The 288,358-nt window shown below is 45.3% G+C and overlaps 4 protein-coding genes and 1 long non-coding RNA gene across 9 annotated transcripts; 2 read left to right on the top strand and 3 right to left on the bottom strand.

The window, feature by feature from the left end:
* Nucleotides 1-28,661: 28,661 nt before the first annotated feature.
* On the bottom strand, nt 28,662-51,040 carry LOC137374239 (lysozyme C-like). Its single transcript, XM_068040027.1, has 4 exons — nt 50,864-51,040; nt 40,656-40,829; nt 37,153-37,231; nt 28,662-28,728 (listed from the first exon to the last, which is right to left on the bottom strand). The coding sequence occupies exons 1-4, from the start codon at nt 50,991-50,993 to the stop codon at nt 28,662-28,664; spliced, it is 450 nt and encodes a 149-aa protein (XP_067896128.1). The 5' UTR covers nt 50,994-51,040.
* An 18,466-nt stretch (nt 51,041-69,506) lies between these two features.
* On the bottom strand, nt 69,507-89,730 carry LOC137374728 (splicing regulator RBM11-like). Its single transcript, XM_068041288.1, has 5 exons — nt 89,481-89,730; nt 86,195-86,357; nt 82,246-82,327; nt 80,575-80,680; nt 69,507-70,671 (listed from the first exon to the last, which is right to left on the bottom strand). Exons 1-5 carry the CDS (start codon nt 89,571-89,573, stop codon nt 70,336-70,338), a joined length of 780 nt encoding a protein of 259 aa, XP_067897389.1. The 5' UTR covers nt 89,574-89,730; the 3' UTR covers nt 69,507-70,335.
* A 273-nt stretch (nt 89,731-90,003) lies between these two features.
* LOC137374730 (stomatin-like) lies at nt 90,004-152,871 on the top strand. The gene is made up of 8 exons (XM_068041289.1): nt 90,004-90,193; nt 97,478-97,603; nt 97,714-97,802; nt 129,809-129,881; nt 131,781-131,863; nt 134,911-135,114; nt 150,453-150,587; nt 151,708-152,871. Exons 2-8 carry the CDS (start codon nt 97,531-97,533, stop codon nt 151,894-151,896), a joined length of 846 nt encoding a protein of 281 aa, XP_067897390.1. The 5' UTR covers nt 90,004-90,193; nt 97,478-97,530; the 3' UTR covers nt 151,897-152,871.
* LOC137374731 (uncharacterized) lies at nt 131,709-164,122 on the bottom strand. 2 transcript variants are annotated; one of them, XR_010975895.1, is made up of 3 exons: nt 163,980-164,122; nt 150,411-150,615; nt 131,709-134,493 (listed from the first exon to the last, which is right to left on the bottom strand). It is a non-coding gene; the product is annotated as an uncharacterized lncRNA (long non-coding RNA). The 2 variants fall into 2 exon arrangements; XR_010975896.1 differs by having other exon boundaries at nt 131,724-132,948.
* A 237-nt stretch (nt 164,123-164,359) lies between these two features.
* Nucleotides 164,360-204,136, top strand: LOC137374274 (lipase member H-like). 4 transcript variants are annotated; one of them, XM_068040070.1, is made up of 10 exons: nt 164,360-164,534; nt 171,247-171,620; nt 174,867-174,975; nt 177,204-177,305; nt 178,312-178,401; nt 186,954-187,109; nt 191,766-191,858; nt 195,780-195,891; nt 200,728-200,901; nt 203,909-204,136. In XM_068040070.1, the coding sequence occupies exons 1-10, from the start codon at nt 164,471-164,473 to the stop codon at nt 203,994-203,996; spliced, it is 1,362 nt and encodes a 453-aa protein (XP_067896171.1). In that variant the 5' UTR covers nt 164,360-164,470; the 3' UTR covers nt 203,997-204,136. The 4 variants fall into 4 exon arrangements, with proteins under 4 accessions (XP_067896171.1, XP_067896174.1, XP_067896172.1 ...); XM_068040073.1 differs by having other exon boundaries at nt 174,867-174,942; XM_068040071.1 differs by having other exon boundaries at nt 171,250-171,620.
* Nucleotides 204,137-288,358: the final 84,222 nt, after the last annotated feature.

The following is a 288,358-nucleotide window of genomic DNA, read 5'->3' on the forward strand; positions in this document are numbered from 1 at the left end:
CACAAACGGACAGGGTCAAACCAACTAGTCACATGACTAACCGGCTGGGAAACCTGAGTTTTTCGAATTTGTACCAACAGTTTGGGCAGAAAGCTGTTTGCTCCTGGACTGAGACGATCTCTGTCCTGTCTGCTCCCATCTCTTTCCCAGAAGCCTCTGAATCCACTAAAGACACATGAACCCCGAGAGAGAAAAGTCTCCTGCAGCGAACAAGGTTTAAGAAGAATACTGGGCCCCAACGAAAAGCAAGATTTATTTACAATCAAGGACTCTACAGTGAGCTCGAAGAACTGTAACAACAACTCTTCAGATATTGCCTCAAACCTTTCCACTTTATTTTTCTTCTGCTTTTTTCTGTCTCTATTTGCATGTGTATATCGGGTATGCATACTAGTGTGGGGCGCAGCGTGTATCCGTAGGCGTCAGCCAAATTAGAGTTTAAGTTTAATAAATCTCAACTTTTCTTCTTTAAACCTAAGAAAGCTTGCTTGTGCTGGTTTCTTTGCCTTATAATTGGAAAGCGGTGAACAAGTAAGACCAGGTGAAGACTGAAAGGGACCCATAGACTCTTTTTCACCTGGTCACAACACTAGGATAATCCTGGAGGGTTGGCAATCCTATCAAAAGGTCATGGGTTCAACCCCAGTGAAAAACATAAGCACATAGTCTTTTTTAAAAAGAGTGTGGGCATCGCTGGCAAGTCCAGCATTTGTTGCCAATCCCTAATTGCCTTCGAGAAGGTGGTGGCGAGCTGCCTTCTTGAACCAGTGCAATCCATCTGGTGTGGGTATACCCACAGGGTGGTTAGGGAGGGTGTTCCAGGATTTTGACTCAGTGACAGTGAAGACATGGTGATATAGTTCCAAGTCAGGATGGTGTGTGGCTTAGAGGTGGTGGTGTCTAGACAGACACTCCAGAGCTGCAGTGTTGAGGTGTCACCTTTCAGATGAGACATTAAACTGCCCTCTTTTAAGTGGACATAAATGATGCCATAGCATTATCGATTGTTTATTCAAAGTCATTAAAATAGATTATATTGCCATTTATCTCATTCCTGTTTGTGGGATTTTCCTATAAATAGATTGGCTGCCATATTACGTAGTGTTTAGGAACATAGGAGAAGGAGTAGGCCGTTCAGCCCATCGAGTCTGCTCCACCATTCAATACAATCATGGCTGATCAACCACTTCAATGCCTTTTTCCCCACACTATCTCCATATTTCTTTATGTCATTGACAGTGTTATGACCAGGTGAGCAATGTCTAGGGTCTTTTGCTGTCTGCACCAGGTCTTATTGTAACAGGGTTTAATTTTAAACAAAAATTTTAAACGAAGAAGGGTCACTGACCCGAAACGTTAACTCTGCTTCTCTTTCCACAGATGCTGCCAGACCTGCTGAGTGATTCCAGCATTTCTTGTTTTTGTTTAATTTTAAACACACTGTTTTGAGCTCCTCCTTTGTGAATCCTTGTTCACAACTTTCCAATTATAAGGCAAAGAAATGAGCACAAACAGGCTTTCTTTGGTTTAAAGCAGAAAATGGAAATTTATTAAACCTTAAACTTAAACTCGAATACAGTTCACGCCTACAGATATACGACGTGCTCACGGTAGCATGCACACGTGATGTAACCATGCAAAAATAGCATGCACACGTGATGTAACCATGCAAAAATAGGGACAGAAAAGAGCAGAAGAAAAGATAAGTAGAACAGTTTGAGGCAATATCTTGTTACTGTTTATCACACTTGCTGTAGTCCTTGATTGACGATATGGTCTTGCGTTTCGTTGGGGCCCAATCATCTTCTTAAAACCTGGTTCACATAGGAAATCTTTCTCTCTTTTAGTGTCACGTATTTTCCCAAGATTCAGTTCCATGGGAAGAGATGAAGGCAGGCAGACAGGAGAGGAGATGTTCTCAGTCCCAGGAGAGGTCTTTACTCCATGAGCACGTAACTTTCTCTGCCCTCAAATCCCTTTGTTGGGAGTTCAAATTCAAAAACAATTTCCAATTTGCCCAGCAGGTTAGCCATGTGACTACCTCCTTATATGGAACAGTCTCTTCACATCCTTTGTTGGAAGTTCAAATTTGTCTGCAACAGCCAGTTAGCCATGTGACTAAAACTGGTCTGACCATTTCTGTGTATTGGAGAAGCAACTGCTGAGTCCCCATTGTTTCAACATTGTCTGGTACAAAGTAAATTTCCTTCCAGTCAGGGTTTGCAATTTTTAAGTTTTAATGTTCATGTGGCGAAATAATGTATGCCTCAGTTTTGGCAGGTGGGGTTTGCCTGACAATAGAATTCTAAATACCAATCTCTGCTTTAAACATACTCAATGACTGAGCTTTCACAGCTCTCGGGTAGAGAATTCCAAAGATTCACAACCTCCTGAATAAATAAATTTCTCCTTATCTCTGTCCTAAGTGGCTTCCTCCTTATTTTGAAATTGTGTCCCCTGGTTCTAGATTCCCCAACCAGGGGAAACATATTACCTGTATCTACCCTGTCTATCCCTTTAAGTATTTTGTAGGTTTCAATGAGATCACCTCTCATTCTTCGATACTAGAGAATATAGGCCCAATTTCCCCAATCTCTCTTCAGAGGACAGTCCCGCTATCCTGGGAACAAGTCCAGTGAACATTCGTTGCATTCCCTCTCTGACAACAATATCCTTCCTAAGGTAAGGGGACCAAAACGGCACACAATACTCCAGGTGTGGTCTAACAAAGGTTCTATACAATTGAAGCAAGACTTCACTACTCCTGTACTCAAATCCTCTTGCAATAAAGGCTAACATACTGTTAGCCTTCCTAATTGCTTGCTGCATCCACAGGTTAGCTTTCAGTGACTTATTGACGAGGACACCCAGGTTCCTTTGTATATCTATACTTTCTAATCTCTTACCATCTAAGAAATAGTCTGCACATCTATTCCTCCTACTAAAGTGGATAACCTCACATTTTTCCATATTATATTCCATCTGCCATATTCTTGCCCACTGACTAGTCTGTCTAAATCCTCTAGAAGCCGCTTTGCATTTTCCTCAGAACAGACATTCCCATCTAGTTTTGTGTCATCCGTGAACTTGGAAATATTACATTTGGTCCCCACATCCAAATCATTGATATATATTGTGAATAGCTGGGGCCCAAGTACTGATCCTTGTGGTACCCCACTAGTCACAGCCTGCCAATGTGAGAATGACCTGTTTATTCCTACTTTCTGTTTTATGCCTGTTAACCAATCCTTAATCCATTCCAGTATATTACCTCCTATCACATGTGCTTTAACTTTGCTAACCAACCTCCTGTGGGAGACTTTATCAAAAGCCTTCTGAAAATCCAAGTATACCATTTCCACCGACTCTCTATCAATTCTGTTAGTAACATCCTCAAAAAACTCCAACAGAATGGTCAAACACGATTTCCTTTTCATAGATCCATGTTGACTATGCCCAATCAGATCATTATTGTTCAAGTGTCCATTTATCACATCCTTTAGAATAGATTCTAGCATTTTCCCTACGACTGATGTAAGGCTAACAGGTCTGTAGTTTCCTGTTTTCTCGCTCCCTCCTTTCTTAAATAGTGGGGTGACATTTGCAACCTTCCAATCTGCAGGAACTGTTCCAGAATCTATAGAATTTTGAAAGATAATCACCAATGCATCCACTATCTCCATAGCTACCTCTTTCAACGCTCCGGGATGTAGAATAGCCAGTCCTGGGGACTTATCAATCTATAGCCCCATTAATTTGTCCAATACAATCTTCTTACAAATACTAATTTCCTTCAATTCTTCATTCCTCCTAGTCACTTGGATCTCTAATTCTGGGAGATTTCTTGTATCTTCCTTAGTGAAGATAGACACAAAGTAATCATTTAACTTCTCTGCCATTTATCTATTCATAAATTCTCCTGACTCTGTCTGCAATAGATTCACATTTGTCTTAGCCAAACATTTCCTTTTTATGTATCTATAAAGGCTTTAACAGTCTGTTTTTACATTTTTTGCTAGCTTACATTCATATTCTATTCTACCTTTCTTTATCAGTTTCTTCATCCTCCTTTGCTTTATTCTAAAATCCTCCCAATCCTCAGGTTTACTACTGTTTCTGGCAACTTTATAAGCCTTTTCTTTTAATCTTATTCAATCCTTAACTTCCTTTGTTATCCATTGTTGACTGCCTTTTCTTTTGGAGTTTTTGCGCCTTGAAGGAATGTATAGTTGCTGTAAACTATGTAATATTTCTTTAAAGACTATCCATTGCCCATGTACTGTCATACCTTTTAATGTATTTTCCCAATCCATCTCAGCCAATTTGCCCCTCATACCTTCATAATTTCCTTTGTTTGAATTTAACACTCTGGCTTCAGATTGAACTACCTCACTTTCAACCATAATGTAAAATTCTATCATATTATGGTCACTCATCCCTAAAGGCTCTTTTACAACAAGATTATTAATTAGCCCTTTCCCATTACATAATATTAGAGCTAAAATAGCCTGTTGTCTAGTCGGAGGGAGTTTGGCGCAGGGACCGAAAATGATGGCTTCAGTCTTCCCAATATTTAACGGAAGGAAATTCCTGCTCACCCAGTGCCAGATGTCAGATAAGCAGTCTGATAGTTTAGCAACAGTGGAGAAGTTGAGAGAGGTGGTGCTGAGGTAGAGCTGGGTGTCGTCAGCCTACATGTGAAACCTAACACTGTGCTTGTGGATGATGTCACCGAGGGCAGCATATAGCTGAGAAATAGGATGGGACCAAGGATAGATCCTTGGGGGTCACCAGAGGTAATAGTGCGGAAGTGGGAAGAGAAGACATTGCAAGTGATTCATTGGCTATGATAGATAAGAATGGAATCAGGTGAGAGCAGTCCCACCCAGCTGGATGACAGGGGAGAGGCATTGGAGGATGGTTGATCAACCATGTCAAAGGCTGCAGATAGGTTGAGAAGCAAGAGGGTGTGTATCAGTTAGTGTTCTGCAATATGTCTGGATGATGTGGATGTCATGATTGAATAGCTGCCAGTGTGTGTGAGCTGAGAGTTGTGGGTGTGAGGCTTGCAACACAGTGTGTGGGTGAGGTAAAGCATCAGAACTGAAGGCTTGAGTACTGATTGATAGAGATTGTTGGTAAGTGGATGATCGGGGTGTAGCAAATTGAGCAGTGGATGTGGCTAGTGGTGCAGTTGGTAGGGTATGTAATTTGAAGATGAACTCACTCACCTTGACAACTCGTGTTAGATTGTTAAACATCTTCCTGCACTGCATCAATGTTCTTGGAGCAACACTCCTAGCACTGACCTCCACCACTACTTCTTTGCATTGCCTCTTCAGCATGTGTCTGCAAAGCCTCCTGCAACCCTGCAGATACAGGATGTCTCTCCTTTTCACCTCTTGCGCCAAGATCTCCAGTGCATTACCCAGAATATTTTGGTGATTGCTCTCTTATAATCTTCATTCGTCAAAGTATCATAAACCAAATTCAATTTTCAAAACCCCCACCAGCCACAATGTGCCTATCCTCTAAAAAAAACAGGCTACCCTTAAGTAGAACTAGCTACTCACGATGTCAGGCCCCCAGCTGATGCATACAGCCCATGCACCATACAGTTAGCTTGGCTGCATGCAGCGATCATTTAAAACAGCAGGCAGCATGACTTTGATGTGCTATGCAATGCAATGAACAGGTGTGAGTTACTCACGTATCATGATCCCCCATGCTCATTTTCAGGGGTTAACTAATTTAATTTCGTCACAAGATGAGCCTCTATTATCAGTGTCCAAATCACACGCAGCTTCCACAGTGCAAACTGCGACACCGATACTCCCTGGTGTGCAGCAATGTTAGACTCAAACCAAAGAAGCTACATCACTCCAAGCAGAAGGGCCGCCCGGACATCAACACTAACAGAATTTCTTATCCACAACTGTTACATAAGTTTCTAAATTCACTTGAAAAAGCCCTTCAAAACACTCCTACAGGGGATGCAGAGACCAAGTGGGCCCACATCAGAGGTACCATCTATGACTCAGCAATGACCACCTTTGGCAAACGTGAGAAGCAGAATGCAGACTGGTTTCAATCTCACTTTGAAGAGCTGGAACCCCTGTCATAGCCACTAAGCGCATTGCACTGCTGAACTACAAGAAAGCCCCCAGCGAGTTAACATTCATAGCACTTAAAGTAGCCAGAAGCGCTGCACAAAGAACAGCCAGGCGCTGCGCAAATGACTACTGGCAACACCTATGCAGTCGTATTCAGCTGGCCTCCGATACCGGAAACATCAGAGGAATGTATGATGGCATTAAGAGAGTTTTTGAGCCAATCATCAAGAAGATCACCCCCCTCAAGTCTAAATCAGGGGACACGATCACTGACCAACGCAAGCAAATGGACCACTGGGTGGAGCACTACCTAGAACTATACTCCAGGGAAAATGTTGTCACTGAGACCGCCCTCAATGCAGCCCAGTCTCTGCCAGTCATGGATGAGCTGGACGAACAGCCAACAAAATCGGAACTCAGTGATGCCATTATTCTCTAGCCAGTGGAAAAGCCCCTGGAAAGGACTGCAATACCCCTGAAATAACCAAGAGTGCCAAGCCTGCTATACTCTCAGCACTCCATGAACTGCGTTGCCTGTGCTGGGATGAGGGAGCAATACCACAGGACATGAACAATGCCAATATCATCACCCTCTATAAGAACAAGGGTGACCGCGGTGACTGCAACAACTACCGTGGAGTCTCCCTGCTCAGCATAGTGGGGAAAGTCTTCGCTCGAGTCATTTTAAACAGACTCCAGAAGCTGGCTGAGCGTGTCTACCCTGAGGCACAGTGTGGCTTTCCAGCACAGCGATCCACAATTGACATGCTCTTTTCCCTTTACCAGCTACAGGAAAAATGCTACGAACAACAGATGCCCCTCTACATTGCTTTCATTGATCTCACCAAAGCCTTTGACCTCGTCAGCAGATGTGGTCTCTTCAGACTACTAGCAAAGATCGGATGTCCACCAAAGCTACTAAGTATCATCACCTCATTCCATGACAATATGAAAGGCACAATTCAGCATAGCGGTGCCTCATCAGACCCCTTTCCTATTCTGAGTGGCATGAAACAGGGCTGTGTTCTCGCACCTACACTGTTTGGGATCTTCTTCTCCCTGCTGCTCTCACATGTGTTCAAGTCTTCAGAAGAAGGAATATTCCTCCACACAAGATCCGATGGCAGGTTGTTCAACCTTGCCCGTCTTAGAGCGAAGACCAAAGTACGGAAGGTCCTCATCTGCAGAGACTCATCGACAACGAATTTGGCCTAACCATCAGCCTCAAGAAAACAAAAATCATGGGACAGGACTTCAGAAATGCTCCATCCATCAATATCAGCGACCACGCTCTGGAAGCGTTTCAAGAGTTCACCAACCTAGGCTCAACTATCACCAGTAACTTGTCTCTCAATGCAGAAATCAACAAGCGCACGGGAAAGGCGTTCGCTGTTATGTCCAGACTGGCCAGGAGGGTGTGGGAAAATAGCGCACTGACACGGAACACAAAAGTCCGAGTGTATCAAGCCTGTGTCCTCAGTACCTTGCTCTACGACAGCGAGGCCTGGACAACGTATGTCAGCCAAGAGCGACGTCTCAACTCATTCCATCTTCACTGCCTCCGGAGAATCCTTGGCATCAGGTGGCAGGACCGTATCTCCAACGTAGAAGCATACACCCTACTGAGCCAGCTACGCTTGAGATGGCTTGGCCATATGAGCCGTATGGAAGATGGCAGGATCCCCAAGGATGCATTGTACAGCGAGCTCGTCACTGGTATCAGACCCACCGGCCATCCATATCTCTGCTTTAAAGATGTCTGCAAACGCGACATGAAGTCCTGTGACATTAACCACAAGTTGTGGGAGTCAGTTGCCAGTGATCGCCAGAGCTGGCGGACAGCCATAAAGGCGGGACTAAAGTGTGGCGAGTCGAAGAGACTTAGCAGTTGGCAGGAAAAAAGAAAGACGTACAAGGAGCGAGCCAACTGTGTAACAGCCCCGACAACCAATTTTATTTGCAGCACATGTGGAAGAGTCTGTCACTCTAGAATTGGTCTTTATAGCCACTCCAAGCGCTGCTCCACAAACCACTGACCACCTCCAGGCGCTTACCCATTGTCTGCCGAGACAAGGAGGCTAAAGAAGAAGAAGAAGAGCTAATTTAATCTCTATAATTTACTATACCTTTAAATGATAAATGAAAGTTTGTTACTGCCTGACTCTTTCGACTTCCCAAGGAAAGATTTCAATTTTATTCTGTCAGTTTGCGCTGAGCTGTTGTTCGCAAACTAAGTGCCTGTTTTGCATCAGAAATATCTTTGCAGCACTTAATAACCTACAGTGTGCAGTCAGCATGCCTCCTCCAGAGTGTGATTTTGAGATATGTCTGGAGGGGCAGAGCACTAATTGTCTGGATGGAGACAGTCAGTCTTGACAGACAGCCGTGATCTCAACTGGATAATTTGGAGACACACTTTAAATCTACCTTGATCCTGCCCAACCCCAACTTCAGCACAAAGCCTGAAGCAATCCAATCCCCCATCAAATCAGTTTCAAACTAACCTGCTAAATCTGGGAGGATTGTGTAAGCAATAGCAACACTAAGAAAGCATTGGCCGGAATTTTACCATTGACGGCAGCTCAGAGTTTGATGAAGCGGAAGCGGGTGAAGAGCTCGCTCCACTCCACAACTTGCTGCCGCCGGTATCACGCACGGGGCAGCCAATTAGCAGCCCCGCGGCGTACTTCCAACTGAAGAGGGCACGCGTGAGCTGGAGGCTGAGCGTTGGCAGGGGCGAGGCAAGAGCCGGAAGAGTCTGCTGAAAGCCATTTAAAAAGGACATTGATAGGAGACATTGACCATATAAGAAGGATAAACAAGGATCTGATGCTGAAAGGACCGTAGGAAATCTGAAAATGTTCACCAAGGCAACATATAAGAAAAATCAGAACCCCACCGGAAACAAAGAGCAGGAATGGAAGGGAGAAGTAGCCGCAGAGCACCCACCACCCGCCACCCCCCCCCCACCCCCACCACCCCCGGCAACTCAGCGGAATCATTACAGGTCCTCCTCTAGGCGGCTGAGCCAAGGCGAGAGCTCCTCTTACCATCGGACAGAGGAAGGAGGCCTTCCCATGTTAAAAAGGTGTGGCTGGACATAGCGGAGGAGATCAGCAACCGTGGCATTGTTAGAAGGACATGGCTCCAGTGCCGCAAGCGGGTCAATGACCTTCTGCGCTCTGCCCGGGTAAGGGGCATTCCACATGCATCTCACCTTTTATGTAACACGGGAAGGTCAATGAATGCTGAAGCTGCAAGTTGGAAGCCATCCATGGTCAGCGATTGACTGCAACCAGGCTTTGGGCCGCGTAATGGGCACATCTGTGATGCTCAGTGGTCCAGATGTGTTCCATCCGTGCACTTCACTGGCATTGGTCCGAGATGCAGCACTCAGCCATTGGCGTTAGTGAGTGATCATCCATGTGATATGTCTTAACTAAGTCCTTTGTGTATACACAGGAGAAGAGGGCACGTAATGCCCGAGAGAAGTGCTGGGCCGGTGGTGGCATGGCCAACCTGGCATATCTGAGCCGACCGGAGGAGGATGCATTAATGCTGACAGGGGAGTACGGAGGATGCTCTGTAGCTGATGGTGAGGCCGGCGCATCTGACCAGGAGAGTGAGTTCCCCAGTGTGTGGTTGAGGGGCGGAGGGCGGGTGCAGCGATTGTCTCAGGCACTGAAGGGTGCTCCCAAGCTTGAAATTATACTGATGTGCCCACACAGCAATCTATAACATGTCCTCCAGTCAGGAGTGCTGATCACAACTGATCATTCTGATTTTCCCTGCAGGTGAAACACAGCAGCGGCCAGGACGTGTCTCCAGGGCACATCCGTCCACTTCTGAGGCTGAGGAGGGGACCACAGAGGGTGCAGCGTCACGCCCTCGCTCCGCTCCAAGCACAACCTCAGAATACATTCACCATGGTTGGGATACGTGTCTCCTCGGATTCGTGGTCACAATCTGGTATCAGCACCAAACAATTGCCGGGCCAGCTGCCAGAGGCAGTACCGGCCAATGCCTCTGGCGCTCAAGGACTGTGGGAGGCCAGGCCAGTGCTGAGCCACAAGCTAATGACGAGCTTCTGATGACATCCATTCAGCAGGAGATGCTTCAAGTGCAGCGTGCGGTGTGTGGAGATCTGGTGGAGTTCGTCTGATGGCGCTCCTGATGCATCCTGCAGCTCCTTGTCCCCTTTGCCAGTGATAACAGCACTGCATGCTCCCAGGGTGTCAGAGGGTGGTCCTGAGTCTTCTCAGGGTCACCTTGAGATGCCGAAGCCTGCACGGCCTCGGGCAGGCAGAGGATGCCCACCACCAAAGTCATCCAGAGCAACACGGCAGCCTGATCAGCCACTTGCCTCTGGTGTGGCTGGCAGCGAGGGGTCGTTCACACACGTGAGCACTCACAAACGTTTCAAAAAATCACAGTAACAGCACTCTGAGGTCACTGGTGCAATATGTACATTTTTATTTCATGTTTCAATGCAGTATAACTTATTAAACTTTTCACTTGGCATTTTCACATGTTAAACACCATTGCTGCTGTTGTAGGCGATGTGGATGTACTGCATGAGAAGGATTATTTGAGATGTGACACATTTGTGCTGGATGATGTTTGATGGAACGGTGTCCCGATTCAGTTCAGATTTCACCCTGAGGGTGAGTGCCTCTGCCCTTCCAGTTTCTGTCATTGACTCCTCTCAGACTGCCATGTCAGTTTATGGTTGATGATGCTCTATGCAGGAGAAACGCCTGAGTATTAGAGCCTTCTGGGTCTCCCTTGCACTCAACTCCACCTGACCTTCAGCTCCATCTCCGCGCTGTTCAGGTGGCTGCGGCCCCTTGTCCTCATCCGTATCACCATCCTCGTCTGAGGAAGCCTCACGCTGACCTTCATCATCCTCCAGGGAATCTCCCCTGTCCATCGTCAGGTTATGCAAGGCGCAGCACATGACAATAATTCTGGAGACCCTTGATGGCGAGTACTGCAGGGCTCCACCTGAGCGATCGAGACACCTAAATCTCATTTTGAGAAGACCTGTAGTCTGTTCTATGGTCACTCTGGTAGCTGCCCAGCTCACATTGTAACATTCCTCTGCATCATTCCTTGAGTTTCTCACTGCTGTCATCAGCCATGTATTTAACGGATAACCCCTGTCACCAAGTATCCATCCTTGCAGGCATTCAGGAGGACTGGGGAGTGCTGGCACCTAGGAGTTCCGGAGAATGAATGCATCGTGGCTGCTCCCAGGGTAATGTGCACACACCTGCAAGATTCCCTTACGATGGTCACAGATGAGCTGAACATTCATTGAGTGGAACCCCTTGCGATTAATGAAGGCCCCTGACTGACCTCTAGGTGATCTAATGGCCACATGAGTACAGTCTATTACTCCCTGGACCATCGGGAATCCAACAATGGTGCTGAAGCCTCTGGCTCTCTTGGCGTGACTGGCAGGGACTGTCCTGAAGTTGATATAATGGTTGGCACGCCTGAAAATGGCTTTAGTTACAACTTTTATGCAGTGATGCACTGATGCTTGGGAGACTCCGCACATATCTGCCGATGAAGCCTGGAATGAGCCCGATGCATAGAAATTCAGTGCTACTGTTACCTTCAGTGCGACCGGCAATGGATGGCCACCCACGCAGTTTGAAGCAACCTCCACTACCAGCATCTCACACAGAGATATGACAGTCTCCCGTGACAGCCGCAGTCTTCTTCGCACTGGCGCTCTGACAGTTGCAGAAAGCTCAAACGCGGGCGGTAGACCCTGCCTGCTGGGTAGACTCATCTCCCGATAGATGGCTACACCCGGGCTACTCTGCCACCTTCTCCCCCTCCTTCATTACAAGGCCGCACTGGGCCTGCAGCTTGTGTGTTCCCCTGGCCAGTTGTCCTCATGTCCCTCCTTGGGGCGTAGTCCTCCTCATTAGATGAGCCGCTTCCAGAGTGCACAATTCCCGTTGATGCTGTTTTCCACAGATACTTCAGGTCCTATCAGCATGCTGTGAGTAAAGGCACGCACAACCCCCTCTCTCTCAGCCACGAAATCAATACTGCTGGGGCCCAATCAGGAGTGAGTAACACTCAGACGAATTCTGATGAACAATCTGAAAGTAGCACAAACTGTAAAGTCACACAAACTTTAAAGTCACGCAAAGATACAACATTGAACTACCAGCCAACATAACAGTACCTTCAACTCCCTCACTGATTCACTGTCTTTTAAACCTGCCGGATTCCCAAGATGCTCCTCAACTCGATTTGCGGCCGTAAAATCCGACAGCCACTGTAAAATAGCTGTCAATGATGTTTTAAATACCTTAATTGCCCTTTAATTGATTGTAAGCAGACAGCAAGCAGCACCTCGATCTCACCCACCATCTGACCATCATAAAATGGCATTCGTGCGTCATGACGTCGGGAACCCGACCTGACATCATCGACTGCCATTTTATGTCTTGGCCGCCTCATAATAATCCCGTTTTTCAACGGCAAAATTCCGGCCCCAATCTCAAAGCCTGAGTTAGTTGTCCTCATACTTTCAGTCATTTGCTTTGCTTTCAAAAAATGCCCCTCGCAGATTTCATCACACTATGAAACACACCAGTTCTGTACTATTTTCTTTCCCTCATGAACATCACTTTGAGTGACCAGAAGCACCTTGTTTTAAAAGTGACATTGATTATGAAGTGTTTGGAAAACTTGCTTTGAGGGCTAAGAAGTGCCAAAAGAGACACCACACAAGTTGTGATGATTTTTTAAAAACAAATGTCAAACCCAATTTCATGAAGATGTTGCCCTTTTGCACAGTTTCTTACTTCAGGCAAAACAAACAAAACAAAATTCATCAAACATGCAGATTCAGTGATAAGACATCAAATGGATTCTTTTTTGTATTTTTGCTATCAGCCCATGACAACAAATAGGCCTATGTGTTGTTTTCATTCTACTTCTAACTTGCTATAACAAGAACCAAAGCAAAATATAAACAAATGGACTAAAGAATGGATGATATTTGTAACAAAGATCTGGTCTTCCATAACTGGTGACTTTGGAACTCTCTGCCTCAGAAGGTGGTGGAGGCAGGGTCATTGAATAATTTTAAGGCGGGGGCAGATAGATTCTTGTTAGGCAAAGGAATCAAGGGTTATCAGATGGGAGTGTGGAATTCGAGACACAAACAGATCAACCATGATCTTATTGAATGACGGAGCAGGCTAGAGGGGCCGAATGGCCTCCTTCTGCTCCTAATTCGTGTGCGCATAACTATGTAGTAATTCTTTAAAGACTATCCATTGCCTATGTACTGTCATGCCTTTTAATGTTTTTTTCCCAATCCACCTCAGCCAAATTGCCCCTCATATCTTCATAATGTCCTTTGTTCAAATTTAACACCCTGAATTCAGATTGAACTACCTCACTTTCAAGCATAATGGAACATTCTATCATATTATGGTCACTAATCTCTAAAGGTTCTTTTATAACAAGATTTCCAATTAGCCCTTTCTCATTACATAATACTAGATCTAAAATAGTCTGTTCTCTAGTCGGTTCCTCAACATACAACTATAGAAAACTATCTCTAACACACTCCAAAAACTTGTCCCACACAGCATTTGTGCTCATTAGGCTTACCCAGTCTATATGCAGATTGAAGTCACCCATAATTACTGTATTACCTATGCTACATGTTTCTCTAATCTCCTGATTAATATCATGCCCCACACTACCACTACTGTTTGATGACCTATAAATATGTTTCTTAGCTCCACCCAAACATATTCCACATTTTGTTCTTCCAATCTGAGATTCTCCCTTACTAATGTACTGATCCCATCCCTTATTTTCAGGGCAACACCACCTCTTTTTTCTTTTTGCCTGTCTTTCATAAATGTCAAATATCCTTGAATATTCAGTTCCCAGTCTTGGTCACCCTGTAGCCAAATTTCCATAATGGCAATTAGATCATACCCATTTACCTCTATCATGGAGAGATACAGCACTGAAACAGGTCCTTCAGCCCACCGAGTCTGTGCCAACCAACAATTTATACTAATCCTACATTAATCCCATATTTCCTACCACATCCCCACCATTCTCCTACCACCTACCTACACTAGGGGTAATTTACCTATCAACCTGCAAGTCTTTGGCAGTAGGAGGAAACCGGAGCACCCGGCAACAACCCACACAGTCACAGGGAGAACTTGCAAACTCCACACAGGCAGTACCCAGAACCCAACCCTGGTCACTGGAGTTATGAGGTTGCGGTGCTAACCGCTGCCCCACTGTGCCGCCCTAACACATCTACTTGTGCCTTTAAATCATCTACCTTGTTGCGAATGCTGCATGCATTCAGGTAGTGTGACCTTAACTTTATCTTTCTGAGATTATTCTGCATTCTAAGCCTTGTTTCATCTGCCTTTTAATTTTGTTTGCTACTTTTCTACTTCCTGTTACTAGCTTTGCCCCTTAGGTTCCCATCCCCCTGACAAGTTAGTTTAAACCCTTCCCAATATCACTAGGAAATCTTTCGATAGAAATTAACCCTTGAAACTCCCTCTCACCAGCTCTCAGTGCAGACCAAACTGCACTGAGGAAGCCCTGCTTTTATACTTTCTGAAAACCAGTTTAAATCAGCTACCTATGTAACTAGCTGCTCCCAGAGAGCTTGTATACCCCTGTTTGAAGGCTGGAAAAAGCCTTAGCTTCTCTTAACTTAAGAAGTAATTTTTAGTTAATTAATCGGTTAATTTAGTTAATTGCTAGTTTACAGCACAGAAACAGGCCCTTCAGTCCAACTGCTCTATGCACCTGCTCTCACTCTACTTACTTCACCACATAGAGTGGATGGGGCAAGTAGCTTAGATGCATTTAAGGGGAAACTAGCTAAATACCTGAAGGAGAAAGGAATAAAAGGATATGTTGATAGGATTAGATGTAGTCACATGGGAGGAGGCTCGTGTGCAGCATAAACACCAGCACAGACCAATGGGCTGAATGGCCTGTTCTTGTGCTGTAATTACTGTGCAGTTCTATACATAAATGCTGCAGGCATCTCCTTGTTCAATAACACTGTTCTTTCATTTCAGGCCTGGCTGGATAGAGAACTGCAGGGGGCTAGACCTCAGTCAGTTTCTGCAGGAGTGCCAATTGTAAAGATGGAAGAGACCTGATTACCAGTCTGCTTTGCACCATTCCTATCATAGCACAATGCTCTTTTAGCTAGTTAGCTTTGTATTGCTAGAGTATTCACATCTCATTAAACTGCACTTGCCAGAGATGGTTATGCTGTCAGGCTTTCTACACCTTCATTTGGTGAGGTTGGGGTGAGGGAGGTAAACCATTGATAGGAACTGTGACCCCCTTATCTGGTCACCATTTTGGAGGGTGGTCATGTGGGCCTGATACTAGAGATGTCCGTTCCCTGTATTAGTGTGTAAATCATCACCCAACGTAGACCCCAAGGATAAGTACTAGGGAGGTCCTGTATCTGTTCCCCAGTCTCTGCTGTGACGGGAGAGGAGGAGACTACAATCGGCTTTAATGTCCCTGAGCTGCAGAGGGTGAAATATACATCACCTGGTATGGTGCGACAGATTCCCAGTCAATGATGTGGTATTTTCAGGATCTGAGACTGGCCCAAAACCTCTCTTCAAGATGGTACCATTAATTCCAGAGCTTTACATGACGATTGCGACACTTGGAGATTGTGATGGTGAGGAACGGAGGGGACTAACATGAAAAGCATTAACTTGTCCCAGCCTTGTACCAATTCCTTTCATTGCTTACATTCTGCTTCTGTAATGCTTTGAGTTCCAGTTTTGAACAGCTAAATGCCATTGGGCATTTTACAACTGTACCTACAAGATTTTTAAAAATAAAAAAAGTAGCAACACATTTTAACCAGTGTCAACATTCTTTCAACAACAAAAACTTGCCTTTACATAGCATTTTTATCATGGTAAAACATCCTAAGGCACTTCATAGAGGTGTAATCAGATAAAATTTGGTACTGAGCCACATAAGGAGATGTTAGGACAGGTGATCGAAAGCTTGGTCAACGTTTTGAGGAGCATCTTAAAGGAGGAGAGAGGCAAAAAGGTTTAGGGAGGGAATTTCAGAACTTAAGGTGCAGGCAGTGAAGGCATGGCCCCCAATTGCTCTGCGATTAAAATTGAGGATACTCAAGAGGTCAGAATTGCAAGAGCACAAAGATCTTGGAGAGTTCCAGCATTGGAAGATAGGGAGGGGTCAAGTCATGGAAGGATTTGAACACAATGATGAAAACTTTAAAAATTATGCATTGTTGCATGGGATCCAGTGTAGGTCAGCGAGCTCAGAGCAGGGACTAGGTGCGAATTAGGATACAGGCAGGATATTAGGATACATATAACTGCAGCAGAGTTTTGGATGTATATGGAGCGTGAAAAGGTGGGGAGCCGACCAGAGAGTATTGGAATATCGAATATCTTAGTCAATGCACGGAACTTGTAAAAACCTCACTATTTTCTGGTAAAGGTGTGTCTTCAGTTAGAACCAGCAGCCATACTGCACCTTGGGAGGAGTGATGCCACTCCCAAACCGGTACTCAGCTCTGGAGACTGCTCGGAGTGACGACACCTGGAAGGAGTGCAGTCCAGACCATGGTACCAATGGGAAGGGACTGCACAGGAGGGAGCAGCAAAGAGTATAAATGCCATCATTAGAGTTAGGGGGACAGGCAGGCATTTCTGTAACCGTCGTCATTGTTGTGGTTTCTATGAAAAACCTTTACACCCAGAGGTTGGTGGGTGTCTGGAATTCGCTACCCAGATCAGTGGTGGAGGCAGAAACCCTCAATTCATTTAAAAGGTACCTGGATCTGCACTTGAAGTGCTGTAACCTGCAAGGCTATGGACCAGGTGCTGGAAGGTGGGATTAGAATGGGTGGCTAGTTTTTTCAGCCGGTGCAGATACAATGGGATAAAGGCCTCTTTCTGTGCTGTAACTTTTCTATCATGAGACCCATCTCCTTGGTGCCAGACTAAAGGGCATCAGGGAGAGAGTGCAGAATATTCTGCAGGGGAAGGGAGTGAGACAGAAGTTGTGATACACATAGGTACCAATGACGTAGAGAGAGTAAGTATTGAGGTCCTACAGTCAGATTTTCAGGAGCTAGGGATGAAGTTAAAAGTAGGACCTCGAAGGTAGTAATCTCTGGATTACTTTTAATCTTGTGCTAGGGAGAGTAGAAATAGGAAAATAAGGTGGATCAATGTGTGGTTTGAAGCACTGTGCGGGAGAGAGGACTTCAGATTCATGGGGCATTAGGACCAGTTCTGGGGTAGGAGGCACCTTTTCAGAAGGGACAGGTTTCACCTCAACTGGACTAGGACTAATGTCCTTACAATGGGCTCATTAGTGTAATTGTGGAAGGTTTAAACTAAATTGGCAGGAGGATGGGCAACAACATATATAAGCAAAGAGGAGTAAGGTGCATAAAGGAGTGAAAGTGTTGGATAGAAGGAAGTAGTACCATATTAGATAGGTGCTGACTAAGAAGGACTATGAGGAATACAAAGACAGGTTTACAATGCACTATGTATGTATGTGGTGAATAAGATTGGTGAGCTAGAAGCACAAATAGCTATGCAGGAAAATGATGTAGCAGCAATAATGGCTTAAAAATGGTGAGGACTGGACGCTTAATATCGAAGGATACCATGTTCAGAAAAGATAGGGGAAAAAAAGGGAGGTGGGGTGGCAGTACTAATTAGGGAAGACATTGTAGTGTTGGAAAAAGAGGATGTCCTTGAGGAGACAAAGACAGAATCAATTTGGTTAGAGCTGAGAAGGAAAAAATGTATAATCACACTACTGGGGGTATTCTATAGGGCTCCAAATAGTGAGGAAGAGAGGAGCAAATCTTCAGGAAAATGACAGAGGTGGCAAGAACTATAGAGTTGGGGTACTGGGGGACTTTAATTACCCAAATATCAATTGGAATAATGGGAGTAAAGGGTAAGGAGGGCAAGGAATTTCTGAAATGTGTTCAGGAAAATTTCCTTGACCAGTATGTTCTCGGTCCATCGAGGAAGGCGGCATTGCTGGTTCTGTGCTGGGAAATGAGATGGACCAAGTGTCTGTGGAGGAGCACTTGGGTAAGAATGATCATTGTATCATAAGATTTAGATTACTAATGGAGAAGAGCAAGGAGCAGTCAAAAGTATAACTTCTAAATTGGAAGAGGACTAACTTCAATGGGATAGAGGGGATCTAGCCAGGATAAAAAGGAATCAAAGATTAACAGGAAAAATAGTAACAGAATAATGGGTGATCTTTAAGGAGTAGCTGTTGCAGGTACAGGCTAGGTACATTCCAATGAGGGCAAAAGATAAGGGAACCAAGGGTTCCTTGAATGACGAGGGAGATTGTGAATATGATGAACCAAAAAAGAGGCTGAATGATGCACGTCAGGTGAATTCTTCAAGTGAGAACCAGGCCAGTACGTTGAGAGGGGGGGTGAAGAGGCAAATAAGACTGGCTCATCCACAAGGGGAACGGTTCACCTCAGGCAGCTGATGGATATTTTGCCATGAAGAATGGAATGGTCAGTAATGTATAAAGGAACATAGGAAGATAGGAGCAGGAGTAGATCATTCAGCCCATCAAGCCTGCCCCACCATTCAATACGATCATGGCTGATCATCCACTTCAATGCCTTTTCCCACACTATCCTCATATCCCTTTATGTCATTTGTATTTAGAAATCTGTCAATCTCTGCTTTAAACATACTCAATGACTGAGCTTCCACAGTCCCTGGGGATAGAGAATTCCAAAGATACACAACCCTCTGAGTAAAGAAATTTCTTCTCATCTCTGTCCTAATTGGCTTCCCCCTATTTTGAAATTGTGTCCTCTAGTTCTAGGCTCCCCAACCAGGGAAAATATCTTAGCTCCATCAACCCTTCTATCCCTTTAAGTATTTTGTAGGTTTCAATGAGATCACCTTTCATTCTTCAAAACTCTAGAGAATACAGGCCCAGTTTCCCCAATCTCTCTTCATAGAACAGTCCCTCCATCCCGGGAACAAGTCTGGTGAACCTTTGTTACACTCCTTCTATGGCAATAATATCCTTCCTAAGGTAAGGGGATCAAAATGCACATAGTACTCCAGGTGCAGTCCAAACCAAGATTCTGTACAATTGAAGCAAGACATCACTACTCCTGTACTCAAATTATCTTGCGATAAAGGCTAACATACTATTAGACTTCCTAAACAAAAACAAGAAATGCTGGATTCACTCAGCAGGTCTGGCAGCATCTGTGGAAAGAGAAGCAGAGTTAACGTTTCGGGTCAGTGACCCTTCTTCGGAGAAGGTCCGAAGAAGGGTCACTGACCCGAAACGTTAACTCTGCTTCTCTTTCCACAGATGCTGCCAGACCTGCTGAGTGAATCCAGCATTTCTTGTTTTTGTTTCAGATTTCCAGCATCCGCAGTATTTTGCTTTTATATTAGACTTCCTAATTGCTTGCTGCACCCACATGTTAGCTTTCAGTGACTTATTGACAAGGCCACCCTTTGAACATCTACACTTACAAATCTCTTACCATTTAATAAATATTCTGCACATCTATTCCTCCTACCAAAGTGGAAACTTCACATTTTTCCACATTATATTCTATCTGCCACGTTCTTGCCCATTCACTAAGTCTGTCCAAATTCCCTTAAGAAGTATTTAGATGAGAACTTGAAAAACAATATCATGCAAGGCTACGGGCCAAGTGCTGGAAAATGGGATTAGAATAGATAGGTGCTTGATGGCCGGCACAGACATGATGGGCCGAAGGGCCTGTTTCTGTGTTGCATAACTCTATGACTCTATGACACTATTGTGAACAGCTGGGGCTCAAGTACTGATCCTTGCAGTACCCCGCTTGTCACAGCCTGCCAATGCGAGAATGCCCTGTTTATTCCTACTCTGCTTTCTGCCTGTTAACCGATCCTTAATCCATGCCAGTATATTACCTCCTATCCCATGTGCTTTAATTTTGCTAAGCAACTTCATGTGGGGGAACTTTATCAAAAGCCTGATGAAAATCCAAGTTTACCACATCCACCGACTCCCCTTTATCAATTCTGTTAGTAACATCCCCAAGTATAATTGTTGCTGCTGCGAGGTCAAGTTCCTGGAACTCCCTATCTGACATTATTCACCATTATCCATATCCACAGAATACAGTGCAGCAATTCACCAAGGCTCCTTTGACCACACCGTCCAAACCCATGACCCCTACCACCCAGAAGGACAAGGGCAGCAAATGCATGGGAACACCACCATCTGCAAGACCCCCTCCAAGCCACACACCATCCTGACTTGGAACTATATCACTGTCCCTTCCTAATTGCACTGTGGGTGTACCTACCCCACATTGATTGCAGTGGTTCAAGAAGGCAGCTCACCACCACCTCAGGGGCAATTAGGGATGGGCAATAAATGCTGGCCCAGCCAGCAACACTCACATGTCAAAGAATTATAAAGTAATATGGGAATGAAACACTTGAGACCCAATATTTGCTGAATTTATTTATTAACTCTAGAATGCACAGATGTAAAATATTCACACAGAGATGGGAATTCCACAGTTTAAACTGCAACTGGAAAGAATACAGAGCAGAATTATTATTTGTTTTACTTACTGTATAATACATGATTATATGCAATGAAAGGTTAGTGCTAGGCTGGAGCTGTTTAATGGTTACTATTGCAACCCCTTACTCTGACACTCTCTGAGTGGAATAGGGATTTTTTTAAGGTTCTCCTGTTAATGTTGCCATCGTTGGAGATTCTGGGAAGATCTAAATAATACAATTTTAAAGGCGATGCAGGATCAGAGAGGCCTGGGGTTTCATGTTTGCAAAGCTTTGAAAGTGACAAGGAAGTTGAGAAGGCTGTTAAAAAAATACTGGATCTGGGATTTTATAAATAGAGGCTTTGAGCACAAAAGCAAGAAAGTTATGCTAAACCTTTGTAAAACACTGGTTAGGCCTCAGCTAGAGCATTGTGGCCAACTCTGAGCACCACACTTCAGGAAGGATGTCATAGCCTTCAAGAGGGTGGAGAGGAGAATTAACAGAATGATATCAATGATGAAGGACTTCAGTTATGTGGAGAGACTGGAGAAACTGGGATTGATCTCCTTACGCAGGACAGTTAAGGGGTGATTTCATAGAGGAATTCAAATTGTGAATGACTATGAGAGAGTAAATTAGGAGAAACTGTTTCCTCTGGCAGGAGGGTCAGTAACCAGAGGACACAGATTAAAGGTAATTGGCAAAAGAACCAGAGAGCAAAGGAATATACATTATTTTACAATGCAAATTGTTATGACCTGGAATGCACTGCTTGAAAGGGATGTGTAAGCAGATTCAGAAGGAACTTTCAAAAAAGAAATTGGATATATATTTGAAAAGAAAACTTTTACAGGCTATGTGGAAAGATCAAGAAAGTAGGACTAACTGGACAGCTTTTCAAAGAGCCACCACAGACATGATTTGTTTTCTATTTACTCATGGGATGTGGCAAGGCCAGCATTTATTGTCCATCCCTACTTGCCCTTAACTGAGAGGGCAAACGGCGAGCAGATTGCAAGCTGAGTGTGAAGATTCGAGTTTGGTGAGTGGGGATTTTAAGTGTTCTTATCTTTATAAAAGTCTGGTCTGCAGTTGGCATTTAACTGGGATTTACCCTCCAGATAAAGTAGGGTTAAGAAAGTAAAGTAAGTTTCTTACAGTCTTAGGCAGGGATTAACAGGCTCTACTGCAGAGTAGCTAACTAGTTAAGTAGTTAACCAGTCAAATCTGGTTGCTGCAGTTTCAGCTTCAAAAGGTATAAATACAGAGGGCTGGGTGTAGCCTGCAAACGGTGTGCAGACGGCAAGCTGAGTGTAGAGATTCGAGTTTGGTGAGTGGCGAGTTTGGTGAAGGGGGAGGTTCCTGCTTCGGTGCAATGGAAGGAGCTGTTTGGTGAGTACCTGGTAAGCTATTCTACTTATGATGAACAGTTTGTAAAGTTAAGGTATGTTAGGGCAGCTCTGCCGAGTGGAATGTACAGCTGTGGCATGTGGGAAGTCATGGATGCACCACGTGTCCTAGATAAACATATCTGCAAGAAGTGTCACCAGCTGCTGAAGCTTGAGGTCTGGTTTTCGGAACTTGAGCAGCGGCTGGAGTCACTGTTGTGCATCCACGAGCCATGGATAGCATCTTTAGGGAGATGGTGACACCACAGGTTAGGAGCACACAGGCAGAAAGGGAATGGGTGACCACCAGCTAGTCTAAGAGAACCAGGCAGGTAGTGCAGGAGTCCCCTGATAAGATCTCTCTCGCTAATCAGTTTTCCATTTTGGATACTGATGAGGGTGATGGTTCCTCAGAGGAGGGCAGTCAGAGCCAAGTTTCTGGTGGCTCAGCTGCACAGGAGGGGAGGAAGAGGAGTGGAAGAGCAGTAGTGATCAGGGATTCATTAGTTAGGGGAATAGACAGGCGTTTCTGTGGCAGTAAATGTGACTCCAGGATGGTGTTTTGCCTCCCTGGTGCCAGGGTCAAAGATGTCATGGAGAGGCTGCAGGACATTCTTCTGGGGGAGGGTGAACAGCCAGAGGTCGTGGTCCACATTGGTACCAATGACATAGGTAAGAAGGGGGATAAGGTCCTGAAAGCAAATTTTAGGGAGCTAGGAAGGAGATTAAAAAGCAGGACCTCAAAAGCAGTAATCTCAGGATTACTCCCAGTCTCATGTGCCAGTGAGCATTGGAATAGGAGAATATTGCAATTGAACACATGGCTGGAGAACTGGTGTCGGAGGGAGGGCATCAGATTTCTGAGACATTGGAACTGGTTCTGGGGCAGGTGAGACCTGTACAAGATAGATTGGTTGCATCTTAGCAGGACTGGGACAAATATCCTCACAGGGAGATTTGCTAGTGCTTTTGGGGAGGGTTTAAACTAAATTGTCAGGGGGATGGAAAGCTGAGACGGAGCTCAGATTGGAGGGAAGCAAAACTGGTAACTTATCTGGGGTGTGGGAGCCAGGAGCAAGTATTAGAGAGGAATACCAAGGAGCACAGAATACTGGGGGTGATAGATAGCACGTAGGTATGGAATAGTACGTTATTGGGTGGGGTCAGAGTAAGGGAGAAAGTAATTTTCCTGAACACAGTCTGAATCAGGGTTAATGTGCATGTATGTGAATGCAGGGAGTGTGGTTAATAAGACTGGTGAGGTACAGGCGCAGATTGCCATGTGGAAATATGATGTTGTGGCTTAAAGAAGGGCAGGACTGGGTGTTAAATATTCCTGGATACAAGGTGTTCAGAAAAGATAGGAAAGGGAAAAAAAGGGGGAGGGTGTCAGGATTAATTAAAAAGAATATTACAGTGCTGGAGAAAAATGATGTACCAGAGAGGTGAGGACAGAATCAATTTGGCTAGAGCTAAGGAACAAAAAAGCTGCAGTTACATTGCTCAGTGTTGTCTATAGGCCACCAGCGAGTGGGAAGAACGTGGAGGAACAAATTTGCAAGGAAATTACAGAGAGGTGTAAAAATTATAGGGTAGTTTTAATGGGAGACTTAATTATCCAAATATAGACTGGGATAATAGTAGTGTAAAGGGCAGTGAGGGGCAAGAGTTCCTAGAGTGTGTTCAGGGAAATTTTCTACAACAGTGTGCTGCTAGTCCAACGAGAAAGGAGGCACTGCTAGACCAGGTTCTTGGAAATGAGGTGGGCCAAGTGGATCAAATATCAGTCGGAGATCATTTAGGAGATAGTGATCATGGTATCATAAGGTTTAGGCTGACTATGGAAAAGGACAAAGAGCAATCTAGGGTAAGAATAATTAACTGGGGGAAGGCCAACTTCAATGGGGTAAGAATAGAACTGGGGCAAGTAAATTGGAGTCAAAAGCTGGCAGGAAAACTGGTCGATGAACAATGGGCTACCTTCAAAGAAGAGATAGTTCAGGCAGAGTCAAGGTATGTTCCCTCGAAGGGGAAAAGTAGAGCAAACAAATCCAGAGCTCGCTGGATGACAAAAGGTGTAGAGATTAAGATAAACAAGAAAAATGTGCTTATGACAGATGCCAAGTAGAAAATACTATTGAGAACCAGGCTGAATATAGAAGGTCCAGAGGGGAAGTGAAAAAGCAAATAAGAGAAGCAAAGAGAGAGCATGAAAAGAGACTAGCAGCTGGCATTAAAGGAAAACCCAAAGTTTTCTGCAGGCATATAAATAGCAAAGGCTGGAAATGGAGGAGTGGGGCTGATTAGAGACCAGAAAGGGCATATACACATGGAGGCCGAGGGCTTAGCTGAGGTATTAAATGAATGCTTTGCATCTGTCCTTACCAAGAAAGAAGATGCAACCCAGGTAAATTTGATAGAGGCGGTACGTCAGACACTAGAGGGGTTTAAAATTGATAAAGAGGAAGAATTAGATAGGCTGTCTGTACTTAAAGTGGATAAACCACCAGCACCAGATGAGATGCATCCAAGGATACTTTTTTTTATTCATTCATGGGATGTGGGCATCGTTGGCTAGGCCAGCATTTATTATCCATCCCTAATTGCCCTTGAGAAGGTGGTGATGAGCTGCCTTCTTGAACCGTTGCAGTACATGTGGGGTAGGTACACCCACAGTGCTGTTAGGAAGGGAGTTCCAGGATTTTGACCCAGCGACAATGAAGGAACAGCAATGTAGTTCCAAGTCAGGATGGTGTGTGACTTGGAGGGGAACTTGCAGGTAGTGGTGCTCCCATGCATTTGCTGCCCTTGTCTTTTTAGTTGGAAGAGGTCATGGGTTTGGAAGGTGCGTCGAAGGAGCCTTGGTGCATTGCTGCCGTGCATCATGTAGATGGTACACACTGCTGCCACTGTGCGTTGGTGGTGGAGGAAGTGAATGTTTGTGGATGGAGCGCCAATCAAGCGGGCTGCTTTGTCCTGGATGTTGTTGGAGTTGCACGCATCCAGGCACATGGAGAGTATTCCATCACACTCCCGACTTGTGCCTTGTAGATAGTAGACAGGCTTTGGGGAGTCAGGAGTTGAGTTAGTCGCCGCAGGATTCCTAGCCTCTGACCTGCTCTTGTAGCCACGGTATTTATATGGCTACTCCAGTTCAGTTTCTGGTCAATGGTAACCCCCAGGATGTTGATAGTGGGTGATTCAGCGATGGTAATGCCATTGAATTTCAAGGCAAGATGGTTAAATTCTCTCTTGTTGGAGATGGTCATTGCCTGGCATTTGTGAGGTGCAAATGTTACTTGCCACTTATCAGCCCAAGCCTGGATATTGTCCAGGTCTTGCTGCATTTCTACACAGACTGCTTCAGTATCTGAGGAGTCACGAATGGTGCTGAACATTGTGCAATCATCAGCGAACGTCCCCACTTCTGAACGTATGATTGAAGGAAGGTCATTGATGAAGCAGCTGAAGATGATGGGGCCTAGGGCACTACCCTGAGGAACTCCTACAGTAATGTCCTGGAGCTGAGATGATTGACCTCCAACAACCACAACCATATTCCTTTGCGCTCAGTATGACTCCAGCCAGCGGACAGTTTTCCCCCGATTCCCATTGACCTCAGTTTTGCTCGGGCTCCTTGATGCCATACTTGGTCAAATGCTGTCTTGATGTCAAGGGCAGTCACTCTCACCTCACCTCTTGAGTTCAGCTCTTTTATCCATGTTTGAACCAAGGCTGTAATGAGGTCTGGAGCTGAGTGGCCCTGGCAGAACCTAAACTGAGCGTCACTGAGCAGGTTATTGCTAAGCAAGTGCTGCTTGATGGCACTGTCGATGACACCTTCTATCACTTTACTGATGATTGAGAGTAGACTGATGGGGCGGTAATTGGCCGGGTTGGACTTGTCCTGCTTTTTGTGTACAGGACATACCTGGGCAATTTTCCACATTGCAGGGTAGATGCAGGGTAGGGTCCGTCTGGTTTCATTCTTTTTTATTGACTTCGTAGCAGTTAGATACAACTGAGTGGCTTGCTAGGCCATTTCAGAGGGCATGTAAGAGTCAACCACATTGAAGTGGGTCTGGAATCACATGTAGGCCAGACCAGGTAAGGACAGCAGATTTCCTTCCCTGAAGGACATTAGTGAATCAGATGGGTTTTTACAACAATTGACAATGGTTTCATGGCCATCATTGGACTAGCTTGCTTTTTAAATTCCAGATTTATTAATTGAATTCAGATTCCATCTTCTGCTGTGGTGGGATTCAAATCCATATGCCCAGAGCAATACCCTGGGTCTCTGGGTTACTAGTCCAGTGACAATACCACTACGCCACTCTAATGAGGGAAGTGAGAGTGGAAATTGCAAAGGACACTGGCCATAATTTTTCAGTCTTCCTTAGACTAGGGGGTGGTGCTAGAGGACTGGAGAATTGCAAACGTTACACCCTTGTTCAAAAAAGGGTGTAACGATAAGCCCAGCAACTACAGGTCAGTCAGTTTAACTTCGGTGGTGGGAAAACTTCAAGAAAAAATAATTTGGGACAAAATCAATAGTCACATGGACAAATGCGAGTTAATTAAGGAAAGTCAGCATGGAGTTCTTAAGGGAAAATCATGTTTAACTAACTTGCTGGAGTTTTTTTGAGGAGGTAACAGAGAGGGGTGATGACGGCAATGCTGTTGATGTGGTGTACATGGACTTTCAAAAGGCATTTGTCACAGTGCCACACAACAGACTTGTGAGCAAACTTGTAGCTCATGGAATAAAAGGGATGGTAGCAACATGGATACAAAATTGGCTGAGTGACAAGAAACAAAGAGTAGTGGTTTATGGATGTTTTTTGGGCTGGATGAAGGTTTGTAGTGGAGTTCCCCAGGGATCAGTGTTGGGACCCTTGCTTTTCCTGATATATATCAATGACCTAGACCTTGGTGTACAGGGCACAATTTCAAAGTTTGCGGATGATATGAAATTTGGAGGCATTGTGAACTGCGAGGAGGATAGTGTAGAACTCCAAAAGGCCATAGACAAGTTGGTGGAATGGGCAGACAGGTGACAGATGAAGTTCAATGCAGAGAAATGTGAAATGATTCATTTTGATAGGAAGAACATGGAGAGACAAAATAAAATAAAGGGTACAATTTTAATGGGAGTGCAGGAGCAGAGGGACCTTGCTGTATGTGTGCATTAGTCATTGAAGGTGGCAGGACAGGTTGAGAGAGCAGTTCATAAAGCATCCAGTATCCTGGGCTTTATTAATAGGGGCATAGAGTACAGAGCAAGGAAGTTATGTTGAACTTGTATAAGACACTAGTTTGGCCTCAGCTGGAGTATTGCATTCTTTAGGAAAGACGTGAGGGCATTGGAGAGAGTACAGAAAAGATTCACAAGAATGGTTACAGGAATGAGGAATTTCAATTATGAAGATAGATTGGAGAAGTTAGGACTGTTTTCCTTGAAGAGAAGGCTAAGAGGTGATTTGATAGATGTATTCAAAATCATGAGGGGTCTGGAAAGAGTAGATAGAGAGAAATTGTTCCCACTTGTGAAAGGATCGAGAACGAGAGGGCACAGATTTAAAGTATTTGATCAGAGAAGCAAAAGCGACATGAGGAAAAACGTTTCCATGCAGCGAGTGGTTAAGGTCTGGAATGCGCTGCCTGAGAACGTGGTGGAGGCAGGTTCAATTGAAGCATTCAAAAGGGAATTAGACAGTTATATGAAAAGGAAGAATGTGCAGGGTGATGGGAAGAAAGCAGGAGAATGGAACTGAGAAAGTTACTCTTTCAGAGAGCCAGTGCAGGCACAATGGACTGAATAGCTGTAACGATTCTGTGATTCTGTTCTTAAGCCATTTCAAAGGGCAGTTAAGAGTCAATCACATTACTGTGGGTCTGGTCACATATAGGCCAGACCAGGCAAGGACAGCAAGTGTCCTCCCTAAAGGACATTAGTGAACCAGATGGGTTTTTACAACAATCCAGTCGTTACATGGTCACGATTACTGAGACTAGCTTTTTATTTCAGATTTATTTAATTAACCAAATTTAAATTTCATGACTGTTGTGGTAGGATTTGAACTCATGTCTCCAGGTCATTCGTCCAGTACCCACTATATTACCATTCCCAATGGGTCAAATTGTTTCCTTCTGTGCTGTATGATTCTATAAACTTGAAACCCTTCTGGTGAGTGTGACTCAGTCCCACAATGAACTGCTTTGCACAATGATGAGATCTTGTCTATCAGCTGTGTAAATTGGGTCCTTGTATCTGCCCTAAGTTACCTCCCGCAAAATGGTGAGCAGATGAGGTCATAGCCCCTCGCAATTACTCTCCCACCAATCAAAGCATGGAGAGTGATTCCAAGGGGTTGAATAATTAACATCTGCGCTTAAGTGCAGGTTATTGCAATGTGAAAGGACAACCTCTCTCACCCCTTTACGGGGCACCAGCAGTGCATAGCTAACATATAAGGACCGTGTTTCGCCAAACCAAACTGCACCAATTAACAGGGTCTCAGCCATCTTTATAAGCCGCATCCAGTCACAAAGTGGTCGATGTTTCTCCCATTGCATCTGTTATTCCAGGCAACCCTGCAAAAGGCAGAGGACACCAGTCAGTCAACAGCTAGTCCCCAGATTGTGATCTGCTGATGGTGGAGTCTTTTACTCCAGCCTCCTTTACAAACACCCGCCACCCACCCACCCCCACCCCCACCCCCACCCCGTCTCCTTGGTTCCATTTCTCCAAAACCACTCCAAAACCATTCAAAGCTATCTTGGTTCAAGACTCAGGAACTCGCTGCTCCAAAGCACAACCTCACACACTGCCTTAAAAAGGCTCCTCTAGAAATACCCATTGATCAGTGTTTTGATCACCTCCTCTAATAATTTGCCTACTGCTTGCCACCTGGTCCCTCCTCTACTAAGTACCTTGAGTGTTTATCGTGTTAAATACAAGCGTTGCTATTGCTGCTGTTTACAAAATCCAAGGCAAGGTATTGATCGGCCAGCCCCGCACAAAGCTAAGTTGATTTCGATCTAAATTCCTGTCATATCACTTCCTCTTGTTGCATTGAATAGCTCATCTTCTAACTGCTTTTACATTAATGCAGTGATTTCCCAGAGCTCGCTCCTCTCCTCCATTCTGTTCCATTTACAGATCAACAGCAACAACTTATGCATTAATGTAGCACCTTTAACATAGTAAAATCTCCCAAGGCTCTTCACAGGATCATTATCAAACAAAACTTAACACCCAACCACGCAATGAGCCATTAGGAGAGATGACATAAAAACAAAACGTGCTGGAAAATACTCAGCAAGTCTGACAGCATCTGTGGAGAGAGAAGCAGAGTTAACGTTTCAGGTCAGTGACCTCGAATCAAAATTATGCTGTTTAGAGGTCACTGACCTGAAACATTAACTCTGCTTCTTTCTCCACAGATGCTGTCAGACTTGCTGAGTATTTTCCAGCACGTTTTGTTTTTATTTCAGATTTCCAGCATCTACAGTATTTTGCTTTTACATAGAAAATAGGAGCAGGGCCATTCGGCCCTTCAAGCCTGCTCCACCATTCATTATGGTCATGGCTGATCATTCAACTCAGTAACTTGTTCCCGCTTTTGCCCCATGTCCTTTGATCCCTTTAAACCAAAGAGCTATATCTAACTGTTTCTTAAAAACATACAATGTTTTGGCCTCAACTGCTTCCTGTGGCAGCGAATTCCACAGGTTCACCACTCTCTGGGTGAAGAAATTTCTCCTCATCTCAGTCCTGAAAGGTTTACCCCGTATCCTTAGACTATGACCCCTGGTTCTGGACTCTCCCACCATCGGGAACACCCTTCCTGCATCTACCCTGCATCAAGTCCTGTTAGAATTTTATAGGTTTCTATGCGATCCCCCCTCACTCTTCTGAACTCCAGCGAATATAATCCTAACCGACTCAATCTCTCCTCATACGTCAGTCCCGCCATCCCAGGAATCAGTCTGGTAAACCTTCGCTGTGCTCCTTCTATAGCAAGAACACCCTTCCTCAGATAAGGAGACCAAAACTGCACACAATATTCCAGGTGTGCAGTTTTTAGGACAGATGACAGTTTGGTCAAAGATGTAGGTTTTAAGCAGCGCCTAAAAGGAAGAGAGAGAGGAGAGGTTTAGGGAGGGAATTCCAGAGTTTAGGGCCTAAGCAGCTGAAGGCAAGGCTACCAATGGTGAGAGTGATGAAAATCGGAAAACTTCTCCACTTATCATCCAATCCTAACGACTCTTTCATTGGTGATTCTGTTCTACATTCACCATTCAGATCACCTTCCTCAGTGCTACAATCTTCAGTCTTCTTGTACTGCTGAATCAATACATTCCCTTTGATGAAAGAAGGAAAGATTTGCATTTATATGGCACCTTCCATGACTTCTCTAAGCACTTTACAGCCAATGAAGTATATTTGAAGTGTACCCATTGTTACAATGTAGGGCATGATGACGGAAATGAAAATTTATGTCTCTGATTTCCTCAAAGAGGTATTTTCTTCACGTCTTTGAAGGCCTGAAATTGCCAATGCCACTATCATAGATAGCTCAAAATGTTACCTCTTTATTGCCCATTGGCATTCTTGGAATCAATATTTTCTCAAACCAAGTCTGAAGTAAAACTTTCACCTCTTCCTGGTACTTAAGTTGTCTCCAAGAAACTTGGTTTCCTTATCCATGCCAAACATTCCTTTCCCCCCTCAATAAATCTCAACTCTTTACAAAATCCAAGTCAGTCCAAAACTGGAATACTATTCCCATATCCAAGAGGTCTTGTAATACTTCCCATGCATTTCTGGATAGATTGCAAGCAACTGTTTATCATCATCAGCATCAGCTTCTCTCACACTCTCTCACACATACACTGTCTCACAGGAATCAAAACTGTTTCCTGATTCTAAATGTGCCACAGGGGGAATCAGTCACTGACCTGGAATTTTTATGGAAGCACCCCCTTAGGTTCCCTGTCCAATTGAGGGTGGCAGGCAAGCTCTCGAAGCTGGAGGGCCAATCAGAGGCCTTCCAGCTTCAGAGGAGCAGCTGGCTGCAGTAAAGGGTAAGGAACTGAGAGTGTGCCTCAACAGGAAGGAATCCCTCTACAAGGCAGCCTTTGGATGCACCCACACCCAGGCAGGCAGGGAGGTCCTGTATGCCTGCTTGGAGCACTGGTACCCCAGCCTGCCGCTGGGTCCTGCCTCCAGGCAGATGAAGCTGAAGGCCAAAGGGAAAATCCCATTGGGCCTCCTTAGCTCCTGGTTAACAAGGCTCTCAATGAGCCAAATTATCTGCCCACCTTGTGGGGGAGGGCAGTCCTGAACCCAACACAGCCAAAATGGCCAGCTTCGGGGACGGGGTCAGGAAACCATCATGCCAGTCAGCACCATTATTTTCGGGCCTGTCCACCTCCGTTGCCAATCTCAGCGGGGAAAATTCTGCCCACTCTCTCCCACATACTTGCAGGAATTTTACGCTTGTAACAAAAGTGGGTCCCGAGCCCACGTGGGTGGACGACGAGATCCCGTGGACAATTTTACCGGCGGCGAGTAGTTAAGATTCCACTGCCGTACCAGCATCTAATCAAGGACAGCAGCCCACCTCTCAGGGCAGCTGGCCCAATCAGAGGGAGAGGTTTGAGTTAATTAATAAAGAGAGGAGTAAAGTTAATGTTTCAGGTCACCGACCCTTCATCAGAATTTCTCTCTCCACAGGTGCTGCCAGACCTGCTGAGTATTTCCAACATTCTCTGTTTTTATTTAAGATTTCCAGCATCTGCAGTATTTTGATTTTGATGTTATTTTGAACATAGAACATAGAACATAGAACAGTACAGCACAGTACAGGCCCTTCGGCCCACGATGTTGTGCCGAACATTTAACCTACTCTAAGATCAAACTAACTACCTACCCTTCATTCTACTATCATCCATGTACCTGTCCAAGAGTCGCTTAAATGTCCCTAATGTATCTGCTTCTACTACCACCGCTGGCAGCGCATTCCACGCACCCACCACTCTCTGTGTAAAGAACCTACCTCTGACATCTCCCCGAAACCTTCCTCCAATCACCTTAAAATTATGCCCCCTGGTGATAGCCCTTTCCACCCTGGGAAAAAGTCTCTGGCTATCCACTCTATCTATGCCTCTCATCATCTTGTACCCCTCTATCAAGTCACCTCTCATCCTTCTTCGCTCCAATGAGAAAAGCCCTAGCTCCCTCAATCTTTCTTCGTAAGACATGCCCTCCAGTCCAGGCAGCATCCTGGTAAATCTCCTCTGCACCCTCTCTAAAGCTTCCACATCCTTCCTATAATGAGGCAACCAGAACTGAACACAATATTCCAAGTGTGGTCGAACCAAGGCCTTATAGAGCTACAGCATAACCTCGCGGCTCTGAAACTCAATCCCCCTGTTAATGAAAGCCAACACACCATACGCCTTCTTAACAACCCTATCAACTTGGGTGGCAACTTTGAGCGATCTATGGACATGGACCCCAAGATCCCTCTGTTCCTCCACACTACCAAGAATCCTGTCTTTAAGCCTGTATTCCACATTCAAATTCGACCTTCTAAAATGAATCACTTCACCCTTTTCCAGGTTGAACTCCATCTGCCACTTCTCAGCCCAGCTCTGCATCCTGTCAATGTCCCGTTGCAACCTACAACAGCCTTCCACACTATCCACAACTCCAGCAACCTTGTGTCATCGGCAAACTTGCTAACCCAGCCTTCCACTTCCTTATCCAAGTCATTTATGAAAATCACAAAGAGTAGAGGTCCCAGAACAGATCCTTATGGAACACCACTGGTCACCGAGCTCCATGCTGAATACTTTCCATCTACTACCACCCTCTGACTTCTATGGGCCAGCCAATTTTGTATCCAGACAGCCAACTTTCCCTGTATCCCATGTCTCCTTACTTTCTGAATGAGCCTACCATGGGGAACCTTATCAAACGCCTTGCTAAAATCCATATACACCACATCCACTGCTCTTCCTTCATCAATATGTTTTGTCACATCTTCAAAGAATTCAATAAGGCTTGTGAGGCATGACCTGCCCCTTACAAAGCCATGCTGACTGTCTCTAATCAAATTATGCTTTTCCAAATAATCATAAATCCTGTCTCTCAGAATCCTCTGCAATAATTTGCCCACTACCGACATAAGACTGACTTGTCTATAATTCCCAGGGTTATCCCTATTCCCTTTCTTGAACAAGGGAACAACATTTGCCACCCTCCAATCATCTGGTACTACTACAGTGGACAGTGAAGATGCAAAGATCATCGCCAAAGGCGCAGCAATCTCTTCCCTCGCTTCCCGTAATATCCTTGGGTATATCCCGTCTGGCCCCGGGGACTTATCTGTCCTCATATCATTCAAAATGTCCAGCACATCCTCCCTCTTAACCTCAACCTGTTCGAGCATATCAGCCTGTTCCACGCTGTCCTCACAAACGACCAGGTCCCTCTCACTAGTGAATACTGAAGCAAAGTATTCATTTAGGACCTCCCCTACCTCCTCCGACTCCAGGCACAAGTTCCCTCCACTATCCCTGATCGGCCCTACCCTCACTCTGGCCATCCTCTTCTTCTCACATAAGTGTAGAACGCCTTGGGATTTTCCTTAATCCTACCCGCCAAGACATTTTCATGTCCCATTCTAGCTCTCCTAAGTCCATTCTTCAGTTCCTTCCTGGATACCTTGTAACCCTCTAGAGCCCTGTCTGATCCTTGCTTCCTCAACCTTAAGTAAGCTTCCTTCTTCCTCTTGACTAGCTGTTCCACATCTCTTGTCATCCAAGGTTCCTTCACCCTACCATCCCTTCCCTGCCTCATCGGGACAAAGCTATCCAGCAGTCGCAGCAAGTGCTCCCTCAACAACCTCCACATTTCTGTCGTGCATTTCCCTGAGAACATCTATTCCCAATTTATGCTCCCCAGTTCCTGCCTAATAGTATTGTAATTCCCCCTCCCCCAATTAAATATTTTCCCATCCCATCTGCTCCTGTCCCTCTCCATGACTATAGTAAAGGTCAGGGAGTTGTGATCACTATCACCAAAATGCTCTCCCACCGAGAGATCTGCCACCTGGCCTGGTTCGTTGCCAAGCACCAAATCCAACATAGTCTTCCCTCTAGTCGGCCTATCTACATATTGAGTCAGGACACCTACCTGGACACACCTGACAAAAACTGCTCCATCCAAACTATTTGCACTAAGGAGGTTCCAATCAATATTAGGGAAGTTGAAGTCACCCATGACAACAACCCTGTTACTTCTGCACCTTTCCAAAATCTGCCTCCCAATCTGTTCCTCCGTGTCTCTGTTGCTATTGGGGTGTCTATTGAAAACTCCCAACAAAGTGACTGCTCCTTTCTTGTTTCTGACTTCCACCCATAATGACTCAGTAGACAAACCCTCCTCGATGACCTCCATTTCGGCAGCTGTGATACTATCCCTGATTAGCAATGCCACTCCCCCACCTCTTTTACCTCCCTCCCTATTCCTTTTGAAACATCTAAACCCCGAAACATCCAACATCCATTCCTGCCCCTGTGATATCCATGTCTCCGTAATGGCCACATCGTATCTCCAAGTACTGATCCATGCTCTAAGTTCATCACCCTTATTCCTGACACTTCTTGCGTTAAAATAGACACACTTCAACCCATCATACTGGCTGCAACTTTGCCCTGTCACCTGTCTAACCTTCCTCACAGAACCTTTATAAGGTTTTGGTTAGACCACAACTGGAGTATTGTGTCCAGTTCTAGTTACCACACTTTAGGAAAGATGTGAGGGTCCTTGAGAGGGTGCACAGGAGATTTACCAGAATGGTTCCAGGAATGAGGGATTTTGGTTACAAGGTTAAGTTGGAAAAGCTGGGGTTGTTCTCCTTGGAGCAAAGGAGATGGAGGGGAGATTTGGTAGAAGTGAACATGATTATTACAGGTCTGGATAAGGTAGACAAAAAAAAGCTGTTCCCATTAACTGATTGTACAAGGGCGAGAGGACACAGATTAAAGCCTGGTTACCCAACCCGAACCCGACTAGACCAGACTACATGGGTCGGGTCGGGTCTATATTCCGAGTCCAGCATTCGGGCTCGGTTTGGATCAGGCTGGACAGTGCTGCCTCCAGGAACTCACAGGATCAGGCTCACCCATGATTCCCCACAACTCCATCTGCAGGAAGAGCCAGCTGTCGGAACGGATGAACAGGATCGCAAGTATTACCATTTGGACAAGGTGGAGCACAATAACATGTTTGATATCATTACATTTATTGTGATATTTGGATCAGGTCAGGCATGATAAAAAATTAAAGGACTCGGGCCTGGGTCGGGTTCGGGTTGGCTGTGGTCGCATCAGGCCTGGGTCAGGTTTCAATTTTATACCCGAGCAGGCCTTTAACACAGCTTTAAAGTCTTGGGTAAGTGATGCAGGGGCAATGTGAGGAAGAACTTTTTTGCACAGCGAGTAGTAATGACTTGGAACCCACTGCCCACAAGGATGGTAGAAGTGGAGACGATTAATGATCTTGAAAGGAAATTGGAGAGACACTTGAAGGAAATAAATTTGCAGGGTTATGAGGATAGAGCTGGGAAATGAAATTAACTGGATTGCTCATGGAGAGCGTCATAGACGAATGGCCTCCTTCTTATTCAGAAGAATTTCTATTTACATTTCTTAAATTGAGGAACAGAAAGGGAAAAGTTGTCCCAAGATTTTATTTTCCAGGTATGGTCTGATATAAAGGTGTGGAAGCTTGTCTCTTTTAAAGGTGTCTGCAAAATTGGCAAAATAAAACTCCCAAGTAAAACAACATAATTTTTAAAACCAAACATCCAGTGATTCAATATACAGAAGGGTTGATTCTTTACCGTAAATAAAGTAACTCTGCATAAGATGTGGTGGAATTGGCTTTTTTTAAACCCTTTTTCAGATAATCTGTTGAGAAGTGGAGTGCTGTTGGATGAAAACCTGAAGATCTGGAAGACTAGTTGAGTAGTCACTAACCTCTTAATATTTGTAACTTGTAAATGTACTTAGCTGGAAAAAGTCATTTCAATTCTACTTACAATTTTATACATACTATTTAGGATCTGGTTGACATAAGCCATTTGGAGTCAATGGCATGGGAATGGCTTCTAATTGGCTGTATCTGGCTAATATGCTCATGTATATTTTCATGTTCTGTGCCGCAAATGACTATGACTGACTCTCACGTTCTCACTCCCGCACACACTCTCTCACACATATTGTCTCACACACTCCCTCTCACACACACATGCACACATACTGTCTCACACACTCTTTCTCACACTCACATGATTTTGTCGCTGGGTCAAAATCCTGGAACTCCCTCCCCAAGAGCACTGTGGGTGTACTTACACCACATGGACCGCAGTGGTTCAAGAAGGCGGCTCACCACCACCTGCTCAAGGGCAATTAGGGACGGCCACTAAAATCCTGCCTTGTCACCACGGCCAAATCCCATGAACAAATAAAAAAAAAACTCTCCCTCTCACTCACTGTCACATTCTCTTTTTCACTCACTCTCTTATCCACTCATTCTCATTCTTTTGATCCCTCTCTATCCCTCCTGCCATTCAGATCTTTCTCCTCTCTCTTATTAATACTCTCTGTTAATCAATTCTTCCCTTGTGCTGCCTGCTCTTGTTCTTTCCAAGCTCCAAAAATTTGCTGTGCTCTCATGCTCTTTTTCCTCTGTCATCCCGACATTCTCCCTACGTTTAATCAAGAGTTTCTTCCTCTAACTCATTCCGAAAAGCCAAATTTAGTGTCACCTGATCATTAATTTCTGATTTTACTTACTTTCTCTGTTACAATTTTCAATCTTGGGGATGTCCTGCACTTTGGACCTTGGGATCTCACTTAAAAATGTTTTTTTACATCATGCCAACTAAATATATCAAAGATTTAGCAAGAGGCAAAAACAGAAAGCAGGGTTCTTTGTACCAGGCTGACATTCCAGGATGCAAATTGACTATGGACTTCGCGCATACAATGTCATCAGTCAGGTCATCATCCAAAAAAGCTGCAATAAAAAAATATTAGATATCATATATTAGAATAAATAAAAAGAAATAGGAAGAATTTGCATTTATGCTGCATTTTCCATGACCCACCACAAAGTGCTTTACAGGCAATAAGTGCTTTTAAAGTGCAATCACTGTTGTAATATATGAAATGTGGCAGCCAATTTTCATGCAGAAATCTCCCACAAACACCAATGACGTAAATGTGAAGATAATCAATTTTTAGTGATATTGGTTGAGGGATAAATACCAGCCAGGACACCAGAAAGAACTCCCCTACTCTTCTTTGAAATAGTGGCCACAGGATCTTTTACACCCTCCTGAGAGGGCAAACGGGACCTTGGTTTAATGACTTATCTGTAAGGTGGTACCTCTGGCCATGCAGTACTCCCTCAGTGCTGCATTGAGGCTGTCAGCCTAGATTTTGTCCTCAAATCAATGGAGTGGTACTTAAACCCAGAATCATCTGACTCAGATGCAAGAGCAGTATCCGCTGAGCCAAGGCTGTTAGCTTAACTTCCAGGTGAGATCCAGGTGGCCTCCAAGAAGCCAATACGGTCATGCCCACCAATGGTCCCTTTAACCATTGACTTTCCTCCAATTACCTAATACATTTGGTAGTGCCTTTCGTTTCACTGAGCAACGCTCGGTGCCTGCAGTAGGTAAGTGATCATCATGAACAGCAGTATGTAAGATGGAAATCATGGCTTCATTGTCACCCTGCCATCACTGCCTTATTAAAACTGACCCACTATATTGCTGGGCTCACACTTCCAATCTCCACAGTCATTTCCTGCAGAAACTACAATGCATCAATTTTGCCACTGAGGTTGGTCCCCTCATGACCACTGTATAACAGTGGACAAGGCTAAGAAAATCCCTCCATTAACTTAAGTGGGCACAACGTCAAGCCAAGAAGGCTTCCCCGACCAGCGAGCACTTTCAAGAACATAAGAAATAGGAGCAGAAGTAGACCATATGGCCCATCGAGCCTGCTCCGCCATTCAGTACGATCGTTGCTGTCCTTGGGCTTCAATTCCACTTTCCTGCCCACTCCCCATATCCCTTGATTCCCTGTGAGACCAAAAATCTATCTATCCCAGCCTTAAATGTATTCAATGATGGAGCATCCACAACCCTCTGGGGTAGCGGATTCCAAAATTTAACAACCCTTTGAGTGCAGTTATTTCTCCTCATCTCAGTCCTGAATGGTCAGCCCCTTATCCTGAGACTGTGTCCCCGTGTTCTAGATTCCCTGACCAGTGGGAACAATCTCTCAGCTTCTACACTATCAAGCCCTTTCAGAATCTTGTATGTCTCAATTAAATCACCCCTCACTCCTCTAAACTCCAGATAATATTAGGCCCAATTTACTCTGTCTCTCATCATAGGATAACCCCCTCATCCCAGGCACCAACTTATTAAATCTTTGCTGCAACTCCTCCAGTGCAAGTATATCCTTCCTTAAATGTGGAGACCAAAACTGCACACAGTATTCCAGGTGTGGTCTCACCAAAGCCCTGTACAATTTTAGTAAGATTTCTTTATTCCCGTATTCCGATCACCTTGCAATAAAGGTCAACATGCCATTTGCCTTCCCAATAGCCTGCTGCACCTGCATGTTAACTTTGTGCGCTCCTTGTACGAGTACCCCCAAATCTCTCTGAACATTAACACTTACCAGTTTCACACCTTTTAAAAAATATTCTGCTTTTCTATTTTTACAATCAAAGTGAACAACTTCCCACTTCCCTACATTATACTCCATTTGCCATCTTGTTGCCCACTCACTTAACCTGTCTATATCTCTTTGCAGGCTCTCTACGTCCTCCCCAAGGCTTACGTTTCCACCGAGCTTAGATACTTAGAACTTAGATACATTCACTCTCTGTCTCTTCATCCAAGTCATTAATATAGAGTGTAAATAGCTGAGGTCCCAGCACTGATCCTTGCAGCACCCCACTCTTCACTGCCTGCCAATTTGAAAATGCTCCATTTAGGCCCACTCTCTGCTTCCTGTCTGTTAACCAATCCTCTATCCAGGCTAATATATTACCCCCAACACCATGAGCCCTTATCTTGCCTATTAATCTTTTATGTGGCACCGTATCGAATGCCTTTTGGAAATCCAGGTATACTACATCTACTGGTTCCCCTTTATCTACTCTACTAGTTACATCCTCAAAAACCTCTAATAAATTTGTCAAACAGGATCTCCCTTTAGTAAAACCATGCTGACTTGTTCTAATCATAAGATGCTTTTCCAAATGGCCCTTTCTCCACCATCTCCAATTTATTTTTCACAATAACGTTAAGACTTTTCTAATAATAGTTTCCAGCATCTTCCCAATGACTGATGTTAGGCTAACTGGCTTGTAGTTCCCTGTTTCTCTCTACCTCCTTTCTTGAAAAGCAGTGTAACATTTGCCAATTTCCAATATGATGGGACCATTCCTGAATCTAAGGAATTCTGGAAAATCGGAGCCAGCACATCCACTATCTCTGCAGCTTCTCTTTTAGAACCCTAGGATGTAGGCCATCTGGTTCCGGGGACTTATAAGATTTTAGTTCCTCAAATTTCACCAATACTTTTTCTTGGATGATATCAACATCCTTAATTTCCTCACTCTTTTTAGCCCCTACGTTACTGTCTATTTCTGGTATGGAACTAGCGTCTTCTACTGTCAAGACAGACACAAAATATTTGTTCAATACCTCTGCCATTTCCTCATTTCCCATGACGATTTTTCCTGTCTCTGCCTCAAAGGGACCAACGTCTACTTTAGCTACTCTCTTCCTTTTTTATGTACTTATAAAAGCTCTTACAATCTGTTATTATATTGCTGGCCAGTTTACTCTCACATTCTATTACAGTAGGGTTGCCAAATCTGGTTGGATGTACTCTTGGAGGTTTCATCACATGGGACCTCTCACTGTGCCCTTCCCTTCACCAAACATCCTTCACTATTAGTCCACCAAAAGGACCATCCCCGCAGAACTCCACCTTCCCATGGCCAACTGAGAACTCAACATGCTCTTCATTGGATGATTCTTAACTTCAGCCAAATGGCCCTTTCTCTACCATCTCCAATTTATTTTTCACAATAATAAGCAAAAGGGTTCAAATAAGCTTTTTTGAAAAGCGCAGAGATTTTATTAATGTCTGCTATGAATTTTCTCCCTGGGTTTGCTCACACCAATGCGCTGGAGATCAATCTTTCATTCCCCAATGCTCCAGGACAATCCTGGAGAGTTGGCAACCCTGTCCAAAACCAGGAAAGAGGATTGGGGAACTAGTCAAATGGAGGATCATTTTGTTTCCAATGGGGATAGCACTGAGCACCTTTCAGAAACCTGTGATCAATTTTCTGTCCATCGTTTTAACATGGAAAGGTTTGGCGTACACTATTGGAGCCTGCCTACCTGAACAGCTCAAGCCACAGTTCCTCTTGGTGACAGGAGTGTCCTCGTCCAGACACCACCAGAAATTGTTGATCTGAAACAGGCCGCAGTCTACTGACAAGATTTTCCCACGGTTCCAGCTAAGATGGATGGCTGCTGAGTTGTAAGCGCTTTCGTAGAACGCAGTACAAACCCCTGCAAATCAGAGTAAAAGGAAAACAAATTAAGTAGAACTGAGCAAGGATGTTCTGCCCCAGGAGCCTGATCCGTCATTCAATTAGATCTCGGTTGATCTGCAATGTTAACCCCATCTACCCACCTTGGTTCCATAACCCTTAATACCCTCGCCTAACAAAAATCTATCGATCTCATTTTTGAAACTCACTAGGGATGGGCAATAAATACTTCCCAGCAACGCACGTACCCAAGAATGAATATTCTAAATTAAGAAAAAAATGTCTAGGACGGAATTTTAAGTATCAAAACGGACGGGTTCAGGTGCGGGGCCGGGGGTTGGGTGAGGGATGTTAAATCCCCCAAAAATGGCTGGCGTGTCAGAAAGCTGTCACGATCCCGCTCACTTCCGGCTTTTACCGGAGCTCGTTTAGAGGCTTGTGGAAAATCTCCATGAAGCTGTTGGGTCTGTCATCTAAATATATAAATATCCAATTAGTTCTGCCTTTAACCCACCATTTTGCCATTAACAACCATTCCCAAGTTTCCCAAGCTGTGTAGAACTCTTCAGGGTCAACGAGGTGAGAACACAGTGGGGACTCATTGTTCAATGAAACTGAGGAGGCCAGTCAGACACAGAGGCTCTCACATTTGCTGCAGTGGCTGGAAACCCACAGGTACAGGGAGCAATTGGTTGCATATGCAGTCCGTTTGCAAGCTGATGAGCATCTGTGCCCAATTCAAACTGGCGTCGGGAGCCAAAGTGAATCGCGGCAAGAGCAAGGCCATGTTCTTTGGGAACTGGGCTGTCCGATCCTTTGTCCCCTTCACCGTCAGATCAGGCTACCTGAAGGTGCTGGGAATATGGTTCGTAGGGGCCTGGGCATGCGCCAAAAATTTAAAGGAGCGTATAACCATGGTAAAACATAAACTGAGAATGTGGGAGAAGTGTTCTCTCTGCATTGTGGATAAGAACTCGGTCATCAGGTGCGACGCACTCACGTTGTTACCATACGTGGCGCAGGTCTGGCCCATACCCCACTCCTGCGCCATGGCGATAACCCGAGTCACCTTCCACTTTATATCGAGATCGAAAATGGACCATTCCACAGGGGCATGATGTTCAAACCTCTGGATAAAGGGCAAAAAATGTACCCAACGTTGCCCTCATCCTGATGGCCACCATTGTGTGTGGCTGCATCAAGCTGTGCGTAGAACCCCAGCACGCAAACACCAAGTGTTACTACCTGCTGAGGTCCTATCTGTCCCCGGTGTTGCAAAGTTTGGGTCTGACCACATGGCTGCGGAACGCTCCATTCAGTTGAACCATGCTGTACTTCCTATCCTTTGTGGGAAAGTTTGTGCAGAAAAACCTTTGACCACCAATCCATCAGGCAGTGTTCTGCACGGAATGTCTTCAAGGCCCTGTGGAAAATGGAAATGGTGGATCTCGTCGGATGATTCCCCGAGCAGACTGCCAAAGTCATTTGGCAGAATGCCTCATCACCAGAACTTTCAAACAAGCACCAAGACGCAGCTTGGCTGGTGGTGAGAAGGGCCCTCCCTGTCAGATCCTTCCTGCACGCCCGGAGTCTCACCGCCTCCACACGCTGCCCTTGAGGTGGCTGTGGTGAGGAAGAGACCATTGCCCACCTCCTTCTGGAATGTGCCTTTGCAAAGCAGGTCTGGAAAGAGATGCAGTGGCTTTTGTCGAGGTTCATCCCAAGCAGCTATGTAACACAGGACTCTGCGCTTTACAGTCTGTTCCCAGAGACACACACTGAGATAAACATTATCTGCTGCTGGAGGACCATCAACCCGGTGAAAGACACTCTTTAGTCTGCCCGAAACTTGTTAGTGTTGCAGACTGGCACAGTCCAAGGTCCAGGACTACGTGCTGAGGGATGCACTAAAGCTTAGGGCAGCCGCCGCATAGGCTCAATGGGGAAAGTCACTGTGTAAGGTCCTCCCACCATAGTATATCGAGGGTCTGGAACCCATGGGAAACCCCTCGGGCTGTATGCACCAACATATGATTTTGCTGTGTAATGCAAATATGCATTGCATGTAAAATGGAATGGAAGGGGTCTGAGGCAACTCACGTTCTGTAGTGAAAGAAATTGATTTCTTTTGCACTTTCTGGAATGTCAACTTGGAATTGTTTTGTAATGTATTTTTTATATATTTTTATGAATAAACTATATTTTTGGGAAAAAAACAGCAATCAAGCCACTCTCAGATCATCTCCTGGAGTATTTATCAATCAGAAAGGATTCCACTCCATCAATGTTCAGCTCGTATGTGAACGCCAGAAGGTTATCATGAATGTCTGTGCAAGATATACTGGAAGCTACCATGATTCACTCATTCTGTGACAGTCACATCTCCCACAGCTTTTCACACCTTCACACAGAGTGAGCAGATTGCTTGGAGGCAATGGCAACCCTCTGTGAACCTAGGTGATATCATTTGTGAGGAGCTCGATGGAGGAAAGGTACACAGGAGCCACACGAGCACGAGGGCGATCATAGAGCAGGCCACTGAGTTGCTGAAGATGTGCTTTAGGTGCCTGGACAGATCTGGGAGTGCCTTTCAGTATGCACCAGCCAGGCTTTCCAGATTGGTAGTGGTGTGCTGTGCTGTGCCTTGAACAACATGACGCAGTAGAGAGGACTAGAGCTTAAAGGTGCAGAACGGTCTGCATCCTCCACCGAGGTGGAGAAAGAAAAAGAGGAAGAGAAAGAGGAGCCAGTTGTGGCTAAGGTATCTGCAGCCACTCACCTGACTGCTAGAGAAGCCTGCAGAGGCTCATACAGGCACACATTAGACAACATGATGTCTATGTGAAGCCATATGGCAATCCAATGCTAAACCCTCGAGCCCTCTCACCGCCAATGTAAATCATTCACACAGTCATAAACCCCTCCGTCATATTCACACCCTTTGCTCATCTTCCACTCTGGTCATATTGTTCTCCTGAAGGTTAATGTCCATTTGGAATTTGGGAGGCAACAATGGAGATTTCAAATAAAGTGCTTGATTCATTGAAATTTCCATAGACATAATGACATTGTCATTGTTTTCAACACCCAAGTGAATCCTCTTGTGCAACTAAGGGTCATATAGTCATTTACGGCACAGAAGGAGGCCATTCAGACCATTGAGTCCATGCCAGGTCTCCAAAGAGCTATCCAATCAGCCCCACTCCCCCGCTTGATCCCCGTAGCCCTGCAAGTCTATTTCCTTCAAGTGCCCATCCAATTTCCTTTTGAAATCATTGATTGTCTCCGCTTCCACCACCCTGGTGGACAGCGAGTTCCAGGTCATTACCACTCGCTACGTAAAAAAGCTCTTCCTCATATTCCCCTGCATCTCTTGCCTAAAACCTTCAATCTGTGTCTCCTAGTCCTTGTATCATTCGTTAATGGGAAGTTTTTCCTGGTCTAACTAAACCTGTCATAATCTTGTACACTTTTATTAAATCCCCCCTCAATCTCCTTTGCTTCAGGGAGACAACCCCAGCGTTTCCAACCTAACCTTGTAACTAAAATTTCCCATCCTGGAACCATTATTCTAGGCGGTGGTGTAGTGGTAATGTCACTAGGCTAATAATCCAGAGCCCAGGCTAAAATTAAAAAGCTAGTCTAATGATGACCATAAAACCACTGTCAATTGTTGTAAAAACCCATCTGGTTCACTAATGTTCTTTAGGGAAGGAAATTTGCTGTCCTTACCTGGTCTGGCCTACATTTGACTCCAGACCCACAGTAATGTAGTTGACTCGTAAAAATACCCTCTGAAATGGCCTAGCAAACCACTCAGTTCAAGAGCAAATTAAGGATGGGTGATAAATGCTGGCCTAGCCAGCAACACTCACATCCCACAAAACAAATTTTAAAAAATCTCATCTGCATCCTCTCAAGGACCCTTACATCCTTCCTAAAGTGTGGTGACCAAAACTGGAAGTAATACTCCAGCTGGGGCCTAACCAGAGCTTTATAAAGGTCCAACATAACTTTCCTGCTTCTGTACTCAATGCCTCTATTTATGAAGCCCAAGACCCCATATGCTTTACTAACCACTCTCTCAATATGTCCTGCCACCGTCAAAGATCGATGCACATGCACCCCCAGGTTCCTCTGTTCCTGCAGATGCTTTAGAACTGTGCCATTAAGTCTATATTGCCTCTCCCTATTCCTATTCCTTCTGCAAAATGCATCACCTCACACTTGTCAGTATTAAATTCCATCTGCCACCTGTCTGCCCATTCTGCTAGCCTATCCATGCCCTGTTGCAGGCAGTTCATATCATCCTCACTGTTTGACTCACCTCCAAGTTTGGTGTCATCGTCAAATTTTGAAATTCTACTCTGTATTCCAAGACATCTTCCTCTTCCGCTTTCTATTGCTTCAATGTGGTGCTACCCCCATGGCTTCAGTAGAGCTGGAGGCTGGCTGCATGTTCCCTTGGCCTGACATATGAGAGAACCCTTGTGGCAAATGCCTTCTGGGTTTTGGAACCTGTCAGGGTCTCGGCTGCATGTGAATCGGAAAACTCAGTCATCGGGGCAGGAGGCAGCATCTGGGACTCTGTCTGAAGTGGGTACGACGAGAGATGAGAAGTGGCAGCATCTTGAGCAGAATCCCCACTTCCATATACCCTTTCTCCACCTTCCCTCTCAAGACCCACCTGCACTTTCCTGCTAGCCAAGAGCTGGAGAGCATTTTGCTGCACATCAGCGAGGTGCTGAATGGCCAAGGTGAGGTTTTCTTCCATCCTATCTAAAGTGGAAGACTGAGTATGCAGGTCATTAGTCAGGGCAAGCATGCACTCGGTTGTCTGTTGCGTCTGATGCTCCATGCAGTTGGCCACTCTTTCCAAGGAGGTGAGCATCAATGTAAATGCTTGAGACCTCATGGCACTTGTGATAGAGATGAACCCCTCCAATCTTTCTCCAAAGGTGCATCTTGCCTCTTTAAATGCTAACAGAACCACACACATTTCCCATTGCTTTCTAGAAGTGCCCTCTTTGTGGATGACCCCCAAAGCTCAGCATCTGCATCTAGCTGAGCAGAGCTTGGAGAGTTCTACGCCCGCTGAAAGGTGTTTGCCCCTGCTGTCCCTTTCTCCACCACCTGCTCCTACTGACATGTGATCAGCACTCTCTGAGGTTTAGAAGAATGAGAGGTGATCTCATTGAAACATACAATATTCTGAAGGGGCTTGACAGGGCAGACACTGAGAGGTTGTTTCCCCTGGCTGGGGAAGCTGGAACATGGGCACAGTTTCAGGACAAAGGGACGAACATTTAGGACTGAGATGAAGGGAAAATTTTTCATTCAAAGGTCTATGAATCTTTGGAATTCTCTACCCCAAAGGGTTGTGGATGTTCTATTGTTGAATACATTTAAGGCTGGGATAGACACAATTTTGGTTTCTCAGGGAACCAAGGGATATGGGGAGCAGGCAGAAAAGTGGAGTTGAAGCCCAAGATCAGCCATGATCATATTGGACTGTGGAACAGGCTCGAGGGGTCGTATGGTCTACTCCTGCTCCTATTTCTTATGTTCTTACATTCGTATGTGCTCCTCATCATGTAACAACCCTGCGCATGAGTCATGTGATGGTGCATCCTCAGAGAGTTTGCCCTCCTCTGAGAACTCCTCAGGCTGCCCCGCTGCAGCTCCTCCGTCACCCTTGAAGTAACCTTGGGAGTTGAAAGACATGAATTAGAAATGACATGGAGAAAGGGTTCAATATTGACATTTCAGTGTGTGGTGACAGGATTTCAACCTGAGTGACTGTTATGTGCCAAGTGGTAGTGAATGCTGTCACCAGCACTGTGGAAGATACACATCTCTCCATCACCTACATCTTTGGACTGTACCACCCTGCCAAATTCCAAGGCCTCCTCCTTGACAGTGGTCAGAGTGGCTCCGACTGCAGGACCAATTCCTGGTTCTCTGTCTCTCTCTGGAGTTAGAGTCATAGAGTCATAGAGTTATACAGCACTGAAACAGGCCCTTCAGCCCATCGTATCTGTGCCAGCCATCAAGCACCTATCTATTCTAATCCCATTTTCCAGCACTTGGCCCGTAGCCTTGTATGCTATGGCATTTCAAGTGCTCATCTAAATACCTCTTAAATGTTGTGAGGGTTCCTGCCTCTACCACCACTTCAGGCAGTATATTCCATATTCCAACCACCCTCTGGGTGAAAAAGTTTTTCCTCAAATCCTCTCTAAACCTCCTACCCCCTTACCTTAAATCTATGCCCCCTGGTTATTGATCCCTCCACTAAGGGAAAAAGTTTCTTCCTATCTATGCTATCAATGCTCCTCATAACTTTTTATACCTCAATCATGTCCCCCCTCAGCCTTTTCTGTTCTAAGGAAAACAACTCTAGCCTATCCAGTCTCTCTTCATAGCTGAAATGCTCCAGCCCAGGCAACATCCTGGTGAATCTCCTCTGCACCCTCTCCAGTGCAATCACATCCTTCCTATAGTGCGGTGACCAGACCTGCACACAGTACTCCAGCTGTGACCTAACTAGCATTTTATACAGCTCCATCACAACCTCCCTGCTCTTATATTCTATGCCTCGGCTAATAAAAGCAAGTATCCCATATGCCTTCCTAACCACCTTATCTACCTGTGCTCCTGCCTTCAGTGATCTATGGACAAGTACACCAAGATCCCTCTGACCCTCTGTACTTCCTAGGGTCCTACCATCCATTGTATATTCCCTTGTCTTGTTAGTCCTCCCAAAATGCATCACCTCACACTTCTCATGATTAAATTCCATTTGCCGCTGCTTCGCCCGTCTGACCAGCCCATCTATATCGTCCTGTAATCTAAGGCTTTCCTCCTCACTATTTACAACACCACCAATTTTCGTGTCATTTGTGAACTTACTGATCATACGTCCTATATTCTCATCAAAATCATTAATGTACACTACAAACAGTAAGGGTCCCAGCACCGATCCCTGCGGTACACCACTGGTCACAGGCTTCCAATTACAAAAACAGCCCTCGACCATCACCCTCTGCCTCCTGCCACGAAGCCAATTTTGGATCCAATTTGCCAAATTGCCCTGGATCCCATGGGCTCTTACCTTCTTAACCAATCTCCCATGCGGGACCTTATCAAAAGCCTTACTGAAGTCCATGTGGACTACATCAACTGCCTGACCCTCATCTACACATCTAGTCACCTCCTCGAAAAATTCAATCAAGTTTGTTAGACACGATCTCCCCTGATAAAGCCATGCTGACTATCCCTGCCTCTCCAAGTGGAGATTAATCCTGTCCCTCAGAATTTTTTCCAATAGTTTCCCTACCACTGATGTTAGACTCACTGGCCTGTAATCACCTGGTTTATCCCTGTTACCCTTCTTGAATAATGGTACCACATTCGCAGTCCTCCAGTCCTCTGGTACCTCTCCTGTGGCCAGAGAGGATTTGAAAATTTGTGTCAGAGCCCCTGCTATCTCTTCCCTTGCCTCACATTGTGTGCTCTCTACTCCTGCAGGGAGAGAAAGCAAAGAGTTATGTCTACAAGAAATGGAATGTGTGGAGAGAATGCAAAGATAACATTTGTGGAAGATGACTGTGAGGGAAGTGTTTGAAATGGCAATAAGATGAGGGTGAGTGTGAGCATTGGCTCCTTTGATGAGGATGTAATGAGGTGCCTGGAGAGAGAAGAATGAGTGGAACTGCAACATGTGTTGTTTTGAGGAGTGCTGTGCAGGAGAATGCTGAGGAGGTCAGTGGGGGAATTGGTATCGGAATGTGTGATGACACTCACCTTTCCTGTCCTTATGGGGTCATTGAACCTCTTGCAGCACTGAATCAAGGTGCGAGCAGCCACACATCTGCTGCTGACTGCTTCTGCGACTTCCAGACACACCCGTTTCGTTTGCACGGCTGCCCTCTTCCTCTTGTCCACTGGAAACAGCATTTCTCTGCAGGCATTCATTGCCTCTAGCATTACCTCCAAAGAAGAGCCAAAGAACCGGGTGAGGGGGGACAGTCTTCCTGTGTATTGCTTCCATTGTTTTCCCTCTGATTCAGTGCAGGATGCAGCCATTCTGACTCCTGCTGGTCCTTCCATTACAGATGCGGGTCATCATCATGCCCACATTTCTGTGATTTGTTGGGAAATCTGAAGGCGGGATACTAATATCATGGCTGAGTTAAACTGCCACAGCAAATCCCATTGCCACAATGACCGGGTTCCCGACTTGCTTCTGGCACCCCTGCTGTGAGCAGGTCAGTTCCATTAAAATTCCACATATAGGCCCAGACCGGGTAAGGTCCACAGGTTTCCTTCCCTACAGGGACATTGATGAACCAGTTGGGTTTTATGACAATTCAACAGCTTCATGGTCACTTTTACTGAAACCAGGGGTTGAATTTTTCCAGCTCACCGCTGACATCAAAAACTGCGGGGCACAAGCGCAAGGTTTACTCCACAGAGCCGTCGCCAAATTGTTGCGCAGCGGCTAATTCAAATGGATGGAGCGGACCCCCACCCCCCCCCCCCCCCCCCAATAGATGACGCGGAGGGGGCAGGCGGGCACTCCATCCCCAGCACTGGTGTCCCACTATTTTTAAAGGGCTTCAAGCCCTTCAACTTCATTTACATTTTTAAAGTGGTATACATTTTAAAATTAAAGTTAACAGTTTACTAAAAGACTCAAGCTCCTCTCCCACATCCCCCCCCCACTCATGACTAAACAACTTATTAATTGCCCTCTTCCCCCTAAAAAAACTTACCTTGCAATCCCAACCTTTCCCCCCGAACTTTATTAACTTCAACCCCTTCCCACCAACCCCTCCACCAATTGCAATTGTTTTCCCTGCTCCCCCTCCACCCTGAAAACCTATCTGCTCCCCCCTCCCAACCAGTGTGCCGCCTCGGATCTCCAAACGGAGATGGAAGGCGCAGGACTCCTGGCAACCGGCTGGAATATGGTAGTGGAATGGCTGGCGCGACAAGGTAAAAATTAATTCTTAAATTTACATCCATTAACATATTTTAATTATGTTCCCGTCGCCGAGCAGCAGGAAGACCACCGCCGGTAATATGGGGCGAGGCCTTTCTGGCATCGAAGCCGATAAATTAACCAGGTCCCCCCACCACGACCCCCAACATCGGGGGCCTGGTAAAATTCGCCCCCAGCTTTTTATTTCCAAATATTTTAAACTGAATTCAAATTTCAAACTCAGGCTATAAGGATTATTAGGTCAGGCCTCCAATTACTAGTTCAGTCACATAATCACAACGCCACTGTTTCCCTAGTTAGGTGATTGAAGGAGTTTAAAATTATTCTTAAGATATAGGTGCCACTGACAAAGCCAGCACTTATTGCCTATTCCTAGCTGCCCCTTGTGGAGACGGTGTTGAGCCGCCTGCAGTCGTTTGGTGAAGGTACAGACACAGTGCTGTTAGAGAGGGAATTCCAGGTTTTTGGCTCACTGATGATGAAGGAACAGAGATATAGTTCCGAGTCAGGATGGTGCGTGACTTGGAGGGGAATCTGAAGGAGGTGGTGTTGCCATGCAGCTACTGCCTGTGTCTTTCTAGGTGGTAGAGGTCGTAGGGTTTGGGAGGTGCTGTTGAAGAAGCTTTGGCATCTTCTAGGTGGTACACACTGCGGCCACAAGTGTGGTGGTTGATAAAATGCAACCCATTCTCTCTGTACAAGTATGTAGGAGTATGTCAGGCCGCTTGAGTTAAACTACGTTCACTCACAGCCCAATGAGTGAAATATTTCCCAGATTAGGTGCTTTACAACTGCAAAAGCAGCAATGTTACAGGAGGGCCCTGATTAGCCAGTTTACATTAAGTAACGCTAACACGCTCTGATTATACAAATAATGGCCACTTTCATCGTCAATCATTATATCCTAAAATATAATGGGAGAAAATATCCTTATTAAAAAAATATATAAAATTGTTCTCAGGATGTCACAAGCCCGAATTTATTACCCATCAACCACAATGAAATGGGGCATCACTATTTGGCTGTGTTTAGTTAGCGAAACTCACAATCTTTCAGACTGTACCCCTGATAACCGTCCAATCCTGCATTCTTTAAAAGATGAGCTAGCTCGCACTTTTCAAATATTTTGGCACTTGCAATCATGAGGAGGCTACTCAGAATTAAAAACATCTTCATTTTGATGCTAATGGCTTTGGTTGGAGTCTCTGAGACGATTCTGTTCTTCTACAGGAATGTATTTTCGGTCATCAGATACTTCAAACACGATTCTGGTGAGAAAACAAGAAGTGATTGATGTTGTAATTTAACAATGATACGAGCCCTATTCCCCCACAATGACCCTACACAAATCTTCAGTGGTTCAGAAGTCCTCAGGTTTGACGCCTATCCTGTGCTTAAATTAGCCGATAACCCAATCCATGCGTATGCTTCATTGGGTGAAAACCAGCTTGGTGTGACTCTCCCTAAGAGGAAAGACAATCTATCCATGGATCTTTCTTCTCTCCTTAAATAATGAAGTGGCATTTTCAATTTTTCAAGCCATTGGCACAATTCCTCAGTCTAGAGAGCTTTGGAAAATTAGGACTGATACATTTATGATGTCCTCACCTACCCTGGGAAGAAAACTATCAGGTGCCTGGAAACTTGTCTACCTTAAGTCCCATTATTTTCTCCATTACCATTTTTAAAACTTGCTTTAAATCCACAAAGTGCTAACCGTTAACTTATTTTTAGGTTCCTCGTACTGGTATTTTGTCTTCTTCCTCGACTGCGAAAACAGATACAAAGTACTCATTAACAAGTCTGCTATTTCTTTATGATCCATTATAGTCTCACCCTCATCAGTCATTAATCGGCCCACTTTTCCTTTACCAGTCTTTCTCACAATATATTTATAAAACTCTTTGCTGCTAGCTTTGACACGCTTGGCAAGTTTTTAATAGATTTCTTTATTGCATGTTTTATACATAGTATTTACAGCACAGGAACAGACCATGCCCAACAGGTCGACATTGGTGTTTATGCTCCACATGAGCCTTGTCTCACTCCTCTTCATCTCATTCCTATCAACATATCTCACTATTTCTATCTCCCTCATGTGTTTATCCAGCTTCCCTCAAATGCACATATGCTATTCATATCAAACACTCCATGTGGTACTGAGTTCCACATTCCAACAACTCTCTGGGTAAAGAAGTTTCTCCTGAACTTATTATTGGATTTATTAGTGACTGTCTTATATTTATGACCCCTAGCTTGAACAACCCCACAGTGCAAATGACTTCTCTACATCTACTCTATTGAGCCCCTTCATCATTTTAAAGACCTCCATCAGATCACCCCTCAGCCTTCTCTTTTATTTATTTATTTAGAGATACAGCACTGAAACAGGCCCTTTGGCCCACCGAGTCTGTGCCGACCAACAACCACCCATTTATACTAATCCTACATTAATCCCCATTTCCCTACCACATCCCCACCATTCTCCTACCACATACCTACACTAGCGACAATTTACAATGGCCAATTCACCTATCAACCTGCAAGTCTTTGGCTGTGGGAGGAAACCAGAGCACCCTCTGGAAAGCCACACAGTCACAGGGAGAACTTGCAAACTCTGCACAGGCAGTACCCAGAACTGAACCCGGCTGTGAGGCTGCGGTGCTAACCACTGCACCACTGTGCCACCTCATTCTAGAGGAATGAGTTTCAGCCTGTTCAGTATTTTCCAATCGGTATAATTTTTTGTATCCCATTGTTGCTTTTTATAACCTTTCCTTGTCTGCTGGATTTTTACTTTGTCTTGTGTTTGTGTCAGCCTTTTCTTTGAGTTTGATACTGCCTCTTGTCACATTTGTTGTGCTTAACTTATACAAGTGGAGCCTTTGCCTTTTAGGCACATGTACTAGTTTTGTATTATACCAAATATTTCCTGCAATACCTCCCCCTTTTTCACCATAGGTTATTCCAGCAACAGTTCAGCCCAGTTTACTGAGGTCTAATCATTTCTCATCTCATCGAAGTTTGCCTTACTTAAATTCAAAACCTTGGCTTGTAACTCTCTCTTCTCCCTCCCAAACCTAATATCAAACCCAATTATATTAATTAGCAACAATTAATCAATGCAGTACAAAACTAACATTCAGCTTCCAAACTTATGCTCCCTGATTATAAAGATCGAAAGTAGCATTGATATGCTTTTGCTGTTCATGTCTAAATTGACAAGTGACAATACACTGACTTAGGATTCCTGTCAATTCCACATTTGACTTCCCTGTTTCATTGCTCATCCCTCTTCAAAATGATATTCAGAAAATCCCTTGAAAATTTGTGATGTTGGTGATTGATGTGTGATCTTGAGTTTGCACGTGTTAGTGTAATTTTGTAATCCTAGCAAGTCAATTTTTGTCAGTCCCTTAACAGATCTGAGTCAGCTTTCCAAATGTCCTTGAAATTTCAACATGTTCACAGAAACTTTTACCCTCAGTTTCTCAAGGATTTTAATTCAATGTTATCAGCTTACAAGGGCACTAAGAATGAATCCCTTTTGTCGTAGTTATATTGCTTGCTCACCATTCCTGATAGGACTGTCTCAACACTATCTGCAATCTGGCATTGAAATAGTTTGGAAGAATTAACCCTCTCTTGGACCCTGCAATTTCAGTTCCTTGTACATCTGCTATAACTGATCAGGGAGTGTTTGACAGGACAATGTAGAGCAAACTTTGCAGAAGCAGGTACAGCACAGGTTAGATACAGAGTAAAGTTCCCTCTACATTGTCCCATCAAACACTCCCAGGGCAGGTACAGCACAGTTAGATACAAAGTAAAGCTCCCTCGACATTGTCCCATCAAACACTCTCAGGGCAGGTATAGCACAGTTAGATACAAAGTAAAGCTCCTTCGACACTGTCCCATCAAACACCCCAGGGCAGGTACAGTACAGGTTAGAAACAGAGTAAAAAAAAAAGGGGGAAAAAAAGGGTCAGAGTGTAGGGGAACAGAGGGACCTTGAAATGTATGTCTGCAATAGATAAGAAGACATACAGGATGCTTTCCTTTATTGGCTGAAACCTCGAGTATAAGGTTATGCTAACAGTATAAAACACTAGTTAGATCGCAGTTAGGGTACTGTCTACAGTTCTGGTCACACTAGAGAGGGTACAGAGGAAATTTACGAGGATGTTACGAGGAGAATTTTAGCTGAGGATTATTCATTAAACACTTCTGGGACAAGTACAGCCCAGGTTAGATACAGAGTAAAGCTCCCTCTACCCTGTCCCATCAAACACTCCTAGGACAGGTACAGCATGATTATAATTTGAGTTTTTGTTGATTTATCTGGTTTTAAATAAAGTTATTTTTTTTTAAATGTAAATATGTATATAAAGGGGGCCTGAGGAATAAAGGCCCCCTCGATGTGAAAAATATAAAAGGGGCCTGGGGTATAAAGGCCACCTAACAAAAAATGAAAAAAAATGGGTTAGATACGGAATAAAACTCTTTCCACATTGTCCCATCAAACACTCTCAGGTTAGATACAGCACAGGTTAGTTATGAAATAAAACTCCCTCTACTCTGCCCAACAAAGAGCCTCAGATCACCCTACTAGAACCGCACACAATACTGCACCAAAACAGACAACCCAGAAAACTCTCTCAGCCAGCATCAACAAAGATTCAAATTGGTACTTCTGCACTTCCGTCAGTTTAGGCTGGCACTTTCCTTTGCACTGAGACTCTCCTCCCTTACCTCCTCAGACCTGCTCTTAGCTCCTTCTTCCTGTTTCTGCTGCTTGCGGTGATTGAAGGGTTTAAGGACTTGACCTCACAGCAATTTCTGCTCACAATGTACAGTAACCCTTGATAACTTGAAGCAGTGGATGGAGGGAGGAGTCAAGAATAGGACTGAGGGGAGGAGTCAGGATCGGGACTGAGGGGAGGAGCTGGGGATAGGACTGAAGGGAGAACATAGGAATAGGACAGGGGAGAAGCTGGGGATAATTGTGAGAGGAGAAGGGGAAGTGGGATTAAGAGAAGGGAGAGAGTGATTGAGGGTAGGAGTTGTGAGTGGACTGAGGAGAGGAATGGTGAATAGGATTGAGAGAAGAAGACAGGGAAGGGCTGAGGGGAGAAGTTGATTCCTGTCCTGAAGCAAGGGCAGCAATTTACCGCTCTCAAAAGGCATTTCAGATAAAGACCTTAGCTTTCCTGTGAGCTATGTTGCTTTAAATTGGTGCCAATGTTGTGGTTATGCCCATTGGGAACTGGGTTGAAACTGCCCCATCTCCTGCACAGGACTCTTAAGAACATCCCGATTGTGAAGCTCTGTTGGCATCGCAAAGGGTGCTTTGGGAATTCTGATCGATTGCTGTCAACTGGATTGAAACCCAGCATAGGCCTCTTTATTTTCTGGGATGGATATCACCTTGTACAAGAGGTAGATATGCTGTAATATAAATCTAGATCATGCAAACTCCTGGTCTAGCTCTGGTCACCAAAGGGGGAGATCCCAGAAAATTACTTAACAGGTAGGGAGTGTTGGTATCATGAGGCATCATAACTGCCTATATGGAACAGGCTAGTGGACCAACTGGTCTAGTCCAGTCTATAGTTTTCATATATTTGTATGTTACTATTGAAAACTGATGCTATTTGATTCTGGTTTCACATCTTTCTATTTGGTTCTTTCCATGACACATTAATATTTAATGTTGAGCAACATTATCTCTAAGCTCTGGGACTCCACCTCTACCTCTTTGACTAAGTTTTTGGTCATTTGCCCGAACAACTCCCTATGTGATTCAATGTCAAATTTTGTTTGCTCTTGTGAAACACCTTGGTACATTTCACTATGTTAAAGGTACTGTAAATGCCAGTTGTTGTCTGGCTTGTAGACGAAAGTTTTCTGAAGCTACGTAGCAATTTTAAGGATTGGTTTTTAAGTCCATTTACTAGAATTTCTTTGACCGTGAATTTATATTTCTGTAGAGTTTTTTTTACATTGCAAGACTTTTAGTGACCACTTTTCATACCATAACCCTGTAATCTTAACTTCCAGGATAGTAATGGTTCAGCCCTAGCTCAGAAAGTCATCTCGACATTAGGGTTTTGTTATTAAAGTCCTTCAAAACAAATGAATGGGACATACGCCAAATCACCCAGGGAGATATGCCAGATTGAAATGACTCTTCCTGTAGAAAGTAGGCACCAGCTAGACGGTGGCAGGATTTTACTGGATCGCAGAGTCTCCAAGAGTGAAGGGAACACCCCAATGGCCGTCTGGAATCCTTCCATAAACCCCATGACATACATGAACAGAAAGAGCTTCCATTCCATTGATGAGCAGGTAGTGTCAGGTCAAAGTAACATCTTCATTACAAGCCAGTGCCTGATGTCAAAAGCCACATAAATACCATTTGCCACTCGAGCAGGTCAGCGGCTGAATATTTGTGGTGAGTGGCTCATTTACTAACTTCCCAAAGCCCCTTAACTATCTACAAGGCACAAATCAGGAGTGCGATGGCATACTCTCCACTTGCCTAGAGTGAATGCAGCTCTGACAACACTCAAGAAGCTTCACACCATCCAAGACAAAGCAACCCGCTTGATCAGCAACCCGTCCATCACCTTAAATATTCACTCCCTCCACCACTAGAAGAGCACTTCTACTGGATACACTGCAGCAACTCGCCAAGGCTTCTTCGGTTTCATAGACTAAACCACCAGCTGGAAGGACAAGGCAGCAGGTGCATGGGAACACAGTCACTAGTAAATTATGGACCCTTCTCCATAGCCCTGCATTTTTATTTTCTGTTCAGGAGCTTATCCAATTCCCTTTTCAAAGCCACAATTGAATTTACCTCCAATACAATCTCAAGCAGTGCATTCCACTTGCTATGTAACAAAAAAGTTCTTTTGCCAAGTAGTGTCCTCTGGTTCTCAACCCTTCTGCCAATGGTAATAGTTTCTCTCTATCTACTCTATCTGGACCCCTCATAATTTGGAACACCTTTATGAAATCTCTCAACCTCCTCTTCTCTAAGGAGAACGACTCCAGCTTCTCCAATCTATCTATGTAACTGAAGCCTGTTACTGGATTTCTGGAACTTCCTACCTAATAGCACTGTGGGAGGACCGTCAACACACACTCTATAGCAGTTCAAGAAGGCGGCTCAACAGCACCACTTTCTCAAGGCAAGCTGGACAGACAGTCTTACCAGCTAAGACCACACCCCAAGAATAAATTTTAAAAGAAGAATACAGGAAAGATCTGGAATACTTTTAAGGTCCAGGGAAGCCAGATGGATGACCATTAGGAAACCAGGACTACCTTCTCAGGGCTGGCTGATACCCAAGCTATGTGAGTAGCCATGCTCTGTAACATCACTGAATCCCCTACCTTCAACAAGTTGGGTGTTACCATTGACCAGAAACTTAACTAGACCAAACGTATAAATACTGTGGCTACAAGAGCAGGTCAGAGGCTGGAAATTCTGCGGCAAGTAACTCACCTCCTGACTCCCCAAAGCCTGTCCAACATCTATAATGCACAAGTCAGGAGTGTGATGGAATAGTCTCCATTTATCTAGATGAGTGCAGCTCCAACAATACTCAAAAAGCTTGACATCATTCAGGACAAAGCAACCCACTTGATTGGCACTCCAACCACCACCTTAAACATTCACTCCCTCCAACAGCATCTGCAGCATATTACATAGCTTGGCTACTCACATACTGGGATGCAGATTAGGAAGAAGAAGAAACAAAGCCAACCAGGAAGAATGATGGAGATGCTTTCATAAATTCTCATATAAGCTAATAATTCTGCCCAATGTGGCAATGCACAGTACCAGGCTGTCCACTCACATCTATTGTACATTAAGTACCAAGTATTATACATCTTAGGAACATAGGAAATAGCAGCAGGAGTAGGCCATTCGAGCCTGCTCCATCATTCAACTAGATCATGGCTGACCTTCTACCTCAACGCCATTTTCCTGCACTATCCCCATATCCTTTGTTATCTTTAATATGTAGAAATCTATCGATCTCTGTATTGAGCATACTCAATGACTGAGCCTCACAGTTGGGAATTCCACAGATTCATCATCCTCGGAGTGAAGAAATTCCTCCTCATCTCAGTCCTAATTGGCCTACCTCTTATTCTGAGACTGTGTCCCCTGCTTCTAGACCCCCTCCCCAACCAGGAGAAACATCCTTCCTGCATCAACCTTGTTGAGCCCTGTAAGAATTTTGTATGCTTCAATGAGAACACCTCTCATTCTTCTAATCTCTAAAGAATACAGGCCCAGTCTCCTCAATCTCTCCTCATGGAACAATCCCACCATCCCAGGAATCAGTCTGGTGAAACTTTGTTGCATTCCCTCTATGGCAAGTATATCCTTCCTTAGGGAAGGAGACCAAAACGGTACACAATACTCCAGGTGTGATCTCACCAAGGCTCTATACAATTGCGGCAATCTTCTTTATACCTGTACTCCATTCCTCTTGCAATAAAGGCTAACATACCATTTGCCTTCCTAATTGCTTGCTGCACCTGCAAGTTAGCTTTCAGTGACTTATGAACAAGGACACACAGGTCCCTTTGGATATCGACACTTCCCAATCTCCCCCTATTTAAGAAATACTCTGCATTTCTGTTTTTCCTACCAAAGTGGATAACTTCACATTTTTCCACATTATATTCCATGCTCTTGCCCACTCATACAGCCCCTTTAAATCCCCCTGAAGCCTCTTTGCATCCTCCTTACAACTCACAATTCCCACCTAGTTTTGTGTCATCTGCAAATTTGAAATATTACATTTGGTCCCCACATCCAAATCATTGCTATAGATTGTGAACAGCTGGGGCCCAGGCACTTGCCACCTGCTGCCACATTACCATGGTCCTACTCTGAAATACTCTCTGGATCAAGGTGAAATAAAAGAGCTGCTTCTCCGATGATTCAAATTGGGTGGAAAATGAGGGACTCCGATTCTGCAACCAGCACTTCAAGAAGTGCCAAACTTCTACAAGAGCATCTGATTGGTGAATTACTCCTAAATCTTATCAAATTTGTGAACCTTTTTAACTGCTAATAATCACCATTGGTGACTGAATCAGGTCACCTACTTCCAAAACTTATATTCTCTCCAAGTGGAAGAAACTCTTGTTCAATTGGTCAGATAGGAGCCTATAAACCTCCTCTTCTCCCTCAGCTAATTGTGCAGCACCATGGGTTCCCCATGCTTTAACCAGTGTACAAGAAGCCTATTAAAATTAGTAAAAAAGCTTGGCTTAGCAAAGTCCCGAGCAGACCAATCCTAGTTCACATAAACCAAGCAGTAAGTTTAATGCAAGTCCATCTCTAACGCACGAAAGGAGTCCAACCTTGGAAACACCTTTCCTTCCTTTCCACGTTACTGCTCGACAACATTTAGAAGTTTGGACTCAACTCGTCTGTTTGCTGACAACAGCAGGTTCTACCTGACCACTATCCTGGGCCAAGCCTATGTCAATCTCCAAGGGAACAGTGTGTCCACCCTGTTGATCTTAGTTAGATTTAAATTCAGATCCCAGAAGCAAAATGCAAAATTCTAATGTCAGGTGCCACTCAGCCTACTCAACAATTGTTTCTATAATTAATCAACTAATTGTAAAGTAAAAATGTAGAGACTTGAGCACATAATCTAGGGTGGCATTCTAGTTGAAGTGCTGAGGGAGTGCTGCACTGTCTGAGTGCCGATTTTCAGATACAATGTTAAACCAACGCCCACGGCACTATTTCAAAGAGCAGGGAAGTTCTTCCTTGGGTCCTGCCAAATATATATCCCTCAGCCAATATCACGAAAGAATTATTTATTCATTATTTCGTTGCTGTTTGCATGACCTTGCTGTATGCAAATTGCCTGCCACGTTTCCCTACATTACCACAGTGACTGCACTTCAAAAATGACTTTTTTGGCTGTAAAGCACTTTGGGACAGTCTAAGGTCATGGAAGGCAATGTCTTTCTTTAATGGGTTGTCTGGGAGCATTCCAGATTGTTCCGATCCAGGACACATATTGATGCAATAAGAAAACTCTGCAGAACAAAAGCAGAAATAACAAACGTTGATGACATCCTTCAAATCATGAAACAAGGACAAAGCAGCATTAAGAAAACAATGTCTGTAATTTTTTTCATTGGTTTATGGGATGTGGGTGTCACTGGCTAGGCTAGCATTTATTGCCCATCCCTAATTGCCCTTGAGGTGGTGGTGGTGAGCTGCCTTCTTGAACCGTTGTATTCCATTTGGGGTAGGTACACCCACAGTGCTGTTAGGAAGGGAGGTCCAAGATTTTAACCTAGCGATAGTGAAGGAACGACGATATAGTTCCAACTCAGGATGGTGTGTGGCTTGGAGGAGAACTTGCAGGTGATGGTGTTCCCATGCATTTGCTGCCCTTGTCCTTCTAGGCAGTAAAGGTCGCGGTTTGGAAGGTGCTATCTAAGGAGCCTTGGTGCGTTGCTACATTGCATTTTGTAGATGGTACACACTGCTGCCACTGTGCGTCAGTGGTGGAGGGAGTGAGTGTCTGTAGATGGGGTGCCAATCAAGCAGGCTGCTTTGTCCTGGATGGAGTTGAGCTTCTTGAATGTTGTTGGAGCTGCACCCATCCAGACAAGTGGAGAGTATTTCAACACACTCCTGACTTGTACCTTGTAGATGAACGACAGGCTTTGGGATGTCAGGAAGTGAGCTATTCGCTGCAGGATTCCTAGCCTCTGACCTGCTCTTGTAGCCATGGTATTTATATGCATACTCCAGTTCAGTTTCTGGTCAATGGTAACCCCCAGGATGTTGATAATGGGGAATTCAGTGATCATAATGCCATTGAATGTCAAGGGGAGATGGTTAGATTCTCTCTTGCTGGATATGGTCATTGCCTGGCACTTGTGTGGCATGAATGTTACTTACCACTTATCAGCCCAAGCCTGGATATTGTCCAGGTCTTACTGCATTTCTACATTCCTCAGTATCTGAGGAGTCTAGAATGGTGCTGAACATTGTACAATCATCAGCGAACATCCCCACTTCTGACCTTATGATTGAAGGAAGGTCATTGATGAAGATGGTTGGGCCTAGGACACTACCCTGAGGAACTCCTGCAGTGATGTCCTGGAGTTGAGATAATTGACCTCCAACAACCACAAACATCTTCCTTTGCGTTAGGTACGACTCCAACCAGTGAAGAGTTATCCCCCTGATTCCCATTGACTTCAGTTTTGCTAAAGCTCCTTGATGCCATACCCAGTCAAATACTGCCTTGATGACAAAGGCAGTCACTCTCACCTCACCTCTTGAGTTCAGCTCTTTCGTCCAAGTTTGAACCAAGGCTGTAATGAGGTCAGGAGCTGAGTGGTCCTAACGGAAATCAAACTGAGGATCAGTGAGCAGGTCATTGCTCAGCAAGTATTGCTTGATAGCACTGTCGATGACACCGTCCATCACTTTACTGATGATTGAGAGTAGACTAAAGAGGCCGTAATTGGATGGGTTGGACTTGTCCTACTTTTTGTGCACAGGATGTATCTGGGCAATTTTCCACATTGCAGGGTAGATGCCAGTGTTGTAGCTGTACTGGAACAGCTTGGCTAGGGGCGCAACAAGTTCTGGAGCACAGATCTTCAGTACTATTGCTGGAATATTGTCAGGGTCCATAGCCTTTGCAATATCCAGTGCCTTTAGTTGTTTCTTGATATTACACGGAGTGAATCGAATTGGCTGAAGACTGGCATCTTGCGAGGCTGGAGACTTCAGGAGGAGGCTGAGATGAATCATCTACTCAGCACTTCAGGCTGAAGGTTGTTGCAAATGATTCAGCCTTATCTTTTGCACTGATGTGCTGGGCTCCCCCATCATTGAGGATGGAGATATTTGTGGAGTCACCTCCTCCAGTTAGTTATTTAATTGTCCACCACCATTCACGATTGGATGTGGCAGGACTGCAGAGCTTAGATCTGATCCATCGGTTATGGGGTGGTTTAGACCTGTCTATCGCATGCTGTTTACGCTATTGGTATGCAAGTAGTCCTAGGTTGTAGCTTCAAGCTTCACCAGGTTGACACCTCATTTAGAGGTATGCCTGGTGTTGCTCCTGGCATGCCCTCCGGCACTCTTCATTGAACCAATCACCCAAAGAATCATTCTGACTGTGGCTACAATGTCTCTGATCCCCAGCAACCTATAGAATCCTTCCCACTATGGTTACAATATCATTAATACAGAGCGACCCAAGGAATACTTACGACTGTAATTAGTGTCACTATTATCCAGTAACCCAGAGAATCCTTCCCACAGTGGTTACAATGTCTCTCATATCCAGCAATCCAGAATCCTTTTTTATTCAATCAGGGGATGTGAGCATCGCTGGCATGGCCAGTATTTATGCCCATCCCTAATTGCCCTTGAGAAGGAGGTAGTGAGCTATCTTCCTGAACCACTGCAGACCATGTGGTGTAGGTACACCCACAGTGCTGTTAGGAAGGAAACTCCAGGATTTTGACCCAGAGACAGTGAAGAAACAGCGATATATTTCCATTGAACCATAGAAAAATTACAGCAAACAAGAGGCCATTCAGCTCATTATGTCTGTGCCAGATAAAAAAAAACTAGCCGCCCAATCTACTCCCACCTTCCAGCATCTGGTCCGTAGCCTTGCAGGTTCCAGCACTGCAGGTGCATGTCCAGTTACCTTTTAAATGAGTTGAGGTTTTCTGCCTCTACCACCATTCCTGGAAGTGAATTCCAGGCACCCACCACCCTCTGAGTGAAAATGTTTTTCTTCATGTCCCCTCTAATCCTTCTACCAATCACCTTAAATCTGTGTCCCCTGGTAATTGACCTCTCCATTAGGGGAAACAGGTCCTTCCTGTCTACTCTATCTAGGGTCCTTATAATTTTATATCCCTCAATTAAGTCACCCCTCAGCTTCCTCTGTTCCAAGGAGAACAGGCCTAGCTGATCAAATCTTTCCTCATAGCTGCAACTTTCTAGCCCTGGCAACATTCTTGTAAATCTCCTCTGTACTCTCTCCAGAGCAATTATGTCCTTCCTATAACGTGGTGACCAGAACTGTATGCACCTGCAAGCTCCTTCCAAGTCAGGATGGTGTGTGACATGGAGGGGAACTTGCAAGGTGGTGGTGTTCCCATGCATCTGCTGCCCTTGTCCTTCTAGGTGGAAGAGGTCTCAAGTTTGGAAGGTGCTGTCGAAGGAGAGTTGTTGCAGTGCATCTTGTATATGGTAGACACTGCTGCCACTGTGTGTCAGTGGTGGAGGGAGTGAATGTTTAAGGTGGTGGATGGGGTGCCAGTCAAGTGGGTTGCTTTGTCCTGGATGATGTCGAGCTTCTTGATTGTTGTTGGAGCTGCACCCATCCAGGCAAGTGGTGAGTATTGCATCACGCTCCTGACTTGTGCCTTATAAATGTGGACAGGCCTTGTGGAGTCAGGTGAGTTAAGTGCTGCAGAATTCCTAGCCTCTGACCTGCTCTTGTAGCCATGGTATTTATATGGCTGGTTTAGTTAATGGGTCATGGGTAACCCCCAGGGTGTTGATGATAGGGGATTCAGTGATGGTAATGCTGTAGAACATCAAGGGATGGTTAAATTCTCTCTTGCCAGAGATGGTCATTGTGTGGCTTGTTACTTGCCGCTTATCAGCCCCAGCCTGGATATTGCCCAGGTCTTGCTGCATGCAGGCACAAACTGCTTCAGTATCTGAGGAGTTGCAAATGGTACTAAATACTGCAATCACGAGCAAACATCCCTACTTCTGAACTTATGATGGAGGGAAGCTCATTGATGAAGCAGCTGCAGATGTTTGGGCCTCAGTGACTGCCTTGAGGGATTCCTGCAGTGATGGCCTGGGATGGAGCTGATTGACCTCCAATAACTACAACAATATTCCTTTGTGCTAGGAATGACTCCAACAAATGGAGAATTTTCCCCTGATTCCCACTGATTTCAATTTTGCTCTGGCTCCTTGATGCCATTCTCAGTCAAGTGCTGCTTTAATATCAAATATAGTCACTCTCACCTCACCTCTGGAATTCAGCTCTTTTGTCCAAATTTGGACAAAGGCTGTAATCAGGTCCGGAGCCGAGTGCCCCGGTGGAATCTAAACTGAGTATTGGTGAGTAGGTTTTTGCTGAGTAAGTGCCGATTGATGGCACTATCAATGACACCTTCTATCACTTAGCCGATGATTGAGAGTAGACTGATGGCCAGCAATTGGCTGGATTGGATTTATCCTACTTTTTTGGACAGGACATAACCTGGGCAATTTTCCACATTGTCAGGTAGATGCTAGTATAGTAGTTGCACTTTTTCTTTGGCCTCCTTGTCTTGAGAGACAATGGCTACGTGTCTAGAGGTGGTCAGTGGTTTGTGGAGCAGTGCTTGGAGTGGCTATAAAGGCTAATTCTAGAGTGACAGACTCTTCCACAGGTGCTGCAGGTAAAATGGTTGTCGGGGCTGTTACACAGTTGGCTCTCCCCTTGCGCTTCTGTCTTTTTTCCTGCCAACTGCTGAGTCTCTTCGACTCGCCACTCTTTAGCCCCGCTTTTATGGCTGTCCGCCAGCTCTGGCGATCACTGGCAACTGACTCCCACGACTTGTGGTCAATGTCACAGGACTTCATGTTTGCAGATGTCTTTAAAGCGGAGACATGGACGGCCGGTGGGTCTGATACCAGTGACGAGCTCACTGTACAATGCGTCCTTGGGGATCCTGCCATCTTCCATGCAGCTCACATGGCCAAGCCATCTCAAGCGCTGTTGGCTCAGTAGTGTGTATAAGCTGGGGATGTTGGCCACCTCGAGGACTTCTGTGTTGGAGATACTGTCCTGCCACCTGATGCCAAGGATTCTCCGGAGGCAGAGAAGATGGAATGAGTTGAGACATCGCTTTTGGCTGACATACGTTGTCCAGGCCTCGCTGCCGTAGAGCCAGGTACTGAGGACACAGGCTTGATACACTCAGACTTTTGTGTTCCGTGTCAGTGCACTATTTTCCCACACTCTCTTGGCCAGTCTGGACATAGCAGTGGAAGCCTTTCCCATGCGTTTGTTGATTTCTGCATCGAGAGATAGGTTACTGGTGATGCTTGAGTCTAGGCAAGTGAACACTTGAACCACTTCCAGAGCGTGGTCGCTGATCTTGATGGATGGAGCATTTCTGATGTCCTGTTCCATGATGTTCGTTTTCTTGAGGCTGATGGTTAGGCCAAATTCATTGCAGGCAGCCACAATCCTGTCGATGAGTCTCTGCAGACACTCTTCTGTGTGGGATGTTAATGCAGCATCGTCAGCAAAGAGGAGTTCCCTGATGAGGACCTTCCGTACTTTGGTTTTTGCTCTAAGGCGGGCAAGGTTGAACAACCTGTCATCTGATCTTGCGTGGAGGCAAATTGCTTCTTCTGAAGACTTGAACGCATATGAGAGCAGCAGTGAGAAGAAGATCCCAAACAGTGTAGGTACGAGAACACAGCCCTGTTTCATGCCACTCAGGATAGGAAAGGGCTCTGATGAGGCACCGCTATCTGAATTGTGCCTTTCATATTGTCATGGAATGAGGTGATGATACTTAGTAGCTTTGGTGGCTATCCAATCTTTGCTCGTAGCCTGAGACTATGTCTGCTGACGAGGTCAAAGGCTTTGGTGAGATCAACGAAAGCAACGTAGAGGGGCATCTGTTGTTCATGGCATTTCTCCTGTAGCTGGCAAAGGGAGAACAGCATGTTAATGGTAGATCTCTCTGCTCAAAAGCCACACTGTGCCTCAGGGTAGACACACTCAGCCAGCTTCTGGAGTCTGTTTAAAACGACTCGAACGAAGACTTTCCCCACTATGCTGAGCAGGGAGATTCCACGGTAGTTGTTGCAGTCACTGCGGTCACCCTTGTTTTTATGGAGGGTGATGATATTGGCATCGCGCATGTCCTGTGGTACTGCTCCCTTATCCCAGCACAGGCAAAGCAGTTCATGGAGTGCAGACAGTATAGCCGGCTTGGCACTCTTGATTATTTCAGGAGTAATGCCGTCCTTTCCAGGGGCTTTTCCACTGGCTAGACGATTAATGGCATCACTGAGTTCCGATTTTGTTGGCTGTTCGTCCAGCTCATCCATGACTGGCAGAGACTGGGCTACATTGAGGGCGGTATCAGTGACATTTTCCCTGGAGTACAGTTCTCGGTTGTGCTCCACCCAACGGTCCATTTGCTTGCATTGGTCAGTGATCGTGTCCCCTGATTTAGACTTGAGGGGGGCGATCTTCTTGATGGTTGGCCCAAAAGCTCTCTTAATGCCATCATACATTCCTCTGATCCTTCCGGTGTCAGACGCCAGCTGAATACGACTGCATAGGTGTTACCAGCAGTCATTTGCACAGTGCCTGGCTATTCTTTGTGCAGCGCTTCTGGCTACTTAAAATGCTATGGATGTTAACTCGCTGGGGGCTTTCTTGTAGTTCAACAGTGCAGTGCGCTTAGCGGCTATGACAGGTTCCAGCTCTTCAAAGTGAGATTGAAACCAGTCTGCATTCTGCTTCTCACATTTTCCAAAGGTGGTCATTGCTGAGTCATGGATTGCATCTCTGATGTGGGCCCACTTCGTCTCTGCATCCCCTGCAGGTGTGTTTTGAAGGGCTTTTTCAAGTGAATTTAGAATCTTATGTAACAGCTGTGGATAAGAAATTCTTGATGCGTGGGCAGCCCTTCTGCTTGGAGTGATGCAGCTTCTTTGGTTTGGAAGAGCTTAACTGGGGGCACGGCTCGTTCTGGAGTACAAGACTTCAGTATTACAGACGTGATGTTGTCAGGGCCCATTAGCTTTGCTGTATCCAATGCCTTCAGCCATTTCTTGATATGTGGAGTGAATCAAATTAACTGGAGTGTGGCATCTGTGATACTTGGCACCTAAGGAGGAGGTAGAGAGGAATCATCCACTCAGTTCTTCTGGCTGAAAATGGTCGCAAAAAATTCAGCCTTGTCTCTTACATTGACTTGCTGGTCTCCACCATCATGTTCTATTCTGAATCTATCCCATTTGGCATGGTGGTTGTGCCAAACGACACAATGAAGGGTATCCTCGCTGCAAAGACAGGGCTTTGTCTCCACAAAGACTGTGCAGTGGTCACTCCTACCAATACTGACAAGGACAGATGCATCTACGACAGGTAGATTGCTGAGGGCAAGGCAAAGTAGGTTTTTCGCTCATGTTGGTTCTCTCACCACCTGCCATAGTCCCAGTCTGGCATACATGCCCTTCAGGACTCGGCCCACTCGGTCAGTTGTGCTGCTGCTAAGCCACTCTTTGTGACGGGTATTGAAGTTCCCCACCCAGAGTAAATTCTTTGCCCTTGCTACCCTCAGTGCTTCTTCCAACTACAACTTCTATTTATATAATGTCTTTAACATAATAAAACATCCCAAACAGGAGCATTATAAAACAAACTATGACACTGAGTCCCAAAGGAGATATTAGGACAGATAACCAAAAGCTTGGTCAAAGAGGTAGAAACATAGAAAAAAATAAGAGCAGGAGTAGGCCATTCAGCCCTTCGAGCCTGCTCGGCCATTCATTATGATCATTCAATTCAGTAGCCTATTCCCACTTTCGCCCCATATGCTTTGATCTCTTTAGACCCAGGAGCATCTTAAAGGAGGAAAGTGAGGTGGTGAGGTGTAGGGAGGGCATTCCAAAGCTTGGGGTCTAACCAACTGAAGGCACCGCCACCAATGATAGAGCGATTATAATCAGAGGCCAGAATTAGAGGAACACAGATACCTTGGAGGACTGTGGGGCTGGAGAAGTTTAGAGATAGGGAGGGGCGAGGCCATGGATGGATTTGAAAACAAGGATGAGAATTTTAAAATCAAGATCTTGTTTAACCAGGAGCCAACGTAGGTCAGCGAGCACAGGAATGATAGGGGAATGGGATGGGTAGCAGAGTTTTGGATGACCTCAAATTTACAAAGAGTAGAATGTGAGAGACCAGCCAGGCATGCATTGGAATAGTCAAATCTAGAGGTAAAAAAGGCATCAAAGATAGTTTCAGCAGCAGTTGAGCTCAAACAGGGACAAAGTTACAGAGGTGTAAATAGATGGTTTTAATGATTGCACAAATATGAGATCAGCAACTCATCTCGGTTCAAATGTAACACCAAGGTTGCCAATAGACTGGCTTAATCTCAGACTGTTGCCAGGGAGAGGAATAGAGTCAGTCGCTAGAAAACAGGTTTTGCACCAGGGACCAAAAACAATGGCTTCAGTCTTCCCAATATATAATTGGAGGAAATTTCTGCTCATCCAGTACTGAATGTTGGATAAACAATCAGATAATTTAACAACAGTGGAGTCGTCGAGAAAAGTGGTGGTGAGGTAGAGCTAAGTGTCATCAGCGTACATGGGAAAACTAACACTGTGCTGTCGGATGATGTTGCAATATGTAGATGAAAAATAGGAGGGTGCCAAGGACAGATCTTTGGGGAACACCAGCGGTAACAGTAGGAGTAGGAAGAGAAGCCATTGCAACTGATGCTCCAGTTCCGATTAGAGAGATAAGAATGGAAGCAGGTGAGAGCCGTCCCACCCAGCTCGAAACGGTGGAGAGGCGCCGGAGGAGGATGGTGTGGTCAAACATGTCAAACACAGGTCGAGAAAGACAAGGAGGGAAGGTTTACCTCTGTCACAGTCTCATAGGATGCCATTTGTAACTCTGATAAGAGCTGTTTCGGTACAGTGGCAGGGTGGAAACCTGATTGGAGGTATACAAACATGGAGTGCCGGGAAAGATGGGAACAGATTTGGGAGGCGACAACACATTCAAGGACTTTGGAGAGAATGGGAGGTTGGAGATGGGACATCGGGTCAAGGGCTGTTTTTTTCAATAAGGGTGTTGATAGAAGATTTAAAGGAGAAAAGGACAACACCTGAAGACAGAGAACCATTTATATCAGCCTACATGGGGACCAGGAGGGTACGTTCCAAGTGCTTTTTAACATGGAGGAGTACTATTTCATCAGCTGAGGAAGGGCAGTAGGATATAATCAGCAGGGGATTTCTTTGCCCATATTTGATCTTATGCCATGAGACATCATGGGGTCTGGAGTCCCAGGGGCACTTCCTCCCGACTGTATACCACTGTGCCAACCTCTGGTGGGGCTACCCTGCCAGTGGGATGCAAATTGGGATGGTGCTGAAGGAGTCTTGGATGATCTGGTGAGTATGTCAGGCTGTTGCTTTGCTTGTCTGTGGGACAGCTCACCTCCAGCTGTTGGTGAGAAGGACTTTGCAGGGTTGACTGGGCAGCGTGTGCCTTTGTCCTTTCCAGTGTGTAGGGTGATGCGGCTGGTCCCGTCTGGTTTTATCTTCCTATTGGGGATGCAATGTCTCCAAGAGACATTCAACATATACAACAAACACTCTTTAAGTAAAACTATGACTTCCCACAATGCCAGTACATGTAGCAATCAGGTGAATATTTATGTGATGTTCACACTGTGCACTTTGCTTATTTCTGAAATGACACTTAAGTTTATATATATATTATGGGGCTGACTGGATTGCTTTGTGGAGAGCTGGCATGGATTCGATGGGCCGAATGGCCTCCTTCTGTACCATAAATAACTATGACAACAAAATAATTGTTCAAGGTAATGACTGAACCGTGTGCAACAGCATTTAATTTGCAAAACAGACAAAGGATTAGCCAGCTATGCATTTATTGGTATTCTCATATTTGCAGCAGGAATCCACAGTTGAAGGTAGTGTCAATCAGAGACAGACCTGGAACACTGCCAAACCATTCATCACATGCCACCTTCAAATGCAGTTCCTTGCTGGTAACAAGAGAATCAGTAAGTTTACCATATAGTTTCCCTAAGTGCAAGAGTTAATTACATACCATTCAGTCATACTGGTGCCATTGCAGAAAATTACACTGAAACCAATAAAGTATAAAGTTGCACAATGCACTACTCAAGTGATTTTCTTAATTAATCAACTCACATCGCTCCCTTTAGTGCTACCATCGGTGACAGCTGTAACCGCCAGAAATTTACTCCAGTTGTATACAGCTCTGAAGCTTCTCTCCAGATACATCACAAGGTTGGAGGATGTTAAATGTATTTCACAGTACAAGCGCAACAGGCATGAAATGTTTCAGAAGCCCATCAATCACTTTACTGAAACCCCCTGTGACAACACTATCACCGTTATTCCACGCATGTGACGCCAACACTCTCAAGCTATGTCCTCCACCTTCCCAATCTTACATCGGGCATGTGGATTTGGGCATCCAATCCAACTTGCTACCTGAAAATTTGTCAGAACATTTGTTTCTGGTTTTACGTTAGCTTATATTAAACTGGTCTGATTTCTCACATGTCTTTCACACACCTTTCTCAGAGGGCAAAGGTTACAGCTTCAATCCTTTGGCTCACCCACCACCATCCCACCCCCCACCCCCAGTCAGTATTTCTTCTTTTTGGATTTGTGCTTTTTGTACTGGTGCTCCCGCTGCTTGCTGGTGGCCTGGAGCTTCTCCCGGCTTCTGTTGTCGCTGTCGCTGTCCGACTCCCCCTCCTGCTCTCCTCCTCCGCTGCTAATGCAGCTGTTCCCATGGACTGGGTCTCTCTGCTGATGATTGTCCCAGGTGGTCTGATGCGGCCCGGCCATGAAGTCCTGCACTGGACTGAAATGGGGCATCTGAGCAGAGAGTCCCATCTGTTGTGCCATTGCCTGGTAATATTGCTGCTGGACCATCTGTGAATTGATGTGGTACTGCTGCAGCGCATAAGTGTTCATCTGAAAAGAAAAGTAAACCACCTTAAGAATGGTGAACCACCTTAAGATTTCTGCTCCCATCTCACCATGCCCCCCTCACCCCACCATAATTTCCACAGGGGCTGAATTTTTTCAGAGTTCGGTTTCGCAAGCTGCGGTTGCCCCTCAGGCAGCTTGGCCCTGAGACACCATTCTTCTTCCATGAGGACGGTCGGCAAGCAACAACCAGCTGTCCAACAATGGAGGGCATCACACAGCTCAAACACTACCTGACGACATCCCAACCTCAGCACAATGTGCAATGGTGGTGAAAGTGTTAAACATGATCATGGGATGGAAGCTGGAGAGACAAGAACACAAGGCCCAGGGAGTGATAATCAGTACATGCAAAGCACAGGCCCACAGCCAACCTTTAAGTACAGTGCACAGTTCTGAACTGTGTTACAGGACCTTGAAAGGTGAGTAACAAGGGACAAAGCAAGTCAATTAACAGAACTGTACACCTGGAGCCATGAGGAAAGAATAAGACTTGCATTTATATAGCACCTTTCACAATCTCAGGATGTCCCAAAGCGCTTTTCAGCCAATGAGCACTTTTGGAAATGTAGTCACTGTTGTAATGTAGGAAAAACAGGTTTATCTGCAGTCCAGATCCACCAGCATACCGGGGCTAAAAAGGGTTAAATTATGAGGATAGGTTGTATAGGCTAAACTTTTATTCCCTTGAGTATAAAAGATTAAAGGGGGATCTAAAGAGGTGTTTAAGATGATTAAAGAATTGGATAGAGAGAAACTATTTCCTCTGATGGAGAGGGTCCAGAACAAGGGGGCATAACTTTCAAATTAGAGCTAGGTCATTCGGAAGTGATATCAGGAAGAACTTCTTCATACAAAGGGTAGTGGAAATCTGGAGCTCACTCCCCCAAAAAGCTTTTGAGGCTGGGGATCAATTGAAAATTCCACAATGAGCTAGATTTGTGTGATGCAAGGATATAAAGGAAACGGAACCAAGGCAGGTAAGTAGTATTAAGATACAGATCAGCCATGATTTAATTGAATGGTGGTACAGGTTTCAGGGGCTGAATGGCCTACTCCTGTTCCTGTGCTCCTTCCTAGACCAGAACACCGAGAGGAACTCTCCTGCTCTTTAAATAATGTCATGGGATCTTTTACAGGGTCTTGGTTTAACGTTCACCCAAAAGACAGCACCTTTGACAGTGCTACACTCCTTCAGTCAACTTGGATTTTGTGCTCAAGCACCCAATGACTATGGATACTTAGGGGAAAACAGGTGATCTTATTGAGTCATTCAAGAAGTTAAGAACAACAGATAAACAGTATCCCACAGAGATGCTCAATACATGGTCTAGCTGAGCTTCGACTCCAAATTCTCAATCACTGATTGCCCATTTCCACTTCCGCCACCCAACCATATTCCACCACGACTGAAACCCTCATCTACGCTTCAGGTTGCCACAAAACTCAACCTCTCCAATGCCCTCCATGCTAGACAAACTTCAACTTGCCCACCGATAAGCTGCATGTACCCATCACATCTGCCCTCGCGGCCTTCTCTGGCTGCTTAAATCCACTGCTGAATGCACTGCATTTGAAATTCTGTCTTCTCCGCGGCCTTGCACTCATCCTACCTCTACAACCTCTTGAAGCCATATATCACATCCCTGATCTCCAGTACCTCCTCCCTCCTGTCACCAGTGGTGCATCAGCCATCTTATTTCCCCTTACACTTTAAATGTTATGTTCTAATGCAAATTTCTGTGTCAATGTTTAAAATTTAAAAAGAAATTTAAAACCCCAAAGCAGTCATTTGGAATATTTAAGCCCTCCAGCAATAAAATACTGGGGAACAGCTACTTAAATTACCTGTTTAAGAGTTTACCCTGTTTACTTAACAGAATTTTGATTTTATTGTCTTGAAGGAACACACTTTAGCAACAAAACTGTATTGTGCTTACATGGTTTAATGTTCCTGTCCTTATAATGTACCCACTGACAAAAGTGTATCCACTGACAAAATAAGTGCACCCTCATAAAACAGCATACCCACTGATAAAATGGTGCACCCTCAGATAAAATGATGTGCCCTCTGATAAGACAGCATGCCCTCTGATAAGATAGCGTGCCCTCTGACTTACCAATAGCAGCATCACGGAGGATTTTCTAGTATGTGTAAAAATGGTACATGTGCGTGCATTTTGTCCATCATACTCCAGATGTCACACTTTGTTACAGATGCAAAACAAGCTTTAAAAAGAGAAAGAAAGCCAGTCACCTAATGCTCTGACCTAGACCCTAAAACTGATGAGCATTTTCCAAACTACACTGTTCCCTCACACAACAATTAAACATAAATTGATCTTCCAGCCTGTGTTTAGTTCGCAACAATTAAACTTTATGGCCTTCATTAGTTGGCCTTCGCAGAATAATACATTGTGCATCACACTCTGGTCCTTATAAAACAGCATTTTATCATTGAATATTAATCAGCAAAAATGTTTTTCAGTCCCCGTTGTAATTTATTTTGATCTTAGCTTTCTGTTTCTTTTCATAAGCCTCACTCTACTTCCTCTCCTAGATATTGGTCAGTACTGCTGCTGGGGAACCTGTGGGTTTTTTTCTACATTGAGAGGCTGAAGGTGGGATAAATCAAGAACACCATGTTCAGGCGATGTTGCACTTGGGTTTTTTGAAAGCCTGTGAAAGGAAGCAGGGAAATCCTGGGCAAAAAAAGGAGTAGGAAATGCTATGTTGATTCTTGATTTCAAAACAGTAAGAATGCAGCAGTATTCCAGCGCCACTGACCGTGTAGCACTCCCTTAGCAACCTAGATTACATTCTAAAGTCTCTGCAGTGTGACTGACTCAGAACTGACAGAGTTACCACCAAGCCAAGGATCCACAGCTGAAAAGTCTGTATGCTTCTCCCAGGCTGGCGGACTAACCTGCCCCACATCTCCTGTTTTTAATCTCTTGCCTAACGCTATCCAGTAGCTGGCCTGTTGGGAAAGCGCACGTCTGCATCCTTACTACTGATTCCTCTGCAACTGGCTCAGGCTGAACCAGACTGTTCGTAATCTCGCACACTGTTCAGCCACAAGGTTCTCACCCCATATTCTCATCACAAATACCACCTACTTGCACTGCCTTGGTGCTGTATTCCCCCACCTCAGCCCACCTGCTACTGAAACCCTCATCATTCCTTTGTCACCTTCAGATTTGACTATCTTGATGCACTCCTGACCGGCCTTCCATCGTCCAAGTACCGTGAACTTCAGCGCATCTGCCCATAACCCAAGTTGCACAAAGTCCCGTTCACCCATTACCCCTGTGCTCGCTGACCTATACTGGCTTCTGGCCTCCAGTTTGAAACATGGGCATACAAGCTCTCTCAGAACGTAACTATCTTAAACTGGTTTCTGAGCTCTCGCAAAACTGATTCATTGTTTTCAGAGTATAAATTCAGGGGAGTCTCAGCACTGCTTGTCTGCACGGAGTGCTGCTGGAGAGCACAGAGTGTGAAGAAGGGAGTTTGGTAAGTGATGGAGTTCAGTAAGGAGGGGATCTACAAATAAACAGAAAATAAATGTAATTAAATTAACACAAAAAAATGGCAGGACAGGTGACGTCTTGCGGCTGCAGTATGTGGGGACTCCTGGATGCCGTGGAAATCCATGGCAACCATGTCTGTAGTGTCTGCGGCTTGAGGAGCTTCAGCTCAGAGTCATTGAGCTGGAGGCCGAGCTGCAGACACTGTGATGCATCAGGGAGGGGGAAAGTTACCTGGACACTTTGTTCCAGAAGGCAGTCACATCCTTTTGGAAAGGGTCATCTGTTTTGGTCAGTGGTGAGGGATAGGAGGGTGTGACTGTGAGTCAGGCCGGTAAGGGGATCAAGAAGGTAGAGGTGCAGGAGCCTCAGCCCTTCCAATTGTGCAACAAGTTCGAGGTTTGTGCAGCTTGTATGGACAAGAGCGAGGACTGTAATGTGAATGAGCAGACTGATCATTGCACCATTGTACAGGAAGCCATTCAAGTGGGCGGAGCAAAAAGGAATGTAGTTATAGTAGGGGACAGTATAGTGGGGCAGATTGACACGGTTCTCTGCAGCAAAGAGCGAGAGTCCAGAAGGCCATGTTGCCAGCCCGGTGCCAAGGTTTGGAGTATCTGCACAGGGCTGGAGAGGATCTTACAGTGGGAGGGGGAGGACCCAGTCGTCGTGGTCCATGTCGGTACCAACGATACAGACAAAACAAGGAAAGAGGTTCTGCATAGTCAAGTATGACGAGCTCGGCACCAAATTAAGACGCAGAATCTCAAAGGTAATAATCTCTGGATTATTACCTGAGCCACTTGTAAATTGGAGTAGGGCAAATAAAATTAGAGAAATGAATGCGTGGATCAAAGACTGGTGTGGTAGAAGTGGGTTCCGGTTCGTAGGTCACTGGCACCAGTACTGGGAAAAGTGGGGGCTGTACCGTTGGGACATTCTACACCTGAACCGTGCTGGGACCAGTGTTCTAGTGAGTCGCATAACTAGAGAATTAGAGAGGATTTTAAACTAAAAGTAGGGGCAAGGGATCAAATTTGGGAAGATGTGGTAAATCAAAGAGTCGAGGCAAGGCAACAGAGAAAGGAATTAATATAGGGAAAGATAAACAGACCGTGAGAGGAAAGGAAAGTTATTACAAATCTAAGAGTAAATCAGCAGACAAGGCTAGAGGTTACAAAAAGATTAAAAGGACAGAACTAAAGGCTCTGTATCTGAATGCACGCAGCATTCAAAACAAAACAGATGAACTGATAGCACAAATAGAAATAAATATGATCTGATAGCCATTACAGAGAAATGGCAGGATGGCATAGATTGGGACCTGAATATTGAAGGATACATGATATTTAGGAGGCACAGGAAGCTAAGTAAAGGTGAAGGTGTGGCTCTGTTCATTAATGATGGTATTAGCACAATAGAGAGGAATAACATAAATTCAGGAAACCAGGATGTAGAAGTGGTTTGGGTTGAGATGAGAATTGATATTGGCAAGAATTCACTTCTGAGAGTGGTGTACAGGCCCCCTAAAAGTAACCACATGGTAGGACAGGGTATAAAGGAAGAAATAATGGGTGCTTGTCAGAAAGGCACGGCGATAATCATGGGACATTTTAATCTACATATAGATTGGAAAAATCAGATAGGCAAAGGTAGCCTAGATGAGTTCATAGAATGTTTTCAGGATAGTTTCTTAGAACAGCACATTCTGGAGCCAACCAGAGAGCAGTCTATACTAGACCTGGTATTGTGCAACGACATAGGATTAATTAATGACCTCATAGTGAAGGTGCCCCCAGGCAGCAACGATCATAACATGACTAGTATTTTAAACGTAAATAAGGGCAATTACGAGGGCAGGAAAGCAGAGCTTGCAAAAGTGAACTGGCAAAGTAGGTTAAGGGATAGGTCAATAGACATGCAGTGGCAGACATTAAAGGGGATATTTCAGACTACACAGAATAGATCCATTCCAACGAGAAAGAAAAGTTCCAAGGTAAGGACCCACCATCCGTGTGGTTAACTAAAAAAGTTAAAGACAGTATCAAACTTAAAGAAAAAGCATATAATTGTGCAAAGATGGTGGCAGGTCAGAAGATTGGACAGAATATAAAAAGCAAAGAACGATTAAAAGATTAATAAGGAGGGAAAAATTACAGTACGAGAGAAAGCTGGCGAGAAATATAAAGACAGATAGAAAGAGTTTCTACAGATATTTAAAAAAGAGTTAACAAAGTGAGCGTTGGTCCTATACAAATTGAATCTGGGGAATTAATAAGGGAAAATAAGAAGATAGCAGATTGAACAGGTATTTTCCATCAGTCTTCACCATAGAGGATACAAGTAACATCCCAGAAATAGTTGTAAATCAGGAAATGAAAAGGAGGGAGGAACTCAGGAAAATTACAATCACCAGGGAATTGGTACTGAGTAAATTGTCGGAGCTGCGGGCTGACATTTCCTGATGGACTTTGTTACGACTGGGTGAGGAAGGGGTCTCAGGCTCCCCTCTTGTTCCTTTCCTGGTTTGGCCATAACAGGATTTAACTTTTAAAACGCAGTATTTTTAGCTTAACCCCTCAGAGTCCTTGCTTACTGCTCTCTAATTGTAATTGTAAAATAACCAATCAGACAGGTTTTCTTAGGTTTAAACAAGAAATATGTAATTTATTAACCTTATCACTCTAACTCAGTTAAAATTACTAAAAATATGCGATGCCACCATGCAGACGAAATAAGCACATGCACAAATAGATACAGAAGAGGAGAAAGAATAAAGGGCAGGATTTGGAGTAGTAAATGGAATTCAGTTACTGTCTTTAGCTTTGCTGTAAAGTAAAATCTTGCAGTTCTCGCTGGGGCCCAGTGCACACTTTCAAACTTGTTTCTCTGGTACCAGAAGGCTGAAGATGAAGAGGTCCTCTGTCTTGAGGCTTAAGCTACTTCCGTGAGCCCCTGGGACTTTGCTTGAGAGAGCGACAGACAGAGAGGTAGGGAGGGAGGGACCTTCTCTTTTGTCTTCAAGTTGCAGTCTGCCCAAACCTTTCTGTGAGGCACGATTCAACAGTCCCCAGTCTGGCCAGCAGGTAAGTCATGTGACCAGTTCTTTGTTTGAACGAAGCGACTCCTAACAATGTAGAGCATGTACAGAGCAATTGCAGACGTCATCAACGTGTACGAACATTTGCCAGCCTGCCAATATGAATGCGCGCATGCGGAGCATGACGTCACCGCGCGATGACGTCCTCACCCTTCAATAGCCGTCTCCATTCACCCGAACAGTACCCCACTCCTTCCCACTATCCCTGCTTCAAATGCCGCTTCACCCAGCTCGATCCCCGCCATGCCACTTGCTACCCCCACCTGCTTTCCCCTACCGCTCAGCTACTCGCTTCCGCCCCCCTGGCCACATTCCCCCCTCGGCCACTTGCTCCAGGCCTCCCCGCTTCCTCCCTCTCAGTCAGCTGCTAACTCCAGGCCGCGCCGCTTCCCTCCACACGGCCACTCACTTCCACGTCGCCCCGCCACCCCTCGCAGCCCACCTCGCTTCTTCGGGCGGCGGGGCTGGGAATGATTGAACATGGGAGCGAGTGGCCAAGAGGAGGGAAGCGGTGTGGTCTGGAGCTAGCGGTTGGGGGGGGGAGGGGGTGGTTGCAGGATGTGAGCGGCTGGAGAGCGGGTTGGGGGGAGAAGCGGGGAGCGAGCAGCAGAAGTAGGGGTAGTGGCAAGGCCGCAACAAGTGGCTAAGGGAAGGCAGCGGGGTGCCAGCGGCGAGACCACAGGTGCAGGAGGGGGTGGCAAAGTGAAGCGCAATGGTAGAAGGGAGCGGGGGACTGTTGGGGGTTGGATGGAGGCAGCGATGGCAGCCATTGAGGGGATTTTGGGGTTGAATTTGTTTTTTGTGATAAATTGAGCAGCGCCATCTTTAATCCTGGCAGTTGCCTGAGACGTCGCAGACAGTGACGTTTCAGTGGAAGAGGCTGCAATTGTGCATTTGCTGGTACTGCGCCACCTAGTGGTTGCTTTGTCAGCAAATGCAGTCTTGTTTGAAACAGCATCTTCTCGGGAGAATTGCTGATTCTTACTAGACACACTCAGTGGAGGGAGTGGAGTGCTGTCTCTTACAAGGTCAATGGCTTGCAATGTCCTTTGATCATCACTATTGACAAAACCCATCTCGCTACTTGAATCAGGGAGCACTCCCATTGTCTCTCTATGTAACTGTCTCTCAGAATGCAAACGTACAGCCATGTTTAGCTGTTCAGCTCTGTGGTCCTTTTAAACAAGTTATGCTCAATGTCCAGTAAAAAGTTCAAGTAGTGTTCCATATGACAAAATTAATATGTTTCCATTGGACTGGTATGGTTTCCGTCACAACTTCATCCTAGGGTGTTAAAAGAAGTGGCTAGTGAGATAGCTGCTGCGCTGGTTTTGATTTTCCAAAATTCCCTAGATTCAGGGAAGGTTCCATTAGATTGGAAAATAGCGAATGTAACACCTTGATTCAAAAAGGGAGAGAGATAGAAAGCAGGAAACTACATGCCAGTTAGCTTAACATCTGTCATTGGGAAAATGTTAGAACCTATTATGAAAGATGTTATAGCAGGGCACTTAGAAAAATTCAAGGTAATCAGGCAGAGTCAACATGGTTTTGTGAAAGGGAAATCATCTTAATCAATTTATTGGAGTTCTTTGAAGTTGTAACATGTGCTGTGGATAAAGGGGAACTGGTGGACATATTATACATAGATTTCCAGAGGCATTTGATAAAGTGCCACATCGAAGGTTATTGCAGAAAATAAAAGCTCATGGTGTAGGGGGCAACAAATTGACATGGATAGAAGATTGGCTGGCTAACAGTAAACAGAGAGAAGGCATAAATGGACCATTTTCTGGTTGGCAAGATGTAACGAGTGGTGTGCCACAGGTATCAGTGCTGGGCCCTCAACTTTTTACAATTTACATAAATCACCTGGATGAAGGGACCAAAGGTATGGTTGCCAAATTTTCTTATGACACAAAGATAGGTCGGAAAGTAATTTGTGAAGAGGACATAAGGAGGCTACAAAGGGATATGGATAAGTTAAGTGAGTGGACAAAGATCTGGCAAATGGAGTATAATGTAGGAAAATGTGAAATTGTCTATTTTGGAAGGAAGAATAAAAAAGCATATTCTCTAAATGTTGAGAGATTGCAGAGCTCTGAGATGCAGAGGGATCTGGGTGTCCTAGTGCATGAATTTCCAAAGGTTCGTATGCAGGTACAGCACATAATTAGGAAAGCTAATAGAACGTTATCATTTATTGAAAGGGAAATTGAATACAAAAGTAGGGAGGTTATGCTTCAGCTATACAGTGCATTGATGAGACATCTGTAGTACTATGCACAGCATCGGTCTCCTTATTTAAGGATGTAAATGCGGTGGAAGCAGTTGAGGGAAGGGTTACTGGACTTATACCTGGAGTGGGCAGTTTGCCTTATGAGGAAAGGCTGGACAGGCTAGGTCTGTATCCGCTGGAGTTTAGAAGAGTAACAGGCAACTTGATTGAAACATATAAAATCCTGAAGGTCTTGACAGGGTGGATGCGGCAGGCTGTTTCCTCTTGTGGGAGAAATAGAACTAGGGGTCACTGTCTAAAAATAACGGGTCATCCATTTAAGACAGAGATGAGGAGAATTTTTTTCTCTCAGAGGGTCATGAGTCTTTCAAACTCTCTTCCTCAAAAGGTGGTGGAAGCAGAGTCTTTGAATATTTTTAAGGCAGAGATAGATAGATTCTTGATAAGCAAGGGGGCGAAAGATTATCGGGGGTAGGCGGGAATGTGGACTTGAGGTTACAATTAGATCAGCCATTACCTTATTGAATGGCAGAGCAGGCTCAAGGGGCCAAGTAGCCTACTCCTGCTCCTAATTCGTATGTTCGTACACTTTCAATTTAAAATTCCCATTCTTGTGTTGAAACCTCTTCACGGCGTCACCCTTTTCACTCTCTGTAAACTCTGCCATCCCTGGAGCCCTCACCACAAAATTCTCTGCTCCTCTGGCTCTTTGCCCCACCATCTCAGAGACCTCAGGCTTTGTAACTCCTCCTTAAACCTCTCTCCTCTCCTTTAACGATCCTCCTTCCAACCCACTTCTTGGACCAAGCTTTGATCACCCATCCTCATAGTTCCTTCTTTGGCTCAGCATCCATTTTTGTCCTCTGTGAAGCACCTTAGGATATTTCTCCTACATTAAAGTCACTATATAAATGCAAGTTCATAAAGAATACAGTCCTTGAAAGTGGCTGGTTACCTACAAAACCAGGCTTTAGGCCAGACAGACCTCAAGTTTCCAATTCACAGTCCTTCATACTCACTATAGCTTGCCAGTAGTAAGGGTCAGGGGTGCTGAAGTTGTTGTTCATAGAATATGATGGAGTCAGACACAGTGAAGAACTTGGTTTATCTTGGAATGGAGGGTTCCTAAAACAATACACAGTGAATGCATTAACAGGAGACTAAGGGACGCCAGGGCACAAATGTGCATCACCCTCTGTGTTCATTGGCCTCAATTTTCAAATTTTCATACTGGTTCTCAAAACCCTCCATGACCTCACCCCTTCCCTATCTTTGTAACCTTCTCCAGCTCTATAACCCTCCAAGATCTCTGTACTCCTCCAATTCTGGCCTCTTGCACATCCTCAATTTTCATCACACCACCACTGGTGGTGATCTTCAGCTGCCTAAGCCCTGTGGGTCTGGAATTCTCCCCCTAAACCTCTCCGTCTTTCTCCCGTTTTCTTAAAACCTATCTCTGATCAAGCTTTTGGTCACCTGCCCTAATATCACCTTTATCACATTAAGACGCTATATAAATGCAAGTTGTTACATATATAGAATTACATAGAATGTACAACATAGAAACAAACCATTCAGCCCAACCAGTCAGTGCTGCTGTTTATACTCCACGAGTCTCCTCTCATTCCATTTACCTAATCTCAGCCTTGCAGAAAATCTTTCTATTCCTTTTTCTCACATATATTCATTGAGTTCACTTTTGAAAGCACCCAAGCTCTAAGCCTAAACCATTTCCTGTGGTAGAAAATAAAAGAAAAATACTGCAGATGCTGGAAATCTGAAATAAAAACGTGCTGGAAACACTCAGCACATCAGGCAGCATCTGTGCAGAAAGAAGCAGAGATAACGTTTCAGGTGACCTTTCTTCAGAACCCGGGAGTTCTGATTAATGGGCACGGGGGGGGGGGAACGGCTGCTATTCTGTCATTTACACCTCATCCAGACATCTTGTTTCTTCACTTGTCCCATTGCTTCCCGCTTTGTAGCTTGAAACCTTGTCATTTAATCTCTCCTGCCCTCCACCCTATCACAGACCTTCCCTTTTGTTCTTCTTCCCTCCCTCCCCCACTTTTACTTGCTCAAAACCTATTACATTTCTAACTTTTGCCAGTTCTGACAAAGGGTCTCGGAGACCGAAATGTTAACGGTTTCTCTCTCCACAGATGCTGCCTGACCTGCTGAGTATTTCCATCATTTTCTTTTGTTTCAGATTTCCAGCATCTGCAATATTTTGCTTTTGTGAAACTTTGGCTGACTTCCTCCAAAAATTGTTTGGAGATGCTGGACAGGACTCTGGTGAGACAATTCCACCTTTTGATTTTTGTCCCCTCTGCAATCAACAATGGGGAAGTACCTGGCTTTCAATCAGTGCCTTGTGACAGCAGCACACCTGAGATAGGAAACTCAGTGATATGGAATTATTGAACCCAGGCTGGCCCACACACTGATGTTCCAACGCATGTGAAACCAAAGTACCAGGGTGGATCTTTGCATTTGATTAATATATATTTCCCTCTGCTCCAGTCCCTCTTCCTCTCCTGAAAGTGCTGCTTCTTGCATTCCTCATACAATAGCTTGGACAGTGTCAGCAGGTTATTTGACAGTGTGAAGTACCATACCCAATAATCTCGAGCAAGTGCGAAAGGACCTCACCTTTCTCTTTATAATGATGGCAAAGGTTCTTACTGTACCTGCAGTTGTCTTGTAGTGCTCGGCACTGAGTGCTGTCCACTCCCGGGGGTGCTGTGCTTGGGTCCACTGTGTGGGAGCTCCCTGAAACACAGACACACACAGCTGCCCTGATACCTTCTCAAACACAGTAAGATCATAAGAAATAGGAGCAGGAGTAGGCCATTCAGCCTCTCAAACCTGCTCCGCCATTCAATAAGATCATGGCTGATCTGATTGTGGCCGTAACACCACTTTTGTGCCTGCCCCCCATAACCCTTGGCACCCTTATAGATCAAAATTCTGTCTAATTCAGCTTTGAACATATTCAATGACCCAGCCTTCACTGTTCTCTGGGGAAGAGAATTCCATAGATTAATGACCTTCTGAGAGAAGAAATTCCTCCTCATCTACGCCTTAAAAGGTAATAGGTTCCCTCTATCTAGCCTACCAACGCCTTTAATCATCTTAAACATCTCAACTTGATCCCCCCCCTTAAATTCCTTCAGTCTCTGGGTCAAAAACCTGAACCTACCTTCCTAACATGGACTGCAGCGGTTAAGCGGTGGCTCATCACGACCTTCTCAAGGGCAAATAGGAATGGATGCCAGCAACACTCACATCCCATGGATGAAGAAAAAATATATAGATTTAACACTAAATCTGCAGTAGTTATAGGGTTAACAAGAGTGGCATCATTCTCCGAGTGCTGCACAAGCAGGAATCAGGAATGGTGCCAGCTACTTTGGGTGTAAAAAGGGAGTGGCGGGATAATGAATAGCACTCTCTGTAATAAATGTCGAAGAAAGATAGGTTAAGTGAAGGCCATGTCAGAGAGCTGTGGTCAGTCATGTAGAGAGAATAACCAACAAAGAGTAACAGTAGTACACATGTATGCTTGGGGAACGGGAGCAGTAACATCACTTGATGCAGTGACACATCAAGCAAATGTACTAACTGCACCTTGATCGAACACGCTGATGTAGCAACTTTACATCAGGGAGACATAAATTAGCATAACGAACCCTATAAAGACACAGCACACCAAAGCTCTTTAGGGACTTTTATCTAGTCTTGCTTAGACTAGCACAAGCACTCCAGACGACACACATGCAGGGCTTGAAGAGTCAAATATACGCGACTTTTTCTTGGTACCAATCTCATGGACACCCCACATAATGGTTAATATCAATGTTTCGATCAGCAGAGGTACTAATCAGACATCTCAGTATTCCCTGGTCCATTAACTTCTATTAAAGGGAACGGTTATATGACATTATCCGATAAAACTACTCTATAAAACAAACATTGTCTCAAGGGATTAATAGAAATATCGATTTTCTCATTAAACCTAGTGAGTAGAATATTGTTTTTCTCAATGACAGAACTGTCATCTCCGAGTCAGGAGGTTGTAGATTCAAACCTCACTCTAAGACTTGAGCACATAATCTATACCGACAGGACTGAAGGAATGCAGCATTGATGGAGGTGCCGTCTTTCAGATGAGACTTTTTAATTTATTATTCGCTTGTGGGATGTGGGCGTCGCTGGCTAGGCCAGCATTTACGAACATACGAATTAGGAGCAGAAGTAGGCCACTCGGCCCCTCGAGCCTGCTCCGCCATTCGATAAGTTCATGGCTGAACTGATCAAAAATCTATCTACCTCTGCCTTAAAAATATTCAAAGACTCTGGTTCCACCGCCTTTTGAGGAAGAGAGTCCCAAAGACTCACAACCCTCTGAGAGAAAAACATTCTCATCTCTGTATTAAATGGGCAACCTGTTATTTTTAAACATTGACCCCTAGTTCTAGATTCCCCCACAAGGGGAAACATTCTTTTCAAATCCACCCTGTCAAGACCCCTCAGGATTTTATTTGTTGCCCATTCCTAATTGCCCTTGACAAATGAGTGGGCTTGCTAAGCCATTTCAGAGGGCATTTTTAAGAGTCAATCACATTGCTGTGGGCCTGGAGTCACACATGGGCCAGACCAGGTAAGGATGGCAGATTTCCGTCCCTAAAGCACATTAGTGAACCAGGTGGGTTAAACTGAGGTCCCACTGATCGGGTGGATTTAAAAGATGCACTTTTCAAAGAAGGTTCTCCCAGAGTCTTGGCCAGCATCCCTCTGTCGACCAATACGACTGAAACAGATAAACCAGAATATTTTTTAAAAGGTGTGAAATTTTTAAGTGTTGGTGTTCAAAGATATTTGGGTGTGCTTGTACAAGGAACACAAAAGTTTAACATGCAAGTACAGCAAGCAATTAGGAAAGGAAATAGCATGTTGGCCTTTATTGCAAGGAGATTAGAGTACAGGAATAAAGAAGTCTTGCTGCAATTGTACAGGGTTTTGGTGAGACCACATCTGGAGTGCTGTGTGCAGTTTTGAGTTCCACATTTAAGAAAGGATAGACTTGCACTGGAGGCAGTGCAGAGAAGGTTCCCTAAATTGGTCCATGGGATGAGGGGGTTGCCCTTTGAAGAGAGGCTGAGTAAATTGGGCCGATACTCTATGGAGCTTAGAAGGAGAGGCAATCTCATTGAAACATACAAGATTCTGAAGGGGCTGGAAAAGGTAGACACTGAGAGATTGTTTCCCCTGGTTGGGGAATCTAAAATACAGGGGGCACAGACTCAGGATATGGGGCCGATTTATTTAGGACTGAGATGAAGGAGAAATTACTTCACACAAAGGGTTGTCAATTTTTGGAATTCTCTACCCCAGAGGATTGTGGATGTTCCAACGTTGAATACATTTAAAGCTGGGAGAGACAGATTTCTGGTCTCTCAGGGAATCAAGGAATATGGCGAATGGGCGGAAAACTGGAGTTGAAGCCTAAGATCAGCTATGATTGTACTGAATGGCGGAGCAGACTCGATGAGCCAAATGGGCTACTCCTGCTCCTATTCCTTGTGTTCTTGTATTAACTGGCCATTTATTGTTGCTGGGATATTGCTGTGAACAAGACAGCTATTGTGTTCATCTGTAGTCACAGTAGTGACTATAGTTGGTGTAAAGTACTTTAATTCTTGGCCTAGAATATAATCTGTTACTTATAGATCAGGATTAAATGCCTTGACTGATTTTTCTCCTCCCAAAATTGAGGGGATTGAGATCAATGGAAGCACCTTGATTGGTGTCAGCCGTGATACAGTGAGTAGCACTCTCACCCGACTCAGAAGGTCGAGAGTTCAAGTTCCACTCCAGAGAATTGAGCACACAATCTAGGCCATCACCCCAGTCCAGTACTGATGGAGTACTGCACTATCGGAGGTGCGGTCTTTCAGATGAGGCATTAAACTGAGGCCCCAACAGCCTCTCAAGTGAATGTTGAAGATCCCATGGCCTCTATGAAGAGGAGGAGGAGGGGAGTTCTCCCTGGTGTCCTGGCCAATATCTATCCTTTAACCAATACCATTAAAATAGATCACATTTTGCTGAATGAGGGACTTTGTAATGTACAAAATGGCTGCCATGTTTCCTACATTACAACAGCAACCCACCCTTCGTAAGTACTTCATTGGCTATAAAGTGCTTTGGGACATCTTGAGGTGGTGAAAGGAGCTATCTAAATGCAAGTTTTTCTTTTTTGACTACCACTACCGAGATGCTCTGATCTGTAGTGGCTCAGTGCTATGTGGCATTCTCACTTGACATGGAAGAAAAGAACGTTCTCAAATTGCAATAGAACTAATTACCTAGTTAATTCTCTTTTCCAACTTCTGGACTTCCTCAATATACATTGCGTTCACTGATTGTAATGGCCGCCAGAGTTGCAGCTCTCTGACCGATGGGCTGCTTGTTCGAGACAGCCAAGAGAACCCAACCAGCTGTCTTGATAGGCAGAACATTGTGCTCCCTCCAAATACTGACAGAGATCAGGAACTCTAAAAATCACTAGCAGCAACCCATTCCATGCCAACGAACACTGCCTTATTCATTAAAATGCAGAACCGCATGACATACCAGAGCGATACTGCAGATTTAGCGGTCTACCGTATAACCTGATTCCGTTTAGCAAGGTGATAGCATATGGCACGGACTCCGTGTGCTTGAAACAGACGAATCCGTAGGTCTTCTGTCTGCCATCCTTGTCTTTGGCTATGTGCACCTTGGTCAATGGCCCAGCCTGCAATCACACAAAGCACCAGTCATAAGGCTTAGTAACTTTAATGGTACTTCACCCTGCTGTTACCATGATAGAATCTTGCAGCACAGAAGGAGGCACTTTTCAAAACAGATCTGAATACTTGAAGGGGAAGAATTTGCAGGGCTATGAGAAAAGAGTGGCAATAATTAGGTAGCTGTATCAAAGAGCTGGCACAGACACGATGGACTGAATGGCCTCCTTCTGGACTGTATTACTATATGATTCTATAGCAGCTTTAACAAAACAAAATGCCCCAAGGTGCTTCACAGGAGCACTTGGTGCGAGTTAAGACACGGGCAGCAGAGTTTTGGATGACCTTACGGAGGGTAGAATGTGGGAGACCAGCCAGCAGTGTGTAGGAATAGAGGTAACAAAAGCATAAATGAGGGTTTCTACAGCAGATGAGCTGAGACAGGAGCGAAGTCAGGCGATGTTACGGAGGTGGAAATAGGCGGTCTTAGTGATAGTGAACTAGAGAGGTTCCTGTCAGCAAACGGGATTTAGAATTATTAGAACTACACTGTAGATAGGTGGGCTAGATGGACCCAAGGTCTTCTGCCTGAAACTGTTGCTATGTGCTGTGAACCACAGTTCCAGTGGATGAGAGCAAGGCCATTTCACAGGTGTTTATTAAAATATGAGTCAGTGTTTGTGTCGCAGCATCTTTCTGGGACCAACAGAGGGAGCTGCCGATCAGAAGCCTCTGCAAGGGAAAGAGAATTTTATTTAGAATTATTAAAATATATTATTAAAACATTACAATAGCACAGAAACAGGCCATTTGGCACAACAGTTAGTGTTTGTGCTCCATACTTCCACCCTTCTTCATCTAACCCCATCAACATAACCAGTTATTCCTTTCTCCCTCATGCATTTATCCACTTTTCCCATAAGTGCATCTATGTTATTCACCTCAACCACTCCCTCTGGGAGCAAGTGCCACATTCACACCTTTCTCTGCATAAAGATGTTTTTCTTAAAATCCTTCGTGTTCCTCTGAATCTGGCCTCTTGTGCATCCCCAGTACCTCCACTCCATCAATGGCACCCATACCCCGTGGTCTGGAATTCTGTCTCTAAACCTCTCCGCCTCTCTACTTGTCTCTCCTCAAACCAATCTCTTTGGTTGCGATTTTGGTCAGCCCATCACCAAACTCCACTCCTAACCTCCTTGGACGCAGTGCCCATTTTTACTTGATTACACTTCAGTGCAGTACCTTTAAGTGTCAGTCGTGGCTCAGCGGGGAGTACTCTCGTCCAAGTCACAACGATGCGGGTTCAGGCCTCACTTTAGAGACTTTTCTCGGGGAGAGGGGTATTTAACAAAAAGGGGTCAGTTTTGAGGGTTGTGTCCTCGGGGGATGGGAGATTTTTCTGGGCATGTGGGTTTGGTGTAAGGGGTATTTTCAAGGAGTGTGGATTTGGGGGTTACTTTCAAGTGTTTTTTTGGGGGGGGGGGGGAATTTGTTTTTCAGCGGGTAAGTGATTTCTGCGGATATTTTTAAGGGAGTGAGTGGAGGGACATTTCTAAGGATATTTCCAGAGAGTTTTCTCAGGTGTATTTTTATTGGGTATATTTTAGAGGGGGTGGTCCTCAGGCAGTGAGTAGGTTTGGGAACCTATTCAGGGGAAGGTTTTTCCTGGGGTATAGTTTCATGGGGTTATTTTTATTGTGTGTTGTCAGGGGAGAGTGGGTTTGGGGTATAGCTGTATAAAATGCTAGTCAGGCCACAGCTGGAGTACTGTGTACAATTCTGGGCACCACACTATAGGAAGTATGTGATTGCACTGGAGAGGGTGCAGAGGAGATTCACCAGGATGTTGCCTGGGCTGGAGCATTTCAGCTACGAAGAGAGACTGAAAAGGCTAGGATTATTTTCCTTAGAGCAGAGAAGGCTGAAGGGAGACATGATGGAGGTATACAAAATTATGAGGGGCATTGATAGGATAGATAGGAAGAAACTTTTTTCCTTAGCGGAGGGGCCAATATCCAAGAGGCATAGATTTAAGGTGAGGGGCAGGAGGTTTAGAGGGGATTGGAGGAAAAAAAATTTCACCCAGAGGGTGGGTGGAATCTGGAAGGCACTGCCTGAAGAGGTGGTCGAGGCAGGAACCCTCACAACATTTAAGAAGTATTCAGATGAGCACTTGAAACGCCATAGCATACACGGCTACGGGCCAAATGCTGGAAAATGGGATTAGAACAGTTAGGTGCTTGATGGCCGGCACGGACACGATGGGCTGAAGGGCCTGTTTCTGTGCTGTATAACTCTATCACATTTTCAGAGGTAATTTTTTAGGGGTGGGGTTTGAGGGGTATATTCTATGGGAGGATTTCAGGGCAGGTTCTCTGGGGGAGTGGGTTTGAGGGGTATATATTTAAGGGGGTTTTCATGGGTATATTTTATGGGAGTATTTCAGGACAGGTTCTCTGGGGAGTGGGTTTGAGGGGTATATATTTAAGGGGGTTTTCATGGGTATATTTTATGGGAGTATTTCAGGGCAGGTTCTCTGGGGAGTGGGTTTGAGGGGTATATATTTAAGGGGGTTTTCATGGGTATATTTTATGGGAGTATTTCAGGACAGGTTCTCTGGGGAGTGGGTTTGAGGGGTATAAATTTAAGGGGGTTTTCAGGGGTATATTTTATGGGAGCATTTCAGGACAGGTTCTCTGGGGAGTGGGTTTGAGGGGTATATATTTAAGGGGGTTTTCAGGGGTATATTTTATGGGAGCATTTCAGGACAGGTTCTCTGGGGAGTGGGTTTGAGAGTTATATATTTAAGGGGGTTTTCAGGGGTATATTTTAGGGGAGTATTTCAGGACAGGTTCTCTGGGGAGTGGGTTTGAGGGGTATAAATTTAAAGGGGTTTTCATGGGTATATTTTATGGGAGCATTTCAGGACAGGTTCTCTGGGGAGTGGGTTTGAGAGTTATATATTTAAGGGGGTTTTCAGGGGTATATTTTATGGGAGTATTTCAGGACAGGTTCTCTGGGGAGTGGGTTTGAGGGGTATTTGAAGGATGGGAGGATTTTCTGGGTTTAGAGTTGGTGTTATTTATCTGCCGCCGCTCCAGGATTTATTTATTTATTTAGCCTTTTACCTGCAGGAAAAGCTCGAACAGGATCTCCTCCCGGGTGCTGCTGTCCAGGTTCCCCACAAATATCGTTCTGTCCGCCTCGTCCTGTTTACTCATCCCGATCCAGGCCCCGGCTCCCCTCCCTCACTCAGCCGGCCCAAACCCCCTCCCTCTCCGGGCTACCATCAATCCACGGGTCGAGGCCGCGCTGCCATCGCCCCAACGTCTGCCGCGAATCCCTGGTTCACAACCAGGAGCCCTCCAGGCCAGAAGGGGGCACTAAAAGGGGAGGACTCCCCTCACCGTTAGCGGGCGAAGTCCTCCAGACGGCAGGGGGAGCTGTGTGGGAATGACTCACTCCAGGTAGGGGATGGAGCTGGTGCTGTGGTCCTCCAGGCGGGCAGGGGGCGCTGCGTGGGGATAATTCACTCCAGGTAGGGGGATGGAGCTGTGGTCCTCCAGGCGGGCAGGGGGCGCTGCGTGGGGATGATTCACTCCTGGTAGGGGATGGAGCTGGTGCTGCGGTCCTCCAGGCGGGCAGGGGGCGCTGCGGAGGGATGATCTGCATTAGCTTTATGTCCCACCATTGACCCGTTGAGGATTTCCATTATCCTCTCTATATTTTTCTCTGATTTTCAATAATTAACTGTTTTTTTAATTTCTGGCCAGTTGGATTCTGCAAACAGCAAATACTCGGTAATCTAGCAGCGAGGCCCAACACCCCGGGCAGTATTCAGGTAAGCACAGGCACGATGGGCCAAATGGCCTTTTCCGTGCTCTGTTATTCAATGGCTTTGTACCATTGAGGTTGAAAAGCATGTGAAAGCAGGGAGGGTGTGGCTGGAAGGTAGTACCACCTCATTGGACCTGGGCTTCATATGAAGAACATCAAAACTATAAAAAAAACCAGGCTGTTCAATCGGACTATTTCCATATTGCTGCTTATCGACTTCCCGAGCAGCATAGGCTAAACTCTGGCATAAACTTGAATAATGCCAGAACTTGGCCAAAGTGGAGGTTTTCTTGTCAGCTGGCACTACTGTTTGGGGAAGCTGAGGATTTCCTTACCCTCAAGAGGGAAGACTGGAAGACATAAACTCCCAATAACAAGGTGTACTCTCTGGGGAGGACTGCACTGCATAATCTTCAACAACAGGGTGCATTGTCTCAGGACAACTGGAAGGAATAGTATTCCAACAACAGAGTGCGCTGCCTGCAGAGGACTTGAAGGTATAATGTCCCAACAACAGGGTGCGCTGTCTGCGGAGGACTGGAAGGTATAATTTCCCAACAACAGGGTGCGCTGTCTGCGGAGGACTGGAAGATATAATGTACCAACAACAGGGTGCGCTGTCTGCGCAGGACTGGAAGGTATAATGTACCAACAACAGGGTGCGCTGTCTGCGGAGGACTGGAAGATATAATGTACCAACAACAGGGTGTGCTGTCTGCGGAGGACTTCAAATTATAATGTCCCAACAACAGGGTGTACTATCTGCGGAGGACTGGAAGGTATAATGTCCCAACAACAGGGTGTGCTGTCTGCGGAGGACTGGAAGGTATAATGTCCCAACAACAGGGTGTGCTGTCTGCGGAGGACTTGAAATTATAATGTCCCAACAACAGGGTGCGCTGTCTGCGGAGGACTGGAAGTTATAATGTCCCAACAACAGGGTGTGCTGTCTGCGGAGGACTGGAAGGTATAATGTACCAACAACAGGGTGCGCTGTCTGCGGAGGACTGGAAGATATAATGTACCAACAACAGGGTGTGCTGTCTGCGGAGGACTTCAAATTATAATGTCCCAACAACAGGGTGTGCTGTCTGCGGAGGACTGGAAGGTATAATGTCCCAACAACAGGGTGTGCTGTCTGCGGAGGACTTGAAATTATAATGTCCCAACAACAGGGTGCGCTGTCTGCGGAGGACTGGAAGTTATAATGTCCCAACAACAGGGTGCGCTGTCTGCGGAGAACTGGAAGGCATGAAGATTTCCCACTAGCAGAGGATACTCTAAGGAACCAGCACCTACAGTGTTAACATCATCTGTTTTCAGATGCTGACCGACCCCGTGTGTATTTCCAGGATTTACTCAATTAACTTGCTGAACCACTTATAGAATAGAATCACAGAATAGTTGCAGTACAGAAGGAGGCCGTTCGGCCCATCAAGTCCATGCCGGGCTCACTGCAAGAGTAATTGAGTTAAGTCCCACATCCCTGCCCTTTCCCCGTAGCCCTGCAATTTTTTTTCTCTTCAGGTGCTTAATCAAGGCTATGTAAGGATAATTGCAGTTATTATTTAATAGGTAATTTCAGAGAGTGAGTAAAGTGCCATTTATTTTTTGTAATGGCACAACTAAGTTGACGCATGAAGTAAAGAAGTGAAGATCTATTTGTTTTATGTGACTCGCAGCTGTGTCTTTTTGCCGCTTTAAAACTAGGAAATATGGTAATTAAAAACTGTATTCATGCTGCAGGTACCACTCAGGTTGACAACTCTGGTTGGACGTACTCCTACATGTTTTGTTGTGGGATCTCCCGCCTCCAAAGGCCCCACTGATTTTTACATCGCCAATATTCTTGTAACTAAGACTTCTAAGAAATATCTCTTATGATTTTTCTCCTGAGTTTGTTCCTAGCATTTCCCTGGACATTAATTTTTAATTCCTGGAGGATTGGCAACCCTGAGTCCAACCCCCAGTGCTCTGCACCTCGATCATCATCTACAAACCGTTTCAGTAACAACACAGGAAAGTGCACAAGGTCCTGATATCTGATACACCATTACTCCAAAATAGCTCTCTCAAATATCTATCCAACTGTTGCTTAAATAGTTCCACATTATTCTCTCTGCTCAGTCTATCCCACTGCTCTCCATGTTGCATAACTTTAAGGTGGATCGATAATTTGTAGCAATCCTGAGCGTTATACCGGGGCTCAACTTTTGCATAGATTATACAGAATTTACAGCTAGCCTGCACTGGTGTTTATGCTCCCCATGAGCTTCCTCCCACCCTACTTCATCTCATCTTATGAATGTAGTTATTTTTATATATCTACAAAGCACAAGTCAGGAGTGTGATGGAATACTCTCCACTTGCCTGGATGGATACAGTTCCAACAACATTCAAGAAGCTCAACACCATCCAGGACAAAGCAGCCCGCTTGATTGGCACCCCATCCTCAAACATTCACTCCCTTCACCACCGATGCACAGTGGCAACAGTGTGTACCATCTACAAGATGCACTGCAGCAATGCACCAAGGCTCCTTCGACAGCACCTTCCAAACCCACGACCTCTACCAACTAGAAGGACAAGGGCAGCAAATGCATGGGAACACCACCACCTGCAAGTTCCCCTCCAAGTCACACACCATCCTGACTTGGAACTATATCGCCGTTCCTTCACTGTTGCTGGGTCACAATCCTGGAACTCCCTTCCTAACAGCACTGTCGGTGTACCTACCTCACATGGACTGCAGCGGTTCAAGAAGGCAGCTCACCACCACCTTCTCAAGGGCAATTAGGGATGGGCAATAAATGCTGGCCTGGCCAGCGACACCCACATCCCATGAATAAATTTTTTAAAAGGGGCGCACAATGAGAGGCATCTCACTGATTTCTGGAATTAATTACTTGTGTTCTTAAGAACATTACTAAAACATTCTTTACCTGCAGCACTTTCATATGGCTTCTTTGGCCTCCTTGTCTCGGGAGACAATGGGTAAGCGCCTGGAGGTGGTCAGTGGTTTGTGGAGCAGCGTCTGGAGTGGCTATGAAGGCCAATACTAGAGTGACAGACTCTTCAAAAATTGGTTTTCGGGGCTGTTGCACAGTTGGCTCTCCCCTTGTGCTTCTGTCTTTTTTCCTGCCAACTGCTAAGTCTCTTCGACTCGCCACACCTTAGCCCCGCCTTTGTGGCTGCCCGCCAGCTCTGGCGATCGCCGGCAACTGACTCCCACGACTTGTGATCAATGTTACAGGACTTCATGTCGCGTTTGCAGACGTCTTTAAAGCGGAGACATGGACGGCCGGCAGGTCTGATACCAGTAGCGAGCTCGCTGTACAATGTTTCCTTGGGGATCCTGCCATCTTCCATGCGGCTCACATGGTCAAGCCATCTCAAGCGCCGCTGACTCTGCAGTGTGTATAAGCTGGGGATGTTGGCCGCCTCGAGGACTACTATGTTGGAGATGCGGTCCTGCCACCTGATGCCAAGTATTCTCCGGAGGCAGTGAAGATGGAATGAATTGAGACGTCGCTCTTGGCTGACATACGTTGTCCAGGCCTCGCTGCCATGAGGACACAGGTTTGATACACTCGGACTTTTGTGTTCCGTGTCAGTGCGCCATTTTCCCACACTCTCTTGGCCAGTCTGGACATAGCAGTGGAAGCCTTTCCCATTCGCTTGTTGATTTCTGCATCGAGAGACAGGTTACTGGTGATAGTTGAGCCTAGGTAGGTGAACTCTTGAACCACTTCCAGAGCGTGGTCGCCGATATTGATGGATGGAGCATTTCTGACGTCCTGCCCCATGATGTTTGTTTTCTTGAGGCTGATGGTTAGGCCAAATTCATTGCAGGCAGCCGCAATCCTGTCAATGAGACTCTGCAGACACTCTTCAGTGTGGGATGTTAGTGCAGTATCGTCAGCAAAGAGGAGTTCCCTGTTGAGGACCTTCCGTACTTTGGTTTTTGCTCTAAGACGGGCAACGTTGAACAACCTGCCACCTGATCTTGTGTGGAGGAAAATTCCTTCTTCTGAAGACTTGAACGCATGTGAGAGCAGCAGGGAGAAGAAGATCCCAAACAGTGTAGGTGCGAGAATACAGCCCTGTTTCACGCCACTCAGGATAGGAAAGGGGTCTGATGAATTGTGCCTTTCATATTGTCATGGAATGAGGTGATGATACTTAGTAGCTTTGGTGGACATCCGATCTTTTCTAGTAGTCTGAAGCGACCACGTCTGCTGACGAGGTCAAAGGCTTTGGTGAGATCAATGAAAGCAACATAGAGGGGCATCTGTTGTTCGTGGCATTTCTCCTGTTGCTGACAAAGGGAGAACAGCATGTCAATGGTCGATCTCTCTGCTCGAAAGCCACACTGTGCCTCAGGGTAAACACGCTCGGCCAGCTTCTGGAGCCTGTTTAAAGCGACTCGAGCGAAGACTTTCCCCACTATGCTGAGCAGGGAGATTCCATGGTAGTTGTTGCAGACACTGCGGTCACCTTTGTTTTCATAGAGGATGATGATATTGGCATCGCGCATGTCCTGTGGTACTGCTCCCTCGTCCCAGCACAGGCAAAGCAGTTCGTAGAGTGCTGTGAGTATGGCAGGCTTAGCATTCTTGATTATTTCAGGGGTATTGCCTTCCTTCCCAGGGGCTTTTCCACTGGCTAGAGAATCAATGGCATCACTGAGTTCCGATTTTGTTGGCTGTATGTCCAGCTCATCCATGACTGGCAGAGACTGGGCTGCATTGAGGGCGGTCTCAGTGAACAACATTTTCCCTGGAGTACAGTTCTAGGTAGTGCTGAACCCAGCGGTCCATTTGCTTGCGTTGGTCAGTGATTGTGTCCCCTGATGTTTCCGGTTTCTGAGGCCAGCTGAATACGACTGCATAGACGTTGCCAGTAGTCATTTGAGCAGCGCCTGGCTGTTCTTTGTGCAGCGCTTCTGGCTGTTTTAAGTGCTACGGATGTTAACTCGCTAGCGGCTTTTTTGTAGTTCAGCAGTGTAATGCGCTTAGCGGCTACGACAGGTTCCAGCTCTTCAAAATGAGATTGAAACCAGTTTGCATTCCGCTTCACACGTTTGCCAAAGGTGGTCATGGCTGACTCATAGATGGCGTCACTGATGTGGGCCTACTTGGTCTCTGCATCCCCTGTGGGAGTGTTTTGAAGGGCTTTTTCAAGTGAATTTAGAAATTTTTGTAACAGCTGTGCATAAGAAATTCTGCTCGTGTTGATGCGCGGGTGGCCCTTCTGCTTGGAGTGATGTAGCTTCTTTGGTTTGAGTCTCACCTTGCTGCACACCAGGGAGTGGTCAGTGTCTCAGTCCGCACTGTGGAAGCTGCGTGTGATTTGAACACAGTTTAAGGAGGCTCGCCCTGTGACGATGAGATCCAGCCAACGACGTGATCTTGGGTGCCTCCAAGAAACTTGGTGACAGGGTTTAGTGTGAAAGAACGAGTTGGTGATGCAGAGGTTATGATAGGTACACAACTCAAGCAGTCTCTGTCCATTCTCATTCCAATGCCATAGCGCCCAAGGCAGGAGGGCCATGTGTCATGGTCGGCCCTAACCCTGGCATTAAAGTCCCCCAGCAGGAAAAGGTGTTTGGTATTGGGGAAGCTACTAATGATATTCGATTGAAATGTACAAAATTTTGAGGGGCCTGGATAGAGTGGAGGTGAAGGGTCTATACACCTGAGCAGAGAGGTCAGTGACGAGGGGGGCTTAGATTTAAGCTGATTGGTAGAAAAATTAGAGGGGAGATGGACCAAGTGGCCTCTTACTGTGCCTTAAACTTTCTATGATTCTATTTCTAAATCGCTCAGCATAGTTTTTGAAAGGCATTTTCAGTGATTATTAAATCAGGTTACATGCAGGTGGAGGACTGAATACGCTTATTAAAAATGCTTATTCTTGGTGATAAACCTTTTTTCAGCTGTATTAATAAAACTGCATTCGAGTGTGATTCTGTAAATGAATTTTATCAGAAACTGGAACTGTATGTAGTCTAATCAGTGCAATTTCAAGTGCATTTTGGCTGCAATTTCATAATTACAACAAAAGCGGAAACTTGTCAGCAATACTGTATAACAACTTGTATAATATCTAACTTTTTTTGTTTATTTCAAAGCGCCCATGTGAATGGCCAGTGCAGTAGAATTATAGCATAATTACAGCACAGAAGGAGGCCATTCAGTCCACCAAGTCCATGCTGGCTCTCTGCAAGAGCAATTTAGCTAGCCCCACTCCCCCATCCTTCCCTGTGGCCCTGCAGTTTTTCTCCTTTACCTAAGTATCCAATTCCCTTCTGAAAGCCACGATTGAATCTGCCTCCATCACACTCTCAGACAGTGCATTCCAGATCCTAACCACTCGCTATGTAAAAAAGTTTTTCCTCATGCTGCCTTTGGTTCTTTTGCCAATCACCTTACCTTCCAGGTTGGTGCCCATCTGTGCACACAGGCACCTTAGAGGGAGCACTAATAATATTCCCACAAAGCTTCTCTTCAGCGTGAACAATCTCAGGTACTTCCACCTCTCCTCATGGTGCAACTGCGTTAAGGGTGGTTTCAGTTTGTTGTGCCTATTCTATACTGCCTTCATATGCTGTGATATACTTGCTGCAATAATGGTAATCTGCATTGCCCATAGTATTCCACCTATATCATACAATAATTTTGAAAACCATTGTTCTGGCATGAATGTTTTATATATATATATATATATTTGTATATAAAGTTAAATCCCATTAGACTTCTGTTAATGGAAGAAGATTCAATAGTAACTTTCAACTGGTTCGATACTTGAAAATGTTTGCAAGGCTATGGGGACAGGTCCGGGGAGTGGGACTAATTGGATCGCTCTTCTAAATTGCCGGCACAGATGGGATAGGCCGAATGGCCTCCTTCTGTGCTGTATTGTTCCATGAGTACGACTTAGAACCCACAATCTTCTGCCCTAATGAGCAAAATAAATCCTTATCTGGCCAGTGCTCATCTCCCAAAATCAAATCTAAAACAGATAATGGTGCTTCAGTAAAGTTTCTTTCTTTCTGACTAATCTTGTATTTATACTGAGGGTAGAGGCCCCTTTAAGGAGCTGATGGCACTGTGCGGACTGAAGTTTATGCAACCCATAGTACTTCAGCACTCTCCAATTTCTCAGTCCCTTGGCAACCCTCGCAAGCCTATTGGAAGCAGAGGCGTGCCTAGCCTACTCTTGCCTTAGTCCAGCTCTGCGCGTGTGTGTGTGTTAGCTGGTATTGACTGCTGCTGGTGTGTTTCAGGGTGATTCCAGGCTTTGAGTCTCAGCCACGCAGCATCAGGAGGTAGCCTCAGTATGGAATTAAGCAAAAGGAGACTGAGTGCAGTGAGAGTCGAGGAGTCCTTAAAAGCAGAGTATGGCCATGGAGGTAACAAGTATATAAATAATAAACGCAACATGATGCATATATGGCTGTGTGTCTCTCTCTCTCCTTTGCTGATTGCAATGTGACTCATAACAATCTGCATTCCTCTGCAGGGGTTGGATGCTTTGGGTGGATTCTCGTCATCCTCTCGTTCATCTTAATTCTTGCAACTTTCCCGCTCTCAATCTGGTTTTGCATTAAGGTAATTTTAATCATTTTTTTCTTCAGGTTTAAAAATTATTCGGGAACTCAGCTTTGAATCCTCAGCCCATACTCTCTGCTAATTGAGGAAGTTCATTGTTGTTTCACTCTGGCTCGTAACGGGTAAATTGCAGGCCTGGTGAAGTTTAATTCTGTTTTTAGATTTAGTTAAAAATAAGTTCCTCAAAAGTCTGCTGTCAAATTAGTCCACTTGATTAGGAAAATTGTGTGGGTGTGAGAGGGGGTGGGTGCCAGGTGTCAGAAATTATACAATTTTAAAGGAGGTGCATGTTCAGAGAGATCTGGGAAAATCTTTCAAAGTTGCAAGACAAGTTGGAAAGGCTGTTCAAAAAACATATGGGAACTTTAGCTTTATTAATAGAGGAATAGTATACAAAAGCAAGGAAGTTATGCTAATGCTTTATAAAACATTTGTTCGGCCTCAGCTTGAGTATTGTGTTCAATACTGGGTACCATACTTTAAGAAGGGTGCAGAGGAGACTTACTAAAATGTCACCAGGGATGAGGGACTTCAGTCATGTGGAGAGACTGGAGAAGCTGGGTTGTTCTCCTTAGGGCAGAAAAGGTTAAGGGAATAAAAGCAAAATACTGTGGATGCTGGATATCTGAAATAAAAACAAGAAATGCTGGAAATACTCAGCAGGTCTGGCAGCATCTGTGGAGAGAGAAGCAGAGTTAACGTTTCAGGTCAGTGACGCTTCATCAGAACTGGCAAAGGCTACAGACCTGAAACGTTAGCTCTGCTTCTCTCTCTAAAGGTTAAGGGAAGGTGTGTTGAAGGTGTGCAAAATCGGGAATCGTTTTGATAGAGTAAATCAGGAGAAACTGTTTCTACTGGCAGAAGGATCAGTGACCAGAGGGCACAGATTTAAAAGCAAAATACTGTGGATGCTGGAATATAAATAGAAAATGCTGGACATACTCAACAGGTCAGGCAGCATCTGTGGAGAGAGAAAAACAGAGGTTAACATTTCAGTTGATAGCCTTTTATCAAGGAGAACCAGCGTCAGATGTGTGCCCACATGTCAGAGTTACCTGAGGCACTGTAGAGTGATGGAGTGAGAATGGAGGAGTTCATTCAGCTCAGGTACTCCACAATGTCTCAGTACTTTGAGCGCGTGAGCTCCTCCATTGAGAGAGTGGCCATCATGGAGAGCAATATGTGGCATCACTCAGAGTGGACGCAGGAACAGTGCACTGAAATGCACCGAATGCATGCCTCAGTGTGTAGCATTGACTGATCAGTGGCGTAATGAAGCATGGAGTGGATGCCAGCTGCCCCTCCCCAGCTGGTAGTTCCCTCAAGTGATCAAGAGTGCCATGAAAGGGCTGAGGTGGCAACAGATAGCAAAGCGGGGGAGCACCTCCTACGGGACTCCATCCTTATCATCCGTCTCCATGACCCCTCTGACTAACAAAGCATCTGTAGAGTTATGCCTGGCGACAGAGGCTGCCCCTATAGTGATGCCGGGGCAGCAGCCTTTGGAGGTCGGCCTCAGCACCTCCATGACATGGCTGAGCTCTCTGCCTCCACCTCATCCTCAGCCACAGGGAGAGCACCTCATAGGAATGCCTGTGAGTGCAGGCCACCATGCCGGTAATGTCACTTTGTGGGTCACTTGGGTGTGTCTGATATAAACAATTTCACACCGTAATGCAAAGAAGCACTGGGCTTGTTGTTGCACTAAGGCAGGCTGGTGTGTCTTCATTTTGTCATGCTGATGGCTGCCGTGAACCATCAGATGACCCTCAACGAAAGCACACAAGTCAGAAATCATCTGATGGCCAGGCGCAGGTTCTGCGGCACTGACACTCCGACATGTCCAGGTAGCTTCTCCTCTGGCAGTAGACCCTCTGCTGAGGGAATCGCCTTTGTTGCCTTTCTGCCCCTCATTGCTAACCCCTGTGCCCCTATTGCCCAGGGGTCTGCCTATGCCCCTCGAGACTGCTTGTTTTTTTTTAGTTTTTAGAGATACAGCACTGAAACAGGCCCTTCGGCCCACCGAGTCTGTGCTGACCATCAACCACCCATTTATACTAATCCTACATTAATCCCATATACCTACCACATCCCCACCTGTCCCTATATTTCCCTACCACCTACCTATACTAGGGGCAATTGCTAATGGCCAATTTACCTACCAACCTGCAAGTCTTTGGCATGTGGGAGGAAACCGGAGCACCCGGAGGAAACCCACGCAAACACAGGGAGAACTTGCAAACTCCACACAGGCAGTACCCGGAATTGAACCCGGGTCACTGGAGCTGTGAGGCTGCGGTGCTAACCACTGCGCCGCTTGTCATAACTGGTTGATCCTATCTTGGAGTAGCTTAATCCCATTTCCTGTTATGTCCTTCCATTATGTTGGAATCTGCAGTTTTCCTGAGCAACTCCCCTGTCATGAACCTGTGAGACCCGTAAGCAGAGGGACCCATCCATGTCCCCGAAAGCTGTCTGTTTCCCACTGCCCACCCCCTCGCCACAAGACTGTCCTTGTCAAGAGTGAGGCAATATGACAAATAATTTACCTGACGATGTGATTGAAGGCCTTTTCTGAGCTTTCCCTCTTTGATGGAGCCTCTTGCTGTTGTCCCGTTATTCTGATTGTCTTTCCACATCGTTTGCATCTCCTCCTCCCCGAAGTAGTTTAGACACTGGGTGGGTCCCATGCCTCTGAACAAAAATTCAAAACTGACCCTTAATGAGCTGACAACAAGCTCGTTAAGTGGTTTAACTGGCCATTTAACAACATCTGGCGGCTTAGCTCTTCTGGCTTTTGGTGGAGCCTTTTTAAAAGTTTGAGTGTGCCGGTTTCACTTCGGAATACAGGCACACCACCCAAGGGGCAGGTTTAAGCGACCTCCCACCCTCGCATTCAAATAAAAATCCCCGCCCATGGAGAGGATGCAAGGGAGCTTATCAACTGAAACATAGACAAGAGTATAAAAGGATATGAAAGGCAAGGCAGGTGGATGGAGTTGAGATACTCAGCCAATATCTCATTGGTGGAATATGCTTGAGGGGCTGAATGGCCTCCTGTTCCAATATTCCTTAGAAAAAAGCTTTCTGTTTCGGTTTATGACCTGTCTCACTCAATTTGATCAATAAAACCCTCAAACAGCATCACTAAAACAGATATAAAAGCAAAATACTGCGGATGCTGGAAATCTGAAATAAAAACAAGAAATGCTGGAACCACTCAGCAGGTCTGGCAGCATCTGTGGAAAGAGAAGCAGAGTTAACGTTTCGGGTCAGTGACCCTTCATCGGAACCGATGAAGGGTCACTGACCCGAAACGTTAACTCTGCTTCTCTTTCCACAGATGCTGCCAGACCTGCTGAGTGGTTCCAGCATTTCTTGTTTTTATTATCACTAAAACAGATATTTTGTCATTTATCACATTGCTGTTTGTGGGAGCTTGCTGTGCACAAACTGGCTGCTGCATTTCCTGCATTACAACTGTGACTACACTTCTAGGGAAGGTGGAGCTGAGGTCGGAGATCAGCCATGATTTTGTTGAATGTAAGGCGTTTGATAAGGTTCCCTATGGTAGGCTGATGGAGAAAGTGAAGGCGCATGGGGTCCAAGGTGTACTAGCTAGATGGATAAAGAACTGGCTGGGCAACAGGAGACAGAGAGTAGCAGTGGAAGGGAGTTTCTCAAAATGGAGTCGTGTGACCAGTGGTGTTCCACAGGGATCTGTGCTGGGACCACTGTTGTTTGCAGACGACACTAAGATTGGTGGAGTAGCAGATAGTGAAGGGGACTGTCAGAGAATACAGCAGAATATAGATAGATTGGAGAGTTGAGCAGAGAAATGGCAGATGGAGTTCAATCAGGGCAAATGCGAGGTGATGCATTTTGGAAGATCCAATTCAAGAGTGAACTATACAGTAAATGGAAAAGTCCTGGGGAAAATTGATGTACAGAGAGATTTGGGTGTTCAGGTCCATTGTTCCCTGAAAGTGGCAATGCAGGTCAATAGAGTGGTCAAGAAGGCATACGGCATGCTTTCCTTCATCGGACGGGGTATTGAGTACAAGAGTTGGCAGGTCATGTTACAGTTGTATAGGACTTTGGTTCGGCCACATTTGGAATACTGTGTGCAGTTCTGGTTGCCACATTACCAAAAGGATGTGGATGCTTTGAGGAGGTGCAGAGGAGGTTCACCAGGATGTTGCCTGGTATGGAGGGCGCTAGCTATGAAGAGAGGTTGAGTAGATTAGGATTATTTTCATTAGAAAGATGGAGGTTGAGGGGGGACCTGATTGAGGTGTACAAAATCATGAGAGGTATAGACAGGGCGGATAGCAAGAAGCTTTTTCCCAGAGTGGGGGATTCAATTACTAGGGGACACGAGTTCAAAGTGAAAGGGGAAAAGTTTAGGGGGGATATGCGTGGAAAGTTCTTTACGCAGAGGGTGGTGGGTGCCTGGAACGTGTTACCAGCGGAGGTGGTAGATACGGGCACGATAGCGTCTTTTAAGATGTATCAAGACAGATACATGAATGGGCAGGAAGTAAAGAGATACAGACCCTTAGAAAATAGGCGACATGTTTAGATAGAGGATCTGGATCGGCACAGGCTTGGAGGGCCGAAGGGCCTGTTCCTGTGCTGTAATTTTCTTTGTTCTTTGTTCGTTCTTTTCATGCTCACGAGGCTAAATGGCCTACTACTCCTATTTCTTATCTTCCAAGAGTGCTTCAGTGGTTGTGAAGCACTTTGGCACATCCTGAGGCACTGTAGAAATGTAAGTTCTTTCTTTATAAAACACTGCCATGGGAGATCTACTCATGATAAATTAAAATTGCAGCGAGAGTTTTTCCCAGTGGCTCATAAGTAATTGTATTAGTCAGTTTGCAGTTGAACCATATGAAGCAGGAAAGAGCTCGCTTCAATCCCTGATTTGTGCTAGATGAGTTGATCTTTTCTGTGGCCGCACTAGAGACACTGCAGTTGGTTGGAGCGTAGCTGATCCAGGGATGAGGATAAAATCAGGCCTGGTTCCTGCTCCTGATTACTGTCCAGTGACTCCTGCTAGAAGGTCTATAGGTGAGGTCAATATCGGCCTCAGCTCTCACCCCGATTGATTACTCGACCATCACTCACTGGGCTTAAAAAAAGAAAACTTGCATTTATATAGTGCCTTTCATGACTTCAGAATGTCCCAAAGCATTTTACAACAAATGAAGTACTTATTTTTTGAAGTGTAGTCACTGTGGTAATGTTGGAAATACAGCAGCCTATTTGAGCACAGCAAGCTTCCATAAACAAATAACCTGTTATTGGCCACATCATCTGTTTTTAGGTGTTGGATGAGGGATAAATATTGGTCAGGACACTGGGAAGAACTCCCTGCTCCTCTTTAAAATAGTGCCATGAGATCCTTTACGTCCACCTGAAAGAGCAGATCTACCCTTGGTTTAACGTCTCCTATGAAGACAGCACCTCTGACAGTGCGGTGCTCCCTCAGTATTGGCACTGGGAGTGTCAGCCTTGATTTTGTGCTCCTGTCTCGAGTGGGTCTCAAGCCCATGATCTTCTGACTCGGCGGCATGAGCTTGGGTGCAGCACTGCCCTTGATAATGGACCCTTGCAGAAAGTCAAGAGACAAGAGGCAGAAACTGGGGCATAGGGGATGGTGATTGTTAGCCTTGAATCAGTTGGTAACACTCTCGCCTCTTAAGTCAAACATTTGTGGGTTCAAGTCCTGCAGAGCAGAGAAGGCTGAGGGGGGACCTGATTGAGGTATACAGAATTGTGAGGGGCATTGATAGAATAGATAGGAAGAAACTTTTTCCCTTGGCGAAGGGGTCAGTAACCAGGGGGCATAGATTTAAGGTAAGGGGCAGGAGGTTTAGAGGGGATTTGAGGAAAAAAATTTCACCCAGAGTGTGGTTGGAATCTGGAACACACTGCCTGAAGGGGTGGTAGAGGCAGGAACCCTCAACATTTAAGAAGTATTTAGATGAGTACTTGAAATGCCATAGCATACAAGACTATGGGCCAAGTGCTGGAAAATGGGATTAAAATAGTTAGGTGCTTGTTGGCCGGCACAGCCACAATGGGCCGAAGGCCCTGTTTCTGTGCTGTAAGACTCTATGACTCTAAGTCCCACTCCAGAGGCTTGAGCACAAAATCTAAGCTGAAACTCCAGTGCAATACTAAATCTGTCCTCTCATTCTCAATCCTTTCCCGTGTGGGAACAGTTTCCCTATCTACTCTGTCTAGACCCCTCATGATTTTGACTACCTCTATCTAATCACCTCTCAGCCTTCTCTTTAAGGAAAACAGTCCCAACCTCTCCAATCTATCTTCATAACACAAGTTCCTCATCCCTCGAACCATTCTCATTAATCTTTTCTGCACTGTCTCCGATGTTTTCACATCTTTCCTAAAGTGCGGTGCCCAGAACAGGACGCAATACTCCAGCTGAGGCTGAACTAGTGTCTTAAAATGAAGTTAATTTATAGGTCATGGAGTAAAGACGATGGTAGCAACAAAGATGCGGAATTAGCTGAGTGACAGGAGAAAAAGAGTCGTGATTAATGGATATTTTTTGGGCTGCAGGAAGGTTTGTAGTGGAGTTCCCCAGGGGTCAGTGTCGGGACCCTTGCTTTTCCTGATATATTTTAAAGATCTAGACCTTGGTGTATAGGGCACAATTTCAAAGTTTGCAGATGATAAACTTGGAAGCATTGTGAGTTGTGAGGAGGATAGTGTAAAACTTCAAAAGGACATAGATGAGTTGGTGGAACGGGCAGACAGGTGGTAAATGAAGTTCAATGAGGAGAAATGTGAAGTGATTCATTTTGGTAGGATGAACATGGAGAGACAATATAGAATAAAAGGTACAATTCTAAAGGGAGTGCAGGAGCAGAGGGACCTGGGTGTATATGTGCATAAGTCATTGAAGGTGGCAGGACAGGGTGAGAGAGCAGTTAATAAAGCATACAGTATCCTGGGCTTTATTAATAGGGGCATAGAGTACAAGAGCAAGGGGGTTATGTTGAACTTGTAAGTTACACTAGTTCAGCCTCAGCTGGTATATTATGTCTAGTTCTGTGCGCTGCACTTTAGGAAAGATGTGAAGGTGTTAGAGACGGTGCAGAAAAGATTCATGAGAATGATTCCAGGGATGAGGAACTCAGTTGTGAGGATGGATTGGAGAGGTTGGGATTGTTTTCCTTAGAGAGGAGAGGGCTGCGAGGTGATTTGATAGTGGTGTTCGGAATCGTGAGAGGTCTGGATAGAGTGGATGAGGAGAGACTGTTCCACTCGTGGAGGGATCGGGAATGAGAGGGCACAGATTTGAAGTGGTTGGTAAGGGAAACAGGGTGACATGAGGAAAAACATTTTTTGCGCAGCGAGTGGTTGGGGTCTGGGGTGCACTGCCTGAGAGTGTGGTGGAGGCAGGTTCAATTGAGGCATTCAAAAGGGAATTAAATTGTTATATGAAAAGGAAGAATGTGCAGGGTTACGGGGAGAAAAGGCGGGAAAATGGCACTAGGTGAAATGCTCATTCGAAGACCTGGTGCAGACACGATGGGCTGAATGGCCTCCTTCTGCACTATAACAATTCTGTGATTATGTGATTCATTATCCTTCCTACCAAAATGCACCACCTCACTTTTATCTATAATAAAATTAATGTATGTGAAGTGCATTGCAATGTCTCTGAGACATAAGAAGGCCATTATATAAATACAAGTCCTTCTTATTGGCTGTGCAGATTCCATCTCACTGCATAACACAAGGGAATCATTCTTTTCCCATGTAGTAGAGGAGCGGCTTGAGCTGTAAGCAAGAATTAACACCAAAACAGTGCAATGACCAAAGGTTCAGTCAGTGCATATTTCCCAACCATTGACTCTAAAGCATTCTCTCACTTTAGGGGGAAAAAAAGATATTTGGACAATTTTGATTAGCATTTTCTTAAAGGTCAATTTTCTGAGCTTCAGGCATTATAAATATTGCATACTATTTACAGCACAAAAACAGGTAATTCAGCCCAATAGATCCATGTCAGTGTTTGTGCTCACACAAGCCTCCTCCCACTATCTAACTCCATCAACGTATCCTATTCCTTTCTGCCTTACGTACTTATCTAGTTTCCCCTGGAATGCATCCAATTAAAAAGCTGATAACAATAAAAGTGGGCATGAAGCTGTGGAATTTTTGTAAAAATCCAACCAGTTCACGAATGTTTTTAAGGGATGGAAGCAAATTGTGAGAAACGTAGCCCACTTAATAATAATTTACACCAAGTCAAACTCTGAAGAAGTAAGTTTATTTAACGTTCTTGCAAGATCGGGTGTCCTACAAGCAGGCACACCCATCAACATATTCAGTTCATGTTTATACAATACAAATCCATTTTTCCACGCCTTTAGTTTACATTATTGGTTATAACATATTATGACACTAACCTATCCTATAGTTGCTACAGTCTCCTCCTCTGTTTACTTCTCCCCCTACTCTAACTTTCTAGCCCCTAACTCTTGTTGTTTTACCTTATTTGGCTCTCCATTGTGTGTTTTAACTTGCAGCTGTCAGCCTTTATCTTAGTGGGGCAGTTTCTTATTCACTACATCCTTTGTTCTAACTCTTGCTGTTTCTCTTTTCTCTGCCTAAGCACAATTTTTAACTGCTGTACTGTCTCAAGGTCTTTTACTTACATACCCTTATCAGTTCTCTTTTTCAGTGATTTCATTATGTTGTGTAGAAATGACTTCTCGGTAATTTTCCACAAGCTGTAGAAACAACATTTCAGTATTTCTTATTCTCACAAAATGAACATCAGAACGGGAGGCTATTCATCCCCTCGCACCTGTTGACCGTCCAGTTAGATCAGGGCTGATATGCAGATTAACTCCATCTACCTGCCCTAGTTCTGTAACCCTTAATACCCTTGCCTAGTTAAAATCTTATCAATCTCAGTTTTGAATTTTTCCATTGAACCCCAGCCTCAGCAGCTTTTCAGGAGAGTTAGATATTCCATATTTGCACCTTGTTCTTATGTATACCCCCTTGTTCTTCACTCTCCCACCAGAGAAAATGGTTTCCCTCTATCTACCCAAGGAAACCTGCTGCCCTTATCCAGTCTAGCCTAATATGTGTCTCCAGTTCAACAGCAAAGTGCTTGGCTGCAATTTTGACTTTAAGATAGACAATAAAGAGTCAGCAGCTCATTTTACATTCCTCCCAAATTCAATCTCTATTGAAGTCATATCGCAAATGTCAGGATTACACCCATTCACTCAAGCAGCCCAGCAAGCCACTCAGCTTTTAGTTGTTTAATCTCTCCTGCCTTCCATCTGAGTCACAGACTTTCCCTTTTATTCTTCACTCCCCCACCTCCATCCCCCCACCCCCTGTTCTGTATTTGTTTAAAACCTGTAACATTTCTGTAGCGAGTTCCACATTCTCACCACTCTCTGTTTGAGGAAATCCTCCTAAATTCTTCACTTGATCTGTTTATATCAAAATTCTGTACACTTTGTGCCTTGGCTGTTACAGTGTCTGAACTATTTGTATCTTTTTGCAGCTGCTAAAATGCATTCCACAAAGCAAAGTTTGTAAAAAGGGTGCAGCTCCATATCCCATTTCAAGTGACTCACTCTGAAGAGATTCAACAATTACACTGTTTTTTTAAAAACTCTTTCTTGGGATGCGGGCCTCACTGGGTAAGGCTGATGTATGTTGCCCAGCAGCCCAGGTTGCCCCTTGTCAAGGTGGGGAATGTGAGAAACGTAGCCCACTTAATAATAATTTACACCAAGTCAAACTCTGAAGAAGTAAGTTTATTTAACGTTCTTGCAAGATCGGGTGTCCTACAAGCAGGCACACCCATCAACATATTCAGTTCATGTTTATACAATACAAATCCATTTTTCCACGCCTTTAGTTTACATTATTGGTTATAACATATTATGACACTAACCTATCCTATAGTTGCTACAGTCTCCTCCTCTGTTTACTTCTCCCCCTACTCTAACTTTCTAGCCCCTAACTCTTGTTGTTGTTTTACCTTATTTGGCTCTCCATTGTGTGTTTTAACTTGCAGCTGTCAGCCTTTATCTTAGTGGGGCAGTTTCTTATTCACTACATCCTTTGTTCTAACTCTTGCTGTTTCTCTTTTCTCTGCCTAAGCACAATTTTTAACTGCTGTACTGTCTCAAGGTCTTTACTTACATACCCTTATCAGTTCTCTTTTTCAGTGATTTCATTATGTTGTGTAGAAATGACTTCTCGGTAATTTTCCACAAGCTGTAGAAACAACATTTCAGTATTTCTTATTCTCACAATTCCCCCTTTTCTTTTACTTAATCCTTGTTGTTTTCTACATACTGAGGAGGGGTCTCATATGTCCTCTCAAATCCTCTGAGCATTATTTCAGCCGCCTTCTCAATGTCTGTACTCCCGTTGATACTATCCATTCTGTTATTTGGTTTCGGGCCTTGAATTCATCAGGTACCCTTCTTGGGACCCCTATGGAATTCAAGTACACCTGGTCGTCAAAAGAGTTCGCTATCGCTTCCCTTTTACCCCTTTCCCTCGTTATTATCTTTTGTTTCTCAAATGCCAAGGTGAATGGTATTGCCAATTGAACAATTGCGCACGTCCCCTTCCACTGGGAGGGTAGGGTCTGTCTCAGGATTTTTCCTCCGCAATACCACCATAAATCCGCTCTGGGGACATTCAATGATGAGTAGTTCCCTCCCCTGACTCTTCCAGTTACGTCCTCAGTCTCTATGCATGACTTCAACTCTCCCATATTTCTGGTTAGCTCCGCACCGTGTCGACTTACGCATGATGTGTGATTCACACTGGTGGCTAAAAATGAAGGGGGAGTCCTTGAATCTTTTTTCTCTAGGGGAGGGAACATTAATGACAAGGATATGCAAGTTTTGAATACCCCAAGCCGTCTTATCCTGATATAGGGCTAACATGCATTCCATGCCCTTTCGGTCACGCTCCCACCCCAGCAGGAAAGGTACTACTTGAGCTATCGGTCTACCAGATGCACAAGCATAGCAATTGTTTTTGTTCAAACTTTTTACAGTATATTTTATCCATTCTACCCAGGCATTTGTGTCCCCGTAACCGGTTTCTATCTCAATTGTCTTTCTCAGGTCTTTTACCTCTATTATTTTTACTATGTTAGGATCGTTATGAGAGGTCCCTTTTAGTTTGTTAGATGGTTTACCAGTCTTATCTATTGTTACCTGAAAACAACATTTTAATTCACCTTTCCTTTTCCCTTCTCTAACTGTTACTCCAAACACCTTGTTGTCTAATTGGAAGTGGGTAATACAAAAACATCCAACCCATTTTATTTCCTGGCTACTTTTGAAAAGAAAGAGAGAGAGAAAAGGCACACAATATTACAGACAGTATTTCCGCTCTCGCGCCGCTATATAAAAAAAAGTTCGTTACTCAAAGTCTTTTTAGCTTTATTTTCAATGGTTCTTCTGTTAATTCGGTTGTCCAAGTTCGTTCCTCGGCCGGGGGGGGGGTTGTACCGGCCCCTTGATTCTTGTGTAGTGGGTCCAACCTCTTTCTGCCGTTCTTATGGCTGTTTCAGTGGTCAGGAGAGTCTGGTATGGTCCTTCTCAGTTCGGTTGTAGTTTAGTCTCTTTCCACGATTTCACCAGAACCCAATCTCCTTGTTGGATCTTGTGTACTGCAAATTCGAGAGGTGGGGTCTGTGCTAACAGGCCTTGCTTCCTGAGGAATGACAATGAGGAAGATAACGCCAGTATATAGTTCTTTAGAAACGAATCTTTAGTTTCTAAGGTTGGCATCTCGCCCCTGGTTCCCATATAGGGTAATCCGAATGGCATTTCATAGGGGGACAGTCCCACATCTTTTCAAGGGGCTGTCCGAATTCTGAGTATCGCTATAGGTAAACATTTTGTCCAGGGTAACCTTGTTTCAAGTACTAGTTTGGGCAGGTGTTTCTTTAAGGTCTGATTCATTCTTTCCACCCGCCCCGAAGAGGGAGGGTGTCAAGGGGTATGGAAGTCCCATTGGATTCCCAATCCCCTAACTATTTCTTGTAATAGCTTCGAGGTAAAATGACTTCCTTGGTCTGAAGTGCTGTGGCTGCCACAGCTTGCACACACTCTGGCCATCCCTTTTAACTATTTCATTGTGGTTTCTGCCACTTAAAATCAAAGCTCAGCAAAGCTACTATTCCTAACTTGGCTATATTTCCCATTAAGCATTGTGCCATGCCTTTCTGCTCACTTCCACATTCCCCCCTTTTATCATTCTATGATAACCTTCTCTCTCTACTGATCAACTTATATATGATTATTTATATTCACTAGGATTATGTGGATCTATTTACTCAAATAACATTTAAACAGTATAATATAAAAGCAAATATAAAAAACTCAGCAACTGCTGAATCAGAAGGGTAGGCTGAGCCACCCTCTAACAAGGGGGCGTGTATTAGCCTGGTCGGTATGTTTTTCATTCTAACTTTTCCCTAGGATTGTCATGTCTGGGTGATAAGAAGAGTGCTGTTGAAGTACAATGTCTCTCTCTCTCTCTCTCTCTCTCGCTGTACCAGCTGCAAGGCCAAGTTGCCTCTGCAGCCCTGAAGTTATGAAGTCATTTCTGATAAGCTGTCCCTCCCTGCAGCACTGAAGCTAGCTTGTTAGCAATACATGACTGATTAATTGTTTCATCTTAAATGTTCCCATGTAATTCTGTTCTTAAAAATTCTAAAATCTAAATTCTGTTCTCACAGTCCCCCTTTTGATTCTTCAAAACATTTTTAAAAAATCAATCCTTTGATCCCACCTAGGTGCCTTTAATGGTCTCTATTTGTCTAGAAACAGCCTTCAACACCCAGAGGGGTCGCACTCAATACGTCGCCTGCTTGTGCCATAAGAGGGGCCTGCGGTAACTCTGTAAAGGCATAAGTTTTGCAGGGGCTTCAACTACTTGTTTACAACATAAAAGGGTGGAACACTTGTACAATTACCATCTCATTTAAGCTTCACTGTTTTTCTCTGGCTTCATCTCTATTAACGAAAACTTTCTGCGCTTCTCTGAGCAGCTCGTCCAATTGTTTTTCACTCCATCCATCTATCTTTTGAATTTTCTTTTGGATGTCTGGCCATGATTTTGTCACAAAATGGACTCGAAGGAGTCCTTGGGCAACCGGGTCTTCTGGATCTAAACCTGAATATTTCCTCATTGTGTCCCGTAATCTCTGTAAGAAATTTGAGGGAGTCTCATCCTTTTCCTGTCTTACTTCGAAGGCCTTATTCAAATTTTGTGATTTCGGGACAGATTCCCTAATGCCTTTTACTATCAGATTTCTAAGGTCTTTCATCTGGCCCCTATGGCCGACGTTATTGTTCTGCCACTGCGGGTCTTGATTAGGGTATTTTTGATCGGCTGGTTCGTTTCCCCCTACCCCGGGAGGGTTTTCTCTTTCCCAAATTTTCAGGGGTCTTCTACGAGGACTTTCATTTCCTTTTTAAACACTCTTACCTCTCCTGACGTTAATGGTGCACTAACAAATCCAATTTCATTATTTCCTATTGGTACCTCTCTCAAGGGCATCATTGTCTTCGGAGACTCTCTGTCTCTATCGTCGTCGTTATCGTCCTTCTTGCTGTCCTTAGATCATATTTGGGTCTTTTTCTCCTTGGTTTTTGACTCTAAATCCCAATACTCCAACATCCGTCCCAATGGACTTTCTGGAGGGATGTTGCCGGCAGACTTTCCTTGTCTCCCATCGTCTTCCTTTTTAGACGATTTATTTCCCATGGTAAACTGAAGGGTCTTGTACCCTACGGTATTCACCTCCTAGCTGAAGGGTCTTATACCTTACGGTATTCACCTCCTAGCTGAAGGGTCTTATACCCGACAGTATTCACCTCCTAGCTGAAGGGTCTTATACCTTACGGTATTCACCTCCTAGCTGAAGGGTCTTATACCTTACGGTATTCACCTCCTAGCTGAAGGGTCTTATACCTTACGGTATTCACCTCCTAGCTGAAGGGTCTTATACCCGACAGTATTCACCTCCTAGCTGAAGGGTCTTATACTTTACGGTATTCACCTCCTAGCTGAAGGGTCTTATACCCGACAGTATTCACCTCCTAGCTGAAGGGTCTTATACCTTACGGTATTCACCTCCTAGCTGAAGGGTCTTATACCATACAGTACTCACCTCCTAGCTGAAGGGTCTTATACTGCAGGACTGTAAAATTCACTCCTCAAGGACTTTTAGTACTTAGAAGGTCTTATCCTACAGTTAACCATAAGTCACCAAGATAATACTTAAAAGTCGTTTTTCTTACCTTGGTCCGTGCACGGAGTTGCCTGACTTCACGTGTGTACCTGCCGCAATAAATACTCGTTCAGAGTGACTTCCCTAGGATCGTTTTCAGTCGATTACTCGGGTCCGCTACCAACGAGAGAAACGAGACCGTTTTTAAATTAACGGGACGCGTCTTCTCGTCTGTCGTCGGCCGCGGTCCCGGCAATGATGAAGAGATCCCGGACGAGCCCCCAATTGTGAGAAACGTAACCCACTTAATAATAATTTACACCAAGTCAAACTCTGAAGAAGTAAGTTTATTTAACGTTCTTGCAAGATCGGGTGTCCTACAAGCAGGCACACCCATCAACATATTCAGTTCATGTTTATACAATACAAATCCATTTTTCCACGCCTTTAGTTTACATTATTGGTTATAACATATTATGACACTAACCTATCCTATAGTTGCTACAGTCTCCTCCTCTGTTTACTTCTCCCCCTACTCTAACTTTCTAGCCCCTAACTCTTGTTGTTGTTTTACCTTATTTGGCTCTCCATTGTGTGTTTTAACTTGCAGCTGTCAGCCTTTATCTTAGTGGGGCAGTTTCATATTCACTACATCCTTTGTTCTAACTCTTGCTGTTTCTCTTTTCTCTGCCTAAGCACAATTTTTAACTGCTGTACTGTCTCAAGGTCTTTTACTTACATACCCTTATCAGTTCTCTTTTTCAGTGATTTCATTATGTTGTGTAGAAATGACTTCTCGGTAATTTTCCACAAGCTGTAGAAACAACATTTCAGTATTTCTTATTCTCACAGGAATGATGGGGACGCCGCCTTGACCCACTTGCTGATTGTAGTAGTTTGATATGACTGAGGGGTTTACTCGGCCACTTTGCAAGGCAGCTAAGAGTCAACCATGTTTAGCATGGATGCTCCCACACCTGCTGAGTATTTCCAACATTTTCTGCTTTTATCTGAGATTTCCAGCATCTGCAATACTTTGCTCTTGTGTTTTGTATGCTGGTCTATGGGGCTGGAATCACATACATGCCCAGACCGGGTAAGGATGCAGGTTTCCTTCCCTATAACTTGCATGGGATTATTGAGGTGAATAACATAGCTGCATTTAAGGGGAAACTAGATAAGTACATGAGGGCGAAAGAAATCAAAGGATATGTCGATAGAGTTAGATGAAATAGGGTGGGGGGGGGGGAGGCTCGTGTGGAGCATAAAGACTGGGATAGACCAATTGGGCCGAATGGCCTGTTTCTGTAACAAAAAAAGAAAAAGGACATTAGTGAACCAGTTGGGTTTTTGCAAGAAACTTGGTCGCTCTACTGATACCAGCATTTAATTTCCAGACTTTTTAAACTGAACCAGAGGAAATTGTTTCTCTAAATCTACGCTATCAAACCCTGTTAACATTGTAAACACCTGGATCAAGATCACCACACCCATCCCCCACCAATCTTTGACACTCAATGGAATACAAGCTAAGTTGTCCTCACACTTTAACCCTCTTAAGCCCCAGTATCATTCCATCATTTTCAGTTTCCCTTATTTACTCCCAGGGGTTGACTGACCAATCATGGGGATTCTCCCAATCATCTGCCATGGCCTTGTCGAAAGATCCCCGGAAACTCCGTAGTTATGCTGTACTAGCAGGAGAATCCCAGAGTTATGGTGGACTGTTGGGAGAAACCCAGAATTACAGCCACGGGCTAGCAGGCGAATCCCTGTTGTAATTCAAACCTCAATTGTTGCCTTTCCCCATAGTTGAGGGCAATGGATGTAATTTTAATTGGACTCTGTTTGTTTTATTTACATTTTATTGTACATTTTATTTTCCAAATGGAGAATCAGAGTGAGTCCCAGTGATCAAAGAAAACAATGAATCATGTTTATTTATTTATTTATTGATACAGCACTGAAACAGGCCCTTCGGCCCACCGAGTCTGTGCCGACCATCAACCACCCATTTATACTAATCCTACACTAATCCCATATTCCTACCACATCCCCACCTTCCCGATATTCCCCTACCACCTACCTATACTAGGGGCAATTTATAATGGCCAATTTACCTACCAGCCTGCAAGTCTTTGGCTGTGGGAGGAAACCGGAGCACCCGGTGAAAACCCACGCGGTCACAGGGAGAACTTGCAAACTCCGCACAGGCAGTACCCAGAATTGAACCCGGATCGCTGGAGCTGTGAGGTTGCAGTGCTAACCACTGCACCACTGTGCTGCCAAAGTTCTCCACCAAGCAGCTTTACTATGGCAACCGCATCCCATCAATACTTGTCATCGCTTAACTAGTGTTTGGCATTTGGCCTCTTCTCAGATATTGTTGCTTAAGTCATTTTGATTAAAAAAAGACTTGCAATTATATCGCACCTTTCATGACCTCAGTATGATCCGAAGTGTTTCAGCTTATGAAGTGCTTTTTGAAGTATAGTCACTGTTGTAACAGTAGCAGCCAACTAGTGCACAGCAAGGTCCCACAAGCAGTCATGAGATACCAAACAGGTATAGTGATAGTGGTTGATGAATATTGGCCAGGACACCAGGGAGAGCTCTCCTGCAAAGTAGTGAGTGCCCTGCGATCTTTCAAATCCACCTGAAAGGGCAGGTGGGCCTCAGTTTTACATCCTGTCCAAAAGATGTCATCTTTAACAGTGCAGCACTCCCTCAGTACTGCACGGTGAGTATCAGCCTGGGTTTTGTGTTTGAGTTACTGGAGTGGGATTTGAACCCACAACCTATGAGCTTAGAGGTGAGAGTGTTACCGACTGAGCCATGGCTGACACCTTCATGTTTTTCTTTGTGTTTATTTAATCTATGCAATACTGCGGTCAGTCTCTGTTTTAGATGCTGAGATGAAGGAAGGAGCCTTAGACAAAAAAATTCTCAAAGGAAAAGGACTAGTGTTAAATATAAACAAAATTAGAGAAGGAAATGCTTGTATTGCAATTTTGAGAGTGGAGAAATTAGAAACAAATTATGTCACAGGAAGGTATAGATTTAATCACACAAACAGAAGCTTGGCTGTAATGTTCTGATAAAACAACAACTTATATTCATATAGCACCTTTAACGTAATGAAACATCTCAAGGCACTTTACAGGAACATTATAAAACAAAATATGATACTGGGCCACACCAGGAGATAATACGTCAAATGACCAAAAGCTTGGTCAAAAAGCTAGGTTTTAAGGAGCATCTTAAAGGAGGAAAGAGAGGTGGAGAGATTTAGGGAGGAAATTAGGACCTAGGCAGCTGAAGGCACGGATCAAAGGTGGAGCAATTAAAATCAGGGATGCTTAATAGGCCACAATTAGAGGAACGCAAATATCACGGAGGGTGGTGGAGCTGGAGGAGATTACAAATAAAAAAGAGAGTAGCAAAAGCAAGTGTTGGGCCTTTAGAGGATGAGACTGGAGAATTAATAATGGGAAACAAAGAGACTTTGAACAAGTATTTTGTGTCTGTTTTCACTGAAGCAGACTCAAAAATCGTCCCAAGAATAGTAGAAAATCAAGAGACAACATGGAGGGTAGAACTTAAAACATTATCACTATCGCTAGATAAAAAGTACGAAGAAAACGAGTGGAACTAAAGGTTGATAAGTCCCCTGGACCTGATGGCCTGCATCCTCGGATCTTAAAAAAATGGCTGCAGAGATAGTGGATGGTTGTAATCTTCCAAAATTCCCTAGATTCTGAAAAGGTCCCAGTGGATTGGAAAACCACAACCTCTATTCAAGAAAGTGGGGGTCGACAAAAGCAGGAAACTATAGGCCAGTTAGCCTATCATCTTTCATTGGGAAAATGCTAGAATCGTTATTAAGGAAGCAGTAGAAGGATATTTAGAAAATCATAATTCAATCAGGCAGAGTCAACATGGTTTTATACATGGGAAATCGTGTTTGACAAATTTATTAGAGTTCTTTGAGGATGGAACAAGCAGGGTGGATAAAGGGGAACCAGTAGTTGTCGTACATTTGGATTTCCAAAAGGCATTCAATAAGGTGCCACATAAAAGGAAAGATAAGAACTCGTGGTTTTGGGTGTAATATGCATAGAGGATTGGCAAACTAACAGGAGTCGGGATAAATGGGGCATTTTCAGGTTGGCAAGCTGTAACTAGTGGAGTGCCACAGGGATCAGTGCTGGTGCCTCAGTTATTTACGATCTATATCAATGACTTGGATGAAGGGACCGAGTGTATTGTAGCCAAACTTGCAGACGATACAAAGATAGGTGGGAAAGCAAGTTGTGAGGGGAACACAAAGGCGGGAATTTTATGCTCTCCCGCAGCGGATTTGGAAGCAGGGAGAGCATTTAATTGGGTGGGATGGTGGCGGGGCCACCCCCCCACCTTCCCTACTCCACCCCAATTAAATACGTTGTGGGAATGCCCGGGCTTCCCACCCCGGCGCCAATTGAGGCCCTTAATTGGGCAATTAATGCCAAATTGAGGGCCTCATCCCACCTCCACTGGTATTAGCCCAGAAGCGGGTCGTTCTGTCGCCACATGGGGAGCACACCAAGCAAACCCGTGCAGGGTTGCTTGCCGGGGCAGCGGGGGCGGGGTCCCTCGATAAAAGACAGTTAGTGCCTGATAGAGGGACCCGGCATCAAGAAGGGGAAGGCCCACTGGGAGCCACCCCCCTGCCCTTGCTACCGAATCCCCTCCCCCATGAAACCCCTCCCACTCTGGCTCACCTGTGGCCTGGGTTGTTCGTCTCCGGTGGGTGCACTACTGGCAGCAGATACCACCTCTGCGGTGGCGTTGCTCAGTAAAAGAGCTACCAGCCTCTGATTGCCCAGCAGTTCACAGTGGATGGGATCTCTGTCACCGGGGTCCTTAAGTGCCTAATTGGCAAGTAATGCGGCGGGACTTCCCCAGAGGAAGTGACGCGCGGCTCTCACCAGCTGGTGGCCAAGTCTCCGTCGCCAAGATAAAATCTCTCCAAAAGTTTCTGCAAAATGATATAGATAGTCTAAGTGAGTGGGCAAAAATTTGGCAGATGGAGTACAATGTGGGAAAATATGAGGTTGTCCACTTTGGCAGGAAGAATAGAAAAGCAGAATATTATTTGAGTGGAGAGAGACTGCAGAATGCTGTGGTGAAGAGGGAACTGGTACTGAACAAATTATTGGAGCTGCGGGCTGACAAGTCCCCGTGTCCTGCTGAACTTCATCCTCGGGTGTTAAACGAAGTGGCTAGTGAAATAGTTAATGCGTTTTAAAGATTCGGGGAAGGTTCCTTTAGATTGGAAAATAGTGAATGTAACTCGTTTATACAAAAAGGGAGGGAGACAGAATGCAGGAAACTACAGGCCAGTTACCTTATTATCTGTCTTAGGAAAAATGTTAGAAGCTATTATTAAAGATGTTATAGCAGGGCATTTAGAAAAATTCAAGGTAACCAGGCAGAGTCAACATGGTTTTGTGAAAGGGAAATCATGTTTAACTGATTTATTGGAGTTCTTTGAGGGAGTTACATATGCTGTGGATAAAGGGGAACCTGTAGATGTATTGTACTTAGATTTCCAGAAGGCATTTGAAAAGGTGCCACATCAAAGGTTATTCCAGAAAATAAAAGCTCATGGTGTAGGGGGTAACATATTGGCATGGATAGAAAACTGGTTAGTTAACAGGAAACAGAGAGTAGGCATAAATGGGTCATTTTCTGGTTGGCCAGATGTAACGAGTGGTGTGCCACAGGGATCTGTGCTGGGGCCTCAACTTTTTACAATTTATATAAATGACTTAGATGAAGGGACCAAAGGTATAGTTGCTAAATTTGCTGATGACACAAAGATAAGTAGGAAAGTAACTTGTGAAGAGGACATAAGGAGGCTATAAAGGGATATAGATAGATTAAGTGAGTGGGCAAAGACCTAGTAATGGAGTATAATGTGGGAAAGTGGTAAATTGTCCACTTTGGCAGGAAGAATAAAAAAGAAGCATATTATCTAAATGGTGAGAGACTGTGGAGCTCTCAGATGCAGAGGGATCTGGGTGTCCTAGTGCATAGAAAATAGGAGGAGGAGTAGGCCATTTGGCCCTTCGAGCCTGCTCCGCCATTCATTATGATCATGACTGATCATCCAACTCAGTAGCCTGTTCCAGCTTTCATCCCATACCTTTTGATCCCTTTAGACCCAAGTGCTATATCTAACTCCTTTTTGAAAACATTCCATGTTTTGGCCTCGAATTCCACAGGCTCACCACTCTCTGGGTGAAGAAATTTCTCCTCATCTCAGTCCTGAAAGGTTTACCCCGTATCCTTAGACTATGACCCCTGGTTCTGGACTCCCCCACCATTGGCAACATCCTTCCTGCATCTACCCTGTCAAGTCCTGTTAGAATTTTATAGGTTTCTATGAGATCCCCCCTCACTCTTCTGAACTCCAGCGAATATAATCCTAACCGACTCAATCTCTCCTCATATGTCAGTCCCACCATCCCAGAAATCAGTCTGGTAAACCTTTGCTGCACTCCCTCTATAGCAAGAACGTCCTTCCTCAGATAAGGAGACCAAAACTGCACACACTATTCCAGGTGTGGCCTCACCAAGGCCCTGTATAATTGCAGCAAGACATCCCTGCTTCTGTACTCGAATCCTCTCGCTATGAAGGCCAACATACCATTTGCCTTTTTTACCGCCTGTTGCACCTGCATTCTTACCTTCAGCGACTGGTGTACGAGAACATCCAGGTCTCGCTGCATAGTCTCCTCTCAGTTTATAGCCATTCAGATAATAATCTGCCTTCCTGTTTTTGCTGCCAAAGTGGATAACCTCACATTTATCCACATTATACTGCATCTCATAGAGTCATACAGCACAGAAACAGGCCCTTCGGCCTGTTCTAGTCCCATTTTCCAGCACTTGGCCCGTAGCCTTGTATGCTATGGCATTTCAAGTGCTCATCTAAATACCTCTTAAATGTTGTGAGGGTTCCTGCCTCTACCACCACTTCAGGCAGTATATTCCAGATTCCAACCACCTTCTGGGTGAAAAAGTTTTTCCTCAAATCCCCTCTAAACCTCCTGCCCCCTTACCTTAAATCTATGCCCCCTGGTTATTGACCCTTCCGCTAAGGGAAAAAGTCTCTTCCCATCTAACCTATCAATGCCGCTCATAATTTTGTATACCTCAATCATGTCCCCGCTCATTCTTCTCTGTTCGAAGGAAAACAAGCCGAGTCTTTTCAGTCTCTCTTCATAGCTGAAATGCTCCAGCCCAGGCAACATCCTGGTGAATCTCCTCTGCACCCTCTCCAGTGCAATCACATCCTTACTATAGTGTGGTGCAACACAGTACTTCAGCTGTGGCCTAACTAGCGTTTTATACAGCTCCATCATAACCTCCCTGCTCTTATATTCCATGCCTTAGCTAATAAAGGCAAGTATTCCATATGCCTTCCCAACCACCTTATCTACCTATGCTGCTGCCTTCAGTGATCTATGGACAAGTACACCAAGGTCCCTCTGACACTCTGTACTTCCTAGGGTCCTACCATCCTTTGTATATTCCCTTGCTTTGTTAGTCCTCCCAAAATGCGTCACCTCACACTTCTCAGGATTAAATTCCATTTGCCACTGCTCTCCCATCTTCTCAGCCCTTCTATATCGTCCTGTAATCTAAGGCTTTCATCCTCACTATTTATGACACCACCAATTTTCATGTCATCTGCGAACTTACTTATCATACCTCCTGTAGTCATGTCTAAATCATTAATGTACACTACAAACAGCAAGGGTCCCAGCACCGATCCCTGCGGTACACCACTAGTCACAGGCGTCCACTCGCAACAACAGCCTTCGACCATCACCTTCTGTTTCCCACCACCAAGCCAATTTTGGATCCAATTTGCCAAATTGCCCTGGATCCCATGGGCTCTTACCTTCTTAACCAATCTCCCATGCGGGACCTTATCAAAAGCCTTACTGAAGTCCATGTAGACTACATCAACTGCTTTTCTCTCATCTACACATCTAGTCACCTCCTCGAAAAATTCAATCAAGTTAGTTAGACACGATTTCCCCCTGACAAAGCCATGCTGACTATCCCTGATTATTCCCTACCACTCCAAGTGGAGATTAATCCTGTCCCTCAGAATTTTTTACAATAGTTTCCCAACCATTGATGTAAGACTCACCGGCCTGTAATTATCTGGTCTATCCCTGCTACCCTTCTTGAATAATGGTACCACATTCGCTGTCCTCCAGTCCTCTGGCACCTCTCCCGTGGCCAGAGAGGATCTGAAAATTTGTGTCAGTGCCCCTGCTATCACCTCCCTTGCCTCACACAACAGTCTGGGATACATCTCATCTGGGTCTGGGGATTTATCCACTTGTAAGCCCGCTAAAGTATCTAATACTTCCTCCCTTTCAATGTTAATATGTTCATGTATGTTAATATCTGCCATGCATTAGCCCACTCACTCAACTTGTCCAAATCACCCTGAGGCCTCTCTGCATCCTCCTCACAACTCACCCTCCCACCCAGTTTTGTGTCATCTGCAAATTTGGAGATATTACATTTAGTTCCCTCATCTAAATCATTAATATATATTGTGAATAGCTGGGGTCCTAGCACCGATCCCTGCGGTACCCCACTAGTCACTGCCTGCCATTCTGAAAAAGACCCATTTATCCCTACTCTTTGTTTCCTGTCCACCAACCAATTTTCTATCCATCGCAATACACTACCCCCAATCCCATGCGCTTTAATTTTACGTACTAATCTCTTATGTGGGACTTTGTCGAAAGCCTTCTGAAATCTCAAATAAACCACATCCACTGGCTCCCCCTCATCAACTTTACTAGTTACATCCTCGAAGAATTCTAGTCGATTTGTCAAGCATGATTTCCCTTTCGTAAATCCATGCTGACTCTGTCCGATTCTACCACTGTTCTCCAAGTGCTCTGCTATAAAATCTTTGATAATGGACTCTAGAATTTTCCCCACTACCGACGTCAGACTGACTGGCCTATAATTCCCTGCTTTCTCTCTACCTCCCTTTTTAAATAGTGGGGTTACATTAGCTACCCTCCAATATGTAGGAACTGTTCCAGAGTCTATAGAATCTTGGAAGATGACCACCAATGCATCCACTATTTCTAGGGCCATTTCCTTAAGTACTCTGGGATGCATACTATCAGGCCCTGGGGATTTATCGGCCTTCAATCCCATCAATTTCTCCAACACCATTTCTCTACTAATACTGATTTCCTTCAGTTCCTCTCTCTCACTAAACCCTGTGTTCCCCAACATTTCTGGTATGATATTTGTGTCCTCCTTTGTGAAGACAGAATGCAAAGTATGTATTTAGTTGGTCAGCCATTTCTTTGTTCCCCATAATAAATTCCCCTGTTTCTGACTGTAAGGGACCTACATTTGTCTTCACCAATCTTTTTCTCTTCACATACCTATAGAAACTTGTACAGTCAGTTTTTATGTTCCCCACAAGCTTGCTCTCGTACTCTATTTTCCCCTTCTTAATCAATCCCTTGGTCCTCCTTTGCTGAATTCTAAACTGCTCCCAATCCTCAGGTCTGTTGTCTTTCCTGGCAAATTTATATGCCTCTTCCTTGGATCTAATGCTATCTCTGATTTCCCTTGTAAGCCATGGTTTGGCTCCCTTTCCCGTTTTACTTTTGCGCCAGACTGGAATAAACAATTGTTGCAGTTCATCCATGTGATCTTTAAATGTTCGCAATTGCCTATCCACCGTCATCCCTTTAAGTAACGTTTCCCAATCCCTCATGGCCAACTCGCGCCTCATACCTTTGTAGTTTCCTTTACCCTTGTCTCAGAACCAATTACGTTGAATCGCAAAAGGTTAGTATGCAGGTACAGCACGTAATTAGGAAAACTAATAGAGTGTTATCGTTTATCGCAAGGGGAATTGAATTCAAAAGTAGGGAGGTTATGCTTCAGCTATACAGGGCATTGGTGATACCACATCTGGAGTAATGTGTACAGTGCTGGTCTCCTTTAAGGAAGGATATAAATGCGTTGGAGGCAGTACACAGAAGGTTTACTAGACTAATACCTGGAATGGGCGGACTGTCTTAGGAGGAAAGATTGGACAGGCTCGGCTTGTATCCGCTGGAATTTAGAAGAGTAAGAGGTGATTTGATTGAAACATATAAGATCCTGAGGGGTCTTGACAGGGTGGATGTGGAAAGGATGTTTCCCTTTGTGGGAGAATCTCAAACTAGGAGTCACTGTTTAAAAATAAGGGTTGCCCATTTAAGACAGAGATGAGGAAAAATGTTTTCTTTAAGAGGGTCGTGAGTCTTTGGAATTCTCTTCCTCAAAAGGCAGTGGAAGCAGAGTCTTTGAATATTTTTCAGGCAGTGGTAGATAGATTCTTGATAAGCAAGGGGGTGTAAGGTTCCGGGGTAGGTGGAAATGTGGAGTAATCAGTTCGGCCATGAACTTATTGAATGGCGGAGCAGGCTCGAGGGGGTCGAGTGGCCTATTCCTGCTCCTAATTCGTATGTTGTATCTGGATGTCTTTGTACATGAATCACAAAAAATTGATATGCAAGAATAGCAAGTAATTAGGAAGGCAAATGGCATGTTGACATTAATTGCAAAGAGGATGGAGTATAAAAGTAGAGAAGTCTTGCGACAACTGTACAGGGCATCGATGAGACCGCACCTAGAGCACTGAGTACAGTTTTAGTCTCCGTACTTCAGGTACTTGCATTGGAAACAGTTCAGAGAAGGTTCACTAGATTCCTGGGTTGAAGGGGATGTCTTATGAGGAAAGGTCAAGCAGGTTGGGCCAATACTCATTGGAGTTTAGACGAATGAGAGGTCATCTTATTGAAACACATAACATTCTCAGGGAGCTTGACAGGGTAGATGTTGAGAGGATGTTTCCCCTCATGGGGGAATCTAGAACCAGGGGGCACAGTTTCAAAATAATGGGTCTCCCAATCCTGTTAGCAGGTCATTAGACTTTGGAATTCTCTTCCCCGAAGAACAGTGGTGGCTGGGCCATTGAATATGTTCAAAGCTGAGTTCGACAGATTTTTGATCTGCAAGGGAGTCAAGGATAATGGCGGGCTGGGGCGTGGTGCAGGCAGGAAAGTGGAGTTGGGGCCACAGTCAGATTAGCCGTGATCTTACAATGGAGGAGCAGGCTCAAGGGGCTGAGCTGCCTCGCCCTGCTCCAATTTCTTATGTTCTTATGTACACAGATAGGGAGGAGCGAGGTCATGGAGAGATTTGAAAACAGTGCTGAGAATTTTAAAATTATGACATTGCTTGACCGGGACCCAGTGTAGGTCAGCAAGCACAGGGGTGATGGGGGAACAGCACTTGGTGCGAGTTAAGACATGGGCAGCAGAGTATGGATGACCTCAAGTTCACAGAGACGAGAATGTGGGAGTCCAGCCAGGAGAGCATTGGAATAGTCAAGTTTAGAGGTAACAAAGGCATGAATGAGGGTTCCAGAAGCAGATGAGATGAGGTGGGGCGAAGTCAAGCAATGTTACGGAAGTGGAAATAACCATTTTTAGTGATGATGCGGATATGTGGTCGGAAGCTCATCTTGGAGTCAATTATTCTCAATGTTGCAAACAGACTGGTTTAGTCTCAAACTCTCCAGGGAGAGGGATGAAACATTAACTCTGCTTCTCTCTCCACAGATGCTGCCAGACCTGCTGAGTATTTCCAGCGTTTCTTGTTGTTATTTCAGATTTCCAGCATCTGCTGTTTGCTTTTATTTTAGTGTTTAATTCACTGCCACTTCTCTTCCAGGAATGCCTACCTTGAAGAAGTTCTGTCTTCCCTCCGACGGGATTTTCGTTTGTCTCTTTTACCTTGTTCACCTTCATTGCTTTCTATTTCCCTCCTGGTATTTGATAAAGTGTCTACCAAAGCTCGTTTCACAGCCACATCTCCATCCTCAGTGACTGTCTCTGGCTCCAACTTATTCCACGTGGATTCCAACTGAAGTTTCACCCTTCATGTTTTGAAACCACCCAAGATTACAAGTATTTCCAAGAAATACAACGTTCCTCGGACTGCTGTTCACGCCGCATTCTGAGATCCACACTCAGTGCTATGTGCTGCCACATGTACACACTGGACCTCTCTCTCCAGAAGTACCACCTCACCTTATCTCAAAGCTGTTCTACTCCGCAGTTTCATTTCATCCTTCGTCTTATCCGACACATTAACAAAAAACCTTTTTTCTTCCTTTCAGGTGTTAAGGAACACAAGCTCCAGCAGCTGATGGGGATTAATGCCCCTCCAGATCCTTCTTCCCCTTCACTACCCTCTGACCCCACCCCTTCTGATCTGACCCTTTGCCGTGTATTCATTATACCCTCTGACCTTCCCCTCTCTGACGCTGAACGTTCTGTACTAAGCAAAGGACGCAGTTTTATCCCCTTAGGCCCCCACCTCAATTTCGTGCTCGGCATGACGTTAAGCTCTTCTTCCGTCACCTCCGCCTCCGGGCTCACTTCTTTGACCAGGAGTCCTCCCCCCAATCAGCAGACCCATTCACCCGCCTCCAGCATTCTCCCTCTACCTGGACCCCTCCCTCTGGCCTCTTACCCGCTCTTGATCTTTTCATTGAAAACTGTCGGTGAGACATGGGTCATCTCAATTTCTCTGCCCCCCTCACTCACTCTAACCTGTTCCCCTCTGAACTTGCCGCACTCCGTTCTCTCAGGTCTAACCCCGACATTGTCATCAAACCTGCAGACAAGGGTGGTGCTGTATGGCGTACCGACCTCTATCTTGTGGAGGCTCAGAGCCAACTCTCAGACACTTCTTTCTACCTCCCCCTGGACCATGACCCCACCACCAAACATTAAGCGACTGTCCACAGGACTGTCACAGACCTCATCTCCTCTGGAGATCTTCCCTCTACAGCTTCCACCCTCATTGTCCCGCAACCCCGGACTGCCCGCTTCTACCTCCTTGACAAAATCCACAAACAGGACTGTCCCAGCAGACCTATTGTTGCAGCCTGTTCCTGCCCCACTGAATTTATTTCTTCCTATCTTGACTCTATCTTTTCTCTGCTGGTCCAGTCTCTTCCCACCTACATCTGTGACTCTTCTGACGCCCTACGTCATTTTCACAATTTCCAATTTCCTGGCCCCAACCGCCTCCTCTTCACTGTAGACGTCCATTGTCTCTACACCTCCATCCCCCACCAGGATGGTTTGAGGGCTCTCCGCTTCTTCCTTGAGCAGAGGCCCAACCAGTCCCCATCCACCACCACCCTCCTCCAACTGGCTGAACTCGTTCTCACATTGAACAGCTTCTCCTTCAACTCCACTCACTGCCTTCCAGTAAAAGATGTTGCTATAGGTACCTGCATGGGCGCTAGTTATGCCTGTCTTTTAGTGGGATATGTCGAACATTCCTTGTTCCAGTCCGACTCAGGCCCCCTCCCCCAACTCTTTTTCCAGTACATTGATGACTGTATTGGTGCCATTTCCTACTCCCGCCCCAAACTGGAAAATGTTATCAACTTTGCTTCTAATTTCCACCCTTCTCTCACCTTTACATGGTTCATCTCTGACACTTTCCTCCCCTTCCTCGACTTCTCTGTCTTCATCTCTGGGGATAAGTTGTCTACTAATATTCATTATAAGCACACCGACTCCCACAGCTACCGCGACTACACTTCTTCACACCCTTCCTCCTGTAAGGACTCCATTCCATTCTCCCAGTTTCTCCGTCTCCGACGCATCTGCTCTGATGATGCTACCTTCCATGACAGCGTTTCTGATATGTCTTCCTTTTTCCTCAACGAGGATTCCCCCCCACTGTGGTTGACAAGACCCTCAACCGCATTTGGCCCATTTCCCGCACCTCTACCCTCACCTCTTCCCCTCCCTTCCAGAATCGCGACAGGGTCCCCTTGTCCTCACTTTCCACCCCACCAGCCTCCACATCCAAAGGATCATCCTCCGCCATTTCCGCCACCTCCAGCATGATGCCACTACCAAAGGTCTCTTCCCCTCCCTTCCCCTGTCAGCATTCCGAAGGGATTATTCCCTCCGTGACACTCTGGTCCACTCCTCCATTACCCCCACCACCTTGTCCCCTTCCCATGGCACCTTCCCCTGCAATCGCAGGAGGTGTAATACCTGCCCATTTACCTCCTCTCCTCACTATCCAAGGTCCCAAACGCTCCTTTCAGGTGAAGCAGCGATTTACTTGTACTTCTTTCAATGTAGTTTACTGTATTCACTGCTCACAATGTGGTCTCCTCTACATTGGGGAGACAAAATGCAGACTGGGTGACTGCTTTGTGGAACACCTCCGCTCAGTCCGAAAGCATAATCCCGAGCTTCCGATTGCTTGCCATTTCAACACACCCCCCTGCTCTCATGCTCACATCTCTGTCCTGGGATTGCTGCAGTGTTCCAATGAACATCAACGCAAGCTTGAGGAACAGCATCTCATTTACCGATTAGGCATGCTACAGCCTGCCGGACTGAACATTGAGTTCAATAATTTCAGAGCATGACGGGCCCTCCATTTTACTTTTATTTTTAGTTATTTTTTTTTCTTTTTTGTGTTTATTTTATTTTAGTTTGTTCAGTTTGTTTCTACTGTGCCTACCCACTTTTTTTTTCATGTTTGTGCTTGTTCAATTTTCAGTCCATTAACACCCCATCTGTACTAATGCTTTGTCTTTCAGCACACCATTAACATATTGTTTTCCTTTGCTCTATGACCTCTGGTCATCTATTCTCTGTGACCTCGTCCTATCAACACCTCTTTTGTTATCTCTTGCCCCACCCCTACGTTACTTGCTTAAAATCTCTTACATTTGGAGGAAAGTATAGGTGGTCTGATTAGCAAGTTTGCAGACGACACTAAGATTGGTGGAGTAGCAGATACTGAAGGGGACTGTCAGAGAATACAGCAGAATATAGATAGACTGGAGAGTTGGGCAGAAAAATGGCAGATGGAGTTCAATCAGGGCAAATGCGAGGTGATGCATTTTGGAAGATCCAATTCAAGAGTGAACTACACAGTAAATGGAAATGTCCTGGGGAAAATTGATGTACAGAGAGATTTGGGTGTTCAGGTCCATTGTTCCCTGAAGGTGGCAACGCAGGTCAATAGAGTGGTCAAGAAGGCATACGGCATGCTTTCCTTCATCGGACGGGGTATTGAGTACAAGAGTTGGCAGGTCATGTTACAGTTGTATAGGATTTTGGTTCGGCCACATTTGGAATACTGCGTGCAGTTCTGGTCGCCACATTACCAAAAGGATGTGGATGCTTTCGAGAGGGTGCAGAGGAGATTCACCAGGATGTTGCCTGGTATGGAGGGCGCTAGCTATGAAGGGAGGTTGAGTAGATTAGGATTATTTTCATTAGAAAGACGGAGGTTGAGGGGGGACCTGATTGAGGTGTACAAAATCATGAGAGGTATAGACAGGGTGGATAGCAAGAAGCTTTTTCCCAGAGTGGGCGATTCAATTACAAGGGGACACGAGTTCAAAGTGAAAGGGGAAAAGTTTAGGGGGGATATGCGTGGAAATTTCTTTACGCAGAGGGTGGTGGGTGCATGGAACGCTTTGCCATGCTCATCCAGTACTGGATGTCAGATAAGCAGCCTGATAATTTAGTGGAGGTAGAGCTGGGTGTCATCAGCATTCATGGGAAAACTAACACTGTGCTTTCGGATGATGTTGCCGAGGGGCAGCATGTAGATGAGAAATACAAGGGGATAGCAGAGGTAACGGTGCCATAGCCGGAAGAGAAGCCATTGCGAGTGATACTGTGGCTACAATTAGATAGAAAGGAATGGAATCAGTTTAGAGCAATGATAACAGGAATGGAAAATGAAACATAGAGTTATAATATTTTTACGAGGGACATGCAAGATGAGAAAGGAGGAGGAGGGAATACATGCTGTAGAGCTGACTTAGGTAAACAAACAAGAGGTTTAGTCAGAATCAATGTGGTTAGAGGTTCAAAATTAACAAGGGAATATTTTCATTCGTGGGGCTGTTGTCCAGATCTCAAACTGGAGGAGGAAACCTGTGCAAAATGTTTTTTCTAGGAGCTTTTAGTTACTCACATTAATTTGGGACAGGCAGGGAATAAACTGAGAAACATCAATGGAATTCCTGAAATGTTGGCAGGACCCCCCATCTTAAGCAGTAGGCCTACAAGGGGAGTAGAGTTGCTAACCTCTTGCCCTGGAATCTCCAGAAATTAAAGATTAATCTCCAGGGACACAGCTCTTCACTTTACAGTTGGGGATAGAAGTCAGTGTGCCACAAGGATGGACTTGTTGCATGAGGAGGTTATGTGATGAAACCTCCAATTATATGTATAAACAGAGTTGATAGCCATATAAGGTAGAGACTCTGCTGGAGTTAGTTATGACCATCAAAATAGATCAGGGTCGATGAGTTAAGTGCGGGTGAGCATCTTGGGAGTGATGACCTTACTATGATGAGGTTTAGGGTCCTGATAGAAGGGGAAAAGTTATCACAGAGACAGTAGAACAAGATTGGAATAAGGTCGATCTTAGAAGGTTGAGAAGTAAGCCAACTGATGCGAGGTGGAAAGAGAAATGAGCACTCCACACTGAGATTTTTAAAAAGGAGGTAGCAACACTTTAGAATAAATATATGCCATTAAATAAACCCTACTTCAAGTTTTAGATTTCCATGGATAAATCAAGAGATTAGAAACAAACTAAAATTGAAGAAAAAGGCATGTTATGCCTATAAATCTGATTAAAAAGCAGAGGGAATATGAGAAAATACGAGAAGAGATTAAGAAAGGGGTAAGAAAAGCAAGGAGGGTGTTTGAGTCTCCCATATATTTATTCACAGTATGTGGGTGTCACTGGAAAAGCCAGCATTCATTGCCCATCCCTAATTGCCCCTGAGAAAGCCATGGTGAGCCCCCTCCCTCCTGAAATGCAACTGAATGGCTTGCTAGACCATTTCAGAGGGCTATGGGTCCGGAGTCACATATAGAGCACACTGACTGAGAATGGTCGATTTCCTTACCTGAAGCACATTATTGAACTGGATAGATTCTTATGACAATCCGATAGTTTAATCGTCATCATCACTGATACTAGCTTTTTATTCCAGATTTATTTAATTAATCTTCCCCAGTTGTCGTGGTGGGATTTGAACATGTCTCCGGATCATTAGCCCAATAGCAGAACCATTATGTTACCATTCCTGTTTGTGTGATTGCTCATGTGCCAGGTGAGGTCTCCTCATCACCACTAGGATGCTGTGTGATAACACCAATGAGATGCCTTTGTCCCTATTCGTTGGCTGCACTTATCACACTGCAGTGCACTTGCTGACAGACTTTGCAGCATCAACAGGAAACATGCCAGGGACCTGCTGGATTTATTACCACCAGCACAACACTCAGGTCTTACAGGGGAATTGTTCAAATAGGCCGCAGTACTGGAAGAATATCTTCGAGCAGTCCTGGGTGTGTATGTTAGGATGGGACGTACCATCACCAAGTGAAAACACTATAAAACGAGGCTAAGAGAAGCTGGATAGTTTCCTTGCAATATCTTGTTGGTGTAAACATCATAGAGCTGTAGCTTGCAGAGTCAGTGGATAATAAAAGAGGTTGTTAGTGAACGCTGAAGTGTTTATGTTCACATAATCACTTAACTTTCCTTCCAGATCGTTAATGAATATGAAAGAGCTGTGATATTTCGACTAGGCCGTATTGTTCGTGGTGGAGCCAGAGGTCCAGGTATGTTTCCAAATCCATTACATAGAATTTACTATGCAGAAACAGGCCACTCAGCCCCTGGTCTATGATGGTATTTATGCTCCACATGAACCTCCTCCCACTCTACTTGTGCTCACAAACTTACACTGACTCCCACTCAATTGTAAAATTCTCATCCTTGTTATCAAATCCCTCCATGGTTTCTCCCCCTGCCTATCTCTGTTACCTTTTCAACCCTACAACCTTCTGAGAACGCTGTGCTCCTCCAATTTCTGACTTATTGCACATTCTCGATTTTTATCGTTCCACCTTTGACCGCCATATCTCCAACCACCTGGGCCCTAAGCTCTGGAATTCCCCCCCTAAATCTCTCCGCCTCTCTACCTCTCTCTCCCCCTGCAAGACGCCCTTTGAAATCTACCTCTTTGGCCAAACTTTTGGTCATCGGTCCTAACAGATGGAATTTTAATGGCCCTCGGAGTTGGGGGGAAGGCCAGTAATAGTGGTGCAGTGGTTAGCACCGCAGCCTCACAGCTCCAGGGACCCGGGTTCGATTCTGGGTACTGCCTGTGCGGAGTTTGCAAGTTCTCCCTGTGACCGCATGGGTTTTTGCCGGGTGCTCCGGTTTCCTCCCACAGCCAAAGACTTGCAGGTGATAGGTAAATTGGCCGTTGTAAATTGCCCCTAGTGTAGGTAGGTGGTAGGGAATATGGGATTACTGTAGGGTTAGTTTAGATGGGTGGTTGTTGGTCGGCACAGACTCGGTGGGCCGAAGGGCCTGTTTCAGTGCTGTATCTCTAAATAAAAATGGGGCGGCACAGTGGCGCAGTGGTTAGCACCGCAGCCTCACAGCTCCAGCGACCCGGGTTCAATTCTGGGTACTGCCTGTGTGGAGTTTGCAAGTTTTCCCTGTGTCTGCGTGGGTTTCCTCCGGGTGCTCCGGTTTCCTCCCACAGCCAAAAGACTTGCAGGTTGATAGGTAAATTTGCCATTATAAATTGCCCCTAGTATAGGTAGGTGGAAGGGGAATATAGGAACAGGTGAGGATGTGGTAGGAATATGGGATTAGTGTAGGATTAATATAAATGGGTGGTTAATGGTCGGCACAGACTCGGTGGGCCGAAGGGCCTGTTTCAGTGCTGTATCTCTAAATCAAAAATCAAATCAAATAAAATAAATATGCCGGGGAGCCATGTTGGGACGGCTCCCCGACGCAGTCCCGTCACTGGGAATGTTTCCCAGTGGCAGGAAGGGCAGCAGACAACAATTTGAATGATTAAATGGTCCGATTAAGGGACATTTTCCCGGGCAGCTGACATTTTGCCAGTAGAGGAGTGGCCCCCTACCCCCACAGTGCATGGGGAGACCGCCAGCTACATGGAGGCACCCTCCCAGCAGCTTCCCGAGGTGGTGGGGGTGGGGGCCATCAGATCCGGATGCGGGGCGCAAGAAGGGGGCTGCTGGCATCAAATGATGCCACCGTGGCCCCAACGCTGTTGCTGGAGGGGTTTCCCCTCCGAGCCCTGCCTGCATGGCCAATGTAAAAATTCATTTAATTCTCACCCTTCCAAGGATGTCTCAAAATGCCAAGGCTCCAGAGCTGCCTGCCCTCTGATTGGGCTGGCAACGTGGAAGGCCCACCTGCCATCCTTAATTGGCGACCTCCCTCGCCTGCCGGCTCTTAATTACCTCCTCCTGGCAATATCGCAGGAAAGTCCCGCCTCCCGCCCGAGTGTGCCAACCACTTGAAAACCACCCCGACAATGGGGCCTCCACCACTCTGGCAAAATCTTGCCCATTAATATCTCCTTATATGGTTCAGTGTCTAACACCCCTTGGGAGATTTTACTACATTTAAGCGTTGTATAAATGAAAGCATTTGTTTATTCTCAGCCTAACAATATTTGTTCCTAACTTTAGGTATTTTCTGGATTATACCTTGTACTGATTCGTTTAGCCTTGTTGATTTGAGGACGGTGTCATTATCTGTACCTCCACAAGAGGTAGGTCTTGGGTAAATCCATCAATGTGATTGGGTTCCGCTGCCAATGGGTGGCAGATATGGATATTAACTGTAAATAGGAATTGAAGATTCCTCCAGGAATTGAAGATTAATCTCCAGGACAATCTTCCTGCAAGCAAAACCCAGGAGAAAAATTTTCTTTTTTGTTGAACGCTTTATTAGCTCTAAAATAATGGAGGTGGGACGGGCAAGTTCACCTCCAAGTCACACACCATCTTAACTTGGAACTATATCGTGTTTCTTCACTGTCACTGGATCAAAATCCTGGAACTCCCTCCGTAACAGCACTGTGGGTGTACCTGCACCAGATGGACCACACCTTCTCAAGGGCAATTAGGGGTGGACAATAAACTGTTGGCCTTGCCAATGACGCCCACATCCCATGAACAAATCAAAAAAATGGGATGCAGGAAGGCTGTCAGGAATCTGTTCGCTTTCTAATTGGCCAAAGAAAGGCAGGGCGCCATGAGCGTCGATATGTCTGGTGACCAATGGCTGGAGCATGGGCGGGGAGGCGAGCAGTTCGAGGTCATGTGATGTGATCTCCTGGAACATGTCTAACAAGAGTTGGCAACCTTAACTGCAAAACTTATAGTTCTGGGAATGTATGAGGGTCATTGATACTGAATAAGCTATATTGGACAGACCCAGCTCTACGTAATCTAGTTTGCCTTGGTTTTAGCATGGTGAGTAGGGTGGGAGAGGGCACACTGTGGGATGGCACAGTGGGGTCCCAGACCCACTGGAATCACTGCCCAACCAGTGGGAATTCAGGCAGCAGGTGGAATTAGTATAGATAGGCATTATGGTCGGCATGGACGTGGTGGGCCAAAGGGCCTGTTTCTATGCTGTACGACTCTATGACTCTAGGTAGCCTGCGTCCCGGCAGGATTGTTTCCACCACAGGGCAAGTCCATCTGCAGGCCTTTCGGAGGGGAATTCCTATCGAGAAATGGGGGAAGTCCAAGGCACCATTAGTCCACGATTTCCTTTTGGGACCTGGAGAATAATATTTTAAAAAGTCACCTTGCTGAGCCCCGGCTTTTGTTTCTGGGCAGGTATGGCCTGGTGGAGAAGAATAAGGAGAGGAAATATAAATTAAATGGTACAATTTTAAAGGGCTGCATACACACAAGTCTTTGAAGATGGCAGGACAAGTTGAGAAGGCTGTTAAAAAAGCACATGGGATCCTTGGCTTTATAAATAGAGGTATAGAGTGCAAAAACAAGGAAGTTATATTAAACATTTATAAACACTGCTTAGGTCCCAATTGGAGTATTGTGGCCAATTCTGGGCACCAAACTTTAGGAAGGCCATCAAGGCCTTAAGGATGGTGGAGATGATTGACTTCAGTTACATGGAGAGACTAGAGGAACTAGGGTTGTTCTCCTAATGGGCAGAGAAGGTTAAGGGTAAATTTGATAGAGGTGTTCAAAATCATGAAGGCTTATCATAAATAAGAAGTAATATTTCCAGTGGCAGAAGGGCGATTAACCAGAGGATACAGATTTAAGGTGATTGGCAAAAGAATCAGAGGTGATATGAGGTCAAAATATTTACACAGCAAGTTGTTACGACTTAGAATTCACTGTCTGAAAGGATGGAAGCAGGTTCAATATTAAATTTTCAAAGGGAATTGGACAAATATCTGGAAGGGAAAAATTTGCAGGGCTGTGGGGAAAGGGCAAGGGAAGCGCGACTAATTGGATAGCTCAAAGAGCTGGTACAGGCATGATGAGCTGATTTACCGTCTTTTCTGTACATTTTTATGATGGGATCACAGCCAATCCCACCTGTGTCCTCCTGACCTGATGTTCACATGCAGGTGATTTTCCACTTGGTTGTGAGTGTGCAGAGGTGGATATCTCTAGAAGGCCATCAAGAGCAGGAGAAATTGCTGTCTCCCTTTCCAATTATCCATGACATCAATGCTAATTGAAGCACCTAATTGCTGTTCTGGCTGAGATGAGTTGGTCCAGGCATATCATCATAGACGTTTTATTTAATTCATTCTTTGGATATGGGTGTTGCTGGTAAGGCCAATATTTATTGCCTGTCCCGGTTCCTGTTTGAGAAGGTGGTCGTGCTCCTTCTTGAACCCCTGCAGAATATGTGGTGAATGTACTCCCACAGTGCGGCTGAATAGGGAGTTGCGTGTTTTGACCCTGCGACAGTGAAGGAAATAGGATATATGTGCAAGTCGGGGTGGTGTGTTACATGGAGGAGAACTTGGAGTTGCTGGTGTTCCCATGCGCTTGCTACCATAGTTCTTGTAGGTAGTAGAGCTCACAGGTTTGGGAGGTGCTGTTGCAGTCTTGGTTAATTACTGCAGTTTATTCATAGATGGTACAACTACAGCTATGATGTGCCAGTGGCAGAGGCCATTCGTCTCATTTTGTCTCTGCTGGTGAAATCTAAAACCAGTCCTGTTGCCCTGCTCTCTTTCTCCCCATAGCCATGTATCTTCCTCTGTTTTAAATCTTCATCCAAACTCCATGTTCTTGCTGTCGCATTAAGATAGCAGCATTAGTTCAGTGGTAGCACTGTCGTCTGAGTCAGAAGGATGTTGAAGTCCAACTCCAGAGCCTTGAGCACAAAATCTAAGTTGTTCTGATGAGTGCAAGACAAAAAGCTTCAACAAAATGTCTCTATTTTCAGAATGATATTATTTAAACACTGACATTAATTAAGCTGTCATTTGCTAATATAAACAGTTAAAAAATGCTTACAACCGCGAGCACTATCTACAGCATGAGTGATCTAGTAATTTTCCTGGGAGAACTGGAGTGACTGTCTTGGTGCGTCTTTGTCCATTTCTTCTTCGTGTTCTAGTTGATAGTTCTCAGCGCTTGGTGGTTAGCTGCCCTACCGCAGCGCCCTTCTGTTCTTTATTTGTTTGCAGTGTCTTTTATAATTTCCAGTCAGTTATTGTGTATCTTGCCTTTTGTGGATCCTCCTTTTGGCAGTAGACTTGGTTATCAGTTTTTGGTTGATACAGTTAATCCAATTAACGGCCTTTACTTGCAGGTGTTAACGAAAGACTCTGTCACAATTATGGTGGATGCTATTGTCTACTATCGGATCTTCGATCCCGTCATGTCAGTCATCAGTGTGACCAGCGTGGCCAGTGTAACGCACCTGCTGGCTCAGACAACACTGCGGAACATGCTGGGCACCAAGAGCCTGTCGGACATCCTCTCAGACCGGGAGGTCATGGCACAAGGGATGGAGGTACGCTGAAAACAGGGAATTGCCTGAACATAAACAGTTATACTCTGTTGGGACAAACAAATACACCCCAACCTCAGTACGAGGCTCTCAGTTTATAACACTGTGTTACAGACACTACCCTCAGTATAAAGCTTTGTTAAAACACTGCCTCTATGACACAGCCTACCCTTGGTTTAAGGTTTTCAGTTATAGCACTCTGTCTGTTACTCACTCCACCTTCAATGTAAAGCTGTCAGTTATAGCACTCTCTCATTGCACCCTTGGTATAAGATTATCAGTACAACACTCTCTCTGTTATAGTCGTAGAGTCATTTGCAGCACCGAAGGCGGCCATTCAGCCCATCCAGCCAGTGTCAGCTCTCCACGGTCCAATCCAGTCAGTCCTATTCCCATGCTCTATCCCTGTAGTCCTGCAAGTTTATTTCCTTACAAGTGCCCATCCAATTTCCTTTTGAAATCATTGATTGTCTCCACTTCCATCACTCTCATGGGTGAGTTCCAGGTCATTACCACTTACTGAATAAAAAAAAAGTTCATCCTCAAATCCCCCTGGATCTCTCGTTCAAAACCTTCAATCTGCGTCCCCTAGTTCTTGTACCATCAGTTAATGGGAACTGTTTTTCTGTCATAATTGGTTCTTTCACAGTCACAGTAAAGATAAAAGGTAAAACACTCACGGAGGTGGTAAGCACAACCACTGTTCGAAAGGAAAAAAAACCCTATTGCAGTCAAACAAGAGGAAGGGCAAGAGGGGAGCCTGAGACCCCCTCCTCACCTGGCCATAACATACCACATAAAAGTCTGGTTAACAAAATGGAGGCTCATGGAATAGGAGAGTCAATGTCCAATTGGATAAAAAATTGGCTTAAGGATACAGCGAGTCATAGTAAATGGTTACTTTTCAGATTGGAGGATGGTAGACAGTGGTGTTAGCCAAGGGTCTGTGCTAGGACCCCTGCTTTTTTTTTGCTACATATAAATGATCTTGGTTCTTGGAATACACAGTAGAATTTCAAAATTTGCCGATGATACCAAACTTTGAGGAGTTGCAAACAGTGAGGATGATATGAACCACCTGCAGCAGGACATAGATAAGCTAGCAGAGTAGGCAGAGAGGTGACAGATGGAATTTAATAGAGACAAGTGTGAGGTGATGCATTTTGGCAGGAGAGATAGGATGAGGCAATATAGATTTAATGGCACAGTTCTAAAGAGTGAGCAGGAACAGAGAGACCTGGGGATGCTTATGCATCGATCGTTAAAGGTGGAAGGACATATTGAGAAAATGGTTTGCAAAGCATATGCATTCTTGGGCTTCATAAATAGAGGAATGGAATACAAAAGCAGGGAAGTTATGCTGAACCTTTATAAAGTTCTGGTTAGGCCTCAACTAGAGTTTAAACAAGAAAGAGGTAAGTTTATTATACTTAACACTCTAACCCCAATTTTAAAAATACGCAACACATTCACGAACACATTCACACGAGAATCACACACAAATAGATTACAGAGAGAAAAATAGATTTGGTGGTTGGATTAAAGTCCAGAGTAAATGAAATTTAAGTACACAGTCTGTGAAGTGGGTGATCTGGTAGTCCTCCAGCTGAAGCTGTATTCTTGAAGTCCTCCCTGGTCAAAGTGCACTTTGTGGTTGGCCTGCTTTGCTCAGGATTTTCTTGAAGGCAGAATTGTAGTTGGCTCTGTTTCCTGGTCGCTGGCTATAGCAGTCTGTAGGCTTGGAGGGCCCACAGTTGTAGACGGTTTTCAAACTTGATGTTTTCTGGGGAGACAGAAAAAGAGAGAGAAAGGGAAGCCTGCAGCCTTCTCTGCTGCTGCAGTTTCGGTTTCTGCTTGTCTCTTTGTGCAAAGGAAACAAAACCAGCCCGAAATGGACAGATGGTCACATGGTTGCTTCAGGTTTTCTGGAACCTTCAAATGAAATTCAAGGTTATGAATTGGCTCCACAGGCCCCAGGAGGCCAATTTACACTTGGAGGGGGTCTGCTGTTCAAAGGCAATATATTAGGATTGCCTTGACTACCTGCTAATTAAGCCATTTTAGGTAATTCAATCACTTAGAGCAAGCCATTGTCCTGGGTCCATGCTGCTCCACCCTCTGGCTGCAGGTGGATCTTTTGAATGTGAAAAGATGTTTCAGATGCAAATTGTGGTGGCCATCTTGACAGCTAGTTTTTTAAAAAGTTAACTGTAGGATTTTTTTCCATTAAAAGTCTAATGTAAGTTTCCAACCGTTGAAATTAATATTTCTCATTTGGCTTATGGGGTTTCTTGACAGGTACTTTATCAAACATTTTCTTAAAGTCCGTATAGACAACACCCACCCCATTCCCTTCATCCACCTTCTCTGTTACTTCATCAAAAAATTCAATTAGATTAGCCATGCATAATCTGCCTTTTACAAATCCATGCTGGCTATCCTTAATTAACTCAAACCTCTTCAAGTGCCTATTGATTTTTTTCCCCCGATTGTTTCTAAAACCTTACCCACCAGTGATGTTAAACTAACTAGCCTGTAGTTGCTAGAACTGTCTTTACACCCTTTCTTGAATAAGGGTGTCACATTTGGCACTCTGCAATCCTCTGACACAACCCCCATATCTAGCGAAGATTGGAAGATTATGGCAAGCTCTTCCACTATCTCCATCCCCACGTTTAGCAACATGGGATGCAAGCCATCTGGACCAGGTGACTTATCTACCTTAAGCATAGCCAGCCTTTCCAGAATCTCCTCCCTCTCAATTTTTACCCTATCCATTGTCTCTACTCTCTGTGCTTCTACCAATATTTTGTCAGATTCCTCTTCCTTAGTAACCACAGTACAAAATACTCATTAGGTATTCTAGCCTTGCCCTATGTCTCTAAGCCTCTTTGTCCATATTAAGCCCCACTCCACCTCTTACTACCTGCTTACTATTTACATACTGGAGACGATTTTTGGGTTTCATTTTATGTTGACAGTCATTCTGTTCTTATATTTTCTCTTTGCCGGTCTTATTTTCCTCTTAACTTCCCCTCTCAACTCACTGTATTTGGCCTGGTTCTCACTTGCCCCACAAACTTGAAATTAGTGTGTAATACTTAAAGATCTCTGAATAATGCTGGTCTGCATTTACACAAATATCCAAAGAAGTTCCAGTCTGACGATGAATAATTTAAAATGGATTTTGCTTCCCAACCTATATGTTTGAATGTCATTTGCATGTGTGTAATGTTACATGGGCTAAACAATATAGCAATCTGCACAGTTTATTCGCATTCTTCAAGCATAAATAATGCAAAAATATTAACACAGACCACAGAGGTTTAATGGACAACACAGGTAGAATGACAAATAATTTTAAGTGAAATACTTCACCACTTCACAATAACATGCAATAATTTATTATTGAATGCATATCAGGAGGGAGAGAGAGACAGTTTGAAAACAGCACAGGAACTCCAGGAGCAGCAGAGCACATCGGGAGAGAGAGGGAGTTTAAAACAATGCACAAACTCGGGGACCAGCAGAGCAGATCGGGAGAGAGAAAGAATTTGAAAACAGCGTGGGAACTCCGGGACCAGCAGAGCACATTGGGAGAGAGAGAGATTTTAAAAACAGCGCGGGTACCCCGAGACCAGCAGTGTGCAATGGGAGAGAGAGAGTTTAAAAACAGCGTGGGAACCCCGAGACCAGCAGAGCACATTGGGAGAGAGAGAGTTTAAAAACAGCACGGGAACCCCGAGACCAGCAGACCACATTGGGAGAGAGAGAGAGTTTAAAAACAGCGCGGGAACCCCAAGACCAGCAGTGTACATTGTGAGGGAGAGAGAGTTTAAAAACAGCACGGGAACCCCGAGACCAGCAGAGCACATTGGGAGAGAGAGAGTTTAAAAACAGCACGGGAACCCCGAGACCAGCAGACCACATTGAGAGAGAGAGAGAGTTTAAAAACAGCGCGGGAACCCCGAGACCAGCAGAGCACATTGGGAGAGAGAGAGTTTAAAAACAGCACGGGAACCCCGAGACCAGCAGACCACATTGGGAGAGAGAGAGAGTTTAAAAACAGCGCGGGAACCCCGAGACCAGCAGAGCACATTGGGAGAGAGAGAGAGTTTAAAAACAGCACGGGAACCCCGAGACCAGCAGACCACATTGGGAGAGAGAGAGAGTTTAAAAACAGCGTGGGAACCCCGAGACCAGCAGTGCACATTGGGAGAGAGAGAGAGAGTTTAAAAACAGCGCGGAAACCCCGAGACCAGCAGACCACATTGGGAGGGAGAGAGAGTTTAAAAACAGCACGGGAACCCCGAGACCAGCAGAGCACATTGGGAGAGAGAGAGTTTAAAAACAGCACGGGAACCCCGAGACCAGCAGACCACATTGGGAGAGAGAGAGAGTTTAAAAACAGCGCGGGAACCCCGAGACCAACAGACCACATTGGGAGAGAGAGAGAGAGTTTAAAAACAGCACGGGAACCCCGAGACCAGCAGAGCACATTGGGAGAGAGAGAGAGTTTAAAAACCGCGCGGGAACCCCGAGACCAGCAGAGCACATTGGGAGGGGGAGAGAGTTTAAAAACAGCGTGGGAACCCCGAGACCAGCATTGGGAGAGAGAGAGTTTAAAAACAGCGTGGGAACCCCGAGACCAGCAGTGTACATTGGGAGAGAGAGAGAGTTTAAAAACAGCGTGGGAACCCCGAGACCAGCACAGCACATTGGGAGGGAGAGAGAGTTTAAAAACAGCGTGGGAACCCCGAGACCAGCAGAGCACATTGGGAGAGAGAGAGAGTTTAAAAACAGCGTGGGAACGCCAGGACCAGCAGTGTGCATTGGGAGAGAGAGAGATAGTTTAAAAACAGCACGGGAACCCCGAAACCAGCAGTGTACATTGGGAGAGAGAGAGAGTTTAAAAACAGCGTGGGAACGCCAGGACCAGCAGTGTGCATTGGGAGAGAGAGAGATAGTTTAAAAACAGCACGGGAACCCCGAAACCAGCAGTGTACATTGGGAGAGAGAGAGAGTTTAAAAACAGCGTGGGAACGCCAGGACCAGCAGTGTGCATTGGGAGAGAGAGAGAGAGTTTAAAAACAGCACGGGAACCCCGAGACCAGCAGTGTACATTGGGAGGGAGAGAGAGTTTAAAAACAGCGTGGGAACGCCAGGACCAGCAGTGTACATTGGGAGAGAGAGAGAGAGTTTAAAAACAGCACGGGAACCCCGAAACCAGAAGAGCACATTGGGAGGGAGAGAGAGTTTAAAAACAGCGTGGGAACGCCAGGACCAGCAGAGCACATTGGGGGAGAGAGAGAGTGCTTAAGAATAGCGTGGGAACTCTGGGACCAGCACAGCACATTGGGAGGGAGAGAGAGTTTAAAAACAGCGCGGGAACCCCGAGACCAGCAGAGCACATTGGGAGGGAGAGAGAGTTTAAAAACAGCGTGGGAACCCCGAGACCAGCAGTGTACATTGGGAGAGAGAGAGAGTTTAAAAACAGCACGGGAACTCCGGGACCAGCAGAGCACATTGGGAGGGAGAGAGTTTAAAACAGTGCACAAACTCCAGGACCAACAGAGCACATCAGGAGAGAGAGACAGTTCAAAACCAGCGCGGGAACCCTGAGACCAGCAGAGTACATTGGGAGAGAGAGAGAGAGTTTAAAACAGTGCACAAACTCCGGGACCAGCAGAGCACCTAGGGGGAGAGAGAATTTAAAACAGTGCACAAACTCCAGGACCAACAGAGCATATGGGAGAGAGCGAGAGAGAGTTTAAAAACAGTACGGGAACTTGAGGTGTGACATAACAGGACAGTTATAAGCTGATTGTCTGGTGAGTACTTTGCTATTTTGCTTGTTTATCTTTCAGACGTCAGCTAATATATCAGTAATTGCAAGCTTTTGTTAGTATTAGTAAAGTTTTGTAATTAGTAAGTTGATTGGCTGGTAAGTGCTTAGTTTAAGGGACAGTGTGAATAGCCAGCTTAGGATACTGGACTTTAGTTTAGTTTAGAGATACAGCACTGAAACAGGCCCTTCGGCCCACCAAGTCTGTGCCGACCATCAACCACCCATTTATACTAATCCTACACTAATCCCATATTCCTACCACATCCCCACCTGTCCCTATATTTCCCTACCACCTACCTATACTAGGGGCAATTTATACCTACCAATTTACCTACCAACCTGCAAGTCTTTTTTTTGGCTTGTGGGAGGAAACCGGAGCACCCAGAGAAAACCCACACAGACACAGGGAGAACTTGCAAACTCCACACAGGCAGTACCCAGAATTGAACCCGGGTCACTGGAGCTGTGAGGCTGCGGTTTGCCATTGTCGTTTCCGGTGCCTAGGTTAATGCTGGGTGGTCCATCCGGTTTCACTCCTTATTGACTTTGTAGCAGTTTTATACAACCGAGTGGCTTGCTACGCCATTTCAGAGGGCATTTAAGAGTCAACCACATTGCTGTGAGTCTGGTGTCACATGTAGGACAGCAGATTTCCTTCCCTAAAGGATATTAGTGAACCAGATGGGTTTTTACGACAATCGACAATGGTTTCATGGCCGTCATTTTTAATTCCAGAATTATGAATTGAATTCAAATTCCACCTTCTGCCGTGGTGGGATTCAAACCTATGTCCCCAGAGCAATACCCTGGGTCTCTGGGATAATAGTCCAGTGAGAATACCACTACGCCACCACCTCCCCACCAATTTCAATTTCTGTTCCTAATTTGACACTAATTCATCCTATTTCCTTCTCCATCTTTCCTCTATTTCTTTCTCTATCATTAAGTCCAATTGGTTAAAGAGATAGACTGTTGGTTCTGTCGTTCTCCAAGGTCCCAGAGGTCCCGTTGATGCTGCTACACCATTATCAGCTTGCATTTCCGGCAATTTGCTGTGTAAAATGTTTTCAAGCTGAAGGATGAGGGAAAAAGTCTTGCTGCGAGATGCTCAGCTCAGCCTAATTCTGGGCCAATGTGTTTAAGCCAAAAAATCAAGATATATGTCTGTCATCTCGTGTATATGAAATAGAACTTATTCCATGTTTATACGATAGCAACACAACCAAAATTTCTTTCTCACATGCCCCTGTTAGTTTAAAGTTAATTCACAATGTGTGGACTCACCAGCAGGAAACACTGTTAACTACAAAAGACTGTCATACAGAAGCTGGAGAACCAACGGTAGAAAGAAAATGCTCCCCAGGTGATTCAGTGAGTGTATCCAATGGGTATCTGTTTCCAACAGATCAAGTGCAATTTGCAATCTCAAGTCATTTGTTTCAACTGTGGTGTTATAGGGGTACTACATTTGGCCTCTGTACAACAGCATCATTGTGCAGGAAATCAACCACTGTTCCCAAACATACTATCTGGTAAATCCTGAAATGTATGCATGTGGTTGTCAAATGGAGACAGGTTTAGCTCAACAGTAACACCCCTAAGAGTGGAATGATTTGGCAACACTCAGTGCCTAGACTCACACATCAGGATGGCCACTTGGATGAGGTACAAAAGGATGCCCAGCACCCACGGCACAGTACCACCCTGATCATCATTCGCAACAGCAGCACCATAACAACAACTTGCATTTTACATAGCACCTTTAACATAGAAAATTGCCCCAAAGCACTTCACTGAAGCTTAATCCAAAAAAAAATATTGAGGCAAAGAGGGAGACATTATGAGGGATGAAAGGAGATGGGTTTTGAGGATGTTGTTACAGGATGAGAAGGAGTCTGAAAGGTGCAGGAATTTAAAGAAAGAAAGACTTTCAGAACCACTGGACATCTCAAAGCACTTGACAGCCAATGAAATACTTTTTTGAAGTCACTTGCTTGTTATGCAAGAAATATGTTAGGGAAGATCTATAAATAAAAAGAACTAAAACTTTAAAATAATTACCTAAAACACATACCTGTGTAATTAAGAAACATATAACTCTTAGTTGTAGCTGGTACTAGCATTTAATAACACAGTAAATTGTAGTATACATCGCAAATATTCTAAGTTAATTAAGAAAGTAATTAAAGTAAATTAACCAAATAACATAAGTAACTATGGCAGGACAGATGCTGTGTAGCAGCTGTGGATTGTGGGACCTCCTGGATGCAGCACAATCCAGGACATACATGGCTGCAGAAAGTGTAAGCAGCTAAAAGAATTCCCAATCAAGATTATTGATCTGGAAGCCGAACTGCAGACACAGTGCAGCATCAGGGAAGAGGAGAGATACCTGGACAATTGGTACCAGAAGACGGTCACACTCCTTAGAATAGTGTCATCTGTTTTGGCCAGCGGTGAGGGACAGGAGGGTGTGACCATGAGTGAGGCAGGTAAAGGGACCGAGCAAACAGTAGTGGAGGAGCCTCAGCATTTGCAGTTGTCAAACAGGTTTGCACCATGGTACAGCAAGCGTTCAAGTGGGGTGAGGGGCGAGTGGAAACAAAAAGGAAAGTAATGGTAGTTGGGGACAGTCTAGTGAGGAGCATTGACACTGTTCTCTGCAGCAAAGAGCGAGAGTCCAGAAGGCTGTGTTGCCTGCCCGGTGCCAGGGTTCAGGACAACTGCTCAGGGCTGGAGAGGAACTGACAGTAGGAGGGGGAGGATCCAGTCATTGTGGTCCATGTAGTTACCAACGACATAGGCCTAGTCAATATGAGGAGCTAGGCACCAAATAAGAAGCAGAACCTCAAAGGAAATGATCTCTGGATTAGGGCATTGGGCAAATAGAGTATCGAAATGAATGCGTGGCTCAAAGACTGGTGTGGGAGAAGTAGGTTTCGGTTCATGGGGCACTGGCACCATTACTGAGGAAAGTGGGATGGTCTTCACCTGAACAGTGCTGGGACCAGTGTTCCAGTGAGCCACATAACTAGAGAAGTAGAGAGGGTTTTAAAGTAGATAAAAACAAGAAATGCTGGAAATACTCAGCAGGTCTGGCAGCATCTGTGGAGAGAGGAGAGAGAAGCAGAGTTAACATTTCAGGTCAGTGACCCTTCATCAGAATTGTCAAACAGGTTTGAGGTGCTTGCAACTTCTCTCTCCACAGATGCTGCCAGACCTGCTAGTATTTCCAACATTTCTTGTTTTTATTTCAGATTTCCAGCATCTGCGGTATTTTGCTTTTATTTTAAACTAGATAGTGGGGGCAAGGATTCAAATTTGGGAAGATGTGGCAAGAGAGAAATGTATTAATATGGGAAATGATAAACAGAGCATGACAGTAAGGGCCAGAGAGTACACATCTAAGAGTAAATTAGCAGATAAGACTAGATGTTACAAAAATAATACAAGGACAAAACTAAAGGTTGTGTATCTGAATGCATATAGCATTTGAAACAAAACAGATAAACTGAAAGCGCAAATAGAAATAAATAAGTACGATCTGATGGCTATTACAGAGACGTGGCTACAGAATGATATAAATTGTGACATGAATATTGCAGGGCACATCACATTTAGGAAGGATAGGAAGCTAGGAAATGTTGGAGGGGTGGCTCTGTTAATTTATGATGGTATTCACGCATTAGAGAGAGATGACCTAAGTTCAAGAAACTAGGATGTAGAAGCGGTTTGGGTAGAGATGAGAAATGAGAAAGGCAAGAAGTGGGAGTGGTGTACAGGCCCCCTAACAGTAACAAAATCAATAAGGAATGAAACCACAGACCATTCAGCATCGACCTAGGCACCGGAAACGACAACAGAAAACCCAACCCTGTCTATCCTGCAAAGTCCTCCTTACTAACATCTGGGGGCTTGTGCCAAAGTTGGGATAGCTGTCCCACAGACTAGTGAAGCAATAGCCTGACATAGTCATACTCACCAAATCATACCTTACAGACCTTAATGCCCCAGACACTGACATCACCAGCCCCAGGTATGTCCTGACCCACTGGCAGGACAGACACAACAGAGGTGGTGGCACAGTGGTATATAGTTGGGAGGGAATTGCCCTGGCAGTCCTTAACATCGATTCCAGACCCCATGAAGTCTCATGGCATCAGGTCAAACATGGGCAAGGAAACCTCATGCTGATTACAACCTACCGCCCTTCCTCAGCTGATGAATCAGTACTCCTCCATGTTGAACAGCACTTGGAGGAAGCACTGAGGGTGACAAGGGCACTGAATGTATTCTGGGTGGGAGACTTCAATGTCCATCACCAAGAGTGGTTCGGTAGCACCACTGCTGACCGAGCTGGCTGAGTCTTAAAGGACATAGCTGCTAGGCTGGGTCTGCGGCAAGTGGGGAGGGAACCAACAAGAGGGAAAAATATACATGACCTCGTCCTCACCAATCTGCCTGCTGCAGATGCATCTGTCCATGACAGTATTGGTAAGAGTGACCACCTCACAGTCCTTGTGGAGACAAAGTCCCATCTTCACATTGAGGATGCCCTCCATCGTGTTGTGTGGCACTACCACCGTGCTAAATGGAATAGGTTTCAAACATACCTAGCATTGTAAAACTTTGCATCCATATGGCATTGTGGGCCATCAGCAGCAGCAGAATTGAACTCAAACACAATCATATCCTGCACTCGATCATTACCTCAACCCGGGCGCCAACCCTCGTTCAATGAAGAGTGCAGGAGGGCATGCCAGGAGCAGCACCAGCTATACCACTAAATGAGGTGTCAACCTGATGAAGCTACAACCCAGAACTACTTATATACCAAACAGCGTAAGCAGCATGCGATAGACATGCGATCCCACAACCAATGGATCAGATCTAAGCTTTGCAGTTCTGCCACATGCAGTCATGAATGGTGGTGGATAATTAAACAAATAACTGGAGGTGGTGGCTCCACAAATATCTCCATCCTCAATGATGGGGAGCCCAGCACATCAGTGCAAAAGACAAGGCTGAAGTATTTGCAACAATCTTCAGCCAGAAGTGTCGAGTTGATGATTCATCTTGGCCTCCTCCTGAAGTCCCCAGCATCACAGATGCCAGTCTTCAGTCAATTCGATTCACTCCGCATGATATCAAGAAAAGACTGAAGGCACTGGATACTGCAAAGGCTATGGGTCCTGACAACATTCCGGCAATAGTATTGTAGACTTGTGCTCCAGAACTTGCTGCGCCCCTAGCCAAGCTGTTCCAGTACAGCTACAACACTGTGTCTACCCTGCAATGTGGAAAATTGCCCAGGTATGTCCCGTACACAAAAAGCAGGACAAGTTCAACCTGGCCAATTACCGCCCTATCAGTCTACTCTCAATCATCAGTAACATGATGGAAGGTGTCTTCAACAGTGCTATCAAGCAGCACTTGCTGAGCAATAATCTGCTCAGTGACGCTCACTTTGGGTTCCACCAGGGCCACTCAGATCCTGACCTCATTACAGCCTTAGTTCAAACATGGACAAAAAAGCAGAACTCCAGATGTGAGATAAGAGTGACAGCCCTTGACATCAAGGCAGCATTTGACCGAGTATGGCATCAAGGAGCCCTAGAAAAACTGGAGTCAATGAGAATCGGGGAAAGACCTCCGCTGGTTGGAGTCGTACCCAGCATAAAAGAAGATGTTTGTGGTTGTTGGAGGTCAATCAGATCAGCTCCAGGACATCACTGCAGGAGTAACTCAGAGTAGTGTCCTATGCCCAACCATCTTCAGTTGCCTCAGCAATGACCTTCCTTCAACCATAAGGTCAGAAGTGGGGATGTTCGCTGATTGCACAATGTTCAGCACCATTCAAGACTCCTCAGATACTGAAGCAGTCCGTGTAGAATGCATCAAGACCTGGACAATATCCAGGCTTGGGTTGATAAGTGGCAAGTAACATTCACGCCACACAATGATCATTTCCAACAAGAGAGAATCTAACCATCTCCTCTTGACATTCAGTGACATTACAATTGCTGAATTGCCCACGATCAACATCCGAGGGGTTACCATTGACCAGAATCTGAACTGGAGTAGCCATATAAATACCGTGGTTACAAGAGCAGGTCAGAGGCTAGGAATTCTGTGGCGAGTAACTCACCTCCCGACTGCCCAAAGCCTGTCCACAATCAACAAGGCACAAGTCAGGAGTGCGATGGAATACTCTCCACTTGCCTGGATGGGTGCAGCTCCAACAACATTCAAGAAGCTCAACACCATCCAGGACAAAGCAGCCCGCTTGATTGGCACCCCATCCACAAGCATTCACTCCCTCCACCACTGATGCACAGTGGCAGCAGTGTGTACCATCTACAACGTGCACTGCAGCGAAGCACCAAGGCTCCTTAGACAGCCCCTTCCAAACCCACGACCTCTACCACCTAGAAGTACAAGGGCAGCAGATGTATGAGAACACCACCACCTGCAAGTTCCCCTCCAAGCCACAAACCATCCTGACTTGGAACTATATCGCCGTTCCTTCACTGTCGCTGGGTCAAACTCCTGGAACTCTCTTCCTGACAGCACTGTAGGTGTACCTACCCGACATGGACTGCAGCGGTTCAAGAAGGCAGCTCACCACCACCTTCTCAAGGGCAGTTAGGGATGGGCAATAAATACTTGCCTAACCAGCGACGCCCACATCCCATGAACGAAAAAAAAAATACGGTGGACGTATAAAGGAAGAAATAATGGGAACTTGTCAGAAAGTTACGGCAATAATCTTGGGGGATTTTAATGTACATTTTTTTAAGTTCATTCATGGGACGTGGGCGTTGCTGGCCAGGCCAGCATTTATTGCCCATCCCTAATTGCCCTTGAGAAGTGGTGGTGAGCTGCCTTCTTGAACTGCTGCAGTCTACATTGGGTAGGTACACCTACAGTGCTGTTCGGAAGGGAGTTCCAGGATTTTGACCCAGCGACAGTGAAGGAACGGTGATATAGTTCCAAGTCAGGATGGTGTGTGTCTTGGAGGGGAACTTGCAGGTGGTGGTGTTCCCAACCATTTGCTGCTCTTGTCCTTCTGGGTGGCAGAGGTCACGGGTTTGGAAGGTGCTATCTAAGGAGCCTTGGTGCGTTGTTTATAGGTGGTGCACATTGCTGCCACTGAACATCAGTGGTGAAGGGAGTGAATGTTTGTGGATGGGGTGCCAATCAAGCAGGCTGCTTTGTCCTGGATGGTGTCGAGCTTCTTGAGTGTTGTTGGAGCTGCATCCATCCAGGCAAGTGGAGAATAATCCATCACACTCCTGACTTGTGCCTTGTAGGTGGTGGACAGGCTTTGGGGAGTCAGGAGGTGAGTTACTTGCTGCAGGGTTCCTAGTCTCTGACCTGCTCTTGTAACCACGGTAGTTGTATAGCTGCTCCAGTTTAGTTTCTGGTCAATGGTAAACCCCAGGATGTTGATAGTGGGGGTTTCAGTGATGGTAATGCCATTGAATGTCAAGGGGAGATGGTTAGATTCTCTCTTGTTGGAGATGGTCATTGCCTGGCACTTGTGTGGCACGAATGTTACTTGCCACTTATCAGCCCAAGCCTGGATAATTTTCTACACGGACTGCTTCAGTATCTGAGGAGTCACGAATGGTGCTGAACATTGTGCAATCATCAGCGAACATCCCCACTTCTGACCTGATGTTTGAAGGAAGGTCATTGATGAAGCAGCTGAAGAAATTGGGCCTAGGACACTACCCTGAGTTACTCCTGTAGTGATGTCCTGGAGCTGATATGATTGACCTCCAACAACCACAACCATCTTCTTTTGCGCTGGGTTTGCAAGCTATTATTAAAGACGTTATAGCAGGGGACTACGAAAAATGCAAGGTGATGAGGCAGTCAACAAGGTTTTGTGAAAGGGCAATCATGTTTAACCAATTTATTGGAGAAGAAGTAATATGTGCTTTGGATAAACTGTGGGTGTACTGTATTTAGTTTTCCAGGAGGCATTTGATAATGTGCCACATCAAAATAAAAGCTCATGGTGTAGGGAGTAACATACTGACATGGATGGAAGATTGGCTAGCTAACAGGAAACAGAGAGTTGGCATAAATGGGTCATTTTCTGTTTGGCAAAATATAATGAGTGGTGTGCCACAGGGATCAGTGCTGGGGCCTCAACTTTTTACAATTTTGCAAATGACTTAGATGAAGGGACCGAAGGTATTGTTGTTAAATTTGCTGATGACACAAAGATAGGTAGGAAAATAAGTTGTGAAGAGGACATGAGGAGGCTACAAAGGGATATAGATGAGTAAAGTGAGTGTGCAAAGATCTGGCAAATGGACTATAATGTGGGAAAATGTAAAATTGACAAGTTTGGCAGGAAGAATAAAAAAGAAGCATGTTATCTTAAATGGTGAGAGATTGCAGAGCTCTGAGATGCAGAGGGATCTGGGTGTCCTAGCGCAAGAATTGCAAAAGGTTATCGTGCAGGTACAGCACATAATTAGGAAAGCTAATAGAATGTTACCGTTTATTGCGAGGGGAATTGAATACAAAAGAAGGAAGGTTATGCTTCAGTTATACAGGACAATGATGAGACCAAATCTGGAGTACTGTGTATAGTATTGGTCTCCTTATTTAAGGAAGGATGCATTGGTAGCAGTTCAGAGAAGGTTTACTAGACTAATACCTGGAATGGGCGGATTGTCTTATGAGGAAAGATTGGACAGGCTAGGCTTGTATTCACTGGAGTTTAGAAGAGTAAGAGGCGACTTGATTGAAACATATAAGATTCTGAGGGGTCTTGACAGGGTGGATGTGGAAAGGATTATTTCTCTTGTGGGAGAATCTAGAACTAGGGGTCACTGTTTAAAAATAAGGGGTCGCCCATTTAAGACAGAGATGAGGAGAATGTTTTTCTCTCAGAGGCTCATGAGTCATTGGAATTCTCTTCCTCAAAAAGCAGTGGAAGCAGAGTCTTTAAATATTTTTAAGGTAGAGGGAGATAGATTCTTGATAAGCAACGAGGTGAAAGGTTATCGGGGGTAGGTGGGAATGTGGAGTTGAGGTTACAATCAGAACAACCATGATCTTGTTGAATGGCAGAGCAGGCTCAAGGGACTGAGTGGCCTACTCCTGCTCCTAATTCATATGTTCCTTTGTATTCTGTGTCCTCATAATCTTACCCTTGGAGCCCTGGTCATATTCCAATGAATCTGTCCTTCCATGGCAAATATATCTTTTCTCAGGTGTGGTGCCCGGAATTGAACAAGATGTGGTCCAGACAGGGCTTTGTATAGCAATAGCAAAACTTCTCCCTTCTATATTCTAGCCCTCTAGTTATAAAGGTTAACATTTCATTAACCTCTTTTAATTATTTTTACTCTACCTTCAATACATGGTTCTCAGTTATAACACTGTTGCACCACATCCTCCATATAAGATTCTCAGTTACAGTACTCACTATTACTCGCCGATTTGATTGTTTTGTCCTTGCTTCCCTCAGAAAGTCCTGTTTGCTGCGTCAAAGGGCTGGGGGATCAAGGTTGAGCGAGTGGAATTCAAAGACGTGAGACTGCCGGTGGCTTTACAAAGAGCGATGGCAGCAGAGGCTGAAGCTGTGAGAGACGCCAAAGCCAAGGTGAGGGGAGCAAGCCTTGCTCGGTTATCTGTTGCAAATATTCAGTAATAACAGGGCTATTTTCATCTTACACAGTTTTAAAAAGATCATCGATTTTCATCCCCTCTCCCTGACCTTGGCTTGCCAGTTCTGCCTGGATGTAATCCTGGAGGTTTCATCACATGACCTCCCGTCATCTGCCCCATTGGGATGGGGAGGCCCCTTCCCCATGGTCAATTGGAAGTGAATAGACTCATCATTACCCGATTGCTTTTACATTCCCAACTCCAACATTTTTATAATTGATAAACAAAAGTGTTGGAAGAAAATTATTTTTCAATGCCCCGATAATTTTTTTTCTCCCTAGGACCTGTAGTACCCTGGAGACTAATCTTAAATTTCTGGAGACCCTCCCTTCTGTTCACTAACCTTGATGCCAATGCTACCCTTGACTACTCAATTCACCTACCAGTTCTGGAGCAGTGGAGATCAGTTGTCATGTCATCTCTGGCTGGAGCATACCAACTCAGCACAGACCAGGGGTGGACACAGAGACCTCCCTGACCTCCAGAGCTGAGTACCATATCCCATAATACATTTAGATGCTGCTCAACCAGCAGAGGAAAAATGTGGCAATATTATGTGGTCTTTTTATTTGCATTGGAATGGATGCAGTGCTGATTCACCAGAACGATACCAGGGCTTCGACAGGATGCACAAAGTTGGCTTTCATTTAATTGATGATTAAGGAGTGATCTGATCGAGATGTTTAAAATGTTGAAAGGATTCAGTACCGTTGAAACGGAGAAACTGTTTCCTCTGGTGTGGGGCGTGGACTCCAGAACGTGGGCACATAATCTTAAAATTAGAACCACGTAAAGTAAGAAACCGGGAAACACTTTTTAACACAAAGTTTAGTGTAAAACCGGGACCTCTCTCCCAAAAAAGTGGCTGTGGATGCTGTGGTCAGTTGGAGCTTCCATGACTTCGGTCAATAGATTTTTGTTATGTAAGAATATGGATCAAAGACATGGGATAAAGGGAATTGAGATGCAGATCAGTTGAATGGCAGATCCGATGGGACTAAATAGTCTGCTCCTGTTCTTAACATCCCTCTGCATTTTCCTCTCCATTGTCCCAGGTTATTGCTGCGGAAGGTGAACTGAATTCCTCCCGTGCCCTCAAAGAGGCGGCGATGGTGATGTCGTTGAGTCCAAATGCCCTGCAGCTCCGCTACCTTCAGACGCTTGCCGAGGTTGCTTCAGAGCGCAACTCCACCATCCTCTTCCCTGTGCCAATCAACATCATGCCAACCTTCTCGAAGAAGTGAGGTGGGGTCTGCAGGTCAGAGGCGGGCCTGGTCGCAACAGGCGTTTTGGGAAACATGTGGTTTCCGAACACAATATTGTAAATGGGCTACGATACACATCATGTAAAAAGCTGACCCATTACCCCTCTCGATGGACAGTCCAAGAAGCCTGCACCATTAGATGTTGGTCGTTCATGTGGCTCCACCATGCACTGTATGTCCCAATAGGCCAGACTTTTGTGACCCATCTCAGCACATGGCTCTTAGGCTTTCTGCTGTATGTCTCTTTCTGCACGTCTCCATTCATGGGATACTTGGCTCTGGAACATCTATTCAGCTGGAATTCATGCAGTTCTCTTTCCATAATTATTTTTGAGGGAAAGAAAATTCCATTGCATGCCAGGTTTATCTGGCTACGACATGGTGAACAGTCCTTATTGAACACAACTATCAAGCCCTGGGGATTTCTTTCTCTCTTCATATGAGCAAGTGTCTGGTTTCCAATTGGCAGCTGCCAACAGTGGTATAAAATTACCATACCCCTCTGTCACTTTACTTTGCATTGTAATATATCTCAGCTTGCCCTTTAACCAAGAACAGTAGTTGGGACTGACAAAAATACATTAGAGAGTAAGCTAGTAAATGCAAACAGAGAGTAAAGAAATACCAGCTCCACCAACATCAATGCAGCTTACCTGCCCGCCAACCTTCCGTTCTGTCCAAAGAGGGGTGAAATTGGCACTGTGCCATGTACAAAGCATAAATTGCACTTATACCCAGGCTGTATGTTACATGTACATGAGTTTGTACCTTCCACAAGCTGGTTGTGAACTAGTTGTCAGCTTTTAGCAAGTATGTAACTAGCTTCATCTCTGAGAGCCTTTGATGTGCTGTGTTCTGGTTGGTTAAGCTATGTCAGACGTTTAAGCTTTCTTTAAGGTTTGTTTAAAGCTGTACTTTTTTCTAACTCTGACAATTAAAAAGTTTCGAAACAAAGTTTAAAAAAAGCTTGTTGTCCATCTGCACACCGTTTGAGTCAATGTTTAATTCCCAATATTTCCATTCCTTCTTCTGAAGGCCTTGACTTCTGTTGGGCAACAGCAGGCCTCTGGTTACTCCCCCATTGTTTGACAACAGAGAAGGGTTTGGGGGAGGCTGACTGGCCAGGCGGAGGAAGCCTGCCGCTAGTTTGCCTGAAATTCTCACAGTGCTACAGTGGATTCATCAACACTGCACCTGAAAAGGTAGGGGTAACCAATTAAAGAGAAGCAGAAGAGCCCTGAGGATCAAGGAGGAACTGGGTAATTTCCTTCTGTCTCTCAGCCAGCCCTTGTCTTCGCAGAATGCAAATGTGCAACCAATTTTCAGTTGTTCACTTCTGCTTTTTCAAAAAGTGATTTGTAGTGTCCAGTAAAAAAGTTTGTAAGTAATATTTCATACGATGAAATTAATATGTTTCCATTTGGCAGGTGTGATTTCCGTCACACCTTCACACCTCGCCGAATGAAATGCGATACTGGGGAGCATTTCATTATGAGTTAGAAGGAAGAGAAAATACAGGAAAACACACATGCATTTCTCTCATTCGCTATCATCCACTCAGAAATCTTAAAATTGTTTCAGTCTTTTCTTTGTAGCAGTGCTGCTTTAAACTGCCCCTTTTCCCTTGAGGTTGGTCTGAGAAAGTTAGGTGTTGCCTAGTGGGTTTGAAGTTTCTTTAGTATCAGCCTGTAATAGGTTGGGAATGGGAATCCCAATAAACATGTGATTTTTGGGGAGGTTTGATGTTTACATATTTCTATAATTGTCTAGGGTGCTTTTATTCCTCTTGGGGTCTGCAGGGAGATTGTTAGACTGAATTAGCTCTAGGCTTGAGCTCTGATCCTGGGAGTCTGCAGTGGGTGGATCTATCCTGACCTCACTTTCAGGGGTCTGGTGAGTCATGCAAGTGCTGCTCACTTCAGGACATTGTTGGTTCCCTTTCCTCCTTTCTCTCTTTCTCTTTCTCTCCTCTCTCTTGTTCTCTCTCTTTTTCCCTGTCTTCTAATTCAAGTTTCCACTGTTCCGATTGTATCTTTGCTAACATTACTCTGTCTGAGTCTAATTCTAATCCTGCCTCCGATTCTTCAGGTTTGAGAGAAAAATGGCTGGCCACTAGTCTTAGCAGTTTGGATTTCCTAGCTTTGGCATGGAAAGTGATCCCACACTGCTCAGCCATATTCCTCAACTCTTCCATAGATAGTACCTTTAACTTCTCCCAAGTTACTTCACCCTGGCTTGGGGAGGTACTGGCTTCGGTCACAAACATGTTAATATTCTCGCAACACAAACCACAAGAAAACTTGTATTGATTGGGATCAATTTAATTTCCCACTTCCAATTTCTCATTTGTCCGTGGGTCCAATGTCTGACGACAGCCCCCAAAGTTCTGTTACGACCAGGTGAAGAAGGGGTCTTGGGCTTCCCTCTCACTGGTTTGGCCGTAGCAGGGTTTATCTTTTTAAACACAGTGATTTGAGCTTACCACCTCAGCGAGCCCTTGCTCATTGCACTCTAATTACAATTGCAAATAAACCAATCAGACAGGTTTTCTTAGGTTTAAACAAGAAAGATGTAAGTTTATTAACCTTATCACTCTAAACCGGTTAAAATTACTAAAATACAGGACGCATCCACGCTCACATGCAAACGAGAGGCACATACACGAATAGATACAGAGAGGAAGAAAGAGTTGGGAGGTTGAAGCAGAGTTGTTAATAAATGGAGTGCAAAAACTCCTTAATGCCCTTAATGTAATGTCCTTAATTGAAGTTAAAGTCTTGGAAGCCTTGCTAGGGCCATGTGCACAATTTCAGGCTTGCTTCTCTGGTACCAGACGGCCAAAGAGAGGTTTTTTCTGTCTTTTTAGTGGTCACCTGTACAGGTCTGTAGTCTTGCAGCTTAGAATATGCCACCATGGTTTCCCTGGGACTTTGCTGGAGAGAGAGGGAGAGATGTCTTTCTCGTGGAGTTCAAAATTACAGTCGTCGTTTCTTCTCTGAGGCACAATTCAAAAACCTCAGTGTTACCAGCAGGTATGTCATGTGACCATCTCTTCATTTGAACCAGCAACTTCTAGAGGGGTCTTTGAACATCAGAGTCCAGCAGATATACTCATTAGGGGGCTAGGTGTGGCTTTGCTCTTTCAAAGTCAAAGGGTGTTGATCACCATATTGCCAAGAGCAATCTCGCTAATTGAATCAGGAAGCACCTCCACTGTTCCAGCTAGACTGGGTAATTTCCTTCCGTCTCTCAGCCAGCCCTTGTCTTCTCAGAATACAAATGTGCAACCATTTTTACAGCTGTTCACTTCTACTTTTTCAAAATGTCATTTGTAGTGTGCAGTAAAAAAGTCCTCAAGCAGTTTTTCATATGATGAAATTAATATGTTTCCGTTTGGCAGGTGTGATTTCCGTCACAATTGGTTAAACATGATTTCCCTTTCACAAATCCTTGTTAACTCTGCCTGATTACCTTGAATTTTTCTAACTGCCATGCCATAACGTCTTTAATAATAGCTTCAAACATTTTCCCTATGACAGATGTTAAGCTAACTGGCCTGTATTTTCCTGCTCTCGGTCTCCATCCCTTTTTGAATAAAGGAGCGACATTTGCTATTTTCCAATTTAATGGAACCGTCCCCGAATATAGGGAATTTTCGAAAATGAAAATCAATGCATCAACTATCTCACTAGCCACTTCCTTTAAGACCCGAGGGTGAGGTCCATCAGGACCCGGGGACTTGTCAGCCTGCAGCTCCAACAATTTGTTCAGTACCACTTCGCTGGTGATAGTAATTTTCTTGAGTTCCTCCCTCCCTTCCATTTCCTGATTTACAGCTAATGCTTGGCTGTTACTTGTATCCTCTATTGTGAAGACTGATGTAAAATACCTGTTCAATTCATCTGCCATTTCCTTAATTTCCATTATTAATTCCCCAGGCTCACCTTCTATAGGACGTACGCTCACTTTGTTAACTTTTCTTTTTAAAATATCTATAGAAACTATTACTATCTGCTTTTATATTTCTAGCCAGCTTTCTCTCATAATCTAATTTTTCCCTCCTTATTAATCTTTTAGTCATTCTTTGCTTTTTTCATATTCTGTCCAATCTTTGTGCAATTATATGTTTTTTCTTTAATTTTGATACTATCTTTAACTTTTTTTGTTAATCATGGATGGTGAGTCCTCCCCTTGGAAGTTTTCTTTCAGTTGAAATGTATCTATTCTGTGTATTCTGAAATATCCCCTTAAATGTCTGCCACTGCATCTCTATTGACCTATCCCTTAACCTACTTTACCAGTTCACTTTAGCTAGCTCTGCTTTCATGCCCTCATAATTGCCCTTATTTAAGTTTAAAATACTAGTCTTAGACCCACTCTTCTCTCCTTCAAACGGTACATAAAATTCAATCATATGAAGATTGTTGCTGCCTAGGGTTGCCTTCACTATGAGGTCATTAATTAATCCTATCTTGTTGCACAATACCAGTCTAGTATAGCCTGCTCTCTGATTGGCTCCAGAATGTGCTGTTCTAAGAAACTATCCCTAAAACTTTCAAAGAACTCCTCATCTACCCTACCTTTGCCTATCTGATTTTTCCAGTCTATATGTAGATTGAAATCTTGCATGATTATCACCATACCTTTCTGACAAGCTACCATTATTTCTTCCTTTATACTCTACCTACCATGTGGTTACTGTTAGGGGGCCTGTACTCCACTCGCACAAATGACTTCTTGCCTTTATGATTTCTCATCTCTACCCAAACCGCTTCTACATCCTGGTATCCTGAATTTAGTTCATCCCTCTCTATTGTGCTAATACCATCATTAATTAACAGAGCCACCCCTCCACCTTTTCCTAGCTTCCTGTCCTTCCTACATCTATGTCATCCTGCAGCCATGTCTCTGTAATGGCTATCAGATCGTACTTATTTATTTCTATCTGTGCTATCAGTTCATCTGTTTTGTTTCGAATGCTACGTGCATTCAGATACACAGCCTTTAGTTTTGTCCTTTTATTATTTTTGTAACCTCTAGCCTTGTCTGCTGATTTACTCTTAGATTTATACTCTCTGTCCCTTCAGATCACAGTGTGTTTATCATTTTCCATATTAATACCCTTCTCTCTTGCCTTGTCTCCACTCTTTAATTTACCACATCTTCCCAAATTTGATCCCTTTCCCCCAATATCTAGTTTAAAACCCTCTCTACTTCCCTAGTTATGCAACTAGCTAGAACACTGGTCCCAGCATGGTTCTGGTGGGGACCATATTATTGGTACAGCCACCACTTTTCCCACTTCTACCACACCAGTCACTGAGCCACGCATTCATTTCTCTAATCTTAATTGACCTACTCCAATTTGCATGTAGCTCAGATAGTAATCCAGAGATTATTACCTTTGAGGTTCTGCTTCTTAATTTGGGAACTAGATCCTCATACTGACTGTGCAGAATCTCCTTCTTTGTCCTGCCTATGTCGTCGGTACCTACATGGACTCTCACACTTTGCTGCAGAGAACAGTGTCAATCCGCCTCACTATACTGTCCCCTACTACCACTACATTCCTTTTTGCTCCCCCTGCTTGAATGGCTTCCTGTGCCAATTGATTGCCACAAGGGCCTTCTCCCACTGCCGCTGGTAAAATACTGGTATTTTACCAGTGGTGGGGGTGGGGGTGCGGCTGAGGTTCCCCAGGAGGCCGCCAGGTAAAACCCTGTGCCCCACTGAGAGTCCCCCCGCACAGCCCAACCACTCCCACTGCACAACGCATCTCACCACCCCAACTGACCCCTCGTACCTCACCGGGGCCCAGTCAATTGTCCCCAGCGAGGCCCCTACACTTACCTCTCTTCCAGTGCCAACGTCCACACTCCTGCTGTTGGCTGGGTGCAGCCCCAGCAGCTCCATTGGGTGGGACTTCCTGCCTCAGTGAGGTGGAAGTTCCGCCCAAGTCCAATGAAGGGTCTGGGGAGCGTAGAATCCTGGTGTGGCCCCCCCCCCCAGACCCGGCGAAGGCAGGCTCGCCCCTGACTTTTGGGCAGGTGGGCAGATCTAATGTAAAATTCTGGCCAGTGTCTTTAAGCAATACTCGTCCTTTTCCCTTTTAGCTGCCCTTCCTAAACATCTTATAACCTGGAATATTTATCTACCAGTTATGCTTAGTTTGTAGCCTGATCTCAGTAATGGCCGCTATGCCATAACATTTAAGATGAATTTGCGCTTCTAATTCACTTGTCCTTTTTTAAATGGGATGTGGGCGTCACTGGCAAGGTCAGCATTTATTGCCCATCCCTAATTTCCCTTTTGAAGATGGTGGTGAGTCCTTGTGGATTATAGTTTTTTTGTACCAGTTTTGATACAACTGTTTGGCTTACTAGGCCATTTCAGAGGACAGTTGAAAGTCAAGGACATTGCTGTGGGTCTGGAATCACGGATAAGCCAGTCCAGATAAGGACGGCAGATTTCCTATTAGTGAACCAGCTGGGTTTTCATGGTAAATCTTGTCATAAAAACATTGCACTATTACTGATACTATCTTTTTATTCCAGATTTGTTCAATTAACTGGGATTAAATTCCTCAGCTGCCAGAGTGGATCTGGGTCTTTAATCCAGGCTTGCTGGATGACTGGTAACACAACCACTATACCACTGTAACAATCAGTTAATTTTGTATACTCCGAATATTAGTGTAGAGAACTTTTAATTAGGTGTCAGAGCCTGCCCAGTTTTGATACCTTCATATTGCTTTTAACACACATTTTAACTGTCACACTCCTTCATTTCTTATCACTCCTGGTGTATTTTTATCAGTTGTTTTGTTATCATTATTTTTATTTGATTTTGAACTCAAAGCATTATTACTTTTTACACCATTGATAATATGGATATTACTCATCCCTTTTTTTAATCTTCAGACTATTTTTATGTTTTCTCTCCCTGTCCCATTCCCGCCCTCTACCACCGCCACCCCCATCCCCACCCTGGCTGCCCTCACCACTCACCACCGCTATTGTTTTAAAGTTCTTTCTACAGCCCCTGTTTATCATTTCAGCTAGGACCTTGAAATAGAAGGTTATGCTACTGTTTAGATAAAGAGGGCTAGGAGGAGACTTATGTGGAGAAGAGACCACTTGTTCTGAAAGGCCTGGTTCTGTGTTGGAAATTCTAAGTAGGTTCTCTATGCAGCAGTTTAATTCTGATAGAATCAGAGAATTATACTGCACAGAAGGAGACCATCTGGCCTGTTGTGCCTTTGTCAGCACTGTGAAAGAGTTCTCTAATTTAGCCCTGGGATATTCTCTGTCTGGCTGTTTTAAGAGACATCCTAGCACCAAAGTGGCCCTGATCAAAGATCAAAGATTGAGCAGGCTGGGACTGTTTTCTCTGGAAAAGAAACTAAGATGAGAAGTGATAGAAGGCTGTGTTATATATGTTATATATTGTTATACGATCTGTAAAGTGTTAGGAACTAATTAGCTAGGAACTAGTTGTTATGTGTAAGCGTTCCAGTGAGGGGTGGGCACAATCAGGGCTGCACTGGGGAGTCAAGAACCAGTTGAAGCAGGTTCTACAGCACAAAGCATGGTGCTGAATAAACAAGACTGACTCCAGCCTTTTCAGAGTTTAAAGTGTGATTCTTTCCAACATCTGGGATTCAGAAAACAACATAAAGATGAAGCATGGTGGCTGTGAGTGTCTGTGAGTAAGCCTAGAAAACTTTTAAAGGCATCAGATTAAGAAAAGTGACCCAAATTAGTGCCAGAGAGAGAGGAAGAAAAACTGAGTGACTCGTGCGAAAACTCTAAAAAAAAAAAACCGAAATGTCGGCCGGGACAGGAATAAGAGCACAGCTCCAGCTTAGGTGACACTGAGGGTTGAAGATAGTACACCCATTGAAAAGTGCCCTCCGATCAGAAGCAAAGAAGATCTGGTATAAATGTACCCAGAGTGTTTTGATGAGACGGTTGGATGCTTCGAAGATTTTGAGTATCACATCACTATTGACCCAGCGATGAAACCAGTGATTCGTCCCCCACATAAAGTACCAACAGAACTAAAAGGAAAGCTTGAAAGAGAGCTCCGAGAAATTGAAGAAAAGAAGGTGATCGCCAGAGTCACAGAGCCTTCAGATTAGGTAAATTCCATCGTGGTGAGAGAGAAGACAAATGGACAGCTAAGAATTTGTCTAGATCCCAAAGATCTTAACCAAGCAATAGAAAGGGATCACTACCCTATTCCAACACTGGAAGAAATCACACCAGCACTGGCAGGGGCAAAAGTTTTCAGCAAGAAATGGCTACTGGAATGTGAAGCTAGACGCAGAATCTTTTACTGTTGACAACATTCAACACACCCTTTGGACGATACAAATTCCTGTGTCTACCCTTTGGCCTCAAAGTGAGCCAGGATGTGTTCCAACAGAAAGTAGACGAGACATACAGGGGATACAAAGGAGCAGTCGGCATAGCAGATGATATCCAGATATATGGTGTAGGTGGAAAAGATCATGACAATCATCTACATGAAGCCATGGAGAGAACCAGGAAAGCTGGGATTAAGCTAAACGCAGACAAATACATTGTGAAAGTGACAGAATGCCAGTTCTTCGGAATGGTGTACACACCTGACAGAGTCAAGCTGAGTCCTGAAAGAATCTCAGCCATCTCGGGGATGGAAGCCCCAAGAGATAAGAGAGAGTTGAGAAGTTTCCTTGGTTTGATCCAATACATGAGCTCCTTTATTCCGCACATGTCAGAACACACGGCAAACCTATGGGAGCTGATGAAAGAAGATATAGAGTACCAGTGGTCAGAGTCACACGACAGGAGTTTCAACAACTCAAAAAGGTAGTGTGCACGGAGACAAGTCTGTCGTTCTACGACAGAAAGAAACCTGTCACTCTGCAAGTAGATGCTTCCACAAAAGGACTGGGAGCAGCTCTGATACAAGAGGGCAAGCCAATAGCATTTGCATCCAAAGTTCTGACGGAGGTGGAGGGGCGACATGATAGAGGTTTACAAAGTTATGAGCGGCATGGACAGAGTGGATAGTCAGAAGCTTTTTCCCAGGGTGGAAGAGTCAGTTACTGGGGGACATAGGTTTAAGGTGCGAGGGGCAAAGTTTAGAGGGGATGTGCGAGGCAAGTTTTTTACACAGAGGGTGGTGAGTGCCTGGAACTTGCTGCCAGGGGAGGTGGTGGAAGGAGATATGATAGCGACATTTAAGAGACATCTTGACAAATATATGAATAGGAAGGGAATAGAGGGATATGGGCCCCGGAAGTGCAGAAGGTGTTAGTTTCGGCAGGCATCAAGATCGGCGCAGGCTTGGAGGGCCGAATGACCTGTTCCTGTGCTGTACTGTTCTTTGTTCTATCAGCTGAGACAAGATATACCAACATAGAGAGAGAACTTTTGGCAGTCGTGTATGGCTGTGAGAAGTTCCACACATATCTCTATGGGAGGAAGTTCACAGTGGAGAGTGATCATCGTCCACTGGAGCAGATCTACAAGAAAAGTCTATGCAAATCACCAGCAAGACTGCAGAGGTTACTCTAGAGGCTTCACAGTTATGATTTCACTCTGAAATATAAGCCAGGAAGAGAAATGGTGCTGGCAGACACTCTATCTCGGTTGTCATCACAGGAGAAACATGAGATAGAAGATCTAGGCATAAAGATTCATCACCTAGTGAATGTAACACCACTGAAACTGAGTCAAATTAGAGATGAGACCAGCAAAGACGAGCAGTTACAGATGCTATCTCAGCAAGTGATCCAGGAATGGCAAACACAGCCAGCAATACGGCTGTACTGGTCTATCAGAGGTGACATCTCACTAGAAGATAGTGTTCTGCTGACCGGATCCAGAATAATCATACCCAAAACAATGCAGGAAGAACTTCTCCAAAAGATAGGTCCCTTACAGTCAGAAACGGGAATTTATTATGGGGAATAAGGAAATGGCTGACCAACTAAATGCATACTTTGGTTCTGTCTTCACAAAGGAGTACACAAATATCATACCAGAAATGTTGGGGAACACAGGGTGTAGTGAGAGAGGAACTGAAGGAAATCAGTATGAATAGAGAAATAGTGTTGGGGAAATTGATGGGATTGAAGGCCGATAAATCCCCAGGGCCTGATGGTATGCATCCCAGAGTACCTAAGGAAGTGGCCCTGGAAATAGTGGATGCATTGGTGGTCATCTTCCAAGATTCTATAGACTCTGGAACAGTTCCTACAGATTGGAGGGTAGCTAATGTAACCCCACTATTTAAAAAGGAAGTTAGAGTGAAAGCAGGGAATTATAGACCAGTCAGCCTGACGTCGGTAGTGGGGAAAATTCTCGAGTCCATTCTCAAAGATTTTATAGCAGAGCACTTGGAGAACAGTGGTAGAATCGGACAGAGTCAGCATGGATTTACAAAAGGGAAATCATGCCTGACAAATCTACTAGAGTTCTTCGAGGATGTAACTAGTAGAGTTGATGAGGGGGAGACAGTGGATGTGGTTTATTTGGACTTTCAGAAGGCTTTCGACAAAGTCCCACGTAAGAGATTAGTGTGTAAAATTAAAGCGCATGGGATTGGGGTTAGTGTATTGCGATGGATGGAAAATTGGTTGGCAGACAGGAAACAAAGAGTAGGAATAAATGGGTCTTTTTCCAAATGGCAGGCAGTGACTAGTGGGGTACCACAGGGATCGGTGCTAGGACCCCAGCTATTCACAATATATATTAATGATTTAGATGAGGGAACTAAATGTAATATCTCCAAATTTGCAGATGACACAAAACTTGGTGGGAGGGTGAGTTGTGAGGAGGATGCAGAGAGGCTTCAGGGTGATTTGGACAAGTTGAGTGAGTGGGCTAATGCATGGCAGATGCAGTATAATGTGGATAAATGTGAGGTTATCCACTTTGGTAGCAAAAATTGGAAGGCAGATTATTATCTGAACGGCTATAAACTGAGAGAAGGGAATATGCAGCGAGACCTGGGTGTTCTCGTACACCAGATGCTGAAGGTAAGCATGCAGGTCCAACAGATGGTACAAAAGGCAAATGGTATGTTGGCCTTCATAGAAAGAGGATTCGAGTACAGGAGCAGGTTTGTCTTGCTGCAATTATACAGGGTCTTGGTGAGGCCACAACTAGAATATTGTGTGCAGTTTTGGTCTCCTTATCTGAGGAAGGATGTTCTTGCTATAGAGGGAGTGCAGCGAAGGTTTACCAAACTGATTCCCGGGATGGTGGGACTGACATATGAGGAGAGATTGAGTCGGTTAGGATTATATTCGCTGGAGTTCAGAAGAGTGAGGGGGGATCTCATAGAAACCTATAAAATTCTAACAGGCGGTAGGTTTATCAGTGCGGGAGGGGGTGACGATGAGGTCAAATTAATGTCATGCGTGTAGGAGATGGTGGGAAGGGTTGGAGTTTAAAGTTTGTGCAGTTTGGGGGGGGGAAGTCAGATGGTAAAGGTAAGTATTTAGTGGGGGGAAGGGGAACTAATTAATTTAATTGTTATTGGGGGTGGTGGGAGAGGGGCAAAAGAAATGTATTTATTGAATTACATTCAATTTCTCTTTAAATATTTAAATTAGCTGGTAGGACTGACAGCCCTCTAAAAATGGCGTCAGCGCCTGCCCACAGGCAGCTGACACCATTGCCGGGGACGGACAGCCAACCCCCTCCACATGATTGGGGGCGGGAGTGGCCTGCCCCGGCTATTTAAATGAGCCGCCGTGCTTGAGACTGCAGCAGCTGTTTGGCGTGCCGCCCGTGCAGGCAGGCCACCGAAATCAGTGGCGGGCACTTAAAATTCAGCCCAATGTTCTCCCATGTCACTTCTGGTTCTTTCTGTAACCATACCAACCCAGTTCCAAGTAGGACTATCTATAATCACCAGAGAACCCATTTCTCCAACTCTGACCTCTTGCCCCTCCCCTCCCCCCACACTTCGCTCCACCATTCGCGGCTGTGCCTTCAACTGTCTGGGTCCCACGCTCTGGAATTCCCTCCTGCAGTCTCTTTTAAGGCCTTTCTTTAAAAACTCACCATTTTATCCAAGCTCTTGGTCTGCCCTCCTAAATCTCTCTTTTTCTTCTAATTGGCTTGTGTGTTCATATTCCTGTGAAGCATCTTGGAGGCGATACAAGCTGTTACTGATTGTTTGCGACAAGCACCACTAATAAGTTGAATGGGCCTTACCACCAATGCAAATATTTATCAATATACCATTCCCACTGCCACCCGTACACCCCCCACCACCTCCCCGCCCACCCAGCCTTCTGCACCACATTGGCTGAATTACTAATGTAGTATTTGTCTCCATCAATCAGGTTAATTCAGAGACTCTTTTCAATCCTGTCTCTATGGTAACCCTGGTTTATATTTGACTGTCTATTGATCCTGTTTGAAGTTTGTTTTTGCTGTTTGTCTTTTGCAAACAGGCATTGTATTCCATACAGCAGATGGACTGAACTCTTTAATTTAATGTTTTGCTTCCAGCCGTGTTCTGATTGTTTTTGCGTTCCCCATTTTATTTCATGACCCCAAGGACTATGTTCCGTTGGTTAATGCTCTTTCTATGCACCAAAGCCGTCCTACCAGGTAACTATCTCTGGTTCTTTTCTACAGATTATATTGCAGTGAGCTCAGGGCTTTGAACTAAGTGCAAATTTTGTTGCATATGAAGTTCGAAAGGGAGGCGGAATGGTACTGGACAAGGTCCTAGATTCATCGTGTACTGGATGGACAGAGCAACACCAGGAGCTGTATAATTATACCTAATTGCCAGCTTATCCAGTGGCCAGGTGCAGTACTGAACCATCCAGCCTACTTGTGTCACAGATTCAATTCCCAGCCGCGGCTGAGCTCGCTGGTTTCGGCTTGGATTGGATACAGGAGTGCCACAGCTAGCCCAAATAATCCTGGGCCGAAAGAGGGTGGGGGTGTACTGGAGAAGAGGGACGGGGGAGGGAGGACTTCTGCTGAAATCAGGTAATGATTGGCGGCTGCAACTTCCTGGGTTGTAGGATTTTCGTTTTAACTCTCTTTACTCTTCAGGGTAATCAGAAGTAAGATCAAGCAAGCGTTTAAATTTTTTTCTAATAATGAATGTTATTAATATTAAAGTGCAAGTTTTACGGATAGATACGCTCACAAACTTAAGTAGGAATGCAAATTGAAACTCAGAATGGCTAATTCTACTTCCGGAGACTGAGGTTAATTCAACATCAACATCCTGCATGGCCTCCTCTTCATCTGTTTGGTTTGACTCACGACTGTCTCAGGACTGTCTCGGGTCTATCTGTCATCTCTCTGCGGACTATCTCTGTGCACTGTCTGTGACCTGTCTGCAGATTGTCTGCGGACTGTCTCTGGGCTATCTGCGAACTGTCTGTGGTCTGTCCTTGGGCTGCCTGCAGCCGTCTGCGGACTGTCTCTGAATTATTTGGCTTGCTCTGGTTGGTCTCCAGTCTGTCTCTGGTCTGTTTCTGAACTATTTCCTCAAACTCATTAGAATATCTGTGCCTGCATGCAACAAGACCCGAACAACACAGTGTCAGGCAATGAACATCTGCAACAAGAGAGAGTCTAAACATTTCCCCTTGATTTACAATGGCATTGCCATCGTTGAATCCCCCACTATCAACATCCTGGGGGTTACCATCGACCAGAAACTGAACTGGACCAGCTACATAAATGCTGCGACTCCAAGAGCAGGTCAGAGACTGGGAATTCTGCAGTGAGTAACTCACCTCCTGACACCCATAGTCTGTCCACCATTTATAAAGTACTTTGGGAATGTGATGGAATACTCTCCACTTTCCTGGATGAGTGAAGCCTAAAACAACATTCAAGAAGCTCGATACCATCCAGGACAAAGCAGCCCACTTGACTGGCGCCCCATCCACCACCTTAAACATTCACTTCCTCCACCACCAGTGCACAGTGACAGGAGTGTGCTGTCACACTGCAGATGCACTGCAGCAACCCGCCAAGGCTCCTTCGACAGCACCTTGCCAACCTGTGACCTCTACCACCTGGAAGAAGAACAAGAGCAGCAGCCACATGGGAACACCACCACCTGCAAGTTCCCCTCCAAGTCACACACCATCCTGACTTGGAACTGTATCGCCGTTCCTTCACCGTCATGGGTCAAAATCCGGGAACTCCCTCCCGAACAGCACTGTGGGAGTACCCCCATGGTCAGCAGCGGTTCAAGAAGGTAGCTCACCACCCACCTTCTCAAGGGAAACTGAGGATGGGCAATAAATGCTGGGCCTTGTCAGTGACACTGCAGCCTGTCGATGAATAAATAAACTAAAAAACATGCTGTTGGCACTTTTCCACGCTCTTTCTTGTTTCCAAGATTTGAAACAAGTTAGTACTGCAGCATTTGATGATTACAAAAGCATTATTACAGACTTTCTATATCTTGTAGTTGTCTTAGTCTGTTTTCTGAATAAGACGACTGAATGTGTCATTATTCGCAGTATTCCATTAGTTTAACAATTCCTTTGTTAAATTAGTGCATTTAATCAAACTCAATTCCTTCGACGCTAAGGTTAATTTACACCATCTCTCCAGATTTTCCACTGAATTCATGGCAAATCAGTGGAATAATCCAACTGGGGACGTTTCTGCCCAGATCAGGCTCGGCTGAGCTTCTGCTTCCACTCACTGTCTTCCTTCGGCGTGAAGAATAACCACTCTGAAGTGATGTCAATGCTGATGGAACCACGTCCTGGCATGAATTTTTGTGACAGTGTGAATAAGGAGAAGCTGTCTCTACTGGTAGCAAGGTCGATTAGCAGAGAACACAGATTTAAAATGATTAGCAAAAGAGCCAGAGGTGAGATGAGCAGCAATGGGTTTATGCAATGGAGACAATAGAGTTTGAAAACTTATACCTTCCTTAGTCTATGTCAGTGAAGTATATACAAACATACAAATTAGGAGCAGGAGTAGGCCATTCGGCCCCTCGTGCCTGCGCCCGCCATTTGATAAGATCATTGCTGATTTGGTTGTGGTCTCAACTCAGCTTACCTGTCTCCCGCTATAACCTTTGACTCCCTTTTACCCGTTATAACCTGTGAGCTGAATTTTACACCCCCACAAAGAGTGGGAAGGTAGCGGGGTGGGTGGCATAAATTGGAGCTGGAGGAAGCAGGGGCCCTTCCCGATCTGCTCCTGCCTTCGCCACCATTTTATGCAGGGCGGCGGCAACAGTGGAAAATGGCCTGCCCGCTCCAGGCCAATCAAGACCCTTAAGTGGCCACTTAACAGCAACTTACGGGTCTTCGCCTGCCTCTATGATGATTTTACCCGTGGCTGGTCGGACATCCGAGGACCAAGAGAAGCCACCTGACAACAGCAGGCGGCTCTCAACTTGCCCGAGGAGGACCCTCATGATTGGGCACTGTGTGCCCAATGGAGGGCTGCCCCCACTAACCCAACCATCCCCAATACACAGCACACGCCCCCCTTCTCCCCAATTGAACACCCTTGCCTCGCCGGGGCCCAAACCATTACCCCCAGCGAGGGTAACTTACCATGGTTCCGGGCTCCCCACCATCTTTCTTCACGCTGGGCTGTAGTCCCAGCAGTGGCCACCGCTCCCTGTGGCACTGCTGGGTCTAAGAGCTGCTGGCTGGCGGTTCTATTAGGCGGGACTTCCTACCTCAAGCAGGTGGACGTCCCATCTCAGAGCAATCAAAGCCTGGGGACCCGCAAAATACAAGTCAGATCCCCCAGGCGAGGCGGAAGAGGGTTCGCCACTGACTTTTCAGGGCTGGGTACCATCCACCTAGGGTAAAATCCCTGCTTTTAACTCCCTTGTTAATCAAGAATCTATCTAACTCAGCCTTAAAAATATTCAATGCCCCTGCCTCCACTGCTCTCTGGGGAAGAGAATTCCACAGATTAACAACCCTCTGTGAGAAAAGGTTTCTCCTCCTCTGTGCCTTAAATGGGAGACAGCTTCACCATGCAAGCTTGATGCTGAAATAGGGTGAATTAAAGACACCCTGCATGACAATGGCTACCCTGATCAGATCAGTTCTCGCTGTATATTGTGTAAAATTTTGAACGGGCCTAAGGCTGTCTTTTTCGGCTGTGAAAAGTGCCCAGTCTACTTTAAATTACCTTGGAAGGGTAATGCATCCCAAAAATTTTAGCAACAGGTGAAGCTAGCTGTTTCACGCTGCTACTATGCAGTATCAACACATGTGGTGTTCGTTACTATCAGGATGCTGCTGTCAAGCCAAAAAGATGTCCTGCCTATCACACAAATGGGTAATGTGATATATGAATTTCAATGCCAGTGTGATGCTAGGTATATAGGCCATACGTCCCAAAGACTGACCGATCGTATCAAACAACATGTCCATTCTGCTGTTCGCAATGGGCAAGGTACAGACCGTACCCAACCAGCCTGTGCTCGCAAAATTCAAAACACAGTGTCCAACATTAGATATGATTCCGCGATTGGACAACATTTGCTAAATGATCCTCAGTGTTCTAAGAATTACGCTGACAACCAATTTAAGATTGTCAGTAGGGCTCGCAGTGAGGCATATTTGTGCATACTGGAAGCTACATATATAAATACACAGGGCCCTGTTGTTTGCAGACAGAAGGAATATGCACAAACATTGCGCCTGTTTCAGCTGAACAAAATAAGTGACAGCCATTCGCTGGTTCATTCCTCAGGGCAATGCCTTGACTGATCAGAGTCAGGTTGCCTGGTTTAAATTTTCAACATAGCTTGGCAGTTAACTGTCAGTCACTGTAAACTGGTGCATTCACCATGGCAACGCCTCTACCAATCAGAGTTCACTTGCCAACCAATCAGCATTCTCTTCTCATGTTTTTATTTGAAGAGGTTATCAGAAGGTCTTTTGGACTTGGCTTGTAAACAACAGTTACTGGAAGGCACCTGTTTTCAGATAAATGCACAATAGGGGGCTTTTTTGACTTGGGGAAGATATTTACAGAGAAGTGACAGGTCCAGATTTATAGGAGTCAGGAGGCTTAACTGCTGAGATGATTTTGGTTTCACTTTGGATGGGCAGTTGGGGTATGTACAGTGTTCTGAAAAGGAGTTAAAGAATCAACCTGCCAAGGACGAACCTCAACGCAGTCTGTTCCAGCTTTTTTTTAAAAAGCCTGCCAGTTTTTCCATCTTTCTTGAGAAGCTCTTAGAAGTGAGCATAAGAAATAGAGAAATTGATGCTGCATTCCTTTTGCAAGGCCCGCCTGAAATCCCTGTTGCTGCATTTCTCCAGGGAAGCCTGCCCAAACTGATCTTCAACATCACCTGAAAACTGTTCTCGGAAGACCCCAGTGACAGCCATCTATGCGTATTACCAAATACCAAACCGAAACAAAGGACATCTGACACCTTTCAATATCTTCTCTTTTTCCTTCAAGAATTAGCAAGTATTTGGCCAAAGTATTCTTTTTTGTTCGTTTGTTTCATAATAGAGCTCTAAAGACTAAACCCCTTTTTTTGGTTAGTGTGTGTGTGTGTGTGTCTGTCTGTCTGTGTGTGTCTGTGTGAGTCTCTAAGGTAAAAAGGGAATATTTATATTTCAATCAGTGTGTTAATGCTGTGCATCGTTACTGGTTTAGACTTGTTTTATAATAAACTGATAATTTTGTTGTTCATTAAAGAAACCTGGTTGGTGTATTTTATTCTGGGATAAAACAAGAGTCTATAATTGACCGTATAGGTAACTATGAAAAAATAAATATATGTTGTAACCTGTGGAGAAGTGAAACTAGAAAAACAGTGCACTCCTTCCACCTCGGTCGTATAAATTGGCAAACGAATGAGAGGATAGATGAGGAGACTGGTTGATTTAGAATGTGTTGCCTGAAAATGCAGTGGAAGCAGATTCAATAATTACTTTCAAAAGGGAATTGGATAAACGCTTCTAAAGAAAAAAATTACAGGGCTTTGGGGAAAGAGTGGGAGAATGGGACTATTTTGATAGCTCTTCAAAGGAGCTAGCACAGGCATGATGGGCTGAATAGCCTCCTTTTGTACCGTATGATTCTGTAAACCAATGCCTTCAGCGAAAATATGTCAAAATAGAAATAAAGTAATGATTGTATTGAATTGAAGTGAATATAATATGGTTTGTTTCCCCAACAAGACAGGGCAAGTGATGGTGTGTCAGCTTGGATCAGTTCATCTGTGTAACTAGTACAAGGACAGAATGGAGCCCTGGGTCAATATGTTTAACATTTAATGACATACAGACATAATGTTGGAAATACAGTTGAAGGTTATGAGAATAAGTAATTCCAGGCATGAGTCAACTACTCTTTAGCGTGGTTCCTGTCTTCTCATTTCCATGGAAATATCAATATAAAAGGGTAGGATTAGATTACAGGGCTGCAGGTGTAGCGAATAGAGGCCCTAGCCTCAGCTCATCTGCTGATGAAATCCTCATCCATGTCTTTGTTGCCTCTAGACTTGATGATTCAAATGCTCTCCTTGCCAACCTGCAATGTTCCACCCTCCATAGACTTGAGCTCATTCAAAACTCTGCTGCCTGCATCCTAACTCACACCTACCTATTCCCATTAGCCATCATCGCTGTGCTCTCTGGCCTGCATTGGCTTTCAGTCCAGAAATGCCTCAATTTTAAAATTCCCTTCCTTGTTTTCAAATCCCTCCATGGCCTCGCCCCTCCCTAAATCTGTAATCTCCTCCAGCCCTACAACTCTCCGAAATAACTGTACTTGGGTTTTTGTGTGTGTAATTCTGGTCACTAACACATCCCCAATTTTAATCGCTTCACCATTGGCGGCTGTGCCTTCAGTTGTCTAGGCCCTAAGCTCTGGAATTCCCTCCCTGAACCTCACTGCCTGTATACCTCTCTCTCCTCCTTTAAAACCTACATTTTTGGTCGAGTTTTCGATCACCTGACCAAAGATCTCTTTATCTGGCTCAGTGTCAAATTATGTTTGATAACACTCCTGTGAAGCTCCTTTGGATGTTTTCCTGCATTAAACATGCTATATAAATACAAGTAATTTTGTATATTTGGTTAATTAAGGTGCATGTGTTGATTATCAAGTAGTATGCGTTGATTTTGAGATGTATTTACTCGAAACATTTTGGAAGTCAGAAGAAAATCTCCCACATGTTGTCCTGAAGCATTTAAGGAAGATGGTTAGAATATATGGCTGGGAAGATTGCACTAATGAATGTTACAAGATTCAGGCTGGGTGAGCTAAAGGACCTTTTCTCATTCCACATGCTTTCTTTAGTTTTATGTTTTCGCACCATTCTGTTTCCATTCAGTAGTGAGTCAAGTATCAGAATGCCACAGCTTCACAAAACTTTCAGTGACTGAAACAATCATCGGCACGGACCTGGTTGTGAAACTTCTCCTCTACACAGGGAGGAATTCAAGTTGTGCCAGCTTGATCAATGCCACTCATACCAGTGTGCTGGATGTCAACAAGAAGACGATCTTCCTTATCCATGGATACAGACCATTTGGATCAGCACCAAACTGGTTGAATATGATGATAGAGACACTACTAAATGTAGATGACATAAACCTCATCATTGTTGACTGGAACAGGGGAGCAACCACCATTAACTATTCAGTTGCTGTTTCCAACACCAAGAAAGTTGCTGAAATTTTGAAACCTGTGATTGACAACATATTGGTAAGAATTTTTAGTTTATGGTTAAAAGAGTCCTTTTGTATCAGTCCAAGTGATAATGATGGCTATGTGTCTGGCATTACGATCCCATTAGGGACCATTAAATTTAAAAAAAAGAAAGTCAAATTCCCAGTTATTACTGAAAGAATTACGTCACAAGGTTTCAAGTTTTAAACAAGAAACTTTACTATACAAGAGTTAAACAAAGCAAAACACTATTAACTTAATACTACAACTTGAAATCACTTATTCTTTAAACTTAAAATATTACAAAACACTCCCGTTTGACTTTTACTTCCACCCAAGAGTTCCCCTATACTTTACAGGATGTTGGCAGTTTGTTCACTTCTACTGGCACCACCCCAAAGTGTACCACAGCTCTTAGCAATTCACTTTGATTTGTTAAATTATCAGCTATCTTCTGAGGTATGGGATCTCCTGGGAATTCACCAGGAATTCACCAGAAAAAACTCCAGTTTTCTTCCAAGACCTCCAGAATCCGGACTTCCCAGCTTGAGCACGGGCCTGCCTCAAAACAGAAATACCCCAGGTTCCTAATGGCCTCTTTGCTTCTGAGCCCAGCTGCTTTCAAAGCCAACAGCTTTCCAATAGTCAAATGCTTTCTATGTGCCTGCCTGTCAGTCAAAAAGGCATCTCCTGGCATCATCCATCTCCATAGCAACGTGGTACACCTAGAAAGTCCCAGATAGAAATTTAAACTAATTATTTCCAACTCCAAATCTTCTCTTTGTTCTGGGAAATCATATAAATAATTTAAACCCCTAAGTGAGGCAGCTGTAGACTCACTGTCTCCATCAGGAGGTTCCCATTGTGTAGGGTCTTCACACTTCCCGTTATGATCTTACTAAATAAACATAGACTACCCTTTGATTTATAAACACCCTCGGTTTGTTTGCCAGCTTCTCAAACCACATGTTTTCATTTGTCTTGCATTAAAAAAGTTACCTCTAGAAAATTAATACAAACCATGAAACTAGATGATCGTAACACTGATGATTATTGGATTTCTAGCAGCTCTTATGTTTTTGTGATCTCAGCAAGAGTAGGGGGAACTGCTTAGCATGACAACATTTGCTGAAGAGAATCAATGCACTGAACCCCTCTGTCCCCCAGTCCCAGACCTCCTGAGTTCAGTTGCTAAAGCACTTTCTACTAAGGACTGGCTTGCATCCTGTAGGCAATAAGGGTACCAGAGTGGGATATACAGAGGTTGCAATCTCAGCCATTAGTCATAAGAGCAGTACATAGATGAGACAGGAACTTTGTCTGCTCCATTAATCCTTGTACTCGAGTAGGAAGCGGGCATGGAAGAAACGTATGACAGTGGAAAGGGGAAAGGGAAGAATGAATGGTAGTGAAAGGGGGAGAATGGAAGGCAGTGAAAGAGAGAGGGGAGGGGAAATGAATAGTAATGATGGAGAAAGAGAAGGGGGCAGAAGCTGGGATTACTCTTTTAGAAGGACAGGGAGAAGCTGGGAGAGGAAGTGTGTCAGCATTAATTGAGAGGGAATGGGGAGAAATAGGGCATAATTAACTCAAAGTGGGTTAAGAATACCAGCATGGGAGGAGAGCAGGAGGGTGTGAAAGAGTTGACAGGTGTCTAGAATTGGGGAACTAACTGAGATGGAGCCATATGTGGATAGTGGCAAAGTCCAATCTATAAAGCCAAAATATCTAACTGCATCATGTGTGAGGACTGTTTTGCGTTGTTACCTTTCTGGGGGTTCTTTCAGATTTTCTGGAGCTACTTGTCAACTCTTGCTACTTTTCTAGCTTGACGTGTATGTAGTTATCTAAGAGCTTAAGCATTGGTTCTGAAAAGTAGACATCTGGGGCTGGATTTTATAGGGTCCCCGATGCCGGGAATGGTGGTAGGGGAGCATGAAGATCACTCCAGATGAGGCCCGCCACCAACCCCAATGAAGGCAGGGCCTGGCCTGATCTTAATGGAGGTGGAGAGGCCTCCTGACGTCCCCCCAACCCGCCACTCGGCAATGGGACCACGATTTACATATGTAAATAAATTAACCTACCTGAATTAATGAAGGTCCCGTCGCCTCCTGATTTTCCACACCAATCTTCATTCTGGTGGCTGGCAATGCCGTGCCTTCGAAACTCCATCCGGGGAAACGAGGAGCGACAGCTGTGGGGAGGGGGGAGGAGGTAATTTTCTCAGTGCAGGAGGGGGAGCAAGGTCAAACTTACCTGATTGGTTGAGGAGGTGATGGGAAGGGATCAAGGAAAAGGTTCTGAACTTTGTGGGGGGATGGTCATATATTTACGGTAGGTATTCCGGGGAGGAGGGAAGGGCAGGAATGATGTGTAACGCCATTGTGGGATGGGGGCGGGGGGGGGGTGTGAGGGGGCATGGGAAGATTTTTTATTCATCTTTGATAACTGACTCTTAAAAAATTTTACTTGTCATTTAGGGCTCTAAGCCCTTTAAAAATGGAACCAGCGCCTGCGCAGTGGCGCCGGACACCGTTGCCGGGGATGGCTCGCCCACCCCTCCACATCATTGGTTGCGGGGGGGAGCGGGGGCGGCTGCCCCGGCCATGCTAATGAGCTACCGCGTTTGGAATCGTGACGGCTCCGCAACGTGCTCCCCGTGTGTGCAGACCCCTACTCCTTTCGCCCGCCGCCTATTTTGGTGGCGGGCCTATAGAATCCAGTCCCTGATCTCTGGTGATTCAGTTAGATAGGAGTTTTTTGAAGGAATAGAAAGAAAGATCTTATATTTATACAGTGCATTTAATCTGTCCCAAAGCACTTTACAGCCAATGTAACACTTTTGAAGTGTAGTCACTGTTGTAATGTAGAAAATCATTCTATGAAACACAGCAGCCAATTTGCACACAGCTAGTTCCCACAAACAGGAAAGAGATAAATGGTCAGATCATCTGTTTTGTGTGGTGTTGGTTGAGAAATAAATATTGGCCAGGACAACAGGGAAAACTGCCCTGCTCTTCTTCACATATTGCTGTGGGATCTTTCATGCCCACCTGAAAGGGCAGATGCTGCAAGATGGCGCCTCTGACAGTGCAGCACTCCATCAGTGTGATGTTGATGCTTATGCACTGGCCTCAGTTACCAATAAGCAAATGTGCCCAGGAAATAGAAAATGCACAAAGACTGAAACCCCCAGAGTTAGACTTAGAGGACCACTCTGTATTTATAGCTTTAAGATAATGGTTCATTGCTGGTCATCATAAATACTGTTTTTTTTAGAGAATTGGAGGTTCCCTTGATTTGATTCATATGATCGGTGTGAGCCTTGGTGCACACATATCTGGCTTCGTTGGAAGTAAGTTTGATGGAAAGATTGGAAGAATAACTGGTGAGGAACATTAACTCATTTGTCAAAATACTGTGGATGCTGGAAATCTGAAATATGAACAGAAAGTGCTGGAAATAGTTAGCAAAGCAGGCAGCATCTGTGGCAAGTTAATGTTTCAGGTTAGTGACCTTTCCTCAGAACTGGGAAATGTAACAGGTATTAAACAAGTTCAGAGGCAGTACACTTGCCCTTACCCTACCTCCCTTCCCACCATCCAGGGCCCCAAACACACCTTCCAGGTGAAATAACGATTCATTTGTACTTCTTTCAATTTAGTATACTGTATTTGCTTTTCGTGATGCAGTCTCCTCTACACTTGGGAAACCAAACGTAGATTAGTTGACTGCTTTGAGGAACACCTCCATTCAATCTCTAAGCATGATCCCGACTTCCAGTCGCCTATTAGTTTAATTCTCCATCTTTCTCCTACTCTGACCTTTCTGTCCTTGGCGTGTTACAGTGTTCCAAAGAAGCTCAACACAAGCTCAAGGAACAACATCTCATCTTTCGACTGGGCACTTTACAGCCTTCCGGACTCAACATTGAGTTCAACAGTTTCAGATCATGATCCCATTTTTTTCAGACAGCAATGGTCCTGCTGTTGCCATTTACACCTCCTCTAATCCCATCTTTTGTTTCATTGCTTGTCCTGTTACCACTTCCTTTTGAATGTGTTGCCCCCTCCCTTTGAATGCACCATCATCCCTTTTGTCATTTAATCCCCCCTTCCCTTTTGTTCCTTCCCCTCCTCCCTCCTTTCTCTGCACCTGTACTTGCTTAAAACCTGTTACACTTCTAACATTTTTAATGGTCACAGACCTGAAATGTTAACTCTGTTTCTCTCTCCACAAATGTTGCCTGGCCTGCTGAGTATTTTCAGCATTTTTTATTTATATAACCCATTTCTTTGGTTGCTCCAGTGCTATGAAGTTCTGAGCAGTATTTCCTTGTGCACTGAATAATTATGTCTAGTTTCTCTCCTGTTTCTTTGGCAGTGTATCTAAACATTTCTTTTTTAATTCAAACACAGGAAAGAGCTGTAGATCAGTCCAAGAAGGCAACCAAAACAGTGGCAACAATAATTTAAAATGATCAATTACTTACAGTCTATAACAAAGCATGAATTACAAAAAGATAGATATTACGTCCAATCTTTTGGAGAACAGCATTAAAACTGTCAGTCTTTTATTCTGAAGCTAAAGCTGAAAAAGTAAGAAAGACTTGCATTCATATAGCACCTTTCACAAACTCAGGATGTCCTAAAGTGCTCTAAAGCTAATTACGTAATTTTTAAAGTGTAGTCACTGTCATAAATCATGCACAGCAAGTCCCACAAACAACAACAGGATAATGATCAGATAATCTGTTTTTAATAATGTTGGCTGAGGGATAAATATTGGCCAGGATATTGGGAAGAACTCCCCTGCTCTTCTTTGAAATATTGCCATGGGATCTTTTAAATCCACCTGAGAGGGCAGACAGGGCCTCAGTTTGATGTCTCATTTACAAGACAGCACCTCCAACAGTGCAGCACTCCCTCAGCAGTATACTGGCGTGTCAGCCTAGATTACATACTCAAGAGTGCTACTAACTAAGCCAAAGCTGATAATTTATCCCCTTAACAATCACGATCCCCTATAACCCAGTTTCCTCCACTTGTCTCTTGGCTAGGGTTCAATATCAAGGGCTGCAGCTGCACTATGGAACTAGAACCCAGACTCTTGCTACTGAGTCAGAAGGTTGCGGGTTTAAGTCCCTCTCCAAAGTCTTCAGCATAAGATCAAGGCTGACACTTCTGCTGCCAGTACTGAAAATTGCACTGGGAGCAGGAGCCTAGATTTTTGTGCACAAGTCTCAGGAGCAGGACTTGAACTCACAGGTGAGAGGGCTACCAGAGCCACAACTGATACTTTATATACCCCGAAGGACCATGGGCTATCCACGAGACTATGAACACAATAGGCTGAATGGCCTCCTTCTGTGCTGTATGTTTCAGTCTGCCTAGTTCTGATTAACAACCCTTGCGGTGAGTGAGGACGGAATTGAGATGCAGCAGTGACACTGTTGGTGATAATTCACTGATCAGACTCACACCTAAACTAAGATCATTGAGGAACTGAATAGTGCTGATGACCGTAGAATTGTACTCCCGATGCCTTTAGAAAAAAGAGGAAAAATCTGGGCAAGCAATCAGAGATTTGTTGGTTAGATTTACTTTATCGTTGCAGGTCTTGATCCGGCAGGGCCTCTGTTTACAGGAAAATCTGTAGAAGACAGATTGGATCCTGCTGATGCTCAGTTCATTGACGTTCTTCACACAGACATCGATGGTACTCCTACATAGTCTCTCCTCGCTACATTAGATTCATATTAAAATTCTAACTTAGTTAGAAGGTGAAGTATTGCTAATTATTTGGGGCTTCAACATATTTGCGATCTAGCCACACAGTGAGTTCCTGATTTCAACTCATATCGGATTCTCCTAGCAAAGCCCATTCTTACAATACCCTAACTGTCTCAATGGAGCCATTCCTCTCGTACACTAACTCTCCCATCGAAATCCACCACCAAGTCCCCAAATCCACCCATCGAAATCCATCGCCCCACTGCTTAACTCTCCCATGAAGTCCATCCCTTTACTACCCTAACTCTCCTATCAAAATCCATCCCTGAGTCCCCTAACCCTCCTATTGAAATCCATTGCCTGACTGCCTAACTCTCCCACTGAAGTCCATGTTTCCAGTACCTTAAACTCTCATATCGAAATCCATCGCCCGAGTGCCCTATCTCTCCCATCAATATCCATCCCTCTGGCGCCTGAACTGTCTCACTGGTCCATCCATCTAGTATGTTAACATTTCCATCAAAGTCATCCCTCTAGTCCACTAACTCTCCAATCGAATTCCATCCTCCAATACTCTAAAGATCCCATCAAAGCCCATTCCTCTTGTTCCATTATCCTGCTAGTACCTAATTATCTCATCAAAATCCATCCCTCTGGTACCCTGACTCTACCAATGAAGTCCATTCTTCCAGTACCTCAATTCTTCAATTGAAATTCATCTGTCCAGTTTATGATTTCTCCTGTCGAAATCCATCTATCTAGTACTTTAACTTTCCTGTCAAAGACCTCTCTAGTGCCTTAACTCTCCAATCGAAATCCATCCCTCGAGTACCTTAACTCTCCCATCACAACTCACCCTTCTCGTACTCTTACTCTCCCATTGATCAGTATCCCTCTGGTCCTTATCCTTCCCTCAAAGTCCATCTAATTTATATATTGGTAGGATAATTATTTACAAAAACAACATTTAGAAATAATGTTTCTTTCTGCAGCTCTTGGCTATGAAGAATTTTTGGGACATATAGATTATTATGCCAATGGAGGGACTGACCAACCAGGGTGCCCTGCGACTATAATGGGTGGTTCGTATTGATACTCAGCTTTATTCTCATTTTCCATTTTTTTTCAAATTGTCGTTAATTTATTGCTCAATATAGAATGTCACATTGCTTCCCAAGAAATTCTATCAACTCTCGTAAAGTTGGCCAGAGTCTCTCGTGATATCACGCTCTCCAGTCTGAGAATCACAATCTTCTACATGAAAACATTGTGTGTCATTGGAAATCCCCAACACCTTTCTTGTTGTCTCTCACCAAGAAGTGAGAGGAAGCAAGGGAGCATGATGGAGATGGAGCTATCTGAGCATTCATACAGTCAGTGAAAGGTCTCCATTAAGAAGATAGGAACTGTTACTTTAATGGAAGGCTTTTACTGCTGCTGTGAATGCTGGGTTAGTCTTTGCGTTGTCAGCCTTGGCTCAGTGTGTCTTGTCTCTAGTCACTGTCTCTGAGTCAGAAGTTTGTGGGTTCTAAGCCCCACATCAGACACGTAATTCAGGTTGACAATCCCAGTGCTATTAGTGAGGGAGTGCTGCACTGTTGGAGATACTGTCTTTCCGATGGGATGTTGAACTGATGCCCTGTCTGCTCTCTCGGGAAGACATTCAAGATCCCTCACTATTTGAAGAAAAGCAGGGGACCTCTCCCCAAGTTTCTGCCCTCAACGAAAAGATTATCAGGCCATTTTTCTCATTGCTATTTGTGGGACCTTGCCATGTGCAAATTGGCTGCTGTGTTTCCCTACATTACAACAGTACCTACACAATGAAAGTACTTAAACTGGCTGTTTTTGGCCATTCATCCTCATTTTTCAGCAAAAGAAAATGTCCATAGATCCAGCAATAGGCCAGAAAAGGCAAAGGAGACTAAAGGAAGGAAGAAAAAGATAGGGGGAAGATGATAAGAAATAGAGTGAAGGGATATTTTATTGTTTCCATCAGTTCAAAATGCCATTAGCAGCAGCAGAGCTGTAATTATCATAGCTCAGGATTTCTCACACAGATAGTCACAAATTCCTGTCCCCTCTGGTCATAAACTTATAACCGGGGGTGTGCTGTGTGCTGCAGTAACAAGTCTCAGTGATTTCATCACGCATTCCTTTTCTTTCTGAATGATGGAAAAATACTCTAAAGAACTTGAACTTGCATTTCTGTAGCGCCTTTTATGACCTCAGGACATCCCAAAGCGCATTACAAGCGATGAAGAACTTTTTGTATTTCAGTCATTGTTGTAATTTAGGAAATGTGTCAGCCAATCGGCTCACAGCAAGCTCCCACAAACAGCGATTAAACAATGACCAGATGGCATGCTGTTTAGTGATGTTGATGAATAAATATTATCCAGGATACCAGGGAGAACTCTCCTGCTTGTTTTTGCAGTAGTGGGTCGTGGGATCTTTTACATCCACCTCGAAGGGCAGACAGAGCCTCAGTTTAACCTCCGACAGCGCAGCACTCCCTCACTACTGCACTGGAAGTGTCAGCATAGGTTTTATGCTCGAATAATGTATATCAAATAAAATATATTATACATTACTGTGCTGACAGACCATATCAAACATACGAACATACGAATTAGGAGCAGAAGTAGGCTATTCAGCACGTCGAGCCTGCTCCGTCATTCAATAAGATCATGGCTGATCTGCTTGTGTCTCGAATTCCACACTCTCATCTGCCCCCAATAACCTTTGATTCCTTTGCCTAACAAGATACCATTCAGGTTAAAATTATTAAGCACTTATATTGGTGAGAGTTGTACTTGTACAAAAGGAAAAGAAGGCATCAAGAGACTGATATATTTATAAATAAAATAAAGATTTTGTTCCACTTGCTAATATTTCAAAATTTCTTCTCCACTCATTGGGCACAAAATTCACGTGCCCTGATCTTTGGTCACGGAGGCCGCAATTTGCAGCCTGCCCACATCCATTCAGATCTAAAATAAAAGCAAAATACTGCGGATGCTGGAAATCTGAAATAAAAGCAAGAAATGCTGGAATCACTCAGCAGGTCTGGCAGCATCTATGGAAAGAGAAGCAGAGTTAACGTTTCGGGTCAGTGACCCTTCTTCGGAACCGGAGAAGGGTCACTGACCCGAAACATTGACTCTGCTTCTCTTTCCACAGATGCTGCCAGACCTGCTGAGTGGTTCCAGCATTTCTTGCTATAATTCCATTCAGATTTAGGTGGGTAAGACACAACATTCATCTACCCACCTCACTGAATGATTTTGGTGCTATTTGGTGCACCTTCAGTGCTTGTCTCTCCTTCGCAACGCTGCTAGTGAGCTCTGCACACAGCAGGAGGCCCAGGCAGTGTTACTGCATACCACGTTGTGCAGGCAGCCGACTCTTCCTTAAAGACAGGCTGCCTGTTAAAGGACAACTGCACAAACAGGTTGCTGTGATAGAAATTCTTGCAAACCGAACACCAGGGCCGACATAGGGATCCAGACTGACAGATGCACTGCTGGAGGCGTAGTATGCAGGTCGGCAAGAGGGGAGCCACCATGAGCCAACGGTTGGCCAGAAGACCATCAAGGACCATCCTAAGAAATGGGTGGGAGCATGTAGCCAGCCGATTGGCCTCCTTCTGTGCGATAAATGACTCTATGACTCTGCGAGGAGGGTCAACTCCCAGACACTGGATCCAATGACCAAGCAGAAGTCTACTGACCTCACATGGGTGGTCAACGTCAGTGAATGCATCTTCACGTGGCATCTCCTACCCACCATTCCACCAGCCTCTCACCTTGCTCAATGCACCACATTCTGATCACCCACCCAGCAGCAGTCCCTGGTACTCAGGACTCATGCCTAACATCCAGATATTCCACCTCAACCTCGCACACCTTCCAGTGCTGCCAGCCTCACACTGGATGCTGCAAAGGCTATGGGTCCTGACAACGTTCCGGTTGTAGTGGTGAAGAACTGTGCTCCAGAACCAGCCGCGCTCCGAGACAAGCTGTTTCAGTACAGCTACAACACGACAAGGTGCAAAATTGCCCAGGTATGTCCTTTCCACAAAAAGGTCAAATCCAATCCAGCCAATTACCACCCCATCAGTCTACTCACAATCATCAGCAAAGTGATGGAAGGTGTCGTCGACAGTGCTGTAAAGCGCCACTTATACAGCAATAATCTGCTCAGTGACGTTCAGTTTGGGTTCCACCAGGGCCACTCAGCTCCAGACCTCATTACAGCCTTGATCAAAACATGGACAAAACAGCTGAACTCAAGAGGTGAGGTGAGAGTGATTGCCCTTGATTTCAAAGTGGCATTTGACCCAGTGTGGCATCAAGGAACCCTATCCAAATGAAATTCAATGGGAGTCAGGGGGAAAACACACCACTGGTTGGAATCATACCTAGCCCACAGGAAGATGGTTATGGTTGTTGGATACCAATCATCTCAGCCCCAGGACATTGCTGCATGAGTTCCTCAGTGTAGTGTCCTAGGCCCAACCATCTTCAGCTGCTTCATTAATGGCCTTCCCTCCACCATAAGTGGGGATGTTCACTGATGATTGTATGATGTTCAATACCACTCGCAACTCCTACGATACTGAAGCAGTCTGTGCCCATATGCAGCATGATCTGGACAACATTTAGGCTTGGGCTGATAAGTGGCAAGTAACATTTGCACCACACAAGTACCAGGTAATGACCATCTACAGCAAGAAAGAATCTAACCAACACCCCCCGACATTCATTTTTTTTAATGCATTCCTGGGATATGGGCGTTGCTAGCTAGGTCAGCCTTTATTGCCCATCCCTGATTGTCATTGAGAAGGTGGTGGTGAGCTGCCTTCTTGAACCGCTGCAGTCCATGTGGGGTAGGTACACCGACAGTGCTGTTAGGAAGGGAGCTCCAGGATTTTGACCCAGTGACAGTGAAGGAATGGCGATATAGTTCCAAGTCAGGATAGTGTGCTGCTTGGAGCAGAACTTGCAGGTGGTGGTGTTCCCATGCATCTGTTGCCTTTGTCCTTCTCGGTGGTAGAGGTCATGGGTTTGGAAGGTGCTGTCTAAGGAGTCTTGGTACAGTGCTGCAGTACAGCTTGTAGATGCTACACACGGCTGCCAATGTACGTCGGTGATGGAGGGAGCGAATGTTTGTAGATGGGGTGCCAATTAAGTGGGCTGCCTTGCCCTGGATGGTGACGAGCTTCTTGAGTATTGTGGGAACTGCACCCATCCAGGCACATGGAGAGTATTCCATCACACTCCTGACTTGTGCCTTGTAGATGGTGGACAGGCTTTGGGAAGTCAGGAGGTGAGTTACTCACCTCGAGATTCCTAGTCTCTGACCTGCTCTTGTAGCCATGGTAGTTATATGGCTACTCCAGTTCAGTTTCTGGTCAATGGTAACCCCCAGAATGTTGATAGTGGGGGGATTCAGTGATGGTAATGCCATTGAATGTCAAGGGGAGATGGTTAGATTCTCTCTTGTTGGAGATGGTCATTGCCTGGCACTTGTGTGGCACAAATGTTACTTGCCATTTATCAGCCAAGCCTGGATATTGTCCAGGTCTTGCTGCATTTCTACATGGACTGCTTCAGTATCTGAGGAGCCACGAATGGTGCTGAACATTGTGCAATCATCAACGAGCATCCCCACTTCTGACCTTATGATTGAAGGAAGGTCATTGATGAAGCAGCTGAATATGGTTGGGCCTAGGACACTACCTTGAGGAACTCCTGCAGTGATGTCCTGGAGCTCAGATGATTGACCTCCAACAACCACAACCATCTTCCTTTGCGCTAGGTACGACTCCAACCAGTGGAGAGTTTCCCCCCCTGATTCCCATTGACTCCACTTTTGCTAGGGCTCCTTGATTCCATACTCGGTCAAATGCTGACTTGATGTCAAGGACAGTCACCCTTATCTTACCTCTTGAGTTCAGCTCTTTTGTCCATGTTTGAACCAAGGCTGTAATGAGGCCTGGATCTGAGTGGCCCTGGTGGAACCCAAACTGAGTGTCAATGAGCAGGTTATTGCGAAGCACTGTCGAGAATACTGATGATTGAGAGTAGACTGATGGGGTGGTAGTTGGCGGGGTTGGATTTGTCCTGCATTTTGTGTACAGAACATACCTGGGCAATAGTCCACATTGCCGAGTAGATGCCAGTGTTGTAGCTGTACTGGAACAGCTTGGCTTGTTGGGGCGCGGCAAGTTCTGGAGCACAGGTCTTCAGTACTATTGCCTGAATGTTGTCGGGACCCATAGCCTTTGCAGTATCCAGTGCCTTCAGTCATTTCTTGATATCACGCGAAGTGAATCGAATTGGCTGAAGACTGGTATCTGTGATGCTGTGGACTTCAGGAGGAGGCCGAGATGAATCATCAACTCGGCACTTCTGGCTGAAGAAAGTTGCAAATGCTTCAGCCTTATCTTTTGCACTGATGTGCTGGGCTCCCCCATCATTGAGGATGGGGATATTTGAGGAGCTACCTCCTCCATTGGCATTACCATCGCTGAATCCCCCACTATCAACATACTGGGAGTTACCATTGACCAGAAACTAAACTGGATTAGCCACATAAATGCTGTGACTAGAAGAGCAGGTCAGAGGCTGGGAATTCTGTGGGGAATAACCCACCTCCTGAATCCCCAAAGCCTGTCCACCCTCTGCAAAGCACAAGTCAGGTGTGTGATGGAATACTCTCCACTTACCTGGATGGGTGCAGCTCCAACAACACTCAAGAAGCTCGACACCATCCAGCACAAAGCAGCCCATTTGATTGGCACCACATCCACCATCTTCAACATTCAGTCCCTCCACCACCGATGACACAGTGGCAGTAGTGTGTACCATCTACAAGATGCACTGCAGCAAATCACTAAGGCTCCTTTGACAGCACCTTCCAAACTCGAGACCGCTACCACCTAGAAGGACAAGGGCAGCAAATGCATGGGAACACCACCACCTGCAAGTTCCCCTTCAAGCCACACACCATCCTGACTTGGAACTATATCACTGCTCCTTCACTGTCGCTGGGTCAAAATCCTTGTACTCGCTCTCTAACAGCACTGTGAGTGTACCTACCCCAAATGGACAGCAGCGGTTCAAGAAGGCAGCTCACCACCGTCTTAGGCAATTAGGGATGGGAAATAAATGTTAGCCTTGCCAGTGACACCCATGAAACAAATTTTAAAAATATAATTTAAGTTAAAATTAACCCCACCTCTCACTGCTTCCACATACGTCTAGCTATTCAGCTATGTCAGGCACATCACCCAAATAAAGTGCTACACAGCCACAGACACTCTGCCCTCTCTCTTGCAGGACAAGCTGGCACACAATCGAAGGGAGCAGAGCTGAACCAGCGGGGGCCAAGGATGCCTGCATCTCCTGAGCCCGAAGGAGGAGATGGTTCTTTGCATCATGGGGCTGGGAGCGACAGGGCCTACGGCATCCGACGTTGCTGAGAACATTAAGGATGACGGCATATTCCTATCGTATGTCCCTTCTGAACTCCCAGCACAGCTTCATCCTGCTATCTGGCATGATGAGCAAGCTGCTGAAGGTGACCTGCACTCCCCACCGCCCCCCACCCCCCACCCCACCACGTCACCCCCTCACTGTGCCCCCTGCCACCCATCCCTCACACCACCCTGCTTTACTCACAGCAACCTTCCCTTTCTGAGATCCTGCTTTCAGACACCCAATAACTGCTGCTGCCCGGTCACAAGAGCCCTAAGAAGAGGAGAGAGAGCAACAGCATAGCACTGATGAAGATCACTTGATCTGACACTCCTAGCCATGAGCTCAGATATTGGCTTCCTTGGAGATTAGTATACTGTAGAGATCAGCATGTGGTGAACCATCTGAGCACAAACAGGCTGCAGCCAGTCTAGGAGGAAAGGATGGTTTGTCTGCTAGCTTGCTGGAGGGCAAGGTGACAGACCAGTACTGCTGTAGAGGACTCAGATGAGAACCTCAAAGGGGCAGAATACAGGAGAACGCCAATGGACAAGCACACCATGATGCTGGGGACATTGACTGGCCTGCCAGGCAGCCTCCTGCCACTGTCAAGATGTCCAGTTGCAACTTGACAGAGGATATGTCTTGGAGCTTACCATCTCCGCAGCCTCTGCTCCATCTCCCTGACATCTTGCAGACCCAGAGGCATGGCAGCTGCTGCTCCCACACCTGTTTCAGCCTTTGTGTGGACAGGTCACTTACTCCTCTACCATCCCTATGAGGATGCAGCAACACTCTCTGGCAAATGCACCTCCAAAACACTCCAGAGTACTTTCAGCCACTTTCCAATGGAAAAAGTTCCAAAAATTTAACTTACCTGCAATCAGGGTGCCTGTCCCTTTAAATGATGTGACTGTCGAACCCATCTTGCTGTTTCATGCTTCTTTTTCAGGAGTGGACAATGCAGGTGGTGCCAGGACCTGTGCTGTCCAAATTTGGGATCCTGGCATCACATCAGTGGGTTGGGCTGTGTGAGATCAGGATAGCGCCAAATCAATGCATTGGGATGCACACAAGGGACATACCTGTGTGCGCCCCCTATTCCTGGAGAACACAGTGTGGACTGCATAGGCAGAGACCAGTGGTGCAGCCTGCCCTGGGAAAGCCAGGTAGGCAATTCGTACACAGTTGAATTTCCAGCCCATTGTTTCTTACACAGTCCAATGAGCAACAATATTTATAGGAATGTTGCTGCAACGGAGGAGTGGCATTTAATACTGCCCATCTCGTTGAGCCCAGCATTGTCAGAGGTACAATTGGAAACTGGTCCCTGTGATTACCTCTCTTTCCACCGTGAGTGTGGGGGTGAATTCCTTGGCAGCATCAATGGAATTATGACATCTTACATCTTGACTAAGAAGCAGCATTAATGACATCTTTTTAAAAATTCATTCTCCGGATATGGGCGTTGCTGTCAAGGCCAACATTTATTGTCCATTCCTAGTTGTTCTTGAGATTGTTATGACCAGTTGAGCAATGTGTGCATAAACATGCAGATAGAAATAGAAAAGAACAGAAGAAAAGATAAGTAGAACAGTTTGAGGCAATATCTTCTTACTGTTTCTTGAGCTTGCTGTAGTCCTTCATTGAAGGTATGGTCTTACGGTTTGTTGGGGCCCAGTATTAGTCTTAAATCTTGTACACGGAGGAAATCTTTCTCTCTTTTAGTTTCACAAGATTAATTTCCTCAAAGCTGCAACTTTCGAGCCCTGGCAAAATTCTTATAAATCTATTTATTGGTGACTATCTTTATTTATGGCTTCTAGGTTTAATATCCCCTATGTCTACCCCATCAAACTGCTTCACAATTTTTAAGACCTCTATTAGGCCACCTTCAACCTTCTCTTTGTTTAAGAGAAAAGAGTCCCAGCTTATTCAATTATTCCTGAAAGGTATAACCTCTCAGTTCTGATATCAAACCAGTAAATCCTTTTTTGCATCTTCTGCAGTGCGTCTATAGCCTTTTCGTAATGTGGAGACGGTACTCCATGATACTCCAAGTCTGATCTCACCAAGGTTCGATACAAGTTGAACATAGCTGCTCTACTTTTCTAGTGCATGGCTTTGTTTACCTATTCTATTACCTCCAGGAAAAAAGTATGTGGTATGCGACCATCAAAGATCTGTCTATCTGTATATGAGCTCCATGACCTCAATCTGTAACATCACCATTTATCCTTGTGCATCATATGAAGAATTCCTGGATGCCGGTTGTACACAGCATGACAGTACTTATCCTATATTTGGTAAGAAGAATTTTTCTTGTTTTTTGGTGTTGTCAATTGTCTCCTCTCCTCACCTGATGATACTGATTCTTGTTTGGGTATCCATATGCACTTGACCATCGTTGGCTCTCTCTCTCATCCAACCAGTCAGCCCAGATAGAGACTAGAGTGGAGAGACTGGAGAGTGTTCTCCTTTGAGTGGAGAAGGTTAAGGAGAGATTTAATAGAGGTGTTCAAAATTATAAAGGGCTGGATTTTACGTTGGGCGGACGGGAGCTGGCCACCGACATAAAAGTCAGTGGCGAACCTGCATCCGCCTCACCTGGGGATCCATCCGGCATTTTACAGGTCCCCAAGCTTTAACTGTTCCGAAACAGGACCTCCACCCGCTTGAAGGACGAAGTCCCGCCTCAATCAGCGGGCCGGCAGCTCTTAGTTCCAGCAGCGCCACCCTGTGCCCGATTATCAGGGCCCACCCCCCCCGGCACTGAGAAGCTGCCTGCTTTTCCCAGGTGGCTTTTCCCAGCTCCAGGATGCCCGCTTGCCATGCGTAAAATCTGCGTGGAGGCAGGTGAAGGCCCTCAAGAGGCCGTTAAGTGGCAACTTAAGGGCCTTGATTAGCTGGGGGCGGGCTGCCCGTTTATCGCGCCCCCCCCCCCAACCCTACATAAAGGGGGGGGCAGAGGCGGGAGCGGATCGGGAAAGCCTCCTGGAGTCTCTTGCTCCATTTTATGCCACTCCCCCACCACCATCCGGCTTGTTGGGGTGGTGTAAAAGTCCGGCCGAAGGGTTTTGACTGAGTAGACAGGGTGAAAATGTTTCCAGTGGCAGGAGAATTGGCAACCAGAGGAGACAGATTGGAGATAATTGGCAAAAGAACCAGGGAGAAGCAAGTAATGATCTTGAATGCGCTGCCTGGAAGAGTGGTGGAACCAGATTCAGTAGTTGGCTAACTATCAATCGAGCTTGACTCCATAATTGGAACAATGCATAAAAATAGGAGTATTGGTTGTGAATGTAGGGGGCATGATTAATAAGTTTGCAGATGACACCAAAATTGATAGTATAGTGGACAGTGAAGAAGATTGTCTAAGGTTACAACAGAATATTGATAAGCTGGGAAAGTGGGCAAGGGATTGGCAAATGGAATTTAATGCAGACAAGTGCGAAGTGATGCATTTTGGGAAGTTAAACCAGGGCAGGACATATACAATGAATGGCAGGACCCTGGGGAGTGTTGTTGAGCAGAGAGATCTTGGGGTGCAAGTACATAGTTCCCTGAAAGTGGCAACACAGGTAGACAGGGTGGTGAAGAAGGCGTATGGCATGCTTGCCTTCATCGGCCGAGGCATTGAGTACAAGAGTTGGGATGTCATGTTACAGTTGTACATAACGTTGGTTAGGCCGCATTTGGAGTACTGTGTGCAGTTCTGGTCGCCGCACTACAGGAAAGATGTGATTAAGCTAGAGAGGGTGCAGAAAAGATTCACAAGAATGTTGCCTGATTTGGAGGGCTTGGGTTATAAAGAGAGATTGGATAGGCTGGGTCTGTTTTCCCTGGAGCGAAGGAGGCTGAGAGGGCACATGATAGAGGTATATAAAATTATGAGAGGCATAGATAGGGTAGATAGCCAGAGTCTGTTTCCCATGGTAGGGGTGACTAAAACTAGAGTGCATAGATTTAACATGAAAGGGAGGAGGTTTAAAGGGGATCAAAGGAGTAAATTTTTCACACAAAGAATAGTGGGTATCTGGAATGAGCTGCCTGAGGAGGTGGTGGAGGCAGGAACAGTAGCAACATTTAAGAAGCATCTGGACAGGTACTTGAATGAGCAAGGCATAGAGGGATATGGAATTAAAGCAGGCAGATGGGATTAGTATAGATAGGCATTATAGTGGGCATGGACGCGGTGGGCCGAATGGCCTGTTTCTATGCTGAACGACTCGATGACTCTATGACTCTATTTCAACCATATCTTAACCATGATGAAGTAAATATATGCGCAAATTGAGATATTAAAGCTGCGTATTTTTACCCTAGCCTTCATGCCCATACACATATATCCAAAAACCGGTTAACCGGGAAAAAAAGGGAATTTTGTTTGCAGCTGTTACAAAGAAATGGAAGGAATAAAAAAACTTAGTCTGCAAACATATGGAAGGAAATCCTTTCTTTTGGTGAGGTGTCCCAAAGTCAAATAGTTGGCTGCCACTAGGAATATTTCCAGGTGAAGTTGATGAACAGTCTGTTTGGGTAGGTTTCAAAGAAATTCAACTGCAGAAGGCTTCACATAGGTCTTACAGTAGGTGTGCAGCAACAAAGGTGTTAATTCTCACACATTTGATGCAAAGTCCTTTTCAAGATGCAAGGTTTCTGCAAACATTCCAGATGTCTTCAAAATACAGGAGGCAAGAGTAGAACGTCATACAGGCTTTTGCTTTTGAAGAACAGGGATTCTTCAAAGAGAGGTAACAGGGGCCTGGATGTTCTTCTGTTCTCCAGCATCTCCTCTAGTTCAAGAAAGAAGTCGGCTTTTAACAGTTCAAAGTGAGCCCAGAACAGTTCAGCAACAATCCTGTGAAAGCCATATATCATGGTCCATCATTTCCTTGTAAACAACTGTCCCTTCAGGTTAGAACCCCCTGTAGTATTTACTTGAAGTCACATGCTTTCCAGTAAAAACTTGTTTACTGGTCAGTGTTTTGTTGAACTTCCTTTTTAAAAAAACACCCAAATTTCAGCAATTTCCAAATGATTCAATGTCCATGAAATCTTTTTACATTTTTAAAAATATAGATTCCCAAGTTTTAACACAAAAATGGAAACTCTCGGAACACTCCTTACAGACTGATCGAACTAGGACCTGCAGTTTTGTGTCTGAGTGTTGAGCGAAATCAGAATGCCTCTCAAGAATGTCAGTGTGGCCCAGTGGCGGCATTCTTGCTTCCGAGTTGGAAGGTTATGGATTTGGCTTCCACTGGGGGACTCGAACATTTAATCTAGGCTATCATTTTACTGCTGTACTGCTGGAGTGCTGAACTATTAGAGGTGCTGAGAAATTGAACCGAGTTCCGCTGTCTGCCCACCACCCAAAATGCAACCCCCCCCTCCTCCCTTCCTGCCCCCCCGCCCCCCCAGCTGAATCCCCAATCCTGGGAGGATGTCAGAGATCTTACGGCCAATATAGAATCATAGAATGGCTATGGCACAGAAGGAGGCCATTTGGCCTGTCTTATCCATGCTGGCTCTCTACAAGAGCAACTCAGCTAGTCCCACTCACCTGCCTTTTCCCGGTAGCCCTGCAATTTTTTTCTCTTCAGGTGCTTACCCAATTCCCTTTTGAAAGCCACAATCTTCCTCCATCACAATGGCAGGCAGTGCATTCCAAATCGTAACCACTTGCTGCATAAAAAAGTTTTTCCTAATTTTGCCATTGTTTTTGTTTTTGCTATTCGCCTTAAATTGGTGTCTTCTGGTTCTCGACCCTTCCGCCAATGGGAACAGTTTCTCTCGATCTACTCTGTCTAGATCCCTCAAGAGTTTGAACACCTCTATCAAATCGCTCCTTAATCTTCTCATCTCTAAGAAAAACAGACCCAGCTTCTCCAATCTATCCATGTAACTGAAGGTCCACATCCTTGGAACTATTCTCATAATACTTTTATACACCCTCTCCAATGTCATCACATCCTTCCTGAAGTGTGGTGCCCAGAATTGGACACAATACTCCAATTGAAGCTGAACCAGTATTTTAATAATAAAAGTTCATCATAACTTCCTTGTTTTTGTACTCTATGCCCCTATTTTAAAGCCCAGGATCCCATATGCTTTTCTTAAATCACTTTCTCAAACTGCCCTGCCACCTTCAACAATATTTGTACCTATACCCCCAGGTCCCTCTGTTCCTGCACCCTCTTTAGAATTGTATGCTTTATTTTGTATTACCTCTCCTCATTCTTCCGAGCAAAATGTATCACTTCACACTTCTCTGCATTAAATTTTATCTGCCACGTGTCCACCCACTCCACTGGCCTCTCTGTGTCCTCTTGAAGTCAATCACTATCCTCCTCACAGTTCACAATACTTCCAGGTTTTGTGTCATCTGCAAATTTTGAAATTGTGCCCTGTACACCCAGTTCTAGGTCATCAATACATATCAAGAAAGGCAAGCCGTCCTAGTATCGACATCAGGGGAACTCCACTGTATACCTTCTTATGCTATTTCGAACATGAGCAGGGGTGTTTTCCCAGTGTCATGCACCAATATTTATTCCTCAACCTAAAAAACTGTAAAAAAAAACCACAAAAAGATTATCTGGTCATTATCACATTGCTGTCTGTGGGATCTTGTGGTGTGCAAATTGGATGCTATTTTCCCCTACATAAAACAGTGACTACACTTCAAAAAAAGTACTTCATTGGCCATAAAGTGTTTTGGGATGTCCTGAGACATGGAAGGAGTTTTATCAATGCAAATCTTTCATTTTGTCTAAAACTATTCACATTTAGCTGAAGCATCCTACACTTTCAGGAGCCCTGGGATCTGATCTGCATCTTGGTATCCCCCGCGCGTTGTAATGACTGTAACATGGAGTAGAGACTTTGTTATTCACCATTGCCTCCTCATCTATCCTTCGCTAATCCTCAATGTTCAACTTCTCCACACTGAAATGCAGGTTATCACCTTGACAAGTGGAGAAACTCTAACAATATAATGCGGTTTCCAAATAAGGTGTTCTTTCAAACCACCACAAAAGAACCATTTTGCAGTAAGTCATTTTCTACTGTATATTTTGCACTGTACGAACATTACAATCCAAGATTTATTAAAAGCCGCAAGAAACCCAAATACCCTTTGCTTTTATCATGGTCCACTCCAACACACTTTCTCCCCATATCCCTCAATACCACGTTCCCACGCTCTCCTCATATCCCTCAATCCCACCTACCCACCTTCTCCTCATATCCCTCAATCCCACCTACCCACCTTCTCCTCATATCCCTCAATCCCACCTACCCACCTTCTCCTCATATCCCTCAATCCCATCTACCCACCTTCTCCCCAAATCCCTCAACCACACTCACCCACCTTCTCCCCATATCCCATCTACCCTCCTTCCTGCCTCTCACCTATTAAACATCACATCCCTCAATTTCTTTTCTTCCTAAAAGTGCATCCCAATTCTTAGACACATTTACACTGTCTGCTCTGGTCATCTTCGCTCATCATTATTTTCAAACTCTGTTTTCCTTAGCCTCCCCAATTGCTCTTGGTGGTGGGGGTGATTTGCCTTCTTGAACTGCTGCAGTCCATCTGGTCTAGGTGCTCCCACAGTGCTGTAGGGAGGGAATGCCAGCATTTTAACCCAGCTAATTACTAACCAGGTTATAATCAGTTAACTCAACATAGGCAAGGAACTAAACCTAACTCTTCTTAGTCTGGGCAGTATAGAACACAGAAGTTCTTGCTTTTGAATTCCAGATCAAATGAAAATCGACATTGGCAAGAGTCTTTACAGATATTTCCACAACTTGCTTTTATATAGCCCCTTTAACATAGGCCTTCACAAATGTGTCAACAGGGAAACATTTGACACCAAGCCACATAAGGACATTAGGATAGGTGACCAAAGGTTGGTTAAAGAAGTAGGTTTTAAGGACTGTCGTAAGGAAGGAGAGAGAGGTAGAGAGATGGAGAGGTTTCAGGAGGGAACAAAGAACAAAGAATAGTACAGTAATATAATAAAAGCAAAATACTGCGAATGCTGGAAATCTGAAATAAAAAACAAGAAATGCTGGAACCACTCAGCAGGTCTGGCAGCATCTGTGAAAAGAGAAGCAGAGTTAACGTTTCGGGTCAGTGACCCTTCTTCGGAAAGAATAGTACAGCACAGGAACAGGCCATTCGGCCCTCCAAGCCTGCGCCGATCTTGATGCCTGCCGAAACTAAAACCTTCTGCACTTCCAGGGACCGTATCCCTCTATTCCCATCCTATTCATGTATTTGTCAAGATGCCTCTTAAACGTTGTACCTGCTTCCACCACCTCCCCCGGCAGCAAGTTCCAGGCACTCACCACCCTGTGTGTAAAGAACTTGCCTCGCACATCCCCTCTAAACTTTGCCCCTCGCACCTTAAACCTATGTCCCCTAGTAACTGACTCTTCCACCCTGGGAAAAAGCTTCTGACTATCCACTCTGTCCATGCCACTCATACTTTGTAAACCTCTATCATGTCACCCCTCCACCTCCGTCGTTCCAGTGAAAATAATCTGAGTTTATCCAACCTCTCCTCATAGCGAATGCCCTCCAGACCAGGCAACATCCTGGTAAACCTCTTCTGTACCCTCTCCAAAGCCTCCACGTCCTTCTGGTAGTGTGGCGACCAAAATTGTACGCAATATTCTAAGTGTGGCCTAACTAAAGTGCTGTACAGCTGCAGCATGACTTGCCAATTTTTATACTCTATGCCCCGACCGATGAAGGCAAGCATGTCGTATGCCTTCCTGACTACCTTATCCACCTGCGTTGCCACTTTTAGTGACCTGTGGACCTGTACGCCCAGATCTCTCTGCCTGTCAATACTCCTAAGGGTTCTGCCATTTACTGTATACTTCCCACCTGCTTTAGATCTTCCAAAATGCATTACCTCACATTTGTCCGGATTAAACTCCATCTGCCATTTCTCCGCCCAAGTCTCCAACCGATCTATATCCTGCTGTATCCTCTGACAATCCTTATCACTGTCCGCAACTCCACCAACCTTTGTGTCGTCCGCAAACTTACTAATCAGACCAGCTACATTTTCCTCCAAATCATTTATATATACTACAAACAGCAAAGGTCCCAGCACTGATCCCTGCGGAACACCACTAGTCACATCCCTCCATTCAGAAAAGCACCCTTCCACTGCTACCCTCTGTCTTCTATGACAGAGCCAGTTCTGTATCCATCTTGCCTGCTCACCTCTGATCCCGTGTGACTTCACCTTTTGTACCAGTCTGCCATGAGGGACCTTGTCAAAGGCTTTACTGAAGTCCATATAGATAACATCCACTGCCCTTCCTTCATCAATCATCTTTGTCACTTCCTCAAAAAACTCAATCAAATTAGTGAGACACGACCTCCCCTTCACAAAACCATGCTGCCTCTCACTAATAAGTTTGTTTGTTTCCAAATGGGAGTAAATCCTGTCCCGAAGAATCCTCTCTAATAATTTCCCTACCACTGATGTAAGGCTCACCGGCCTATAATTTCCTGGATTATCCTTGCTACCCATCTTAAACAAAGGAACAACATTCCAGAGCTTGGGAGCAGTTTCATTCACTAATACCCCCTTAATATTAAAATTGGATTATCTTTGTGCTGTCACTATTCAACAAGGAAAGACAAGTCTTTCCCCGGAAAAATAGAGTGAAGTATTAGAGAAAAAGTTGTATCACAGTTCACTAGTTTACAGGACTAACAGAATCAGTGATGGTAGGTCACTGTGACACATGTTTTATATACTTGTATATAAAGTATCAGGGTGAGGCTGATAAGGTGCATTTATTGTCAATTCTTAATTATCCTAAGAAGCTAGTGATTGGTCATCTGCTTGAGCGATTTTATTTTTCACACCTGAGTGGTTTTCTCAGCCACTTCAGAGGGCATTGAGACTGCACCATGCAGTGCAGGATTGGACTGGGTAGTGTAGACCAGACTGGGTCGGGACGGTAGGTTCTTTCGTCAGTCTTCTGATGCTAGCTCAAAAAATGACCAAACTTGTTGAATTCAATTTCATGAGTTGTCATGATGAGATTTGAACTCACAACCTCTGGGTTGCTGGGTAAAAGAAAACAAACCAAAATGAGAAAAGAGAAAGGGCTCAGAAAGTGTTACAAATTTACCACCATTGTCCAGTCATTGTCACGCTTTTAGCCTTTGTGGGCTGTTGAGTGGAGGTTCATGTGTCTGATTTAAGGATGACTTTCCAAGAGCACGTTTCCTCCAACAGGCTTTGCTTCTTGGGAAATTATGGGATGGGCAAGTCTTCGCCACCAATGAAATAATAGCCCTTTTAAAACTTACAGGACATGAAACTTACACAGGGTAAACCAGCGAATAAGAACTTTAAGTACAGATAGGACTGACTTCAAGGGCCAGATTGTCAATCCTCACTGGCCAGATTTGACCCATGGGCCATGGTTTGGACCACCCTGTGAAAATCCACGCTCTATTTTATAGTATTTACAACACAGAAACTGACCATTCTGCCTAACTGATCCATGCAGGAGTTTATGCCTCACAACATCCTCCTCCCACCCCTCTACATCTAATCCTATTAACATTTGCTTTGACTCCTTTCTCCCCCATGTGTTTATCCAGCTTCCCCTTAAATGCATCTACACTATTTGCCTCAACTACTCCCTGTGGTAGCAAGTTCCACATTCTCACCACTCTCTGTGTAAAGAAGTATTTCCTGAATTCCCTTTTGGATTTATTTTATTGCCCCTAGTTTTGGAATCCCCCACAAGTGGAAGCATTTTCTCTGCATCTACTCTAACAAACCCTTTCATACTTTTAAAGACCTCTATCAGGTCACCCCCTCAGTCTTCCTTTTTCTAGAGAAAAGAGCCCCAGCCTGGTCAGTCTTGTAAATGGAGACCAGAAGTGTACATTTAAATATTCTTTCTTCCTTCACATTGTGCAGTGTATTATTACCTTTTGGACATCATCACTTGGAACCAAAATACCCGGAAAGGTTATATTACAGTTGGGTTAACTGGAGAGAATGGAGTTACGGTTAAGTCAAAAGCCAATCAGTGAGTATGATGATCATAAAGTTACAAAATGAAACTATCCACTTGGAAACTTCCATCACGCAGGAACTTTCCCTGGGGTGTGAATTATCTTTTCATTCATTTTTGTTTTGCATCCCTCATTTCATTTGGATGATGTCACTGGATAATGCTGTGAGGCAATGAAGAGCACATGGTCGTAGCAACACCATAAAATGATGTGCGTGCAGATATTCTCCTCTAGTGATTATTACATAGGAATTACAGCACAGAATCAGGCCATTCGGTCCAACTGGTTATGCTCCTTCCACCTTATTTCATCTCACTCTATCAGCATATCCTTCTATTTCTTTCTTCCTCATCGACCTTCCCCTTAAATGCATATACGTTATTCCCCTCAAACACTCCTTGTGGTAGTGTAATATTCTGATGCTGGTTAGTCTTAGAATATCTGAGAAATTGACAATTAAAGGAACAGGAGTTTTTTTTAAATTCATTTGTGGGATGTGGGAGTAGCTGGCTGGGTCAGCATTTATTGTCCTTGAACTGAGTGGCTTGCTAGACCATTTTAGAAGGCATTTTTTTTTTAAGAGTCAACCACATTGCTGTGAGTCTGGAGTCACATGTAGGCCAGACCAGGTAAGAACGGCAGATTTCCTTCCCGAAAGGACATTAGTGGATCAGGTGGGTTTTTACAAAAATTGACAATGGTTACTATTAGACTAGCTTTTTAATTCCCAGATTAATTAACTTCAAATTTCATCATCTGTCTTGGTGGGATTCAAACCCACATCCCCAAAGCAGTAGCTTGAGTTTCTACTAGTCCAGTGATATTACTATTACTATTACCACTACACTACACTACCACCTCCCCTCCTGTGTATCTAGCTTCCATGTTTCACTCTACACAAGATTCCATACAAGTTCTATTACATCACTTCCTGTGATGACACTCACACACGATTTACATATTCTGCCTAGTAACAACCCTATATTGCATTATACTACATTTCCCCCAAATCTCTTTCTTCTTAAAATGTCAGCCGCTGTGGCATTTTCACAAGTCTGGTGTAATGCGTTCTTCTCTCTTTGAAAGATGTCAGGGGTTTCAACTCTTTTAATTCTTCATTCTTATTCTTTTGTACTTCAGTAGAACTATTTGATGACTCAAGTTCTGCACATTATTCATTGTTTTTGAGTCTTCTGATTTTGCTCAACTTCTGATTTGTGGCAGGTAAATAATCTGTAGTTGTTACAGCAAACTCTTCTACTTCCTCAAAAAATAGAATGTCACCTTCTTCAAGTCCTGTTGATGTAATACTTGATAACGCATCCACTGTTATTTGCTGTTTCCCAGGAACATATTTAGTTTCAGCATCAAATCTCATTAACCTTAATCGAAACCTCTGCACTCTCGGAGCTAACTTTGCTAGTGCTTGTGCATTTAGCAAAGTTACGAACAGTTTATAATCCGTTTCAATCTTAAATTCAAGACCTAGCACATTGTCTTAGAATTTCTCTCATGCCCAAGTTGCTGCCAGCGCTTTCTTCTCTATGATCGCATAACTTTGCTCCTTTTCTGTCAATGAACGAGATGCAAAATACACAGGCCTGCGACTCCCATCGCTTTGTACCTGAAACAAGACTAGCCCTGTTGCTGATGCATCTGCTGCTACATTGGTTGGTAATTTTGGGTCAAATGACACAAAGATAATATGATAATAATAAAGGGAAAGTAAGTTGTGAAGAGGACATAAGGCGGCTACAAAGGGATATAGATAGGTTAGGTGAGTGGGAAAAGGCCTGTCAAATGGTGTATAATGCAGGAAAGTGTGAAATTGTCCGCTTTGGCAGGAAGAATAAAAAAACATATTATCTAAATGGTGAGAGATTGCAGAGCTCTGAGATGCAGAGGGATCTGAGTGTCCTAGTGCATGAATCGCAAAAGGTTAGTATGCAGGTACAGCGCGTAATTAGGAAAGCCAATAGAATGTTATTGTTTATCGCAAGGGGAATTGAATACAAAAGAAGAAAGGTTAGGCTTCAACTATACAGGACATTGGTGAGACCACATCTGGAGTAGTGTGTACAGTACTGGTCTCCTTATTTAAGGAAGATGTAAATGTGTTGGAGGCAGTACAGAGAAGGTTCATTAGACTAATACCTGGAATGGGTGGCCTGTCTTATGAGGAAAGGTTGGACAGGCTAGGCTTGTATCCGCTGGAATTTAGAAGAGTAAGAGGCGACTTGATTGAAACATATAAGATCCTGAGGGGTCTTGACAGGGTGGATGTGGAAAGCATGTTTCCCCTTGTGGGAGAATCTAGAACAAGGGATCATTGTTTAAAAATAAGGGGTCGCCCATTTAAGACAGAGATGAGGAGAAATATTTTCTTTCAGAGGGTCGTGAGTCTTTGGAATTCTCTTCCTCAAAAGGCGGTGGAAGCAGAGTCTTTGAATATTTTTAAGGCAGAGGTAGGTAGATTCTTGATAAGCAAGGGGGGTTGGAAGGTTATTGGTGGTAGGTGTAAATGTGGAGTAATCAGTTCAGCCATGAACTTATTGACTGGCGGAGCAGGCGCGATGGGCCGAGTGGCCTCCCCCTGCTCCTAATTCGTATGTTCGTACTTCTGAAGAAAAAAGTTTATGCTTGATTTTTTTCAAAAGCTTCTTCTTGGAGCTCGCTTCAACTCTAGGCCTTGTGATGCTTTGATCACTGTCACAGTTGTTCGTTTATCATAGCCAGATTTGGCAAAAACCTTCCCATCTGATTGACCATGTCCATGAACCTTTGCAACTCTGAGATGTTTCTCGGCTCGGGAAAGTCTTGGATGACTTTTGTCTTTTGAGGATCCGCTCTGATGCTTGATCCGTCAATAATACGATCTAGAAATTTCACTGTTGTGAAAAGACATACTTATCACTCAGCGTTAGACCAGATCCCTGCAGTCTCTGCAACACTGCTTTCACTCTTGCATCGTATTCCTGCTGATTTGGTGGATCGGATCTTGCGCATAAACCAGACAAGAAGCAGGTCTGTATGTTATTATATGCCATGGGTGAGTGTGCAGACGGCATCCTCATAACACAGGATATAGATGAAGAAAAAGCTACATACGAGGAGGTTAATAAGGCTCTCAAGTCTTACTTTAACATCAGAAAAAAGGCTCGAGTGGAGCATAAACGGTGGCATGGACTGGTTGGGCCGAATGGCCTGTCTCTGTGCTATATAACCTATGTAATCCTACGTAATTCGATGTAAATTGGTTTGTTTAGCACCTGTTTTATGTCCCGAAAAACAGGCGCAATGCATTCCAGTTTCTACATTGCTGATTCTTTGCATTCTAAATTGGAAGAAATTCGTACGGACAGGATTAATCTCCACTTGGAGAGGCAGGGATTAATCAGGGATAGTCAGCATGGCTTTGTCAGGGGGAGATCATATCTAACTAACTTGATTGAGTTTTTCGAGGCAGTGACTAGATGTGTAGATGAGAGTAAAGCAGTTGATGTAGTCTACATGGACTTCAGTAAGGATTTTGATAAGGTCCCACATGGGAGATTGGTTAAGAAGGTAAGAGCCCAAGGGATCCAGGGCAATTTGGCAAATTGGATCCAAAATTGGCTTAGTGGCAGGAGGCAGAGGGCGATGGTCGAGGGTTGTTTTTGCGAGTGGAAGCCTGTGACCAGTGGTGTACCACAGGGATCGGTGCTGGGACCCTTGCTGTTTGTAGTGTACATTAATGATTTAGACATGAATATAGGAGGTATGATCAGTAAGTTCGCAGATGACAGGAAAATTGGTGGTGTCGTAAATAGTGAGGAGGAAAGCCTTAGATTACAGGACGATATAGATGGGCTGGTAAGATGGGCAGAGCAGTGGCAAATGGAATTTAATCCTGAGAAGTATGAGGTGATGCATTTTGGGAGGACCAACAAGTCAAGGGAATATACAATGGATGGTAGGACCCTAGGAAGTACAAAGGGTCAGAGGGACCTTGGTGTACTTGTCCATAGATCACTGAAGGCAGCAGCACAGGTAAATAAGTTCATTAGGAAGGCATATGGGATACTTGCCTTTATCAGCCGAGGCATAGTATATAAGAACAGGGAGGTTATGATGGAGCTGTATAAAATGCTAGTTAGGCCACAGCTGGAGTACTGTGTACAGTTCTGGGCACCACACTATGGGAAGGATGTGATTGCACTGGAGAGGGTGCAGAGGGGCATAGATTTAAAGTAAGGGGCATAGGGTTAGAGGGGATTTGAGGAAAAAATTTTCGCCCGGAGGGTGGTTGGAATCTGGAACGCACTGCCTGAAGAGGGTGTAGAGGCAGGAACCCTCACAACATTTAAGAAGTATTTAGATGAGCACTTGAAACACCATAGCATACAAGACTATGGGCCAAGTGCTGGAAAATGGGATTAGAATAGTTAGGTGCTTGATGGCTGGCACGGACACGATGGGCTGAAGGGCCTGTTTCTGTGCTGGATAACTCTATGACTCTAAATCTACAACAGCCGCGTTCAAACTATTTGGTCCTGATGGATGTTCTCAGGATTTATTTTCAAAAGACATCGTAGCTCTTGTTGTGCTTCCTTCTGTCCTTCAAACACGAAGTCTCCAATCTCTCAGGTAGGACAGGTAAACTAAACTGTGAGTTCTTTATTCGAAGAGTACAACAGTATAGACATTGATGGACACCTCTTACTAGTACATCTTGCTTGGTCAACTAACATTCCAACAACTGTTTCATGTGACAAATGACATCATATCCTTTCCGATGATGTGTACAGATTATGGACATACCCACTTAAAGACATACTACAACAGCTTTAATTTCTCTTTTGTTTTTTCAGCTATGCAAAATCATTCAAAAAATTTAAGGAAGTCACTCTCCTTGTCAGTGTCGATGAAGATGTGGAAAATATCACCAGTGTTTCACTGATGTTCACTTCAGCCAATCTGGTGGAACCCAAACTAAAACTGGGAATACTTCGAATGAGCCTGAGGTCACTGACCTACCCCCACAGGTTAGTTGCAGGAAATTCTTTTAAATGTAAGAATTTGGGGTGGCATTTAACGAGAGAGAGAGAGAGAGAGAAAGTAATGAAAGTAAAAAAAAAATTCACTTATATAGTACATCTTTTCAGTACATCCCAAAGTGTTTTGCAGCAATGAAGTGATTTTTGTCATGCAGTCACTGTTGTAACGTGGGCAATAGAGAGGATAGAAAGAGTAAGTCAGAGTGATGGAGAGAAGAGTGAAAGATAATAATGAGAGGACAGAGATGGACAGAGTGGGGGATGGTGATTGAGAGAAGTCCAAGGAGAGAGGGGGTGAAAACATAGTTGGGAAATACAAAAGAATGAAAATAGAACGGAAAGATAGAAAACAAGAGGCACAGAAGAGGAGAGAGGAAGAGCAAGAAACTGAATGCATGCAGCAAGAATTATTTACTGATTAAGTCATGGTCAATGACAAATAAATTCATTCATTGACCAAAAACTGGGACTCATTTCATTAAAACAGAAAGGATTAAGGGAGGTCTGATAGAGATGTTCAAAATTATATCAGATTTCAATAAGGTGATTTGGGAAAAAAATATTTCCACTGGTTGGTGACTCAATAACTAGAAGTCATAATTTTGGGATAATCAGCAAAAATACATTTTGGGGAATTTGTAGATTTTTTTATATCTAGAGGTTATTAATGCATGGAATGCCTGGCTGGGATCAATAGTGGAACAGAATCTGGAATAGCTTTCAAAACAGATGTGGACGAATATTTAGAATCATCGATTGACACAGCACAGAAAGAGGCCATTCGGCCCATCGTTCCTGCGCCAGTTGATTGCTAAAGCTATTCAATTAATCCCACTACCCTGCTCTTTCCTCATAGCCCTATAAATACTTTTACTTCAACTATTTATTCAATTCCCTTTTGAATGTTTCCAATGAATCTGCTTCCACCATCCTTTCAGGCAGTGCATTCCAGATCACAACAACTCACTGTGTGAAAAAAAATGTTTCTTTATGTCGCCTCTGGAATGTAAAAAAAAAAATTATAGGCAAATGGAAAAAGCTAGGGGATTGGAACCAAGTGACCAGGTCTGTCAGAGGGCTAGCACAAGCATGATGGGCTGAATGACATCCTTCTGTGCTGTAAAATTCTCTGCTTCTATAATTACCTGTTATGCATTAAATATTTTTAAATTTCTAAATCAATTTAATCTGGAGTCTGGGTTGAAGAAGCTGATCATATGGGAGCAGAGGTTTTATTTAATACTTGTCCTGGGGATGTAGGTAATGTTGGAAAGGTGCTATTTATTGCCCCCCCACCCCACCCCACTACTTGCCCTGAGAAAACAGTGGTCGGCTTCCTTCTAGTAAGTGTTTGGATAACTGGTGGCTTGCTAAGCCATTTCAGAGGGCGTTAACCATATAATGTGGGACGTGTGGGCCACACCAGGTATGGGTGACAAGTTTCCTTAACTGGAGAAGATAGGAATTGCAAGAGGAAAACAAAGACAAGGTTCATCTTCCACCAGCCCAGTAATCGCACGATACAATGTTAATGGAGTTGTTGACCAACCATAGCAATTAATCTCTATCCATTAGTCTGCAGCAGACCCAGACATGAGGTGAGGAAACCCCCGGTGGTGGAGAGACTTGGGATCCATAGATCCAAAATCAACTCTTCCTCCCAGCCACACGACACTCACTGCAAGACACGTCTCAACTTACTCACATATTGCAAATCAATTTAGTAAAAGAGCTGCATTTTTATAATAGCCCTTGATTACCAGATTTATAGAAAGATAAGAAATATGCTCTGAAAAGAAAGTCTGCTGTGCCAGTCGTTAAGACTGATACCTCAACTCCACTTTCCCACACTACCCCCATATCCTTTGATTGCCTTTAGTGCCCAAAGATTTATCATTCTCAGTCTTGAATATACTCAATGACTAAGCTCTCTGGGGTAGAGAATTCCAAAGATTCACCACTCGCTGAGTGAAGAAATTTCTCCTCATCTCAGTCCAAAATGGCCGACCCCTTGTCCTTTGACCCCTACATCTAGACTCTCCAGCCAGGGGCAACAGCCTCTCAGCATCTACCCTCTCAAGCCCGCTAAGACTCAATTTAATTTGCAATACTGAACGTGGGAACATTAGGAGTAGGCGACTGAGCCCATTGAGCCTGTTCCACCATTTATTAGATCATGGATAATCTGTTTCTTAACTCTATCTATTCATCTTGGTTTTATAACCCTTAATATCCTTTGCTTAACAAAAATCTACTGAACTCAGTTTTGAAATTTTCACTTGACCCCCAGATTCAGCAGGTTTTTGGGGGAGAGAGTTCCAGATTTCCACTACCCTTTGTGTGAATAAGTGCTTCCTGACATCACCTCTGAATGGCCTGACATTAATTTTAAGGTAATGCCCCCTTGTTCTGTATGCCTCCACCAGAGGAAATAATTTCTAACTATCTACCCAATCAATTCTTAATCATCATAAGCAGCTCGATTAGATCACCCCTTAATCTGAAGGGTATAAAAGCCTCATCTGTGCAATCTGTCCTATTTGACCCTTTGTAGCCCCTGTATCATGCTGCTGAATCTGCACTACACCTATTTGACCTCACACCCTCCTAATTGCTAGTCCAGAACTGTAATTTGCACACTACTGCCCCCACTTCAGGGTGCTACAATTGCTCTCAGACACCCTAGTTTAGTGGAGAGAAAATCAGTAAGGGATTCCGCCACTAAACAGCATGTCCTGACACTTGCTGGGAATTGCGTGAGTTCATAGGTGAGGGAGAGATTCTGCGATGCTTTCTACATATTTAGCCCACTGGCACTCACCTGTGAAGCACAGTCACTTGGGGGGGGGGGGGGCGGGCAGAATAATGGTCAATGGTGGAGGTCATCCCCAGTGGGAGGGAGCACCTTCATAATTAGAATAGGAAAAGCTTTTTTTAAAAAAAACAAAAACTGCTAAATAAAACAGTCGTCATACTGGATCTCTTTTGCTCCCAGGCCTCATGTGTGCAGGTACGATATAGCTCTACAGAAGGATGTGGAAGAAAAGTTTCAACCAATCGAATGTCATGTGCAAGAAATGTAGCATGGATGCATTGCTTCCATTGTTTGTTGTGTGTTCGACAGCCCTTGTTCTTCAGCACATCTCCGTGTATAGTCAGCAGTCCCTGCTCCTTGTTAAGTTTGATGTGTAAAATGACCAGTAAAGTCCCATTGCAACCCTGACCAGTGGCTGCGAGTCTTTCCTCTTTTGGCTGTAATTGTAAACCCATGTTTCAAGCTTGCACCTTGAAGGGAAGGCGGTGGTGTAGTGGTATTTTCACTGAACTAATAACCCAGAGACCCAGGGTATTGTTTTGGGGACATGGGTTCAAATCCCACCACGGCAGAAGGTGGAGTTTGAATTCAGTTAATAAATTTGGAATTAAAAAGCTAGTCTAATGATGGCCATGAAACCATTGTTGATTGTTGTAAAAACCCCATCTGGTTCACTAATGTCCTTTAGGGAATGAAATCTGCTGTCCTTACCTGGTCTGGCCTACATGTGACTCCAGACCCACAACAATGTGGTTGACTCTTACATGCCCTCTTAAATGGCCCAGCATGCCACTCAATTAGGGATGGGCAATAAATGCTGGCCTAGCCAGCGACACTCATATCCCATGAATGAATAAAAAGAAAAACCTACAGCACTATTTTTCAGCCTTGGGCCTGTGAAGGCTTTGATTTTTCACTCGGGGGGACTCAAAGTGGGGTTCAGTTGCATCACCGTCCCATTAATACTAGCCATGCGTCCATCGTTTCTTGATAGTGATCTAAAGTGCCCACCTGCTTCAGGCGTTGGTGCTTTTAATATGGATATTATGGCACTCTGATGTGAATAGGACCCCAACTGCCATTTTAGGTGGGAGCTGGTTGGAATCTGGACAATGCATAGGAATATAGGAAAAGGAGCAGGCCTCGAGCCTGTTTCACCATTCAATTAGTTTGTGACTGATCTGTATCTTCACTCCATCTATCCTCTTTGCTTCCGTAACTTTTAATATCCTATCTATCATCTCAGTTTTAAAATTTTAAATTGAACCCAAGTCGCGACAGTTTTTCAGGGGAGACAGTTCCAGATTTCCACTACCCTTTCTGTGAAGAAATGCTTCCTGACATCACCCCTAGCTTTGATTTTAATGTTATGCCCCTTTGTTCTGGACTCCCCTATCAGAGGAAATCGTTTCTCTCTACCGACCCTATCAATTCTTTAATCACCATAAACCCTATCTCTTGTCCTCCCAACACCCTCATGATGTTTAAATCTTGGGGAGGCCATGTAGAAAATCAAGAAGAACAAACCGAGATTTCAACAAAGGCCCCTTGGCTATGAGAGGTTTTTAAAGAGCTTTGAATTTTAAATGCAAAAAAAGTTTTTCACTTGTCAGCTGGTATGCTGGAGGTTACCACATGGGGACAGTGTTTGCACACAATAAATAAATGTAAAGGTCTTGTGTGGAATTAAAAGAAAGAATTTGCATTTTTTGTAATCTCATGGGGCTGGATTTTACATCGAGCGGACGGAAGCTGGCCACCGATGTAAAAGTCAGTGGCGAACCTGCTTCAGCCCAGCCCGGGGATCCGCCCCACATTTTACGGGTCCCCAGGCTTTAGGTGTTCCGAGGCGGGACCCGCTTGAAGGAGGAAGTCCCGCCTCATTGAGCTGCCAGCCAATCAGCGGGCTGCTAGCTCTCAGTCCCAGCAGCGCCACCGGGAGCGGTGGCCACTGCTGGGACTGCGGTCCAGCCGAGGACATGAGCCAGGAGTGCAGTTAAATTTGGTTTGCCTCGCCTGGGGGTAATCGGTCGGGCCCCGGCAAGGCAAGAGTGGTCGTTTGGGGAGAAGTTGGCTTGGGTCCTGGGGGTGGTTGGGGAAGCGGGCGCGGCCCTCCCTGTGCCCGATTGTCAGGGCCCCCTGCCCCCGGTGGGCTGAGAAGCCGCCAAGTTTCAATGGGCAGCTTTTCCCAGCTCCAGGATGCCCACTTGCCATGGGTAAAATCCCCGTGGAGGTGGGTGAACGTCCTTAAGTGGCCATTGTGGCGCAGTGGTTAGCACCGCAGCCTCACAGCTCCAGCGACCCGGGGTCAATTCTGGGTACTGCCTATGTGGAGTTTGCAAGTTCTCCCTGTGTCTGCGTGGGTTTCCTCCAGGTGCTCCGGTTTCCTCCCACATGCCAAGGACTTGCAGGTTGATAGGTAAATTGGCCATTATAAATTGCCACTAGTATAGGTAGGTGGTAGGGAAATATAGGGACAGGTGGGGATGTGGTAGGAATATGGAATTAGTGTAGGGTTAGTATAAATGGGAGATTGATGGTCGGCACAGACTCGGTGGGCCGAAGGGCCTGTTTCAGTGCTGTATCTCTAAATAAAAAAAAAATAAATAAAAATAAAAAATAAAAAAAACCTCACGGGGTCTGGCATTGCCCTCTAATGTCCCAAGCTTTATCCTCGGTCCAAACTGCCTAATTTCAGATCATGGAATCTTAGAATCTTACAGCACAAGAGGTGGCCATTCGGCTCATCATAACTGTGCCAGCCATTTTGAAAGAGTTATCCAATTAGTCCCAGCCCCCTTTCTCGTGCCCCACAACTCCATATAACTCGGGGCTACATCTGGCATGGCCATTAGCCGCCCAGGAGAGCGCTGGAGATCCGGGAGTTGAGAGTTATTGGTGTGCATGCAGTTAATGTGTTCAGGTTGTCCACCATGTTAAGGGAGGTGCCAACCATTTGAAAATAGACGCAAACTAATGCTTTAAAATGGCGGATGGAGGCTGGTGAATTACCTCGGAGCCGCTCACGTTCCCACTGCGGCAGTGCCGTGCAGACCCTGTTTACGAGCATAATTGGGGCAGCATCTCATGGTTCCCACCACCCGCCTGTGAAGGTCAGGTATCTCAGTGGACAGGGCTTCGCTTCAGGGGAGGATCTTTGGCGGGACTGTTTCCAGACCACACACATTCCTGTACCCACAAGGTGGAGCCCACATGCCCCTTTTCTGACATATGAATATTGGAAAGGGAAGAGGCCATTTAGCTGCTCGAGTTAGTCAGCCACCCATGATTGATAGATTGGGAAAGGGGGAGGTGCAGCGAGACCTGGGTATCCTTGTGCACCAGTCGCTGAAAGTAAGCATGCAGGTGCAGCAGGCAGTTAAGAAGGCAAGTGATATGTTGGCCATCATAGCGAGAGGATTCGAGTACAGGAGCAAGGATGTCTTGCTGCAATTATACAAGGCTTTGGTGAGACGACATCTGGAATATTGTGTGCAGTTTTGGTCTCCTTATCTGAGGAAGGATGTTCTTGCTATGGAGGGAGTGCAGCGAAGGTTCACCAGACTGATTTCTGGGATGGAAGGACTGACGTATGAAGAGAGATTGGGTCCATTAGGCTTGTATTCGCTAGAGTTTAGAAGAATGAGAAGCGATCTCATAGAAACCTACAAAATTATAACAGGACTGGACAGACTAGGTGCAGGAAGGATGTTCCCGATGGCTGGGGAGTCCAGGACCAGGGGGTCACAGTCTACAGATAAGGGGTAAGCCATTTAGGACTGAGATGAGGAGGGATTTCTTCACCCAGAGAGTGGTGAACCTGTGGAATTCTCTACCACAGAAAGCAGTTGAGACCAAATCATTAAATATATTCAAGAAAGAGTTAGATATAGTTCTTAGGACTAATGGGATTAAGGGAAACGGGGAGAAAGCCTCCCTCTGATGGTCTAGGCTGAGACTGATGCGTGAGTGGATGCTGGCACCATTTTTAAAAGTCTGCCAGCCCTGCAAACAAAATGCAGAGTTTCCCTCATCGCTCCCATATTCATAAATTATTGCAGATGTTATGACCAGGTGAGAAAGGTGTCTAAGTGTCCCTTTTAGCTTTCCCCTAGTCTTACAGTAACAGGACTTATTTTTAAACACACTGTGTTTTGAGCTCCCCCTTGGTGAATCCTTGTTCACTGCTTTCCAATTATAAGGCAAAGAAATGAGCACAAACAGGCTTTCTTAGGTTTAAAGAAGAAAAGTGAAATTTATTAAAACTTAAACTTAAACTCTAATTCAGTTACCGCCTACGGATACACGCTGCACACCACGCTAGCATGCATACGTGATACGCACATGCAAATAGAGACAGAAAAGAGCAGAAGAAAAATAGTGGAGAGGTTTGAGGCAATCTCTGAAAAAGGTTTTTGTTACTGTGCTTTGAGCTCGTTGTAGGCCTTGCTTGTAGGTAGATCTTGATTTTTGTTGGGGCCCAGTATTCTTCTTAAACCTTGTTCACTGTAGAAGACTTTTCTCTCTTGGGTTTCATATGTCTTCAATGGATTCCGAAGTTGGTGAGAAAGATGAGAGCAGACAGTATAGAGATGTTCACAATCCAGGAGTCAGGAGCTTTCTGTCTCAGTTCAAAACTCATGTGATTAAACTGGTCTGACCCCATCTTCTGTGTATTGGGAGAAGTGGGACTGGTTCCTTTGTTCCAACACTGTCTGCTAGTGTGCAAAAATGTATTTCCAGCGAGGGGCCTGGAAATTTCTTGTGCTAGGCCCTCTTTTCTTCCCAGCAACAATTGTAAATTTATTGTCCATGTGGCAAAATTAATGTGCCTCATTTTTGGCAGGTGGGGACCTGCACGACACAGAGTTGCTCCTTCCACCCCTTATCCTTATGCACAATGCATAGTTGACCCTTCCCCTCCTCAGTGGCGCCAGATTCTTCTGGACAGGAAAGCGAAGGCGCGTGAGTGCCGCATGTCGAGCTGAAGATTGGGAATGGATGGGAAGATCGTGGCGGATGACATGGTAATGTGTGCAGATAGGTATTTTAAATATTTGAACCAGGGTCCCATCGCAGAGCGGCAGAGGATCTGCCACGGAGCTTCCCCATCACCGGGAAGATCGGGCCCAGCAATCCCGGCATCAGGTTCTGTGGCGACCGCTATCGCTTCAGTTCACTGGCTCCCCCCGCCCCCCCCATGAAACCGAATATCAGGCTGGGAACAAATTCCAGCCCTTGATGTGTGTAAATTGGTTGGAAGATTACTGCTATGCCCTAAAACCCTCCAAAATCTCTGCATTCCTCCACTTTTCTTGGGCATCCCCGATTTTCATCACTCCACCATTGGCGGCAGTATATTTGACTGCCTAGGCCTCAAGCTCTGGAATTCCCTCCCTAAACCTCTCCCTGTCTCTATCACTCTTTGCTCCTTTCAGGCACTCCTTAAAACCCACCTCTTTGACCAAGCTTTCGATCACCTGTCCTAATATCTCCCTAGGTGGCTCAGTGTCAAATTTCGTTCGGCAATCATTCCTGTAAAGTACTATGTTAAAGACGTAGATGTCAAAGACGCTATATAAGTGCAAGTCGTTGTTGTTAATGCCAGGTGTTCAGCATTTATTCTGTACCAAGTTGTTTGGTAAATGTTGTCTTGCTGCAGTTGTTGGCTGAAGGTGGAGAGTGAAAAGCTTCATCTATTGAAGTTGTGATTCCCAGATCGCCGGCCCTTAGCTTCTGGTGTAGGATTGTGGAAAAATCCACTTACGTTGTTTCCGAGAATCTCTGACCATCATTGCAGCAGATAATGGGGAGGATCCATGGGAAAATTAAACCTCTTGTTTAGAAACAAGAAGGCAGTAATTATATCAATCTAACTTTGCTTGCAGAGAATTGGATATATATTTGCAAAGGAAAATTTTGCAGGTCTATGGGGAAAGAGCGGCAGCAGAAGAAGGACTAATTGGACAGTTCATTCAGAGATGGCACAGGAATGATGGGCCAAGTGGTCTCCTTGGGAGCTGTAAGATTCTGTGAACACTGATCTATTACCTCATGAGCGTGTTACTGCCCAGGAAGGCTTCTTTAACCCTCATGCTCAGAAACCTTTAGAACATCTGAGAACATAGGAACAGGAGGAGGCCATTTAGCCCCTTGAGTCTGTTCCACCATTCAACGAAACCATGGTAGGTCTGTGACCTAACTCCATATACCCACCTTTGCTCCACATGCTTTAACATGGTTAACAAAATCAATTAATCTCAGATTTAAAATTAACAATTGATCTAGCATGAATTGCCTTTAGAGGAGGACAGTTCCAAACTTCCGAACACCCTTTGCATGTTTCTGAAAGGTCTGGCTCTAATTGTTAGACTATACCCTCTAGTCCTAGACTCCTCAACTGGCAGAAATAGTTTCTCCCAATCTATCCTATCTGTTCCCCTTAATATCTTGAAATCTTTGATCAAATCCCCCCTTAACCTTCTAAATTCCAGAGAATAAAACCCAATTTGTGTAATCTCTCCTTGTAATATAATCCTTGGAATCCAGGTATCAGTCTAGGCGGTACTTCTTCCAAGGACATTATATCCTTACAAAGGTGTGGTGCCAAGAACTGGTCACAGCAATCCAGGTGTGGTCTAACCAGGATTTTGTATCGGAGAAGAATTACTTCTACCCCCCTGTATTCTATTCCTCTGGATATTTAGGCCATCCATTAGTCTTTTTGATTATTTTAATGGTCTGTGTCCCTGGACCCCAAAATCTCTTTGCAACATCACTGTTTCAAGCTTTTCACCATTTAGAAAGTACCCTTTTTAGGACTAAAATGGATGGCTTCACACTTGTGTCATGCAGGCCCCCACCTGCCAAGAATGAGGAATATTAATTTTGCCACATGAATATTAATTTTAAACTGTTACTGGAGTAAAAAACTTGACTGAAATGGCATTTTTGCACAGTAACAGACAGTACTTGGAAAGGACAAAGGGGCCACTCCCTGCTCCAATTTAATCCACAATGGACTTTTGATTACCAGACATTGAAGGTAGAGAGGATAGCATGCCAGGTTAACTGCTCAGATGGCCAAATACACAAAGATTTCCTTCCCTAAAGGGCATGCGTGAACCAGATGGGGTTTTAACAATCTATGATGGTTTCATGGCACCATTACTGAGACTAGTTTTCAATTCCAGATTTTATTACTTAATTTAATTTAAATTCCACCAGTTGCTGTGGTAGGATTTGAACCCATGTTGCCAGGGCGTTAGCCTGGACCTCTGGATTACTAGTTCAGTGACATTACCACTACCCCACCACCTCCCCAATGCTTGCAATGTTGCCTATCTTTGTGTCATCGATAATTTGGAGATGTGGCTTTCTATCCCATCATCTAAGTCGTTAATAACTGCAGTGAGTAGTTGAGGCCCCAACACAGATCCTTGAGGGACACCACTAGTCACACCCTGCCAATTCGAGTACCTACCCATTATCCCTACTCTCTGTCTTCTGCCACTCAGCTGATTCCCTAACCAGATCAATACTTCCATGAGCTTTAACTTTAGCTAACAGACTCTTATGAAAGACTTTCACAATTGCCTTCTGGAAGTCCATATAAATAACATCCATAGACATTCTCCTGTCCACTACTTTAGTCTCCTCTTCAGAAAACTCAATCATCAAGTATAACCTACTCTTTACAAATCCATGCTGGTTCTCCCTGACCAAATGAACATTTTCAGGATGTTCAGTCACTCTATCCTTAATTATAGACTCTCATAATTTTACTGCAACAGATGTTGGGCTAACTGGTCTATAATTCCCTGGTTTCCCTTTCTCACCTTTCTTAAATAACAAAGTGACATAAGCAATTTTCCAATCTAAAGGAATGGTTTGTGAATTGAGAGAGCTTTGGATAATTATACTTGGGACATCTGCATTATTCCCACCTACTTCTTTTAAAACCCTGGGATGGAAACCATCTGCCCCTGGGGATTTGTCATTCTTTTGTGCCATAATTTTCTGTTATTTTGCTTACTTTAGTTGAGACCTCGGCCCTGATTCAGTATTAATTGCCTTGGGATATCTGGCATGCTGACCTTTTCTTTTTACCGTAAATACCTATCCAAAGTAATTATTCAACATTCCACCATATCCTTATAATCATTGACAATATCAGCATTATCAGTTTTCAAGGTGCCCACATTGCTTTTGAACACCCTCTTTTTACAAACATAAATGTAAAAAATTTTGTGTTGGTTTTGATATCCCTTGCAAATCTCTTTATATAGCTTTTTATAGCTTTTATTATGTTTTGTCACCCTTGTTGTTCTTTGTATCTTTTCCATTCACTAGGATTTGTGCTTTTATTTTGCATTTTTGTCCAGCGAGAATGAGGAACTTAAAAGAAATCAGTAAAAATACATAAATAGTATTGGAAAAATGAATGGGACTAAGTGGCAAAAAATCCCCTTGGACCTGACAACGTGCATCCTCAGATTTTAACTGCTGTAGTCGATCTGGGGTCGATACACTGACAGTGCTGCTAGGGAGAGAGTTCCAGGATTTTGACCCAGCGACAGTGAAGAAACGGCGATATAGTTCCAAGACAGGATGGTGTGTGACTTGGAGGGGAACTTGCAGGTCATGGTGTTCCCATGTGTCAGCTTCCCTTGTTCTTCTAGTTGGTAGAGGTTACAGGTTTGGAAGCTGCTGTCGAAGGAGCCTTGGTATGTTGCTGCAGTGCATCTTGTATATGGTACACACTGCCGCCACTGTGCACCAGTGGTGGACGGAATGAATGTTTAAGGTGGTGGTGCTGATCAAGCGGGCTGCTTTGTCCTGGATGGTGTCGAGTTTCTTGAGTGTTGTTGGAGCTGCACCCATCCAGGCAAGTGGAGAGTATTCCAACACACTTCTGACTTGTGCCTCTTTGTGTCTCTTTGTCTGATGTATGATTCTACTTTTAAATGGAAGAACAAGCTATTTTTCTTTTCACCTTTTAATAAAGATTTAATAAAGAGGCTCATGATAAATCCAGGGCTATGGCACATGTTATGGACAGGTGAGGAGGGGGTCTCAGGGTCCCCTTTGGCCCCTTCTCTGGTTTGATCGAAACAAGGTTTGTCCTTTTCTAACACAGTGGATAAATTTACCACCTCAGTGAGCGCTTGCTCCTTTTCCTCTAATGTAATTGCAAAAGAACCAATCAGACAGGTTTTCTTGAGTTTAAACAAGAAAGGTGTAAGTTTATTACTCTTAACATTATAAACTCATTAAAATGACTAAAAATAAGCTATGCATTCACACACACATTCACATGGGAGTCATATATGCACAACTAGATTACAGATAGGAAACAGCTTCGCTACTTGGAATAGAGGGGAGGTGATGGCGTTGTGGTATTGACACTGGGCTAGTAACCCAGAGACCCAGGTATTGCTCTGGGGACATGGGTTCGAATCCCACCACAGCAGAAGGTGGAATTTGAATTCAATTAATAAATCTGGAATTAAAAGCTAGTCTAATGATGGCCATGAAACCAGTGTCAATTATTGTAAAAACCCATCTGGTTCACTAATGTCCTTTAGGGAAGGAAATCTGCTGTCCTTATCTGGTCTGGCCTACATGTGACCCCAGACCCACAGCAATGTGGTTAACTCTTACATGCCCTGTGAAATAGCCTAGCAAGCCACTCAGTTGTATCTAACCGCGACGAAGACAATAAAAAGGAATGAAACTGGACGGACCACCCGGCATCGATCTAGGCACCGGAAACGACAACGGCAAACCCAGCCCTGTCAACCCTGCAAAGTCCTTCTTACTAACATCTGGGGGCTTGTGCCAAAGTTGGGAGAGCTGTCCCACAGACTAGTCAAGCAACATAGTCATACTTACAGAATCATATCTTTCAGACATTGCCATCACCATCCCCGGGTATGTCCTGTCCCACCGGCAGGACAGACCCACCAGAGGTGGTGGCACAGTGGTATACAGTAGGGAGGGAGTTGCCCTGGGAATCCTCAACATTGACTCTGGACCCCATGAAGTCTCATGGCATCAGATCAAACATGGACAAGGAAACCTCCTGCTGATTACCACCTAATGCCCTCCCTCAGCTGATGAGTCAGTACTCCTCCACGTTGAACACCACTTCGAGGAAGCACTGAGGGTGGCAAGGGCATAAAACGTACTCTGGGTGGGGACTTCAATGTCCATCACCAAGAGTGGCTCGGTAGCACCACTACTGACTGAGCTGGCCAAGTCCTAAAGGACATAGCTGCTAGACTGGGTCTGCGGCAGGTGGTGAGGCAACCAACAAGAGGGGAAAACAAACTTGACTTAGTCCTCACAAATCTGCATCTGTCCATGACAGTATTGGTAGGAGTGACCACCGCACAGTCCTTGTGGAGATGAAGTCCCGCCTTCACATTGAGGATACCCTCCATCGTGTTGTGTCGCACTATCACCATGCTAAATGGGATAGATTTCGAACAGATCTGGCAATGCAAAACTGGACATCCATGAGGCGCTGTGGGCAATCAGCAGCAGCAGAATTGTACTCAACCACAATCTGTAACCTCATGGCCCGGCATATCCCCCACTCTACCATTACCATCAAGCCAGGAGACCAACCCTGGTTCAAAAAAGAGTGCAGGAGGGCATGCCAGGAGCAGCACCAGGCATACCTCAAAATGAAGTATCAACCTGGTGAAGCTACAACACAGGACTATTTGCGTGTCAAACTGCGTAAGCAGCATGTGATAGACAGAGCTAAGCGATCCCATAACCAACGGATCAGATCTAAGCTCTGCAGTCCTGCCACATCCAGCCGTGAATGATGGTGAACAATTAAACAACTAACTGGAGGAGGTGGCTCCACAAATATCTCCATCCTCAATGATGGAGGAGCCCAGCACATCAGTGCAAAAGGTAAGGCTGAAGCATTTGTAACAATCTTCAGCTAGAAGTACCGAGTTGATGATCCATCTCGGCCTCCTCCTGAAGTCTTCAGCATCACAGATGCCAGACTTCAGCCAATTCGATTCACTCCGCATGATATCAAGAAACGACTGAAGGCACTGGATACTGTAAATGCTATGTACCCTGACAATATCCCGGCAATAGTACTGAACACCTGTGCTCCAGAACATACCGCACCCCTAGCCAAGCTGTTCCAGTACAGCTACAACACTGGCATCTACCCAGCAATGTGGAAAATTGCCCAGGTATGTCCTGTGCACAAAAAGCAGGACAAATCCAACCCGGCCAATTACCGTCCCATCAGCCTGCTCTCAATCATCAGTAAAGTGATGGAAGGTGTCATCAACAGTGCCATCAAGCGGCACTTGCTTAGCAATAACCTGCTCAGTGACACTCAGTTTGGGTTCCACCAGGGCCACTCAGCTCCAACCTCATTACAGCCTTGGTTCAAACATGGACAAAAGAGCTGAACTCAAGAGGTGAGGTGAGAGTGACTGCCCTTGACATCAAGGCAGCATTTGACTGAGTATGGCATCAAGGAGCCCTAGCAAAACTGAGGTCAATGGGAATCAGCTGGCTGTAGTCATACCAAGCACAAAGGAAGATGGTTGTGTTTGTTGGAGGTCAATCATCTGAGCTCCAGGACATCACTGCAGGAGTTCCTCAGGGTAGTGTCCTAGGCCCAACCATCTTCAGCTGCTTCATCAATGACCTTCCTTCATTCATAAGGTCAGAAGTGGGGATGTTCGCTGATGATTGTACAATGTTCAGCACCATTCGTGACTTCTCAAATACTGAAGCAGTCCATGTAGAAATGCAGCAGGACCTGGACAATATCCAGGCTTGGGCTGATAAGTGGCAAGTAACATTCGCGCCACACAAGTGCCAGGCAATGACTATCTCCAGCAAGAGAGAATCTAACCATCTCCCCTTGACATTTAACGGCATTACCATCGCTGAATCCCCCACTGTCAACATCCTCGGGGCTACCATTGACCAGAAACTGAACTAGAGTAGCCATATAAATACCATGGCTACAAGAGCAGGTCAGAGGCTAGGAATCCTGAGGCGAGTAACTCACCTCCTGACTCCCCAAAGCCTGTCCACCACCTACAAGGTACAAGTCAGGAGTGCGATGGAATACCCTCCACTTGCCTGGATCGGTGCAGCTCCAACAACACTCAAGAAACTCGACACCATCCAGGACAAAGCAGCCCGCTTGATTGGCACCCCATCTACAAACATTCACTCCCTCCACCACCGTCGCACAGTGGCAGCAGTGTGTACCATCTACAAGATGCACTGCAGCAATGCACCAAGGCTCCTTCGACAGCACCTTCCAAATCCACGACCTCTACCACCTAGAAGGACAAGGGCAGCAAATGCATGGGAACACCACCACCTGCAAGTTCCCCTCCAAGTCACACACCATCCTGACTTGGAACTATATCGCCGTTCCTTCACTGTCGCTGGTTCAAATCCTGGAACTCCCTCCCTAACAGCACTGTGGGTATACCTACCCCAAATGGACTGCAGCGGTTCAAGAAGGCAGCTCACCACCACCTTCTCAAGGGTAATTAGGGATGGGCAATAAATGCTGGCCTGGCCAGCGACACCCACATCCCATGAATGAATTTTAAAAAAAGAGTCTGGAATAAACGGAATTTAAATTCAGTTTTTAAATCTCAAGTCCTCAACTAAAATTGTATTCCTGAAGTCCTCGCTGGGCCACGTGCACGGTGGTGGGCTTGCTTTTCTCAGGGCTCCTGAAGGGAGAAGAGGGGGGCATGATTCGTGCCCCTGGTTGATGCTGTGGCAGTCTGTAGGCTTGAACTGGGGGTGGGGGGAGGTGGGTTTGAGTTGCAGCCGGGTCTTCTCTGAATATTTACTGGAGACAGAGAGAGAGACCTTCGTTGACGGTCTTTCAGTTACTCCTATCTGCTTTCTGTGTGACAAAGCTTACAGTCTCTCCAGAGCTGCACAAGCAGTCACATGATATTATCAAGCCCCTTTGTGTTTTTAATGAGGTCTTTCTGGAATCTTCTCTGAGATTCAGTGCCCTACACCTCAAGCTGTCCAGTCACACTTGGAGGAGGTTGGCTCTTTTAAAGTCAATGGGTGTAGATGGCCCTTGACAACTGTGCTGATAAGGCCATTCCAGATAATTTATTGAAAGCACCCCATTGTTCTGGCCATGTTGAGTCAGTCGTGTTGTCTCCAGTCTGATGTTTTGGTGTTTCAAATGTAAATTGCAGTGGCCATCTTGGCTGCCAATTTCCTTTTTTTTTAAAGTTACTTGTAAGAATTTCCTGTAAAAGTCTAATGCATGGTTCCAACTGATGAAATTAATATTTCCCATTTGGCAGATAGGGTTTTCATGACACACAGAAGAAAATGAAGAATAGAAAATGTACACAGGAAGAAAGAATGGATTCAGGGATAGCAGGGATGTTTCTATTTGTTTCTGGGTGTGGGTGTTGCTGGCAAAGTGACATTTTTTGCCCATACTTAGCTGTTCCAAGAAAACTTCCCCTTGAACCACTCCCACCATAGTGTCAGATGAAGCTTGAGAAATAAGACTGACAGGGAATATAAAAAGAACATTGTAGAAGATTTTACAGGCACATAAAGAGAAAAAGGATAGTTAAAGACAGAGAACAGAGAACAGCCTAAAGCAGTCCTGTGCCCTCTGAAGTACATTTTATCGATGTACTAGTGCTTGTTAATTGTCTTATTTTACAGTTACCTGCACAGACAATTCACCTCGATGATTAAGTACACACTCTATCTTTGCAGATACAGCGACCCCTGTAAATTCCCTTGGACAGAGGGTTCTGATCAATCAGAGCCGAACACATTTTATAGCTTTGCAGTCTAGCATCAGGCTGAGCAGATTATAACTCTCTATTGATCTGAGAAACATTCTGCATTATTAACTCCCTTGGTTCTTTCTGAGTTTCCTTCCCATCCTTTCCTATGGCTCTACATTCCCAATTCTCCTATTCCCAAAGGTTGTTTTCCCCGCTCCTTTCCACTGACCATTTGTCCTCAGACCTTCAGACTCTCCACAGTTAAGCCTGTTAATTCTGCTTAACAACCACTTGCATTTATATTAATGTAGTAACACATCCCAGGACAATTCACTGCAGTATTATTAAACCAAATATGTCATTGAACCACATGAGGAGAAATTAAGACAGGTGACCAAAATTTTGGTAGATTTTAAGGAACACCCTCAAGGGGGAAAGAGAAGTGGGGAGGTTTAGGAAGAAATTCCAGAGCTTTAGGTCCAGTCAGCTGAAGGCAAGGCCACAAATGGTGGAGCAATTGAAATCAGGGATGAACAAGAGGCTAGAATTGGAGGAGCATAGAGATCCTGGAACATTGTAGGAAAGGAGGGAAGATGTGCATTTACATAGTGCTTTTCGCAACCATTGGATGTCTCAAAGCGTTTTACAGCCAATGAAGTACTTCTGAAGTGTAGTCATTGTTGTAACGTAGGAAATGGGGCAGCCAATGTGATTGAGAGATAAATATTAGCTAGGACACCAGGCGGGACATGCTGCTTTTCTTTGAAATCGTGCCATGGGATCTTTTACATCTACCTGAGCGGGCAGACGTACCTCAGTCTAACGTCTCATTCAAAATTTTAAGTATTTTAAAATTGAAGCATTTCCAGATCAGGACTCAATGGCGATCATCGCTTATATTATTTTTCTCTTCTGTGTCTGACTGTCTTCCAGCTGATTATGTTTACCTTAGATTGAAGGGTACTACCTGAAGTCGTTGACACAGGTAAGGGGAGGCTTGATGCCTAAGGGTTAAGGGAATAGAGGGATATGGGGTGGGGGACAGGTGGAATTAGGAAATGAGAGTGGGAGGAGGCTTATGTCGTGCATAATCACCAGCATCGGTCAGTTGGGCTCAATGGCCTGTTTGTGTGATGTAGATTCTATTGCCTAGACATTCAAAAACATCCAGAAATGGACACCAGGTGGGCCCAAGGCTCAATCCCTGCATCTGAATGGATAGGCCTGAGAAGCATCTCGGGCCTCATAATCATCGAACTGACAACTCACCAGAGCAGACTTGATGATCAGGCTGATAGGGCACTGGCAGCGGATCTCATGTTAATCATTAATGGGTCCAGTAGATGGGATCATCAGTGGGAATTGGCAGGGGGGAACAACCATCTTTCAAAAGGGCTTGTGTGTGTGTTTAAGTGTCTGTGAGGGGTGTACGTGTTCTTGTTTTGGGTATAATTTAGTGTGTGAATATGACTGGGGTGTGTGTGTGGGGGAATGATTCAGCTTGTATGGGGTGAGTAAGTGTAAGTGGGGGTATGCATGAGTGTGTGTTTATGTGGATGATTCAGTAAGGGTAGGGTGTGTGTGAGGAATGATTCACCGTGTGGGGTGTATCAGCCAGTAGGTTTGAGTGTTGTTTTGTTCTTTCATGGGATGTGAGCATCACTGGCAAGGCCAGCGCTTGTTGCTCATCCCTAATTGCCCTTGACAACTGAGTGGCTGGTTAGGCCATTTCAGAGGGTAGTTAAGAGTCAAACACATTGCTGTGGGTCTGGAGTCACATGTAAGCCAGACTGGATAAGGAACAGCAAGTCTCCTTCCCTAAAGGACATTAGTGAACTAGATTGATTTTTACAACAATTGATGATAATTTCATGGCACTATTACTGAGACTAGCTTTTAATTCCAGATTTTTATTAATTAGTTGAATTTATTAATTAATTGAATTTAAATTCCACCAGCTGCCATGGTGGGATTTGAATGCATGTCCCTAGGGCATTAGCCTGAGCCTCTGAATTACTAGTTTAGTAACATCACCACTACGCAACCATCTCTAGTTCCTGTAGGGGTGGGCGCGTGTGAGTGAGTAGTCTGTGTATGAGACGTGCGTGTGGTGGGGTTTGTGAGTCAGTGATGTGTGTATGGGGGTGTGTGAGGGTGTGTGTGGTGAGATATGTGGGTGTGTGTGTGGCAGGCATGTTTGAGAGAGTGTGTGTGTGTGTGTGGCAGGGGTATTTGTATTTGTGTGTGTATGTATGTGGGGTGGGCGTGTTTGTGCGTGTGGGGCATGTGAAGGTGCATGTGAAGGGGTGCGTGAGTATGTGGTGGGTGTGTGTGTGTACATGTGTGTGTATGAGTGTGCATGATTGTGTGCAATGTGAAGCTGCTCTAACTCAGTTCTCTATTTATGAAGCCCAATATCCCACATGCTTTGCTGACTACTCTCGCAATGTGTCCTGCCACCTTCAAAGATCGATGCACATTCACCCCCAGGTCCCTTTTCGAACTGCACCACATATTCCATATTGTCTTTCCCTAACCCTTTTGCCAAAATGCATCACCTCACACTTCTCTGTAGTAAATTCCGTCTGCCACTTGTCTGCCCATTCTGCTAGCCTATCAATGTCCTTTTGCAGTTGATTGGTGTCATCGTCACTGTCTGCCACACCTCCAAGTTTGTTATCATTGGCAAATTTTGAAATTTTACTCTGTATTCCAATATCCAAGTCATTTATATGTAGCAAAGAAAGCAGTCATCCTAGCACTGACCCTTGAGGAGCACCATTGTCTACCATCGTCCAGACTGGAAGGCTGGAATTGGTGGAATGCAGAGATCTCAGAGGTTTGTAGGAAAAATAAGACTCGTTTTTATATAGTACCTTTCATAACCTCAGGGTGTCCCAGTGCACTGTGCAGCCGATGAAGTACTTTTGAAGTGAAGTCAATGTTGTGATGTAGGTAATTTAAAAAAGGTTATTAAGAAGGGTGACCAAAAGCTTGGTCAATTAGGTGGGCTTTGAGCAGTGCGTTAAAGGAGGAGAGAGGGAGGGGTTGAGGGAGAGAATGCCAGAGAGTGAGCCTGGAGTACTGAAAGTATGGTTGCCAATGATGGGATGAAGGGAAGAGAGATGAACAAGAGGCTATAGTCAGAGAAACAGATATTTTGGAGCATTGTAAGGCTGGAAAGTGTGACAGAGATAGGAAAGGTCGACTATTTAAATACGAGGATGAAAATGTTAAATTTGAGGTATTGGGGGACCAGGAGCCAATGTGGTCAGTGAGCACAGGGTGATGGGTAAACAGGACTTGGTGCCGAATGGGATAACAGCAGCAGAGCTATGGATGAGCTGAAGTTTACAAAGGGTAGAGGATGTGAGGGCTGCCTGGAGAGCATTGGAATAGTGAAGTGCTGCTTGAGGGTTTCGGCAGCAGATGGGCTGGGGCAGGGGCTGGGATGCTCGATATTATACCGGGGGAAGTAAGCAATTTTTGTGATGCAAAGGATATGAGGTTGCACATTCAGCCTGGGAGCAAATAAGATGCCAAAGTTGCAAATCGTTGGTTTCACCTGAGACACTGGTTTAAGAGGTAATGGAGTTTGTGGCAGGGGTGAGGAAGGGAGAGGGGTGAGAAAAGATTATGACTTTGGTCTTGACATTGTTTAGCTGATGTTAGACAAGCAGTCTGACGACTCAGATGCTCTGGCTATGACTGGATGAATAAAGTTGGAACTAAGCAAGAGCAGTACCACTCAGCTGGATAACTGAGGAAGGGGCATTGGTGGAGGATGTGGTTAATTGCATCAAAGGCCACAGACAGGCTGAGAAGGACAAGGAGGGATAGTGCACCACGGTCAAAATCACTGGCACAAATGATGACAATTGTAAGTTTGGTGAGAACCATTTTGGTGCTGTAGTAGGGAAGAAATCCTAATTGGATAGATTCAAACAGGAACTTTCAGGAAACATGAGCAAAGATTTGGGAGGTGACAGCATGTTTAAGGATTTTAGATAGGAAAGGGAGTTTGGAGATGGGGTGGTAGTTTACAAAGAAGGAGGAGTCAAAGGTGTATTTTTTTGAGGAGGGTGATGATGAAAGGGAGAGGGACCTGAGGAGGTCAGTTAACATGGGGTCTAGGAAGGCAAGTTGAACGGTCAATAAATAAGTGCAAATGGCGTCAAGGAGGTTGTTCCCGTAAACAGGATAAGCTCCAAAAGGGCATGAGGGGATATAGGAGACAAGCTGGAGAGAGAACCATGTTCAGGGCTATGACAGGGGAAACCAAGGGGGGGACATTTGGCTTGGTGGGAAAGGGCAAGACTTAGTAACAGTGGGATCAGCTGAATGGATGGTCTTATCCTTCATGACAAAGTCCATGAACAGCTCTCACTGATTGTAGGAGGTTAGTGTGAAGAGGAGGGGTGAGAGATTTAAGGAGAGGGTTGGTAGTGGAGAATTACCTGGAATCTATAGCACTGAAACAGACCATTCAGCCCAACCTGTCTATACCAGTGTTTATACTCCACACTATTTACTTCATCTTACCCTATCAGCATATCCTCCTAGTCCTTTCTCCCTCATGTGTTTATCTAGCTTCCCCTTAATGCAAATATATTATTCACCTCAATCACTGCATGAGTTAGCGAGTTTCACATTTTCACCGCTCTCTGGGTAGAGAAGTTTCTCTTGAATTTCTTATTGGATTTATTCGTGACTATCTCATATTTATGGCCCTTAATTGTGAACTTCTGTGTAAAGGGCCTGACTCCCTGGTCTGTGCTGAATCCCTGATGGTTTACTCTGATTGCTGGTCAGCTCCCTGTAATCTATAAAAAGAAAAATCACTGATACTCAAAGTCCAGAGAGACGTTCTGTGGTGATGTGCTTGAGTATAGAAGCTATGAGCTCCTCAACTTGACTACGCACAGACAGTGCAAAGTTGGGTCTTCATTGTTGCAACTCTAGGACTGGAGCTGGTGTTTAACTGAGATCCATTGTTGCAGATCTTGATCCAGACCTTACAATGGCAAGGGTTCTTAAATCCAGAGTGAAGAAGCATTGAAGAGTTTCAGCAGCACGATCCGGAATGCAGTGGCACCAGTTTATCTTAAAGTGGATTATAATCCTAGCCCTTTTTTGGGACTATCCCAGATCAGGCATACTCCCCAGATGAACACTCTTATTTAAGGTTGAGAAGGACAGATCTCACAAACACTTGAATGGGTCTGAAGAACTGATCTAACTCTCCCCAAATGAAAGGAACCAGCTGAGGATATTATTATCTTCCAGGTAGCCTTTTTAACAAGTTTTACCAGACTATAATAACCCAGATATTGTAAGGATCTGGGCATCTCTCCTCAGTAATGGACCTCCCCACTGAAGAGTGTACAGCGATGGCTTCTCGAGTTTGAGATACAGAAGACTATATGAGACAATACATTTTCTAAATTATATAAAAGTTTATTAAAGAATCAAACATGTAATTCACACTTTGATGGGTAAAACAATCACAATGCTAATAGTTCTAGAAAAAGAAAGAAATTATAATCTTTTTCCGAGTAGAGAATCCAAGTTTTAAGTCTAAATATTGCTACAGTAAAATATTTAAGATATTCATCAATTTAAGTTGCTGAAAATAGAGATATTTTGTTGAAGCTTTTCATCTTGCACTCATCAGGACAATTCTCAAGAATACCAATGTAAGGGAAACAACAAATTTATACTGTATGAGAAGAGAGTGCTGATTGGTTGGCAAGTTGACTCTGATTGCTAGAGGCACTGCCATGGAGAATGGCCATACCAAACCGAGTCCATTTGCCAACCAATCAGCACTCTTTTCTCATACAGTATAAATTTGTTGTTTCCCTTACATTGGTATTCTTGTGATTTGTCCTGATGAGTGCAAGATGAAAAGCTTTGACAAAATGTCTCTATTTTCAGCAATACTCAAGTTCTGTACTACCAAACAACTATATTCGTCAATATTTAAAGCAGAATTTACCTTAAATCCTTGAGTAGAAAGTTACAGAGTTTAGTGAGGTACCTCTATCCCAATTAAGGTGAGAACTATCGTCTCCACACAACAGTAGCTAGTATCTTTACCGTGAAAAAGCTGGAATGAATCCAATGATCAAAATCCACTGTATGGTTCCAATATTTATACTGTTTCTAAGCTGCATAACTAGTTTTTTTTTACTTATGGGGGAGGGGGGAGGGTGGTGTTACCTCTCTTGCAAGCAGGTTCATCTCCTTTTATTTCCCAAATAAGGCTGTATAACTGTCACTTTTCAGTTGAAATACAATATTTAAGGAAAGGCTGAGCCAGCAGGAAGCTGTGAGCACGTGTTGGTCAACATCCTTAGGGTTAGCAGGATGCTGAAATTGTAAATGGTGGTAATTTCCTAGCTACACAATAGTGTTTTAAGATTATAACTCAGTTTCCCAGATTCAGGTGGCAGGTGATTTAGGTGCATATGTAGAAAATAATGTCATCCATTGTTAGGCAGTGGTAAGTTTCAATGATTAGTTATGAGACTTGTATTATCAGTACTTTGCTGAAGTGAATATGTTCATGTTTTTCTGGAACGAGTCCCTGTTTTCAGAAACTGCCTTTGTGTTAGGGGGTAAAGTTGACATGCCGCAGGATGTCCTTGAACACGTCCTGGTTTGTTTGTGAGCATCTTCTACCCTTCCAGGCAGATGAAGCTCTGCTTTTTAATTTTTTAATCCCTAATTAATAGAATAATAACTCTTTTTACCTTAAAACCCCTTATTATGGCCAGATTCCCTCATAAATCAACCACAGTAAATCCACTGATTGAAGACGATTTGGAATTTTAGTTTTCCCTCCTGCATTGCATTATTTTGTATCACAACACTTGATTTGGTGTTTTATAAGAATCTTGATGTGGCTATGGATCCTCTCCACATTTTATATCTTAAAATCAATCTGGAGCATTGATCCAGTTCATGTTGTGTATTTGACCTTTAATGAGGTTCAATAATCCATTGCATTCTTTGTACCAGGCTCTTGATGTGGTATATTGATCCAGTCCATGTTACATAGAATATACAGCACAGAAAGAGGCCATTCAGCCCAATCAGTCTGTTCTGGTATTCATACTCCACAGAGTCTCCTCCCATTCCACATACCTCATTTCAGCCTTTCATCGTATCTTTCTATTTCCTTTTCTCTCATGTACTTGTTTACTTTCCTTTTGAAAGCATCTAAGTTATTTTCCTCAACCACACCACAAGTTCCACATGCTAACCACTCTCTGAATAAAGAAATTTCTCCGAGTTTCCCTAATGGATAGATTAGTCACTATTAGACGTGGTCTCTTCAGACTACTAGAAAAGATTGGATGTCCACCAAAGCTACTAAGTATCATCACCTCATTCCATGACAATATGAAAGGCACAATTCAACATGGTGGCTCCTCATCTGACCCCTTTCCTATCCTGAGTGGCGTGAAACAGGGCTGTATTCTCGCACCCACACTTTTTGGGATTTTCTTCTCCCTGCTGCTTTCACATGCGTTCCAGTCCTCGGAAGAAGGAACTTTCCTCCACACAAGATCAGGGGGCAGGTTGTTCAACCTTGCCCGTCTAAGAGCGAAGTCCAAAGTACGGAAAGTCCTCATCAGGGAACTCCTCTTTGCTGACGATGCTGCTTTAACGTCTCACACTGAAGAGTGCCTGCAGAGTCTCATCGACAGGTTTGCGGCTGCCTGCAATGAATTTGGCCTAACCATCAGCCTCAAGAAAACGAACATCATGGGGCAGGACGTCAGAAATGCTCCATCCATCAATATTGGCGACCACGCTCTGGAAGTGGTTCAAGAGTTCACCTACCTAGGCTCAACTATCACCAGTAACCTGTCTCTCGATGCAGAAATCAACAAGTGCATGGGAAAGGCTTCCACTGCTATGTCCAGACTGGCCAAGAGAGTGTGGGAAAATGGCGCACTGACACGGAACACAAAAGTCCGAGTGTATCAAGCCTGTGTCCTCAGTACCTTGCTCTATGGCAGCGAGGCCTGGACAACGTATGTCAACCAAGAGCGACGTCTCAATTCATTCCATCTTCGCTGCCTCCGGAGAATACTTGGCATCAGGTGGCAGGACCGTATCTCCAACACAGAAGTCCTCGAGGCGGCCAACATCCCCAGCTTGTACACACTACTGAGTCAGCGGCGCTTGAGATGGCTTGGCCATGTGAGCCGCATGGAAGATGGCAGGATCCCCAAAGACACATTGTACAGCGAGCTCGCCACTAGTATCAGACCTATCGGCTGTCCATGTCTCTGCTTTAAAGACGTCTGCAAACGCGACATGAAGTCCTGCGACATTGATCACAAGTTGTGGGAGTCAGTTGCCAGCGTTCACCAGAGCTGGCGGGCAGCCATAAAGGCGGGGCTAAAGTGTGGCGAGTCAAAGAGACTTAGCAGTTGGCAGGAAAAAAGACAGAGGCGCAAGGGGAGAGCCAACTGTGTAACAGCCCCGACAAACAAATTTTTCTGCAGCACCTGTGGAAGAACCTGTCACTCTAGAATTGGCCTTTATAGCCACTCCAGGCGCTGCTCCACACACCACTGACCACCTCCAGGCACTTACCCATTGTCTCTCGAGATAAGGAGGCCAAAGAAGAGATCTTATATTAACAGCCCATAGTTTCGGGTTCTCCCACAAGTGTCTATCATGTCCAACTCATTCAGAATGTTAAAGTCTTCTCTTTCTTAAAGAAAAAAGCCCTAACCTATTCAATCTTTCCCAACAGCTGTAATCTCTCAGTTCTGGTAACATCCTTATAATTCCATTTTGCACTTCCTCCAGTGCTTCTGAAGTCCTTTTATAGTAAGGAAACCAAAACTGTGCAAAGTACTCTCGTTCAGCCCAGCCAGAATCCAATAGAAGTTTCACATAACTTTACTACTTTTTGAATTCTGTACCCCTAAAAATAAATCCCAGTTCTTTGTTGGCATTTTAAATTGCTTTGCTGACCAATACTGCTTTTAATAACTTGTTCACCAGCATCCTTAGGTCACTTTACACTTCTACACCACTCAGTTTCTTATTTTCTAAACTGTCAGTGATGTTTCTACTTCTCCTATCAAAGCGCATCACCTCACATTTATCTGTGTTAATGTTCATTTGCCACTTAGCTGCTCCATCTGCAAGTTTTCTAATGTCTTCTCTTATTTTGGTGCTTTATTCCTCAGTGTTAGCTAAATCCCCAGTTTGGTATCATCTGCAAATTTTGATATTGAATTACTTGCTCCCAAGTACAAATCATTAATGTAAGCTGCAAATAACAGTTCTCCCGGCACGGATCCTTGAGGAACAGTGCTTTCTACCTTCCTCCAATCCAAGTAAATATCCTTTACTCCTACTCTCTGCTTTCTATATTCTAGACAATTTGCTATCCATTCATCCATGCAGAGGACTTAGCATGCCCTAATCTTTGTTATGAGCCTACCATGTGTTCAGTATTTGACCCTTGCTGAGGTTTATTATTTCACTGCATATTTTATATCAGACCCTTGATGTGGTGCATTCAAGTCCACGCTCTGTATGTGGCCCTTAATGAAGTTCACTAACCAGTGTATGTTTTGTGTTTGACACTAAGAGAGTCTGAGATTAGAAGTTAATGCAGTGACTCGCAGGGACCAAGTAAGCACCAATGAGGCTGTGAAGGTTGTTGGAACAAAATGGGATGGAAATTTGTCTTGGGTAATGGCGCAAAATGGGCGATATTGGATCGGCTATCCAGTATAGGCAGCATCTAATATTCAATTGAATTTCTGTCAATGGAACTAAATATCAGGTACTGTATAATTATGGGTGCCCAATCCTATATCACCCATTTTACCCCCCCACTCCCCGGACAAATATTCACCCCTATATATTTGAGCTGTTATGATCTACTTAAGTGATGAGTTTTCCTTCAGTGCACCTCTCCTCCTATGTTCCCCCTCTTTTCACTCAGGTCAGGTTCCACACGTATTGAGGCCCCATTGAAACCCAGGCCCAAATGGCCATTCTAAATGTGTGAGCTTAGACATTGCGTAGCAACCGGTTGTTTGTGGAAGGCATCTCAGCCTAGCCCATACTGGCCTGTCCTTCTGTTTCTGTTTGCTTTTATAGGAAAATGGGAGTTTGGAGTGAGGTGGGGAAGAGAGTGCAATGCAGGTTTTAAATGGAGAGCAGTGTTAGTGCTAAATCCACAAACGCAAAGAGCTTCATTGCAGTCTGTCTGCCACTGACTCGATAAAACGACACATATTGGGTGACTGCTGTCCAATTGAACCTCCTACATTCCTGTGTTAGTACAGTTTAACACTGGGCGAAATGTCAGAATTGTAAAACACAACCATATACATTATATTGCACTGACTGATGTCCTGTGCTGTTGCATATCTGTAGCTTAAGGTCTTGTGCACAGTTGTGGTGTGTAACTGCTAATCTGTGTCTGTCCCTTTAAAGTGACTATTGTAACAAGGCAAATTCCAAAGAATTGTAAACACTTATAAACCAAACATCGGCAATTATATGTGATTGTAAATTTGAATGAATGCCTGTGTCCCTTTATTTTAAGGTAGTTTGTAGCACAGACGCATTTAAGAGGAAGCTAGTGTAACAATACAGGTTTGCTGTAGTTTGACCAAAAACTTAAAAATTTACCAGATTTAACCCGCATGCTTTGAGAAGCTGAGAGTTGGTGTTAAGGAAGACCTTCATTAAAACTCGCTAAAACATTCTGGAAAGTAACCTGCTAAAATCCACAGGCTGTTTTTTCACAGAAAAACAAGAACCACTGAACTGTGATGGGAAGCAACACTTTTGAAGCCAAGGAATGTTTAGTCATGAGGCCCATTGTCATAAAAGAAAGCTAAACACAACAGACAACTTTACTTTGAAGCTTTGTTAAGTCAATATGCTGCTGACTGTAAAGTTAATTAGTAAACAGAACTTTATAATGGTTTCAATAGTCTGAGAAGATCATTTGACCTGGATAACCATTATGAACAGCTCTGAGTATAAATGACTGGGAGCAGGCGAATACAAATGAGGAAGCGCTGAAAGTTAATTTACAAATCCGAGACAAAATGTTTAGAGAGTTGTGGAAAACAGACTAGGGTGAGATAAAGGGAGATAATGTAAAAGTTGATCAAAGACAGAAGGCATATGGGAAAGCTCTAGAAGCTCATGGAAGATGGACAACATATGGGGCGGCACAGTGGTGCAGTGGTTAGCACCTCAGCCTCACAGCTCCAGCAACCCAGGTTTATTTCTGGGTACTGCCTGTGCGGAGTTTGCAAGTTGTCCCTGTGACCGTGTGGGTTTCCTCCCACATGCCAAAGACTTGCAGGTTGACAGGTAAATTGGCCATTGTAAATTGCCCCTAGTGTTGGTAGGTGGTAGGAGAATGGTGGGGATGTGGTAGGGAATAAAGAATTAATGTAGGATTAGTATAAATGGGTGGTTGTTGGTCGGCACAGACTCGGTGGGCCGAAGGGCCTGTTTCAGTGCTGTATCTCTCTATGACTCTATCAGGGCAGGCTTTAATTCCATGGTTCAAACAAAGAACTTGACACTCCATCATAGAGTCTTTTATGGCACAGACGGAGGCTATTCGGACTATTGAGTCCATACCGACTCTCCATGGAGCTATCCCCATTGCCCTGCAAGACTATTTCCTTCAAGTGGCCATCCAATTTCCTTTTGAAGTCATTGATTGTCTCTGCTGCAGTATAAGGATCTGAAAGGGTTAATGTTCAGAAAGTGTAAAGAATATCTCCTACCATGACGATGTAAGAGATCACGTGAGAGAGACTTGAAGAGAGATGCAGTGTGTCTTCAGAGGGATCACACAGACTGGTGTGAAACTGTACATCGTTATAATTTAATAAAGGCTAATGTTCTAATTACTCCTGACTAAAGAATCTCTCTAAGCTAGACTAGCTAAGGTGGCAGTGTACCAAACAAACATACAACATCTGCCTCCACCACCCTTGTGGGCAGTAAGTTCTAGGTCACTGCCACCCACAGTGTAAAAACACTTATTGGATAATTTATATTATGAAAGACATGAACTGGATAGTGTAGTCCTGTCAGTGTACATCCTATCCCGTATTGAATAAAAGGTATAGAAAGTGGCTGTTAAAGGAATCTCATTACTGCAGCTGGAAGGAGGTGACTTAGCCAGTTGTCTTCAACTTGCAATCAAAAAGAACTGATCGTCCTTGGTTGTGTGTACGGTTATCTCTTGTAACATTATTAGTGGATTGCTTGCATTGTAGTTTTTTTTAATAACTAACTTTATAAATGTACTTGCAGGGCTACGGGGGTTGAACCAGGGAGTGGGACTGGCTGCATAACTCCGTAGAGAGGCCGCATGGACTTGATGGGCCGAGTGGCCTCATTCTGTGCTGTAAATGACTCTATGACTCTATAACTTTAGATTGTGTGGTAGTGGTGTTTTGAAGCTGTCCTGAAGATACAATAAAATCCTCTAGATGGAACTTGTGAATGTCCTGTGTAATTTCTCATGAACCTTAAGTAAAAGAAAGATAAACCTGCTTGTAGTGTCCATTAATGATTTAGATGTGAATATAGGAGGTATGATCAGTAAGTTCGCAGATGACATGAAAATTGAAGGTGTTGTAAATAGTGAGGAGGAAAGCCTTAGATTACAGGGAGATATAGATGGGCTGGTAAGATGGGCGGAGCAGTGGCAAATGGAATTTAATCCTGAGAAGTGTGAGGTGATGCATTTTGGGAGGACTAACAAGGCAAGGGAATATACAATGGATGATAGAACCCTAGGAAGTACAGAGAATCAGAGGGATCTTGGTGTACTTGTCCATAGATCACTTAAGGCAGCAGCACAGGTTGATGAGGTGATTAGGAAAGCATACGGGATACTTGCCTTTATTAGCCGAGGCATAGAATATAAGAGCAGGGAGGTTATGATGGAGCTGTATAAAATGCTAGTTAGGCCACAGCTGGAGTACTGTGTACAGTTCTGGGCACCGCACTATAGGAAGGATATGATTGCACTGGAGAGGGTGCAGAGGAGATTCACCAGGATGTTGCCTGGGCTGGAGCATTTCAGCTATGAAGAGAGACTGAAAAGGCTAAGGTTGTTTTCCTTAGAGCAGAGAAGGCTGAGGGGAGAAATGATTGAGATATGCAAAAATATGAGGGGCACTGATAGGTTAGATAGAAACTTTTTCCCTTAGTGGAGGGGTCAATAACCAGGGGGCATAGATTTAGGGTAAGGGGCAGGAGGTTTAGAGGGGATTTGAGGAAAAAAAATTTCACCCAGAGGGTGATTGGAATCTGGAACGCACTGCCTGAAGGGGTAGGAGAGGCAGGAACCCTCACAACATTTAAGAAGTATTTAGACGAAACACCATAGCATACAAGGCCACGGGCCAAGTGCTGGAAAATGGGATTAGAATAGTTCGGTGCTTGATGGCCGGCACAGACACAATGGGCCGAAGGGCCTGTTTCTGTGCTGTATAAGTCTATGGCTTCAGGAGTGGGGTCTTACACAAGATAGATGCATGAGGGAGAAAGGAATAGAAGTACAAAAGCAAAACACTGAAGATGCTGGAAATCTGAAATAAAACCAGAAAATGCTGGAAATACTCAGCAGGTCGGGCAGCATCTGTAGAGACAGAAACAGAGTCAACGTTTTAGGTCAATAACCTTTCATCAGAACTGGAAAAAGTTAGAAATGCAGCAGATTTAAAGATAGTACAGAGGCAGGGAAAGGGTAAGGGGACAGAACAAAAGGGAAGGTCTTAGAGAGAGTGAAAGCAGAGATTAAATGACAAATAATGCAAGGCAAAAGGAGATGGTAATGGGACAAGTAAAGAAACAAAAGAATGAATTTGAGGAAGTGTAAATGGTAACAGCTGCTATCCAATAAATTATAGGCAGCGATAATGATTGTTAAGGCTATGATAATAGGATGATAGAGTGGAAGAGGGGTGGGAGGAAGCATAAACACTGATATGGCTCAATTGCTGCTTTAGCCCAGAACAGAGCTCAACACTGGAACCTTCCAGGGCTGACTGGTTCTGAAAGAAAGAACTTGCATTTTTGTAGCATCTTTCACAACTTCAGGATGTCAGAGCCAATGAAATACTTTTTGAAGTGCAGTCAATGTTGTGAAGTAGGAAACGTGACAGCAATTGGTGAACAACAACATCCCACAAACAGCAGCCGATGATAATCTAGATAATATGTTTTAATGATGTTGTTTGAGGGATAAATATTCGAAGTTTCACTCAAGAGACTTGAGCACATAATCTAGGCTGACACTCCAGTGCCAGTATTGAGCTGCAGTGTCAGACGCACTGCATTTGGGATGAGATGTTAAACTGTGGCTCCGTCTGCCTCTCAGGCAGACATGAAAGAATCCAAATCATTATTTCGAACAAGTGCAGAGATGGAGGGGGTCTCACCAGTGTCTTACAATCTCTACATAGAGTCTACAGCACAAACAGGCCATTCAGCCCAGTTGGTCTATGCCGACATTTGTACTCCACATGAACCTTCTCCCTTTATCTCTCAACTAACATCACCAATACAGATTTTTTCACGTTCTTATTTGTGGGATCGTGCTGTGCACAAAATGGCTGCCACATTCCCGTACATTGCAACAGGGGCTACACTTCAAAAAGTACTTCATTAGCTGCAGATGCTTTGGGATGACATGAAAGGTGAAATAAAAAAAAATTTTCTTTATACCAGCGATTAGATGATCAGTCGAGTCCGTACTACAGCCCTCAGTCGAATAGAATGCTGATACTCACTGACTAGGTCCACATGTTAAAAACGGCTGAGGTAATCAAGCTTGCTCAGAACCCTGCCGCTCCTGAAAACATACCACAGGATGGATCAGTATTTTGGGAAGGGGAGGAGTGAATACTGCCTTGTTGGACATGGCAGGTTTATTTTTTATCCAATGTAATTTGGGGTCGGCTTTTAACTGCTGTTAACAGAGTTTTCATTTTATTGAGAGCTTAGTACATCTTAGAAAAAAACAGAGATGGTAGAGAGAGAGAGAGTAAAAGGCTATAATTTAATGAGAAATTTCAGATCCCATCCATAAACCACTCCAGTTTAGCTCTTGAGGTTTGTGATGTCACTCGGACTGCACTGATTGAATTACAGGGTATTACTCAAGCCCACACTATCCATAATGCTATATAATGTCTGTTAGAAGGCATGATCTCACAGTGCACCACTCCACCATCGCAATTCATAATCCTGGCACAGGCAAGTAGCAGGGTCTAGTCCATTCTCAGTTCATTGTAAAAGCAAATCGATGTCTAGGAATAAGAAAAAGCCTAAAGCCCAATAACTCCTTCAATCCCACCCAGCCACCTTCTCCTCATATCCCTCAATACGACCTACCCACCTTCTCCTCATATCCCTCAATCCCACCTACCCACCTTCTCCCCATATCCCTCAATCCCACCTACCCACCTTCTCCCCATATCCCTCAATCCCACCTACCCACCTTCTGACCATAATCACACAACCTTACTTGCTACATTCCTACCACATCTCTCAAATCACCATCCCACCGAGTCACTGTCTGCCTCACTATCTTTACCAAGTAACTCCAGTACTTTTGGATGAAAAATGCAGAACTCTTTTCTGCTACTGTTGTTATTTAAAAAGTACTTTTGTGCTCATCAAGATGGGGGTGGGGGTGGGGGGGGGGGGGGGGGGGGCGGGGTGGGTGGTGTCATTGCTGCTGAGCGAAATACTTTCCAAGTCAGCATCAGTCATTCCCAGAGCAGGAACAGCACAGGTTAGATACAGAGTAAAGATTCCGCTCCACTGTCCCCCATCAAACCCTCCCAGGACAGGTACAGCAAAATTCTGAAGAACCTGGTAGAAGAGCTTCCACAGCCACGACAAGTACCCAGAAGGCTGAATGAATATACTCAAGAGGAGATTGATGCCTTTCCTAGACTCTGGACACCACCTGATGACCACAGAATGAAGTGAATACATTTCCAAACCAGAACACAGATGATCCAGAAAGTTATTTATTTTTCACATTGCTGATTTGCAGAATTAAAAGCTGTTTCAATCCTCAAAAAAAAACTGGGGTTGGCTGCTTCCTAATTGGGACTCCAAAGTGCATCAACGAGGTGCAGCTGACAGTGCTGCAGTCAGTTGCTGGAGGTGCTGCTGGAGAGGGAGTGCTGAGGAGAAACTGCAAAAATTTTGAACTACTTTTGCTGCAGAGGAGGAAAGACTTTTGGAATAAGCGTGTATTTCGAGTTGGGTGTTGAGTACCAGACTCTTATTTCATTTGGACTGTTGTGGAGGGTGGAAAAGGCCAGAAGAACAAGGGGTGGGGGCTATACAATTCTGCAGGGAGCTGTGCAGTTGCACTAAAGTTGCAGGGAAGCTCCCTCCCCACCCCATTTGCCCAGCCTGGGTCAGCTGAAGCTGCCTGGCTAATATACAGAAGGGGCTAAATATTGTCTGGGCAGCTTCAGCTGACCCAGGTGAAGACGCCTCCCCCAACCAGAAGACCGTAAGACCAAGTGTGCTGGCAGAGACTGTTTCAAGTGTGCTGTGTGCACCACCTCCAGAAAGGAAAAGAAAGTCATCCCTTACAGCCTGTCTTTCCCTCTCCTCTATTCCCTCAGCCTCTCCCCTAACCTGTTGTTTGTTTGTTTGTTTGATTTGTGCATCTTAAAGTTATTTTCAAGTCTACAATTTGGGGTGGGTTCAGCTCTTAGACCCATGGCAAGCCCTTCATCACAGGTGGTGAGGCCCTCTACTACCTATGCAGCTGCAGCCTCTGTGGCTGCCCACGTGGCCCCGTCACCCTTTAAATTAATAACATCCAGCCATGGGGTGAAGAGCTATCCCCACCCCAACATGTCCATTGAGGCCTGTGTGAAGGCAATGGCCGAGCTTGTCGGCCCCTCGGCCATTGTTTCGGCCTCAAAGATGTATGGGAAGGCTGTGTTTTTTCTAAAGACCGAGCAGGCCGTGTCCCTGGCCCTGAGTAAGGGGCTCACTGTGGGGGGGACCTTCCTGCCTGTGCATCCTCTGGGGGCCACTGCGCAGCGGATATTGTTGTCCAATGTCCCCCCCCTTCATTCCCAGTGAGCTCCTCCTCCCCCACCTGCACCATCTGGGGGAGGTGAGGTCGGGGATCACCCCAGTCCCACTCGGTCTTCGGGAAAACTGCCTCCAGCATGTCTACTACTTCCGCCGCCAGTTATTTATGCAGCTGGCGCGGGAGGAGGTCTTGGAAGGCCAATTTAATGTGGATTTCCAGGGGACGGCCTACCGCGTCGTTTGGACCTGGGACGGGGCGTGGTGCCACATCTGCATGGGGGTGGGGCATGTTCGTAAGAACTGCCCCAACCTCCCGGCCGCCAGCTCCACCTTGGCGGCCCAGGGTGTTTCCACAGCACCTCCTCCCACTCCCCCCACACATCCAACGGAGGCTGTGGTTTTTACAGCCTCCGGCGGGGAGGGGAGTACCCGTCCGAGTGGAAGGAAGACGCGGAGGAAAAAGAAACATCAAGAGGCGGCACGGTGGCGCAGTGGTTAGCACTGCAGCCTCACAGCTCCAGGGACCCGGGTTCGATTCTGGGTACTGCCTGTGTGGAGTTTGCAAGTTCTCCCTGTGTCTGCGTGGGTTTTCTCCGGGTACTCCGGTTTCCTCCCACAAGCCAAAAGACTTGCAGGTTGACAGGTAAATTGGCCATTATAAATTGTCACTAGTATAGGTAGGTGGTAGGGAAATATAGGGACAGGTGGGGATGTTTGTTGGGAATATGGGATTAGTGTAGGATTAGTATAAATGGGTGGTTGATGTTCGGCACAGACAGGTGGGCTGAAGGGCCTGTTTCAGTGCTGTATCTCTAATCTAATCTAATCTAGGCGCATCCCCTGGACACATTGGCACAACCCGGGCCCGAGCTCAGCCCAAAGCCCGTTCCTACGGAATCCACCTGTCCCAGGGCTGGGTTCAGGCCCAGGGTGACTAAAGAAAAGGAGGGTGCGGAGGCGGAGGCCTCTGATGACATGGAGGTCTCTGAGCCTCCGCGCCCTAGTGGGAAAAAGAGGAGAAGGCACCCCTCCACAGAGGTAACAAGGGGCTCTGAGGTTCAGGGTCCATCTGTTGGAGGGGAGCTGTCTCCTGTTTCGGGTCCTCAGGTTCCCCCTACCACCACCACCAACATCAAGGCTGCAAAGTCTGGGCAGGAGCTCCCTATTCCTCAGGATGGAGTGGAGGTGGAGGCACCTGGACATGTGACCCTTCCAGGGGAAGCCAGTGAAGCCCTGCTTGTTGTGGGGGAGCCTGGGGACGCCGCCCATTCTGCCACTGCCACTGGGTCGGGTGCCCTGAGTAGAGGGGAGGGCGGGGCTCCAAAGGGTCGGCCCTCCCAGCCGGAGTCCACCACTAACCAGGAGACACCCGACCCGGCTATAACCGAGAATGCTGCCCCATCTGCTGGGCCTGTGGGTGCTGGCGGACCGGGAGATGGCATCCTCTCTCCGCCTCCAGTCTCGGCTCCGGCTGGATTTCTGGAGTCGGGATCTTATGTCTCCTCTGGACCACTCATTGGCCTGGGGACGGAGGTGGAGGGGGGTCCCGCGCTGCTGGTACCCACAGGCTCCAGTTTCACAATAGAACCCAGAGAGGACTCCTCCGCCATCGATCCTGGGGGTGGGATTGTGACGGAGGCGGGACCAGCTGGCGCGGCCGGGACGTCCGCCCCACAGTGTGTGGTGGATGTGTCGGCCGCTGGCGGTGACGACCCGGAGGAGGATGGGGATTCGGTGTGGGGCACGGAGGATGACCTTGATTCCATCGCCAGTGAGGTGGTGGAGTCCCTCGTGCCTCCCACCGAATCTCCTCTCATCCCCACGGCGGAACACTGGGATTTCCTCGCGGCTTGCAGGGGTTGCCGCAATAAAGTTCAGCTGGCCCTCGGCCGTTGGTCGAATCTGGCGCTGATCATACAGTCCGTCCGTGCTGCCCTGAAAAAAGCGGGCAAGCGCGCCGGCGTGAAATTGGTTGAGAGGCGCCGTTTTAATGTGTTCCTCAATGGGTTGCTGGGGGAGTGGAAGGCCAGGTGCACTTCCACTCCCTCCTCACAGTGAGCTGTTGGTGACGGGTTTTAAGTACCTTTGACATGAAGATAACCATAGCCAGCCTCAACATCAACGGCAGCAGAGGGGCTCACCGCAGATTTCACAATCTCTCAGTCCTCAGGGAAGGGAGATACGCGGTGAGCTTTCTGCAGGAAACCCACACCGTTCCGGGAGACGAAGCCACCTGGCTCCTGGAGTGGCAGGGTGGGGTCTACATGAGTCACCTCACCCCTATTTCTAGTGGGGTGGCTATCTTGTTGGCCCCGACTTTTCAGCCGGAGATCTTGGGGGTCAAGGAGCTAGTGCCGGGTTGCTTGCTCCACCTCGCCGTTCGCCTGGGTAGCGTGCCGCTCCACTTTGTGAACGTGTACGCGCCCAGGCCCGGCGCATTGCAAGCGCGCTTCTTTGAAGAAGTGTCCGCTCTCTTGAGCTCCATCGATAGCGGCGAGTGCATCATCCTCGGGGGGGATTTTAACTGCACCCTCGAGGTGGGGGATCGCTCCGGTCCCCAGCGCGGCCAAGCGTCGGTGGAGAAGTTGAGGGGACTGATCAGCTCCCTTAACTTGGTGGACGTCTGGCGGAATCTCCATCCCGACTCCAGCGCCTTCACGTGGAGGTCTGGAGGAGGGGGGTCGCGAATCGACCGCCTCTACATTTCGCAGGCGTACGTCTCCCGCGTTTCGGCGGCCTCCATGCGGCTGGTGCCGTGCTCGGACCACCGCCTGGTGTGGGCGGAGTTCACTCCGCTCCGCACGCGGGCGGGGTCCGCGTACTGGCACTTTAACAACCGGCTGCTGGAGGACGTGCGATTTCGGGACTCGTTCTGTCGATTCTGGGCCGACTGGAGAAGGAAGCAGGGGGGCTTCCCCTCCTTGAGGCTATGGTGGGATGTGGGCAAGACTCACATCTGCGTCTTCTGTCAGGAGTACGCGAAGGGGTTGACCAAGAGGCGGGAAGCCGAGATCGGGCGCCTTGAGAGGGAGGTGCTCGACTTGGAGTCCCGCCTCGGTCATGCCGTCGTGGACTCGGCTCTGTGGCAGGCGTACAAAGAGAAAATGGGCGCGCTGAGGGACCTGCAGCTCATAGGGTCCCGAGGCGCGTACGTGAGGTCGCGGATCCAGATCCTGGAAGATTTGGACCGCGCCTCTCCCTTCTTCTACTCGCTGGAAAAATGGCGGGGGGTCCGTAAGCAGCTCGTCGAGCTGCTGGCCGACGACGGATCCTCCATCACGGATCCGGAGGGAATGGGCCTCCTGGTCCGGACTTATTACAGTGCGTTGTTCTCTCCGGATCCGTCCAGCGAGGATGCGCGCAGAGTTTTGTGGGAGGACCTGCCGCGGGTCAGCCCGGAGGGCGCCGAAGGATTGGAGGCTCCGCTCACGTTGGCGGAGCTGACTGGCGCCCTCCACCAGCTCTCGAGGGGCAAATCCCCAGGGCTGGATGGGTTGACCGTGGAGTTCCTCAGGGCGTTCTGGGACGTCCTGGGGGACGATTACGCGCGGGTCCTGGGGGAAAGCCTGGCGACCGGGGAGATGCCCCTCTCGTGGCGCAGGGCGGTCATCGTCCTGCTGCTGAAGAGGGGCGATCTCCGCCTGCTTAAAAACTGGCGTCCGGTCTCCCTCCTCAGCACGGATTATAAGATCTTTGCCCGGGCTATGTCTACCCGCCTGGGCTCCGTGCTGGCCCACATGATCCACCCCGACCAGTCCTACACGGTCCCGGGCCGGTCCATCCAGGACAACATCCACCTGGTCCGGGACCTGATCCATCTTTCCCAGAGGACTGGTCAGTCGGTCGCCTTTCTCTCCCTCGATCAGGAGAAGGCGTTCGACAGGGTGGATCACGATTACCTTTTCGGGACTCTGCGCGCTTTCGGACTCGGGCCGCATTTCGTGGCCCGGGTCCGACTTTTATATGCCGCCGCAGAGTGTCTAGTCAAAGTTAACGGGTCCTTGACGGCGCCCCTTTCGATTTGGGAGAGGAGTGCGTCAGGGGTGCCCCATGTCCGGCCAATTGTATACCATCTGCGTGGAGCCCTTCCTGTGCCTGCTTCGCAGGAGGTTGACGGGATTGGCTCTGCGTGAGCCGGCCATGCGGGTCGTCCTCTCGGCTTACGCCGACGACGTGCTCCTCGCAATCACAGATCCCGTTGACTTGCGGAGGATGCGCGACTGCCAGCAGACCTTTTCTGCCGCGTCCTCCGCGAGGATCAATTGGGAGAAATGTTCCGGACTCCTGGTTGGTCAGTGGCGGGTGGACTCCCTGCCGGAGGAGATGACACCTTTTGCGTGGAGCACCACGCACCTCCTCTATCTGGGAGTCCACCTTAGCCCCGCTGAGGAAGCCTGGCCGGCAAACTGGCAGGAGTTGGAGGCGAAAGTCACCGCTCGGCTGGGGCGCTGGACAGGACTGCTCCGAGTGCTTTCCTACAGGGGCCGAGCGTTGGTCATAAACCAACTGGTGGCCTCCATGCTGTGGTACCGGTTGGTCACTTTGGCCCCGCTCCCTGTATTTGCCACCGAGATCCAGAAGAAACTCGTCGATTTCTTCTGGGGCAAGAGGAAACACTGGGTCTCTGCCGCGGTCCTGAGTCTCCCGATCGAGGAGGGCGGTCAGTCGCTGGTGTGCGTCCGCACCCAGGCTGCGACTCTCCGCCTTCGGACCCTGCAGAGATACCTGTACGTCGAGCGTCCTCCCAGATGGTGTGCGCTGGCGATGTATTTTTTCCGCCAGTGTCACTGCCTTCAAGACGACACGCAGCTCCCGGTGGAGTCCGTTAGCCGCGCCTCTCTGAGGGAGTTGCCTGTCTTTTACCGGGATCTTTTCCGAGTCTGGAACATGGTCGCCTCCAGTCAGGGCGCTCCCCCGCCGGCGGAGGAGAGCGCCTCGGCTGTCCGGGCGGCCGACTCCGGGGACGGTCCGGCGGGCGGAGGAGTAGCCGAAACCCCCGGGACGCCCCTCACTGCGGGTGGCGAGGGGGCTCGGGAATGCGGAGCGATCCCGGCCGAGCTGACCCCCGCTCGGCCGGAACTGCTCATCGGACCCAGGCCCCGTAACCCTCCTCGGGAGCCGGTCCCGCACAACCCGAGCCGCCTCTCGGAAATTCCCTCCGTGCCATTCCAACCGGCGCGGAGGGGTTTCCTGTACGGGCTGCTCCTGCACACTCTCCACTTCCTCGCCCTCGTCAGCCGGCCGGACACGCCCTGGCGGTCCGCGTTGCCATCTGGCGGCGAGGGGAAACCCCGATGGAGGTCTCTCTACGCGGGAGTCTTCCCCCTTTACATCGGGGACCTGGGGTGGAGGGTGCTGCACAGAGCAGTCCCGTGCAATAGGCTTTTAAGTAGGTTCACGGACTCCCAGGCCAGCTGTACTTTCTGCGGCCTGGACGAGTCCGTGTTCCACATTTATATGGAGTGTGCGAGGTTGCAGCCCCTATTTGAGTATCTGAAGGGGCTGCTCCTCAAATTCTGGCTGCACTTCAGTCCCACGCTCCTGATCTTTGGGCACCCGGTGCGGAGGGGCTTGGGCCGGGAGGAGGATCTCCTCGTCGGTCTGCTCCTGGGCCTGGCCAAGGTGGCAATTCACAGGTCCAGGTTGCGGGCCGTCGGGGGGTCCGTCCTCCCCGATTGCCTGCCCCTCTTCCGCGGTTACGTTCGCGCCCGGGTGTCCCTGGAAAAGGAGCATGCGGTGTCCGCCGGTACGCTTGAGGCCTTCCGCGACCGGTGGGCACCGCAGGGACTGGAGTGCATCGTCGACGCCGAGAATGGCATTTTAATTTGAGTTTTTTGTTTATTTATCTGTTTTAATAAAGTTATTTTAAAACTGTAAATATGTACATAAAGGGGGCCTGAGGGATAAAGGCCCCCTCGATGTGAAAAATATAAAAGGGGCCTGGGGTATAAAGGTCACCTTGTGAAAAAAAAAGAAAAAAAAAAAAATGGGGTTAGATTCAGAGTAAAGCTTCCTCTAAAAAAAAAACTGGGATTGGCTCCTCAAAAAAAAACGAAAAAAAAAAACAGGATTGGCTGAGCAATTTGTGGAGCACTTCCTGTGTGCAATTAGTTGAACTGGCTGCACCTGAGCAGGCTGTGGGAGCTGAAAACTAACAACTACCAACTACAAACTATAAGACAAATGTCTATCTATTGGAGCAAAAGACCTGTGAGTTATTTTGGAGAGGTGGGTGTTGGAGCACTGTGAACTGCTTTGCTTGGACTGTTGGGGGAGGGAGGAGACGCTGTAAGATCTAAGGGTGGTGCTGAAAGATTCTATAGGGGGCCCCTGTATTTGCTTTTGTGTTTTCCTTCATCTTACACTAAGGGGCCTCCCTCCCCACCCCAACTGTGTGACCCGGGATGGCTGGAGCCGTCCAGGTGAAGAAATTCTTTTTAACAAGAGCAGAAAGTGGAAAGAACTGGGGGTCCCAGGCAACCCAGGCAAAGAACCCTCCCCTGACCAGAAGACTGGACTTTGTATTCTCTAAAGTAAGGTGCTGCAACCACCAGTTGAAGAGAAACATCCTCGCAGCCTTTCTCTCCCTTTCACCACTCACCTACCTAATCTCGACTCTCCTCTGCTTTTCCTTTTCACCCCTATTTCCATCTACCCCCATCCCCTCCAACATATTGTTTTCGTTAAAAAAAAAAAGCTGTTGTTTTCTTTATTTCTTAGGGGTGGGCATGGCTCTTCGACCCCATGGCAAGCCCCTCTTCGCCGGTGGCAGGGCCTTCTCGCACAAATGCTGCTGCGGCTGGACTTGTTGCCCCGTCACCGTTTGCGCTGATAACATCAAAGCATGGGGTCAACAGCCAAGTCCATCCGAGCATGACGACAGAGGCATGTGGTAAAGCAATGGTCGAGGCTGTCAGCCCTTCGGCCATTGTTACTGCCTCTAAAATGTACGGGAAGGCTGTGTTACTCCTGAAGACCGAGCGGGCGGTGTCCCTGGCCCTGAACAAGGGGCTCACCGTGGGCGGGACCTTTCTGCCAGTGGACCCCCTGGAGGCCACTGCGCACCAGGTCATTTTATCTAATGTTCCGCCCTTCATTCCTGGTGAGCTCCTCCTTCCCCAGCTGCACCATCTGGGAGAAGTAAAGACAGGATTCGCCCCAATCCCCCTCGGGCTTCGGGAGAATAGACTTCGGCATGTGTACTCCTTCCGCCACCAGTTATTTATGCAGCTGGCACGGGAGGAGGTCACAGAAGGCCACTTCAGTGTGGAGTTCCAGTGGACGGCCTACTGCATCTTCTGGACCTTGGACAGGGCGAGGTGCCACGTCTGCAAGGGGGTACGGCATGTTCATAAGTGCTGCCCCAACCTCCCGGCCGACAACTCCACCTCGGCGGCCCAGGGTGGCGCCACTGCACCTCCTCCCACTCCCCCTACACCAGACATCGTTCAGTCGGTGCCGGTGGCTGTGGTTTTCACGGCCTCCGGTGGGGAGGGGGTTGCCCGTCCAAGTGGAAGGATGGCGCGGAGCAAAAATAAACATCAAGAGGCGCATCCCCTGAATACCGTGGCACAACCTGAGCCTGAACTCAGCTCAAGACCTGCTCTTGGGGATTCCACCTGCCCCAAGGCTGGGCTCAGGCCGAGGGTAACTACAAAAAAGGAGGGTGCGGAGACAGAGGCCCCTGATGGCATGGAGGTCTCTGAGCCTCCGCGCCCTAACGGGAAAAAGAGGGGAAGGCGCCCCTCCACAGAGGTAACTCGTGGCTCTGAGATGCGGGGCCCATCTGTTGGACGGGAGCTGTCTCCTGGTTCAGGTACCCAGGTTCCCCCTGCCACCACCAACATCAAGGCTGCAAAGTCTGAGCAGGAGCTCCCGAGCCGTCAGGACAGACGGGACGGGGATGCCCATCTATATGCAGCTCCTCGTGGGAGCAAGTGGAGCCCTACTTGTGGTGGGGGAGCTTGGGGATGCCTCCCATTCTGCCGCTGTGCCAGGTGCCCTGAGTGGAGTGGAGAGGAGGACGAGGACACAAAGGGTTGGCCCTCCCAGCCAAAACCCACCACCAACCAGGAGATACCTGACCTAGTTATAACTGAAAATGCTGCCCTATCTGCTAGACCTGTGGGCGCTAGCGGAGCGGGAGATGGCCTTCTCTCTCTGCCTCTGGTCTCAGCTCCGGTTGAATTTCCGGAGTCGGGAATTTCTGTCTCCCCTGGACCGCTCACTAGCCTGGGGACGGAATGGATGGGGGTCCTGAACCGTTGACGCCCATAGGCTCCAGTTTCACAGTAGAACCCAGAGAGGATTCCTCCGCCATCGATCGCGGGGTAGTGGGATCGTGACGGAGGCGGCACCAGCTGGGGCGGCTGGGACGTCTGCCCCACAATGTGTAGTGGGTGTGTCGGCTGCTGGCAGTGACGACCTGGAGGAGGATGGGGACTCAGTGTGGGGCATGGAGGACGACCTTGATTGCATTGCAAGCGCGTTTCTTTGAAGAAGTGTCCGCTCTCTTGAGATCCATCGATAGCGGCGAGTGCAACATCCTTGGAGCGGATTTTAACTGTACCTTCGAGGTGGGGGATCGCTCCGGCCCCCAGCGTGGCCAAGCGTCAGTGGAGAAGTTGAGGGGACTGATCTGCTCTCTCAGCTTGGTGGACGTCTGGCGGAATCTCCATCCCGACTCCAGCGCCTTCACGTGGAGGTCTGGAGGATGAGGGTCGCGAATCGACCGCCTCTACTTTTCGCAGGCGTACGTCTCCCGTGTCTCGGGATGCCCCTCACTGCAGGTGGTGAGGGGGCTCAGGAGAGCGGTGCGCTCCCGGCTGAGCTGACCCCCGCTCGGCCAGAACTGCTTATCGGACCCAGGCCCCGAAACCCTCCCCGGGAGCGGGTCCCGCACAACCCGAGCCGCCTCTCGGAAATGCCCTCTGTGCCATTCCAATCGATGCGGAGGGGTTTCCTTTACGGATGCTCCTGCACGCTCTCCACTTCCTCGCCCTCGTCAGCCGGCCGGACATGCCCTGGCGGTCCGTGTTGCCATCTGGTGGCGAGGGGAAACCCCGATGGAGGTCTCTCTACGCGGGAGTCCTCCCCCTTTACATCGGGGACTTGGGGTGGAGGGTGTTGCACAGGGCAGTCCCGTGCAATAGACTTTTAAGCAGGTTCACGGACTCCCAGGCCGCCTGTACTTTCTGCGGCCTGGACGAGTCCGTGTTTCACATATATACGGAGTGTGCGAGGTTGCAGTCCCTCTTTGAGTATCTGAAGGGGCTGCTCCTCAAGTTCTGGCTGCACTTCAGTCCCACGCTCCTGATCTTTGGGCACCCGGTGCGGAGGGGCTTGGGCCGGGTGGAGGATCTCCTCGTCGGTCTGCTCCTGGGCCTGGCCAAGGTGGCAATTCACAGCTCCAGGCTGCGAGCCATCGGTGGGTCCTTCCTCCCTGATTGCCTGCCCCTCTTCCGCCAGTATGCTTGCGCCCAGGTGTCCCTGGAGAAGGAGTGCATCGTCGACGCCAAGAATAGCATTTTAATTTGAGTTTTTGGTTTATTTATTTGTTTTCAATAAAGTTATTTAAAAAATATTTATATAAAGGGGGCCTGAGGAATAAAGGCTCCCTTGACATGAAATATATAAAAGGGGCCTGGGGTATAAAGGCCACCTTGGAGAAAAAAAAACGGGGTTCGATACAGAGTAAAGCTCCCTCTGCACTGTTCCATCAAACACTCCCAGGACAGGTACAGCACGGGGTTAGAAAAAAAAAAGAAAAATGGGAGAAAAAAGGAAAAAAATGGGTTACATAGAGATCTGAAGTGCCATCAGACATTTTTTCTACAATATTGATGCCATATTATTTGACACTACGGGAATTAAGTGATATGGGGATAGCGTGAGAAAGTGGAGTTGACTTGGAAGATTTGTCATGATCTGATTGAATGGTACATCAGGCTCAAGGGGCCAAATGGCCACATCCTTCTCCCATTTCTAATGTTCTTTTAAAAAAAAGAGTTTCTGGTACACAGATCCTAAGAACAATTAACAAAAGATCCCAAAGTTTTCTCCCCTGGCCCAGGTTTTTGCCTCTGGAGTAGCCAAATGTCACCCCTCTTCATTCTTTGGAACCTCCACCTTTTTAATGTTTTAATGTTATCTGGGAGCAAGGAATCAGCTTTCCCTCATAAGGTGGCAATATCCGGCTCCACTTTGTTAACTCCTTCTTCAGCCTCACTGACATTAAAACTCAGCCATCGTCTTCAGCTCCAGGAAACATCTATGCATTTCTGGTCTCTCTTGCTCATCTTTCCCTGACTGTGACCACGAGCTTAGACGTGTTGGAACTACTGTGCACGCTCAATCCTGAGCTAAGCTTCTTCACGCACATTCAGTCTGTTCCCAAACACCACCTTCGATCACCTCCATAACATTGTCTGCCCTGTCTCTAATCCTCTGATCTCAAAACATTAATACAGGCACTTGCTTAACAATAACCTGCTCACTGACACTCAGTTTGGGTTCCGCCAGGGCCAGTCTGCTCCTGACCTTGGCTCAAACATGGACAAAAGAGCTGAACTCAAGCAGTGAGGTGAGAGTGACTGCCTTTGACATCAAGGCAGCATTTGACCGAGTATGGCATCAAGGAACTGGTTTCCATGGGAATCAGGGGGAAAACTCTCCACTGGTTGGAGTCATACCTAGCCAAAGCAAGATGGTGCGGAGGATGTTATTCAGGAGTGACCTTGAGGAAAGAGGAAAGTGAGGTAGAGAGGGGGAAAGGTTTAAGGAGGGAATTCCAGAGCTTAGGACCCAGGCAGCTGGAGCCATAGTCACCAATGAATGAGTGATTAAAATTGGAGATGCACAAGAGACCAGAATTGGAGGAGGACAAAAATCTCGGAGGGTTGTGGGGCTGGAAGAGATTACAGAGATAGGGCGGGGCGAGGCTTTCAAAACAAGATGAGAATTTTAAAATCAAGGAATTGCTTAATCAGGAACCAATGTAGGTAAATGAGCACAGGTGTGATGGGTGAACGGGACTTGCTGCTAGTTAGGATACGGGCAACAGTTTTGAATGAGCTCAAGTTTATGGAGGGTGGAAGATTGGAGGCCAGCCAGGAGGGTTGAAGGTCTACAGGTAACAAAGGCCATCCATACAATAAGTAAAAAAAACATGCTCTTACCCACCTTCAGCTCCCTCGATGGTTCACTCCTCGCAACCTCCGTGGTCTCCTGCATCCCTGTGACTGTGCACGCATCCTCCTCTCCTCCAGCATTATCTCAATTCTAGCTCCCTCACCCTCTGGAACTTGCTATTACTTCCTTCTCTCTCTCTGTTCAAACACCTCCTGCAGATCCCTCTCCTTTTGGTAGGGAGAACAAGGAGAGGGAATATAAAATAACGGATACAATTCTAAAAGGGGTGCAGGAGTAGAGGGACCTGGGGGTATATGTGCACAAATCGTTGAAGGTGGTAGAGCAAGTTGAGAAAGTGGTTAATAAAGCATTTGGGACCCAGGCTTTATATATAGAGGCATTGAATACAAATGCAAGGAAGCTATGATGAACCTTTATATAACACTGGTTCAGCCTCAACTGGAGTATTGTGTACAATCCTGGACACCACACTTTAAGAAGGATGTGAAGGGATTAGAGAGGGTGCAGAAAAGATTCACAAGAATGGTTCCAGGGATGACAAACTTCAGTTCTGTGGAAAGATTGGCGAAGCTGGGTCTGTTCTCCTTCGAGAAGAAAAGATTAACAGGAGACTTGATAGAGGTGTTCAGAATCATGACTGAACAGACTAATTAGGGACAAACTGTTCCTGTTGATGGAAGGATCCAGAACCAGAGGACACCGATTTATGTTGATTGGCAAAAGAATCAGCGGTGACATGAGAAAAGACTTTTTTACGCAGCGAGTGGTTAGGATTTGGAATGCACTGCCAGAGAGTGTGGTGGAGACAGATTGAATTGGGCCTTCAAAAGAGAATTGGATAGTTATTTGAAGAGAAAAAACTTGCAGGGCTATGGGGAAAGGGCAGGGGTGTGGGACCAGGAGAGTTGCTCTTCCGGAGAGCTGCAATAGACACGATGGGCTGAATGGCCTCCTGCTGTAACCATTCTATAATTCTATCACTTTGTTTTTTATTAGAGATACAGCACTGAAACAGGCCCTTTGGCCCACTGAGTCTGTGCCAACCAACAACCACCCATTTATACTCATCCTACATTAACCCCATATTCTCCACCACATCCCCACCATTCTCCTACCACCTACCTACACTAGGGGCAATTTACAATGGTCAATTTACCTATCAACCTGCAAGTCTTTGGCTATGGGAGGAAACCAGAGCACCCGGCATAAACCCACACAGAGACAGGGAGAACTTGCAAACTCCACACAGGCAGTACCCAGAATTGAACCCGGGTCGCTGGAGTTGTGAGGCTGCGGTGCTAACCACTGCGCCACTGTGTTTGCTTAGTTTCAGCATTCTTTCCACCCCCCCACCCCACACTCAGCTCCCCAGATCCCCCTTCAACTATCTTTATTCATTCCTTATTTACCCACTCCTGAAAAATGTCCTGAGACATTTATTTGTACACTATGAATGTGACAGAAATGGGTGAGATCTGAAATTTGGAATAAAAGAGATTGTTTCCACTGGGTAAATAAACCAGACATCAATTTTCTTTTTTTCAGTTCTTTGCAACTTTCAGTTTTCCTTCCTTTGTTTTTAATAATTTTATTTGTTAATCAATTTATATTAATGTCTAGGCATTAATCTTCCTTTGAAACTTGAAATTAATCTAATCACGGTATTATAGTATATCTTGATCCTTACCACCAGGTGGTGCTCAGCACTAAGATCCACCATTGTTGTAGTACACCATGCTGGCCATTGGGTTGCACTGCACAGTGGACTTCCTGTTCTACGAGTCTCCATCAGGAAGGTGTTTGTTTCAGTGACTCGAGCCTTATTCTCTACTAAAGTTATTGAAGAATAACTGCTTCCCATGCCTGAATGTGTGGAGACCCTGCCTCAGTGCAACGGAGCCAAACAGACCAGTATTTCCCCCAAGGTTGCATCTCAGTCTGCGCTGAATTACATCATATTATATAGAATCTACAGCACAGAAAGAGGCCATTCAGCCCAACTAGTCCATGCTGGCATTTATGCTTCACACAAACCTCCTCCCACGCCCTTTTCTTCTGACGCCATCAGTTAGCTGTTTTCAGCAATGGTTTCTGTCAGGGGAAAGGAAAACATGTCTTTATTTAGCTTTGTATCATGTTTCCCAGACCAGACTGACTTATGAATAATAGTCGCTTGCGTTGGATGATGTAGGGTCACAGTGTAACCACTGCGTCTTAGAGCAATGGCTTTCAAACTGAAGTCCGTCGAGACTTTCCAGGCGATCAGTGAAATAATGTGTCAGTGAAAGCCAGGAGACTAGAGTGGAATGCTGCCATCACTTTGGCAGTGCAGTGTGGCTTGGCTGTCTCACTCAGGAGGGCAGCATGCTTGGAGGAGTGTTGAGAGCAGCAGGAGAGTATATACCTGTTTGCTTAAAAGCATTACTAAAACACTCTTTACATGCAGCACTTTTCATATTGTAAGTACTATATAATTTAGATAGGTGGGTCCTTAAGACGTTTTACTATATAAAAGGTGCCATATAGAGTCATAGAGTGAAACAGCATAGAAACAGGCCCTTCGGCCCACTGTGTCTGTGCTGGCCATCAAGCACCTAACTATTCTAATCCCATTTTCCAGCACTTGGCCCGTAGCCTTGTATGCTATGGCGTTTCAAGTGCTCATCTAAATACTTCTTAAATGTTATGAGGGTTCCTGACTGTACCACCTATTCAGGCAGTGTGTTCCCGATTCCAACCACCCTCTGGGTACAAGTTGATGTTTGCTGTTGAGTATGACAATCTCAGCTGCTGTTGGAAAACCACAGGTTCATGGGAACACCATCACCTATCAAGAACCCCTCCAAGTCACACACCATCCCAACTTGGGCTGATCTTTATTGTTCCTGGGTCAAATGCAGGAATTCCCTCTCTATCAGCACAGTGGGTGTACCTACACCACATGGACTGCTGCAGTTCAAGAAGGCGGCTCACCACCACCTTTTCGAGGGCAATTAGGGATGGGCAGCAAATGCTGGCCCACATCCCCAAGAATTATTTTATTAAATTGCCCTCCACACCCATGGGCTAAGTGTGTGTGTGTGTGGGGGGGTGGGGGGGGGGGGGGTGCAAAGATCCTGCTATGAGTGACCTCTGCTGGAGGTCATGGCCATGCTTTAGTGAGGACAGGATATAACTTGGTTGTAATACTCTCCATCATAGAACAGCCTGGTGACACTGCATCTGGGCTCACAGGGAATGGATGGGCACATGGGCAAAAGTACCAGCACTTGAACAACTAGAGCCAAGCAAGGCATCATCATCTTCAAAGTGCAGCAGAGAGTTCCAGAACCCTCCCTCGATGTGACTACGTACATATGGCTCACAAGGTTAATTGTTCTGCAGGAAAAAATTTGATCGCTACAGTGCTGGAGCTGTTATTAAAAATAACTTAGTGCCATGTGGCATTTCACCATTTTATTCTGAAACTGAAGGTGACTTTGACTTAAAAATTCATTTTAAAATGTTAAACTGGTCCGGTCCAGTGATATCCGACCTTGTACACACCCACAATACAGAGGCTGACATTAGGTGGCACATTCACCAATCAAGAAGACATGAACACAATGAAAATGACTGAGGGTTCTTGATCCAATTTCCCCCCCCCCCTCTCTAAGATAGTGGGTCACAACCTTTTCAGTTAAAGGACCCCTTTTCAAATGGGTTAGAAATCACGGACCACCCCATCTAAATTAAAATACTATATAATGCTTATAATATGAAGGTGCTGCAGGTAAAGAGCGTTTTAGTAATACTTTTAAGAAAACGGTTATATACTCTCTTGCAGCTCTCATCACTCCTCCATGCACACTTCTCTCCTGGATATGAAAACCAGCCTACTCTGCGCTGCACACAAGGCAGCCCCACTCCAGTTGCGTCTCCCAGCTGGCAATTTCACGTTATTTCAAACTACTGCTCTAAGTGGTTACAGTGGTTACACTGACTACTGCCACCCGAAATCACCCTACCCAAGGTGCTATTCTTCATAAATCAGCCTGGACAGGGACTGTCGGAAGGCCGAGCCTGATCGAGTCCTCTGCCATCGTTCACAGCAGGAGTCACTGGAAGACAATCAGGAATGGGACTAATTTTCCCTGCCCTTTCCTGTCCTGGGGCAGTCAGGTAATTGTAGTACAAATGGCTGCTGCATTTCGTCTCGTAGCAACCACGGCACTTTTGGTTTCTAAGTAACTGTCTTTCCTCTTGCTGTTGTGGTGCCCTAATTTCTCAGCGACTTTGTCAGGTTTATAAGCCAGGTGCGTGCAGTGTTATATAAGTAGAAAATGTTAGAAGTACTCAGCATGTGTGGAGAGAGAAACTGAGTTAACGTTTCAGGTCTGTAACCTTTCATCAGAACTGGAAAAAGTTAGAGATGTAAGGCTTTCAGCCAGGACAGAGCTGGAGGTAGGGTGAAAGGGGAGGTGAATGGCCAAGGAGGAAGGTCTGTGAGAGGGTGGAAGATAGGATAAATTAAATGACAATAGGGTTGATGGTGCAAGCCAAAGTGGGGGGGGGGGGTGGTAATGGGACAAGTAAAGAAACAAAAGATGGGACAAGGGAGGTGTAAATGGAAACAGCAGAACCATTATTAGCACCTGCTTTCCAAAAAAGAATAGGAACAGATGCTATGATCTGAAATTGTTGGATTCTAAGTTGAGTCCGGAAGGCTGTAAAGTGCCGAATTGAAAGATGAGGTCCTATTCCTCGAGTTTCTGTTGAACTTCAGTGGAACAGTGTAGGAGGCCGAGGTCAGAGTGTAAGTGGAGTGGAGAATTAAAATGACGGGCGACCAGAAGCTCAGTATCACACTTGCAAACTGAATGAAGGTGTTCCGCAAAGTCATCACCCAGTCTGCATTTGGTCTCTGCAATGTAGAGGAGATACCGTTGTGAGCAGCGAATACAGTATACTAAATTGAAAGAAATATAGTGATTGGTTAATGCAAAATGTCACTGACTCACTGATGAGGGCAGGAACAGGGACAAGGTAATTATGTGGCCAAAGCACACTGCAATTATTTGCAACGCAAAAGACATTGCTCCAGTTAAAATGCACCTCTCCCTATGACCCATGTGGCGTCGTCAGCAATCCTTTGGCACAGCCACGGCTACCTGAATATTGGCATCACCAAACCTACACAGTGCTCCCTTTAGAACCGGTGAAATGAGGAGTAGTTACACCACAGTGGATTTTCACCTCCACTGGAACAGGCAGGGGGTCTCAGTATACCGTCTCAACCAAATGTTCACCTGTGTTGGTCTCTTGACATGGCAGCTCCTTTTGCGAGATGTTACGAGCTTGCAAGGGGTTGAATTTCAAGGCTGTTAGCTGGATTCAGAATTGTTAGCAGGTCCTGTTGGTTTTCCCACCTTGAGCTGTATCCCATACAGGGACACTTGCCTGGATGGGTGCAGCTCCAACAACACTCAAGAAGCTTGACATTATCCAGGACAAAGCAGCCCTTCACTACCGACGCACAGTGGCAGCAGTGTGTACCATCTACAAGATACACTGCGGCAATGCACCAAGGCTCCTTAGACAGCACCTTCCAAACCCGCGATCTCTAACACCTAGAAGGACAAGGGCAGCAGATGCATGGGAACACCACCACCTGCAAGTTCCCCTCCAAGTCACACACCATCCTGGAACTATATTGCCATTCCTTCACTGTTGCTGGGTCATAATCCTGGAACTCCCTCCCTAACAGCACTGTTGGTGTACCTACATTCCAAGGTCTGCAGTGTTTCTAGCCGACAGCTAGACCTTCTCAAGGGCAATTAGGGATGGGCAGCACCCGGATCCAATGAACAAATGATAAAAAAGCACTTCTCCTAGGTAGTGGCTGGTTAGTTAAACCACTGGTGCTACCCAGCAAGATAGCAAAGTGTGACTGGAATGAACAGGAAAGCAAAACTAACAGTTACAATGTCTGTATTTAGATGTGTTAATTTGATCAGATTGCATTCAGTTAAATTAAGACATGAGGTGTGCATGTGTGTTTTTAGTTCCCTTTCTTGCTTGGAACTTGAATGAAGCTGAAGACAGCCTACGTGTTATTCCAGCAATATTTATGCACTGGGAATGAGTGAGGTAAAGTGAACTTTTCAAGAGTCAATTGATCAGTTTTCTATTCCTCCCTCTCCCTTTTCCTGAGTCCTACATGGGTATAACTGGCTGTCCTGTAGGAGTCTATATGATGAGTTTCAACTGCACTATTCAACTAGTGTGGGCATGTCAGTGACACCTGATCCTGTTCTTACTCGTTTTCCACATACGCACATACCTTACACCAGGGTTTACGGGCTAGAAAGCGGAAATGTGAATCTCTCAGTCACTAAGAAGACATCCTGCAAGTTGTTGTTGTTGTCTGTAGCCAGCAAATAGATTGTTGTATCTCACCCTTGTCACTCCTGTTACAATCACCTTCTTTACTCTGTTATGACTGAGGCGGGAAGAGTGAACTCTCTATTCTAGTTCCACTTCCCCACGGGTCACAACATTTTAAAATGTTTTCCCATTTATCGATATGGCCAATCATATACTCTATTCTTATCCCAAATAAAACACACCAACCAGGTGCCTTTAATAAACAACAACATTATCGGTGTCACGCAAACCTGCCAAGAATGAGACATACTGATTTCGTCATACGAACATTGATTTTAAACTGTGGCTGGAATGAAGAAATGACTGGTTTGAAGATCACCAGACACTTGGCTGGAAGAACATTTGCATACTAAGAGACAGTGCTTGGAGAGACAAAGGAATTGATCACTGATTCAATTAACAAAGATTGGTCTGACAACGGTTCCACATCTTGTTGGTAAGAGATAGCACAACATTCACCCCACCCACACCCACCCGCCCCCCACCCCACCGAGAGCTTTGAAATCCACAAACCTCGTAGGAGAAACTGTTCCCAAAAAAGGAGCTAGTCACATGACTAACCTGCTGGGAAACCTGGGGTTTTTTGAATTGTGCCACAGAGAACGGTGCAGAAGGTAGTGTGCAACTGAGGCTAGAACAAGGAAACCTCTCTCTCTCTCTCTCTCTCTCTCTCTCTCTCTCTCTCTCTCACTTTCTCCCCAAGCCACCAGACCCACAGAAGACATGTAAACCTCAAGAGAGAAGAGACTCCTACATCGGAACAAGTTGAACCGTGAACTGGGCCCCAATGAATTGCAAGACTCCGCATTGAACTTAAAGGACTGTAACTACCAGATACTTTTCCCCTTTATTCCTTCTACTTTTTCTGTCTCTATCTGCATGTGTTTTTATGGCTTATGCATGCTGGCATGGTTGCGTCGCATATTCGTAGTCGTTAACCAGATTAGAGTTTAAGATGAATAAACTTCTACCTTTCTTGTTTAAATCTAAGGAAACGTGTTTAATTTCTTTGCCTTACAATTGGAACAGTGAACAAGGATTCACTGAGGGGGAGCTAAAAACACGGTGTCTTCAAATTAAACCCTGTTACGGTTAAACCAGGCAAGGCTGGGAAGGAACCCCTGGGCCCCTTCTCACCTGGTCGTAACAATCTGTTTGTTAGAAACCAAGTCTTAACCAATAATTAAATAAAACATACGCATACATTGAAATATTAAAGCTCTTTATTTATCCTAGCCCCTCACACACTCACTTTCATACACTAGGAAAATAAAAGGAATTTTTGTTTATAGTTGTTACAAAGAAAACAGAAGGAGAAAAGCCCACTTAGGCTGAAAAGAAGGTATGGAAAAATGTCCTTTGTTTTGGTTTGGGGTCCCAAATGTGTATATATGGCTGTCAATGGGATCTTTCCAGAACAGTTCTTTCCAGGCGATGTTGAAGATCAGGTTGGGTAGGCTTTCCAAGAAATGCAGCAACAGAGGCTCCAAATAGGTCTTACAGCAGGAATGCAGCAAGAAGGTATCAGTTCCCACACATTCGATATGTAAGGTTTCTTTAAACATGCAGGGTTTCTTGAAATGCTGGAGGAAATGGGGTTCTGACACACTGGATGCAGGATTTATGTTCAAGAGAGAAAGCTGAGCTGTTCTTCTTCTGGAAGACAAAAACCAAGTGCCTGTTGTAACAGTTCAAACTGAAACTAAAACCTAGTAGTCAAGCCTCCTGACATCTATAAATCTTGTCTGTCACTTCTTTATAAACATCTCCCCAAGTCCAAAAAACTCTGCTGGGTGATTATCCCCAGACAGATGCCTTCCAGTAAGATTTGTTTACTAACCAAAAGCAGGAACCTTCTGATGACTTTTTTAAAAAAACACCACAAAGTTCAGCAATTTCTTCAAGATTCCAGATGAATCAGTGTCCATAATTCAATTGTAAGTACTTCAAACATATTTTACAAAAGAAATAGAAGCATTCTCATAACAACTCCCTCAAGTCAGAGTTGAGAGCACAAAGAGTCGAGCTATCCATCACCAGGTTTGGCTTCACCACATCAATCACTACCTTAACTTGTTGTCCTTAGCCAAACCCTATATTGCTCCCAGATCATGCTAGATTGCAAGTAAACCCTGCTGCGATCTGTTTAAGCCTCTATTCCCACATTCTCTATAACCTAAACTCAAACTCTAAATACGAGGAGCTCATGGACATCCTGAAGTCATGGGAGGCACTTTAAAAGTATTAATATTTTTTCTTTAGGAGGGCATGGAGTTTATTTTGTTGTTGCCAATTGTCCAATTTTTTGACAAAGGCTGTAAAATAATGTGAGAAGAGAAAAATAATGGTCATTTACTCTCAGGAACATTCCTTTGATGAAAGTTTGACCCATGGATCAGTATCACATTCTTCCCTTGTACGTCAAGTGAAAAAAACTCACACTGAAACTGACTTGGCCATTGGAGCTGAGAAAGTGGTTCAGGTTCTGATAAGTTAATTCTCTAACCTCTGACCCGACGTGTTTAGTGTGGGCAAGTGCTGAGCCACACTGAATGGCAGGGTCCTGGATTCTAGGTTCCATCACGGCTCTGTGCAAGTCATTCCACCTTCTTCAGGGGGTGACAATTGGGGTGGGGTCTGGGTGTTGGGGGTGTTCTATCCCATAAATCCAGGTGGTAAAGCATAGAATTGGTGCCACTCTTTACACACTTTTATTAGCATTTATTTACAGAGATACACGTTACAAGCATGAACTGCCTAAACCAACAACCATAGTTTCAACCTGTTCCTATTTATAGGAGCACAGAGGATTCCCCAGTTAATGCCCAGTGCCTGCATACAATTGATATACAATTAACTGGGCAAGGGGGAGGAGAGTTGCTATGATCAGACTAGGCTTTGTTGGGGGCAAGGGTGGAGGGAGAAATGAGGCAACTGATCGGAGGTTAGAGGTCAGAATCAGGCTGAGCTTTACTGCTGGCACTCACTGTCTGGGCTCACCCTCAAAAGATGGATGCTTGACTGAGAGGAAATGTCTTGCATTTATATAAGGCAAAATGTTGCAGGGCGAGAAGAAAACAAAAGGGGTGGAGTGGGATTTAATTTGATAACTAGAGGTGAGATGGCTGCCCTTGATATCAAGGAGCTATTCGACTGAGTGTGGCATCAAGGAGCCCTAGCAAAATTGAAGTCAATGGGAATCGGGGGAAAACTTTCCAATGGTTGGAGTCATACCGAGCACAAAGGAAGATGGTTGTGGTTGTTGGAGGACAATCACCTGAGCTCCATGACATCACTGCAGGGGTTCCTCAGGATAGTGTCCTAGGTCCAACCATCTTCAGCTGCTTCATCAATGACCTTCCTTCCATCACAAGGTCAGAGGTGGGGATGTTCGCTGATGATTGCACAATGATCAGCACCATTCGCGACTCCTCAGATACTGAAGCAGCTCATGTCCAGATACAGCAAGACCTGCAAAACATTCAGACTTAGGTTGATAAGTGGCAAGTAACATTCATGCCACACAAGTGCCAGGCAATGACCATCTCCAACAAGAGAGAATCTAGGAATCTTCCCTTGACACTCAACAGCATTATCATCACAGAATCCCTCACCATCAACACCCTGAGGGTTACCATTGACCAGAAACTTAACTGGATCAGCCATATAAATACTGTGGCTACGAAAGCAGGTCAGAGGCTGGGAATTCTGCAGCGAGTAACTCACCTCCTGACTCCCCAAAGCCTGTCCACCATCTACAAGGCACAAGTCAGGAGTGTGATGGAATACTCTCCACTTGCCTGGATGAGTGCAGCTCCAACAACACTCAAGAAGCTCAACACCATCCAGGGCAAAGCAGCCCGCTTGATTGAAACCCCATCCACCACCTTAAACATTCACTCCCTCCACCACCAGTGCACAGTGGGAGCAGTGTGTACCATCTACAAGATGCACTGCAGCAACTCACCAAGGCGCCTTCGACAGCACCTTCCAAACACACAGCCACTGCCACCTAGAAGGACAAGGCCAGATGATGCATAGAAACACCACCACTGCAGGTTCCCCTCCAAGCCACATACCATCCTGACTTGGAAATATATTGCGATTTCTTCACTGTCGCTGGGTCAAAATTCTGGAACTCTCTTCCTAACAGTATTGTTGGTGTACCTACACCCAAGGACTGCAGCAATTCAAGAAGGCAGCTCACCATCACCTTCTCAAGGGCAGCTAAGGATGGGCAATAAATTCTGGCCTTGCCAGCGATGCCCACATCTTGAGAATGTATTAAAAAAAACACTTGCAAAGAGCTGGCAAAGGCAGGAAGGGCTGAATGGCCTCCTTCTGTGCTGTAAGATTCTGTGAGCACTCACCCATTACCTCATGAACCTCTAGTTGCTCAGAGAGGCTTTATTAACCCTCAGGCACAGAAACATTTAGAACACATTTTTGGTTTCTTTTGAAAAGAGCAAGAAAAGCATCTGGGGATAAGTGCACAGTCATCAAAATCGGTAGCAATACACCTTCACCTTATCACTTTTAAATCGAGACAGATTAGATTTAATTTCCTTAGCTCACTAGTGTATCATTTTTCATGGGAGAGCTCAGACTCTTAATATGAAATAAGGTGCCTCAAAAGTGAAGCTGTTGGAGTCGTCTGTGACAGTGATTTGCAGCGAGCTTGTATTTGCTATTCTCTTACAAAACCCGTGAGCAGTGTCAAGCTGAATGGATCATCGAAAAGAGCCTCTTTCTTAATGAAGGACTTAGTAAGGTTGGACTGGCAGTATTTCTGAGGGAAGGCTCTTATTCTGAAGGTGCCTCCAGGCAAGTCTTGTTATATGTATTGGATTACAAGGAATGCAAGACCTGTGGCAATCTCCATTATCTTCAGGCTCCTTCCCTCTCTCTCCCTCTCTCTCTCTCTCTCTCCATCGCTCTCTCTTTCCCTCAGCCTGAGTAAAGGGGGCTTAATTTCTCCTGGAAACCCAGACAGAGTGGACTCCCTGGGGCAACTGTGGAGAAGTGGGATCAAGAGGGGAACTGGGCAGGGTCAGTGTCCAGTCTCCATCCAGAGAACACCGACAGATCACCCCCCTCCCCTCCCCTTCTCAATACAAAACATCAACAGCAGAAGCCAGCATCTCCGAGAGGCAAACCTGTGGTAAGTTAGACGGAATATTATCAATGCTAAAAAGGCAGGTGAGAAATTTATATCCATGTACATATGTATAAAGAACTCTGTTCAGTTTTGAATATGAATTTTAGATGTCCAAATGCCTGAATATTTCTGGTGAATTCCAGCACAAAAGAAACAAAGTTTTGTTTCCATAGAATTTACAGGATAGAAACAGGCCATTCAGCCCAACTAGTATATACGCTCCGCATGAGCATTACTTAATTTTATTTTACCACTGAGGAAATTGCTGGATTGCAGGCAGAAAAAAAAGTGTTTTTAAAAATGAGTTGAGCAGCTGAGAAGATTTGGGATTTGAAAATAATGAAAGTATATTGTGAATAGATTCTCAACCATTGCTACAGGAGTGTATAATTTTTTCACTGAACTGTTTGACCTCCGATGGGTTTGGAAATGTCTGTCTTTGACGCGGTGGTGGAGGCATGCAATAACTGGTGTGATTCTGAATTCTACAGCCTAGGAAGGGGAAGGGTTAATTCCTGGTCTGACCTGGTCTCGGGAGTTGAGATGCTATAGATAATCACCCACCTCTGGGAGGTGAGGAATGGAATCGGATCAGAGGATCCAGCTTCCTATCCAGTGAGGTCCTGCTAAAAAGTGGGCGTGTGCCCAGAAACTGGGTCAGGAAGGCATTGGGTTTGGCGGTGATGCCTCCCCAGTTGAATAGCTCTGCTAACACTCACAGCCCAGACTCATAATGATGGGTACTTAGAGGTGGAGGTGGTCTGAATACCCAAGGAAATAATCACCTCCTTTAAGGATAGGAGGAAAGGAACTTGGAGGACACTCTACACACTGGGCTGAGTCTCTCTAGGGTTAATATCAAGAATGCATCCAATTCCTTTCTGAGCCAGAGCCACAGTGTATACACTCATTGTGCACCGTGTGTCATTTAGAACTGAAAAGCATTACTGGTTCCAGTCTCACTCGACAGATTTGCTCCACTCATCCTCCCACTTCCACAGCACTATTCAGATAAAGAACAATGACTTTGTGAAGGAAGTGTTTGTGATGAGGGGAGTGAGGAGCTGAGCCCAACACTGACTGTCGAGGTCCCAGATTCCATCCCTGCTCTGTGGTGAGCTTGCTCATCTGAACCAGAAGATTGGAGGAGGAGGAGGATAGGGACTGACTCAGTACCCTTGAGTTAGAGAAGGAAGACATCAATCATAGTACCAACTCCTGGTCACCATCCAGTGACTCCGTCATTAGAAAGCACAAGCATGTGGGCAGAAATCACAAAAATATAGTCGACTGGTACAAAAAATAATTTCAAAGGCTAATAGAGTGTTGCCTTTATCTCGAGGGTGCTGGGATACAAAGGATTGGAACTTATGCTACAGTTATATAAAGCTTTGGTCGGATCCTCTTTTGAGCACTGTGTTCAGTTCTGGGCTCTGCACCTCAGGAAGGATATATTGGTCTTGGAAGGGGTACAGCACAGATTTACCAGAATGATAGTTCTGTTCTGATGAAGGGTAGCAGACCTGAAACGTTAATTCTGTTCTCTCTGCACAGATGCTGCCAGACCTGCTGAGTATTTCTGGCACTTTCTGTTCTCATTTCAGAGTTCCAGCAGTCGCCGTATTTTGCTCTTATTCACCAGAATGATCCTGGGGCTAAAAGGGTTAAATGACGAGGATAAGTTGCACAGACTGAGCTTGCATTTCCTCGAGATTAGAAGATTGAGGGGTGATCTAATTAAAGTGTTTACAATGATTTAAGGGAGTTGATAGGGTAGATTGAAAGAAACTCTTTTTTCTGGTAGGGGAGTCTAGAACAAGGGGGCATGACTTTAAAATTAGAGCTCGGCTGTTCAGGGGTGATGTCAGGAAGTAATTCTTCACACAATGGGTAGTGGAAATCTGTAACTCTCTCCCCCAAAAAGCTGCTGTGGCTGGGGTTCAATTGAAAATTTCAAAACTCTGATTAATAGACCTTTGTTAGGAAAAGGGTGTTAAGGATTACGGAACCAAGGCAGGTAGATAGAGTTAAGGTACAGATCAACCATGGTCTAATTGAATGGTGGAGTAAGCTTGAAAGGCTAAATGGCTTCCCTATGTTGCTATGGTAATTGTGGACTATATGGGACTCAGCAGTGATACCTCCCCATAGTTGCATTGCCCACTGAACTTCCAATTTCAGATAGACATCATGCCCTTTGAGGTCTTTGTTCACTTGGGCTTCTGAGTTGCCATGTCGGGGGTGTGGGGGGAGTCTGTCTAGGCCCCACATTAGCAGCAGCACGGTGAAAGAAGGTGCTACATTGTCAGAGGCACTGTCTTTGAGATGAGATGTTGAATCTGGGCAAAATAACCTTGTGATAGTTACTGAACGAGTAACCCAGTTACTAGTAAATTCAAGACCCACCATGGAAAAGTGTGGAATTGAATTCAATACATCTAGTTATTTGGGAGCTGGCATGTTAAAAAATGAGAATAAACGTTTGTCAGGTTTTTGCAAGAGCTCAAATAAAGTCCTTCAAGGAAGAGAACTTACCATCCTTACCCAGCCTAGCCTATTCCAGTCTCTAGTCCGACACTGACTGACTATTAATGCTCACTGGACAATTAGAGACAGAAAATAATACAGCCACACCCCGAGAACAGGTTGTCCCATCTGGTCTCTCAGATGAACTTCACAGATCCCACAGCACTCTCTAAAGGAGAATTCTCCAACTGGCTGGGTTCCACATTAACCCTGCTGGTAACACCACCACAACACTTGCTGTTTGTGGGAGCTTGCTGTGTGCAAATTGGCTGCCGAATGTCCTTACGTTACAGGTGACTGCACTTCAAAAGTACTTTATTGGCTGTGAAGCACTTTAGGACATCAAGAGGATGTGAAAGGTGCTAAAGAAATGCAAGTCTGTTCTTTTTATGCCTGAATAAATTGAATTCAAAAGACGTGAAACATCATACTACATATTTATCATATTTCCTCCTCAATCCAGGCCCTAATCCATCTGGGTGCCCACCAATGTTATTGAAATCGGAGTTGGCACTGGAAGGTCCACTGGGCTCAGTGCTGACGCAAGTCTGGCAGGATTCTGCTGGAGCAGGGAATTCCCTCATAAATGTCACACCTCACGGAACTGTTATGACCAAGGCTGGAGGAATGCACTGTCTTTCCCTGGTTCCACTTCTCCCTGGGTCACAGCATATTTTTAAATATATATGTATTTACCAATGCAGCCAATTATATACTTAATCTATTTTAGTTTCAGATTAAAATCTGCCAACCAGGTTTCTTTAATAAACAACAAAATTATTAATTTATTATAAAACAAGACTTATTCAATAAAGATGCAAAGCTTATTAACACACAGGTTGAAATATGAAAGTTCCCTTCTAATAACCCAACACTCACGTACACACATACAGCGGTTAAAGATTAACTTTACAAAAAGAGACAAAAATTATTTTGACCAAATACTCGTTAAATCTTGAAGAAAAAGGATAAGATATGGAATTTTCCCAAATGGCCCTTTGGTCTGCATCCAGGGACACGGCGATAGCTGTCACTGGGATCTTTCTGGAGCAGCTCTTTTCCGGTGATGGCGAGGATTAGTCTGGTAGGCTTTTCAGGAGAAATGCTGCATCAGTTTCTTCAGTTCTCTCACTGGATTCTCAGTGTTTCTCAAAGAGGTGGAAAAGTATGAGCTGGTGGTCTCTTAGCAGGTTTACACCTCAACTGAACGCAAACAATATCCAATAATGAAACCAAAACTCCTGAGCCCTAAACCTAGACATGTGACTTCTGTGTAAACAACTCCAATAGCCAGCAATAATAATAAAAACAAGAAAAGCTGGAACTACTCAGCAGATCTGGCAGAATCTGTGGAGAGAGAAGCAGGGTTAATGTTTCAGGTCAGTGACCCTTCATCAGAACTGGCAAAGGTTAGAAATGTCAGGTTTTCAGCAAATAAAGCAGGGGTGGGGCAAGAGATAGCAAAAGTGAAGGTGTTGCTAGGACAGGGTCACAGAGAATAATTGACCAGAAGGTTATGGAGCAAAGGTAAACGGTATGTTAATGGTGTGCTGAAAGACAAAGCATTCGTACAGAGAGGGTGTTAATGGACAGAAAAATGAACAGCCCTGGCCCAAAGCACAAACATGAAAAAAACAGTGGGTAGGTGCATGGTAAGAAAAATGAATGATGAAATAAACTAAAATAAAATAAGATAAAAATAAAAAATAAAAAGTAACTGAAAATAAAAAGGGGGGCCCGTCATGCTCTGAAATTATTGAACTCAATGTTCAGTCCGGCAGGCTGTAGTGTGCCTAATCGGTAAATGAGATGCTGTTCCTCGAGCTTGCGTTAATGTTCACTGGAACACTGCAGCAATCCCAGGACAGAGATGTGAGCATGAGAGCAGGGGGGTGTGTTCAAATGGCCAGCTACCGGAAGCTCGGGGTCCTGCTTTTGGACTGAGTGGAGGTGTTTCGCAAAGTGGTCACCCAGTTTGCATTTAGTCTCCCCAGTGTAGAGGAGACCACATTGTGAGCAGCGAATACAGTATACTACATTGATAGAAGTACAAGTAAATCGCTGCTTCACCTGAAAGGAGTGTTTGGAGCCTTGGATAGATAGGAGAGAGGAGGTAAGAAGTTCAGGTATTACACCTCCTGCGATTACATGGGAAGGTGCCATGGGAAGGGGGTGAGGTGTTGGAGGTAATGGAGGAGTACACCAGGGTGTCACGGAGGGAATGATCCCTTCGGAATGCTGACAGGGGAGGGGAAGATGTGTTTGGTAGTGGCATCACGCTGGAGGTGGCGGAAATGGCGGAGGATGATGCTTTGGATGTGGAGGCTGATGGTGTGGAAACTGAGGACAAGTGGAACCCTGTCACGGCTCTAGGAGGGAGGAGAAGGGGAGAGGGTAGAGGTGCGGGAAATGGGCAGGACACTGTTGAGGGCCCTGTCAACCACAGTGGGGAGGGGGAATCCTCGGTTGAGGAAAAAGCAAGACATATCAGAAGCACAGTCATGGAAGGCAGCATCATCAGAGCAGATGCGTCGGAGAAACTGGGAGAATGGAATGGAGTCCAATAGCCAGCAAGTCTTGCTATGTTGATTTGACTTCATTGCCTCTTCCATTAAGTGTTTGTTTTTAAACAAAGTTCCAAATGTCCTTCCAGTGACCCTTTAAAAAAAAACAAGTCCAGCATCTCCTCACAGTCTTTTAAACACAAGTCCTCAAAAATTATTCATAATGGAAGCACCTTCATGACAGAAAGAACTTGCATTTATATAGCACCTTTCACAACTTCAGGATGTCCTAAAGCAGTTCACAGCCAATGAAGTACTTTTGAAGTGCTCTCACTATTGTAAGGTTGGGGAGACAGCAGCCAATTTGCATACACCAAGCTCGTACAAACAGCAAACTGTTAATGACCAGATAATCTGGTTTTCTTTAGTGATTTTGGTTGAGGGATAAATATTGGCCAGGACACTGGGGAGAACGTCCTTGTTCTTCTTTGGAAATATATTGGTCACTGGTAGGTAACCAAGAAATCAGTACACCGATCCCTTGCTCCTGATGAAATAGAGGGGTCAACTTGAAAGAACACAGCTGAAAGAATTCCTGCCGCAGTGTGTTAGTTGTATCTCCCATCCACTTTCCATTTGAATGCAGTTTTTTAAAACAATTCATTCTCAGGATGTGGGCATTGCTGGCAAGGCCAGCATTTATTGCCCATCCCTAATTGCCTGTGAAAAGGTGGTAGAGAGCCGCTTTCTTGAACTGCTGCTATCCATGTACTCCTACAGTGCCGTTAGGGTGGGAGTTCCAGGATTTTGATCCAGTGAAAGCGAAGGAACGGCGATATAGTTCCAAGTCAGGATGGTGTGTGGCTTGGAGGGGAACTTGCAGGTGGTGGTGTTCCCTTCTAGGTGGTAGAGGTCATAGGTTTGGAAGGTACTGTTGAAGGAGTCTTGACGAATGGCTGCAGTGCATCTTGTAGATGGTACATACTGCTGTCACTGTGCACTGGTGGTGGAGGGAGTGAATGTTGAAGATGGTGGATGGGGTTCCAATCAAGCAAGCTACTTTGTCCTGGACGGTATCGAGCTTCTTGAATGTTGTTGGAGCTGCACTCATCCAGGCAAGTGGAGAGTATTCCATTACATTCCTGACTTGAGCGCTGTAGATGGTGGACAGGCTTTGGGGAGACAGGAGGTGGATTACTCAGCGCAGAATTCCCAGCCTCTGACCTGCTCTTGTTGCGACAGTATTTATATGGCTGGTCCAGTTAAGTTTCTGGTCAATGGTAACCCTCAGAGATTCAATGATGGTAATGCCGTTGAACGTCAAGTGAGATGGTTTGATTCTCTCTTGTTGGAGATGGTCATTGCCTGGCACTTGTGTGGCGCAAATGTTACTTGCCACTTATCAACCTAAGCCTGAATGTTGTCCAGGTCTTGCTACATGCAGGCACAGACTGCTTCACTATCTGAGGAGTTGCAAATGGCATTGAGCATTAAGTAACTATCAGCCAACATCCCCACATCTGCAAGGAACTTTTGTATAGAACACTGGTTTGGCCTCAACTGCAGTATTGTGTCCCGTTCTGGGCAGCACATTTTAGGAAAGATGTGAAGGAATCAGATAAAGTACAGAAAATATTCATGAGAATAGTTCCAATGATGAGGAACTTCAGTTACGTAGATAGATTGGAGAAGTTAATACTGTTTTCCTTGGAGCAGAGGAGGTTGAGAGGAGATTTGACAGAGGTATTCAAAATCATGAGGGGTCCAGACAGAGGAGATAGGGGAAAACAGTTCGCATTAGTGGAAGGATTAAGATCCAAAGACAGTGATTTAAGGTAATTGGAAAAAGAAGCAATGGTGACAGGAGGAAATACTTTTTCATGCAGCGAGTGGTTAGGATCTGAAATGCACTGCCTCAGAGTGTGGTGGAGGCAGGTTCAATTAAGGTATTCAAGAGGGTTGTTATCGAAAAGGAAGAATGTGCAGGGCTACAGGGAGAAGGCATGGGAGGTGGCACTAGGTAAATTGCTCCTACGGAGAACCAACACAGATACAACAGGCTGAATGGCCTCCTTCTGTGCTGTAACAATTCTGTGATTCTGACCTTGTATTGGAGTGAAGGTCATTGATGATGTAGTCGAAGATGGTTGGGCCAAGGACATTACCCTGAAGAATTCCTGCAGTGATGTCCTGGAGCTGAGATAATTGCCCTCCAACAACAATAACCACCTTCCTTTGTGCTAAGTCTGACTTCCACCAGTGACGAGTTTTCCACCTGATTCCCATTGACTGGGAGGTGCTGTTGAAGAAGTAGTTCCCTACCAGGAGCATAGGATTGGTGAATTCATCCTGAAATCCCAGTAGGTTAGAAGGAATGAAGGGAAAGAATTAAAAGGGAGGAAGAATTTAAGAAAAAGTAGTCCCCGTCACCTCCATGATGTTGGTCATTCTGTTTTAGAACAAGTGATGATGTCACAATTCCATTGCATCAAACACACATGACATCATCATTAACCTCTGAACTACTTTCTACCAGTCATTGGAGGTTGCAGCGAGGGTCAGCAGCAACAGGGCTGTTCGGAGATCCTGGATCCAGTGCCGCAAGTGAGTCAACGACCTCCGCTCTGCCAGGGTGAGTGGCAAAGCTCATTCCCCTTTGGTTTGTAATCAGATGTGTGGGTGCTTAGGTCTGGATGTTGGAACGTTGAAGCCCTCCAGATGGAGGGATTGGCTGCAGCTCTGTCATGGGTCATGTGGCTGGCATGAGGATGTAGCTGTGTGCTAGGCTAACATTTGCATGACAATGTTTCCAGAGGCAACATACAACAAGAGTGCTGAGCGGGTGGTCTTTCAAGTCCGATAATTTAAACGAGGCTCATGTGCCTCCACAGAAGAAGAGGGCCCAGAACACCCAAGAAAGGACATGGGACAGTAGCGGTGAACCCTTTTGGCGATATTGACACCTGTGGAGGAAGAGGCACTGCCACAGGCTGGTCACCAAGGAGGCTGATCCATCGCGGATGGTGAGGCTAGAGCACCTGTTGAGGAGGGTGAGTTCCTTAGGTTACAGGCATGGGGGAGAGCAACAATCGATCATGAAGGTTGGTCTCCTGTTCAAAGTCACAGACATGTGGCTAAGCTGCAGTCAAAGAAATGTCCTTCTGCCGCAGGTGAATCCCAACAATGAACAGGTAACATCTCCAGGGAACATCAAACCAACTCTGAGGAGGAGGAGGAGGGGACCTCCGAGGGTGCAGTGACATATCCTTGCCCTGCACCTGTCACCAGCTCAGAAACAATCACCTCAATAGGGCAAGGCGCGTGTAGAAATTCGGGGTCACAACCTGGTTCTAGCACCGCACAAATGCCGGACCAGCTGTTGGAGGCAGTTTCAGCCTAGGGCTCTGATACTCGGAGGACTGTGGGAAACCAGAGCTCGAGGCTGATGGTGAGCCTCTGGAGTCATCCATAAGGTGGCAGTTGCTGGAGGTGCAGCGGATCCAGGTGTGTGAAAATCTGACAGAGATTCCAGAGGGTATACGCGCCCTGGCTCAGACAGTGGAGGTGTCCGCCCAGGCCATGAGTGCAATTTCCCTCTCGTCTTTGCATCTGCCTTGCTCCATTATGAGATTGGCAACTCTCATGGAAAGCCAGATCCAGCAGACCAACCAGTGGCTGCTGGAGATGTGCACAGCCTTGTATACCATCGCCGTGTACGTGAGCTCTATGTAGCAGTGTCAATGCGAGAGGAGATGAGGCATCTGGAGCCTCCACCAGGTTCTCATTCCTCTCAGGACAGCAAGGAGGCCCAAATGTGCCTCATGATGGCAGAGGAGTAACAGCAGTCTGCATGTGGGGTCTCCTCTCAGGGCAATCCTGATACGGATAGCGGCTCCTCGGCCCGTTGCCAGTGATACCAGCACCTCAATTTTCCAGGAGGACAGAGGGTGTTCCTGGGCCTCTTCAGGAGCACCTCATTACGCCGGGGCCCCCATGGCCTCAGGCAGCCAGAGGACGGCCTCCAAGGTCATCAAAAGCCCAGGGGCAGCTTGGTCAGAACTCTGCCTCCACTGCAACTGGGGACAGAGGGGGAGCCACACATAGAAGCACTCGAAAAAGATTTAAGAAATCACTGTAAAACACTTGGGCTTCAATGGTGTGAATTTAATTTATATGGATTTCTGATTCGTGTGCCGAACTTTTATAAAATGTTTCTTTTGGCTTATGAATGTCTCAATTCAGTGGTGGTGTGCATTGAGATATGTGTGTGAGGTGGCGACTCAGAGGGTTGTAATGGTGGACTGCAGTGTGAGAGCTGATCAGATGGACCATTGCTGAAGTGCTATGCGCTGATGGATGAGTGGTTATTTTTTTTTAGAATTAGAACATTACAGCGCAGTACAGGCCCTTCGGCCCTCGATGTTGCGCCGACCTGTGAAACCATCTGACCTACACTATTCCATTTTCATCCATATGTCTATCCAATGACCACTTAAATGCCCTTAAAGTTGGCGAGTCTACTACTGTTGCAGGCAGGGCGTTCCACGCCCCTACTACTCTCTGAGTAAAGAAACTACCTCTGACATCTGTCCTATATCTATCACCCCTCAACTTAAAGCTATGTCCCCTCGTGTTTGCCATCACCATCCGAGGAAAAAGACTCTCACTATCCACCCTATCTAACCCTCTGATTATCTTATATGTCTCTATTAAGTCACCTCTCCTCCTCCTTCTCTCCAACGAAAACAACCTCAAGTCCCTCAGCCTTTCCTCGTAAGACCTTCCCTCCATACCAGGCAACATCCTAGTAAATCTCCTCTGCACCCTTTACAAAGCTTCCACATCCTTCCTATAATGCAGTGACCAGAACTGCACGCAATACTCCAGGTGCGGTCTCACCAGAGTTTTGTACAGCTGCAGCATGACCTCGTGGCTCCGAAACTCGATCCCCCTACTAATAAAAGCTAACACACCATATGCCTTCTTAACAGCCCTATTAACCTGGGTGGCAACTTTCAGGGATTTATGCACCTGGACACCAAGATCTCTCTGCTCATCTACACTACCAAGAATCTTCCCATTAGTCCAGTACTCTGCATTCCTGTTACTCCTTCCAAAGTGAATCACCTCGCACTTTTCCGCATTAAACTCCATTTGCCATCTCTCAGCCCAGCTCTGCAGCCTATCTATGTCCCTCTGTACCCTACAACATCCTTTGGCACTATCCACAACTCCACCGACCTTAGTGTCATCCGCAAATTTACTAACCCACCCTTCTACACCCTCTTCCAGGTCATTTATAAAAATGACAAACAGCAGTGGCCCCAAAACAGATCCTTGCGGTACACCACTAGTAACTAAACTCCAGGATGAACATTTGCCATCAACCACCACCCTCTGTCTTCTTTCAGCTAGCCAATTTCTGATCCAAAGCTCTAAATCACCTTCAACCCCATACTTCCGTATTTTCTGCAATAGCCTACCGTGGGGAACCTTATCAAACGCCTTACTGAAATCCATATACACCACATCCACTGCTTTACCCTCATCCACCTGTTTGGTCACCTTCTCGAAAAACTCAATAAGGTTTGTGAGGCACGACCTACCCTTCATAAAACCGTGCTGACTATCGCTAATGAACTTATTCTTTTCAAGATGATTATAAATCCTATCTCTTATAACCTTTTCCAACATTTTACCCACAACTGAAGTAAGGCTCACAGGTCTATAATTACCAGGGCTGTCTCTACTCCCTTTCTTGAGCAAGGGGACAACATTTGCTATCCTCCAGTCGTCCGGCACTATTCCTGTCGACAATGACAACATAAAGATCAAGGACAAAGGCTCTGCAATCTCCTCCCTAGCTTCCCAGAGAATCCTAGGATAAATCCCATCTGGCCCAGGGGACTTATCTATTTTCACACTTTCCAAAATTGCTAACACCTCCTCCTTGTGAACCTCAATCCCATCTAGCCTAGTAGCCTGAATCTCAGTATTCTCCTCGACAACATTTTCTTTCTCTACTGTAAATACTGACGCAAAATATTCATTTAACACTTCCCCTATCTTTAGTTTTTTTAGTTTAGAGATACAGCACTGAAACAGGCCCTTCGGCCCACCGAGTCTGTGCCGACCATCAACCACTCATTTATACTAATCCTACACTAATCCCATATTCCTACCACATCCTCACCTATCCCTATATTTCCCTACCACCTACCTATACTAGGGACAATTTATAATGGCCAATTTACCTACCAACCTGCAAGTCTTTTGGCTATCTCCTCTGATTCCACACACAACTTCCCACTACTATCCTTGATTGGCCCTAATCTAACTCTAGTCATTCTTTTATTCCTGATATACCTATAGAAAGCCTTAGGGTTTTCCCTGATCCTATCCGCCAATGACTTCTCGTGTCCTCTCCTTGCTCTTCTTAGCTCTCCCTTTAGATCCTTCCTGGTTAGCTTGTAACTCTCAAGCACCCTAACTGAGCCTTCACGTCTCATCCTAACATAAGCCTTCTTCTTCCTCTTGACAAGCGCTTCAACTTCTTTAGTAAACCATTTTTATAAATGACCTGGAAGAGGGTGTAGAAGGGTGAGTTAGTAAATTTGCGGATGACGCTAAGGTCGGTGGAGTTGTGGATAGTGCCGAAGTTATGGGGTTCCAGCAGACAGGACTACCTGCATTGAGATTGAAATGTGTATCGTTGGTGGACTAGATGGCTGAGGTTCTGCAGGTCAGGAGAAATACCTGAGTATTAGAGCTTCCTAGCCTCCCTGGAACCCAATCCTTGAGACCCTCCAAGTGGTTCCCCATGCGGGTCAGTAGCTGCACCTCCTCTTCAGCAACCTCCTCACCCTCCTTGTCTGAGGATGCCTCATGCTGCACCATGTCCTCAGCAGCCAGGGCCTCCCCCCCTCTGCAGAGCCAGGTTATGAAAGGTGCAGCAGACAACCACAATGCCAGATACCCTTGCTGTGGATATGGACGGGCACCACCCGAATGGTCCAGGCACCTAAATCTCATCATAAGCAGACCGATAGTCTGCTCAATGGTGACTCTGGTCTTCGCATGGCTCACATTGTAGCACTCCTCAGCCTCAGTCCATGGGTTCCTCATCGATGTCATCAGCCATCTCTTCATTGGATAACCCCTGTTTCCAAGTATCCATCCTTGCAGGCAAACAGGGGGGCTTGAAAAGTGGTGGTATCTAGAAGTGCTCGAGAATGTAAGCGTCGTGGCTGCTCCAAGGATAACAAGCACACACCTGCAATATCCGCTAGCGGTGGTCATAGATGAGTTGGATAATGAGAGATGATATCCCTTCTTGTTTATGAAGGCTCCTGGCTGGCCTGTGGGAGCCTTGATGACCAGACACGTGCAGTCAATGATTCGTTGGAACAGGGGGAGTTCAACAGTGGCGCTGAAGCCTCTGGCTCTTGTCCTGTGTCCACATCGATTGTAAACTTGATGCATTACTTGGCCCTGCTGAAGAGGACATCGGTCACAACCTTGATGCAGTGATGTGCAGCTGATTGGGAGATACCACACATGTCTCCAATGGCAGCCTGTAATGAGCCTGAGGTTTAGATGTTCAGTGTGACTGTGAGCTTTAGAGCCACCGCATCAGATGGCCACGTACGCAATTGGAGCTGACCTCCGCTGCCATCATCTCGCACAGAGCTGTCACAGTCTCTCAGGAAAGGCGCAGTCTTCAAAGACACTGGCGCTCTGACATTTGGAGGAAGGACGACCACTGATGGTACATCCTGCCTACTGGGTAGCCTCATCTCCTCAGAGGCCTTAGTGCCCGGTCCACTCTGTGGCCCTCTACCCCTGCCCCATCACCAGGCTGTACCTGCAGGTGGCCAGCAGGTCACTGTGTCCTTGGCTGTCTGCTGCCTTTCCCTCCTCTTCCAGATCTCCTCCTCGCTGGAGGAGCCTACTCCAGAATGGACAATGTCCATGGCAGCAATGTGCCAAATACCTAATGTGGAGAGCTCTGTAGTGATTGCTGAGAGGAAAAGCAATCCCAACCCCCCCTTAGAAACCTCATCAGCTCTGGCCGTACCAGGAGGACCACTTTCTCAAGTGGGTCCTGGTGAATTAGCAATTTCAGTCCAGACCTTTAACTCCCCTTTAGCGGAAAGCCTCAAGCTCACATCTGCAGAACCACTGCAACTTATCTAAACCTGCCGAGGCTCCGACTACCCCTTCCCCCGTGTGGCCCATCCTGTTAAATGGCGCAGGCCACTTAAAATTGAATTTATTGCTTCTTTAATTACCTTAATTGTACCTTAATTGCCTTTAATTGAACGGCGAGCGGAGCTCCCATTTTGTTTGCCATCTGACGCGCGAAAAATGGCGTTCTGGTGTCATGACGTTGGAGATCTAATCTGACATGATCACCCGCCATTTTGCAATCACCCCACCCCCGCCCCCACACCCTCCCGAGGAAAGCCACTTTCTGAAGGAAAGATTCCGGCCACTGTGTGCTGGGCTGAGGGCCGAATGGGTAAGTGTGTGTATCTGATGCCTATTATAATGTATCACCTTTCAGCATAACCTCGCTTACTGGGCTTTTGATAGATAAATGACTAATTGGGTAAGTCACTTGAATTGATTTTGTTGAAAAGGTTCTGTTTCTCTCTCTCTCTTGTGTGTATTTGTATACGTATGTGTCCACTTGTATATTCACCATCACTAATGGTCCACACGTTTGAATGATGGCACTTACTGAATAATGGAGCACAAACTGCAATTATTTAGCCCCAGAAAAATAAAATGAAAAGCAGTCGTATTTTCCCTGAGTCAGCGGCAGACATGCTTAATCCGTCCATACAGTTCGATGAATGCTGATCTGTGTGTTGGGGTAGGAGTGTAATATAGAGGCAGCAGTTAGTTGTACAGCGGGGGCTGGGGGTGCGGGGGGGGGGGGCGTGAATTGATGGTTTCTCAAAATCTGGGTGAGCAGATTGAGTTGCTTTGCTAACGATCTGGATGCCAATATTGACCAATTGAAAGTCCTTGACAAAGTTAACCACACTTTGCATCTGTCTTTACCAAGCAAGCAGCCATAGTGAAAGAGGAGGTAGTTGGGACAGTGGATGGGCTAAAATTTGAGAAAGAGTAGGTATTGGATAGGCTTGCTGTACTTAGGTTGATAAGTCACCAGGACCAGATGAGTTGCATCGGAGAATACTGAGAGCAGCAAGGGGGGAAATTGCAGAGGCACTGGCCATAACCTTCCAATCCTCCTTAGATGCAAGGGTGGCAGCAGAGTACTGCCAGAGGAGAATTGCAAATTTTACAACCTTGTTCAAAAAAAGAGTGCAAGGATAAAAAAAATCCTGCAACTGCGGACCAGTCAGTTTAACCGTGGTGGTGGGGAAGTGGTGAACAATTGTTTTTCAGACTGGAGGAAGGTATACAGTGGGGCTCCCCAGGGGTCGGTACTATGACCACTGCTTTTCTTATCTATTCTTCTTTCTTTTGGGCCTCCTTATCTCGAGAGACACAATTTCAAAATTTGCAGAAGACAAAAAGCGTTATAGTTTTGTGAACTGTGAGGAGGATAGTGATAAACTTCAAGCAGACATAGGCTGGTGGAACGGGTGGATGCGGCAGATGAAATTTAATGCAGAGAAGTGTGAAGTGATACATTTTGGAAGGATGAGAAAGGAGAGGCAATATAAAATAAGGGATACAATTCTAAAGGGGGTGTAGAATCAGGGGGACCTGGGGGCATATGTGCACAAATCATTGATAGTGGCAGGGCAGGCTGAGAAAGTGGTTAAAAATCCATAGAGGATCCCGTGCTTTATAAGCAGGGGCATACAGTACAAAAGCAAGGAAGGTATAAAACTTTCTGAAACACTGGTTTGGCCTCAACTGAAGTCTTGTGTTCAATTCTGGGCACAGCACTTTAAGAAGGATGTGAAGGCATTAGAGAGGGTGCAAAAAAGATTTTATTTTATTTTTATTATTTAGAGATACAGCACTGAAACAGGCCCTTCGGCCCACCGAGTCTGTGCCAACCAACAACCACCCATTTATACTAATCCTACATTAACCCCATTTTCTCTACTACATCCCCACCATTCTTCTACCTACACTAGGGGCAATATATAATGGCCAATTTACCTATCAACCTGCAAGTCTTTTGGCTGTGGGAGGAAACCGGAGCACCTGGAGAAAACCCACACAGACACAGGGAGAACTTGCAAACTCCACACAGGCAGTACCCAGAACTGAACCCGGGTCGCTGGAGCTGTGAGGCTGCGATGCTAACCACTGCGCCCAATTTATGAGAATGGTTCTTGGAATGAGGGACGTCAGTTACATGAATAGATTGGAGACTCTGGGGTTGTTCTCCTTACAGCAAAGAAGTTTGAAAGGAGATTTGATAGAAGTGTTCAAGATCAAAATGGTCTGGACAGAGTAGATGGAGAGAAACTGTTCCCATTGGCGGAAAGGTTGAGAACCAGAGGACACCAATTTAAGGTGTTTGACAAAAGAACAGCCAACATGAGGAAAAGCTTTTTTATGCAGTGAGTGGTTAGCATCTGCAATGCACTACTTGCGAGTGCGTGGAGGCAAATTCAATCGTGGCTTTCAAAAGGGAATTTGCAGGGCTATAGGGGAAGGGAAGGGAATTAGCTGAGTTGCTCCTTTAGAGAGTGTTACAAAGGTTTTATTTTTGTACTTAGAACTTAGAATTCTGTGTGTTTAAAAAAAATTAGGAAAGGATTTTGCTCTGTGCAAGACACCTGCAAAGTTTTGGAATTCCTGCAATATTTTGAAAGGAAGTTCATAACAAGGGTTGAACTTTATGGGTGCTTTGAAAGGAAGTTGAGCTTGTACAAGGACAGGAAAGCTAGAAATTTCAAGGAAACCACATGGGTTTGACCTTTCTTCAGAGCAGCTTTTGAGTGATGGGGGAGACACTGTGTCTGGACATGTGACCATGTTCAGGAAGATTCTTTTTTCAACTTGGATCCTTTAAAAACCTGTGAATTAGACAAAGGGCAGGCATTTGAAATCTTTTCTTTGACCTGCCTGGAGCAGGAGAGAAAAGACCCAGAAAAGTGGTACCTTTCTCTGTAAAGGAGACTTGCATCTCTTGAAAAGGAATTCTGCATTTAAAAGGTGACAGATTCCTGTTACCTTCTGTTTTTGCAGAATTCCTGCATCCAGTGAGATTCCTGCTGTCTCCTGTGTGCTAAGAAATCCTGAAAGCTGAAGAATTCTTCTCCAGCTAGACTGCTGCTATCCTAAGCAGACCTGTTGCTACACCCCTGATGGAAGACCTATGTGATGCTTGCTGCAGTTAAATTACTGTGAACACCTATTCATCAATCTCACCTGGAGAGACTTCAAGTGGCATCCAACCATTTGACTCTGGGACACCTCACTATACCGAAAACATCCTACCAGAATTTTTTAATTATTTCTTCTATTCCTAAGAAACAGCTGCAAACCAAAAATCCATTGCCCCAGTTAACCTTATTTTTTGAATGTATGTGTGTGTGCATGAGGGTTAAGGAATTATTAAGGAGTTTTCATGTATATCTCATTAGTTAAAAAGACCTATTATTTCTTTTCGAATAACTAGTTAATGTTGTTGTTTAAAGAAACCTGGTTTGGTGTGCTTTATTCTGGGGGGAAAATAAAGTGTTTAATTTAGCTATTCTTCAATAACTGGGAAACTTTATTCGATATGCTATGACCTGTGGAGTAATGGGACTGAATTAACAGTGCATTCCTCCCACCTTGGTCAGAACAAGAGCCAGCAGGGACATAATAGGCCAAATAGCCTCCTTCTCTGCTGTAACCATTGGATGAGTCTAACCACTGGGAAGTCTCTAAAGCAAGTGCTGAGTATATGTTAACCGTACGTTATTCTCATCTTATGGCAATGGAAGATGGTGCCCATTTTCAGATACATTACTGTCTTCAAATGTGACAGTGGTGTCCCCAGAATGGTTCCAGTGTACTGGGTTCAGGGTTATGGGAGAATTGCACAACACTGAGCTTGTTTTCATCGTGTAAGCTGGACACAGATGAGGAAGGCCATCCAGTTCATCCAGGGAGATCTGACAGTCTCCTGTTATGTTTACATTGGGTATGTATATCTGATTTATCTCAGAGCAATGCAGATATTACACTTGTATTAAATCACCAACTGGTTTATTTGCAGCACATTAAACTATATTAGTTGTTACTCAATTTACGTTCATGTCTACTCATAGCAATCAGTGTGTTTTCTGTAGAAGATCCAAGCTGTGTCTTTTAGTTTCACTTTTAACTCTTAAGCTCCACCCATCGGCTTAAGCAATCAAACATAGTGAACACAGATAAGTGGACAGACTAATACAATCAAACCCAGATCAATCAAACACAACATCTCCCACCACTTAGCCAACTGTTACTAAGGAACATAAGAGCATTAATAGGCCATTCAGCCCCTCGAGTCTGATCTGCCATTCTCTATATCATGGCTGATTTGAATCTTGACTCCATTTACCCGCCTTAGCTCCATATCTTTTGGTATTCTTACCTGACAAAAATATATCCATTTCAGCCTTGAAAGCTCAATTTTTTCCCCCAGCATCCACAGCCTTTTGGGAGAAGAGAGTTCCAGATTTCCAGTACCCTTTGTGTGAACAATTGCTTCCCGATTTTGCTGTTAAATGACCTTGCTCCAATTTTAATGTCCCCTCATTCTGGATTCCCCTTGTCATGGAAGTGTTTTTTTTTGTTTAAAAACTAAAGGGTGTTTGTGTGCCTTTAAGACTTAGAGTTGTTTGTCCCTCTGGGAATAGTGTGTGTGAGATGCAAGCTTGTTTCCTAAGCAACATCAAGAGCGACAGGTCACATGCTGTATTGTATCAGTTTGACTGTATGTAAAGACTGGCTAGAACCAGTTTGATCTGGCAGACCAGTGAAGCATGCTCTCCTTGAAGGAAGGATTTGTCTCTCAGCAGATAATCTATATTGGCCGACAGGCTGTGTCTCACCTAAAGAGGAAAAGACGCCTGGAAAGGAATCTTTGCATTCTTGGAGGTAGCAAATTCCTTTTGACTTCCAGTCTCTGAGAAGTCTCTGCCTCAGGAGTGGCTTTCTGTTGTCTTTTGTGTATCTGGGAGTTCTGGAATTCTCAGAAAAAGTTTCTACTGTTAACTGCTAATTCTAAATCTAAATAGACCTGTTTTTGTACTCCTTTTTGAAAGATATGTGTGACATCTATTGCAGCCGAAGTGCTTGAACACCTATCCATTACAGACTGTTCATTAACTTGCTTGGAGATTTCAAGTTACATCTGACGATTCAACTCTGAGACACCTTACTGATCTGGGAAAGTAACCAACCAGGGCTTACAACCCAGTTGTTTTATTATTCCTAAGAAACAGCTTTAATTTAAAACATCATTTTAGAACTGGTTAACCATTGGTTTTTCAATGTATGTGTGTATTCTTGAGGGTTAGGAGGAATAAGAAGTTATAAAGTCTTTTCAGAAATAGATTTATCTCTGTATTGTTTAAGATTTAGTTTATTAATAAATGGTTAATCAGATACCTGATTTGGTGTGTTTTATTCTGGGGGTTAAAAGCCCTTTCCTATCCTGAGTGGCGTGAAACAGGGCTGTGTTCTCGCACCCACACTTTTTGGGATTTTCTTCTCCCTGCTGCTTTCACGTGCGTTCAAGTCCTCTGAAGAAGGAATTTTCCTCCACACAAGATCAGGGGGCAGGTTGATCAACCTTGCCCGTCTAAGAGCGAAGTCCAAAGTACGGAAAGTCCTCATCAGGGAACTCCTCTTTGCTGATGATGCTGCTTTAACATCTCACACTGAAGAGTTCCTGCAGAGTCTCATCGACAGGTTTGCGGCTGCCTGCAATGAATTTGGCCTAACCATCAGCCTCAAGAAAACGAACATCATGGGGCAGGACGTCAGAAATGCTCCATCCATCAATATTGGCGACCATGCTCTGGAAGTGGTTCAAGAGTTCACCTACCTAGGCTCAACTATCACCAGTAACCTGTCTCTAGATGCAGAAATCAACAAGCGCATGGGAAAGGCTTCCACTGCTATGTCCAGACTGGCCAAGAGAGTGTGGGAAAATGGCGCACTGACACGGAACACAAAAGTCTGAGTGTATCAGGCCTGTGTCCTCAGTACCTTGCTCTATGGCAGCGAGGCCTGAACAACGTATGTCAGCCAAGAGCGACATCTCAATTCATTCCATCTTCGCTGCCTCCGGAGAATATTTGGCATCAGGTGGCAGGACCGTATCTCCAACACAGAAGTCCTCGAGGCGGCCAACATCCCCAGCTTATACACACTACTGAGTCAGCGGCGCTTGAGATGGCTTGGCCATGTGAGCCGCATGGAAGATGGCAGGATCCCCAAAGACACATTGTACAGCGAGCTCGCCACTGGTATCAGACCCACCGGCCGTCCATGTCTCTGCTTTAAAGACATCTACAAACGCGACATGAAGTCCTGTGACATTGATCACAAGTCGTGGGAGTCAGTTGCCAGCGTTCGCCAGAGCTGGCGGGCAGCCATAAAGGCGGGGCTAAAGTGTGGCGAGTCAAAGAGACTTAGCAGTTGGCAGGAAAAAAGACAGAGGCGCAAGGGGAGAGCCAGCTGTGTAACAGCCCCGACAAACAAATTTCTCTGCAGCACCTGTGGAAGAGTAAGTCACTCTAGAATTGGCCTTTATAGCCACTCCAGGCGCTGCTTCACAAACCACTGACCACCTCCAGGCGCGTATCCATTGTCTCTCGAGATAAGGAGGCCAAAGAACTAAGAACTATTCTGGGGGTTAATAAAGTGATTAATTTGGCTAATTTTCCAGTCAGTGGGAAATTTTAATAATAAGCTGTGACCTGTGGAGTAGTGCTACTGAATGGACAGTACGTTACTCACACCTCGGTCGTAACACTCCACCAGAGGAAATAATTTCTCGATAACTCCTCCATCGAATTCTGTTATCATTATAAAATCTTCAACCTTCCAAAGTCAAGGTAATACAAACCAACTTTTTACTATCTGCCTTTCTAATTTCTCCCTCATAGCCCCAGTGTCATTCTGGTGAATCGGTGCTGCACCCCTCCCAGAACTGAATGCAGTGATCCAGACACGATTTCTGCTTTTTAACCTGTACTACCCTACCAAGAAATCCATCTCATGTGTTGATCACATTACCAGTTTCACCCTGTGCTGTGACCCCTTGTCATAATGGCAGTGTTTAGTTGGGAGCAGTTTTCTGAATTTGCTTTATCTTTCACCTACAGCTCTATAATGTGGATATTTAAGGTGGATGTAAAAGATCCCATGACACTATTTCCAAGATGAGCAGAGGAGTTCTCTCTGGTATCCTGCACAACGTTTATCCCTCAATCAGATTATCTGGTCATTATCTCAGTGTTGATTGTGGGAGCTTGCTGTGTGCAAATTGGCTGCCATGTTTGCTACATCGCAACAGTGACTTCAAAAGTGCTTCACTGGCTGTAAAGTGCTTTGGGATGTCTTGCGATCATGAAAGGCTCTATATAAATGAAAGTCCTTCAATCTTTCTACGGCCACCTCTCAATCACCTCCCTTCAAGGCAGTATTTCCAGAGATTCTGCAGCCTCTCCTTAATCCTCAGCTGCTGAAGGTCAAATTCTTACTAATTCCAATTTTTCCCCTTGATTTTCTGCCACTTTAAGCTTAATTTAAGGAAGAGGGCTACAAAGCTCAATGAGACAGCGAGTCTTTCTATACAAACTTTTGAAGAAGGTGAGAAAGGACTGGACACAATGATTTAAGCAGTGATTACAGGGAATAGCATTGACTGAAGGTGGAACCGAGAGAACAAGCAGTCGGCCAGAGTTGCAGGGAAAACGGATATATGGTGGGACAAATGATCATGTAGGAGAGGGAAGTAGATACACAGAATAGAGTGTTACTGCAGATCGGTAAAGAATGAGGTTCATTGGATTGTGCAAGACAAAACAAGCTACGTAGTATTGGAATAAGTGTGAAAATTGACAGACTAGGCTTGATGAGAATGACCCTTGATGTGATGATGGTGAGGGTTAGAGTATGGGTGGTGGAGGGAGAGAGAGAGCGTGAGAGAGGGATAGAGGCATGGACAGTCAATGTTCTTGGGGGTGGAATAATGCAGCCTTAGTGTCTAAGTGGATGATGGGTAATAAAGGTCATCACAGGGTCAAGCTGGATGCTGAGGGAGTGAAGAACCATCTCCGGCATGAGGTTTGCTGTGAAGATTGATGGACATGGAATCAGAGGCAAAAGAACTAAAAGAAATAATGGAACCAAAAACAGAAAATTCTGGAAATGCTCAGCAAGTCAGGCATAGCATCTGTGCAGAGAAGTGACAAGTTAACATGTCAGGCAGAAACCTTTAATCAGAACTCGTTCAATTGTCACTTCTCTCCACAGATGCCATGTATGATTCGCTAAACATTTCCAGCATTTTCTGATTTTTTTTTTCATTTCAGCCTTTCAGCTGTACTTTATTTTGTTTTATTACCAAAAAAAAGAATGGCTTTGCATTTTTGCTGAGCTGAAGGAATTTTTGACTCATCTACATTGCCTGTAAGGGCGGTGGAAGCATATTCACTAGTAACGTTAGTGCAAAAGACAAGGCTGAAGCATTTGCAACCATCTTCAGCCAGAAGTGCCAAGTGGATGATCCATCTCGGCCTCCTCCTGAAGTTCCCCAGCATCGCATATTCCAATCCTCGGCCAATTTGATTCACTCCAGGTGATATAAAGAAATGGCTGAAGATGCTGGATGCAGAAAAAGGCTATGGGCCGTGATAACATCCCAGCTGTAGTAATGAAAACGTCTGCTCCAGAGCTAGCTGCACCCCTAGCCAAGCTGTTCCAGTACAACTACAACACTGTAATCTATCCGACAGTGTAGGAAATTGCTCTGGTATGTCCTGTCCGCAAAAAGCAGGAAAAATCTAATCCGACCAATTATTGCCCCATCAGTCTACTCTCAACCATCAGCAAAGTGATGGAAAGTATCATTGACAGTGCTAGCAAGCTGCACTTACTCAGCAAGAACCTGCTCATCGATGCTCGGTTTGGGTTCCGCCAGGACCACACAGCTCCTGACCTCATTACAGTCTTGGTCCAAACATGGGCAAAAGAGTTGAATTCCAGAAGTGAATTGAGAGTAAAAACAGAAAGTGCCGGAAACACTCAGCAAGTCTGACAGGATCTGTGCTGAGTTAACGTTTTAGGTTGGTGACCTTTCATCAGAACTGGCAAAGGTTATAAATGTATTAGGTTTTAAGCAAGTAAAGCGGGGGTGGGGGGTAAAGAGAACAAAAGGGAAGGTATGTGATAGGACAGAGGGCCAGAGAGATTAACTGACAAGGAGTTCATGGAGCAAAGGCAAAGAGAGCGTGCAAATGGTGTGGTGGAAAGACAAAGCATTATTGCAGAGACTGTGTTAATGACAGAATAATGAACAGCCCTAGCCAAAAGCACAAACATGAAAAAACCAGTAGGCAGGCACATTGAAAAAAATGATGTAACAAAATAAAATAAAATAAAAATAAAAAAGGGGCCAGTTATGCTCTGAAATGATTGAACTCACTGTTCAGTCTGGTAGACTGTAGCGTGCCTACTCAGAAAATGATGTGCTGTTCCTCGAGCTTGTGTTGATATTTACTAGAACACTGCAACAGGCCTAGGACAAAGACGTGGGCATGAGAGCAGGGGTTTTTGTTGAAATGGCAAGCGACTGGGAGCTCGGGGTCATGTTTTCGGACTGCGGGAGGTGTCCTGCAAAGCGGTCACCCAATCTGCATTTGGTTTTCCCAATACAGAGGAGACCGCATTGTGAGCAGCGAATACAGTGTACTAAATTGACAGAGATACAAGTAAATCACTGCTTCACCTGAAAGGAATGTTTGTGGCCTTGGATAGTGAGGAGAGAGGAGGTACAAAGGCAGGTATTAAACCTCCTGCGATTGCGTGGGAAGGTGCCGTTCAGGGGGTGTATACATAGAATAACAGATATCCAGGAGTGAGTTACAGACTGGAATCTAATCGAGGGGTTCGGAGTCATTTATATATAGAATAACAGATATCCAGGAGTGAATTACAGACTGGAATCTAATTGAGGGGTTCGGGTGGTTTATATATAGAATAACATACCCAGGAGTGAGTTACAGGCTGGAATCTAATCGAGGGGTTCAAGGAGTTTATATATAGAATAACAGATATCCAGGAGTGAATTACAGGCTGGAATCTAATCGAGGGGTTCAGGGGGTTTATATATAGAAAAACAGATATCCAGGAGTGAATTACAGACTGGAATCTAATCGAGGGGTTCAAGGGGTTTATATATAGAATAACAGATATCCAGGAGTGAATTACAGACTGGAATCTAATCGAGGGGTTCGGGGGTTTATATATAGAATAACATACCCAGGAGTGAGTTACAGACTGGAATCTAATCGAGGGCTTCAGGGGGTTTATATATAGAAAAACAAATTACTGGGAGTGAGTTTTAGGCTGGAATCTAATCGAGGGGTTTGGGTGGTTTATATATAGAATAACAGATAACCGGGAGTGAGTTACAGACTGGAATCTAATCGAGGGGTTTGGGTGGTTTATATATAGAATAACAGATACCCAGGAGTGAGTTACAGACTGGAATCTAATCGAGGGCTTCAGGGGGTTTATATATAGAAAAACAAATTACTGGGAGTGAGTTTTAGGCTGGAATCTAATCGAGGGGTTTGGGTGGTTTATATATAGAACAACAGATAACCGGGAGTGAGTTACAGACTGGAATCTAATCGAGGGGTTTGGGTGGTTTATATATAGAATAACAGATACCCAGGAGTGAGTTACAGACTGGAATCTAATCGAGGGGTTTAGGTGGTTTATATATCGAACAACAGATAACCGGGAGTGAGTTACAGACTGGAATCTAATCGAGGGGTTTATAAATAGATTAACAGGTCATTCACACATTTTGTTATAATGTAGTTATTGTAAACTCACAGAGGGTGAAATGGTATGTGTTGTGTCTGATAATTGTTGACTGTTTCACTAAAATGATCAGCAGCAGGAGTTCCAGAGTTAAACTCGAGACCATTTCCATGCGGTAACTTTTTATCAGCCCCTAAGTGATCATTAGCACTCATGGTAAACACAATGTGACATAGTTTTCTAGTGTCACCTGGTTACAGATGCTCACTGCTGCAACTCACTTTATTTCAGTCACACTGTCCAGTTTAATCACAATATTAATAAGAGTTGCAATAAGACCCAGTCAATAACGGAAATCCGAAATTAAGTCAGAAGACTCTGGCCATTCACAGCACATGAAAAAGGGAGAGACAGGTTAATATTTCAGCTGGGGCATTAGATCGGACCTGACCCTTCCATTGTTGCGTGGTCGGAATATCTGAGAGGAGTCTATTTTCACAGAACTATTAAACCACAGAAACTCACAACAGAAGGAGGCCATTCGGCCCATCGTGCCTGTGCTGGCTTTTGAAAGAGCAGTCGTGTTTAGTCCCACATCCCTGCTTCTTGTCTGTAACCCTGTAAGTTCCTCATCCTTAAGTACCTGTCCAACTCCCTTTTAAAACTGTTTATGGAATCAGCTTCCTTTTCAGTTACAGCATTCCAAATCCTAACAACTCTCTGAGTAAGAAAACTTCTCCTCATCTCCCCTCTCCATTTTTTGCCAATGACTTTAACCAGTTTTGCGAATGAATAGAGCCCACAGTCGGATTCTGCTCCTCAACGCTTAAATGTGACATATTTCCTTTTCTCTGCTTGCCTCTCCAGTTTCGAAGGAAGGCAATGAATCGGAGGCAGGTGCGTGGACTGTCTCTCAGGTTGCTGACCACCATGCTGGTTATTTGGTGGCAACCAGTCAGGGCGCAGGCACAAGGTAAGGAAAAAGGTTTCACTTCTTTGTATCTCTGGCTGATTGCCGGTGCTCCCGGCTCCTTGTTGTCGATTTGTGGTTTGAGATAGTGCCAAACTGGGTGCCGCCATGTGAACAGGGGAACAGTGGCAGAGTTTGTGCTGGTGATGTGTCTGCTATCAGGTTGTTTGATGGGGCTTACTGCATTGACTTCGGGTCCTGGATCATCAAACCTTGCTTTTTCTATTTTCAATTCTTGCTATTCACATTGACTAACAGGGTAACATTCAGGGATACCTTCTGAAAGCTAAGGAAATCTCAACTGCAGTGATCCCCTAGTTGTGGAATGAGTTAATTGGTATCCTACACAACTTCCATTGTCATCTCCTGACATGTCCGAGAATTGCAGGAGTGGTGCCAATGTCAAACAGCAAATTGAATTTGAAATCGATCGGACTTAGTTGGAAATGATCTAAAACTGGTCCAACACATCTTCTAACCTGTGACGTTGAGAGGGAGAACATATCACGGTGATTTGGGGATGGGGCATGGCTTTTTAGTAAAATCGGAAAATAAGCTAGTTTTGTGACACAAGAATTTTGTAAGCTACTAATCGAGGGGATCGGGGGGTTTATATATAGAATAACAGATACCCAGGAGTGAGTTACAGATTGGAATCTAAACAAGGGGTTTGAGGGTTTATAGAATAACAGATACCCAGGAGTGAGTTGCAGACTGGAATCTAATCAAGGGGTTTGAGGGTTTATGTATGGAATAACATATACCCAGAAGTGAGTAACAGATTGGAATCTAAACAAGGGGTTTGAGGGTTTATACATAGAATAACAGATACCCTGGAGTGAGTTACAGGCTGGAATCTAATTGAGGGATTCAGGTGGTTTATATATAGAATAACAGATACGCGGGAGTGAGTTACAGATTAGAGTTTGGGTGATCATTATATAGAACACTGGATACCTGTGAGTGTGTTACAGCTTAGAATGTATTCAAGAGGTTTGGATGTTTTAATTACAAAATAATGGATATCTCCAAGTGTAAAGATGATGCTGTGTCTAGTTCCATACAAGTGTACTGATCATTGGAGGTTCTGTTCTCCTTCATCTGCGTTAGCCTCTCTCCAGTGCGGTAGTTTTTCCAAAGACCTTGCACTCTCTCTGGTGGGGAGCTGAAAGGTCCCAGCGTGGAGACAGTACCAGCTTGGAGCTGCCTGCAGCTTGGAGCTGGTCCCAGTTCGGAGCCAACTGTGCTGCTTAATGAGTGAGATCAGGAATCATCAGGATATGAAATGGACACTTAATACAATAAAGAAAAAAGAACAGAAAGCAAGAGAAAGGTTGATTTGTTGGACTGGTTAACTGTACATACTTGTGAGGGTTGTGGTTTGATCCACTCTGGAAATTACAATCTACTCACTCGCACGTTTGAGACCAATCAGAAAACATTTCCTGATTGACCCAGTGAATGTTGGATCACCTGTGCCAGTTCCCAGCTTCAATGTTAGATGGAGTCTTTTGTCTCCATTCTTCAATTGACCTGTGGGAGGCTTACTTGCATCATCAACAACAACTTGCATTTTATAGCACCTATTATGTAGAAAAACATCCCAAATATATTCAGACAGAAATGGCGTTGAGCCAAAGAAAGAGAAGAGCTATTCGTGAGGTGTCTAAAAGCTTGGTCAAAGAGGTTGTGCCATAAAGGAGGAGAGGGATGTGGAGGGACGGAGGTGGCTGGGGAGAGAATTCTTCAGCTCATCCAAAACACTGTCCTATTCTGCACCATGTCCTGTTCACTTGTTGGGCTGGATTTTATGGGCCCCCCGAATCAGATTCGAAGGTGGGTGGGGGGGTCATAGAATCGCAATGGATGGTGGGTGGGGGTAGCAGAGACCATCACCACCCCGTCGTCAAGTGATTATCCCAGGAGTGGGATAGGTTGATGATGTCCTTCCCGCCCAGAGGCCAATTGAGGCCCATTAAGTGGCCTATTACCAGCCTGTTACACCCGCTGCTGGGATTTAGCCAGAGGTGGGGGAGGCCTCCGCCATATGGGGAGGTCATGTTGTAAAACAAGGCACCCTCCCTGCGGGCTTGCTGAGGGGTTCCATTCTCCGTGGGAAATCTGTGGCCCATGGAGGTTCCAGGCTGGGAAACAATGCACCTCCCCGGACATACCCTCCCCCTGGACTTTGCAACCCCCTGCCATCCCGCCTCACTTGCCTGAGGTCCAGGGTACCAGCACTGGGCCTGGGTCCGAGGCCTCTGCAGTACCGGCAGTGGCTACCGCTCCTGGTGGCGCTGCCGATACTGCTGAACTGCCAGCCCTCTGATTGGCCAGCAGCTCTTGGAGGGGGGATCCCGGTCTTCAAAGGGACAGGGATCCCAATGCCGGAAACTTCGCCTCCAGAACAATGGGGAATCGCACAGGGTGGGTGGGGTGGGGAGTGTTTGCAAAAAGGCCGAGGCAGGGATTCCCCCTGCCTTTTCAGCCTGTGCCGGGACCCCACTCCTCCACAAAATTCAGCCCATCTCTGACCTATATTTGCTCCGACTCCCCATACACCTCAATAAACCTTTTGCTTCTCTTCAAAGAGAAAAGATTGTAAGGCTTTGCTCAAAGTGCAGGGGAGTGGGACTAATTGCAAATGGCTAAAGAGCCAGAAGAGGCATGATGGGCCAAATGGCCTCCTTCTGTGCTGTGCTGATTCTATCTCTGTAACCTCCTCTACTCTCTCCACCAAACCTTCCATTTCTCTGTTTCCAGTCTCTTGTGCATGCTCACTCTCTTCATTCCACTGTTGGGGCCTTTCATCCTCCTAGGCCTCACAGATTGGAATTCCCTCCCTAAACTCCTGTATCTTTCCCCATCCTTCTCCTCCTTTAGTACCCTCCATAAAAATCATCGCTTTGTCCAAGCTTTTGGTCAGCTCCTTCTCTTGTCCTTTCCTTGGGCTTTGTGTCTATTTTTCCCCTTTAGCTCAGGCCAATTTATTTAAGTCAATGGTGCTACATGTATGCAAGTGTTGATGCTGTTGTTGATGACTATTCTTGTATTGTTACCATAGAAACAAAATACTTGGCTTCGTTTAGAGCCTCATTCTATGCACACTGCTCTTCAGAGTAGTTCGAAGTGTGAAGGTTTTTCATGTTTCTATTCATTCTCTTCAGTCTCTCACTCTCTCTATGCCATTAATGGTTCCTATCTTTCACACAGAGACTGTGGAATAGGTTTTACTTTCATTTTTTAAAGTCTTTTTAATTGTGTTCTTGGGCAGTGGGAGAAAGTGTCAAATGAGCCTGAGTGCATGAGAATGAACTAAATCACCTTCCCTTGCAATCGTGTGGATTTTGAGCCCTGGAAGAGATTGGATTGAAACTGGCATCAATGAATTGACTGTGACTGATCATATTATATAGAGCTGGGTGTGAGAACAATGTGCAGGGGAGCCACAGACCACCGGGCACAGATTTTAATCCAAGGTCAGCTGTTTTTCACCAAGAGGGTAAGCAAGAGGGAGGACCTTTCCTGGGCTGTGAGCTGCTCCTGGAAGCTAGTTAAAATAAACAAAGGCTGCCGAGCACTTACCAGGTATGTACTCAACAGAGTTGGACATGTGCATGCAATGCAGTGGTTAGCACCGCAGCCTCACAGCTCCAGGGACCCAGGTTCGATTCTGGGTACTGCCTGTGCGGAGTTTGCAAGTTCTCCCTGTGACCGCGTGGGTTTTCGCCGGGTGCTCCGGTTTCCTCCCACAGCCAAAGACTTGCAGGTGATAGGTAAATTGGCCATTGTAAATTGTCCCTAGTGTAAGTAGGTCGTAGGGAATATGGGATTACTGTAGGGTTAGTATAAATGGGTGGTTGTTGGTCGGCACAGACCCGGTGGGCCAAAGGGCCTGTTTCAGTGCTGTATCTCTAAATAAATAAATAAATAAAAATAAAATAAAATCACGCTGTGGGAGCAGGTTATGGGCTTATGCTCTCAATCTGGGAACAGAATATGAGCCTACACTCTCAGTCTGGGAGTAGGATATGGGCCTACTCTCACTTGAAGCAAGATATGGGCCTGCACTCTTATTCTCGGACAAGGATGTGGGCCTACACTTTCAGTCTGGGAGCAGTATATGGGCCGACACTCTCAGGTGGAGTGAGATATGGGCCTACATTCTCAGTCTGGAAGCAGGATATGAGCCTACACTCAGTTGGAGCAGTATATGGGCCTAAACTCTCAGTTGGAGTGAAATATGGGCCTGCACTCTCAGTTGGAAAGGAATATGGGCCTACACTTTCAGTCTGGGAGCATGATATGGGCCTACACTCTCAGTCCGGGAGCAGGATATGGGCCTACACTCTCAGTTTTAAATCCGGATATGGGCCTACACTCTCAGTTTGGAATCAGGATATGGGCCTACACTCTTAGTTTTGAAGCATGATATGGGCTTAGACAATCAGTCTGGGAGCAAGATATGGGCCTACACACTCAGTTTGGAAGCATGATATGGGCTTAGACAATCAGTCTGGGAGCAAGATTTGGTCCTACACTCTCAGTTTGGAAACATGATATGGGCTTAGACTATCAGTCTGGGAGCAAGATTTGGTCCTACACTCTCAGTTTGGAAGCATGATATGGGCTTAGACTATCAGTCTGGGAGCAAGACATGGGCCTACACACTCAGTTTGGAAGCAGGATATGGGCTTAGACTATCAGTCTGGGAGCAAGACATGGGCCTACACACTCAGTTTGGAAGCATGATATGGGCTTAGACTATCAGTCTGGGAGCAAGATTTGGTCCTACACTCTCAGTTTGGAAGCATGATATGGGCTTAGACTATCAGTCTGGGAGCAAGACATGGGCCTACACACTCAGTTTGGAAGCAGGATATGAGCCTACACTCTCAATCTGGGAGCAAGATATGGGCCTACACACTCAGTTTGGAAGCAGGATATGAGCCTACACTCTCAATCTGGGAGCAAGATATGGGCCTACACACTCAGTTTGGAAGCAGGATATGGGCCTACACTCTCAGTCTGGGAGCAAGATATGGGCCTACACTCTCAGTTGGAGCAGGATATGGGCCTAAACTCTTATTCTGGGACAAGGACGTGGGCCTACACTCTCAGCCTGGGAGCAGGATATGGGCCTACACTTTCAGTTGGAGTGGGATATGGGCTACATTCTTATTCTGGGACAAGGATGTGGACCTACACTCTCGGTTTGGGAGCAGGATATGGGCCTGCACTCACCTAACTGTCATAAAGCCTGAATAATCCAGGTCAGAAGGCATCTGTGACGATAGGAATTTAAGGTTAACTTTTCAGGTCGATGATATTTTGTCAAAACCTTCTGACACTAATATTCTGCATAGTTGTTTTGACCCTTGAATCTTGTGGGCCGGAAGATTTGGAAAGGGTTGTTTCTAATGCTGTTACCTCATTTGTGGGTAAATAATATATCAGAACTCAATACATCAGAATGTTAGTATAGCAGCAACTTAAGATATCTGGGTATCAATGGAAACAAGGATTAACTTTTATGGCAGTAATTTTGTGCCCAGGCAGCTGAAAGCAGGGTTGTCAATGGTAAACTGAAGGTATTCTGGGTTGCACTAGAGGCTAGAATTGGAGGAGTGCAGAGATCTTGGAGGATTAGGGTTGGAAGAGATAGCATGCAATGGAGGGTTTTGAACACAAGAGTGAGAATGTCCAGGCAATTTGACTCGTAGGCGAAGACCAGGAGGTGCTGCTCTGATCATTTACTTAATCATTCCCTCTGAAAGGGAAAGAAGATTATGAAACAGAATATAATATAACATAAGGGCAAACAGCATTTGGCGTTAAAGGAAAAATTGACAACGGTGGAAATACAGAGCAGGTCATACAGCACTGGGAAGCAGCGTCTTTGAATATTTTTAAGGCATAGGTAGATAGATTATTGATAAGCAAGGAGGTGAAGGGGTTTTGAAGGTAGGCAGGAATGTGAAGTTGAGTTTACAATCAGATCAGCCATGATCTTGTTGAATG

This window comes from Heterodontus francisci, chromosome 10 (assembly GCF_036365525.1).
Source record: "Heterodontus francisci isolate sHetFra1 chromosome 10, sHetFra1.hap1, whole genome shotgun sequence".
Lineage (NCBI taxonomy): Eukaryota > Metazoa > Chordata > Chondrichthyes > Heterodontiformes > Heterodontidae > Heterodontus > Heterodontus francisci.

Coding starts and splice junctions, on each gene's coding strand:
- LOC137374730 (XM_068041289.1), top strand. CDS start 97,531: ATGGAATTAAGCAAAAGGAGACTGAGTGCAGTGAGAGTCGAGGAGTCC. Junction 97,604..97,713: donor AGCAGAGTATGGCCATGGAG/GTAACAAGTATA, acceptor ATTCCTCTGCAG/GGGTTGGATGCTTTGGGTGG. Junction 150,588..151,707: donor TGAGAGACGCCAAAGCCAAG/GTGAGGGGAGCA, acceptor CCATTGTCCCAG/GTTATTGCTGCGGAAGGTGA.
- LOC137374239 (XM_068040027.1), bottom strand. CDS start 50,993: ATGAAGATGTTTTTAATTCTGAGTAGCCTCCTCATGATTGCAAGTGCC. Junction 40,830..50,863: donor GGGGTACAGTCTGAAAGATT/GTGAGTTTCGCT, acceptor TCTGATTTGCAG/GGGTTTGTACTGCGTTCTAC. Junction 28,729..37,152: donor CATCCTGGAATGTCAGCCTG/GTACAAAGAACC, acceptor TGCCTTTTGCAG/GGTTGCCTGGAATAACAGAT.
- LOC137374728 (XM_068041288.1), bottom strand. CDS start 89,573: ATGAGTAAACAGGACGAGGCGGACAGAACGATATTTGTGGGGAACCTG. Junction 82,328..86,194: donor AAATCTGCAGTATCGCTCTG/GTATGTCATGCG, acceptor TCTGTGTTTCAG/GGAGCTCCCACACAGTGGAC. Junction 80,681..82,245: donor GCACTACAAGACAACTGCAG/GTACAGTAAGAA, acceptor GTATTGTTTTAG/GAACCCTCCATTCCAAGATA.
- LOC137374274 (XM_068040070.1), top strand. CDS start 164,471: ATGACCCCAAGGACTATGTTCCGTTGGTTAATGCTCTTTCTATGCACC. Junction 171,621..174,866: donor CTGTGATTGACAACATATTG/GTAAGAATTTTT, acceptor TGTTTTTTTTAG/AGAATTGGAGGTTCCCTTGA. Junction 174,976..177,203: donor AAAGATTGGAAGAATAACTG/GTGAGGAACATT, acceptor TTATCGTTGCAG/GTCTTGATCCGGCAGGGCCT.